General features: G+C 40.4%; 6 protein-coding genes and 2 non-coding genes across 12 annotated transcripts; 4 read left to right on the top strand and 4 right to left on the bottom strand.

Annotated features, from left to right (window-relative positions):
• Positions 1 to 52,234: 52,234 nt before the first annotated feature.
• LOC138589925 (protein-glutamine gamma-glutamyltransferase 5-like) lies at positions 52,235 to 69,612 on the bottom strand. Of its 3 annotated transcripts, none has more exons than XM_069660412.1 (17): positions 69,584 to 69,612; positions 68,715 to 68,909; positions 66,158 to 66,394; positions 65,079 to 65,197; positions 64,838 to 64,966; positions 63,633 to 63,810; positions 63,087 to 63,222; positions 62,023 to 62,126; positions 61,228 to 61,464; positions 60,569 to 60,601; positions 60,441 to 60,476; positions 60,318 to 60,347; positions 60,192 to 60,224; positions 58,046 to 58,258; positions 57,787 to 57,947; positions 56,824 to 56,963; positions 52,235 to 54,326 (listed from the first exon to the last, which is right to left on the bottom strand). In XM_069660412.1, the coding sequence occupies exons 1-17, from the start codon at positions 69,609 to 69,611 to the stop codon at positions 54,170 to 54,172; spliced, it is 2,166 nt and encodes a 721-aa protein (XP_069516513.1). In that variant the 5' UTR covers position 69,612; the 3' UTR covers positions 52,235 to 54,169. The 3 variants fall into 3 exon arrangements, with proteins under 3 accessions (XP_069516513.1, XP_069516514.1, XP_069516515.1); XM_069660413.1 differs by having other exon boundaries at positions 58,046 to 58,255; XM_069660414.1 differs by having other exon boundaries at positions 60,447 to 60,476.
• Positions 69,613 to 81,020: 11,408 nt separating this feature from the next.
• e2f1 (E2F transcription factor 1) lies at positions 81,021 to 89,173 on the bottom strand. Its single transcript, XM_069660884.1, has 7 exons — positions 88,903 to 89,173; positions 88,541 to 88,640; positions 85,082 to 85,301; positions 84,783 to 84,935; positions 83,434 to 83,548; positions 83,066 to 83,348; positions 81,021 to 81,621 (listed from the first exon to the last, which is right to left on the bottom strand). The coding sequence occupies exons 1-7, from the start codon at positions 89,152 to 89,154 to the stop codon at positions 81,380 to 81,382; spliced, it is 1,365 nt and encodes a 454-aa protein (XP_069516985.1). The 5' UTR covers positions 89,155 to 89,173; the 3' UTR covers positions 81,021 to 81,379.
• A 2,746-nt stretch (positions 89,174 to 91,919) lies between these two features.
• On the top strand, positions 91,920 to 101,671 carry znf341 (zinc finger protein 341). Of its 2 annotated transcripts, none has more exons than XM_069660345.1 (15): positions 91,920 to 92,028; positions 92,441 to 92,631; positions 92,869 to 93,018; positions 93,118 to 93,408; positions 93,829 to 94,012; positions 94,111 to 94,201; positions 94,293 to 94,383; positions 94,719 to 94,902; positions 94,996 to 95,243; positions 95,339 to 95,547; positions 97,094 to 97,190; positions 97,291 to 97,423; positions 97,893 to 98,004; positions 98,184 to 98,254; positions 99,762 to 101,671. In XM_069660345.1, exons 1-15 carry the CDS (start codon positions 91,920 to 91,922, stop codon positions 100,355 to 100,357), a joined length of 2,757 nt encoding a protein of 918 aa, XP_069516446.1. In that variant the 3' UTR covers positions 100,358 to 101,671. The 2 variants fall into 2 exon arrangements, with proteins under 2 accessions (XP_069516446.1, XP_069516445.1); XM_069660344.1 differs by having other exon boundaries at positions 94,108 to 94,201.
• A 235-nt stretch (positions 101,672 to 101,906) lies between these two features.
• Positions 101,907 to 133,505, bottom strand: itchb (itchy E3 ubiquitin protein ligase b). Its single transcript, XM_069659822.1, has 24 exons — positions 133,375 to 133,505; positions 126,746 to 126,837; positions 126,201 to 126,342; positions 122,922 to 123,046; positions 121,317 to 121,451; positions 121,027 to 121,072; positions 120,736 to 120,917; positions 119,478 to 119,712; positions 117,057 to 117,152; positions 116,545 to 116,719; positions 115,292 to 115,361; positions 114,506 to 114,590; positions 114,238 to 114,366; positions 112,122 to 112,194; positions 111,207 to 111,278; positions 109,784 to 109,872; positions 109,192 to 109,351; positions 108,971 to 109,104; positions 107,148 to 107,288; positions 106,851 to 106,971; positions 106,642 to 106,746; positions 106,408 to 106,504; positions 105,951 to 106,023; positions 101,907 to 105,248 (listed from the first exon to the last, which is right to left on the bottom strand). The coding sequence occupies exons 2-24, from the start codon at positions 126,813 to 126,815 to the stop codon at positions 105,149 to 105,151; spliced, it is 2,655 nt and encodes an 884-aa protein (XP_069515923.1). The 5' UTR covers positions 126,816 to 126,837; positions 133,375 to 133,505; the 3' UTR covers positions 101,907 to 105,148.
• Positions 133,506 to 135,782: 2,277 nt separating this feature from the next.
• On the top strand, positions 135,783 to 170,877 carry calcrl2 (calcitonin receptor-like 2). Its single transcript, XM_069659929.1, has 13 exons — positions 135,783 to 135,861; positions 154,626 to 154,683; positions 154,887 to 155,064; positions 157,947 to 158,054; positions 158,294 to 158,406; positions 159,918 to 160,009; positions 160,365 to 160,494; positions 160,703 to 160,856; positions 164,737 to 164,797; positions 165,091 to 165,157; positions 167,406 to 167,624; positions 169,497 to 169,538; positions 169,738 to 170,877. The coding sequence occupies exons 1-13, from the start codon at positions 135,812 to 135,814 to the stop codon at positions 170,002 to 170,004; spliced, it is 1,539 nt and encodes a 512-aa protein (XP_069516030.1). The 5' UTR covers positions 135,783 to 135,811; the 3' UTR covers positions 170,005 to 170,877.
• A 2,262-nt stretch (positions 170,878 to 173,139) lies between these two features.
• trnaq-uug (transfer RNA glutamine (anticodon UUG)) lies at positions 173,140 to 173,211 on the bottom strand. Its single transcript has one exon. It is a non-coding gene; the product is annotated as a tRNA-Gln (tRNA).
• A 23,647-nt stretch (positions 173,212 to 196,858) lies between these two features.
• trnar-ccu (transfer RNA arginine (anticodon CCU)) lies at positions 196,859 to 196,931 on the top strand. The gene has a single exon. It is a non-coding gene; the product is annotated as a tRNA-Arg (tRNA).
• Positions 196,932 to 259,806: 62,875 nt separating this feature from the next.
• Positions 259,807 to 285,625, top strand: LOC138589520 (vitamin D3 receptor A). Of its 2 annotated transcripts, none has more exons than XM_069659840.1 (8): positions 259,807 to 259,954; positions 260,872 to 261,002; positions 273,362 to 273,546; positions 274,571 to 274,670; positions 276,024 to 276,201; positions 279,669 to 279,820; positions 281,576 to 281,692; positions 283,826 to 285,625. In XM_069659840.1, exons 1-8 carry the CDS (start codon positions 259,809 to 259,811, stop codon positions 284,077 to 284,079), a joined length of 1,263 nt encoding a protein of 420 aa, XP_069515941.1. In that variant the 5' UTR covers positions 259,807 to 259,808; the 3' UTR covers positions 284,080 to 285,625. The 2 variants fall into 2 exon arrangements, with proteins under 2 accessions (XP_069515941.1, XP_069515940.1); XM_069659839.1 differs by having other exon boundaries at positions 259,809 to 259,954; positions 274,571 to 274,716; positions 276,052 to 276,201.
• The last annotated feature ends 2,542 nt before the right edge of the window (positions 285,626 to 288,167 follow it).

Genomic DNA, 288,167 nt, shown 5'->3' with positions numbered 1-288,167 from the left:
CCCATGTGTAGAGGCTTCAGTCCTTGACACATTCATTCCAGGCTCGACTCACGGTCTGCCGATCCATTTGGTGCATGTCTTCCCCCACTCTCTACTCCCCACATTTCCTGTCTCTCTTCAGCTGTCTTGTATAATGAAGGCAAAATGCCAAAAGAACCATGAACACAAACTAGTTAGTTTTAATCTGTTTGAACCAAACTTTGAGCTAGCTCTTCTTAAGAAAAATGTTGCTTCCAATCTTTATGTTAGGCTGAGCTAAAACCCTGCTCATCTCTAGCTTCAAATTTAGCATGCAGACATGAGAGCAATCCTCAAACCATAACCTCAACTTTACATTACACAATTATAGCTCAAAGCTTTCCTATCATGGATAACCTTGTAGTGAACAGTATTTTGTTTGCTGATGTGAGGGGACACACCACAACAAAAAAGTGTTTATTTCACCTTTACTTTGTATGTATTGTGATTTAATAGACATGTTGGTTGGGGTAATGGAAACAGATGTGAGAGGTGAACATGAGCAGCGTCTAACAGCTGGGAGGTTGACGGTAAGAGATTAGCCTACACTGGAGAACGAAAACACAATATTTGGGTATTTCTAATCCACAGTGAAGGCAGAACCATTACAGGAATTATACTTCCACCAAGCAATCTGATGCTGCAGATGTTGAAGAGGAAGAGCACTCACAATTTTGCCCCCCTCACCCTCCAGTAGACATTTGAACCATTAGTAAACATGTGGCATGTAAGCATGTTGAGATATTCAGCATTTGCTCACAAGCTCCACTACTTATCAGCTTTTCTACTATCAGGATACTACTGCAGCAGCATGCGTAAATTCATTTCTTCAGGCAAGGTGTGTGTGCATGTGCAGGATGTCACCTCTCCTTCCCAGACACCCCGAGGTAGTATAAATAGTTAATGTAAAGCAACTCCAATCCACATAAAGCCAAGTAAAAACAGAAATAAAACAAATCAAACTGCCAACAGGAGACTCAGCTTGTAAAATACTTGTCAAAAATGGGATACTTGTGAGTGAACAACATGCAAGATGGGATGTTTACTGTCACTGTTGAAGGACGTAAAGGACACAATCTGCATCTAGGCGAGGAAAAGAGAAATCCAATTTCGCTGTGTATACCGCAGTCGCATTTTAATGTCAGGCGTAAATGTACTCCAGCTGAATCATATCCAGAAGCAAACTGGGTGTGAGAGGAATGTTAAAGGGGATGAAAATAAAACTGTTACTGCCTCCTAGCACCGAATGACTGTAACTTACCTCCAGGGCTTTCATAAAGGCCTCTGCTATACTTAGCAAGCTCATTTGTCTCTTTTGTGACAATATGACTTCATTCTTTTGTGACAGTTACAGGCCAATGAAGCTCAAGATGGGGTCAAAAACTGGTGCTGACCATGTAACTGACCATTTAAGGAAAAAATCACTTAATGCCACTTAACTAAGAGTGTAAGGGGAATCACTGTCTGTCGGCATGTCACTGTCAGTCCGTCTCTCTGTCCATGTAATCTCTACCTCCATTCCTCTGCATTGGTGAACTACAGGAGGTTGGCCTCTCTCTGTATGAGTCTGATCCCCACCGCCTGTGAAGTCAAATGTTGACAGAGAATCACAAACCACATCAGAATACTAAAGAGGCAAGAGAGTGCCTTTATGTGAAAGAGAGAGAGATAAAGAGCGCAGGAGGGAGATAGTGTGTGTGTGTGTGTGTGTGTGTGTGTGTGTGCGTGTGTGTGTATGTGTTTCCGTGTGTGGAATCCTGAGTGTTTGTGTCCTCATATTCCTGCACTGTAAAAATTACACGCTTGGCAAGGGGTCATATTGTGTAGAAAGATTTATCACCCTAATTTAAGGGTATTTTTATGCAACAATACTTTCCCTTTCCTCTTGAATTCAGCTAGATTCACTTCAAATGACCTCTCTCAGAGAATAATAATAAAGTGTCCAAAGAAAAAAACCTTAAAGACACTCTGTTTTTTGATCTCTTAAAATATGTTGTATTATGCTGAAAGTCTGCAGTCGAATAAGTAAGCTGAAACTATCTTAAAATTAGGTTTATAAGCTTTGATAGCAAATAAAATCTCTCTCCGACCTTGTCATTTTTTGCAGTGTATGCCTATTATTCTTTTGTGACTGTGCGCTCTTGTGAAGAAAGAGAATAGCAGAGTAAAGCCGCTCAGGATAGGGATGAAAGGCCTGTGTTGACCACAGCGGCCGGTCTGCATGGCTCTGTGCTCTCTGAAGGGTGCCTTGGCCTCTCATGCAAATGAGCTCACATCTTATCAGCACTCTATGACACCAACGTCCAAATAACAAATACTCGGCCATAGTGGTGGGTTGCGCTTGATTTGGTCTCTCCGGCACATTGAAACCTCTATAATGAAAAGCACTAAGCTGTAGTTGCATAAGAGTCAGGCTTAATGAAGTGTGTGTAACCTCGATTGAAAAGATGTGATCTTCGTCCATAAAGATTCTGTATATATCAACAGTATTTTTCAGTGGTGTCAGAGTTTCATTTTCTAGTCTGTGGTACATTTAATGGTCCATAAAGCGACAGCTGCAACATGATCATACAAAAAAAGCACACCATTGGACAGCAACTATTTCTATGTTGTTTCATCTGTAAATAAGATAAAAATAAAGACCTAATTATGCCTAAATGCACATCTGCTCGGCTGTAATAAGTAATGGCTAATATATATTTTTTTCTTAAATAAGGAGAGTTTGTCTTGATTATTTTGATTATTAAAAATAGTAATAACATTTTTAATTCACATTTTTGGGTGTTTGTTGTTCACAGTGAAAAAGTGAAAACTGCATCATCGCGTGTTTTTCCAGAGTTACATTTTTAAAAAGGTCGCCTCTGAAATGGGCCGTTCAGAACAGCTGCAGGTTTCTACGTAGAACCTTGCTTTCGCTGAAATCGACCGATCATCATTCACCGTCATTCACCTCAGGCTGCCTTCTTGCACGAGCTTGCAGTCAAGCTGTTGTCAAGATTTCAGCTTACCATCTGATACCGCCTGGAGATTATGCCTTGTACATAAGGCCGAATAACTGATCCTAGAGCAGCCATGTTTTCTGCAACTTTGGAGTGACAGTGCAGTGTGGCATCTCCCCCACATGGGGGAGGGGCTACACGGTCACTCCAAATACTGTCAGCCAATCATGGCTAAGGTCTAACCTTTGAATGGCAAAATGGCTTTCTCGTTTCAGGAGGAAGGAGAGGATTAAAAAAATAATTTAATTAAAATATGTATACAATCTTTAAAACGAAACAATTGATTGCATAGCTAAAATATGTCCCCTTAAATACAGATGTTTGTTATGTGTTGTATTTTCAGTTCCTGAGAGAGACTCTGGTAAACATTATAATCAACAGCTCATTGACATTTGCTTTACATTCTCTTACAGGGGTAAGAGGCAGAAGAGGCCCATATTTATTGTAAAATACAACAAGGGTTGTTCTTGTAGTTTATAAAAATGCTAAAAGCTGAAAGATGTTCACCCCTTCATGGAGCCGAGCAGAAATTCAGAGTCAGGTGGCAATTCTCTGCGTGTTTCTTTGTGTGTCTCTCTATAAGGGAAACCTTTCACCATACACACAACTCTTTGATTTGATATGAAATTATAGTACAGTGAAGCTTTAAGGCTTCTATTTTTTGCCATCCCTAAAGCAAAGAAATAACATTCATTTACCTTTTTTTTTTGATAGTCAGGAGTGTCACTTGTAATTTAGTGTAAATGTAAGCATCTCCCTTAACATTAATTATAGTTGTAAGCCCACTGGCTGCAACATCTACTAGCTAACTGACTTGTTGTCCTGCATGTTTTTCTTGTCAAAATGAAACAGAGTTTAAGTGAGAGTTATCTGTCTGGTGCAGAGAGATTTGGCAGACATTGAACAAAACATCGAGGCAGTAAAAAAAGATAAATGTCATTTTGGATTAAAGCGATATCTCAATAAGGACATTTTCCTCAGCAGTGTGGATTTAGTAGTTGGGCTAATGAAGACACTCTTGCTGTTCCCCTTAAATGTCCTCTTTGTTGTGCTCTCTACATTCTGCTCTTCCTGCTGCAGTCATCTCTTATCCTCGTGGTAATCATTTAACCTTAACCTTATCTTGAGATCACATTGATTTTCTCGCCGGTGTTATTGCTGTTAAAACACCTACGTGAGGAGACTAAGTCAATGTCAGTGTCATTTTTGATGTGAGCGGATGCTGTGCGTTTCCCCTCCCAGGCGCCTCTTTTCCCGTGACATTATCCAAACTAAGGAGTTTGTTTACTAACACAAAATACGTGGGTTCAAAAATGTCTGAGTCATTGCTTTGCCCCGCTGATGAAGTGAGCAGATTGGAAATGGGAAGGTTAATGAGATTTTCACAAAGTGTCCGTCTAGCGGTTTGAACTCAGATTAAATTGACACACTCTGATTAAAATTAATTGACCTGTGAAATGAGTGTGTCCCTCAACAGTTAAGGATTGATGGATATCGCAGAGGGGTCGAGAGGGAAGGAGATAGTGAGGGAAAAAAAAGGAAAATTAACTTAGGATGGATGGAAGTAAAGAAGAGATATGGTAAGAGACAGCTCATACTTCTGACTAATGATTAGAGCAGCAGTGAACTCCGGCATACAGTGCTGTGCATGATGTAGTATGAATGTTGTCATTTGACTTTATCGGTGAGAAGGATTATTTTTCTCCCTGCATGAAACTTTTAATCCGTATGCTCTGCACAAAATTTTATGTAACAAGACTCAGAAACTACAGCCATGGGTCTGTGTGAGGCTCTCCTAGGGCACAGCCATAAACTGTGTCCCAATCCACGGGCTGCAGCCTTCCAAGGAGGTGGTCTACGGAGGATGTGCCGTTCATAGCCTGCATAGGCTGCTAAAGCCGAACTGAAATGAGACCGTCTGGTCTACGTAGGATTTTCTGTTTGCATCTCCAGCCACACGCCGCTCTTGTCGCTAAGTAACAGGTGGCTAGTTAACTAGCTAGCATAACTAACCTCACATAACCTATTGTTTTAAAGATAATTTGTTTCAAGGGTCCTTTTGTTTTCTTTAACATAAGAGTCCGCCATCTTGTTTGAATTGGCACGCAATGCATCTGGGAAATGTTGCGCTGCGAAGGATGCACCTGATGGACCCTTCATGGCCCGGGAAAAGGAGGACGCATTTGTCTTCAAATTGAAACAGCCTTCGACGTGCTGCTCTGATGCAACTGGCCTTCAAATACGCCCCCATTTTCTGGACGACTTACATACAATCGGACTTCTCTTTGCAACCAGTTAAGTCGCACCTTGCTGGCCTGTTTGCGGCGGTGTTCAAGTATTAATTGTAGGACTGACGAAATGTGTTCCAACCTGCAATCTGCATAGGAGGAACTCAAGTGTTCCACCGCTACTCTGGAAAAGAAGGTGACAAGTACAAGCTGAGCAAATCTGAGCTGCAAGGACCCCATGGTGGTGGATAAGATCGTGTCTGACCTGGATGAGAACCAGGACGGTGAAGTGGACTTTCAGGAGTCGCCTACGATGAGTTCTTCATTGATTACGAAAAGAACAAGAAAGACAAATAGTAGAAAAGTCTATTACTTCACATGAAGTCAATGACCTTTCTTTTACATAATTTAAATACCTACAACATCATGAATGTTTGAATCACAGCACCATGTAATGTTGCAAAAGATAAATTACTGCTAATTGGGGCGGCTGTGGCTCAGTGGTAGAGTCGGTCGTCTCTCAATTGGAAGGTTGGGGGTTCGCTCCCTGGCTGCTACGGTCACATGTTGAGGTGTCCTTGGGCAAGACGTTGAACCCCAAAGTTCCTGAGTAAGAATGGGCATAGACCTGATTGGAGATTGGGACTTGGGCCTTTGCCATCAGTGTGTGAATGATTGTATAAGCAACTTTGAGTGGTCGGAAGACGAGAAAAGTGCTATATAAATACAGTACATTTTAGAAAGAATGTACATAGTAACAAGGCGAACATGCTAATGTTAGGTCTAAGGTTATCTCCATCTTAGATTAGCGTCTTATCATGCTTATATTGCATCCTAATGAAAGGCACTAGACAAAAAGTCAGGCAAAGTCTGTAGGATATGAGTGCAGTAGATGTTGAAATATTTCACAGGATAAGTGAAATTGTGACTTGTTGGTTGTGCTTAAATCAAAGTCATAGGATCAAAGTTCTCACAATTTTCCTCCTCAGCTCCAAGGATATCTGTACTTTTTTTTTAATAGCTACTAAAAGATTTTACTAAAAGCCAAAAATGTTCTCTCATTATTTATTTATTTTAAAAGAAAGGGAAGAAAGAAGGCAGAATCAATGTTTTATATGACTGCTTGTTGAAATGACAACAAAGGCCACTAAAAAGAATGTTGGGCCTCACATACACTGCAGTGACAGATCCACAGAGGCGACAATTGTTGCTGCAATGATTCAGGCTCACTGAGGCTGCAGTCAAACAGCCTCACAACAATAGATTTTTCCATCATGGTTGAAAGAGATTGTTCAAGTGGTGACTATAGACATAGGCCTTTGCTCTACGATTCTCGGGGATGGACACAAACACTTACAGTAGAGATCCTATGAAATGGCTTCTTTTCCTTCTCTGAAAACTGAGTAAATTCAGTGGGGACCTTATGCTGCACAAGTGGGTGTAACTTAAAGTTCCATCTGGTAAAATGTTCCTATAATTTTCTGTGTCCTATCAAATCATATTGCTCTTCTCTCCATAACCACTACCAATCATCTATCCATCCATTATCTATACCGCTTATCCTGTTCAGGGTGGCCAGGGCTGAAGCCAATCCCAGCTGTCATTGGGTGAGAGGTGAGGTACACCCTGGACTGATAGCCAGTCAATCACAGGGTTGACACATATACCCCTTTCCCACCAAAATTAGCTTATAGATGCCGAATGTGTCTTTTCCCATTGGCATTGGAGTATACTCCTTTCGGCCTCTTTTCTACTTATGACAAGGAGTCACAGAAGTTACCAACGGAGCATAGCATCGCACCGGAAATGGGGCAGAGAATTGTGTGTCCACCCCGGTTTTGTGTTCCCATCAATGCCGATCGAAGCTGAGGCGATGACTACCCGGGTCTACTGCAGAGTCATTTGATCGGGTCTAAATACTGATTGTAGCCTTTCCCATTAAGCATTAAAGCCGGTGTTAGCGAGTGTAAGTCGGTTGTTTGACCAGTGGGAAAGCAGCTATAGAGACAGACAACCTTTCACGCTCACACTCACACCTACCGGCAATTTAGAGTCCCCAGTGAACCTAACAAGCATGTTTTTGGACTGTGGGAGGAAGCTAGAGTACCTGGAGAAAACCCATGCATGCACAGGGGAGAACTATTGTTTGTGGGTCTGTTATTTGTAATGTATCAGATATGTCCATTTTGTATGTAAAACTGTTTGTGGGCCTTTCTATGTGCTGTCTTTTGTCTCTAACAATCAATGCTTATAAACATATAGAGATATACATTTGTACATGTTTGGGATGAGCACAGAAACAGTGAAAATCTGTCATCTCTGTAATTCAGACACCTGCTGCCTTCATATTTTCCCTGTGTTAGAAATCACAGTTGTAATCACAAACACAATCACATCTTCATTTCCGTCATGTACAACAACATTGAAAGTAATTTGTCTTTGTGTCATTAAAGTGAAGACATGCTGACAGCACATAGATTCAGACTATATTATGATGCATAGCATACATACCATTTTACATTCAACCATTTTATCTACTCTTTAATTTATAATGTACATAGAAACATTATTTATTGTCTAATTATCACAATAGACCTTTGAGGAAGAGTTGGGACACATATGTAGAAAGACACATGTAATCATGTGCAGTGATCAATGAACCTTCTTAAAGGAGCAATTCTCCCCTGGAAAAAGCCACTGTCAGTCAAAGCTGGTGTTCTCTGTAATTGATAGAACCAATAATTTGAAATTGGCGCCATAGCTGTGGAGAAAGTTGTACAAACAGCTTGTGGTTTCGCCCATTCTACATTCCTACAACACCCAGCGTGCATTTCTCTGACAGGATCGGCCCAGGGAGAGACGCTGGAGTGAAATACAACCGTTTTCCAGTCAAGGACATTGATCGCTGCAGGCAATGGCTCAGAGTGGTACAGAATCCGAAATCCGAAATAAAAAATCTTTCTATATTTCAGTCTATATTTCAAACCTAACGATTTTGAACGAGACATGACATCGGAGGCAGGCGTCCTAGATTGAGGAAGTGTAGTTTAGCAAGCTTCCTGGCTTCCGCCAGATTAAGCGTTTTACGAGGTTTTCCAGGGCCCATTGGAGAAGCGGATAGCGCCCTCCAAAGGCACAGAGCGAAATTGCATTTTCTACCATAATGACATCCCCATAATAGCATGATAGAATTGAGGTTGAAAATCTGTGAACTGGCCCTTTAAGATACTGGAGGATACTGTTACAACATAAAATAATCTTTAACATGAAACCTAAAGCGTTTAAAGATGTCTCCTTATCCAGTATTTCCAAAATATTTTTCCTGAAACAAAATCATTTACTCATAAACATGAGTAACAGTAAGTCGATGTGAGGATAAAACAGTCTGACCTCTTATTATCATTGTAACAGCCCTATGATATCATCCCTGAAGTCAAACTAATTTCACTTCCTGAATGGCCCTCTTTGTACAAAGCATTGACTGCAGTTCATTGACTACATCGTTGAGCTAATTCACTCTCAATTCAAAGTGATGGAGACTCTAATTGAACAACCATTAAGACAGTAATGAGAAAGCCACTTGAGGAATTAACTGAACAGAAACAGAGTTGAATATTTAGACTATGAAGGGGAGACAGTTTATCCCTCTGCTGATCAAATGTTTATCAGAAAGACTTAAACTGCGTAATTACCATATTCACTCAAAGATATCGTCCTGGTAAAGACTCGAGGCCAGATAACAAGACTAAAGATGCTACAAACCTTTCTGGGAGCAGGGACATAAAAATCAATGTTCCTCGCACTTGGTAAGGCCATGCCTCACAAACATAACAAGGATGCTGATGGTAGCAGTGACAGTCCAGTGAGTGGGCATTATAGCTGCAAGGCCATAACTGTGGTCTGGTGGATGGATGGTAGTACAGAGAGGGTGTCATGCTCGGAGAGACTTTATTGTGTTTTTCCTGAAACGATGTACAGCTTGACTAGCAAAGGGTCAGACAGGTTGATACAGCAGAGATGTGACTTAAATGTTCCAACACAAACCCTCACATTCATGTTGATCTTTCTTTCATTTTTTATATTTCCTAAATGGATGGAGTGTCAAGGTAAGTAATCATTGAATTGCTGAATATATGAAAGGGGCACATTTTTTGTAACACTAAAAGTGTCCCATTTTTCCCCCCCCTATGTGACACAGATCAGATTTTTTCAACTCAGTGTGCACAGCAAAAAGTTGCATGGAACTGGGCTACATGAATATGGTACTAAATCGGAATCCAAAACATGCGAACTGCATGCAACTTGTATTTGAACACTCAAATCAGAATTGGTCCGCGTTGCCATGGTAATATGCACATTTCCGGGAGTGATTCTAAAGTAGAAGACTTGACCATGGAGGACAATGACACGCAGCAGTGGCGAAATAGCAGATTTAATTGCAATTTGGGGAGATGCCTCTATCCAATCAAAACTACAAGTAGTTGCTCAAACCGCAACAGAAGTGTGTTCGAAGATATTTCAAGAGAAATTTGCTGCTCCATTTTGCCCGTCTCTGATGGAGAGATGCTATATACTGCATACTGCGTTTGGCGGTAGTATGTAGTAGCCTAGTAGCTTTTCAAATTCATTTTGCAGTATACTACGCCAGGCGGAAGTAAACAATAACCACCGCTTCTTTAGCTATAGCGCCCCCTTCTGCTGGAATGCTGCTGCTGTCCATCATTTCAGCTGCCGCTGTGACGTTCCAGCGCTTTGCATTGTGGGATACAGTAGGTGAGGCAGAGTGGTCCGATGCATAGTGGAGATTTTCAGTACAGCACTTGGGCATTTTTGGCATACTGCATACTACATTTTGGCCAAATCAGTACTGCTAGTATAGAATGGCATTTCAAACACAGCACCTGTCTTCCCCTGTCTCTGTGCCAGTTTGTCAACATCTGTCTCAGTGAAACTTTGTGTATTTATGTGAAAACATATTCCTAGTTTCCTCGTGGCTCCCCGTTTTTCTCCTCTTGCTGTTGTTTTTTCATTTGGATTATTTGTTGCCTGGATTTTACAGTAAGCCTTTTGTTCTGCTTTTGGTTTTCAGTTTTGTTGGAATTAAGATATTTGTTCTGCATTTTGCATTTTGCCTTTTTGTTTCAATATATGTTAGTCTGCATCTGGGCCCTTCTCCCTGTTTATATCTGAAAAGTGCAAACAATGAAAATGGACAACATCCCATAGACATTGTTTTTTGCTTTGATGCAATCAACTTAATTTACTTAAATGTCTAAATTGCCAGTGAAAAAATATTCCGCTACAATATTAAGTCAATAAGTTCTTACACAGGCTACTCGGGTGAAGTGGAATTTTTATCTCATTACTGCAGACACAGTACGCCTCTGCAAGATAAATTTTGTCCAGTTTTTCATGTTGTTTTGATTGCCACAATGTCGATAATAAATGTCATCAATTGATGCAATTAATTCCTCAGTTAACTGACAAGGTAAGCTGAGCTCTACTCCTCATGTTGCCGTAATGGCAGTGCCTACCTGTACCAGGGTGCATTGAGCATAAGCTGCTCCATTTCTTCTGTACACTCTGGTTTGAATATTTGCTGCTGAATATCTGAGTCAGCCAAAGGCCAAAACACCACACTATGCATCCTCAACCAGCTCATGCTCTGCCATTTTTGTTGTTTGTAGTGTAGTACTAGTAGCTAGTTTGAAATTCAAGCGAAGGCAGAGACTAGAACTCCAAGCTCAAATAGCTTGTAGGTTTAAAGGCCACCAACTACATCAAATGACAGTGCTGGTGTTGGAAAAACAACACATTTTGCAGCTCGACCGAGCTCTGAAGCAGAGACAAAGACAAGATTGGTACACCTTTTTTCATGTTTTACCCAAAGGTTAGGTTGAAAACTGTTGAAATTTCCCCTCAAGGTTAAACTTGTATTTGCCCTCTTTGTCTGGTTCAAGAAGTGGAGACAACATGAAAAATCTTCACTATAGTTACACTTTAAAAAGTATCAGCACCTGTAAGTAAGGTAACATTAACCGCAACAGATGTCTTTAACCACACTTCTCCCTCCTGCTCAAGTAAAGCACCTTAATTCTTCCTCAAACAAACTCACACCACAGGGACAATAATCCGTGAACAGTTATATTATACACACATTATATTATCCAGCATTATGCCGCCATTACCCACCATGTAACTTGTTAATATGCAGATCACCTCCCTCCTCTTGCTCGGTTGTGACACTGCATAAAGGGAAACGTAGCATGAAAATACAATTACCATGCAAATAAGTCATTTAAATGACACCATCATAGGAACCTGCCGTCTTTATCACCGCTGTCCAATCTCATGGAGAGGAAGGGGAGGGGATGATATCATAAATTCAAGTAAGTGTTTTAAACTCTGTCCGAACCTGAATTTGCTCTACACATGCTAAATTGTTTAATGGTTATTTTTTATTAAGTATAGAGAGTTAAATTGATACACCTGGAGCTAAAAACGAGAACAGAAATATTTTTTTTATTTGCCTCGCTCCCTTTCCTTCTCTCCCCATCATCCTCTTCTTCTCTAACTTCTTCCCTTATCCATTCCCCCTCTCCTTTTCATCTCTGTAACCTCTGGCTACCTCCCTCACTACTCTATCTCCGGTCCTTCTTCTTATCAGACCTTTACCTGTCCCTTTATCCTTCATTTCTTTCCTCCCTCCTTCTTTCATCTTTTCTTTTCCCCTTTCCCTTACGTGTTTAGCTCCCACCATCCTACCTCCATACCTGACTGATGGTATATCGAGGTGAGGCGGACGGACGGTGGGTGAGGGATAGCCCCTGCCAGCCTCTGACATTGGGCCACATTCAGGCCGGGGAAATGATCGATGTTAAATCTAATTTTAAACACCCCCAGTTTAACTCCGGCAGACAGACGGAGAGTGGAGGCCGGCGTCTGGCAACACAGCTGGGGCAACCTGATAAGACCTACAGTTCAAGTCTACCTGCAGGTGTTTGTGTGCATGTGTGTGTTTGTGTGTCTATCCTTCTTTCTTGAAACAGCTTACTTGACACATGGGGCCATCTGTCCTGTACTTAAAGGGGAGTTTTTCTTAAAGGGGAGTCTACTTTATAGACAGAGATGAGGTTTTTCAGGGACTCAATGGTAAATCCAACAATATCAATCTGCCAAACAGCACAGAAACTTTTAGGTGCTGATGATCAGCTAAAGAAAGGGTGCTGATTATTTTGCAACTCCTCCCAAGCTACATTAAAGGCTATAGATTATTTAATGGCCCTTGAAATGTGCCTTAAAAACAACTTTGTCTTGACTGACTCTGCACTTTTCACTCGAGCAAGGCAGGGTTTCTGTTGCAGAACATTCTAAATATGAAAGCATTATATTTTTAGACAGCTGAGGCTCGTCCCCATGAGGATTGAAGAGGCCACCAGGAGGTAAAGTGCCAAATATGAGGGCTTGGTGGGTGAGTACCACAGGCAGGGGTCGCTTGCATGCTGTTTGCCTGTCGTGTGATTTGTCAAAAGGTTTCAAGTCTCTCTGCAGGAACGACAGGATTTTAAGTAATGCTGGCATGAACAGGCGTAAGTCTACCAAACTGAGCAAAATGCACATAGACTAAGACGTGTCATAGGAATACATGCTACTGGAAAGTGCGCAGAAGGCATTGAAACTGCATTTAGAAGTTTGTAAAATATAAATGCAGAAAAAAATGACAATTTTGGGTAACTTGTCGCACCCGCTGCTGGGGGTAGGTGTCAGACCAGGCAATTAACAACACGCTGCCAAAGCACCCTTTATTTTTACATTTTCCAGGGCAAAGATTAACAGCAAGTGATGTGTTTAACTGTTAAAATAAACCAGGATCAGCAAAGAGATAAGAGGTAAGAGGGGGCGCCAAAATCAACACAAACCCAAAGTTCCTCATAGTAGCTTTAAATAAATTTCTGTTAAGTCACTATCTATCGCCGAATGAGGTAACACAATGGTGATTGAGCCTATGGCCCACTGATGAAAGCCTTTGCATTTGCAGTTTTACAGACTGGGTGTCTGGATCGACCCTGGATCACAAGCGGAGCCCATTTAGTGGCGCGTTTTCCATCCGGATAACTTTGTAAACCGTTACCCCCACCACTGGGTACAAGCCAGTATTGCTTGTACTTACAACAATATTGAACTGCAACTTTAAATTTGTATTGTATTTCAACTACAACTATTGTATAAAACAACTGGCACAACCTGAGAAGAGACGAGGATACTACACTGAAGGGCTCGACCGTCTGAACAAGATATATATATTTTTTTACCTTTTGGCTGCAAGTGAACAGGCACGTGCTGGCATTTTAAGTTTGACTGGTTGCTCTCAAATAACATATGAGATGTTGGGTGGGTATACTGATATGGTAAGCTTGTTCTTAATCCACAATGTTTTGAAGATACTGAATTGTATATTGTACATTTAAAATTACAAATGTTTTTCTACATCTGTGTCATGAATCTGGACTCTGTTTTTACTTGTAATTGCTGTTTTATTTTGTTAAGTTTAGTTTCATCCTCATTTTCTGATGTCATTTCCTGTAAATTTCCCGCCTTGCAATCAGCCACACCTGTTGTCTATTTCCAATCAGTCATTCAGTATATATACCACCACCATTTCACTTGTACTCTGCCAGATTGTCTTTGTTCTTTTGCAACAAGCTTTCCAGCCTTTTTTCTCGTGTTTTGCCTTCGTGTGTTTTTGACATCTGCTTTGCTTTTTGGACTCTGACTTTGCCTATGTTCCTCCATAAGTCCGTTTACTGTTTGACCTTGGATTGTTCCTGGATACCGAGTGAAAGCCTGACCCTGATCTGTACTGTTGCTGTTCTGACTGACCTCCTGTGTATGACCTACTGCCTGGCTTAAACTGTTTGATTTTACACCTGTTTCAGTCTTTTGCTGAGCACCAGTTCTTACAATCTGTCAGCAAGTCTTCAAAATACAGTATTGCGCTTTAGAATTGTCTAAAAACACATTATTGAGGGGGGGCGACTTTATGATTTCTAAATCTTGTGAAGTGTAAAATTATTATGACACAGCTGGAAACAGCATGAAACCCAATATGGCAGCTTAATGCTCATCATAAGAAGACAAGATAATGCTGATTATGATGACAATACTTAAACACTAGCTGTGCTGTCTCGTCTCATTTTACAGCACATGGAGTTTGTTAGATGTTGTAAGCACACACTAGAGTCAGGCTTAGGGTGACTCTGCCCAGAGAAGCGTTGGAGGAATGTATCTCATCTCCTCGCCCAGTGAGTTACCAGCCCAAATGGCCGTTAGGTTGGGTTTTAATTAGAGATCACAGCTAATCCAATACAATACAATTTGCCCAATTTGAGTTTTTGAGTATTTCACAAACTGACAAAAAAGAACAAAGCCTGTAATCTCTGACACTGGACGTAGTGAGGGGGGGTTTAGGTAGTCTTTAGGGGTAAACAACATGACCGCTCACACTTTTTCCCTGAATATTATAATTATTAGTTGTCTGTGAAATCATGCTGTGTGTACATGAGCTCATCCAGAATTTTTTCTTCAATGCTTTTGTTGATCAACTTTAATCCTCTTAATTATGTCTGTAGTTTTAATCCATAACATCAATCAATCTCATCTTAAATTTGCTCACTAAGTCACTTTTCTAGCAATACTGAAACATACTGTCTGAAAAGTACTGATAGAGCATTAATGTCTACATGGCAAGTATGTTTTCTAGTATTGCATTGCATCCCAATTCTGCTGTAAAGTGCTCATTATAGACCCCTTGGCCCAAAGATCCTCTGGTGTACTTGAGGGTTTGTGAGAATTGCAGTTTAAGAGGGTATTTTTCTCCCAACAGCCAAAAGGGGTTACAATAATCACGCTGCACAATTGATGTAGCAAAGTTTCAGGAGCAGGACCGCACCTCAACCGTGCCTCTTCCAGCATTTACATAAATTCAAACCTACCCCTTTCCTTCTCTTTCACTCTCTGCACCCTTCCCTCCCACCCCTGCCCTTTGTCTGTTTCTTTCTCTCTTCCTATCCGTATGGCCCTGGGGGGGTTTGTCATGCCCGAGTGCTATGGTGGATCCCCAGGGAGGCGGGCCCCAACAATGACCACAAGAAGTTTGACCTCTCCAAGTCCAAGTATTATAATCATCAATCCCTTAATCAATCAATTGTTAAATCGCATCCTGTTAAAGGTGTGGTTCTTGCTAGTGAAGCAAAAACAAATGTCAACAATCGACACCTAAGTGAGATTTAACTTTTGGTAGTTTACTTTTTAAAATCTTCTTGTTTTGTTATTTTGCAAGAGACAGAACTTAGAGGTTGATGACTGGTTTGGTTTTGTTAAAACATCTGGTTAACGGGCGTTGGTTTAGCTCAGCTGGTAGAGCAGTCACCCCATGTACAGAGGCTACAGTGTTGGACACACTCATCGCAGGTTCAACTCCTAGTCTGCTGATCATTTGGTGCATGTCATCCCCCACTCTCTACTCCCCATATTTCCTGTCTCTCTTCAGTTGTCCTATAAATAAAGGCAAAAGCCAAAAAAATAATCTTTAAAAAAACAAACAAACATCTGGCTTTTCTCTGGGACCTCCCAGGCAGTGGATGAGACTGTCCCCAACAGATGTCGGATGGACCCATAAACCCAACAGTATGCTGTGAAGATGTATTCCACTCACAAAGTGGTAACTAGCAATCTAGGCTAACTAGCATCCACTTGGAAAATTGAAGTTATATTTTTTTTAATTGGGATTGTATGATGTACTTATCAATAGGAAGTGTTTTATGTACAGTAGATAACAGTCAGCACAGTCCCTTTAAGGAGAAGCTTGTCCTAAGCAACCCTGCAGATGGGGCCACTTAAAGGGCCAGTTCACTGATTTTCAACCTCTGTTCTATTATGCTATTATGGGGAGCTAATGCCATTATGGTAGAAAAAAATGCTATTTGTCTCTGTGACTTTGGAGGATGCTATCCACTTCTTCAAGTGGCCCTCGAAAACCTCCGCCAGACTACGTAAAATGTGTCATCTGGCGGAGGCCAGGGAACTCTAGGACACCCGCCTCCGATGTCATGTCTTGTTCAAAATCATCAGGTTTCTCACTGGGCCATTCCTTTCAGAGGGAGAGGCGCAATGCATGCTGGGTGTTGAAGGAATGTAGAACGGGTGAAACCACGAGCTCTTTGTACAACTTTCTCCACAGCTATGGCGCAAATTTCAAATATTATTGCTTCTATTGATTACAGAGAACACCAGCTTTGACTGACAGTGGCTTTTTTCCAGGGATGAATTGCTCCTTTAAAAGATTCCTAAATGCAAACATTTCAGTTTCAGTGTGCGCTGTATTTCAGTTTTTGTCACCGCTTCACACTGACGGCAGACAGCACTTTCCCTCAGCGCTATGTGTTGCTCTGCACAACGGCCCTGTATACCTACACATGCAGCGCACAGTATCGGATCACTTGCTCCAGTCAGCGGTTTGTAGAAGAGACAAATAAAAGAAAATACAATATTATGGAAACAACAAAATGCTGTTCGAGGGGTAAATATCAGAGAGAAATAATAAGCATGATATGAAGTTTTAGATTTGGGCTAAAAACTACCACTCACCACACACTGGACCATGTAATTGTCTTATTTGGAAAAAGATTTAAACTCAGAAATCAGAGCAACAAGCTTTTCCTTCAGCAACAGTGACGTGAGTTCTGCTGTTTGTCTGTGTTTCTCCTTTAAGCTCGCCTAACGCTGCCTGATGATGATTTATGGCTAGCTGGGCGAGCTGATTAAATCACTGAACAGAACGCCAGGTAGCATTACCACGGCCATCACCACTCTATGGCCGTCGCATGGCAACCGCTATCTGCCTGTCTGTCGTTTGAACTGCCTGACTGTCTCTCACACTTCCTCTCTTGTTTTTTTTATTGCTCGTTCTCCCTCTCACTGCCTCTTTTTCTCTCTCTACAGACCTACCTAGAGAGAAAATGAGAGAGCCGCGGAGAGTCTAATTTATCTCCATGGATACAGCTCTACACAGCTCGGTTGTCTTAATTGTATACTGTTCTTTTGCACAGCTCAACAAAAGAGCCTCTTTAATGCACTTTACATGTCTGAATTAGTCTGACATGCAGGTCTGCTGCAAATAGATCCATGTAGGCTTCAACTACTGGACTTCAATCTCACTGAAATGTGTTAAATGTATTTCTCTTAAATTGAACATGTTAGGGTTTCATTTGCTGTGAGACTGTGTAGGCGTGCACCTTTTATATTTTTACCAGCGTCATATTTACTATGATGTTTCTGCATTTCTGCAATGTGTTTTGAACAAATGCTGCTTAAATTTGCACTAAACCTTTGCTGAAATGCTACATCCCAAAATAATTCACTTACATGATCCAGGCTTAGAGCTTTGAACATTTATGTTTCACAGTAAATCTCCATCGATTAAATCTGCCCTGGTCTCAAAAGGCAGCACGTCAGCAAACAGCAGCAGCACTGCAGGTTGAAAAGAACTGCTGTGGATGATAGTGCAAACACAGTGCAACTCAGTTTGAAAGGATTTGCTGATATGTTGCATTCTTTGTGTTTTAAACGGGGGCTATACCTGCTGTAAATGCTCTGTCGTGTCAGACACCTAATATACCGGTTAAACAGCCTCCCAGCAGCCCCAGCAGTTGATGGCCTGTAAATTGTTGATCAGTGGCTTGGCACAGGCCGGGTAAATTGATTCCAGGAGAATCCACCAGGAGCGAGGCTGTCTCTACAAAGGCCAAATATACAGCCATGCATCAGAATGAGATGGGGGAGAGGAGGGTAGAGAGAGGTAGAGTGAAGGTGGAGGCAGAGAGAGAGAGAGGGAGAAAGACGAGTGAAATGTCAGTGATTCTGTGTGTGTTAGAAAGGAGATATGCACAAGAGACACTGAACAGTGCGCAAGAAAGAGAAAGAATAACGATGGAGAATGAAAGCAGTTTTGTGTGTGTGTGTGTGTGTGTGTGTGTGTGTGTCTTATACCCCTTTCCCACTGAAATCAGCGTGTTGACGCAGGTTTTTCAGACCCGGGAAGACCCCCTTATTGATGCCGATTCTGTCGGCCTCTTTTCTGCTGCATCACCATCTGACGTCACAAATGCGCTGGAGACAGGGTTAGTAAACAGTGAAGTTGTTACGGTGGTTAGGTCTTTATTGTGTCTGTATCTCATTCAGTCTGTGTATCAAACTCGGCGCAGACAAATTTGGAGTGATGTTTGAGCGCTGCTTGGATGGAGACAGGCGGAATATGTCGCTGAGATGACGAGGAGTCACAGAAGTTACCGACGGAGCATAGCATCGTGCTGGAAAGGGGTGGAGATTAGCGTGTCGACACGGGTTTGTATTCCTATCAATGGCGATCGGAGCTGATGCGATAATTACCCAGATCTACTGCAGAGTTATTTGCCCCGGGTCTGAATGCCAATTATAGCCTTTCCCACTAAGCAAAAAAGTTGTGTGTTAGTGGGGTTTTTTTTTTACCAGCTGAGCATTCCTGAGAAACAGAAGCAGAAACATTTATGAAGAGCAAAAGCAAAAATGTCGTACCCCAAATCAGAAATAAATCAATGTTTTGTTTTTTAACAATTTTCTGAGAGTGAATTGGGAAGACTTCAACCTCATGTTTGTGCATTCAGTACGGAGCAACAGAGATGAATTAGGGATGTTGTTAGCCCAGCTTAGCATAAAGACATGACACAGGGGTGAACACTTAGCCTGGCTCTGTCCCACGTAAAATATTCCAACCAACACGTCTTTAATATGACTACATAACATGTACTGTATCTCTTTTATTTAACCGATAGGAGAAAAAGGTCAATGTAACATATCCCGACTATGCTTCGTATCTGACATAAGATTATCGATCTTCTTTTGTCACCTTTTTGACAGGGAGTAAATACATTTATTTCTTCCTTTTTAAAATTCTGTCTGTAACCCAGTTTTGAAAAATATCAGGGAGCAGTGGTGATATGCACCACTTCCCGAGTGACATCCAAATCTGATCAGCAGTGTTTGGGATTGTGTGCCAGTGCCAGATGGACGGATGAATGAAAACACAAATGAGGACCAATCTATTGTCTCAGAGATGAATAAAGAGGGACAGCGAGAGAAAGATAGTGCCTTTATTTACTATACAGCTCTACATATTATATTGATATCTTTATCTGCAGTATACTAGAACTCTGAAATTCATTGCTCGTAATGAATTTACACTTGTATTAATGAAGTCTGCAACATTCAGATAGTCCACTGCTGCTAGTGCTGCCACGTAAACAAGCTTTCACTTCACCCGGCCTCTGCAGCCAGAGCCTTTCCTCATGTTTCCCAGTGTTTCTTGTTAGCTGGCATGTTGCCTTGTTATTGTGGAGCCCAGATAGGCTGGACTTAGCTTTCAAAGCCAAAAGAGAAAGTTGTGGCAGTGATGGTCGTCCTGTTGACCCTCTGCTGGCTGCTTTCAGAAGAGTTTGAACTGGTGTGGAATCACTTTTTCTGGACATGGTTTACGTTGGTACTGCTTGTCACAGTCATGCTTAACCCTTATACTACTGGGCAAAACAGAGGTTTCCTGTAAAATTTGTGTTCAACATAATGATATGAACATGATACCAACATAAGAGATGGATCATCAGATGATGTAACTCAGCATTGTCACTGTGTCTCTGTTCCAAAGAAGTTATTGGACACGACTTGATTATTTCCCCACAAAAGCACACGTAGGGGTCAGGTCGGCATACTCTGATTAAATTATCGACCTCCTAAATTATATCACAAAAATACACTTCGAACATGATTTTAGCTTCAGTTTTGCATGTGCAAGGATCTGCTGCCAAGTTAGCAACAATGCAAGTTAGACTTTCAAAATAAAAGGTTCAAGCTAGCGGTATTAAATAAGCAACATTCTATTATACTCTTACTAGCAAGGACTACACCTTCAACAGGATGTGATTTAACAATTTATTAATTACTGAGATTGATGATAATGATGCTTGGACTTGAATAGGTCAGACTTTTTGCGGTCAGCATTTTGGGGAAGCTTCACTGAGGGACCCGGAGCCGAGCACACTTGACCCCAAAGTCCAGTTTGTTTGATTGTGAAAGCTGATCGGCGGGGTAGAGGAGTGGGGGGGGCAACTGTACTCGGGTACGCTATGAAGCAATCGTACCTAATGTTTAAACGCCATGAGGATCTACCGTAGGACCCAGACACGACAAACCCCCCCAGGGCCCTACGGATAGGAAGACAGAAAGAAACAGACAAAGAGCAGGGGTGGGAGGAAGGGGTGCAGATTGCGAGAGCGAAAGAGGAGGAGAGGGGTAGGTTTGAATTCACAGGAATGCTGGAGGCGGCGCGGTTGAGGTGTGGTCCTGCTCCTGAAACTTTGCTATATAAATACAATCGGTAACATATCGTATTGTTTGACTTTCGAGCATACAACAACATGTGGTTGAGTTTGTGAGACGGTGGCAGTGTGGTTATGATTAAGCAACAAACTGCTTGGTTGGTTTCAAGATTAGGTAAAAATTATACATACGCAGCATACGTAACAAACTATGTTAGTCCTGTGCTTTTTTGAGCCATCCTTTGCACCCAAAACCAACAACCCAGGCAGACTTATAGATAGATAGATAGATAGATAGATAGATAGATAGATAGATAGATAGATATGTCACCAGCACTCTCCTACACCCACCTAAAAACAATCACGACAAAACACAGCAATTAAAAGCTGGGGAGTTGTGGGACTGCGCTCATTACCTTGCAAAGTTTTGGAACAAAACAGAGACCAAATTCATCAAACAAAAGTTCAGAATGTTATTTCTGCACCGGCAGTGTAATTTATCACGTTTAGGGAAGCTGTCACCAGTTAAGTGGATTGCCAGTAATTGTGGCTGGCCCACCTCTAAGCAGAAGCGACTAAAGCAGCTCATCAGGGACAGACTTGTGAAATGGAGGGGAGCGATCTCTTTATCCCTGGGCAGAGAATTGAAGGTGGCAATCTCTCTTTCTCTTAACTTGTCTCTCCTCTTTATGCTGTTTTTCTTTATTCTTCGGCTCCTTGCCTTAATGCCTGACAGCTCTCTGCCTTAATGTGAAAGTGACGTACTGCGCTGAATTAGTTTGTTTCGAAAAGGCTTTTTAATGCAGATGAATTTCTTTAAATGTGTCGTTCCAACTTGAACTCAAACCTTCACAATAAGAGCTGCTGCAACACATTATTATCCTCTTCTTGCTGCTATGGATAAACACTATATTTTAGGTAAGAGGAAAGTATTTTTACTAACTAATTTCACTGCATAAATAAATGAGTAAATGTTCCAAATGGCTTTGTTTTGCTTATATAAGCTGGGTTCTGTGGATATGAGCAGCAGGAATGTGATTTCTGACATTTCATCTGAAGTCTCTGAGCTCTTTGTTGTCTGCTCGTTCACACAGACTCGGGATGTTTGCATAATTTTGAGGAAAATTAAGAATCCAAAGCACGTTGATCTCTTCACACAGCAGCAGGTTCTCAGACAGGCAACCGCAGTGCTTGATTTGCACTGAACAAGCCTGTGATGAGGAGCGCCTGGGCGCCTGTATTTAAAACAAACAGTGCTGCTTCAATGGTTATTAACTCAATTCTCAACCTGATTAAGAACTGTGTAGTTTGTCTGTGCAACAGCTTATATGATCCATGTGGCCTTAGTAAGAAAAGGGTAAAGTCAGGTAACTTAGCAGAGAGAGCGAGAGTCTATGTGGGCTGGAAGTCAGGGCCAGTGGCTGGTCAAACAACCACATGACAGGACAAAGAGGTTTGAGTCCCGTGTGTGACCAAAAGTCATGTTGTGACCTAACTTTGCCAGTGGAGTGTACTCCTTTCGGTCTCTTTTCTGCTGCATCACCATCTGACATCAGAAACCCGCCCGGGTTAGTAAAAGATGTTACTGTGGTTAGGTCTTTATTGTATCTATTACTCATTCAGTCTATTTATCAAACTCAACGGCGACAAATTTCAAACAATGTTCGAGCGCTGCTGGAACGGAAACATCCAATCATCTATCAATGCCATCGGAGCCAAGGTGATAATTACCCGGGTCTACTGCAGAGTCATTTGACCCGGGTCTGAATGCCGATTGTAAACTTTCCCACTCAACAGAACAGCCGAGTGTTAGCGGGTTTTTTGACCAGTGTGAAAGCGGCTTTATGTAACATATTCATTTTAGATTTAACTAACTAAACTAATGAACTTATTTTGTTAGCGTAACAAGCAGCGGACGTTCACACATTGACACCAGGGTTTGAGTACCGTGTAAGACCAAAAGTCAAAGGTGACTTCTTTGAAGTTTTGTACGTAACATCACATTGTAGATTAAAAACCTGTAATAAACACATTTGACTTATATAACTAGCGTTCTTATTTTAACCCCAAAATATGATCTTTTTCTAAACTTAAAGAGGAACTTTTGAAACCTTAACCGAACTGAGCTGCTACCATTTCAGAGTGTTGGTATGGGGACACATTTTGGACTGGGTTCTTATTTAGGTAACGCTCCTGTGGGTCTTATTAGAGAGTAGGAACAATCGACCTGTGTATGGGTTGGAAGACTTATTGGAAGTTGCACTAGCAGTATAGAATAAAGAGAGTATACCCTTTACAGGAGTCTGCATGGGGTTTTTTTTACAGTGCATTTTAATTTCCATGATTTAATTGATTTTCCGTTCAGCCCCTTGGGATAAACAGAGCAAGCTGTTGGGCCAACACTGATAAATGATCACCTTTTAAAGTTGTAACCATATGGCAGGTATTTGTAAAGAGTTATTACACATCCAGTAGAGATCATTAAAGGATTGTTTGACTGTTTGAGACAAATAATCTTGAATTAATCTGGTAAATGTACCTCTTTATATCCTGGTAGTAGGGAGAAGATGTACAACAGCACAGGGATTAAAAAGCCCTGTGCTGCTTGGTTGTGGTTCCTCCATAACGCTGTAAACGAAGCTCCGCCGTCATGCCGCCTTTGCCATTTTACATTGGACCTAATCTGTATTTACTGATTCTACATAGAAATGTAGAATCTGTAGGTTCTGCTTTCCGTTTAAACTACGCTAGTAGTCTGAGTGATATTGACCAATCGCAGATCAGAAGGCTGCGTTGTATGCAGGAAAAGCAGTCTGTGTGTAGAGCAAACTTTTTAGTTTCTTATTAATCTCTAAAACAGACATCTGCAGCAAGTTGAGCTAGCAATCTGTTCTAGATCTAAAATTTAATTTGAGATAAAATTCAACTTGAGATAAATTCCCTTGATGCGATGCATCCGGCTCCGGCGTTTCCCCTCTGTGATACCTCTGTTACTACCTCCGATACCGGCTCAGAGACGGAACAACTTCGCCCCACCATTCTGCCTCTGTGCGTTTTACATAGAAGACTAAACGTAACAGAGGCATCATAGTCCCGCTTTGAACTGGCAGTGTAAAAGGGGCTCTGGTGTAAAGAATTTAAGATTTTTGACAATTTACGTTTTTAAACATTTCTTTGTATGTGGAAATCACCCTTTTTTCTTAAACCCTGTCATTGGTCCTGATAACTCACACTGTTCTAATGATGCATAAAAAGATGGCACGTTGACTGACAGAGAAGGGATTAAGAGAGGATGTGTTCAGAGACAATGAAGGATCTCTGTCTTTGGAAACTTAAACTGCTTGTTTACACGCACGCACGCACGCATACACGTCTGAACCTCACCCCCCAGCCTACACCAGGTCAGATCATACCAGGGGTCCACATTGACATTTCAGAGCCGATGATTTTTAAGAGAGATACAGTAGGTGAACCCAAGTCCTATTAGACAAACAGATGTCCCGCAGAGAACTATGGGTAATTACACCGGGCCCACAACTCCCAGCATCCCTATCACCCCGTTTGTGTGTGAAAGCGAGGCCGAGGGAGAACAAAACTGTCTCCTGTTATGACGGTTAAATCAATCCCAATAATTACCTCTGAACGATGTGATTGTATTGACTGAATCATCTCCTTTGTAAGCTGCTCAGGTGATGCAGTCTCTGATGAACAGCTGGGATAATCATGGGATAATCATGGGATCAAACTGAGGGTGAAGCTGAGAGAAACGGGCATGTAATGCTCACGTTTGAGGTGAAACTGAACAGAGGCATCGATACATTAATGGGTTTTCCATAATGGCGGTCTTATTTGTGAAGTTTACCAATTTATGTCCTGTATCTGGTGTGTATGTGCTGCAGCAGCTACTACATCCTGCGGCCTGTTTCATTAAGACAGACTTTGACAATAGCTTACATATCATTTTATTTAGTTTGCACAAAGCAGTTAGGTTCTTGATTATCTTAAACAAGACTCATGTGTAATATGAGTTCTAGGCAAAAGAAAACCGAAGGTAATAAATTGCAGCGATAGTAAATACTGTCAATCCCAAGATGTTAAAAAAGGAAATACAAATACTCAAAGAAAACAATAAAAAACACTCCTTAAACAGGATGGAAAACTACACTGAAAATACACAGTGAGGTTGATGCCTTGCTTTTGGGCGACAAACACAGGATGGGAAAGTGATGCAACTGCCCGATTGTGCATAACATGGGTCAGGCCTGGGTTAACCTGGGGGTCAGGTGTGTACATGTTGCTGTTTTTTGTGTCTTCATTTTTGTTAAAGTCTAGCCCTCAAATTCCACAGGATCCGTCTCCGGCACGTTCCGTGTGTGCCGCGACCTCCAGAGTCAATTGCGCTTATTCAAGTCAATGCTCGTCTCCGGCACGCCCCAGAAGCGTCTCTCCGCCCTGCTCGGCTGAAGATACGCGCCGGGTCTATTTTTGACGGAGGCCGCTTCAAGCACACGTCAAGCTGAACACAGCAGATCATTACAAACACGGACACGAAAACAGCATACAGCATCTGGTCATTTCAAAATAAAACACCATATTCAGACTCCGTTTTTTTTTCCATATTCATAACAACGACACACTAAAATCTTTTAATTAAGTAGTTTACTCATCCATGGTAGAAGTACAAAAATCACAGAATGATCTCCAAATGAGCAGATAATCAACCTTGGAGGTGCAAACTGAACTGTTGTTTGTGTTGCTCTGTTTAACATTGATGTTATCGCGTGATTTCACAATTCTCGTGCGATCTCGCGAATCCAGCTGCTTGGGCCAGCGCTCTGCTGCACTGCGGATCAGCCACGCTTCCTGTGGGCGAGGGCTCGCGCCGTCTGACGGACCAGAACCGCATCACAGACGGAACGTGCAGGACACAGATCCTGTGGGATCGAGGCATAACTCTCATAAGACTAATCCAGGGCAAAATTAAAAACACAACAGGTCAGTCAAAAATATCCTTTTGAAAACGGCCCTGTTCTTTTTAAGATGCTCTAATGCAGTTTGGACCTGAGATGGAACAAAAAAATCACAGTATGTCAACATCACAAAACACAACAGTATAATAGTCAAGTGAAATGACCAGCAGGTAGCAGTTCATAAGAGGAAAATATTCCCTCGACAAATCATTCATTTAACATAAATGCAAGTACTGTGGGGCTCATCATTTGTCAAGAATGTAAATGCAACTGTACCCAATCAGTGGAGTCATGGAGTGTGAATAAGCTACACTACTACTGCACGCACATCAGGAAACCCATGTCCTTCAAAAAAAGCATAGACACATCTGCGACCCACTGACAACAGCTCCACGACCCACTTTTGGGTCCCGACCCACCAGTTGAGAAGCACTGCTCTAATGTTAACCTGTGTACAAGAACTCGGCCCATATCTTACCTTCTGGCAAAAGCTTCTGAGGAGAGATAAAGTCTAACTGTAATCCAAACTGCAGGGGGTGAGAGCCTTGTGATTCACTGTAATAAAAAGCTGACATGATGTGAAATATGCAGGTCCGGTGTGGTTGGCATTTCGACACAGTTTTCACAATGCTCTGCTCCAACCCATCGGGAAGCGTCCATATTGAACAGCTTGTTTGCTATTGTGAATGACTTATTTTAGCAGTGAAGTTACAAAAAGCCAATACTGTCAAACAGGTTGCATTTGAGAATCATTGGTACCAAACTTAATTCATGTGTCAGGGTTTGGAGACAGACTAAGATGCAGACTAAGGCGATTTATTTAGACACAAAAAAAAGCAAAAGGCAGATAACTAAGGTTTACTGTGAAGGATCCAGATAAAAAGAAATAATCCAAAGGAAAAGGTTCAAGTAGAAATCTAACAACAAGAGACAAGCAGAGCCCATAAAATAAATCTTAACCAAAACTCACAGGGGGAAAACACAGGAAACTTCAGGAAGGTATCACAAAGGTTACAGGACGAAAGACTATAATTCCACAGGTAAACACGACAATGATCCAGCACAGAGACATGGGAAGACAAAGCTTAAATACACCGGGGAGGTGAGACTAATCGGGCACAGGTGAGACAATCAAGGGAGCAGGTGAAAACAATAAGGGCAGGGCACATAATCCAACAGGCGGGAAAACGCACAAAGGCAGGAAGCAAAACAAGACAAGCCATACACGGGTCAAGAACTACAAAATAAAACAGGAAATACTAAAAACCAAACTCAGTACTGTGACAGTAGAACTCCACAAGATCATCCCTAAACAATGAAGCACAAATGAATTACATAACTAAACAAGACTAACTCAAGACAAGAGCACAGATTATTAAATACAGAACTAAACAATAGAACTAATGACATTATGAATAGCTTGAAAATAAACATTTTAAACATACTTTTTGCAGCTAATACAGAGTTCAGCCTTTGTCATGGGAGATTTAATTGGACTGATGAATCAATATTTGTTTGACATTATTCGCTTTGAAAAATTAATTTAATCAAAATTTCTCTGCAAACTATGTTAATTGCATTTTAAAGGAGTACCATCAACCATTTATTTTGCACTTGAATAAAGTTCAATTGTTTGGCTGACGAAAAACTGATATTGTATTTATATACAATGTCATTCTTCTTCAAGCGTGCTACATTACTCGCAATTTAATATTTCAGCTGACAGTTTGGTGGGATATTCTGGCGCGTTATACTTGAACCATATATTGTCTCAAGCAGAGTTGAGGAGTGAGCTACAGACCCCCAAATTTGACTCATTTTCTTGTAGTCTTCAGATGCTGATGTAAGTTACACCGTTTGAGGCAGTTTAGCAAAACACTTGATCCAACTTTTCAGTTTTACTCACAGCGACACAGAAGAAACTCTTAATGTGTGAAGTTGTTACTTTAATGACTGCAGCATACTACAGGTAATTATACTTGAATGTGCATGTCAAAAAAGTGTTTTGTATTGCACTTCAACAATACTATGTTAATCAAAAACTGCTTTATGACACAGGCTCTTCTTTTTCTTATAATGAAACTCAATAGCATCTTTTGTTTGCTCTCTCTTCCTAGTGGAGGTCAGTTTCTTTAAAGCTCTGAGCCTCAAGTCTGTAACTCAGGCTTTCTGTTATAAATGTGTTTATGGAAATAAGCATCTTTTGTTAGGAAATGTTTTTCAAAACATGTCACTGTATCATATTACCTATAAAAATTGCCAATATTTGCACAATCCCCTGCTGACTTTTACTAACTCAAGTTTGTATGAGTCACTCTCTGAAGTGAGTCACTCTCTGAAGAGAGTCGGGCTTACATGTCAGCGGAGCCACTTAAGTCCGTTACCCAGAGCTTTAATCCCCCACCGGCCCACAGAGCATGTGCACCAGTGACTTCCTTTGCCCGATCGGGTTAACTTTTGGTTAGTACTCCGCTAATCTCTATTAGGCAGAGATGTAGATTTCTGGGAAGGTAAGTGTTCTGTTAAAACTACGCTTGTAGTCTGAGTAATATTGACCAATCATGTATCAGCAGGCTGCGGTGTATGCAGGAAAAACAGTCTGTGTGGAGAGCAAAAGCAGGTGGAACATAATAAAATTATGTTAATGATTATCACTTACCGTCCGGCACATTCACCAGTGTCCCCAGAGGCTATATCATCTCAGCCAATGGGATCCGAGATTGGCACTCAGCCAACATTAATGGAAAATAAATTTAATCGTGCAGCTCTTCTAAACCTTCTGATTGTATTTGTATTTCTAACCCTAACCCTAACCCTTTGCGGGATTGTGACTTGTGCCATGCCGTGTTGGGAGAGCGGGTACTGAGTGAGAGATCACTACTATTTAAGACCACTTCCTTATAGGAGGTAAAGGAAGATTTAAGTACGCCAAATGCAGTCTGCATTTTGAAACACTAAGCCAGTAAAACAAGCGAGTTGCTAGCTGGTGTTAGAACTGAAAACAGCTGTCAGGACATCAATCCTCTGCCAGGTGGAAGAGGAAGAAAAAAGAAACTGTGTTTTTTCCCACTCTGTGTGGTGAATTTGAATTGCAGAGTCTGCTGCTGTGTTTTTTAGAGTCAGTGTGAGATGGTGATACCTGACTGCAGCTCTCTAAAGTGATTTAATTCCCTGATGTCATTACGCTGGCATCGAGTGTTGATTTGCTTTGTAGTGTTTTGTTCTTGTTCAGAGGACTGTTTGTTCTTCAGCTTCTCTGCAGCCAGTTTTAACAGAAATCTCGGTTTTATTTGAGTTTGTCTGCACGTGTGTGCGTTGCTAACAAAGTTGTACAAGTTCCAAATCTGAGCAAACTTTTTAAGAGAGAAAAAGAAACAGCACGAATGTCTGCAGACTTGAATTCTTCCATCATATCTATCATCTGGTGGGATCGAAATTGTTTTTACGGTTTATGTGTAGAAAAAGCAGTTTGACTCACACTCAATCATACTCTAAAGAATTTCTGTTATTGTGCCATAAAAATCTCTAGAAAGAGAAGTAAAGCTTGCAAAGTGATAATAATTTAGACTTCACATAAAAGTCCCATTGCTCTTTTATCTTAAAATGACTCTCCACTTTTAAAAAAAGCTAGATATGCAATCACATATATGGCCCTCTGTAGATCACACAGATGAAGAGATGAGGGCTCGCTCTCAGTGAACCCAATATAGTTTGATTTACCTGCGGTCGTTTTAAAAGGGGAGCACAATATTCCCCCTAATGTGAATTGAAAAGCACTGGAGGAGAAAATGATTTCATCACTCTATCTGTGATGGTGTCAGCAGAGGGAGCGAGAATTGACTAATATGTGTGTGTGTGTGTGTGTGTGTGTGTGTGTGTGTGTGTGTGTGTGTGTGTGTGTGTGTGGCAGACAGTCGTTTCGGTGGATCCACAGAGGATAAATGATTACCTCTGTTAAGATGGAGCTTTGAGCTGAAGAGACCGCGTGATGCTGCGATATTGAAGGCCCTGTGTGAATCATATCGACCACACTGCATCATCACCCACTCAGGCTGCGTTCAGATAGACCTGCTCGCTACAGAGTGAGCACAACTCCTTCTTGATATTGAGTTGTACTTAGTTATGCACAACCAAAGTTTTCAGTGCTTTGAAATCTTTGCATTTGGGTTTATTAGAATGGTGGATCGTTTTAGACCGTACTTCCTGTAGGCCAAGTGGTGCCACCTTGTTAGGTGGATGTAGGTCTGTTGCTGCTTCATTTAGCTGGACCGGGAAATAAAGACAATTGGGGCAATGGTATGTTCAATTGTGTTCTATGTTTACATGAACGTGCACTTACAACTTGTGCGCTAACCCATATCAGCAGCATAACCATTTAGCTTGGAAGATGAAGGAGGGAGCTATCTCACCTACACTGAAATGTGCACTGTTTGGGGCATTTCGAGCTCGCTACATCAACAAGTTCAGAACAACAGCTTTACTTTTTATATCTGAAAAGTTATTTTACAAAGTTAGTTTCAAAGGAGATTCGCCATCATTCTCAGGTGCATTGGAAAATATTACTTCTGTCTTGAAATAAGAAAATCCTGCAGGCTGTGTAACTTGTTTATCAACCAGTCTTGATGAAGGTCCAGTTGTTATTGTGTTGTTATGAAAAATTGAGCTGCTGACCAAGTTAATGTTTGCGGGATAATATTTAAGAAAACTTTTTTAAGTGTTACACCTGACACCTAAAAGAATGAGCCCAGTCTCTTCCACACAGTCATGCAAACAGCTTGTCAATTAAACACTCTTATTAGATTGGAATTGGCAGAAATCCAAAGCACAGGTATCAGTTTCATCGACAAATGCTTCTTTGACATCCAAGTCAAGATTCCAGATCTATTCAAGATTAATTAGTCACATGCTCAAACAGATGGGCAGTGAAATGCAATCACTGCACCACAAGGCCTTGCAATAAAAACACTTCAGCATAAACTCTTAAAGACGCATAAATATTAGGGCTGAACAATTAATCGAAAATCAATCGAAATCGCAATATGGCCTGCTGTAATATTCAAATCGCAGGAGGTGCAATATTCATTAGAGGTGAGCATTAAAATACCATTTTAATTTAAAAATTGTGCTGCAGAGATGTTCTGGCCTACACATCATACACAGACACAACTATCAAATATCTTTGTTTGGTACAGATCCCTGCTGAAAACACACCATATTCATTTTAATGTAGCTGAGCGTAAGTTCAACCAGGAAGACTGTTCCTACTCATTCATTCATTAGCATCATTTATTCACCTCACGTTCCCTCTCTCCGGCTCTGTCCTTCCTGTCTGGTGATCAGATGATTATGGGCGTATGCTATTTAAGTACCATACCAACCAGATTCAGCCTCAACGTCTGTCGACCAATCATCCCGCTGCTGTCAAATTTTAAATCTGTTCTCCTCTCTTCCGCAGACAGTTTGTCGTTTCAGCTCGATCATTGCAACCCTCCTCCACCCTGTTCACCTCCAATCCATCTCATCAGTGTCCTAGTCCAGCTCCTCAGCTCATCCTGTCTTCACCATCATCACCACCACCACCAGTGTCTAGACTCCATCGGGGTGCATCCTATCCTGCTCTCGGCCTCTCGACATCTTCAAGTACCTGAAGACATCACGATGGAGTCTAATCGCCAAAGACTTTGCACATTTCATTCTTTCCAAACTTGTAAATAAATAATTGTTCAATCTTAATGAAGTCTCTCCTGATTGAAATATGTTTTTCAATGAAAATGAGATAAACTATGAAAAAAATGATCATTCAATTTAATATCGCAAATCATATTGAAATCGCAATGTGAGTCAAAATAATCGCAATTAGATATTTTTTCAAAATCATTCAGCCCTGATAAAAACAGTAAGAGTATAAAAATAAAAATGCTGTGTCTGGCATTAAGAATTACAACATAGAACTAGTAATAACCGGAACCAGACAAAAACTCTTAACACAAAATTAATAGAAAACACTCAAATAAAAAACGGAATTATAATCTCATCCAGGTTTATTCTACAAAATTGAAAATTGAAAACTTTGAATATGACTGACAATTTTAATTTCCCTTCATTTAATTAAAATCAGATTTAAAAGAATAACGTGAACAAGGAAAGAGAACCCACATCTTAATAAACCTTTGCTCGCATCATGCAGTGAAGGCTCTATATGTTTGCTGTAGATGTCGGCTGGAGGACACCTTGTAGTCCATATCTTTAGTCTGCACTCTCATCTCCTCAGGGTGGGCCTCAGGGGACGATCATCTCAAAAGGGCAGTGACCAAACAAGATGCTGTTTGTATCCCTCTACTATACTCTACTATGTTACTATAGCAACCCAACTTCTGCAGATTGTGTGCATGTACATTTCTATGTCTCCAGTGTGAGTGGAGCACGTATGCAATGAACTTTTTGATCCATGTACGCTGTCATGGGTTCATACAATATGTGAACTTTGGTGTGTGCACATTGTGCATTTTGTGTGTGTGTGTGTGTGTGTGTGTGTGTGTGTGTGTGCTCATTTTTGAAATGAAGATGTTTGTACACTTATGTACAGCTCTATTGATCGGACTGCATTGTGAATCACAATCTCAAACTGACTACAAATTGCATGTTAACACTCAAAAATTGACATTTATTTTATATACATATTTTCATGTATGATTTAGTAGAATATAACCCTTTTAGGTCTTAGTGGTTGAGAGGGCACGCACCAGGTCACTACATCAGGGATATCTTTAGGAGTAAAGCTGTCTAAGGCCTTAAAAGTCCATCCATTCATTATCTATACTGCTTATCCTGTTCATTGTCGCGGATGGAGTCGATTCCAGCTGTCATTAGGCGAGAGGCAGGGTACACTCTGGACTGATCGCCAGTCAGTCACAGGGCTGACACATACAGACAAACAAGCTCACATTCACACCTACAGCCAGTTTTGGAGTCATCAATTAACCTAACGAGGAATCCAGAGGGAACCCGCTCAGGCACAGGGGGAACACGCAAACTCAGGAAGCAGAGGCAATAAAATCATAAAATCATTGAAAGGAAATCTAGCAGCGAGCCAGTGTATGGGGGCACGCACAGGGGGGACGCGATCAGGCCTTTTTGTCCCAGTAATGAGTCCAACAGAAGCTTTTTGAACCAAATGGAGGCCGTGGACTGATGGTGTCTTCCAGCCCATTGTGCAATGAGAATAAAAGTTGCTTTCAGAAACTAAAAGGGCCTGTTCACCGATTTTCAACCTCAGTCCTATCATGCTATTATGGGGAGCTCATGCCATTAAGGTAGAAAAAAATTCAATTTGTCTCTGTACCTTTGGAGGACGCTATCCGCTTCTCCAATGGGCCCTTGAAAACCGCCAGACTACCTAAAACACGTCATGATCCACCGGTATATTTTCGTCGGATATCGGATTCTGTACCGCTCTAAGCCATTGCCTGCAGCGAACATGGTAGTATTTCACTCCAGCGTCTCTCACTGGGCCGTTCGTTTCAGAGGGAGGGGTGCAATGCATGCTGGGTGTTGTAGGAATGTAAAATGGGCAAAACCACGAGCTGTTTGTACACCTTTCTCCAATTAGCGCCAATTTCAAATATTATTGCTTCTATCGATTACAGAAAACACCAGCTTTGACTGATAGTGGCTTTTTCCAGGGGCGAATTGCTCCTTTATGAAACAGTCCTTTTTAAAATCAGACTGTGCTCTGAGGAAAGGTGGCTTAATCTCTCTAAGACCTTCTGAGTAGAAGAACATTAACTGCTGTGGTCAGAACAACAGCTTTCTTTGACTGAAAAACCTCTTCTAGTCTCCACTTGTAGTACTCTTAAAATCTTAAACACAATGAATGGAGCGACCCCTGTGAGCTAGGTCAGGCTTCCTCCAAATTTCCTCCCTCTGCTCTGTCATTGCCCCTGCTGCCCTGCACCAGTACTGCACTCAGCCCCACCACCACCCCAGCATCCACCTGCAGGCTCTGGCTAGGGGGGTCTGAAATGTAATACCAATGAACATCTTCAAACCAGGGAATCATTGTTGGTTAAAATGCTGAAAATGACGGTGGCTTGCATTAATTAACTGATAAGTAAAAGTGTCATAAAAAGATGTATCTAATTTCAAGCCTGCTGACTGATCATGTTAGTTACACACACAACGTGCAGCTTCACTGACTCTAATATTTGAAAAGGTGACAGGTAGTGACAGAAACAGAGAGAGGCAGAGGATGCTTGATGAGGACGACAAAGAGAAGTGAGGTGACATTTGTGTATATGTGTGAATTATCTCTGCTGTAATTGCTTTCTCACTTGTGCATGTAGAACATGTTTCTTCATGCAGCACTTGGTTTATAAAGCCATCCATCATTGTCCTGTGTGTCATCACACACTTTGTAGCACATATTAAATTTCAAAATGAGGCTGTGGTGAAGACAGATACACATTATATTCTTGTGTCTACTTTCCTTTGTATGTCAGGATGGATACCCAAGTAGCTCTATTCTAGTGATCTGAAGAGTGAAAAGTAGCTGCAAAGTTAACAGTCTAATCGTGTATCTTTGCTGCTTTGATATTGCCTTTCATATCATTGCATCATTTTTAAGAAGTAACATGTTAGAAAGTACTTAGAGTAGAAGAATAAATAATAAAAGAAGAATCAGATTTAGTTGTTCATGAAGTTTTCATCTCTCTAAGCCAACTTTTGTATCCTGCAATACTGACATCAATCCATAGTCTTCATCTTTACTTCAAACGGGGCCCCTGGGAGCTAAAACACATTGACTTGCTAAAACACATGCAAATAAATAAATGAAAAATAATCCCTGCTTCTTCCGACAAGGAAAAATGTGTACATGGGGTGAATAGTAGTTTTTTTGTTACAGTTACCATTAATATTGTCATATCTTTTAATCTTTTTATTGCAACCTACTTTTTGTCTTCTTTATTACTTGAGTGCTTTATTTAATTTGCCTGTTTTTTGAGCTGCTGTAACGAGTTAATTTCCCCTTTAGGGGATCAATAAAGCTTATCTTATCTTCTCTTAAAAAAACAAAAGCAAATTAAAGCTCCCCTCCAGTGAACATCCAGTGTTTAACCTTGTAAACATCTCCATGTGGTGCTTTTCATGTGCTACAAGACATATAAGGGACAACATCAGCAGCCATCTCCATGGCTGGGCCTGTCTGCTGTTAAAGTGCGGTGTACCAAGGACAGGCTGAACAACACGTTTTCAGATTGGCAGGTTTGAGACGTCACAAACCTAAGGAGCCAACCCCGTTAATGGACGGGGTGAGGCTATGCATATCATTATGTGTAACCTATGGCAACTACTTTAACTACTGAGCTGTAATAGTCATCGTAATATTTGCAAACTCAATACTGACTACTAACGTTGCTACTACTAATTACTACTTTTCAAGCTAGCTCGATTCAAGAAGTTGCCATGAAACGAATTACCTTTATATTCACTTGTCATTGTGCATACAGACCCAGCGAATGTAGCATAATAGAAAAATCAGAACAAGCATTCAGCTTTCTGAGTTTGATGGGCAGAGTCGAGGATGAGCTGCAGGCACGCGACAGAGGAGAGTGGTTGCAAATGTGCATAGTGGGCGGGACTATGCAGATTGGGGAATTTTTAATGAGGGAGAACAAATGGGGGATTATTACATGGTAATTACATGTATTTTGCAGTAAAAAACATATCAGACACAATTTATTATTTCAAGCAGGGCCAATTATGTCTTAAAACATGACTGGAGCTGGTCTTTAAGACATAAGAATTTAACAACACATGCTGAGCATTCAGAAAACGGCTGTGGCTCCGAGGTGGAGTCCATCGTCATCCGTTCAGAAAGTTGGTGGTATGATCCACAGCTTCTCCAGTCATAATCCAGGCATAGGCATAGCATTGTGTATTAATGTGTGTGAATGATGGCAACTGAATAAATGTGTGGGTGAATGTGACATCCATCCATCTATCCATTTTCTTTACCACTTATCCTGTTCAGGGTCGCAGGGGGGCTGGAGCCTATCACAGCTGTCAATGGGTGAGAGGCGGGGTACACCCTGGACTGATCACCAGTCAATCACAGGGCTGACACATAGAGACAGACAACCTTTCACGCTCACACTCACACCTACGGGCATTTTAGAGTCGCAAATTAACTTGACGAGCATGTCTTTGGACTGTGGGAGGAAGCCGGAGTACCCAGAAAGAACCCCCACATGCACGGGGAGAATGTGCAAACTCCACACAGAAAGGTCCAGGAATCTTCTCGCTGTGAGGCAACAGCGCTAACCACTGCACCACCATGCAGCCCCTGAATGTGACATGTACGATGGACTATATATGTAAAAGCACCTTGAGTAAACTGAAGACTAGAAAGGTGCTTTATAAGTTCTATGTAAATATTCTATTTATGTGCCGCGCTGAGCACAGCCCACGTCCATGGGACACTAAAAAGACATGCATACACGCTTGTTGTAACCATGGTTTGTGACTGTGTAGTAACTTGTGTCAGCTATCCCCCTGAGGTTGTATTATTTGAATTAGCAGGCTAAAAAAAGGCAACAGGCTAACACTGGGTTAACAGCAGATTCATTAATTGCAAAAATATGTGAATCATGGGCTCACAGTGTAAAATACCTTACTTACCTTAAGTATATGCATCTCCCACACAGAGCAGGAACAGTGAATCAGCCCTGAACAAGCTTCCTGTACACTCATCATCTTTAGAGCTTTTTACGGAGCTCCTTGTCTCTCCTTAGAAAACAGAGCAGGATGAAGGGCTGAGCGAAGGATTAGATGAAAACTTTGTCACATATTGAAAAAATACTTTTCTTTTCTGTCCCGACTTAATTGTCTTTTTAATCAGCATAATAGCCACAAGAAGACAGTGCAGTTGTATTATAGCTGGTGTTGTATTGTGAAGCCCCTGTAGGTCCCTGTAGCACTTTCTCAGCTCTGTAAATAGAAGTAGCTTTTGGCAGGTACAGTGGAGCAGGCAGCTGACAGAGCTGGAGAGAGTTCTGGGGTACCAAAAACGTTTCAATGGCAGACTATGTATTTTAGGGAAGTTGTGAGATTAAGAATAGTTGGACAGATGCTCAGCCAATGAGGGTATATTTAAAAGATTTCATATGGGGGGATGATAAGTGTTTCTCATGCAGATGCAACATTACATCACTATTTTTGGAAGGACTAATGCGAAAAAACAACAACTGATCGTAACAAAAATAACATTGAAGGCATCTTACCTCAAAAGTCCAAGTTAAAACCTGGAATAAACTACAACATGGAATCAATGTTAGCTAACAGCTTTGTTCCCATTTTTGTTATTGTGTTTTGGACACATGCAGGATGGCCCCTCATCCATCCTAACACTTCTCCTCATGTTGGTGTCAACAGTGCACGATCAGAGGTGTTAAGTGATGACATTATGTATCAACAGCAAAGCCCATATGATAAATGCGCTAATGCTGAGGCACAAAGCCGCTGCCAAAAGGTAAAAAGAAAAAATGGCTGCCTTTATCAACATAATGTACTTTTTATATGAAAATGTATTTTCCTACCAATCACGAACCTAAACAATACAAACTGCAATCAGACATAACATTTAGAGGCGGGGCCTTTGTAATAAAGAATGTTTAAACTTGATCAGAAAATTGCACCTTTCTACATATTAGAGGAAAATAGAGAAAGTCTGGAGGAAAAGATCAGAAATAAATGAACTTGAATCAGCAGCTGGGCTTTACACAAACAGGTCAAGCTTTCACTAAAATTCTAGGCCAATTTTTTTTTTTTTTACATATTAGCAAAAGAAAATGCACATAAAGGTGCATTTCCATCCAATAGTGTTGTGTAAATATTAGGAGTTAGGTGCATTGACTTTAACAGTATGTGATGCTAACATTTCACTTGTTTTAAGCTCTTGCAGATTGAAGGTGCAAAAAGATGACAAATTAAGAGTTTGGAAAAATGATTGATATATAATATTTATGTTTGTGTATCATTATTAGAAGGGTTACAGTCTCCTCAAAGTTCCACACACGTCAGATGTTTGCATCTGGCGCCTTTTTCATCTCTTCAGTGTAGCTGAGACTGTTCACTGAGACTGTTTCCACTGCACCTTGTTCCCTTCTCCTTTTATCAAATGCTTCAAAGATATTTCAGTTTGGACTCAAGTTGTGGACCGATTGACTGACTGATGGACCAAAAGGTACATCCAAACTCACCTCCAAGTCAATGAAACTGTACCTACAGTACATTATCAAATTTTCCAACCTAATAACTGGGAACCTGTGTACTGGTTTGGGCTCGTATGGATTAAAACATTGACAAGAAAAAAATCAGACTCCTTTTTTCTCTTGCAGTAGAATCATCCTCTGATGTATGTATGAGCAGCTATTGTCATTATCAAAAACTTTGACACACCTCACTGTGAGCCAGCCACTCTGCAGTTTTCCAACAGAGCCAGCAGCCAGGACCAATGATGTAGGGTTTTACCTGCAAAATGGTGTTAAGCTGAAGGGGTCCAACAGTTAGGAACCAGAAGGAATGGCCTAAGTAATACAAGTTGTGTTTTCTACCCATCATGAAAGCTAAAGAAGCTTTTCAGCACTGCTACATCGACTGTTTCAATCTGTGTGAATTTGTTCCAGTGTTCATCATGAAAAAACTTGGATGTAAACATTTATAACCACAAGTAAATTATTTAAAGAGGGGGTATTATGCTGTTTCACATTTTAAGACAGAAATAAAATGTTACCACGTTGGATGTTCAGACTAAACATCGGTGAAGTTTCAAATCTGTAGGTAAAAGTATGTTGCAGTAATCACCTGGTAAAAAAAAGTCTCAGTCTGCTGTGAACGCTTGACAGACTTGTCCAGATGCTTCACTTTGTGATGTCACAAAGTGGAGGAACTCCATATTTGGTCATCTGTCCGAGACAAAGCAAAAATTCAAGGACACTTCCACCCAGCAGCTCAGTCTGCCTCGGAAATTCTTCCCACTCCACCACTCTGCTCAACGGCTCCGCTCGTCAAGTTGGTTCGGAACGTCTTGGAGAAAGTGTTTCTTTGGCTGTGAAGGAAAGACATCAGTGTTTACTTTTCCAAAGGACAAGAGCATCAGACATTCATATCAAATCGAAAGTTTACTCTCTGACAACTCTGTAATATGGCCACAGGGTAGGAGGCGTGCCTCAAACATTGAGTTCTGCCCCTCGGCAGGCTTCAGAGAGCTTCAGACAGAGGCTGTATGAGGGTCTGCACAGCACCAGTGTGAGAATGAGAGATGAGGAGGGTTTTTTTAACTGTAAATGATGCTAAGGTACTCCACAGGTTGAAATTAGCATAATACCCCACCTTTAATGTCCCCCCCCAATCATTTCACTACCCACTGTTTTTCAAAGTTCCATCACACAAGGAGCCGTAACGACAACAAAACCAGCATCATCAGTCATTTCCTTCTGTTTCAAACCTCTCTTTCAATCTTCTCCCAGAAATAAGATGAAGAACTCTTAAGACTTCGACATGTTCAGGAACAGCAAGAGAAACATCAAACTCAGACAGAATGAAATGTTTCCAATTACCTTCCTTCAATTTACATAACCTTGATACAAACCATCCCCCCCGTCTCTTATCTTAGTGTGTAGTGTATCGACTTTAATTCTCTTTGGTATGGTGACTTTTGGCAGAAAATTAAACTTCATATTTTCTCTCTTCCTCTTTGTCTCCTTCCCCGTGCCCCTCTTTTTCCACCCTCTTACTGGTATCGAAATGCGTGCAGCGTGAAATTAAAGCCAATGCATTTCTGACTCCGAAATAAATTTGCCCCATTGATGAGGTTGGAGTTGGTCCAAGCCTCAGTGACGGAAACACTTTATGCACTTATTTTCCTGCATGGTGGAATTATCCACTTAGTGTTGTTCGGAACACATTGCTCTGGGAATGTGGATGCCATGCTGAAAAAAGCTCGCTGTATTCTTGGACAATTAATTAAATTTCTGTGCTTGTATGCAAACAGTGTCCTGGATGATTCCCTATTTTTCTAATTATTAAAATATCTTATTTGATGGGGTATAGTTCCAAGGCTGTACCGTGGCCTGTAGATGCAGCTGTGGCTCAGTGGTGGAGTCGGTCGCCTCCCAATCAGAAGGTTGGTGGCTCAATCCCTGACTGCTACAGTCTACATGTGAAAGTGTTGGGCAAGACACTGAACCCCAAATTGCTCCTGAATTCATAGCCCTCAATGTGGTGTATCAATGTCCGTAGATCCTAACTGGAGGCTGGCACTTTGCATAGAAGCCTTTGCCATCAGTGTGTGAATGTGTGTGTGAATGGGTGAATATGACATGTAGTATAAAAGCTAAAGATACGTTATTGATCAAACAAAAGAATAAAACAAAGAAGGGACCTGAGAGAGTTTCCCCTAAGGAAACAACGTGAGGGAGATGTCAATCAAACTCAATCTGTGCTAAGAAGTGGAGAAAAAAAACACTGTTCTTGACAATCACATAGCCAAAGGAAAATATCAAACAGTGAATTAATTAAATTATTCCACAACAAAAAATCCAATTATCCCCTGAATTTACATAAACTCAACACAAACCAAGAAGATGTAAAGCACAGATGTATACGGGTGTCTGATTTGCAGCTAACATCTTTGGTTATGTTGTTACAACAACTAAACAAACAAGCGGATTAAACAGATTCATGCATAAATCAACAGCTCTGATAAAGCAGACTGTTTGCATGCGTACATGCTATATTTGTTCTGCTCAGCTCCGGAAAGGAAAAATTGAAGCTTCATTAAGTGCAATGAGCCACCATGACTACTTTCCACGGCACTAACTGGTCAGTAGTCAGCAGTCATGTAGCTGCCAATCTAAACAGTCTGACAGCAACAGCCATGTCACCTGTACTCATGTTATCTTCACCAGGTCATCAAGAGTTATTATCCCTTTAACAATGTGCATCAGGACATCATAGACTGTTCATAAAAGGTGGCTGTTCTCCTTGTTTCAAAAGTGAACTGCCTTCAGACCCCCTCCAGTGAAAATCCAGTGTTTAACTTTGTAAACATCTATATGTGGTGTTCTTCATGTGCTACAAGACATATCAGGGACAACATAAGCAGTCATCTCCATGGCTGCTTTTAACCTGCAGTGTACCAAGGACAGGCTGAACAACACGTTTTCAGATTGGCAGGTTTGAGACGTCGTCTTCAGTACACCAGAGGCCTTTACTAGAAAGCAGGACTTGTGGTAAACAAGGTAACAGCAGGGTTAACCCTGGGTTACCTGTACTACGAAGGTCGTTCACCTCTCCCATTCCTCTGTTCTCATAAACATTTTTTTACCCTTTACCCTTCTAACCTGTCAGAAAGGATTGTTTCTGTTGTAATAAAGCCCACAGTGTATTGTGGGCTGTGTGGCTAAACCAAAGACTGTATACATAGATGGACGACATGACAGCTCCCTGTGTGAAGCCAAAACATTTCGAGCACCCCCTGCTGACTGGCTGCAGTATAGGTCATGAAGCCCGCCTCCTCCATGTTAACAGATGGGACATGAGTCAAACTATAAAATCAAAATACATGTCAAATACATTTTTCTCAAACATGGTTTCTGTCATTATAGTAAGTTATTATCATGCTGATTTATGTCCAAGTGTTAATTTTTCGGACAAATTTATATTTAATTAGTTATTTGATGCTGTCAAAACGATGATTGACAGCTCTGATGACAAATACGGCTCCTGCACCCCATTTGTACTGGATTAGCAGAGAAGATGAGGAACGGCGATCACTACAGTCATTGAAGTTTCCATAGCTGTGAACTTTAACCTCAGACCAACACAAAGAAGCTGTTCTGTTGTTAAACATGCCGGCGAGCGAGATCCTTGCTGTTTTTCCGGCGAGTAAAGTGTGCGTTTTGGTAAGCGGAAGTGGCGCAGACTCTGGCTCCATATGACATCACCATTGCTAGATGGCAGCGCCTATCACCGGGGCTATTTTGGCATCCCATCGTGCAATGTGAGCAGATTGAGACACGTTGTCCATCTATATATACAGTCATTGGGCTAAACTCATAACATAAATATGACTACAGAGTATTAAAAGTATGGTTTAATGTGTTTTTCTGGTTGCTTTTAGTAGAGTTGAGAAAGATGTGGGCTGAAATCATTCTTTAAGCCCTCATGCGTAAATGACAGCAGCTCACACGGGAGCAGAGGATGCAATTTCAGCCCTGTATGCAATAACTTACTGTTTGAGAGGTATGAACGCTGGGACTAAAGTTCCGGTAATACATTTTAGATATTGAGTTTCAGGATTGCTTCCTCTGAGCCAGCTTTAGTAATCGATCAGTTTTGAGCAGTCTAACAGTGCTGTCCAAAGCAGCAGCTCAGTGATGATACATCCTGGTTTCGGAGATGACCAAAAATGAGCTGAAAGGAAATTAGAATGAGTCTGTATCTCGTGGAATATTGATTATAAAAATGTGTAATCTTCTTGCATCTCAGAGCTACTCAGCGGTTTGAAAGTGAAGAAGGAGGGAGCAAAAGCTTCACTTTTTTATTCATCACTTTGATCCTTATCGCCCCCAGAGGAATCATTATTGTTCAATTGGCAAATAACTGTCTTTGAACTTTTTCCTTCTCCAGTCATTCAGAAAAACGGCCCATAGATCATCGTCCTCAGAAGCTGAGAGCCAGGACCTGATTTAAAACCTGAGTTTATTTCCCCTTTAATCTTTGATGATTATGACTCACGCAGCTTCGCTCCAGCAGTCTGATGGTGATTATTCATTCACCGGCCCATTTCTCTCTTGGTTGAGCTTGCTCCCAGTCCAGTCATATTAATCAACCGTCGCGCTAATTGACTGATTAAGTCATGTCTCAGAAAGCCAAAATGGCTGACTGAATCATTAAACTATGACACATATCCTGGTTGCGAAATGGCTGACTGCAATCCAATTTCCCAGACTTTTATGGCACCATCTGCATTTTTGATGTCGGGCACATGAGGAGACAGTTTAGCATCTTCTATAAGACCTCACAATTACACAATAGGTCCCTTTGCAGAATGGCTGACTGGTTCATCACATTACATAGAGCCAATTAAGAGATTACATATCTCATCTTGACTAAGAAGAACCGTAACATTGCTGGGGAGAGGAACATCTTGACCAACTTGCTTACTGGGTTTGTGACGTCTCAAACCTGCCAATCTGAAAACGTGTTGTTCAGCCTGTCCTTGGTACACTGCAGTTTAAAAGCAGACAGGCCCAGCCATGGAGATGATGCTGATGTTGTCCCTGATATGTCTTGTAGCACATGAAGAACACCACATGGAGATGTTTACAAGGTTAAACACTTGATTTTCACTGGAGGGGGTCTGTAAGAAAATGAAAGGATGGATAATTGTCTGTACAGTTTGTTACATGCCGGTCGCTCTCTGCCTCGCTGGTTTTCCCTCTACCTGTTAGGTATCAGCAGAACGCCTGATCATCCGCAATAGGACCGCCTCCTCTTTAGAGACGGTGGGGGAAACACCTGCACGGGTTAGCGTGCTGGGTTTTGTTGTTTTAGTTTGTTATTTTAGTTTGGGTTGAAGCTCCCCGGTAGTTTAGTTTTCGAAATCTTATTTCGTTAGGTAGTGTTTCTTTTAGGAAGTAAAGGGGGATGGTCTGAGTGCGGCGGCCAACTGCATGGCTGGCTCAGTCCTTCCCCATCTTTGGTTCTTTTTGGCCGAGATCTCCAACCTTTTTTGTTTGTTACTCTAATATTTTTCTACTTAGAGGTATTTTGGTTGCAACAAAAAATGATTGTTTGACTTTGAGCTCTGGTCATGGTGTCCTTTATGTGTTCGGTCACTAGAGCCGTTTTGTGTATGTTACAGAGGCCGTAACATATTTGGGGGCTCGTCCACGCATTTTTTCCACATTGCGTGGTTTTGTTATAAAATAAATACTGCTGTGTTGCTACTACAGATTTGAAACTTCACCCACCTTTAGTGTGGACATCCAACATTGTAACATTGTATGTCTTAAAATGTGAAGCAGCATATTACCCCCTCTTAAAATGTATTGTATCAAACTTTGATTTATGACTTAAAACTATTGGCTCCTCACCAGTCACCGCTGCACACAAGGCTACATGGTGCTTATTCTGAAAGACAAATTTTGCATTTTAAATGATGAATAACCAGGCTGACACTGAGTAACTAGATTTTCTCATTTTTTTGTCTTTATGAGATAGGATAGCTGAAGAGAGACAGGAAATGTGGGGAGTGGAGAGTGGGGGATGACATGCACTGAATGATCAGCAGACCGGGAGTTTAGCCTCCCATCAGTGTGTCCCACAAGAGTTTTTTTAACTCATGTGACGCCCTAAAGTGGAAATAATACAATTCTCTACAACACATGCCGTTGCCTACTCGCTAACTCTCAACATTCAGTCAGTATGTTATATTATATATTCCTGCAGACACCCAGCAACAGTTTGATTCATTTTAGAGCCTGGGCTGTAACTATTACACCTGACAGGATTATGTTCATACATATATTATTATTCACTAGATTTTGTTGAACTCCCATTTCCTGTTCAGTCTATATATAACATTAGGGAACATGACCTATGCTTCGATGATAAAATTAGCAATATGTTTTCATGGGCCTCGGTCCCAGAGTGAGGCTGAATTTGTCATATGGTCCCAGGCTGAAAAATAAGGCCTGCATTAGAGAGAAAATGTGTTATCGCTGGGCTGCCAAGTGCCTGTGCAAGAACCTGCTGGGGCCAATTCATTTATATTAGGATGCCCCATAGGCAGCGAGAGCACGAGTTTGTCTATGGGAAAATGCAGTGACATCCATCTGCGCTGAGCTAATGAGGCAGGGCTGGTAAGTAAGTATGGGTCATACTCTAAACACACACACACACACACGTTTTTCTTGCATGTGCACGCAGAAACACACACAGTAACACACAGGATACAGAAAGAGGTCATCATTACGGAGGCCCTCGAGTGCAAAACACATCAGCCTTTCAGAAATTAAATGTTTCTATCATATTTTTTTTCTGTAATGTTGTGTTTTCCTGAAACATGTTTTCAGTAATGTGCTGTTTTCTGAAATATTGAATATAGTCATGTTTTTTTATTACTTTTTTTTTTTAAGATTGTGTTTTCTGAGATATATTATTTAAAATGAAATGTTTTAAAATGTTGTCTCTTATGGAATGTTGTATTTTATTACACATTTGTTGTCGTTGTGCACACACACTCTGTATTGCTCATGGACACACACACTTAAAAAACGCAAAACTGTGGCAAAAAACAGCATTTTCAGAAAATAAATATATATGTAATCATGTGTTTGTATGTGTGTGGGTCTTTCTCAGACCACTCCCCACACCCTCTCCCTACGCACTTCCACTCTGTTTGCATGCTCGTGTGGGGGGTCCGGCACATTGAGTGCCGTCCAAAACCTCTGAGTGTGGAGTGGGAGTGGGTCGTCCACCTCAACCAGCGAGTCTGCACTGATGCTGACTGTCTGACCAGGTGCAACGCTGTGTTATGTCCGTCATGAGATCAGAGACGTAATTAAAGTTCTGTGTTATTACCCGTGCAAACGAGGACTGCTAAGAAACATGAAATAATGACGTCAGCGTCTCAAAGTTAACGTTATATTTAGGATCTAATACGTGTTTTCTTGTCTTGAAACGATACAAGTGAAAAGTTTAAAGTGTTTTATATAAATAGGAACATTTGTAAAAACTCAGCAGGTCATTAACATGAGAAAAATATATTTACAATTAAGAAAAGTCACCAAGGAAGCTCGGGATGAAGTTTATTTTCCTCATGATGTGGAGTAATGTTAATGACTCTGCCAAGCAGGTATTACGTAGCTTTTGTTTTTTGTATGACATGAAACCATGGTTACACACCTGTCTCCGTTGGAGTGAGGGGAGTTCACCTCAAAGCTCGGTGCTTTATTTCATCCCTTCACCTAAACGAACGGTGCTCCATTCAGCTGTCACATCTGCTCTCCATCTACTCATCAACCCAACAGTATATCTACCCCGGTCCTCCATTAACTCACTGCCAGATCGTTAATTCAGCTACTGCGTTATACTACGTCTGAGACCTTTAATGGATTTTGATAACTGAAGTTGTTTGGCTCTGTCTTGTTTGCCTCTGACTGTCTTGTTTACCACTCGCTGGATCCTCAACTCCTCACCTTGCTCCACTCCACCAGCCACGCTCCTACCCTCGCCCCGCCCCGGTCTGCCATATCACCTTTCAATCTGCAACCTTCTGGACAACATCCACACATCTCCATCTCCCTTTCCCTGCTACAATCCTCATACTATCCCAAAACCTCAGAGTCTGTGTTCTGCATCGAGGTCCTCATTCACTAGTCGTAACATCTTATATTTTAGGGCCATGATTAGTCTTAAGGACTCAATATCCTTAAGGGGTCAACATCAAATAACCCAGAACTTACTAGTATCGAAAATGATCATCATTCAGAATAAATGAATGTAAAATTGATCTTGATAAGGAGACGTGGTTGTGTTTTTACACAAAGGAAAGCCATATACATGAAATAACATGAAGTACTCTATTGGTCAGGGTGTCATTTTAGGGTGCTGGTATCAGCATCTTTCATTGAATACACAGACCTACTCACAATAAAGTGGAAGGCACTCGTTCATGTTCACACAAAGGCACACAGCCCTATTGTCCCTCAGTGGTAATGAAACCCACACAAATCAATGGTGAAAGACAAGCAAGTCAAGCCGCAATTCAGCCGCTACACAAAACAAATAGCCCGGCTGACCAGTGCACCTCCGGCTATTGTGGGCTACATCACAGAGCAGCATTAGCCCGCTTTGCTAATGAGCTATTACAGCGGTGACCTTCGGGACAAACTCATTACCAGGTGACAATAGACAGCAGACAGAAGCTGGATTCATTATCATAATTATCAGTGCTGCCTTTATTGCGGAGAGCTGGGGTTGCTGGTCGAGGTGCATGCGTGTGTGTGGAGAGCGGGACAAGCATTTATGAACCTTTACAATACTGTGAAAAATGATCTTGTCTGTGCAATGACTGACGGCATTTTGATGTGAATTCTCTTATATTTTATCCCTTGTAATGGGGAAGTCCTGTACTTTCAAATAACATTTCCACAAGCCCATATTGCCCCATCGAATCTTTAATTAATCTCTTTTTTTCCCCTACAATCATCAGTTGAAGCTCTAGCTTTAAATCTGCTGAATAGACCCATAAGAAATCATGTCTCCGTTTGCTCACATGAGTTTAAGGATGGACGGCCACTTCAGGGCTTTGCAGCTGTTCCATCTGTTCAGTGGAATCCATCAAAAGGCCATCTATCAATCTGCTCCCTCCCTGCTCACTCTCTTGTCGGCTTGCAGCAGGAAGTTTACAAACTTCTGCTTCTCAACCTGCAAGACAGAGGGAGGAGATTAGGAGCACTTAGCATGTACAGCCCGTCCTCACTACCAGCTCAACAAACATGACAGCATGCTCAGTGGCCCAAAACTTTAGAATATGGTAGTGTAGGTACCTTCTAGTGGGTTTTTTTGGACTCTGTTTCATTGCTTCGTATTGTATTGTATTGGTGCGGCATTGAAGTCAGATGACTTAGGAAGAAGACTGCACTTGAGATGGCGGTTGGGGCCGATGGAGGGTCAAACAAAGAGGAGTTTCATGGGAGCCAGGATTCAGTTGCTATGTGCATCAAATACTCATGTTGACTTCCTTTTAGACGTTGACTTCTTTTTCATTTGGTTACATAACGAGTGTACAATAGTCAAGTGAAATAAGGTGCAATACTTGAGACTTGAGACGTCACAAACCTAAGGAGCCAATCTCGTTATTGGACGGGGTGACGCTATGCATATCATTATGCGCAACCTATGGCAACCGCTTTGGCGATGTGCGACCCAGCTGTAACCGTCACCGTAATTTTTGCAAACTCACTACTTGCTACTAACGTTAACTTTGCTACTAGTAGTTATTACTACTAAATTTCAAGCTAGCTAAGTTTGAACAAGTTGCTGCTAAACGATGGCAGAGACGTGTTTTGTTTTCGTGACAGAAGGGGCGGTTGCTAATTTGCATAGTGGGGGGGAGTCTATGAAGATTCGGGAATTTGTAATGAGGGAGAAGGAGGAGATGTCTTGGGAGGATTTTTACAAGGTAATTAGTCGTATTTTGAAAAAAAAACATATCAGACACAATTTATTATTTCGAGCAGAACATTTTATATGTCTGAAAACTGGAGCTGGTCTTTAACATTACCCAAACTGCGAATGTTAGCAACGTTAACCACATGTAAATTATAGTTGCTTAGTAAACAGTTTACCTACATTTTTGTCAGGTAACTTTAGATATTTATAGAATTATTTTAAAGAGATATTGGGAAAACCGAACCGGATGTTTCTTATTTATTATCAGTAACTTGACTGCATGTAGAGTGTTATCTTTATCGTCATATTTTGAAGCACAGGGCAACAGACCATGCTGCCATATTCAGAGTGAGAAAGTGTTCAAATGTAATATAACGCATAATTTCCACAGCAACGATGTGACTTGACAGATTAGTCCCCTGGAAGGAACAATTGCTGTTCTGCTCACCGTATACCTTTATCAAAGCAATGATCATTTTTAACTACTGTGGGGATCAAGTAAATAACATGCATTGATTCCATATGCAATATTTTTTAACTCATACACCATGGTACTAACTAATTGGGAGGGTATATTGGATTGTTTTTGTACAGCTGCATTTACAGTCTGATACCCAGTGTGGTTGACACTGAAAATTGTGACTATTTTGTTGGCATCTAAATTAATGGAGATGTAGGAGATCGTGGCCGAAAGAGGGGTGGGACAAAGGCAGAGAGGACTAGACCAACAGTGATGAACATGCCTGTCACCAGATTGAGAAACCATTGGAGTTTATAACCTGCTTGAATTTGCTTTGCCATACAAGGCACAGGCAAAACCACAAGAGAGCAATAGACTGTTGTGGCACAAACAGCTCACAACAATATGAATCTGGATGAAACAGGCAGCTGAAAATGACCAGAGGCCTGTACGAAGAAACAAGTTCGACATACACAGAAGTTCTTTTTCGTTATCTTGTTTCTTCAAGCCTCAAAATCCGGCCAAGCAGTCATCTGACTCTGGGTGTCAACTCTGTAACTCAGCTCAGGGCAATGAGCACATTCATGTAACAGAGTTGGTATTTTCAGCATATGACATAAACATGGACATAGTTCACTGACAGCAGTGCGACATATTTTACAAACAAAGAGAAACTATAATTTTAGACAATTACTGAGAAGTTAAACATATAGGCTGCAGGACGGACAGCTGGCCAAAAATCACAGCCTGCGTGAATGCGCTAATTAAGGCTAACGTCACTGCTGTATCATTACAGCACAAGTAGACTATGATTATATATGCGTCACATTAAATTAAGGTGCTGATTTGAAGTATTCTTGTGGCCTTTATGACAGCTACAGTATAGCTTTATTCTTTTATTTGCAACCCCTGTGGTGTCAAACCGATTTGGGGAGCAATTTTTTATTAAAACGCAAATTAAAGCTGTAAATATAGGCTTGATTTTATATCTCATGAGTAAAAAGAGTACAAGGCTTTGGTTCACCCAGTCTCTGTTGTAGGATGACGTCAGGCATCCGGTGTTGCAGGTCTGCAACATGATGCAAATTCCTGCATCAAATTCACAAGCCACTAAACCTCTAAAGCCTTTCCATCTTGCTACATCAAGGGCACTGGATGCAAAACATTAAAATATGGCTGCAAATCCTAAGAAGAAGCTGGAGGATGTTTGCTTAAGGCAATATATAATAAGTCACGAGTAGCTCCAGCACAAACCACGAAGAAGTTTGCTGTTGCTAACTTTATTGGCAGGAAGTCTTTTGCACCAAAAAGCTGTTCTGTGAGTGGTTGTCAGTCGTCATGCTCCAATCCGCAAAAAATAAAGGAAAATGTGGGAAAGAAGGGACCAAGGGTGGAAGAGAGGAGGGGGCAGGGGGTGATGAAGGAGACAAAAAGGATTGAACAGGAAGAAGAAAGGGATGAAGAGATGGGGGGAGTTGGGATATGCAGAAGAGGAAAAAGTGATCAAGATTAAGGAGGGAAAAGGTAATGAAGAGCAGCTGGGGGGGGAGGGATGGAAATCAGTGAAGTCAAAAAACAGGCTGGGAAGAGGGGGGAAAGACAGATATGGACTGAAGACAAAAGGGGGAGGAAGAAGGGATGAAAAAGAAAGTTAGTTGGCACAGAAGGGAGAGACATGAAAGAGGAAGAGTGTGAGAAAGAAAAACAAAGTTAGGCAGAAGTGTGAATACCATTGAGGAGCCAGGAGCGAGAGATGGATGAAGAACAGGATGGTTGAAAAGAGCGAGGGATGAAGAGAGGGAGGCCGTGACGGGGAGCCATTAATAATTTATGATAGCCTCAGCTTTTCAAAGCAGCCCAGCGGTCCCGCTCTCTGCTTTCCCCTGACGTTTAATTTGTCTGAAAATCAGCGAGCGTGGAGTCTGATTATCGTCTCCGTCTGCCAACGCCTCCGCCTCAATCTCCCTGACACCGAGGTGAGATCACAAGCTGTTCGGTACACACATGTCAGCCTGGAATACTTTGGGTGAAAACAATCCTGGTCTATGAGCTGCATCCGTACACACGCAAAGTATCTGTGTAAAGCAACTCTGAACCTCTTAAAGCTACCTGAAATTAAATGCCCAAATACAGACCTCAGATCTTCTATATCATTCCATTTATAAGGCCATTATAATGAGAAAAGTGCAGGACATGCAGTTAAGTGCCCACGTCTGAGCTCACTCCGTATGGCTTTACAGGCCGTTCCTGAACAGGGGAAAGGATGACTTTTACTGTCTTTTATAGTAAAGTAGCTTCACCTTCAATGTGCCTTTTGGCTAAATGCTTTTACAGCTTGTGCTGATGGTTTGTCCACAGAGGAGGGGGACGTTTCCCTGATTCCTTAACAATGTGAGTGAACTGAACTTAAGAAGTCAACAGAAGAAAGAACCCCCCACCCCACATATATCCATTAAACATTGCCAGACATCCAGAAAATGAAAATAAATAATACAAATAAATGATTATACAGAAGTTGGTTACGCTGTCAGCGTCCATATCCCCAACAAAAGCTAAGAAAGGTTGTCAAATAGTGTGACATTTCAAGGCTGACCTTCTGATGGTATCTTATCTTCAATTAAAGACAGTACAGGACTTCCCTGATCCAACGACTATTGCTGAATCCAACTCGGAAGTCGAGTTTTTCAAAGTCGGACTCCCTACTTGTGAACTCGGGGCAGCTTAATCTACCCCGACTTCATGAAACTATCAACTGAAAAGCAACGTTATTTATATTTGCCTGCATTAAAGTGAAAAACAACTACTATCATATAGTAACACATGAAAATCTTTATAAGAAATGTTCAGAAGGTAGCTGATTATTATAAATAATCTAAAAGTTAGGTAAGTCGGCTGAACTGCTGACTGTTAAACTGGCTGAAGACTTGCCAGAGAAACATCCGTTCGTCACGGTTGGCCATGTTTTTTATTTATGTTTGGCATCATGCACCTGGAGCACTTTGAGTTTGGAAGTCGGAAATTTCTCCTGGGAAGTTCTCACATTCCCAGTTGTCTGGAACGCAGCATAAATATTGGTGGAATAGGGTCCTTCCATTTAAACAATATCAGTCTCCTGGCCAGGAGAGAACAGAAGGCCGACATGCTGGTTTCTAACCTACTGAGAGGAGCGCTGATAATACTTTAGAGAAAGTCTCAAAGATGGTTTGCCAGAATGTGTAAAGCTTTGGGCATGTCCAAAACATAAGCCTTCTTGCATCGATCACATGAGGCTTTAATCTTTGAAAGCCTGACCTTAGACCAGGGGTTCTCAAAGTTTTTGGGGCCAGGGATTTCTAAGGACCCCCTCATAATCCTAACACTGATTAAGCAGCTACCATTTGGATGCCATTGGAATTATTTGTATTGTAAAGCTTATCAACCTAAATACTTTACACCTGTTTCATGGTGATAAACAGAAAACATTTCAATCTGACTCATGTTAATACCACTACTTTAGGGTCATTGTATTCAAATTTCCTGTGGACTCAAATTGACAGCATTTATACTTTTCAAGTAACTGCTGCAGCCTGTTGTTATGTGATTGGTCAATATAAGTCCAACTACAAGCATAGTACAAACGGAAACCAGAAGACTTGCCAGCCCTAAAATCGACGTCCCTGCCAACAGATTCTACATTTCTATGTAGGATTAAAATAGAAGAATGTAGAACCAAATAAGTGTTTTGTTTGTGCCTTTTGTAACAAAGTAATCAACTGGAAATGTTTTAATATCTGGCTGGCACATATAGAAAACTCTGCAAATGAAAATCTTACAGGTAAAACATGAGACTCATGTAGGCTGATAAAAGAGCTTGGTGAAATTGATACTAACCTTTACTGTGATTAGCATTTTTTTTTTTTGTAACCAACCTGAACTTATCTTAACATGTGTTTTATAAACAGCGACTTCCACCCCATCATGTGTGTACGTTTTCTAATCTGAGTGTTTTAACTCTAAAACAATGCATGCTGGGACTTCAGTTTATAAGCTGATCATGTCTCTTTTTATCAGTAAAATCATCCAAATGTCATTTAAAGTCAAAAGAGTTTAATCCAGAAGAGCCTTAGTGTATATGTTCTGAAAAAAAATACGTGATTACAAGTAACTCTATAGACTTGTTTCTCGACATCATGACCTTTTCTTTAGACATTTTAAGTGCACTGTGTCTCTAAAGTAACATAGTTTCTCTGACAGCAGATACAAGAGATTTAAAAAGGGCAAACAGACTACACTTCCCCACTGCGTACAAAAAAACTTATTTTTTTAACTTATCCTAAAACTAAACCCTCATTTCACAGATTATCACAGAACCCAGGCTATACTGAATGATAAGTGCTGCATAATAAACATTTAAAGATACAAACAGAATGTTTTCAATACTTTCTTGGTCTCACTTGCAGTCACAATAATAATCAGAGAGAAAGCATCAGACACAGACAAACAAGTGGGTACTCCAATGCTGCCACCTAGTGGTGTAGTTGTTTTACAGCAGTGCAGCACAGTCTCGCCTGAGCTGTAAATCCAACAATCTTATAAGTAAAACTGAAAAAAAAAATAAAAAAACACCTGATAGAAAATGATAAAATTTACAAACACAGAAGCACCAACAGGATATCTATGCATCTGTTACTTTGATTGCATTTCTTAATAGGTCACTGGTGGTAGTATGTCGTATGGAGGAGCTTTTCATTTTGCAGCGTGCTACACCAGCCTCGAAGTTCCCCGTTTTGGACAAAAGCAGACCGCTGTTTCTTTAGCTATAGCGCCCCCTTCAGCTGCAATGCTGCTGCTGCTGTCCACTTTTTTAACTGTTGTTGTGACCTTCCAGCGCTTTGCATTGTGGGAGACAGTAGGTATCAAACTGGTCATTTGTGCATGAGACATGTTCTGCTGTATACATTTTAGTTAAGTGAAGTGTCTGAACTGAACTGTAGACTTGTTTACAGTGACAGAGTGATGGCTGTGCCATGTGCATGACTCCTCCGCAGGTTGAAAGTGCAACAGTTACACGTATCATGTTTTAAGTTTTTGGACAAAATTATTGGTAGGAAAAATTCAGTAATTTCTTTATCGGTAGGAATGTGTCCCTACCGTCCCTACCCAATTCTAAGCCCTTGTATTTTTTGCATCTGTCTCTTTGGAGTCCTACAACTGTATGACATGCATACACATGCATGCATATTTCTCTGCCTTAAATCTTTTAGTTGTTACACAGAATTATAAGTCTAGACTTACAAACCATATTTAGAAGGAAGTCCAAAATGTCCTGATGTCATGATAACTCTCTGTCTGATCCCTGTAATCTTATTTGAGTTCACATCAGGTCATTAGTGTTGTTTCTAACACAAAGATAAGATACACGATACTTCCAGAGCTCTCTGCCTAATCTCACACACATCATGGCACATCGATGGCTGGTTCAGTAACGCACATTAATCTGCCTGATTGCTCTTCACTTGACAAGGAGCAAGTTTTAGAAGATTTAAAGTAGAGATTTGACAGTGTTATATTATTTAACCTATTATTTAACACCTTTATGAATAAAAATATATAATCATGTATGATAAAATGCAGAAATATTGTGTCTTTTATAAAAGAACACCTATTAATAAGTCAGTGTTTAGAAACCCTCTTTTTTCCTTTATAGAGAAATACAAAATAAGCCATCTTTGCCTGAGATGTGTTCACAGAAACATATGAAAGCATTAAAATAAACAAAGCCACAACCTTTTTGCTTCGGTGGAACACTAGCCAAAGAAATAAAGACAATCTTGCTGTCGAAGCTCCAGAGAGGATGGACTTCTCAGTGTCAGTCACTCTTGACTGACACTTTGTGGAAGCATCTGGAAACCACATTTGGGCATTTGCTGTGTGAGAAAGTGGCCATCAGCACTTTGGTGCCAGGTGAAGAGGCCTCGATGGAAACCTGCTTCTGGATCTTGTCGCCATGCTGCAGAGAACCCATTCTGGGAGACAAAGAAGGGAAGAAAAACTTACAAATGACAGCCCTCACAAAGACACAGACTGGAAATTCATAGTTCTGCACAAGAAACCGAAGTATTTCAGACAATTGATGTGATGAGCAAGGTGTTTGCTGGTCCTCAGTACAAAATGGTGTGAAACAAAATAATTGGTTTTTGTGGGTGATGAGTGTTAATTTATCCAAACAATTATTTAAATAATTATTTTCTAGGTACAGATTTTTCTGGCTCCCACAGCTCACATTCTTCCCATTGCAAGCCAGAAAAGCTCATGCAAAAGCAGTTTAAATGTTTTAGTATTCGGCACAGAGATGTTTTGTCTCTTAAAGCTACAGTTGGCAACATTATTTCACACGAAAAAAAGAGGGATACAAGGTGCTCTTGGTAGCAGGTTGTTAAACTCCAGGTGAAAGCCAGGTGCTCTTGAAGGCTAAAAAGTTAACTGTCAAAGGAGGGAAGCCACTGGGCTTTCGTCAGGCACACTCCTGACAAGGATTCAGTTTAAAATGTCTTCATTAAATCACGGCATCTCTCATAAAAAACATCAATATTACAGGAGCAAACGCCGACTGGTTTCAACCCTCATCGGGTCTTCCTCAGGGCGTGGCTAGGAAGAGTCATGCCCTGATTTCATAAAGACATTTTGAATTATTTCATAAGAATTTTGTTAAAATAACACATTTTGATCATTGCATTTCCATAACAATATTAAATTGTAATGATGTTAATTGCTGATCTGTGATTGTGACCACCCGTCCTTTTGTATTTAGTTTGTTAAAAAAAATTGTCCGGTCTGAATCAAACAACCAATCAGGGTTAGCTTTCCACGTAACTAGCCAATCACAGCGACTTTGTACAAACTATCGTCATCCAGCTGTACGTGGCTTGTGTCAGCAACACCCAGAGGTTGTGTCAGTCAGGAGCTATGGCAACTTGCAGTACAGTACATTTCCTGGACCTCCTTCACCAAAAACAGCGAATACTGCTAAAGAAGCAAAAAGAAGGAAGGACCTTGGGGGAGAAAAGAAGCTACATAGAGAGCCCTAAATAAAAAGAGGGGTCAGACGAGTGGGAGTGTAAGGGGCTGAAGAGCGAAGCGATGCAGAGGTTGCCCTGTTCCTTCATGACAGGTAACAGTAGCTCAAATCTCGTCCTGCCTTCAGTCATATGTATCACTTCTGATACAGCAGTTTCAGGCGTTAAAAATAACTATATAGAAATAATAAATCCTGTCGCTGATGGTCTGGCTTGCTTCTGTAGGTCATATAGAGGCATCAGAATTAATTTCAGTCTGTTTCATAACCAAATAAAAACTCTTCACAGGTGCTTTAAATAGGGTGACGTATTGTTCGCTGCAGTAATCCCTCCCCACCCACCCAATTGCTCGCCGTGAATGTTGCTGATTATTACTTGCTACGTTCACACACTGGCTCACCCTGACTTCTTGCGGACATTTTACTAGGAGGCTGGCAAAAGTCTAAATAACGTTGGGGTGAAAAATTTGCCGATTGTGTTCACACATGCTGCCCACCCAGAGACAGCAGTGCATGTGTGAATGGGGCTCTAGTCTTCCAGAAAATGTCCCTTCTTGTCACCTGTTTTTTTATGTCAGTAAACATTCTCCTAATGAGTTTATGGTCAAAATCGCTAGTTCCAAGTCTTCTTCAACACAGCATGATGTTAAATTTGTAAATTATGGTCCAATTTAGAGTAAAACTAATGATAAAGCAGGGTATGATTGAGAGAAGTGGCGAGAAGTTGCACAAAAAACATGGTATGTCCACTTCTTATACAGTCAGTCAACAGTCAACGAACCTGTTGAACCAGAAAAAAAAGTTCTTCTACGACAATAACTCGACTCACTCTCAGACCAAAACAAAACTCAATATTAACATCCTCTTTCTTTGAAAATGTACAAATAGCGAGTTGCAAACTAGCGTGTTTTAGTGCCACTCCATCAGAGCTAGACATTTCACACTTCTAACTAAATTTGAATTTGATTTATAGACCACTTAATACATTTTTAAAGATTCATGGAAATGTTAGTATCAGGAAGGATGTTTTGAGGTCACCTGAAGTGTAACGAAATTGGTTTGAATTTCACCATGAATGTGTTGATTCTCGCCCCGCCCTACCCACAGGGCTACAAGACTGCATCCACTCTACAATGATGTACCTGTCACTGCAAAAACATACCTGGCAGCATTCCCAGACCACATTCCTCTGACACTAAAACCACAAACTGCCTTTTCCTTCCTGCTCAAACATCAAAAAACTTGTGGGTGTGTCTGTCTGTCTGTGTGTGTGTGTGTGTGTGTGTGTGTGTGTGTGTGTGTGTGTGTGTGTGTGAGACATGACTAGAGCGTGAGGGCTGGACCTATTGTCTCTTTTTTGTCTGACTATTGTTTTGCCTTAAGTAGCAATGCAGGCAACAACAAGAAATATGACTTGAGAAGGATCACTAATTGTATGGCCGACTGACCTGGCTTCCTGTTTGCCCTTGATTAGACCAGATCCCTCGACAGTCAGCACAGCTCCATTCAGAGTTTTGGCAAACGTGTTGATAAAGAAAACCGTGGCTGTGTACGTCTTCCTCACATGGATGCTGTCGCCTCCTTCAACCTGTGGAAAAAACAAATGATGAGACACTAAAAATATGTTTTGATGAGTCCATGATCTTACATTAGCACCAGTACCACAGCAATGTACAGTACCATACAATGTATTGCCCTGTGCACTGATGAGAGTTAAAAGAAGTCGGACTTAGATGGAGATCAGTAGCCTTTATGATACCAAAATATTAATTTTCCAAATAAACATGGATGATCTGATCTTTTCGCTCTTATCTGGGCCTGTTTATGCATTATTGAGAGAAGCAGGACAGTGGATAGTGTTGGAAACAGGGGAAGAGAGAGTGGGAATGACACGCTGCAGAGGGTGGGAGCGCTGCTTGAACGGAGACGGGCAGAATTTGTAGCTGAGATGACAAGGAGTCACAGAAGTTACTGACGGAGCACAGCATTGCGCCAGACAGAGGGCGGAGATTAGCGTCTAGCTCAGCAGCAAAAAGACCTTTTAAAAACCTCCCCTACACAGAAGAAAGTGCCAGTTATACATGTTTTTTACAGTACAATGAATATTGTGCCCTCTTAGACTGTAAGAAATAATGTGACATGAGAAGTAAACTGACTCAACAATGTGCTACATGGCAAAATCTGGGTTTCTTTTATGATGAAATTTAAGCATCATACTTGTTTAGTAATTAGGTCAACACACTCTGTTGTACGGATGCAAAGTGAGGAGTGCGGGTGTTGGGTGTTGTCAAGTACAACTGACATCTTTGTAAGAGATCAAAGTGCACAAAGATGGGGAAGAAAAGAAAGGAAAACAACAATACATAATGTTTTTATGAGCTGGAGATCATGACAGCTGGATGCTGCCATACCTCGATTGTTATCTTAGGTGAGCTTATGTTGAACTCCTCCGCAGCCAGGAATCTCTCTTCGGTTCCTGTGTCATTCATCACCACTGCCACGTTCACAATGTCATCACCGGCCAGGAACGCCTCGTAATCAGAGGGATCTATAGTGTGGTAAAGCTTCAAAACTGCAGAGACAAGTGAACATGAGAAGGCAAATGTAAAAGGAAAGTTGCAAAGAATCCCTGGTGTTTGTTTTAAGGTTGTGTAAGGCAGCGCTCCTCACCTTCCCCCGCCTTGATGTGCACACTTTTGTGTTCTTTCCAGAAGCTCTCCTGTGGGCTGCTGTTAAACTCTTTCAGCTGAGCGCTGAGGTATTCCTCTAGGACCCTGGTTCTGTTGGAGTAGTCGGTGACCGTCACACACAACTTGATGCTTTCGCCTACCGTTGGCGTCCCTTCAATCTCGATGGACACCTCCAAACTTTCTGGCGGTTCTTCTGGACACAAAGGGGAGGGACGTATATATGGTTTCAAATGGCATGTGGATAAGCTCATGGAGAAGAGGTTGCATTTGTAACAAGATTAAAGATAAAATACAGCTATTACAGATAAAGATAAAATACAGCTATATGATAAAAATTGTGAATTGTGTTTACGTGACAGTTTTAGTCCTTTAACAGATTTCAGTCGTGTTTCAGCTGAATTCAGTTTATGCAGGAAAAACATCCTTTTGGAGATCAAAAGAGGCAAACTGCATCAGCCATAATGCAATCCAAGAGCCCATCGGCAATCATCTGACAAAGATTTAGCATCTTATTACTCTTTATGGACAGAGAGCTGCATATTCTTGCAGATAACAATGTGGTTGTAGACGTCGTCTCTCCACTCTAACCCCATCACGCATCTCAAGTTGTCTGACGCTTATCTAAATAACCCAGTTGGTCTATCTGCTGATGCACAGCAATGCACATTACAAGCAGACACACCTACTACATGACATGGCATATAGGATTATGCAAAAACTACTTGGTTAGGTTTGAGACTATACTGTTGTAGCCAGCCACAAGTTGTCTGTTGCCCCCAATTGCCTATATCCTCATCGAACGGTAGCTGATGGGTTCTGAGACTGCCTCACAGTTGAATTAAAGTAATATAATCTCGAAGATTTTCATTTAAATAAATGTCTGTTAAGTCACTATCTATCGCCGAGTGAGGTAACACAATGGTGATTGAGCCTATAGCCCACTGATGAAAGCCTTTGCATTTGCAATATGACAGATTGGGTGTCTGTGGCGACTTTCGTGAAAAAAATCACGAGCAGCGCCCAGTTAGTGACGCGTTTTCCATCAGCCAGCAGTGGTTGGTCTGCCAGAGAGGGTAGGCGGAGCTAAGCGGCTGCTTTTCCGCTCTCTGCAAGTGTTGCAAGTAAACAGTAATCTACTGTGGCTGAACAAACAAAGAAAAGATGGATGACTACAGATACAACTTCAAAAATAAGTGAACATCCAAAGAAAAATAAACAAATTGACGCTCAGATGAAGGCAAACAGTCCGAAAAGGAAAGCGACCGTCAGTGAGGCAAAAAAAAGAGTTACAACCGGAGACAACCGTGGACGTCACACATGCAACACTGTCTGGATATCTGGGAAGTGTGCTCCTGCAATTACTTTTTTGTCACCAAAGAGAATGAAACTGAGATCTTCAAGGTTACAACTTTAAATCAAGCTACAGCTATTTAATCTCCTCTAATTCATTTGGCTTTTGCGGTTTCAATAGAAAGTGTTGTTTATGAGAAGGGAGGTTGATGTCAACCTAATGTTGTGTTTTGTATAAAACAGGGGTGGCCAACCCTGCTCCTGGAGGGCTACCTTCCTGCATGTTTTAGGTTTCTCCGCACTCTAACACACCTGATTCGAATGTTTCGCTCGTTACCAATCCCCTGAGACGCTTCAGTTGGTTGATAACGAGCAGATCATTTAAATCAGGTGTGGATGACTCCAGTGATAAACTGCATCAGAATGTCACCTCATAAACATTTGTTTTTGTCTTCCCATTCCTGCTCTGATTCTCCAAACATTAGTCTAAACCTTTCTGCGTGCATTCCTGTCTACACATCGGTGGAATAGGTCACAGTCATGCATGTGTGTTCTTGTGCACAGAATGGGACCCACAATAACAGAAATGTCTTAATAGCACTAATATGGGTCAAAAACTCCACATGGGACCTTTTAAGTTGTGCATCTGTGCATATATGTACTGTATGTTCGCATGAGGAAAGGAGTGTGAAGACGCTTTGCTACTTAACCACTACTTCTGCACATCGGTATGGACGACGCTTCTGAAAAACAAAAGAATATGGGGAGAAAACGTTATAAGACTTGTGGAGAAGAAAGCATGAGGAAAGGAGTGTGAAGACGCTTTGCTACTTAACCACTACTTCTGCACATCGGTATGGACAACGCTTCTGAAAAACAAAAGAATATGGGGAGAAAACGTTATAAGACTTGTGGAGAAGAAAGCATGAGGAAAGGAGTGTGAAGATGCTTTGCTACTTAACCACTACTGCACATCAGCATGGCCGACCCTCCTGAAAAACAAAAGAATATGGGGAGAAAACTTTTTAAGACTTGTGGAGAAGAAAGCATGAGGAAAGGAGTGTGAAGATGCTTTGCTACTTAACCTCTACTTGTATTGTACGATTGAAGGTAAGGGCTTCCTGAAAAACAAGAGAAAATGGGGAAAAACTTTATAAGACTTGTGGAGAAGAAAGCATGAGGAAAGGAGTGTGAAGACGCTTTGCTACTTAACCACTACTTCTGCACATCTGCATGGCCGACCGTCCTGAAAAACAAGAGAAAATGGGGAGAAGAACAGAATAAGACTTGTGGAGAAGAAAGACTGGTGTTCTGCACAGGGTGCAGGGTGAAGATTCTCTGTTACACAGCCACTGACCTTTCCAAAGCGATTGTTTCCTCCCTGAAAGAGGAAAGACAATGCCCTACAAATTTAAGACTCTTACTGTCACTACGCAAAGGTTAAAACTAGTTGTATAATTATTTAGAACTTATTTTGTAACGAAAAAACCACAATGGCTGATTTGATCTTTGATCCCCAATATGTAGTTACAGTATTCTGCCTTTGGTTGCCTTAAATGCTTCTCATAGAAAAGCCAAAGTAGTAACTACATTTTTTATGTCAAAGGTCAAATCAGCCGTCATGGTTTTTGGGAACAAAAGTTACCTCATGAACTGACAAGTTTTGGACGAAGAATAAGACGAGGAAAGTTACTTCACTTTTTGTTTCAAAACAAAGACAAGCCAAACTTTGTCACAAGTCAGATAGGAAGAAGTTAATTACATTTTTCACTCTGATTAATTCGAAAATTAAGTTCCTGTGGTTAGTCTTTGGATGGCAGTGAATCACAGTTAATGTAAGGAAAGCCCCACAGAAAGAGGACATTGTCTTACTCTCGTCCTTATACTTAGGTGTCAGATCCTCTGGTGTGTCTGAATTGATGCTCTTAGTGTAGATCAGCTTTCCCACTGTCTTAGTGTCCTCTTTCCTTTGCATCACCGCCTTGCCGCTCACAATCATTCGTACAATGTCGGCATCAACTGAAGCATAGACGAACGAGGTGTCGTAGGCGGCTTCAAGGCGACCCTCTTTGATGGCAACGACTGGGCAAGGGCCACAGCGGTACGTTCCTGCAGAGAATTATATGTTTATTGTAACATACTTAGTCTGAGTTGTTTACTGATAATTGAAATTGGAATAAATGACATTTCGAAGTCATAAACTGTATTAAAAATCATTAAGCCACATTTTTTTGGTAAAATATTTGCATATAAATCCCCAAAAGAAAACAACAACACTAAGCAGGCTGAGAGATTATGCTTAGTAGCTGGAATTAGCTGCTGGGACGCCTAGCAGCAGCCACCTGCCACTCAGTTATACATAACTTTAACCTCATATATAATTTATATGGATGAGTTATAATAAAAATTCACCCCCGGCACTGTTGTTGTGAAAAGAGAAATTAGCTACAGAGACCAAAATAGTTTTTTTGTACCAGGCTGTGAACATGTAAAGCTGCTGTAAAGTATGGCATTTAACATGGGGTCTAATGGGGATCGGCTCGCTTCTGGAGCCAGCCCCAAGTGGCCACTCGAGGGACTGCAGTTTTTTAAACATCCAGATTGGCTTCAGTCTTCAGCCTCAGAGGCTGCTGCTTGGTTAAAGCCAGCTGTGGGGAAGGGACCAACCTCCACTCTTCTCCTGGGGGGTCGGGTCCAAAACCTGCCAGCCATCAAACCCAGAACCGATGTCTGGTCTCCTCATCCAGCACTCCACCCACACATGGAAGTTCCTGCAAGAGGGCACACATGCAGGTGTGGCTAATCACACACATATCACACACTATCAACAGATGAGTAACAAAGAGTCAGTCTAGACCTGCTTTTTCTGTAAAGCGTCTCGAGATAACTCTGGTTATGATTTGGCGCTATACAAATAAAATTCGATTTGATTTGATTTGATTTGACTAAGCATTTACTAATAATCACTTAAACGCTTGCAGAGATAATAATCATCATGGACATGATGAAAACTTGACTAGTGTGTAACTTTGTAGCACATAAATGTAAGCAGAAAACAATATACTGAAATGCATTAAAAACAAAATCAATGTAATGCTTTTTGAAACACATCATCAGTTTAAAGTGCAAATCTCCAAGATTTCAGTTTTGTTCTCTTTGGCGGCACCTATGGCGATAAACAGTAATTGCGGGAGCACAGTTCCCAGATATCCAGACAGTGCTGCATGTGTGACGTCCACGGTTGGCTCCGGTTGTAACTCTTGATTTTCCTCACTGATGGTCGCTTTCCTTTTTGGACCGTTTGCCTTCATCTGAGCGTCGAGTTTGTTTCCTTTTCTCTGGATTTTCACTTATTTTTGAAGTTGAAGCTTGTAGTCATCAACCTTTTCTTTATTTGTTCAGCCATAGTAGATTACTGTTAATCTACAGCCGCTTAGCTCCGCCTACTCTCTCTGGCAGACCAACCACTGCTGGCTGATGGAAAACGCGTCACTTACTGGGCGACGCTTGTGATTTTTTCCGCAAAAGTCGCCACAGACAGACAGTCTGTCATACTGCAAATGCAAAGGCTTTCATCAGTGGGCTATAGGCTCAATCACCATTGTGTTACCTCATTCAGTGATAGATAGTGACTTGACAGACATTTCATTAAAAATGAAAATCTTCAAGATTATTATTAACAAGTAAAATACTGACTGCTGTCTTTGTGGTTAAAGAACAAGGAAACCAACCAAATGCTGTCCTTTGAAATATGGAGCTTTTCCCCTTTGCTCGAGTAATATTCTTCAATTTTCAAGGTGCCATCAGTGTCATGGGCTGCGTTGAAAACTGTCACCACCCTGGAGGGAATCCCCAGCACTCTCATCACTGAAAAAAAAAAATCAATTCCAGACTGAACAGGATTTTGACATCACCTATATTGGAGAATTAAGATCAAAATGTTAGGCCAAATCTCACAAAGAAGTGATGATCATGATGGTCATGATATTCCAATGGTCAGTTCACCCAAAACGAGCCCACCATACAAAAAATCTAGTCAGCATGTATCACAAAATCCATGTTCCCTTTATGGGATCATCTTTTTTTCCATTTCAAGATTTATGTTTTATGTTTTGTCCTGAAAGCAACTTTTAGAATAGGGTTTATTAAAACAATAAATCAAATGGAAACCTTTAATACATTTCTGACTATGAGTGTTCCTGCTCTCTCATACTCAATAAAACTTAAACCATGCTTTTAGCGTTAATACACTCTTGCGTCCCAATTATTCAAAGTACCTGTGCAGAGGACAGATGCAAAGACCCAACACTGTCCATAGCGCACAGCCTTACAGTTGGACGAGGCCCACTGGTTTATGATGTCCGCGCTGCCGCTCCACTCTGTAGGCTTGACACCGTCCGCATAGCTGCCTTGCCACTTCCCCGTCAAAATCCCCAGGTCATCATTAGAGTTCACCTTGGACGAGACGAGAAACATTACTGACCTTTCTCGGAGAAAATCTTCGCATATTTACCAGAAGTGGAAAGTAATTCATTACATTTACTGTAATTGAGTAGTTTTTTGTGTAGTTTTTAAAGTAGTTTTTAAAATCGGTAATTTTACTTTTACTTAAGTAGGTTTTGCTGTTTTATGGGACGGTCTGAACTAAAATGACACATTATACCTCCTTAAGGGTTTTAAATGTCGTGTGTCGACATGTTTTATTTTGTTATGGCACTTTAATTTTTATAGATTAGTTTGAGATTTATATCCCCTTGACCTTTTTGCACTACACAGAAGAGACCCCCCCCCCCGTTGTGAAAAAAATAACTAAGTAACTTTTACTTTAAGTAAAATTTAAACAACCTACTTTTTACCTTTACTTGAGTACATTTGTAGAGTGGTAATTTTTAAAATAATTACTTGCACTTAAAGGTATAATAAGTAGGATTTTCTTAGAAAAATAAAATATAGACTTGTGGAGGGGCGCTGTTCTGGTTCCCTGAGCCAATCACAGCGTATAGGTGAGTGTGTGGTTCAAATTATCAAATGGGCCCCATTCAGACCAGCGAACTTGGTGACATTGGACAGGTAGGTGCCTCTAACCAGGTAAGACAAGCTAACCGGCGGTTAGCATGCTGGCGCAAAGGTAACCGACAGTTAGCATGCTGGTGCAACGGTAACTGTCGGTTTGCATGCTAGAGCAAAGGTAATCAGCGGGTTGGCATGCTAGCGCGAAGGTAACTGTGATGCTGTCGGTGTTAGCTCAGCGGGGTGGGCGTGTTCTCGCACGAGAGAGTGAGAGAGAGCTCCTGGTGACGAAGAGCCCAGGAGGAGGGGCCCAGTTTGAATGTGTTGTTGACAAAATGCAAGGAAAAATCCTACTTATTATACCTTTAAGCAAAATTTCATCAAAGTAATAGTACTTTTACTTGAGTAGAATATTTTATACTCTTTCCACCTCTGATATTTACCACACATAGACACAGTATTTGTCTCTCACCAAAGCACAGATGACCCTGCTCAGGTAGACAGGGTTTGCTCTTAGGCTGTAGTCTTTGTTTTTGTCAAACTGGTGGTTTGGGCTGACCTGCAGGAGCTTAAGACAAGCCTCCAGGACTCCAGGCTCATACTGCACAAACAGAACCACAATGTAGCTCTTACTACATGTACTGTCACTCACAAAAATGCCAGGATTATACATGATCCATTCATAATATAGCATTTTATTTCATGTCACATACCTGACCAAAAGACCAGGGTCGCCTACTGATGTTGAGGGGGGTGCCCATGTACAACAACCCATAGTCGCTCTTAATGTACTCTTGTATTTGGTCATCAAACGGCATGTACACTGGATCCTCTGAAAAGCAATTCACCATTTTCACAAGGCAGACATTTTCTCTGACATCGGGCTCAAGGTGGAGAGCTCAAATGCTGTTAGTAATGTTTCACTGTACTTCATTGATGAGTGGTTGAAAAGACTGAAATTTCATCAAAAATCTAAAGCCATATCATGCCATGATATGGCATGGAAAAGCAGCCACTTAGCTCTGCCTACCCTCTCTGGCAGACCAACCACTGCTGGGTGATGAAAAACGCGTCACTAACTAGGCGCCACTTGTGATTTTTTCTGTGAAAGTCGCACCAGACACCCAGTCTGTAATACTGCAAATGCAAAGGCTTTCATCAGTGGGCCATAGGCTCAGTCATTGTGTTACCGTATTCGGCGATAGATAGAGACTTAACAGACATTTATATAAATGAAAATCTTCTCTCTTCTTCTCTTTAATGTAAAAACACGATAGGACAGTTGTAAATTCCTAACAGTAATGTTAGCCAGCCAAAACATAATGTACAATTCAACCACTTCCTAGCTAGCATTCCTCTTTGATATTGTGACAAGATAAAATAGAATAAAGAATTTTAAAAACAATTTATATTGCCAGCAGAAATGTTACCTCAGAATTGGCTAAGATTAGCTGTTTGGACTTGTCGGTTGCGAATGTATTATCAAATATGTAGTTTATCTTGAAATATGCTCTGATGTCGTTCTGGCTTTCACTATACATTGACTTTCCAGTTTCTAATTTATTGATAAAGGGTTAAATGATCATTTCCTTCCAATTCCCTTTGTTTGTACGATTTGTGAACCCAGAATACAGTCGTACAACGTTACATCAGTGACAGCATTTGATCTTCCAACCCTGATCATTGTGTCAGAGGAAAACAACAGCTAACGGTTTAGAATTGCTTTGACAAGATAATATCAAAAACTGTGGACAATACCAGGAGGCACTATTACTACAGCACATGGACCCACCTTTCAGCCAAGGGTTGCAGATCAGGACAAATGTTCCCATTAAGTAGCTCCTTCTGACCTGGTTGGTTTCTATGTGAAGAATGAGGTCATGGAGAGCCACTGAGGCCAGAACAGGGGAGCAGATGTGGATGGTGGCTGACTCCGAATGCATATCGTTTCGATGGACTTTGGCTGACCATTTTTGGGGGTCGCACAACTGGTCAGAGCAGTGGACCATGAACTTCTCCGACATATCACCTGTAAATCAAAGAAAACACTCCCAGTTTCCAAAAAAAAAGATGATTTACTGTTACTTTTCAATGCAAATATAACTATTTCACGGAAGTGTTACTATAGGCAAGTGTAACTATATCTCTGCTTTAACAACCCTGATAAATGCACTCTTGCAAATAGAAATTTGAATTCATAGGTAATAAAACACACACCATTACTCAATTCAATGGACCCAGGAGTTTTGCTGCTACAGCTGTACATCGTCTGTTATGACTGGTAGCATATGGCGGCTAATTCTAGCTAAAACAGAATATTACAGAGACAACTGATTTAATGAATGATTAATGGCTATTGCTAAACTATGTTTAAGTGAAAGAAAACATATTGTAGACATATTGCATTGCTAGCAGCTGCTAGGTGCAGTGATGGTATTATTGTAGCCAGAGAACCTGAACACAAATCTTTAAAGGAGCAGCTCTCCCCTGGAAAAAGCCACTGTCAGTCAAAGCTGGTGTTCTCTGTAATCAAGAGCAATGATATTTGAAATTGGCGCCATAGCCGTGGAGAAAGTTGTACAGACAGCTTGTGGTTTTGCCCATTCTACATTCCTACAACACCCAGCATGCATTGTGCCCCTCCCTCTGAAAGGATCAGCCCAGCGAGAGACGCTGGAGTGAAATACTACCGTTTCGCTGCAGGCAATGGCTCAGAGCGGTACAGAATCCAAAATACGACGTGAATTTACCGGTGCATCATCTATAACAACTTTGGGTCTGCAGTCTACATTTCAAACCTGACGATTTTGAACGAGACATGACACGGGAGGCGGGCGTCCTAGATTGAGGAAGTGTAGTTTAGGAAGCTCCCTGGCCTCCTCCAGATGACGCATTTCACAAAGTCTGGTGAAGGTTTTCCATTGGAGAAGTGGATAGCGTCCTCCAAAGGCACAGTGCGAAACTGCTTTTTTTCTACCATAATGGCATTAGCTCCTCATAATAGCATGATAGGACTGAGGATGAAAATCAGCAAACTGGCCCTTTAAGGGCACACTTACAGCCAGTTAAAGCTACCTTTAAAGTGTAGTGATCTACACACCTGTAAACTCATTAAGGCTGGGGGAAAGGCATTAGAGTGACTTAAAGGACCTCCATGGCTTTACCACAGACTGCCCTAATGCCACCCTCTGCCTCTGACATAATGAGTTCTTGGCTGAATCAGATAATGTGCAATGGACAGCAAACAGCTACAAAGACGTGGAACCACTTGGTGTTTCAAAAAGGCCTCTTATTCAAAAGTATATACATAAACTCATAGAAAAGTAAGGCAGTGGTAAGGGTGTCTCTTTTATTGCTTGTGAACGTAACATAAGATTTCTAGCAGTAAGACTTATTGGGTAATTTGCGAAGGGCCCAATTCACAAAAGGATTAGACAGTGTTTGTGCCTGCTAAACCTGTGCAAATGAGAGAATACGGCACAACCTCATTCTTGGGTTGACAGTCAAACACTTTTTTGGACAAAATTATTTGTAGGGACAATTCAGTATATTTCTTTTTATGGATTGGTAGGGACGTGTCTCGACCGTCCCTACTGTGCCCCTCCCTGTGGCTCAACACCACAGGAGCACACTTTTTTCACGTGTGGATTCTGTCTGGAGCCATTACACAGGACGGGGATTATTAGGCGATATGTGGACGAGCTGCTGTTTAAGAAATGAAGCTGCTTTACAGACAGTGAAACTAGTAAAACACCTGTCGAGTCTGGACTTTACAATAGACTGTTAAAAGAAATGCCCCTTCCTCTCCCTGCTCATCATCTCTCTGTGGATAGAGTTGAGCATGCATAATACCTGAGAGCGCAGCTTCACGCAGCAGAGAGTGGATGTGCAGACACCTTTTCTCAATCAGACATGCAGGTTGCTTTTGTTTTACGTGTGAGCAGTGCAGTGCAGCACCAGCTCTCTGCAGACGTTAGGCCTAATATTTTCACTCTAACTGCGTGGTTCTGTTAGTGCTGGGGTTTGTGAATAAGACGCTTTTTGCAATGAGGCTCATTTGCATACAAAGGAGCCAAAATTTCCCAGAACGTAGGCTGTGCATAATGACTCATTTGGATACGCACAAACAGCACCGGAGCACAGAGACGCTGTTTGCTCTGCAGCGCTCTTTGGGGCGCAGTTAACCCTTTGCGCGTGCTTCTTGAATGAGGTGGTTCCTTTTTGTCTCATTTGCACAGGTTTAGCGGGAGCAATAACCGCGCAATCTTTTTGTGAATGAGGCCCTTTTTTCTCAATTTAATTAAACCATCTTGCATTAATGTAAGCAGGCCTAATTCTGTGTTTGTTACCGAGCAAAACCTCCAGGATCAGGATCTCCGACATAGGATTCCACGAGCGGCCATCAAACATTAGAGTGACTTTGAACGGTTTCCCTCGTCGCACCACCAGGTGGGCATTGCTGAGCCCCTCTGTCTCATGGGCAATGTTGTTGTCATGAATCTCATAGTTGACCAGCTTCAGTCGGCACAGGTCATCAAGACTGCCTGAAAAAACAGAAAACCATATTGATCTAAAGATTGTAGAAGTAAACTGTTTTCAATCTTAGGACAGATTTTAGGGAAAATATCCATTTTAAAGTAAAGACGTTGAGCTGGAGCTGAAATTAAAGGAGATCAAGATCAAAGAAACCAGCATGTGTTGGATGAATTTTAGGATTTGGGGGGATTACAGGCTAAAATAAGAAACAAATACAATGATTAGTCCAGTCCAGTTTTTTATTAACTCTGCTAAGATTTTTATTTTTCCTTTTGTTGTTCACATGTTGAAAATCTGCACTGCCTCTCTGTCACATACCTTTCCAGACCTGTCTCACATTCTGTCACATTCTTACTTCTTTGCAGCCATGTTATTTACATTCAGAACTGTACAGCCTGCAATGTGCTTTATAGCACCTCGGGTTCTTACACACATGTAAATTCAAACAGTTGTTTTATTTGATCGAAGTGGCCTGCATGTGACTCATTAAGTCTGTGAGAGGTTGATAAAAGTTTGTCATCTTATTTCTATCAATTGGCTAGAAACTTTTTTGTTAAATGATAAACAATGGAGATACAAATCGATACATCGATAATCACACAAATCTAGTAATTCAATATTATGCACTCAACTTTCTCTGGAAGAGAAAAAGCTTAAAGTATCATTAGCAGAGTGAACTCACCGCAGGTGGTGTACTGTGTCTGTTGCATGTTGTCCTCAGTCTGACAAGAAGAGTTACGAAAGACTGAAGGTATGATTAGCAGGCTCCACCTTTCAAATGATAAGCATCTCACTCTCCCTCTTTTTGTGTATTTTCTGGTCGCACTGGTCCTGAACTGCATACCAAGACACAGTATTTTTTAACCAATGGAATTTAAAGATCCAAAGGAGGAGCAAGTGACGGATTCAAACCAAACAATAAAATGTAATGTAATATAGAGCACAGGTGGCCCAACCAAAGGTGTGGTTCACTCTTTATAAAACCACTGCAAGATCTCTCAAGAACTCTCCAGAAAAGGTCCGCTCTCAAAACAAAGAAAACAGCAATAGGATGGGGAAAATATTATTTGAAATAAGCTACATTTTCTACCAACACAACAATGTTTTTTTAAACAAGAACATTAATGTGATACAAAAAAATAAAGCTTTATGTCATGTAAATATGTCAATGAGCCTTGGCGTCGGTTCACCAGTTTTCCTTCCTTGGAGCACTTTTGCAATACTGACCTCTGCAGACCGGGAACAGTCCACAAGAGCTGCAGTTTTGGAGATGCTCTGACCCAGTCGTCTGGACATCACAATTTGGCCCTCGTCAAAGTCGCTCACATCCTTACGCTTTTCCATTTTTCCTGCTTCAAGGACGAAATGTTCACTTGCTGCCTAACGTATCCCACCCACTGACAGGGGCCACTGTAACGAGATAATCAGTGTTATTCACTCAACAGTGGTCATAATGTTATTGTCATGTCTCATCATTTTGATTCAGTTAAGCTACCATTTTTGTCTCGTTTTTTTCACGTTTTGTCATTTCCTGTTTTATTTTGAAAGTAACCCTGTTCCCTCTCGTTTCAGACTGATTTACTTCCAACCCCTGTGTTTCCCACGTCTGGTGATTGTCTGACCCCTCCCTAATCGTTTTCACCTGTGATCCCCTTCCTCATGTTTAAATAGTGGCGTCTCCCTTTGTCCTGCGCCAGTTCGTACTTGTCTCCATGTCAGTCGTCCTAGCACTTTCCATGTTCCATGTTCCCTGCTCCTGCTTCATGTTCCAAGTTCCAAGTAAGATTTGAGAGTTTAGTTTAGAAAGGATTTTTGTTTCTGCGTTTTTCTTACCTTAGAGATTTTTCTTTTCCTTATCAGAATTAGGCCTTTTGTTTCTTGTTTCTAGTTTTCCTCTTTAAGAGTGATTTAATTTTCTCTATTAGGATTAGGCCCTTTTGTTTCTAGATTAGAGTTTTTCCTCTCCTTAGAGTGATTTTCGTTTCTTTAGCTGATTCAGGGTTTTGTTTTTGTCTTGTGTTCTTCTCAGAGTAGAGAGGTTTTCGGGTTAGTTAAGATAGGTTAGAAATCAGGGTGAGTTCAGGGTTTTCCTCTTGCCTTTTCTTGTTTATTGAATTGTTTGATTTATTTTGTAAATAAATCTTATTCATTTACTGTGATTCTTTGTCTGTTGTCGTGCTTTTGGGTTCTACTGGCAAGGCAGATCGTTACAGTTATGGCTGACCGGTGTAGGCTGCAGGTGATTTAAGGTGAGTGAGGAAAAGAGAGCATTACAATAATCAATGTGAGATGAGATGAAGAAATGTATGAGCATGCTCAGTTTACTGATATTTCTTAAATGGACATAACATGATCTGGTGAGCTGTTTAACGTGGTGGACAAAGCATTTAACAATTGAATTTTGACCTTATAAAGAGGGGCCTGATTGTTCCAAATCTCATGTGATCCTTCCAAAAGTTGTGGAGACATTTGATTCAAAGAAACACACAAAAGTGAAAGTCATGGTGGTGAGAAAGGAAGGTCAGGGGGTCTCCAAAGTCACATGGAGTCACTGTCTGGCCCCCATGCTGCACCACATTTCATCTTAATGCATCAGACACTTTTTTTAAAGATTATTTTTTGGGCATTTTTTTCCTTTATTGAGAGGACAGTAGAAGAGTGGGGGATGACATGCAGCATAGGGCCGAGGGCAGGAGTTGAACCAGCAGCCACCGCAAAGAGGACTGTAGCCTCCGTATGCGGGGCACCTGCTCTACTGACTAAGCCAAACCAGCGACCCGTCGGACAATTTGTGAGGTATATCCGTCTGGACCACATCATTGTGGTCCAGAACTGGGCCGACAGCATGGCAGGAAAACTGATTAAGTGGTTAACTGGTTAAGTTGAGTCACTTTCGACTCATTGGACTTGACCTACTTTTCTACCATGTTGTCACATTGACTGCCAAACAAGGCTTACTGGTGAATCGGACACACCTTTTTCTGGTAAAAAAATAGTCACTGGCACTCAGACCTTCATGATGACACACAGCTGAGTATGCAGACAATAAAAGAGTGAAAGGTGTGGAGTCCTCAAAGGGATGACTATGAAACTTTTTAGTTTGAAAGCCACAAAATGCCCGGCTCTCAAAGATGAGACGAACTTTTCTCCTTTTTTTATAATGAATTAATTAAAGAATATTTAGAAGGTTGTGATTTAATACATGTTTTTTTATGGTGAAAGTGATACTCGATAGGTTTTATTATATGAAATGAATGATGGTTGTGCCCTGTGATTGACTGGCCCAGTCCAGGATGTACCTCGCCCTTCGCCCAATGACAGCTGGGATAGGCTCCAGCCCCCCGCAACCCTGAACAGGATAAGTGGTATAGATAATGGATGGATGGATGGATGATTGTTGTGGCGGGTTTGTGGTCTAACATTACATTAATGTTAACACTCTAATTCAGACTTATGCATTACATTAACGCACACTGGACAATATACTGTCAGCTTCTGTTTTCACTCTACATGCTCCTCTAGGTAATTTGTTTAGCCAATTTCATGATAGATCTTACCACTGTTATGCCGATGATAAAGAAATCTACTTCTCTGCAAATCCAAATAACCTGAACCAGCTGTCTTCCCGTCACAATTGTTTAGCCGCAGAGTGGATGTCTCTGAATGTTCTTAATTTAAATCCTGATGAGACTGAAATACTTTTAATTGGACCTGATAACTTCTCCTCTGCAGTTGAACACTTTATTGGCCCATTTCAATCAAATATCAAAGCTACAGCTAAGAATCTGTGTATGTACTTTGACCTTCACATCACTAAGCTCGTCCAGTCCTGCTTCCTGCAGCTAAGAAATATTACAAAAATCAGATCAATACTCTCCTCTTCAGATCTCGAGCTATTAATTCACACCTTCATTTTCTCCCGCCTTATTGTAATTCCCTTTGCACATGCCTCAGCCAATCATCTCTCAATCGTTTACAGTTAGTTCAAAATGCAGCTGCCAGATTATTAACTAGAACCAGCCGTCGGTCCCATATCTCCCCTGTTCTTGCATCCCTCCACTGGCTTCCTGTAAAATTCAGAATAAACATATGAACATACAAAGCACCAGTTACATTTCAGACCTTCTAGTCCCATATTCTACCTCTCTTCCTCTCCGCTCTTCTAATCTCGGCCTGCTATCAATCCCACATTCTAATACCAGAACAAAAGGTGATCGTGCATTTGCTGTTGTAGCCCCGACTCTCCGGAATCGTCTTCCACAATCTGTCAGATCCGCTGAGTCTTTGGACAGTTTTAAGAAGCAGCTAAAACCTCTTTTGTATGGACAAGCTTTCTTGTAGCTCCCCATCCCTATCTTGTGTTTAAGTTTGTTTTTGTTTTGCTTGTTTGTTTTTTGCCTCATTTGGTTTTGTGAATTTGCCTTTTGTTTTTATTCTTGTGTTTGTGAAGCACTTTGTAACCTGGTGTTTTAAAAAAAAAAGTACTCAAGTACTAAAGTACTAAATAAAGCTTTACTTACTAGCTTACATTGCACATTGTTCTTAATTTTAGAATGTTGGACATCTTGTTCTTTATTCTTATATTACCGACTTCAGAGGTCTGGAGTCCATGCCTCGACAGTTCAGGGCTGTTTTGACGACAAAAGTGCAGCTGGTCATAATGTTAGGGCTGATCAGTGTAATTCTCTCTATATAACTAAAATGTATCTTATTATAATGGTTATGTTGATCCTGCAGCTGATGTGTGTAACAAAAAGATTGTGTTTCTCAGGAGTGCTGTCTTTCACTTCTCCAGTCTGAACTTGTCGAGATGGGGCAAAAAGTGTTTTATTATTGCATAAATCTGTTTTTGAGTTATAACCTTAATGATGCGTTGAGATTTCCGATCATCAACACATATTTACTACAAAGTGCTTCCTGAGAAAAGGGTGGGATGCTGTACACACCTTTCTCTGGTAAAACATTGCTTTGTTTTACATTCTTTCCTGGGAATTCATTACAGGTGTCACAAGTGATTTGTTCATTGTCACCATTCACTTTTTAATAGTCATCGGCACTCAGATCTTCATGATGACACACAGCTGAGTATGCAGACAATAAAAGAGTGAAAGGGACTGTGTTGAGCCCTTAAAGGGACGATTATGAAACGTTTTAGTTTGAAAGCCACAAAATGCCCGGCTCTCAAAGATGAGACGAACTTTTCTCCTTTTTTTATAATGTATGAATTGAAGAATATTTAGAAGGTTGTGATTTAATACATGTTTTTTTATGGTGAAAGTGATACTCGATAGGTTTTATTATATGAAATGAATGATGGTTGTGCCCTGTGATTGACTGGCCCAGTCCAGGATGTACCTCGCCCTTCGCCCAATGACAGCTGGGATAGGCTCCAGCCCCCCGCAACCCTGAACAGGATAAGTGGTATAGATAATGGATGGATGGATGGATGATTGTTGTGGCGGGTTTGTGGTCTAACATTACATTAATGTTAACACTCTAATTCAGACTTATGCATTACATTAACGCACACTGGACAATATACTGTCAGCTTCTGTTTTCACTCTACATGCTCCTCTAGGTAATTTGTTTAGCCAATTTCATGATAGATCTTACCACTGTTATTCCGATGATAAAGAAATCTACTTCTCTGCAAATCCAAATAACCTGAACCAGCTGTCTTCCCGTCACAATTGTTTAGCCGCAGAGTGGATGTCTCTGAATGTTCTTAATTTAAATCCTGATGAGACTGAAATACTTTCAGTTGGACCTGATAACTTCTCCTCTGCAGTTGAACACTTTATTGGCCCATTTCAATCAAATATCAAAGCTACAGCTAAGAATCTGTGTATGTACTTTGACCTTCACATCACTAAGCTCGTCCAGTCCTGCTTCCTGCAGCTAAGAAATATTACAAAAATCAGATCAATACTCTCCTCTTCAGATCTCGAGCTATTAATTCACACCTTCATTTTCTCCCGCCTTATTGTAATTCCCTTTGCACATGCCTCAGCCAATCATCTCTCAATCGTTTACAGTTAGTTCAAAATGCAGCTGCCAGATTATTAACTAGAACCAGCCGTCGGTCCCATATCTCCCCTGTTCTTGCATCCCTCCACTGGCTTCCTGTAAAATTCAGAATAAACATATGAACATACAAAGCACCAGTTACATTTCAGACCTTCTAGTCCCATATTCTACCTCTCTTCCTCTCCGCTTTTCTAATCTCGGCCTGCTATCAATCCCACATTCTAATACCAGAACAAAAGGTGATCGTGCATTTGCTGTTGTAGCCCCGACTCTCCGGAATCGTCTTCCACAATCTGTCAGATCCGCTGAGTCTTTGGACAGTTTTAAGAAGCAGCTAAAACCTCTTTTGTATGGACAAGCTTTCTTGTAGCCCCCCATCCCTATCTTGTGTTTAAGTTTGTTTTTGTTTTGCTTGTTTGTTTTTTGCCTCATTTGGTTTTGTGAATTTGCCTTTTGTTTTTATTCCTGTGTTTGTGAAGCACTTTGTAACCTGGTGTTTTAAAAAAAAAAGTACTCAAGTACTAAAGTACTAAATAAAGCTTTACTTACTAGCTTACATTGCACATTGTTCTTAATTTTAGAATGTTGGACATCTTGTTCTTTATTCTTATATTACCGACTTCAGAGGTCTGGAGTCCATGCCTCGACAGTTCAGGGCTGTTTTGACGACAAAAGTGCAGCTGGTCATAATGTTAGGGCTGATCAGTGTAATTCTCTCTATATAACTAAAATGTATCTTATTATAATGGTTATGTTGATCCTGCAGCTGATGTGTGTAACAAAAAGATTGTGTTTCTCAGGAGTGCTGTCTTTCACTTCTCCAGTCTGAAGTTGTCGAGAGGAGGCAAAAAGTGTTTTATTATTGCATAAATCTGTTTTTGAGTTATAACCTTAATGATGCGTTGAGATTTCCGATCATCAACACATATTTACTACAAAGTGCTTCCTGAGAAAAGGGTGGGATGCTGCACACACCTTTAAAAATGTGTCAGTTCATTAACCATTGTAACATGTTTGTGCCACCGTCTGCACAGAGTGGTCTATAGCTCTGCAAAACCCCAGTAACTATTATTTTTTGTATAATTATTACCTGTTATTATAACAAGAATACAAGTGGGCGAAAGGTGGGCTCGAACCATCTGTATTACCAGTTCAAATAAAATAAGAAAACTACTGGATTTTAAAAAAATGGTTAGGAGTTTTGGTAAATATGCAAATTTGCCCTTTTTGGAAACAAATAGCTAAATAATTTGCATTTTAATCTTTTTTAATAATAAGTGCTTGTGCACAAACTATTCCTTGGATTAGGTTGAGTCGATGTAAGAAAGTGACCTGATGTCCAACTTTCTACTGAATCAGCTTTTTATCCACCAAACTCAATGGAAAGAGATGTGAATGAAAAAGGATTCTCTGCACAAACAACGCCTGTGATTCGCCCAAAAACACACCGAATGACTGAAAAATGAGACACTCATGTACAATGTAAATCAATGCAATGCAACTCTTTCTCAGGTCATTCTCAGACTGCTTTTCCCTGCATGCTTTCTGTCCTGTTCGAGCTGTGATGGGCAAAGGGCTCCCTCTAGCTGCATGAGAGAGAATTTTTCTCTTTTATTTTCTGGTCTTAGCTTTTTTTCTTTTTTAGGTAAGCTTTAATTGTAAGATAAGCGTGTAATGATGATATGGGTAACTGGGGTGGAATATCTCCCATCTCAGTGCAAAGATGTGTCCGCAGTGCATGGAAACGTGCATTACATGGTTTATTTCACTTTTTTCCCCCACAATGGCATAACCTCAGAAATATACCTTACCTACCTACCTTTAAGGAAAAAGCAGAAATCACCCTCTTTCATTCTTCGACATAGACAAAAAAATCTTCTCTAATTTTTGTGTGTATGCTGATTCTGCTGACGTTATTGTAATCATAGTTGTTTATGTTGTTGTTGTCTATTGTGTTGTTATTGTGAGTTTGGACTAATGAATACGTTTGTGCTTTACTTGACATCAGGGGAAAGTCTACAACCAACCGCACCCTCAGTCTCCCGTCCGGTTACTTGAAACACTGTATTTCTGATGCTGCAAAGAGAAGCTGTGGTGCACGTTGATCAAATCAAAATAGTTAACTTTTTATTTTCGTCAAAGAAAATTTGATACAAAAGGGCCTATTGGGGCCCATTAATAATTCAGAACAAGTACAAACCTGTATTTTAAAACAGAACAGAATAACTGAATGATTGTTTAGTTGCTGCAGTTTCTTTTAAAAGCACTTTGAAAAGCGACTCAATCAGGGTTCAAGTCAATTCACCTTCCATCTGTTAAACAGGGAGAATATGCTTTTTTTCCCTCCAACAGGGACTTCCACACAAAGTAAGACACATTGATATAAAATTAAACACCTTATTGAAGCAAATGTGATATAACTCAACAAACCTGACCAGTTATTTCAGAAAACCCTGCTCGTCTCCGTATGAGTTCTTTTTTGCGTTTAGACTGAAGGTGATTTGATTTCAACCCTGGTGCAAATATTACCGTCATTTTTAAAACAAAACCTGAAAACATTGCATTCTTTCACCATGACCTGACACAAAACAAAATCCTGATTTGAATAATCGTGAATTATTCATGTTTCTCCTCAACAAGGCACTGCATTTGTCCTGCAGAAAACCAAAACACACATTTAGCAAACAAACAAACATGAACTCTGACTCTGCAAACGCTGTCTATCAGAGAGAAGGCCACGACAGACACAGAAGGAGAACATTGTTAGGGTTATATGGGTAAAAAGTCAGTTCAGAACATTTCAGATGCTGATGACATAACAAGCAGGATTTTAAGGTTTCCACAGAGCTGAAAATAAAAGATGTTTTACACATTCAAATGACAGTTTGAGGCACCCGGAGGTTACACTGTAGTGCATGTACAACCTTAGATTAGCAATGTAACATCCAGATATCTTAAAGTGATGTGAGAGAGAGGCTGATATTAAGGATTAAGTTACAAATTATTTAGGGAAATTAAAAAATAAAACGATGTGAATAACTCATTTTCTGCACCATTAGCCAATGCAAAGGTTGCACATGAACACAAGGTAACACACAGGGAAATAAATATTCTCCATGATGGGAGAAACATGGCAGAAATAAAAAGGTGCTACTCATAAGAAGCTAATTTACAAATAAAACATGTCTCACCATTAAAAGGACAAATTTATCAATGATGAAGAATGTGTTATGAGACGCTTCCTGCGAGAAAAATCAACGAAAAAATTTGTACCATTTTTCCATTTCAACCCATTTTTTTTTTAAATAAATACAGAATTCAATAAAACTAATTCCACACACAAAAACTTCAGGAATGCATCAACATGTTAGCTTACATAACTTAGAACGAGGGGAAAAAGCAGATTTCATTAACTACAACCATATATACAACACGTTGCAGGACAGTTTCTCCTCTCACACACGGAGTACATGATGTGAAAATGTCCGTTATTGCTGATTATTTCAACTGAACATCAACGAGCCAGGAAGGAGCATGTGAAGACGGAGCCTGATGTGAATGTTGCAGAAAAACAAGAAGGAATTGATCCTTTCGGGGCCACGATAAGGTATCTCAGGCGCCTCCTTTGCACATAGTAGAGGTCATTGATTTAAGGCATGAACATTAACTTTCTGAACTGAGCTGAAGTGCATATAAGTTAACAGGATGTCCCTGTATTTAAATCCTATCAACTCAAACCTTCCTGAAGTTTAAACTGCTCTACACTGATTTGATTAGTTGAAGCAAAGATGTGGCTGAGCTTTTAATCAGAGGACGTGTTGAACTTTAGCTGTGTCTGGGACCTTCTCCACATGGCGATAACAGTCGGGGTATTTGGGGGCTTTAATTTACAGGCATCTGGTGAACTTTTCTCCCTGGCACCCTTGGCTGAAAAAGTTGAAAGACAAATAAAAAACATGCACCACATTTTTCTAAACCTGTTAAAACCTATCGACCTACACACCGCCCATTAAATGCACCTTACACTCTCACACGTTTGCATCAAACAATGATTTAAGACTTTGCTCTGCTCCAAACACCTGAGACTAAGGCTAAACGCCTAGCTAACTAATATTCAGTATTAGTTTTTACTTGCTATCATAACTGCAGCATACTAGCATCACCTGGTTTCCAACACACCAACAAACATATCTCAAACTTTCAGATTTTATTTGCCCGTTTTTCATTCAAAACCACATTAAATGTCTCACTGTGGAGTCTCTACCTTTGTCCTCTGTAGTCCCTAAATGGCTTTTAGCAACATCCAATGACACCAGACCTTCAAACAAATAACGATGACTTAAATGGTCTGATACCTTTGATATCAGGAAAGATGAGGATTCGCAAAAGTATCTTAGTTCTTGTTTATGTTCATTTTGCACACAGAGAATGAACAGACTATAAAGACAGCCAGTCTGTTGGTTGGCGGGTTTGGAGGGCTATTAAAAAAACGAGCTGTAAACAGAGACTGTACAGAAGAAGTGGACGAAGCTTTTGGGTCTGAAAAGTGAAGCCAGTGTGGAAGTTCTTTAAACCTGCACTCTCTCTCTTAGCCAGCAGGGGGCGACTGCACAGGTTGCAAAAAGAAGCCTTCTTAGAAATTGAGCCTTGGTATGCATTTTCCTGATACGTTTATGTTTTCACTCACTGGTAGTTTTCTCAACACAGAATTATGTTTATTTTGTAAGTAACGACCCTATTTATAGTAACATAGACCAGGGTTTTTTGCAAACGGTGGTACTTGTACCCCTTGGGGTACTTTGGACATCTACAAGGGGTTCTTTTTTCTGTGGCAAACACTGGAAAATCCCGAATATTAGTAAAGCTGAACTTGTTAAAATAAAATTTAAATGCAAGTTTGATAAAAACAACAATTTGTAATTTATTATTCTATTTTCAGTGCAATCATTAACAGCTATAAACTGTCGACTGTTGCAACAAAAGTCAAATCCAGAAAATGGATGTGTGGTTGAAACGTGACTGGTTTTATTTATCGCAAATATTAACCACCTGATGAATATCACAGTTACCATTAAGTATGGACGGAGCTTGCTACCAAAGCTAGTAATAGCTTTAACTAATAATTACGTGTTTGCTAACACCTAGCTCTTCTCCAGCTCCTCCCTCTCATCCAAAGATAGTCCCTTCCAGCTCCAAAGAAAACAAGATGGCAAAGTCCAAAACGCCAAACGTGAGGCTTCAAAAAGGAAGTCCAAACACAGATGGGTGATGTCAAGGTCGCTAGGTCCACTTCTTATGCACATGTCTATTGCTGTGTTCGAAATGCCATACTATAGTAGCAGTACGTACTGATTTGGCCTCAATGTAGTAAGCAAAAAATACCAGGATGTCGTACTGATTCGGAGAAAATCTCCAGTATGCATCAGACCAGTCTACCTCGCCTACTGTATCCCACAATGCAAAGCACTGGAACATCACAGCGCTAGTTGAAATGACGGACAGCAGCAGATTCCAGCAGAAGGGGGGCTATAGCTAAAGAAGCAGCAGTCACGTTTACTTCCGCCTGGTGTAGCATACTGCAAAATGAATTTGAAAAACTCCTCCATACTACATAGTATCGGCGAACACAGCATGCAGTATATAGTACGTAGTATATAGTATGTAGTATGCAGTACGGCATTTCCAACACAGCCAATGTTTAATATAAACTCCTGTTAATCTACTGTGGAACGGCTGCAAATGTAGTCTTCCTGTTAGGTCAATAATACCTTGACTGTCATACACAGTTAGAGAAACCAGTCTTTAAGGACTCCAGTGTGTTTGACAAATCTAATTTGTGATTTCCTTTGTGCTTATGATGACCTCTGTAGTTGTGAAAAAAGAATGTAGAGTGTAAACTGCACCAAGACGCTTTTGGACAGCCCAGCACTGAACCTGCACTACGCTGAGAAAAAACACAACGAAGCCGTCTGAGAAACCTGCTGTATGAGTTTTAGCATGTAAGCTTATCAGTGTTCAGGAAACCAGCCCTATGAGTACAAACTCCACACACACACACACACACACACACACACACACACACACACACACACACACACATCTGCGCTATCCACTTAGATAAATCATCTTCAATAAAAACAAAAACCTCACTTGGTACAAAATATCAAAATAACATTCATATAAATAATTTAAATAGCTATACTAGAGCTAAGTCTCGGTCTAAAACGTTTCAATGGCCAAAAGAAGTGCTAATAATGTGCTGTACAATTTGGGGACTTTTTGATTTCATAGTTTGGGGGCATTTTGGGTTCACATAGGCAATAACACAAACATTCTCCCACAACCCACAATAAAAACAAAAAAAGATTTGTCCTTAAATTTCCTGCTCTCCGTCAGAAGCCCCAGTGAACAAAAAGAACGCCCACATGCTCGTCCTCCTTTTCTTTTTCACCTAACTGTCTCCCAAAACCTGCGACAAGTCACCAAAGTCACAATCAAACAGTTCGCTGATGCCTTCATTGTCCTCTAGTCCGTAGTGGTAGTCATGACTGTGAGGGGGAGACATGATGATGAAACCGTCCAATGGGAGAGGGAAGCCCTCTCCGTTCAGGAAGTCCGAGGAGGAGAGGGGTGAGAGGTCAAAATCAGGCATGTCCCCGAGGCCGCCGAACGGGTCGCCTCCCAGAAATGATTCTGTTACAGAAGGTCAGATGTGAAAAGTGCTGAATCACAATGACTGTGTTGTTATGGAGTGGGATAAATAACTTATTAATCATACACAACTCAACGGAAAGTCCATGTTGGGCATGCGACAGTGCATACCCTTTATACAAGAGATTTTTTTCATGTAGGTCTTTTACAAACACCCTGCAAGGTTCATCCTTGGAAACAGCAAACTGTTGAACTGTATAGATGCTTCAGGAAATGCAATCTCAGATCCCATCAGTTATAGTCTGAAGACGACATAGCCTCTGGGGACAACGGTGAACATGTCGGGTGTGTAGCCAGCGGTTAGTGATAAATGACTTTAATTATAACAATAAAATAACAGGTCTTACCTTCGCCAACATTTCCACATCATGATGCAGATTTGTATACAGTAAAAATGAAGCTTTGTCAGGTCTTTCCTCAAGAGGAGAAGAAGACTACTTTTAAAATGCTCGTTTGTTGAACGGAGGTCGGATCGATCATTTCTGATGCATTTGAGGAAGTCGGAAAAATGTGAACGCTGAACAGCTTTTGTGACACAGCGTCAAGGGAATTTATCTCAAGTTAAATTTTTGATCTAGAACAGATTGTTTGCTGAACTGGAATATAGATTTCTGATACGTGATTGGTCAATATTACTCGGACTACAAGCGTACTACAAACGGAAACAACAACACTTGCCGTACCTAAAATCCACGTCCCTGCCTACATAGAAATGTAGAATCTGTAAATAGAGATTAAAGGAGACGCTAACATTTCCTGTTTTCTACTTCTAAAATTTGAGGATTTAATGCTTTCCTTTACCATACAGGAGAGTAAACTGGATGTAATTTTAGACTATTTGTTGGACTTTTTTCATTTTAAAGCCATATTGATTAATCAGGAAAATAATCCTCAAATTGTTCGATGGTGAAAAAGGTTTTGTTTGTAACACCGCTCGCTCCACTGCTCTTAGTGGAAACATGACTGGCCTAGGCTGCAAGGAGAGGAAGGGTGTCTGATGAGAACATGCACACCTCTGTGTTGCTGCAATTGGAGTATTTTTATTTTTTCAATTGGACCTATTTATTCCCAGGAGGCATGAATGTTTGATTCTGACAAAACCCATTAAAAAGTGAAAGCTAACTGAGTATGCAGGAGCTGCAGATACTTAAAGTAACAGTAATGCAGGGTGGCAGTCAGAGCCTGAGTTTGCAAGCTAGGCATTCTGGCTTCCTCCTTTGTGGCAGTGGAATTTTAAGATAACAGCAAAATGGGTCCACCCAAATGTCAAAGCAACACATGCACATAAGCAGCGCTATGTTCAGCTCAGCAGTGCACCAAAGAAGTTGGCATGAATGTATGTTGACCAAAGCAACAAGTTTTTAAAGTTACCTTTAAAAGCGACTTTCAAAAAACTGTGGATCTATTTACAGACGTGAGCACTCACCTGTGTCTGCGCCTAACACCAGTGATGCCGGGTCCTGCTGGGAGGCTGCTGTCACCGTGGACGACGTGGACGCTGGCGATGACAAGCCAACTTCCAGGGCGGTTGTGAATGTTCTGGTTTGTGATTGGTCTGTGGGTTGTGCAGGAGGCGGGGCCAAGGGAGGGTCAGCATTGGGTTTCGAGGGACTACTTCCTGTCACGGGGCTGCAGACACCGGAGCTGTCTTCTGGACAGAGGAAGACGTCGATCGGACCCCGCGTGCTGTTCAGCGACACTTGGTAACCCTGAGAGACAAACATGCACCATCATTTAAAAACACAATGTCAGATTAAAGTGTTTGGAAAAGCTGAGTATTGTTCAAGCCTGTACCTTGCAGGGTTCTGAAACTTGCATCTGTGTCTCTGGTGGAGCTCTGATCACCATGACCAGCTGGTCTGGGGAATCAAATGAATTCCTTAAGTCCTGGCAGCGCACATAGCCCAACGTGAAGACCACGGCCATTAAGGAACACAATACACCTGCATGTAGTGTCCTACTGAAGCCCAGAGTCACTAAACCCACTCACTGACTGCTCAGAAAGTTTGGGTTATTTTTATTGAGAATATGTCTGATACAAGGATGTAAATGACACTGGTGTTGTCAGCCCTCTGTGTTTAGCTTCTGGAAGATAATAGAAGTTGTTTGGTTGCTTTTATCACTTTCATTTCTTATTTTTGGTCACTGAGAGTGATTTCTCTCCGCAAAGGGCTTTCCCACCGATTCATAATGCAGTGAAAAAGCTGCTGACATGTCCCAAATCATGTCAACAGTTCACACACCACAAAACCAAAGCCACAGATGGTCTTCGTCTGTCTGCTGTGTTAGCGACTACAGACTTCAACCATATCCTGTATGATTACAAGAACAGAAAGCACAGTAAGGTTGCACTAACAAGATGACTTAACAAGGCCTATACACTTCTTAGTTTGAGTGTTTGGTTATCTTATCTGTGAATGACACACAAGCCCTTTTTACACTGCGGTTCCGCCTCAGCGCCATCACAAAGCCCCGCCGTCATGCAGCCTTTGCCATTTCACATTGGACCAAGCAATGCCGACATAAAGCCACCCCAGTGTGCGTTTCTACACAGCAAAGCGTACGCGAGGTACGCTGTTCCGCTCTGCCAGCTCCGCTGTTTACACCAACGCCTCCGATGCTCAGAGGCAGAATGGCTTCGCCCCACCGCCTCTGTGCGTTACGTAAAAGACGGAACGTAACAGAGGCATAATAATCCCGCCTTGAACTGGCAGTGTATAAGAGGCTACTGTAACATGTGCATGGTCTGTCTGCCCCTTGCTCAAGGCCATCTGTTTGCTGTCCTGCCCAACTCTTACTTCACTGAGAGATTTGTTGTTACTGTCTGTGGAATCGACAGCGACTTGGGCATTAAAGCACTGAGTGTCTGTCTTATACTATGGAATAAATACTATGTGGAAAAAAAGATGTCTTTGCATTTAATTTACATATACTTTACATTACCATGTAAAGCAGTGAGTCCTCGTTGCTGCTGCTGGACTCGCTTTCTGTTCACCCCATCACTGGTCATCATCATGAGAACATATTACCTATAATGTCTGGTGACCCCGTCATGGCAACTCTTATCAGAGCTACTGTTGGTTTGTTACCAGTTCGGGTCTCAAAGCATCAAATGAAACACCTACAGCTGCTCAAAAGGATATTTCTTGTTCTGTGGCTCCTCTGTGAGCAGCCGCAGCTGCAGGTTACATTTGGTGATGAGCTCGTCCAGCTGCTCCTCGGCCTCTGTGAGGTCACACACCTCCCTCTGCAGCTCCTTATGGCGGGCAACTAGCGTGGCATCAACTCGATTACCACTGCAGGGACAGATAGCACGGAAAAATTCAAATCAAGAAGGAAGATCCTGTCTTATAGTCATATTTATACTTTATTTCATCTTTTCCGTTTCCTCACAGTAGCATCATCCATTCTAAGAACACATTCCTGGCCTTCCTATACTCACAGCCACTGGATGTTGTTCTTGGACTTCTTGGAGATGAGCTGGATTCCCTCCAGGACGTTGGTTATGTCGTAGATGCGTCTCTTCTGGACGTCCAGGACCTGCGAGGCCCAGTTCAGATCCACCACGCCGTCAGCGGACTGGGACAGCAGGTTCAGAAAGCGCTTGGTGGTCAGGTTCAGGGAGGTGTCATACCGCGACTTCTCCGTCGTGATTCTAGGAACTGAAAAAATAGCAGAAAGGGAAGAAAATGGATTTAAAAATTGAGCTTGTAACCACATTGGGTAGTTTCTTTCCTGGTGAAGTAACACAATTATTGGCCTACAGCTGACGGAGAGAGGAGTGAAGAAAATCAGCCATCTCTCCTGAAGAAACAATTATTGATTTATCTGGTTTACTTGCTGAAATTGTAGTGGGAGTCCAGAGGAGGAAAAAATGAAAGGCCAAACTTTCAAAGAAGAAATAACATTTGATTTCAACAATATGATACACTGCCCCCGCTGGATGAGGAGTCATATAAGTGAAGGCAATATAATACTATTCAACTTGCTTGTTAATGTTCCTTGTTACAAGCGTCTGTTTAATATTCAGTTTGGTTAATTAAGGCATTCTTCAGCGTGTTGTTACTGAGTAGCAGACTTCTGCTGTGAAAAAAAGAGTGCTGTTGTGGATGCAGGTCTGCAGAAAGAAGTCGTCAATGACAAATTTGAAGAACGTGTGAAGTGAACACTAATGAATGCGATATGGACGACAGCAGTGATTTGAGGGTTTATGGAAAAGAAAATGTCAAAAGACTTTGGCAGTCACATGACAGAAAACTTCAGCCAGGTGGTGCGGTCATTCCTGCACTCTTGTTTCAACTTTTCTTACTTCACCGTCAAAGGAAAAAGTTTAATACGTTTTATTACAGCGAAATATGTTTAAGAAGACTACAGAGTTTAAAGTTGCTATAGATGCATTTCTAACCATGACATTTAAGTCTTTTTTAAAAGAAGATACAAAATCATTTTAGATTAATAAACATATGTTCAAATCAATGTTTTTTAAAATTAAATTGTTGATTTCTTTCAGAAGTAGCCGTGTAATAAGCAGGATAATAAACAGCGAGCTGATGGCCATCGTATTCTGAGAGAACAGATGCATTACTCTGTCTGGGGTGTGTCATTCAGCAACAACGATCCACTCACTGTACATTATGTGTAACATGTTATACTATACACTGCCTGGCCAAAACAAAAGTCACCACCTGGATTTAACTAAGCAAACAGGTAAGAGCTTCCATTGGAAAATGACTGCAGTGATTAACATGTTTCAGCTCATAACAAGTTATTTAACCCTCACTGATGCAGTGAGTCGCTTCTCATTTCTTAAACAACCATGTCAGAAGACAGATCCTGTGGTTTTGGAAAAGATGTGACTCTGTTTCAGAAGGGTGAAATTATTGGCCTGCAGCAAGCAAAGAAAACTACTAAGGAGGTGCTGAAACTACTAACATCGGGTTAAGAACTGTCCAACACATTATTAAAACCTGGAAGGATAGTGATGAACAATCATCTTCAAGGAAGAAATGTGGTCGGAAAAAATCAAACGTTCGCTTAAATCGCAAAAAATGAAGTGATGCACCCATCGTGCCCAGTGCCTACCATACACGCCTGTGGGGGCAGTCTTATTATCTGGGGGTTGCCTCCGTTGGTCAGGTTGAGGTTCAGCAATGTTGGTCAGCTGAATAATGACCAGGTTTTTCCATCAAGACCTCTACCCCATTTAACATCTTTGGGATGTGCTGGAGAAGACTTTACGCCGCAGCCCGACCCTCTCATCATCAATACATAGATTAATTAATGCAACTCTGGACAAAAATAAATGTTGTGACATTGCATAAGCTTTTCAAAACGATGCCATGGCGAATGCATGCTGTAATCAAACCGAAAGGCGGTCCAAAGAAATATAAGAGTGTGTGACTTTGTTTTTGGGCCAGGCAGTTTATATATCTCCAGCCATTTGCACACTTATAGTTGCAGAAAAATAAAAGTTTATTCCAATAATCCCAAGCACGCAGCAAAAACCATTCAGTTTCTCTCTTTAAACATTATGTCCTTAGTTTTAAGTGTTCCCTATGTAATAACCTGTGCCAACACCCAGTTTTTAATGAGTTTAAATCTTGATGCTCATTTACAAATGACTTACCCCAAATATATGTTTGTGTGTGACGGAGCTTTAATTAAGTTTTACTTTTTAAAAATGCCATTAAAAAAGTCATGTGACAAATGATGCTGGTTCTCTTTTTTTAACTTTGATATTTGATGTCAATCATTTGATTTTTTCTCAGCACGTCACTTCAGGCAGGAGGTTTTTTTTTTTAATTCACTGAGTCAGCAGAAAAACAAGCTTGTTCACTGGTTAAGAGTGATGCTGGGATACTGAACACAGAGGTCCTTATTTATGAGTCAGGTAAACTGTTATGATAGCTGGGATTTGTTTCTTGCACACATGGATTTCTTTTCTCTATCTTTTAGTGTATTTTGCCTTTAATGATCAATAGTGGCAAATACTTAGATATACACAACGTAACTTTTTGTATTAAACATCAGGTCTTGCTTTATGTAATTTCACAGGTGATTTCAGCCATGAGAAATTGACAAGCTCCGAGTAGTATATTCGGAAACACATCCTAAAAAATGCACCTCTGCCTTCCCGTTTCTGATCAATTTCCCATCGGTCATAGAACTTTTCAGTTCCACTACCACTAAAAAGGGACTTTGGGAACCTAGTAAAAATGTTTGTGGCTCACTTTTCATACAATTTCAGAATCAGACTCACAAGAACACTGCAAAGTTCTGCTCTAGTGTTTACTGCATTCAGAACTTCCCAAGAAGTACTTTCAGTTGAAAGGTTTATAAACTATTTTCCTTTGATTCAGTTTGTGTTTGCAATACTGGTCAAAGCATTATACCTTGTAATTATTCCACTTGAAAAGACATATGTCATGAATTTGTAGTTTGTGCAAAATATGAATTGACAACTAAAACAAGTGATCCTGTTTGTCTTTAACACTCCGAGTCTATTTTTTCTGGGGTAGATAGGGGAGAATCAGAAATATTTCTGTGTTTAGCATGTGAACCACAACACCTGAAATAGAGTAATTAATACTAAATAATGCCAATTGTCTTCCTGTATAATTTAAACCAGTTTTGTCATTTCAACAGACCAATAGTTGAGTTACGAACCGCCCAGTGAAGACACAGACTGTAGGCAGGCTGTTGTCTGTGCTGACAAAAGGACAGCTGTTTTTAGGACAATGAGGGCTGGAGCAAAGGTCACAGCATGTATGGATGGGAGGGTGGATGTAGCACATGTGCAGCTGACGTGACGCTGCTCCTGCTGTGAGTTATAGTAACAATGAAATTCAGCACAACTATTGTGACTGAGCCAGTGTGTGTGCTTGTGTGTGTGTGTGTGTACCTCTGGGAGGGGCAGGTGTGGAGGGTGGTGCTGGGCCTATGGACGGTCGAGTCGTGCTGACATACTGATGATCACTATCCAGGTCCAACTTCCGCTTTACCTGAAGAAATATGAATAGTGTGAGAGAAAAACATACAGTACATGTCATAATACACTATATTTTATTACAACTATGTACCTGTTATGTATAAAGGAGTAAACGAAAGTGAAACATTTCAAAGCAACAGGTAGATGGACTTTGACACAAGGCAGAAGTAGTGCACATAAACCTTTGAACATTATTTGATCAAGGAACAGCCTGCTGACCACTTCCCTTATCTCTCTTTCACTTCTTCCCACACCCTCCCCCCTCATCTCCTCACCGGAGGTCTTCCCAGAGCCGGCCGTCTCTTGTCCTGGATCCCCACATCAGCAGGGCCCTGCGGCGTGGCAAACAGCAGGATCTCCCCTGTGCTGGAGGGGGCAGCTGCTGGGTGGAGTCCCTCATTGCTGGGGCTGGTGATGATCACTATCTGGTGATCATTGCCCAGGTCAATACTCCCAGAGTTCAGCAGAGTCTCAAAGTCAGCTAACAGATCCTCCGATGTCTGTCCTGTTATCAGAGTCTCTGACATGGCAGTGTGTCGCTGAGTACCCCTTAACTTTTCAACAATTAATTCTATTTTCTTTGCTCACAAAATGTAAGGAATAATAGTGAGACCTTCTGAAAGTTTGCCTGCAGGTGTTTAAAGATAGCTTGAGCATTTCTTAAATCAAATTCTTTCTCTTTTGTCCTTTCTTTTAAAGAAGCTATAACAGATACATTACAACTTTACCAATCACTTCATTTACAATATTCCTATTGTAGGCTTTAGACTGATGGTGAAACAGCAGCACGGGATGTTCTGCCAAACAGGAAATTTGGCAAATAAAACTATATTGCTAAATGTATGCCAACTCATCGACTTGAGGCTCGGCCGCTGATAGGTTTCAAAAGAAAGGGTCGCAAATTGTCCGTGGCAGGTATAAAATGCTGGAGGTTAGCGAGCTAGTAGGGAGCGAGCTAATCTTTTGTTTTCATCTGTGCTGTCAGTACAGTACAGCCGCGAGGCCAGGCCACACTGTTCTTAACACAGCTACCGACCCTGCTAACGAGCTAGCTTGATTCCTAAACACAAAGACTGAATTAAGTTCACAAACAACCCGCTGCAGTCAGCAAACTATCCATTTAAGGGTCTAAAACGATGTAATATCTACGAACACATAAGACAGGGCTTAGTTAAATAGCTATTAAAACTTTATAGCAGCATTCCAGGAGTGAGCTATCGAAATAAAATATCTACAAAGCACAAAGCATCACCACGACTCAAAAGCATTTTTGAGAGTACATAAAATAAAGCGACAGTTAGTTGAACCGAATATACAAAGATTTAGCTGAATATGAAATATAGGGCAGATTAGCATGCTAGCTAAGTTATTAGCAGCAATTCTTCAACCCCCTCGTTTTGTTGGGGCACGCAGGAAGCAGTCCGACAAAACTGGAAATATGAGGAAATTAAGCAATGAAATACAAGCGTGTCCTTTAGAAAAGTAGCCGTTGATCCTTTGGTTGATCACAGCGGGTGCGGTCCATTTGTAAAAGCGCCGTCCGGACCCCGTTATCGGCTGTTATTGTTGTTATTGTCCCAGCTGATCTACATCTAAACAAGGATCGGACGGTTTTCGCGCGAAATCTTTTTTGCCGCGAAACAGACACGTGAACCAATCCGACCGTTATGATTGGTCAAAAAACTGATCCATCTATAGGGCGGGACAGAAGGCCTCTGATTGGTGGAAACGGTAGTCTGTCATTTTATCGAGCACAGATTAATCGTTGCGAAGGTGCGTTTAAGTTCCACGAAAAAAACGGACTCACTTGACGTTTGTTTTGTTACTTAGCAGGGAATCAACGAATTACCTGTACACTATTACACCATCAATACTACGATTGAATAAACCGCGTTTAGCATTGCAATGTAGCTCAAAATTAAATTTGTCATGTCCTATATTGCATGACACGATCGAAAATGTTTTTTTTCTAAATACGACAAAATCTCAACCATTATGTTTTACTTACATTGTCAAACAGTGTCTAATCATTTAATATTTTTCATACACCCATCGCTCGGTTGTAAACGTGAAACAAGCACAAAATGAAAATGCCTCCATCATCTTGTTTTTTAATTTTGTTGTTTTCTGTGGACTTCCTTGGGAGGTGAAGGGAGCATTCCTCAATAGGCAGCCTCTGCTAATCGAGCGCCTATCGCGTATCAGAAGAGCTACAAGATGGCGCAGGCAATATTTGAAGTGCTTGAAGGTAGGAAAAAATTATAAATTACCACGTAACTACAATTATAATAGAGCGTAAACACATATTTTAAACTATGTCAATATTAGAGGACTGTTATAAAACGATGTTAATGCTACTACCTTACTTATAACATTTAAAACACCCCATAGAGGGAAGAGGGACTATGACTGTAAACAAACCAACAGATTGATTATTTTTTAGACCTTATGGACAGCTTATGGCTGTAAGTCGTACTCATCATATTGCAAAGAGGCAATAAAATTACATTTACCCAACATGATTAGACTGAATGATACATTTCTTGCAGGCCCTTTGGATAAAACCACTGTGTTTTTGCTATGGTACCTAAAGGACTAATAATAAGTCTGTTAGTCGTAGTGAATTTTCAGCAACTATGTATTTTAATCTGCGGATACATTAATTATAAGTATAATCATTAGATACATTATTTCAAACATGTATAGTAAGATTACTGTAGAGTAATAAGAGCATGAGGTGGCTGGAGGCTATCCTATGTAATATATATCCTATATAGAAATGCTGAATGTCTGCATGCTCCATTTTGTCATTTTACATCTAAAGGCTTTGGGAACTGTCACTTAAAAAGCCTGTGCATGCACAGATCCTTAGTGTTTAAATGTTTTTTCTCATGTTTAATATACTTTTCTCTCTTGGGGCAAACCACTGCAATATATAAGCAATATAACTTCAGAAAAATGTAAAAGTTATATCAGTTATTCTAGGGCAACACAAGTTAAGTTACATTGTTTTTATTTATTATACTTACTGTTTTAGACAGTGTGTTATTTAGTTTGTTTTGTTATGTTGTTTCATTTTCTAGGTCTTTTAATTAAACTCATCAGGAATGATGCTCCTTATTTCATTGTACAATGGCAAAGACAATACAGGCTTTCTGTTGTATTAACAGGACACAGGATCTTTTCATCTTCAAGGCCTGACACAGCACTCGTATTTACAGATTTCAGTGAACGGTTCAAGCATTTGTGGCATGTTACTCCACCCTTCTCCTCCTCTTCTTCCTCTTCAGGCATGGATAACCAGACAGTATTGGCCGTCCAGTCTCTGCTGGATGGCCAAGGCGGAGTTCCTGACCCAAATAACCAGAACGTCTCTGGAGCGTCCACTATCCAGTCTATGGGTGTGTACAGCAAGTACAGTAAATGACAGCTATGTTTTAGTGTCCCTCTGGTGTTTGAAATGTTTTTGAAAAATAAAAATTGTCTGAAACAGCATCAGTAAAACCAAAATCTGATTTCCTGACTTGTTGATGTTGCGGCACTGCAAAATGTGCTCGTTTCCACGTGAAAAGGACAATGTCTTTATTATTGCTACCTAGTTGTGGTGGAAGGGCTTGTGTCTTCTTTTGACACTGGGAGCTGTGTTGCTGGGGTTATGGGTCCTGTTTGTTTAAATAAATTAGTACATGCTACTCAGGGGAGGTCAGATAAAGTGCTGGAGGTTGTGACTGCAGTATACACACTGCAAGTCTTTTATTTGTTCCCACTATTTTTGCGTTTTCCCTCAAACCTCGATGTTTGTCCTCTCTACAGACGATGAGGATGTGTTCCTGTGTGGAAAGTGTAAGAAACAGTTCAACTCTCTGCCAGCCTTCATGACACACAAGAGGGAGCAGTGCCAGTCTAGCGCCCCCTCCCTGTCCACGGTGTCCTTGGCCTCCACAAATGCCTACACACCCGTCCCTTCAATCAGCTCTGGACCACAGACTCCTGCAAACAGACAGGTAAGGAGGACACGTCTGTTTCTTATGTGGATGATTGAGAAGAGTCCCACTGCCAACTTACTTTAATAATATAAACAGTTAAAATATGAAAGAATATCCATGAAATATGTACAACATATCAACTTTTAATGTGTAATGAAAGAGCTGAACAGTTTGTACAGAAATGTGCAAGATGTAGCACAATGGGAGTGCAATTAAAACTCATGAATTGTATAAAACTCCCCACTTCTCCGTCAGGTATCAACCTATATCACAGTCCCTCCCTCCCCGCTGACACACACTCTGGTCCAAGGCAACGTGCTGGTTAGTGACGACGTTCTCATGTCGGCGATCTCAGCGTTCACCTCCATCGACCAGCCCATGGCCGCCATGCAGACGCCCATACAGGTAACACAGAACATTACACAGAGGATGCTTTGCCTTCTGTAATTTTTAGCGTGCAATATACATAAAATATGAATTTCTGCTTCCTCTTTTGTATTGCAGAGTAACCTGAGCATGCACACAGCTGGTGTTTCTTACCTGCAGCATCACCACCACCACCATCATCACCATCACCAGCAGCAGCAGCAGCAGTCTTCACACCCTCTGCCCTCCGGTCAGACACAGGCCCATCCTCTGCCGACTGGGCAGCCCCCCCAGCAGCCGCTCTCTTCACAGGTTCCAGTGAGCCACAGTAACTCTGTGGTGCAGGTGTACAGCACGCTGCCCCACATGGCGGGGGGTGGTGGTGCAGAGATCCACACCCTGGGTCTGCAGCCTTTTCATCCTGTACAGGTGAGTTAAGATTGCTTTTGGGAAGGGATGGGGCAATGTGAGATTTGACAGCAATAAAAATCACTCAAGATAAGGTGATCTTGATTTACATTATATTGTTTTTATATATGTTTTTTAATCTATCCTTTAAAAAAGCATGGGGGCCTTGCGATCTTATTAAAGATCGTCTGATTGTTTGTTAGCAGGATGCTATCAGGAATCCAAATTAGTTTGGTCAGGATATTTGTGACAGGAAATTTCCACATGGTCCCATGCCAACTGTTTGATTAAGATCCTGGTATGAAATATTTTGGGCACCATTCAGCCATTATAGCTCAAGGAGGATTATTAAAAAATGGAGATGTTGCAATATGCACAGATGGCTGAAACTGATAAGCAAGTTAAGCCAATTCACTGAGCCCATCCATGTGTCTCCCTCAGGTGCCCAGTCAGTGTGTGGAGAGCCAGTCTTTCACCACCCCTCCTGTGTACAGCCCCGGAAAGCAAGGCACCAAAACAAAGATCTGCAGCATCACCACCAACCTGACGGAGCTGGGCGACTTTGAAAAGGTCATCATCCCCAAACGGCCGAGGAGCAGCAAGAAAAGCCCAGATGGAGCCACAGGTATGTGAGGAAAAAAGACAGAAACCACAAACATCATAGATATGAATACAATTTATGAAGATGATCATACGTAAATATTCACTGGGTTTCCTCAGCAGAGCAGCTCAAAGGAAAAGGTCCGAAGCTGAAGTGTAATTTCTGTGACAAAATCTTCTCGAAAAACTTTGATCTTCAGCAGCACATTAGGAGGTGAGTCACTGGCCTGCATCATTGTCTGTACCAAAGAGAACATGACTCTGTTTCCTTCCTGTCATGACTCCTAAATATTTTCCTCCTGCAGTCACACAGGAGAGAAACCGTTTCAGTGCATCGTCTGTGGCCGAGCCTTTGCCCAGAAGTCCAATGTGAAGAAACACATGCAGACACATAAGGTTTGAAAAAGTTTAATGATTGTTTATACTGTACAAAAACACACTTAAAAGTCAACACAAACAAATGAGTCATAGGCTATGCTTAAAAGTATGGCTTAAAGTAACAATACAAATTTGAACGAAAGAAGTTGACTGTTTGTAATGCCCCACCTCCCTTCATTACTGTCACACTTGTCAAGCTTTAAATTCCCACCATCAGATTTACATCGATAAATTCAACAAGTTTAGGAAGGTTATTTTAGACAGAGGTGGACAGAAGTAGGCTTCTTTATTCCCATAAGGTATGAATGCATCAGGAACCAATAAAACACTAACATCTGTCTTTTTTCTTAAAGGTGTGGCCTATGGGCGTGGCCAGCACAGTGTCACGCTTACCAATCACAGTAAAGGTGGTGCCAGTGTCATCCCAAGAGGAGGAGGGGGGCAGGGAGCAGCAGCAGCAAGGTGAACCGGAGGAGGTGGAGGGGTCGCAGCAGCAGAACAGTCGAACACAAGCAGAAGAGGAGGCAGCTCAGACAGGTGACATGATGATCCTCATCGTAGAAGTCATAACCGCTGCTGATCCAGATTTATGTATCAGGCCTGTACAGTGAATACAACGCTTGTTTACAGACGCTCCAGAGGAGATGGAGGAGAGCGCGACCGATCAGACTGATCCGGATGGCGGCCGAGGGGAAGTCATGCAGAACGGACCGCCTCAGGTGCAGATGCAGGTGCAGTCCAATCAGAACCAACCGTGCCAAGCTCCGACCAAACAGATAGTTCTGATTGACAGCTCCTATCAGTGCCAGTTCTGCGCCAATAAGTTCAAGACCTACTTTCAGCTCAAGTCCCACCTGACCCAGCACAAAGGAGAGCAGGTAAGAACAGGAGTTAATGTTTTAAAGCATCTAAAAACTGTGAGTTTGTGTTTTTTTATCAGACATTATGAATAACCAGGTTCATTTCCCTGCAGGTTTATAAGTGTGTGTTAAAGTCCTGCTCCCAGACCTTCCACAAGCTGGATCAGTTCCTGGAGCATATCAGGACGCACCAGGAGCAGCTGACCTACCGCTGCCACCTCTGCAGCAAGGTGTTCCCCTCGCTGTTCGAACTGGGAGTCCACCAGTACTCCCACTGCTTCTGCCCACAACAGAACACACGCAAGGAAACCACCGTCTTCAGGTCAGAACGAACACTCATCATGTTGCATTGATTACATATTAGTAATAATGGCAGAAAAGAGGACATTGGCATTCATATGTAAGCAGAGATGTAACAGGAAAGTCCTACTCATGCATTAGCTCCTTCAGACAGACGGTAACTAATGGTGGACATGGATACATTTTCAGTTCTGAAGAATGGCAGCACTTTGCTTATTTTTCCTTTATGGGATTCAGGTCTTGGCAAAAAGTTTTAGTCGTGTATGAAGTTTGTCTGGCTTCAATATATAACAAGTAAATCAGGGTTTAACAAGGAGATTTCACCGACTGACAGCTGGCTTTGTTGCTGGTATTTTCCTCAATGTCAGCAAATACGATAAAAAGCTCAAAACCAATAATACAATTATCCTACTTGAAGTTATTTCCTGTGAGTCAGAGGCTCTTCTGTGTCATAGAAAGCGTGTAAGTAATTCTTTCAATCATACAGAATTGGAAAGTGCTGCACTGGGTACATATACAGAACAATTAACAACTTAACATCAATACATAATAGAAATAGATTAAATCAAATTAAAGCATCCCTTTAATACAAAGAAGGCAAGTCAGGAGAATAAGTTCATAGTCAAAGTCATCGTTTTACAATATCCATCTTATAGAACATATTGAGCCAAATGTGTTGTTCCTGCATTACAATGATCACAAGCACTTTTTATTTTGAGCCTTGCTTCCTCATGTGGCCAGAAATAATCACTAGAACTGAATATGTTTTCATTTGCAGCAGAAAAAATTCCCCAGAAGATGCACTGTTCTCTAGTTTGCTAAAATATGCAGTGCCAAACTGAGGCAACTTTACTATATAAAAATCAAACTATATATATATCAGGCAAGTTTTGCAAGGCAAGGCAAGTTTATTTATAGAGCACATTTCAGCAACAAGACAATTCAAAGTGCTTTACACAGAACAACAAAAGCAAAGAAACACACAAAACAGGACATTAAAAAGCAAAGTGAAGGTAAAATAAAAACATCTAAAACAGAAGCCAAAATATAAAAAAATAAGTAAGTAAAAGTAATAGTAAAAGCTTCAGTCCAGATATAAATAATTAGAAAAGTTATTAAAATAAATGTATTAAAATAGTTTAATAAAAGGCAGCTGTGAACAGGTGAGTCTTCAGGTTTCAGCAGGCCTGCATGTTTCTGGGATCTTGTTCCAGATATATGGAGCATTAAAACTGAATGCTGCTTCTCCTTTAGCCACTTATACAGATTTAAACCGTCAGTAAGAATGAATTGGCTGGGCTGATACGACATTGGAATATATTTAGAGACAAACTAACACCATGTTAGTTTTAGTTTGGTCTTTTGGTTCACTCGATGACTTGTTTTCTTCTTCTTTCCTGCTGGTTGTTCCACTGATAGAATAAATTGTGAAAAATCTCACCATCCTCCCTCTCCAAACAGGCTGCAGTTCTAAGCTCATCTCATGACCTTGCTTCTTTGCTATGACTGATAATGCTACTGCAGATAATTCTTATTCGTAACAAAAGCATCACTTTTTTACTTGTTAGGTGTGTGAAGTGTCAAAGCAGATATTCTACCCAGGAAGCTCTGGAACAACATCTACTGACTGCCTCACACAACTATCCCTGCCCACACTGTCAAAAGGTAGCAAACACACTCTTATACACACAAAAAAAAGTAATAAGTCTCACATGGTTGATATTGGCCTTAAAGTTCTCTTGTTTGTTTTATTTCTTGCTTTCAGGTTTTCCCGTGTGAAAGATACTTCAGGCGCCACCTCCCCACTCACGGCATTGGCGGAAGATTCAAGTGTCAGATCTGCAAGAAGGCCTTCAAGACAGAGCACTACCTCAAACTGCACACACGTATTCACTCAGGTGTGAAATGCTTTTTTAAAGTTGTCGTCTTGTTCCTCTGATACTGTGTGGAGACTTTTAGCTGAGCCAGCTGATAACTGTGCATCATCTTAGTTCCATAGCTTAGTCGGGAGCTGGAGTTGGTGTTTTTTTGCTGGAGATTCTCTGTTGGTGATGTCTGAGTTTCTGCAGTGTTTGGTTAGCTACTGTTTAGTGAAAGTGGCTGTCACTGCTAAGGCTAACAACCCAGCTCTGCTTGCTGTTCCCATAAGAGAAGACTTTGTCGCAGCAACAGAGGAAAAGGAAGAACAAAAAAAGCAACAACAAGCTATAAGGAGAGCAGAGGCAGACAGCCTGACTAAAAACAAGCATTTTATCAGAGCGTATTCAGTCACGGTCACAACCGTTTGAACAGCACATTATCTTAATTGTTAACTATATAAATCATTTATCGATAAAGTTGTAAGTTTGATGCTGATTCCTTTTGTAGGTGAAAAGCCATACAAATGCTCCCTCTGTGAGGCGACGTTCAACAGGAAGGACAAAGTGAAGCGACACATGCTCATCCACGAACCCTTCAAGAAATACAAGTGTCCCTTCAGGTGAGGCGCTCCACTGTCAAAGCCCTGTTAACTGAAATAGTTCATACTTCCTGTTGTCCCTACTTTAGTCATTCCTATATTTATTCAAGCCTTTTTCCTCCCTTTCTTTTCACTTCTTCTCGTCTGTTCCTCAGTATTTTATGTTATTTTGTGCTGACTTTTCTGGGTTTTATCATCAGGACTCATGTTGGCTGCACCAAAGAATTCAACAGACCAGACAAACTAAAGGCTCACATTCTGTCACATTCTGGTAAGTAAATTATAAAGTGTATTTTTTTCAGATTGTTATTCCAAGCGTTTGACAATATTACTGATAGGATCCCTACAGATATATAACTTTTTGTTAAGGTTTTTTCTTTTAAATCAGAAAAGGCCGTTGCATCAACCAGACTCCACTGACAAAACCAGTAATTTTACCTTGCAGAACAGGGTAGTGACGGGTCTACAGCTGCCTTGATGGGTTAGTTGTTATCTGTATTGTGTGACTTTGATGTTAATAAATGGTCAGTTCAGTTCCAGTACGGCATTTGTGTAACACACAACAACACGCACATCTATTAGCACATCTAAGTTTAGAACTGAAGAAGCCTTTCGGATGAGAGCCGAAACGTCTTCAAGAACTTAAACCAGGTCCAGTTGCCTTTTGGATTAAGCTTCGAATTCTTTTAGAATTCATTAAAAATGTTTACTCTAAACAAACAAGGCTTACGTGGCCTGGTACCAGAATATACAGTATAAGTGACGCCTTACTGCCCAAGAAGGCCTCTTAGATCAGCCGCGTTAGGTCTGCTAATCACACCAGAGTCGAGGTTGCCGTTAAAAGGTGCTTTTTCTGTAGTCTGTCTTCCACTTTGTTTGCGATCTGCAGACACTGTTTCTGATTTTAAGAAACTTAAGACACTTTTTTACAAACTTGCCTTTTTAGCTGACAGCTAATTTTATTAGTACTGTGGTGTGCGTACTTTAACATAATTGTATTTTACAACTTTTTGCTTGTTTTATTTAACGTGTTCTTTTATACAGTTGTTAAACTGTAGGCTTGCATTTTGCGGTCCTTGTGTTTTTATCTACATTTGTGATTGTTTAAACTTGTTTCTGGAAAGCACTTTGTGCTCCAGTAGTTTTATTTTTATTATCAGGCCAGCATTAGACCAGCAACTCCTGTTTTTTGCAACGTAAAAGTACTTTTTTGTCAATGGAGTCTGGTGGCTTTGAAGAGAGCTGTGTAATAGCTGTTTCTGGTTTAAAAAAAAGAGTCCTCTTACCTTGCCAATATAGGTCAATCGATGTGGTGATCCTTTATATAATGTTATAAGACACCTCCAATAACAACCTGAGACTGTAAGTGGCAAAAACAAGCACCTTAAGTGGACCTAAGAATTACTTTGCAGCCTTTACAGGCTGTTTTGGAGCTGCCATCTGAAGCAATCCATTTATTCTTCTTTTATTCTTCTTTTGGAAGGGTAAGATTGGAAAAATGAATTACCCTCTGGGATTAATAAAGTATTATGAATCTGAATCAATCTACAAAACTTTTCCAATGTTTGGTCATATTGACCCCAAAATATGTAAACAAAAGGATTTAAAAATACCATAATGAACCTTTAAATTAAGTGACGGAAGAACATCTTTAGGTATAGTATGGTATAGTAGTAGGTATAGTTTTTTTTACTTCCAGAGCAGCTTAAAATACAAGAATCACTGAAACTTGAAAAACGACAAAGACAGTAAAGCACTGACTCTCCTCTCTCCTCCAGGGATCAAACCCTACAAGTGTCTGTTCTGTCAGAAGGCGTTCAGCCGCAGGGCTCACATGCTCGAGCATCAGCAGTCCCACACGGATAACTACCGCTTCAGATGCTCCACCTGCAACAAGGGATTCACCAGACAGAGCTATTTCAGAGATCACAAGTGTCCTGCAGCAGGGAACGGGACGGGAGCTGAAGGAGGGACCGAGGAGGAGGAGGATGAGGAGGAGGAGGGGGAGGGAGACGAGGTCGTAGGAGTGCCGACGGAGGATGAAAAGGAGGGAGAGGAAGAAGGGAGAAGAAGCAGGCTCATGAGAAAAGCAAAGAGGACAGTGACTGGGGGCGATGACGGAGAGGAGGACGGCTTAAAGGGCAGGCAAGAGCAGATGGAAACACTCGGGGAAGAGGAGTTGGGAGAAGAGGAGGAGGAGGAGGAGGAGGGGGTTGAGGGGAGGACTGACGAGGGTTGTCAGGCTGCGATGTCTATCACCACCATTGAAGGACAGGCGGAACGAGAGGAGGACGATGCAATGGAACATGGAGAAGAATCACTGGAGCAGATTCAGAGCAATGACCAGAACTGTTTGCAGCAGCCATGTTTGTAGTTTTAAGCATCTTCTTGTATGAATGTTTCCCAGACATGGACCAAACACAGTCAGTTATACATTATTTATAACGGTTAGGAAATTTCTAGGTATTTGTTTTACATTAAAACACTATATGTATTATTTGCACTGCTTTTACTTATTTTACTGTGAATGAGATTTATTTCGGGGTACAATGTGTGACCTGGTGAATTTATATTGCCAAAATAGCCATCTTTGTGTTCTTGTGTATAACTTTTGTGCTGTCAAGCCAAAGCAGTTCATTTGAAATGTCATGTCAAAAACAATGGTGACATTTTCTATAATTTATGTCGCACAACTAAATTATTATATAAGCTTACATTTGTCTAAGTGTATCTTTTGTGCATATTTATGTTTCATTTGTATTTTCTAAAAAAATTACGTCCTTTTCCTGTTATTTATGATCAATTCAGTTTGACATTTAATTTCTGCTCAGGTGTTGTTTCCTTAACCATCTTGTTTACTTCTTCAGTTGGTGAGTTCAAAGAATTCTCAGACCGCCTAGTGGCAGCAGGAAGCAAAGGCCTACAGTATGTCCAGATGTACAGAGACATTAATTAGTGCCTTCCAGTTAAAAGTGGCGAGAGCTGCGCAATTCTGCAAGTCCAATGTAAAGTCAGTACAGGGGCTGCTGCAGACATTACAACACTGATTCAGGCTGCTGGAGTCAACCATATTTAGTAATAATGCATGGCGAGATAAACAAACACTAGTAATAATGATCAATCCATTATCTGTACTGCTTAGGTGTCAGACGACGCGACAAACTTTGCGCTCCCAAATCAGCTTTTTTCCTACATTTTCCTTGGCAAAGATTTACAGCACGTGATACGTTTGATTGTTAAAAGAAAGCAGGAGGAGACTTTTTGTTAAAAAAAACTTCTCCCACATGTACAGGACAAAATCAGCAAAGAGAGGAGTAGTACAACTTTGTCCACAGGGGGCACCAAAATCAACACAAACTGGAAGTTACTCGCAGTAGTTTTAACTGATTGACTGGTGACCTGTCCAGGTGTAATCCTGCCTCTCGCCCAATAACAGCTGGGATACGACCCTGAACAGGATAAGCAATATAGATAATGGATGGACGGATGGATGTTATATTAATTCAAATTTACTTAAAGTGTTTTCACGGTTCTATTGAGTGTCATTACTGTTTGTTTTTTTAGGTTTAAAGAACTGTTTTCGTCCGACAATAAAAAATTCTGTCCACTTTTAAATATAGAGGAGAGACCTGTGCATCGAAGTGGTTTATGCAGGTATAGTGAATAGTATCTATGTTGTTAATGATAACTTAAGAGAACATTTTTACATGTGTCAAAGAATGTATGATATTTATAGATTTTTAAATAGAAAACGAGGTCGACATAACACTCTGCTCTCTAGACGATAATTGTGGATTCTACGAAGAAAAAGATTTAAGATGAATTTCAAAGTAAAATTTTGTCCCTTTAACTTACTGAGCTGTCTTTACACATACACAACAAACATTGATTCTTTCATTCGTCCAAGGTCACAGACACACACACATTTTTGATTTAATTTATTAAGGTGACAATTTCTATTTTACACATCTTTCATGTACATCGGAAATCAACCAGGGAAAAGAAAATATAGTGTTATACCATAAACCTCTTATTAAAACCTCTCTTTTACAAAAGAAAATTTGTTATTGACACCATTTACAACTTGTTTCATGTACAGGAAAGTGACAGTGGTTTAGTTGTACATGGAAAATTCTGGAGCAACAAAAAAAGCTGTTTTTTTTAGTATGATATTTACATATTTGCTTATCTACTATGTCCCCGGGATGTTAATACGTGATTGACCCAGAACAAGATTAAACAGCACTCATCAGAGCGGGGTAAAAATCTGAGGCAAAACTGTAAATAGGCAACTTATCAATCAACTATTCATCATGATACATTCATTATTTCACACTGACTTTATCTCAGTAGTTGTTTCTCGTGCTGAAGTCACAGTTCAATCACATTCATCAGCTTAAGTGTCAGAGCATTTCCACACTGGTGCAGTTTCTTCAACAGAACTTATCATACTCCTCCTGGTCTGGATTCCTGATGCCTGAGGGTAAAAATAAGGCTACCTGAAGGCTAATGACGAACATGACAGAACATCGAGTTATCAACAACCAGGACTGGATTCCCCACACGGTGAGCAAAACGAAAGTGGTGTGAAAGTGCCGTGAAAGTGCCGTGCTTTGTCAGACAAACAACACCTGAATCCAAAGTTCCTCAGTAACCGCACCTGTCTGCTCAGTGTTTGATTTACTTCAAAAATAGACACTACAAATGAGAGAGCACACTTCCTGCTGTTTGTATTTTGTTTTGATAAATTCATCTTCTTATGTTACTGTTGATTAGATGCATTTACGTACGTAGCATCTTGGCTTTCAAAAGTGAAGCCAATGTTAGTGCCCTAAACCTGCATTCTATATAATCGCCAACAGGGGGAGACTCCACTGGCGTAGCGACATGTATCCACCCTCCAGTCCCAATATGATCACCTCTGGGTAAACACACAACATGTTCAGGGCCAAAATGTCAAACTTGAGGCTTCAAATCGGTAGTCAAGGTGGCTACGTCCACCTGTCATATACAGTCTATAATTAGATGTATGGTAATATTAGCCAAACCAAACCAAACAAACTTTTGTAATTGTAATATATATATATATAATAAAAAAAAAGAGTGTTTCATAATTAACAATAAGTAACAATCTTTACCTAAAATCATCTTTAACACATCTTCAAAAAGTTTAAACAAAGCCACACAAACTATTCCACTGAGTGTCCCTGAAATCAACCTCCCAGATCAGAAGCATCGAAGGAATTTAGGCTGTTAGGAAGTGAAAATACTCTCAGGGAAAAATCCCCCTTTAAGTGGAAATTTAAATATCGAACTGCCAACATTTTAATTCAAGAAATAACTTATTTTTTTTTTCTTTAAAGTTGATTTTAAGGTTTGCTATCGGGCAAGAAAAGTAGAAAAATTAAATATCTATTTTTCACCTTTTTATGCTACATGTGTATGAGGAACAAAATGCAATTTGTTTTGCAAAGTACGCATTCAAAATGTCATTTAGAATTTGACCTAAACTAAAGGAAACTGATCTGGTTTGACTTGCATTTGGAGTTTTTCCAGTTGTGTTTTGATTTTTGTTAAAGTCATAATCTCGAAGATCTCATTTACGTTCTTTTTGGCGGCACCTGCGGCGATAAACTGTAATTGCGGGAGCACACTTCCCAGATATCCAGACAGTGTTGCATGTGTGACGTCCATGGTTGGCTCCGGTTGTAACTCTTGATTTTCCTGGCTGACGGCCGCTTTCCTTTTTAGACTGTTTGCCTTCATCTGAGCGTAGTCATATTGTTTACTCGCAACACTTGCAGAGAGCGGAAAAACAGCCACTTAGATCCGCCTACCCTCTCTGACAGACCAACCACTGCTGGGTGATGGAAAACGCGTCACTAACTGGGCCCTGCGTGTGACTTCTTTATGCGAAAGTCGCCACAGACACCCAGTCTGTAATACTGCAAATGCAAAGGCTTTCATCAGTGGATCATAGCTTCAATCAACTGTTGTGACCGCATTCGGCGATAGTGACTTAACAGATTTATTTAAATGAAAATCTGCGAGATTACTACTTTAAAGTTGACACAAACTTGACCACCTTATAATACTTCCTTAATCCCAATGGATTTCAACATCAAACCACCCCGAGAATTTAAAGAGGAAGGTGTAAAATATCTTTGAGGCTGACATTAAAATGAATAACTTACTCCCAGAATACTTTAATCCCATTCTCCATCACAACATACAAACTGTGGCCCTATAAAACTAGGGTCCTTTTAAGTTCTGTTCCACATTTCCTACCACTGTAAATAATGGAGGATTAAACACTTTTCACAATCATTAAGTGATTCACATATCAAATACCGAAGAACCAGAAGCTGTTTCTCTCCTTCTGTGGCATGTCTTCCAAATCTCTTTGAAGCACAGAGATTGTCTGTTATTTAAGCCTTTACTTTGGAGAACGGCACTTTTATAAATTCAAAAGTTATTGTCTTATATTGTCATGTGTTACTGTTCAATTCAAACACTTTAGTCATGTGATGAAAACGTGAGAAATTTGAGGATATGATGATGAGATGGGTGCAAAAGTTCTATACAACTCATTAAAATGCAACAAACAATCTTAGAGCAACAATGTCTGATTTTTGGTGAAACTTAACCCTGTTTTAGAAAAAATAAATCACACCCTCTAAATCTTTTATCGGAAGCTTCAGTGCAGAGCAACTTAATAAGAAGAAATCAGGTTGTCAAAGACACCTTGACGAGACACTGCTGTTAGATTTGGACTGTAAGCCAAGCCCGTCCTAACGCCTGCCTTTAAATCATCACAAGAATGGAGGAAAATCTACTGCAGTCCCATTAAGATGTCACAGAGGGTGAGTTTAGGATCCCATGCATAATTTGCCGCACATTCTGAGAGAAAGGAGCAGTTTCTGTGTTTTGGTTTAGAAGAATACAAAAACCTTCAGGTCTGCTGCGAGCACGGTGCACACGGCAGACGTTAAAATCGCAGCTTCTTTGCAACAACATGCAGGCAACAGCTTTGTGTGCATACATGCATGAGCACAAACACATTAGACAACCGCCTTTCACAACAGGCTCCCTGATTTGAACACTTGAAGTCTTTTTTTTCCTTCAGACTCCTGCACCCACTGTTTCAACTCCTCCAGGTTTCCTCTCACTCCTGTCCGAAGCCTTCTGTCTCCTCGATGGCAAACATCAGCTTCTCCTTCAGCTGCTCGTAGCTCTTGTAGGGCGGCAGGTCCAGTCTGTTGAAGCTGAGGAAGGAAAATACAAAACATGCCACGGTTCAGTTTTACATCAGATTTATTCTCCTCCATTATTTAACGCAAGAGCTCTTTAAGTAACAGCTGAATGAGCATCATACAAGACTCTGGTGTCGATTAAACCCTTAAAGTTGGCAGTGTTTTGTACCAAGAGCATGTGAGCAGAGCGCAAAACGGGACGATTTGAGTGTAGAGCGGATCATTTTTCAACATCACCTTGTCCCCTGCTCCACTCAAAGCATGCCTGACCTGAAATGCATCAAAAATCAGCTGCTGCAAACTCGACAATTGGGGTTTAAAAACACTTTCAAAAGAAAACTGAGAAGTTAGTTCCAACTCTTGGCCCTTAGCTGCATGTCCTCTCTCTCTTCCCTGCATTGCCATACATAAATAAATAAACTGTAGAGTCTTACAAGTGAAGTATTAATGTAATTGTTTGTTTTTACAGCGTTCTGGTGTTACGGAAGCGCACAAGGTGTAAACAAACAGCGAGTGCTTCAAATACACACACACTGCGCTGTACCGCCCTGCCGTACAAGGGGCTAGTGAGAAGAGGAGCCTGAAGCAGCTTTAAGGGGAGGGAACAAACAGCTCTGTGATCAAGAAAAGAAATTCTCAAAGCTTCAATCAGCTTTCATGCTCTGATCGACACTCAATCTGCTGCAGATTCTACAGTAGTGTGAATAAACTCACCATGTATGGCTTCTGGGAAGCCAGTTTTCTTTTCCCACCTTCTCAATACAAAACTTCTGGGGACCGTTGCTCCCTGTGAAGAGAAACACAGTTCAGCAGGAACTTAAATTAAAAGGGTTTTACACACAGTCATCAGTATGAGAAAGAGGGACAAACATTATCAGATCCCATTGATACTTAAATATCACCTAGATACTGTTCTACACTTACAAAATCAAAGCAGAGGACTGGAGATGGTTTTAACTCAGACATACACACAGATAAAAATGTAATATCATAGTATTAAATAAACAGAAGACACAAATAATGGATTACAGAAAATAAAAACAGAACAACACTCTGTCTTGGTTTAAAAGAGGCTTGGAACAGTATGTAGACACACTAGTCTAGATGCATAATTAATCTGTATTTGAAATCAATGTCAACAGAAAAAGGTTACATTTCTTGTCATTATTACCCATGAGATCGGCAAAGCCTCCTACAGGCAGGCGACAGGTACCAGAGACAAACTGCAGCAGCCTCATCCTCTTCTCGTTGTCCATCTCCTTTATAAACTGCAGGATAAAAGGGAATGATGTTTAAAACACTTAAATGTCACAAGAACTAGACATATGAAGAAATATTAATCAAATTAATTGCAAGTAGGGATTTAACCTATATAATTTTGTGACTACTGCTGGTGCACACCGACCTGCCAGAACCAGATGATCTGTTTGCTGCTTCGAGCATAGTGTCTGTAGATCGTGTTCCTTTGCCAGTCTGCAAGGTCGATCTCCTGCATACCACACAGCATCACCTGCAGCAGGAAACGTGTTATAAAAACTTATCATTGTAAATCATGTACAGATCCAGATGTCCTTCAGGTCTCTTTTGTGCATTTCTCTTCCCACTCATATTTACCTCGAGCTCTTTAGCATCAAAGTACTGCAGGTACTGCTGAGGGAGGACCTCGTTGAAGCCTTCAAAGAACGCCTGCGTCTGCTCCTCCACTCCTCTGGACAGCCGCCACTCTGCTACCAGCCTGCAGGGGGAGACAGAGGCAAACACACACAGCTATCACAACCCTCATCAACAGAAACTTCAGCACATTCTACAAGTGACAGAGTGAAACCCCGGAGACAGTATCTCTTGCATTCATTGTAATGTTCTGAATTCAAAACGCTGAATGAAAATGATTGCATATCTAAACAAACCCACCTGATGTACTCCTCTTTGTTCTCCTCAGTGACCTGGATGTCTCCTCCTTCTGGTTTCAGCTCATGGGTTGAGATTTCCCCCAGAATCTCTTTGTCGACAGAGAAGAACATCTCCAGCCCACACTCCTCGATGTCGTTATCCCTGAATGGAAGCACAGACAGTTACAGCACGACTCTTACAACACTGTATTGAGACTGTCAGGTAAAATGGCACAGTGAATCACCAGGTCAATTTAGGTCAATTGCAAATTGTAGTGTACAAGGTCGCAGTCTCTCTCGTTCAGAGCGATAGATTAGCTCTCTGTCTCGTAAGGATTAACAGCCTCTCTGATAGCACAGGACACGCTCCGTCTCCCAGAGGGCTGAGGTCTGAAATCGATAGGCTGCACTTCGACCCAGACTCTGCTACACTGTCTCTACTCTGACATGCACTTGTGCGACCTGAAGACACACAATCTGTCTAATGTTTAGCTTGTTGAAGAATAACCTGATTGGGACACGCAGTCTTTCTTGCATATCTAGTGCATGTCATCGCCTGGAGGGGAACCTTCTGAGTCGGTTGGTACACACAAGGTACACTACTTGGCGGCTGTTCATTTCAATTCTCCTTCACCAAGCTTACATAAAAGTGTGTGTGAGACATCAGGCTCCTCTGGAACTTCTTTTATCACCTAGCTTTAAGATTTCCATCACAATCCATTCATTTATACATGATATGAGAGTTTCCTGACATGGCAGGCTAATGGAGAGTTAATCAAAAAAAGAAAGAGAAAACCAAGCTCTAAGGACCTTGATAGTCTATTTTGTTGATCTACATACTGCTGGAACTCAGGTCTTAACTAGGTCAAAATCTAGTATGTGGCTGACCGCATCAGGTCAATGTGCGCTTTTGTGGGCAATGCGTTACAAGGACTGTCCTTATGAGGCCGATGACAACGTGTTTGAAAGCAGGTGCGCGCCGCGGACATAGGTGAGGACAGTGGAGGAGCCCCGCCTACTCCCCAGAGAGTACAACAAGGTATCCAGAGCCGTACAGACAGAGAGTCGTGTCAGTGGAGGTTCAACATGCTCCATGATCTGCCATTGCGATGTCTCTCTCTATGGCTGTGAAAGTACCGTCACTCACTCACTCACACAGTCAGTCAGTTACTCAGTCAGTCACCTACAGACACGTGTGTAGGGCTGACCCTGGTGGGCAGCCAAAAATACTACACTTACAACAATGTTTTTATTTTTTATATTTATGAAAATTTTTATTCACAATTCAGTGAATCTGACCTGTAAATAAAGTTAAATTTAAACTACACAAAGCAAAATCACAACGTGGTTAGCAGTGTATCACATGTGTGATTAGATGAGTAGTGCAAGCTAATTAAACAACAGAAGGTACATTATATGTACGTCAAAACAAAACTTCTTACCCTCCCCTCTATTAAGATCGAGTTTGAGTTTTTCCACCTGGACCTGAACGCATCTCTGCTCTCCTCTAGTTTAAACTGCGGGTTCATTTATTTATTTATTTAAGTGTGCAGTGAGTGAGTGGAGGTTGTAAGTGAAGGTGTCAATCTTGCAGTAGGCTTGAATTTAACATCAGGGCTACATTCAAAAGATTTGAGACTCAAGCCAGTGCCCCCCCAGAACATGGCGCCCTAAGCGACCGCCAACATCACATGCCTTGAGCTGGCCCTGCCTATTGCTTGTGCCTTCAAGCCATGTTTTAAACCTTTCATGATTAACTCCAGAATATTAAAATTCTATATTGTTGAACTTGCTGTCAGAGTAAACTTCTGTCACACTGACGCCCACATGGCTCTGTGTACTCACTTGATCCACATGAGGGAGTTGTAGAACTCAGGGTCTATCGACTCCAGGTCTTTGAGGGCCAACGGCTTGTTTAGGATGCGCTTATAAAACGGCAGCGAGAAACCAGTGTCGATGAACTTGCCGTGGAAAAGAGCCTGAGGGACAGAGACACACGCTGCTTACTTGTTTGTTTTTACTTCAAGCAAATCCTTGAAAAAACAAGACCCACAGAAATGACTAACCATGGCAATGAAGCGTCCTATGAACTTGAAGTACTTGAGATGGTCGGGGTTGATGTAGGAGGCGGGGTTGATCTGGAGACAGTAGTTATCTTTGCCGGCATATTCAAACAAGCAGTACATGGGGTTCAACACCTCATGGGACAACAGGAAGAACCACTCCCTGTAAGAGAGGACGCCACAGACATGAGAGACAGGCAGCAACATGCAGCTTGCAGACATATAAAACAGTTGGTACGACTGCATCTCGAGTAGATCTACATACAAATACAGCAAATACTCGCCAGCATAAACTCAGATAACAAAAACTTCTTCTACAACCCTTTACTGCAGCCTCTTTTTAGAGTTGACAGGTTAAGAAATGTAAGAAATATCCTCACAAAAAATATTTTTAGTAGACTTTTTAAATTTAAGAGCTCAAAATCACTGACAAGACATGATAAAAAATTACAAAATATCCAAATAATAATTAAAAGAAGAGTGATTGATGGACAAAAGCCACTATAGCAAACAAACACTTTATGAAACACCATAACAAATACTAAGAGTTTGTACATATTTAAAAGCATTTGTGTTAGGCCATTTTCCAACTCACCTGGCGACGCCTCCGTAGTCGAGGCCTTCTTCTCCAGGGAAGATGATCCATAGCCTCCTTCGAAGATCCGGAGCGTTAAAGCTCATTATCTAAAACAGACGATACTGTTTTATTAATTCATTGTATAATCACTGAAATACACGACTGTTACCAAGTACATTGCAAATATTCAGATACTTAAGCGCATTTTTATTGACACCCTTGTAGTATTTTAAACTTAGCAGAAATAAGACTTTACTGTCATGGCAGCTCCACCTCCTCAGAAGTCATTAGCAAAGGTAAATAACATCATCACTGCCTCCAAATGACTTCGCCCTTCATCATTGCTTAAGTCAGTGAAATGACAGTGTGCGAGTGTGACAGACAACACCAAAGTGGTCCTTTGTTCTTTATAATACTTGCATACAGCAACACAGTGATAAAGTCAAATGATTCCCACAGCTGACTGAATACACTTGTGTCTTTAAAACACAAATTTAAGCTTATTTACAAAGCAAATAAGGAACTAGTTGTACATCTTTGTCAACGCCGGTCCAGACACTCCCGTCCATGGTCCCATAATCGCATCTGACATTTATTCTTACAATACTCGCACACACACACGAAAGAAAGGATCTAAGGTGTAATGATCCCCTTCATGTCTCTGCCATTATATCCTCAGAGCAACATGGAGGCCTTGTCTATCCCTCACTGCTCATCACATCTACCCCTCTGTACAGTATGAGAGGGCTGTTTTCAGTGAGGGTGGCAGCTGTATAAATCAGTTGCAGCTCCTTCCATTTAACTGGCCTCAGTGTTAACCGGCACCAGGACTCGAAAATGGCAAGTTTTCCTTTTGCACCAAGCAGCAATAAAGTAGCAGCTTTACACGTTTTACTTAACCTGCTTCACTGTCTCACGTCCTGCGATGTGACTGTTGCACATGCGCACATCACAGTTGCGATGGTTGTTTCAGCCCTATACTAAACTGTATGAGTACGGTGAGGCGCGCGGGGGGGGGCTTGAAAATATTTTCATCTACCAAAGGGGGGCGCTGGAGAAAAAGTTTGGGAACCACTGCCCTAAGCTATAAATTTGAAGAGGTAATCAGAGATAATAAGAGATCTAAAAAAAGGAAGAGGATTTGAATGAGGATCTGTTGAACCCCCATCACTGTAGCATTAAAGTCTTTATTAACTGCAGTTAAAACATGGATACAATTTGTCTTAAATTTGCACAATTAAATGTTTTAAGGCCAGCAGCAGACAACCCTGTGGTTATTATAGCTATGACTTCATTACATTGATTTTACATTCCACTGGGGAAGTGTAACGACCTAGACAACATCTCTTTAGCCGGAGGAAAAGTAGGTGAGACACAGAACCTGAATAGCAAACAAGGCTGCACGTAAGAGCATTTCTTCCCAGAGGGCAGATCACTTTACCTGCTGGAAGGAGTCCTCAAACAGGGTTTTTCTGGTTACTGTGATCTTGATGTGTTGAGGCATCGACAGTTGCTGGAGAAAAGGGAAAATGTGAGAGGTGTTAAACGGTCTGATGTGCTTCCAGTGGAAAACAACTAGCAAGTGATGAGTTATTCACAATTCAGAAACACGGGCTGCTTGGTGAGGTAGCTGGTTCCAACATCAGATGTTTGTCATGGCATGGTTTAGTACCCAGGACTAAATACTGACATGATAGCAAATATAGAATAGTCCAAAAAGGTTCCTCTTGTCTTCACTGAACTTATTAATACTTTTCTTATCAATAGACAAACTGGGAAAAGGCCAAGGTCATTCGGTCAGAGAGCAACAAGCACAACCATTGGATCAGGGAGGCCATTGAATTCCGGTAGAGGGCTCAAAGGACAGTGAACTGGGACGAGGGGGCATACATGTCGTCCCACACCTGGGATGCTGTTCTCATGAAGCTGTCGGACAGCAGGGGGCGTGGTCGTCCTGTCAAATCTGACAGGATTAACAACAGCTAATAAGACACGTCACAGCAACATCATGTGACTCCTGGGTAGACGGCATTCGAAACATGTCAAGGTAAACAATACCTTGAATCATTTGTCTATTGATGAGAAAAGTATTAATAAGCAAATACAGAATGGTCAACATTAGCGGCAGCTATCTTGGTTGTTTACAAAAATTCCTCAATGGCGCTTAAGCCCGCCCAATATTAGATGAACTGTTGTGATTGGCCCGACCTACACTATGGAGGGCTGCTTACTTGTGAAATTAACGGCTCTAGTCCTCAAGTGCTCTGATTCCATCCATGTAATATTCAAAGACTCAAAACAGCCTGGAAAGAAACATGTACTCAATGAGAACTTGACTAAAAGATTTGGCTCCTACCTGGCACCAGAATCTGAAGTGCTGTACTTTGGCTTTGAAGTCTCGAACGTAGGTGATGTGAGGTCCATTTTCACTGTAAACGACAAGAAGCAAAGACAGACACTCTGTTTTAATGCAAAACTCAGACACGTGTTTTTTTTAATCTGCTAATATTTGTTGCTGTGTACATGCACCATTTCCCTTCTGGTAGATAAAGCGTATTATAAAATCCACATAATATAATAGTAGTTAACAATGTGAGGAATGTTTTCTTTATGTTTCTGCTCCTCTCAGTTCATACGGTCACATTCTTCTCCAAAGTCACCAAACTGGTTTTTCCACCTCAGAAACCAAACTAAAGTAATTATAACTCTTGAGTCATGCTTTGCATATTACCTTGAATTATCTAGGTGTTACATGGCTGAGAATGAAAGCAACTGAGACTGACCCGTTAGTCATATCGGGATAATGCGTCACAGGATTCAAAAATAGAAAAAGATTTCAGAGACAGAGAACTAAAGATTCACCATGTTCAATGTTAGTATCAAACACCCAAACCTTTGTTACTGTAAATATAAATACTTTGTCCTAACACAAGCTTCAAGGGTTTATCTTACTGACTTAGTCTGCAGTAGCACTAAGTGGGTTTCCCCGACTGGAAACACACGTTACTCATTCATTTCTGGCATGCCGAAGTTCTGGAAAGACTAAAGCCAACTTGTTATTGACAGTGACTCCAGGCCAGGTTTTCATGGTACATTAGTTACCAAGGCGTTACTAGTTTTCATTGTTTCATGGTTTCAACGTTTCTGCTGTGTCTGTTCTAATATTATCTGTCTCAATTAAACTGTATTCCAGACACCTTTGCTCTTTTTTGATATTTAAATCATCAAACACCTGGCAATGAATATTGTCCTTTGTGGGGACATGACACTGAGGGCTTTATTTCAATATATTTGAGTCCTACTGTACTGTGAATTGCACATCAGTCCTGGTCTTTCTAGTGATGTAACACACATGGAGGTGAAACCAACAAAGCAAGTCTTCAATAAAAAAATGCTGTTATTACAGGTAAGTGATCTTATCCCCAAAGGTGTATTATTTTTGTTTTGAATTCCTTTGTGTGGGACAATGGGACTGATTCTGATCATTTTCAACCATTATCCATACTTACATTATCCAAACAGAGCACGGCTCTCAACAGAAAATATTTTTGGTAACAGTTGCTTCTCTTTCTCTCTCTTTTATTCAATTGTTATTCAGATTTTTGTTCCTCAAGCCAATTTCACTAAACCTTTCTGCATCTGCTTCGACCAGTTAGTGATTTTATAATATCTCAGAAAGTCCTTTAAAAACAAGACGCATGTTTATGTTGCGGATATTAAGATGTTGATTTTTCTAATATCTGCTAGTTACAAAGCAACAGTCAATAAATATCATCAGCAAATGTGTGTCTCTTTAAAGTAATAACCTCGAAGATTTTTATTTAAATACATGTCTGTTAAGTCTCTATCTATCGCTGAATGAGGTAACATAATGGTGATTGAGCCTATGGCCCACTGATGAAAGCCTTTGCATTTGCAGTATTACAGACTGGGTGTCTGTGGCGACTTTCGCGGAAAAAATCACAAGCGGCGCCCAGTTAGTGACGCGTTTTCCATCAGCCAGCAGTGGTTGGTCTGCCAGAGAGGGTAGGCGGAGCTAAGCGGCTGCTTTTCCGGTCTCAGCAAGTGTTGCAAGTAAACAATATGACAACGCTCAGATGAATGCAAACAGTCTACAAACAGTAATCTACTATGGCTGAACAAACAAAGAAAAGATGGATGACTACAGATACAACTTCAAAAATAAGTGAAAATCCAAAGAAAAAGAAACAAACTCGACGCTCAGATGAAGCAAACAGTCTGAAGAGGAAAGTGACCATCAGCCAGGAAAATCAACTGGAGCCGTGGACGTCACACATGCAGCACTGTCTGGATATCTGGGAAGTGTGCTCCCGCAATTACCGTCTATCGTCATAGGTGCCGCCAAACAGAACAAAAGTTCTTCAAGATTATAACTTTAAGTAGTAAAGTTATGTCAGCTACATGTCCAGAAAGTTTTGATAAAGCATAAAACACAATAGAGGAGGACATACAGTGAAGATTTTCCAGTGCGAGGGTCGATGTAGGTGGTCGTCCTCCTGTTGTGGTCGACGAAGTAAGGAATTCCATCTACAGTGAACCTCATCTCCCAGCCCTCCGGAAGGGGCTTCTCATTCAGCAACCTGAAAAATAAGATTAAAACAACATTAAGTCAGGATTTCAGGAGAACCTTAAAAGGACACACGTATAGTGCATTTACATTTCTATCTCATGTGCAGCAGATGTGACAGCAGTGGAAAATGCAAACAAACACAAACATACCCCTGTGTTCGTGGGTCCTCCCACTGTGTCGCCCGCGTAGGGTGATGTACATAGTAAACTCTGCCATTGGAGTCTGTTCTCTTCTCTGAAAAGAAACAGTACAAGGAATTGTTTCATTATTCAACTTGTAGGCTCTCATAAAACACGAACTTAACACATTTTGAGACATCGGAGGCTTGTAGGGATTGTATTATATCCCCCAGGCCAACTATAGTATCTCTATGCATGTCCTAACTCCCTCTGTATTAATTTGTTGTAACTTTATGTGAAAAACAATGTCCATGTTGTGTTTATTGTATCTACTCAATCTGTCTGCTAAAACTTTTACACATTAATTAAGTAGAAGTCAGATTAGTCCACTGATAAATCATAATTAAATGTAGTAAACCTGCACAAGTGCTGGTCACAGAACTTTGCATTTCTTTTTGATTGTTTTGAGCAAAGGAAGAAATGTAGGTCATAGCTTCCTGTTTTTCACACAGACATGCAACTTCACATCAAGATCAGAAGGTCACATAGAACATTCTCGTATATGACGATACACCCTCACACCACCCCTTTACGTGGAAATGTGTGTGAACCCTGGCAGTGATGTTTTCATTGTTACAAAAGAGGCTTACAGGAAATCAGGTTTTGGAACTCATTGTTAAAAGCTACATATTTTAGACAAACAACAATTCTTTATTAAGTTAAAAAAAAGTTATTAGAGTACTAGAATAATAATAAAATGGAATACAAAGTATCTGAATCCTGTGTTTTTAAATTGAAAAGCTTTAAAGATCTTACCCCAACCATGTGGTAGTGGCCCGAGAGGATCAAACTCCTGTTTCTGAGCGGCTGCAGTCTGGTCCTGTAGCTGCACAGAAGACAATACCAATAAATGATAGAACTCAAAAAAAGTACCTGAAGGCAAATACAGTGTTATTGTTTTGGGATTTAATGCATTAATAAATGAGTTACCTCAGTCTAAAAGGACTTAAATTGAACTATAACCTTAAACTTGCCTCTGACCAGTAGCTGGGTTGCAGATAGGGCAGCACCATATATCATTTATCAATCACAATTGCAATGTTCGCATGTGCAATAGTCACATCGCAGGACGTGTGATAGTGAAACAAATTAAGTGAAACATGTAAAGCTGCTACTTTATTGTTGCTTGGTGCCAAACGTAAACGTTCCTTGTTTCCCATCACTTATCTAGATGAAAAGTCTGATTTAACATTAGTGCAGCTTCTCATCAGAGAACAGACTCTTTGCGTTACCTGCCTGTAAACTGTAAACAAGCACACAACGCTGCTGCCGTTACGGATCATGTTGGGGGGGATAATCGAGGCAGACACTCTGTTACGCGAGGAGGCTTGTAGGTGACACTATTCCCGTTATCAGCCGCATCTCTCCCCACTGCTGGTTAACGCTGTGGGGTGTTTGTGTGTGCCGACAGGAAGTAGGAGACGTGAGCTTTCGTTTCAAAAAGTTACCATCGCCGAGCTGATCGTGCTGATTACACATGCATTTAAACACCGTAGAAATGATAGATGACATAATGTATAAATAACACAACTGCAGCCCACAAGTCTATTTCTATCTATTTTATAAAGAAATGCGTCGCTCCAACTGTTCTCTATACTTTTTATAAGGGTGTGAGGATCTCTGAACCAAGAGTGGTAAAAGTAGGAGAGGGGGGGTTTTGTTTTGTTGGAAATAGACTGAAAAGTCCCAAATTATTAAATGTAGGATAGTTAATTGTTTATATGGACATGAAAACACACTGCATTTATCTGGTATATCTATTATTATCTGTCATTTTTAAAATCGGAATAAATATTGCAGAACAAAACAGTAACGCAATTTTAAGAAGATTTCTAGCTTACAAACTTCACTACTAAGCAAAAACCTTTTTAAACTCGCTTATGGAGGTGACACATTCTGTTTCATCATGGCATATTTTACAGACCATATGAGTCACCATATTCCAGTTAATGTACACCCGCATTACCACACAGTGTCACAGTATCATATTAAATAAAAGGAAGTCTCACCCCGAATATGAACCTCTGGTTGAATTGCTGCATGGCGCCTTGAAGCTGGCTGCGCTGGTGCTGCCACTGCTCGTAGTTACGCACTGTCTCCATCGTGGGGCGCTGCCACGTGGTGGTTCGTGTGATGTGATCGACGAAGTAGACCCGTCCCATCTGGTCGACACGACGCTCCCAGCTGAAGAGAGATGTAACAAGTGAAGACGGGAGAAAGAATAAAAGTGATCACAGGTAGACTGGCAAAAAAACTAAGCATAACAGTCAACAAGTCTATGCACTATGTTTCTATAAACAATATATCACAATGACTTATAAGTAGTTGTAGGATATAAGTAGTTGTTGTATTTCATGACCACGCATGTTTCCAAGACTTTTTAAAAAAGGTACTCATCCAAATATTCCAGACTCATTACTTTTTTCTTTCACTGTGGTCTTGGGGGGAGATGGGGTTACACTACTCATGTTTTTTGTATTCTGTATCAAAAAAAGAAACATCAAAAGGGAGTTAGTTTTACCCAGGGGGCAGTGGTTCAGGGCGCTCCCACGTCGTTCTCTTCTCCACATGATCCACAAAATACAACCTGCCGTTCTGATCCACCCTCTGCTCCCACCTGCGATAAAACAACAGCAATAAAACATTATGTAATGGTGCACAGCTCCAGCCCTGCCATTATGGTTATCTGTGGATTTAAAAAGCAGCTGCACGACATGAGTCATCATTCTACAAAGGCAGCAAAGAGCCGGTTCAGGCGGTAATGCTGTCACAGTGACAACACTGAAACAGCGGTAATGGTAATGGAGTCAGTTAGTCACAAACACTGCATCAATGTAAAATGCCATAAGTGACAAACTGTGTTTGTGTTATTAGTGTACAGACACACCTGTGTGCCTTTTCTATAGACCAAAAGTAACATGTCACCCTTTTCTATTAGTAACAACAAGCTCTGTGTGTCTGAAAACATTTGTCCCACATTAATCAATAAGCGTGCACTCCTAGCTGCTTTAGTGTTCTTAATATCTTCATATGAATTTCAGTGAAGGCTTGAAGGGACATGGAAACCAAACCGACCAGAAATGCAACCTCGTTCTTGTCCTCACACTCACACATCCTTGTGCTCTTAATGTGCATAAGGAGTAAAAGACTTTGAAAAAGCTCTAAAAACTCCATCTGTCTATCGCTGAAATGTTTTGGGGATTGTTGTAAAAGTTATCTTAGAGCTTGATGGACTTTTTGCTTAAGATGACGGAGTTTCTTTGGGACACACAAATCCTTCTTGATCCCTTTATTAAACATGTTGATCATATTTTTGTTTGCACTCTGCTTTAGTTTGCAAAACAGAATGAGCCAGTTTTGAGAGCTTCTGCACTACAATAGTATCACTTTGAACTAGTGGTGTAATGCAGTGGTCCTCAAAGTGGGGTCCGCGAACCACAGCCTGGGGGACCGCAAAATAATTGTAATGAATTTATGATAAATTATAAAATTGTGCTGTATCATTAAAAACTGCATGTCTACAGATGAGGACCATTTGCACCACTGAAACAAGTATATTGTGTCCATTACTCCCACCCACGTTTACTATGGACCAATGGAAACTGATATGATTGTGACACATGACGTCCATCTGTCATGAATCACTCAACTCAGGTCGCAGCGAACCGTTCCTGCAGCTGTCTTGCTTCTGTTAATTTTCTGAAAGCTTTCGAGATCAATAACTTGAAAAGTATAAGAATTTTGAATAAAATGACCCTCCGTTTTAAACTATACAAGTGGTATTAACATGATTCAAATTGAAATGTTTGTCTGTTCATCACTATGAAACAGGTCTGAAGTATTTAGGTTGATAAGTTTTACAATACAAAGAGTTCAAATGGCTTCTAAGAGTGCAAACTGTACTAAGCATATGCTTAATCGGTGTTACGATTATGAGGGGGTCCTTGGAAAATGCTCTCCTCTGTAAGGGGTACCTTGCCCCAACAAGTTTGAGAACCGCTGGTGTAATGGATCATAGTTTACCTGAGATCCGTACAGATCATGATGTAAATTAAGTGTTTTGCTGCCTCTAACTCCTTATGCAGAGTTGCAGTGAAAAGAGACAAGACTGAGTGCTGTGTTTGACTCTTATTTGTAATGATTAGAGGTGTCATGTGGGCGTGAACGATACTGCGTAGATGTTGTGGCAGAAACTAATCACAAAAGTTTTGGGAGGAAAAAACCTTCACAGAGCGGCTGCTGCAAGCCTGGATTGGGCAGTTAGTTTGCTAAACCTAGCTTGACAACGACAATTTTGTGGTGCGTTTGTGTGATATTTTTAACAAGAGGTGCAGGGCATCCGCTCTTCTCTTTTCACTCTCACCGCATCTGCATTTATTTTGAAGGAACTAGCTGGCGGTTGCTTGTGATAACATTCGGGAGCTCAAGGCACCCAACTTCTTCCCACAAGCTGCTGTAGCCTACTGTGTGGATATGAACTTACCGGTACCCTTCTTACACAAAGTTAGATTCTTCTTCATTCTTCATGATTCTTCATGTTAAACGGAAGCCACTGCTGCTATGTAAAAACCTTGTCATGCACTAGACTGCAGACGGATTTATGTTTTGAGTTTGTAATGTTTACTTATGATGGGTCCCACTGATACTGATATATATAATTAAGACTGTTGTAGTCCAAATGTTTACATTAAGCTGCATCTAGAAACGTTATTCAGTTTAGATGAAGAGTGACAGTCATAGAGGAGCGTAAAAGTCAGTATAAATATCCTTTATTTTTCTTGAAATATGATCCGATCGGTGACTCAAAAACCGTGAGTCTAGTGATCCGTTACCCTCCCCTACTTTACACTATCATGCTATCACCGCTATACCCTTTCATGTTAATAACTTCCATTGCCAAAGAAAAATGCTCTGCTCGAATGATTACAAAGTGAGAGCTCACCCAGGGGGCAGCGGTCCGGGGTTGACAGCAGGGACTCTGGGAGTGACAGCCGGGGTGATGCTACTAGTTGGTGGTCTGGTGGCTGCAGCTCCGGAGCTGGAGGCCGATGTGGAGTTCATGTCTGAGCCTGAGGATGGACTTGAGTCTGGAGCTGATGAGGCCGCCGTTCGCACTGGTGTATCAGGAACTGACTGACCATCACTAGCGTCAGCAGCAGAACCGTTGCTGGACAATGCTGAGGAAAGGATAAGACAGCACAGAATTAAAGTTTACAGCCTCAGACCAGGGCAGCAATTACAGACAAACAACCACACGACGAGTAAAAGACAAAATAAGAAAACAGTTTTGAACAATGAGGGATGTCTTTGCAGCTTAAGTTGGCACCAATTTTGATGCTTTTAATGCTTTCCAGGGCAAACTAGGGCAGATTTGAAGGTTGTTCTTCAAACAATAAGGCCTTGCCTGGACATGCGCCGTCTTTCTTATCTGAGGTTAATTGACAACATTCACCAAAACGCCCTTTCTGGCAACCTTTTTTCCATGACCAACACAAGACGTTGAAAAGCCAAAAAGAGGTTGTTGATAATAAAAAATCTGACGACACATGCTTTTTTTTTTGTATGGAACCTGTATAAGGCTAATTAGTTTAAAGGGAGAAAACGTTCTGGGCTAAAACGACTAAAATGTGACCAAAACTAATGAGCAATTTTGTCTTAAGACTAAAACTAAATCTAAAATAGCTGCTAAATTTAAAACTGTTCTGGTCACTAGATGCTGGTCTCCTGGAATTTGGAGAATTTGTCTACCTTGTTCCTGATCTCTGAAAGAACCTTTCATTAGAGGTTAAAGAAGCCCTTCAAATATATGCAATCTGCATACAATAGCCCACCAGTGTACAATTTCATGACAGCCTATCGCAATACTCAGAAGCTAGTAGGGCTCAAATTCTTTTCAAACATCCCTCTAACATTGAAATGTGTAACGTGGTTGTTGTGTATTAATTTTTAATTTGTTCCTTTTACATTAAGCTTTATTATTATATATATTTCACCCTGTTTATTTAATTGTAAAGTGTATTGCTGCAGAGTGTGTGTAAATAAAGTGTTGGCTGAATATAGCCTCAGGGTAAATGTTTGACATTGATTATGTTGTGACAGAGTCCACAGTCAGCGCAGGAAGAAAAGCACTTGACCTTTGTCTCCCTCATGTTCTGAGTATAAAGTGTCTAAAACAGATCGCACTTCAGCTGATGTCTGACCTGGTGATGAGTTGGGTCTGCGGGGGGTCGGAGGAGGAGGTCTGGAGGGCCTGGGAGGTCGGAGAGGCCTCGAGCTCCCTGATGACACCAAAGGAGACCCTGTGCCATTCGCTGGCCTCCTGCCACTGGGAGAGGACCTGTGCTCTGTGCTGTCCACAGCTGGAGAGCTGTCTCGACTCCGCCTGCAGAGAGGGAGGGAGGATGGAGATAAATAAAGCAGGAAAATAAGAAGGAACTACAAATGTGAGACTAGTGAAACTAAACTGAAGATGGGATATATAAATATTTTACCTTGTGGTGTGATCGCCATTAGGTTGTGATTCCCCATTTGATGTACCTGAAGTAAAAACACACAACATAAGTAAAGATGAGGTAGGAGTTGACTTGTAATTAGCGTGACTGTATTAAACCCTGCTGATATAAATAAAATATAATAATAATAATAATAATAGTAAAAAAACAACAACTCTTGGAACTTGAAATTTAGGGAAATAGTATTATTATCAGGTACATTTACAAAGTTAAACTCAAATAGGCACGCTACGTGCTTTTATAAAACTGTTCATCCTTCTGTGACTCACTGTGATGGTCCGCTTCAGCGTTGGCGAACATCTCCGGGTCGACGGTCATACCATCCAGGCAGACAGACAGGTCTCCAACCACGTCTGACTGATCTCTGTCTGCACACAGCTGCAACGTCTGCACCACCTCGGAGACTACAGCAAGACAGCAGAAAGTCGACATGGTCAGAGTCGGGGGGAAAGACAATGAAATGCATCACCTGGTATTAATGATGAGCCAATCAGTGAACAGATGTATTGTCTCTTTAAATTTCATCAAGGTAGCAGAGAAAACACCAGCTTGCATATTTTTAGTGGTAATAATATACGGTAATCTTTACTTGTCTCAGTTTGGAGACACATTGCAGTTTATATTATGATAAATTATCTAGTTAAATGAAAGGGAAAAGATCTGCTGTTCAGCATCAACCAGCTCTTGACATGTGATTTAGAACCAGAGTTTACCGTCAGTAGCACTGCTGGACACGGTCCATGCATAAAAAATGACCAGGCAGGGACTGAATGGAGTCTTTATAAGGAACAAAGCAAAGAGAAACAGCCCAAAAATGTACCAGAGAAATAGGTGAAGACAAAACAACAGCCTTGTACCGATTACAGTGGAGTTTCTCATGCAGTCATTTTTTAATATAATACAAATCAGTTAAGGTTTTAAAAGTCTTTCTACACTTCAGGGTTGCTTGCTTTTTGATTGAGGCATCAAAAGGCTTAAACTGTTTGGAAGTGTTTTAGGCTGATAGGAGTTTGGCAAACCTTTAGAGTGCAGGAAATGAGGGTAGGGTAGCCGCAGCAGCTACAACCAATGAACATTCAAAAAATCTCCAACTTGATAAACTGAAATTTCATCAACAGGAAAACCATGAAAACAAGTGAGAGCCAGTGTGGGTTTGGTCAGTCGCACAGCCTCTGGGAGTGACGGTGAATTTTGCAGGCATTCCGGTTTAGCCAGCGTTTAGCGATAAGGACTTTCAACCAAGACTTCCTTTTCCGTGCGCTGCATTGTTTACAGTCCAGTTGGCAACTTGAGTTGTGTTTGGATCAAAAGTGAAGTAAAGTTCGCCCCACCTGACATGTCTACAAAATAAACGCTGTTATTTCTTGGTCCATTCCATCCCCCGGAGGAGCGCAAGTTCATCTGTTTGTGCCGAGTCTCAGTTTCACTGTAAATAGTAAGTTACACAGAGGCTGCACTCTGAAGCCGAAAAATAAACAGATTTTCTTGTGATTGTCGGCTCTTAAGTTTGCATTCATCATTTCATTATGCTGATTAGTAACAAGTCAAAATGAAGCTTTGTCAGGTCTGTCGTCAGGAGATCATTTCTGATGCATTCATTCGGCTTTCACAACTCAGAGTCAAGCGACACAGTCAAGCGGATTTGTCTCGAGTTGAAATGTTGCATCAAGAGCAGATTGCTAGCTGAACTCGATGCAGATGTCGGTTTATACAGAAAATAAGGAGCAACAGAGTCGACAGATGACGCTGATGGGAGCCGGGATGTCATTACGGCCCATTATGTTGCGCCTGCTTTTGCTCTCCACACGGAAGAAAAAACAGCAAGTGTTTTTGGTGTGTGTGTTTGTGTGTGTGCGTGTGCATCATCCACTCACTTTTCATGTCGTTAGACTTGAGCGTGTCACTGACGTTCAGCGTGGCCATGCCGAGCATAACGTCCGACTTCAGGGTCTGGTGGCTCCAAACGCGAAACACCAGTTTGCTGAATGGAGTCACAATCCTGTTTCAAACAAAGAATCAGTTAGTTGTCAGTTAATCAGTTAATGCATTAAAGATTTTAGATGACAGGATCTGATTTTAGGAAGTCTTTCAGGGTTCAACTATAAGGAATTGAACATTTCATAAATCACAGTTTAAAGCTCAATAGTTGTGCTTTTTTGGTGAGCTATTTCCTCTTTTTCAGCAGGAAGTGTAATATGTCTTAACAACAAGGCTGTTATTAAATTTAAATGATATTGTGAAAGAGGTGTAGTACTAATAGCAACAAGGATAAAAGATTAAACGTTTTTTTCTTGTGTTTTTTTACTGTTTATGCTCTCATCAATAACCTATTGCAGAAGACAAAGTGAAAGCAACGAGGAGTTTGTGAACAGCATCTGTGGCTTCGTGGGCAGTAAAAGTCTCTTGTGAAATCAACTCAGACAATAAAGCTCAGGAGCTATTCGGGGACAACGAGTGTCTATAACCATCAATGTGACAGTTGTTTAGATAGCTTACACCCTCAGCAGCCCCGGGACAAAAACATTTGTGGACACACGGGCTCGGGTCACATTACATCCCATAGTAAACACTTGTTATGTAATACCTCTGCCCCCATGGGCCCAAGAGAAACTGTAGAAGTCTATATTGAGGAGATCGCTGTGCACAGCAGAGGATCGTGGACAGGCTAAAATTAAGAGGACATCTGATGTGTGAAAATGCTGTGCTGTGCGAGTGCACTAAGTGTACAGCATATGTTTAGAGACAGGGTTCCTGTAAATGAACCGGACACACTCTCTCACCAGCGTGTGGCATTTTCCTTCTATCTGCCAACAATTTGGAGATTGCATATCTGTTCTTTAAACTGAACAAACACAATTATCTTGCACTCAGTTACACTACAGACTTCCTGAAAACATAGTGCAGCTGACTCATTGCGTGAAAACTGCTGCTGGCCCAAAGTCAGCAGTCTTCAAGATCGTCCTTAAAGACAAACCGCATTAACAACCGCACTGCTCTCGATAATCACTATTTAAACTCTCTAGGGGAGAGTAGAAAACCAACAGCCACCACAGTTTTTACATCAAACCCTTCATCACATTTGTCTCAGTGTGTAACACATCAGAAGTGTTTGCATTATTTACTTGAGCTGTACTTTTCTCAGCAGCAAGGTGAGGAGGCTTTTAAGTACGTGGCCACCTAATATCACATGTACCGTACAATTCTGTGTATAAGACACTTTAAATACTTTATTTTTTAATTTAAAAGTGTGCTGCGTCCTATACACCGGTGCGACCAATATAGAGTACAGTATAAAATGCAGAGAGAGGTTTGTTATTGTGTTGCGGTGGCAGACGATGGCGCTATCCGGTTGTTAAGTCTTTTTATATCTTTTTATGTCGTCTTTTTATTTTTTTATTACAACCTTTTATGGTTTTTCATTGCTTTTATTTTTATTTAATTATTTCATTTATTTTTCTCTTAATTTGCATTGCTCATTGCTCGAAATGCCTGTTTCTTGTTTGTCAATTTTTCTTCTTTTAAATACCCTCGGTTTGGCCTCATTGTTGAAAGTTCCTTAAATCTGTTTTGAATTCCGTAATCCTCCTGAGTTCCTGCCTTTGCTTTGTCTGTCAAAGCACTTTGTAAACATTCTGTTTTTAAAGGTGCTATATAAATAAAGTTATTATTATTATTATTAAGTGGTGACGTCACAACTCCGCATCTGTTTCTGGGTCAAGCCGCTACATCTCCTCACATGCCGCAGTGCTGTTTCGTGTTTATTAACTTGATTGTTGCCAACGCATCACGGACATGCATCGTCCTGATCGCCACTGCAGCCGCTACCCTCGCAACAATCAACGTTACTGTAAGCTGCCAGCTACCGCTAGCTGACGCAACGGTAGCGAGCAGGATTGCAAACTCGACATGGGGAATACAGATGGTAGGCTGTAATTTGTGTGTTTTGAATGTGTTTTAAATGAAAATACATTGAAATAGTGTTGAAATAACTTTCATACACGTTTTATTAATAAATAGCTGTAGAAAACCTTTTTCCTTCTGAGATACCCTCAAAAACAGTCTTATATTCCTGATTTTACGGTAGGTGGACTCCTTCTTGTCCACAAAGTTTTGTCCCCATTCTGCAAGCGTTAACCAACACAATGTTAGAGTCTCACAGACATTGCAGTTGCCTCCAGCTGGCATTACAAAGGCAACTGCCTCTGCTCTTGAAGTACTGCAGCAGTGAAAGATCTTGTAAGGGTGGAGGAAGATTGAGCAGGTGTAGCAGACAAAACCCCATCGATTTGTTCTGTTGCTATTATGGTTGCTTTTGGACTTTTAAAAGTGAAAATATCCAATTCTCTTTTCTTTCCCTACACCACATCTTTAAAAAGAACGTTTTATGTTAGGTAACACACTTATAAAGATTTTCATTCATTGAACTCACACATTAAAGGAATGCTGTAATAACTTTTGCTACATGACGTTTTGTATTGTTTTCACATTTACATTTTACACTTGGCCATGATATTTAGGGGCTTGATGGCCCAAGGGTTGAAAGATATTTGCTTTTATCTCTGGGTAGTGATTACTGTGTGCTGTGTGCTTTTCTGTGTTTCAATTGTAAACAAATACAACATTAATAAGAAAGTGAAAGTTACTGACGAAACTGCTACTAGTCTTCCTTTGACCTTCCTTCAATATTTCTTTTACTGCGTCAATAATGTTAAATAATCCAAAGGACATGACTTTTAGTTTCCAGAACAGTCTGTAATAAAAAAAAATCAGCAAAAACAACGAGAAAAAAATGCTGAAACTTCCTTTTAAAAGCTTCTCGTTGGAGTTTTTTTGAGCTTCCTGGAATACCAGATGGATGACATTTACCACAACAGGGTGACTAACAACTAGGGTCAGATCTCTATCAACGCTCAGGAAATTGTCCTGTAGATGTTTCTGTGAATATTCAACATTAGAGTTCACTCTCCGTCTGATGCAGGACACCCCAGCTTGCAGGCAGCACAACAGACCAAACATTTGCAATTTAAATACTGTTTGACTGATTCAGTAAAATCCCTTTTTATGAGCAGGAACACAATAGTGAAGGGGGTTATGATCATAAATGTGACTAAATGTCATGTGGGTCTGGTAATCCCGGCAAGACTTTGACTCACACAGTGAGCGGCTGCTTCCATTTGGGGCTGTGGGTGTTGTTGCATTTCTCTGTTTTCTTGGACTGGCCGTCGACTGTCACTTCCACATACGGACTGGGACCAAACCAGTTTTTCTTGTTCTCTTTTAGCTTTGCTGATAGCACTGAAACAAGGAGATAGGGAGAGGAAACAGAGCAGAATACAAGTCAATCACACTGGTGAAGAAAGAAGAGGAGAAAGACGACAGCAATTCAGGAACAAGGACAAACTGCATTCAACTGATATTTTTAAACAAAAAGCAGAACAGGGGACTGCAATGACATCTGAAATAACAAAAACACAGTAACATAAAAGTAAACAGTAAAATGTAAAAAATGAATGAGACTTTCTTTACAGCAGACATCTTGACTTCTCCGTAGAAACATATTTACTTCCTTGTTTTACATAAACAGACCTGTTATTATGGAACAGTAGTCACCTGACTTGAAAGGTCAAATGAGAAAAGTGAAAACCCCGTGAGTAAAAGAAAGAGCCTCTGTTCGTCTTAAAAAAGCCTGAAGACTCACCGATGATTTGTAGCTGTGCCTTCATAGGGTAACCATTGGAGGTGCCCGACCTGGTGACTCCACTGGCCATGACATAGGGCTGGGATTAAAGCCTGCAGCACAGACAACACATCATTAGTCTGGTGACAAATTGGCTTCTAATTAGCTTCTGCTGCCTCCCATTTGCAGGACACATAAGGCCATTCAGGCCTTGTTCAGACTGTGAGCCCAAATCATTTTTTGGTATATCCAGATTGTATTTAGATTGATTTTAAGACGTCTGGATGGCAAATAAACACATCAAATGGGACAAACCTGATTCGTCTGCAGTCTGAACACAGTCTAGGATCAACTTGATTTAGGCCACAGTGAGGAAGACCATAGCCCTTTTTACACTGCTGTTCCACCTGAGCGCCCTAAGCACGCTCCGCCGTCAAGCAGCCTTTGCAATTTTACATTGGACCAAGCAACGTCGACATTAAGCCGCCCCAGAGTGTGTTTTTACACTGCGTCCCGGCGTTGTGTAAGCAAAATGTGTGCTAGGTGTAAACAAACACACACAAGGGATTGTTTCGCTCTGCCAGCTCCGCTGTTTACACAGACGCTGTTTCACCGCTGGCTCAGAGGCAGCACAACTTCTCCCCACCATTTCGCCTCCGTGCATTTTACATAGAATACGGAACGTGACAGAGGCGTAATAATCCCGCCTTAAATTGGCAGTGTAAATAGGGCTTGTGTTTGTGTGTCTACGTAAGGATACTGTATGTGTCTGTTTCTATGTAGGGCCTGTAAATTGACTTGAGCCCACTATCAAAAAATGAACTGTGCTCTTTTGGGGCTTTAGATTAAATCTTCAGGAATGTAAGTGTAAAAAAAGCTGAAGATCGACAACATAATTATGTATTGTTTTTCCGACTCCGTGCGTTTAGCATAAGAGTCATAATAATCCCACCTTGAACTGGCAGAGCATAAGGGGCTTAAAATGGAAATCTCCCACTTCTATTAACAGGTAAAAACAAAATAACATACTGTAACACCAAAAAGTACATGTTTTTCAAATCACCCCACCTAAAAGCTCAGAGACTTATATGAAATAGTTAAAGAACATTATTGCTTAGATAGTTTCTACTGTATTTGTTTTAATAACCACCCATTTTCCATGAAGTACTAGAATGAACAGTTCAGAGTTCAACATGCATTTAATACTAACTGCTTAATAATCGGTCAGTCACTTTACAGGCTGACAAAGCAGCTGTCTCTTACTATTACCGACATGAACAACATAAAATTATGGTCTTTGTTGCCTCTAAGCTACCGTGTGCACACTTCACATATGTACGCTTGTTTTGCCTCTACTTATGTCATTTGACTGAGGAAAAACTATTTCTTTTGTTCCAGCTTGAAGCACAAAAATTAAGCAGTTTTTTCGAGTTTTATTCACAGTTAAAATACAGTTAACCTGGCCTCCATTATACCCTATGTTGTACAATATAACTCATATGGCATTTACATTTTTTTTATATGACATCTCTTTCCTTTTTGTGAAAGTCAAATGCACTTAGTGCAAGTTGTTTCTGACAAAAGGGTCTGCCAAATAAATGTGATATTATTCTGTAGCATCAACATTAATAGAGAGTCTACAGTTATATATATTGTGTCCCCTACTTGGAATATATCCTTAATAAACTGTTCCAGTTACTTGTCAGATTTACATGTGAAACACAACATTATTGAGGCTGCCTTTCATGAGAAAAGAGACCAACAGATAAAGTAACGCATGAACTCTGTGGATCCGTCTTTATAACCTTTCCAGCAGTGACAGGGAAAAGTCAGTGTTGTTTTAACAGAGATCCTTTCTGTTGTAAAAATGTTTTACGAGGTACTCCCACTTAGCGGTCTTATCTGCCTCTGAGTTTTCTAATTTATCTGTGTGAGGAGGGGAAAGATAAGAGCTTCTCAAAGGAAGGGAAGAGGATGCTTTCCTTAAGGTCTCTGCAAAGCGAGGGTCACACTGACCGACAAGCTGACCTGCACACTTGGAGGAGATTTCTACCACAACCGACCACTTTAAACTGACTCCTAAATTCAACCTGAACTTATATTCCTGCTCTGAAGGTCGAATACACCCGACTGCAAACAGAGCCACTAAACTATTTACACAACTGTCAACAAATAAACACATTAAGGGTGTACCTAGATGTTATTGTGAACAAATACTTCCTTTTAGGAATGCACAGATGCATCGGCTGAACATCGGAATTGGCCGATATCTGCCGTGTTGACAGACATCGGCCCATCGGCAAATAAGGTGGCATGCGCCGATGGCAGTAGCCGATGTGTTTATTATTTAACTGCTTTAATTGTCAGTAAATTTAATTGTAACATAAAAGTATTTATGTTTAGAAAGATTTTTTGACATTTGAAAAATGTTTGTACGGTGACCAGGTGATTCTAAAACAGGCTAAAGAAGCTTTTCAGGCAGTTATTTTTTGAAAAAGATTGGGAATTGAGATATTGGGAATTTGCAAGATTTAATTCATGCTTTCTCAAAGAGTGCGATAAAGGCCTAAATAAAACATTTTTTTTAATATATAAAGTTAATTTTTGTTTCTTATACAGACGAAGGCATTAAAGGATAACATCGGGATTTTTCAACCTAGACCCTATTTTCCCATGTGTTTGTGTGTAAGTGACTAGTGGAGACAACAATTATTGAAATCGATTCAGTATTAAGGTAGGGAGCACCGGCCGGCAGCCGCGAAATGAGTTACAATATAACTAAACGGGGCACCGGGCATACGCCAATATACAGCGACTAAAAGCGCTTGTTTTTGCTACTGACAGGCTCAGATCGTTATAATAAGTGTCTGACAACACTGTGGCAGCCATGCTACTTTACCTTATGCTCTCTGTTGTTGTCTGTAACCAAACCTCGCTCACGGAGAAGTCTCGCGCTGAAATCTCGTGCGAGACTGTAGTTGTTGCAGGAAGAAGGAGAGAGGAGTGAGAGAAGACGAAGAGGGAGAGGTGCCGTTTGTTGTGTTGGAGTACAGAAAGCGTTGCTCAGTGCTATCTAAAAGATTGTCATGGCTGAAGATCATCTCTCCCTCTTCGTCTTCTCTCACTCCTCTCTCCTTCTTCCTGCAACAACCATGGGGAATGATCATTTTTTCATCATTGTTCTCATTTACACTGAAAAATATGAATTAGTGATTATGGTGTGATTTTTGCAGGGATCGGTACCAAGCAAAGATATTGATACTATTGATACTAATGTATGATGTGTAGGCCAGAACGTCTCTGCAACACAATATTTAAAGTAAAATGTTTTTTTAACTGACATTTCACCCTTACAAAATATTGCGCCTCCTGCGATTTGAAAATTGCGATTACTTGTTCAGCCCTAGCTGAGACCAAGACCTGATGTTTATACTTTCAGTTTCAGATCACTGAAACATTTCACTAAATCCTCTGTAGTTGTAAGAGAAATATAATTTTGCTACAGCGCTAAATGCTTTAAGGGGATAATTTACTCTTCAAAACACCTGTTATGTAATATTTAGTTTGCTTGACAGAAAAAAAAACAGGCTTGTCAACAGATGGGAACTCCTAAAATACAATGCACTGTGATCCTTCCTAGAATCTGGTCTACTACCTTGACGCGTCGCTGAATAATTCATGCTGCTCAGTCTGTCTTGTCCAGCGTGCACATGGTAGAGCAGGAGAAACTGACGAGCTTCTGGGTAAACTTTCCCTTCGGCTTCTGCTTTAGTCTCTGTCAATAATTAATTGCAACTGCTGACTTTGCAGCCTCACAAGCTGTCCAACAGAGTCTCATATATGGAAGTATTGGCTGACGATTAAATTCTCCAGTGATGCCTTAGATCTCTTAACTAGCTGAAAAACATCATCCACACAGAGGCCTGTAAATTGTGTTTGGTGATGCTGTGAGGCATTTCAAATTGAATTTAAGCGCTCAAATTACACTTTCAAGCAACATTTCCTCGGCCATAGAGCTCTTAGGAACGTTCTTTACGGGTTTTGTGCATCAGAACAGCCCACTTTACACATCCCCTAAACATGAATCTCTAAAAGATCAGCAAACCTCACAAACCTCTCTCAACAGATATCGGATGAAACTGTATTCTCTAGACTGTGATTGGACTTCAATCTTAGCTTATGTTGACACCATGGCTGAGCATGAATAACCGATAACTGTCTGCTTCTTATAGCCGATAGCAATAAGACAAACGATGATATGAAACACTTTAAAAAGAACTTCATAACCTGTAGTTTATGCACACTTGAGAGTAAGGAAGGCTAAGATGTAGAGGGCAATGATGGATAATTTAACATACTACAGCTTATTTATTTATTTAGAACCTTTATTTAAACTTGAAGATTCAGCTAGGTTGACCTCATTTACAGCGACGTCGAGTGACAGACAAGTCAAAAGCAATTACACAATCATGTATTGCAAGAAACAATCATGTCGTCTTCCTCTGAAGCTGTAAAAAACGTTAACACCAGCGATAACATGTTGTCACAGTATTGTTAATCTCTATTTACAGATTCTACATAGAAATGTAGAATCTGTAGGCAGGGACGTGCATTTCTGGGACGGTAAGTGTTCTGGTTTCCCTTTGTACTATGCTTGTAGTCGGAGTAATATTGACCAATCACCTGTGATGTGACCATCACATGTTCACCGTTGTCCCCAGAGGCTATATCATCATGAGACTATAGCTGATGGGATCCGAGATTGCAGTATTGTTTGCAGTATTGTTAACAATTAAGTCAGAGGGTGCTCTGCAGGAGAAATTATTCATGGCTCTGTTTCCTATTGATTTAAGCATATTTTTCTGCAGTACGGTGTTTGAAAAATAGTTATTAAAAGGTGTTAATTTAGGTACAACATGTTAGCCAATATCAATACATCCAAATAATTTTGACAGGCAAATATTGGGTCAAAACTTTATCGCCATGATGTATACAGTGCATCCCTTTTTGTGTGTATTTTTCAAATAAACCATAATAACATATATGCTATTAATTACAAAAATAATTTATATGAACAATTATTAGGTCTCTGACAAAATCAAACATCTTGTCGTAAAGGTCAGGAGACCATGTTAGGGATATTGTCATGGATTATTAAAAGTCAAAACTTTTCCCAGAGACGGACCACCCAAGAAAACAAACAGGAGAACAGCACCCAGCGTCCCTCTTCACTCACCAGACAACTGTGACAGACAAGGACACAAACCAACACCGCCAACCTTGCCAAGTAGACGACTAACAACTGTGACAAATGCATCATTGTCTTCTCTCTTCTTTGCTTATCTGTTTCTCCCACATAACTTACAATTACACAAGGAGACAGAACTATGTGCTCAGAACAGCTGCTGCAGAACACTGGAAGGCAGGAAATGTTGTCCTTGACAGCAATGATACAGACATTTAGCCATTGTGCTAGTATCAGCAAAATATTTCTTACAACTGGTTCACTCGATTTTACTTTAAAGGGGCCATATCTTTTGAATGGACATTCTTATATGTTGCATGGGTTTCACATTTTTGGGTGTTTATTGTTCACAGTGAAAAAGTGAAAACTGCATAATTTTGTGTTTTTCCACAATTAATTTTTTTTTTTTAAAAGTAGCCGCTGAAATGGGCAACGGTGTGGGTAACCTTTCAAGCTGTCTGAAGAAGAGCATCAGCTAAAAAACGTTACCCACCCATGGTGGCAGTTAAATAAAAACTACTTGGGAGCATGATCCAGTGTGTAGACTCTAATTTTCCCTTGATTATTATTATTATCATTTAGAAAAAAATCCATTATAGTTCCTATGCTAATAATTATATTGGTTGTAAAAAAAAATATGAATAGAAACTACTTAATGTATACATTCAAGTGTACTAAAAGGAAATCACGAATACAAATTCAATTTTGAATTCAGACACTATTTTGAAACTATTAATTAGAATGAAAAATGGAATAGTAATTAACACTTTTGAAACATGTAAAGCCTTAAATAACTGTCGGTAATGTCTAATGTTTTTAGACCTACATGACCCCTAAGTAAATCAATGTATAGTCTGTCTTTCTCTTAGCATGTGTTTTAATGTTTAATTTAAGAAATAATTGTATAAAGTGAAAAAGACTTAGTGACAATTATTTTAAAGAAAAGGAAAAACAACTTTCTTCGCTATCAAGCCTGTGTCATTAGCCTATAAATTATTGACACCGATCACCTGTGAGTAATCTTTGTCCCTCTGCATTCCATCTCTGTTATGCTGAGCTATCAAATGTAGGTAATATAAAGATTACATAATTTAATTTAACTGGATAGCGAGCTAACTCGGTTAGCCTCACAGTAAGGAACAGTATGTACTGAATATCTAATAAACAGCACAGTTTACAGTGTATATATTTACAGTGGCGGTGTGCTCACAGGAGTTGCTCAGTACGTGTTGAACGTCAGCTGGCCAACACTTCTGACAGCCTGCTGCCATCCCAGCCAAGCTAACTAACTACTAGCCTACTAGCTCGTGTCATCATCATGGCTGGCTGGAAATCCCAAAGTCCAGCGGCAATGAAAAACAAACCCCACCGATCAGAAATGTAGAAAATGGCGTCTATCACATACCCGAGTCCGAAGGGAGGCTGTAAAAACCAAACTGGAAACACTGCAGTGAATCCTTAGCCCTCGGTGAGCAGGATGTTTGGGTTTCAGTCGGGGCTTCACTTCAAGGAAGAAGAAACTTCCACCATCTTCGTAAGCTCACGTCACGTCACGTGACCGAAACAAGGTGGGGCGCACGCTTCTGCCCATCTGCGCTTTGATTGGACCCGAGGTTTATATGGCTGGACCAATGGAAGGTCAGTAAACATGATGATGCGTTTAAGTTCCCTGTTGCAACCATGTCAATGAAAAAGGTTAAAAAAAGCATGAATGAATCCTACAGAAAATGTTTTTACGGGCCTGACGTCATTGTGGTGAAATGGAATGGATTATAGAAGGGATTCAGACAGCCTCTCTGAAAAGAATAAAATATTCTAAATATTAAAATGACGCCTGACGCCTCTGTGCTGTTGGTGTGGTTATATTGATGACTAAAGTAGCGTACATTTCAATAGTATGCTGTTTTCATATTGTGATATTGTTTTTCCTAAACTTGATAAACTTGTACTAGACTATATAGTTCATTTATAGTGTTATTGGGCTATGATGAAAGCTTCTTGCTTAAAAGTGCAGCAGTTATAGGCTGAAATACAATTGCATTGCATGCATAATGCAACAAAATCTCAATAAATCAGATTAACATCATAAACTTCATTTATTCTATTATGTAAAATATATATAAAAGCAGATTCTCTCTATTTTCCAATATTACTTTTACTGAACACTTAAATACACATGTGGCCACAGCAGGCAATGAACAGATTCCAAGCAGATTGTGAGCATTTGGATGCTTCTTTCTTGTTTTATTATCTCAAAGCCTCAATAAACAATTGAACACACATGAATAGTTACACAGTTGGTAAGTAGGACTTGGCTAAACACGTGTATTGCAATTTTGATTACTGTTTGATTGTTTGTTTTGTTTGGTTTTTGTGTTGTAATTGTGACATTGTGTAACAGTATATCCTATATACTATCTGTTTTTATTGAGTGTGCTATGGATCTTATTTCTTTTTCCTTAATAAAATGAATACTTTTATTATGAGACATAAAGACATGATTTTTACTGTTTTGAAAAATATGGCCCCAAACTCACCTGCCACAAAGTAGAAACAGCAGATGGCAGTGTTGTACTAAACAGCAACACTGTGGTCTGCTGCTGTAGTGTAAATTAGTTATTCTCTCTTACCTCAGGATATTGATAGCTTTCTTATTATCCCAAAATAAAATAATTAAACTAAACTAATATTTCTTTTTTTAATTAACAAAAAAAAACCAGAGGAAAAACATGATGATACCAGAGGTTAACGCTTACTGTCAAAATAAAAGCTTCAAACGTGACGCTTGGAAATGAAGTACAGCAGGCTATTTCAATAAATAAGATATAATCGCTGTCTTATTATACTTCTTTACATCAACAATCACGTTCTGTCTTGCCTTCAGCAAAAGTTGTGAATCCAATCCAAACTGGTGGACACTTTTCAGGTCAGGAGCTCGAAAAAACTGTTCATGAAATGGTGTGAAAATCAGATAGCCAATTATTTTCAATTATTTTTGTATTTATGTTACAATGTTACAATTTCATTTAGCAGACGCTTTTGTCAAAAGCGACGTACATCTGATTTATGTCTTCCTTTGTGTTTGATGAGGCTTCAGGCTTATTGTAAAGAATGTAAAGTAAAAGTAAAAGCAAATTGGACAATTGGCCTGGTTACATAAGCATTGTTTTAGATAATGAGTGTAAAGTATAGCCTAAATGTGTTTCTCTAGTTGACTAGCTTTGCTCCTAACGTTACTTTTGTTTGATCAAGAAAGAGAGGGGTTTTTTTCCTTTCCTTTTTTTTTATATTATTAATTGACATAGTTTGATCAGGTTAAGGTTTTAAGGGCGTTTTGAGAATAGAGAAAGAAATATAGAGGCAAAATAATCAAGTTGAAATGTTGAGAATTAATTTAACTCATAAGAAAAAGAAATATTTAATGGAAAATTGCTATAAAAAGGAGGGCGATTTTTCTTATTTTAATTGTTTTGCAAATGTTGAGAATAAAGTGAAAAATGTTCAAAAAACGGTTGAAATACCATTTCCGGAACAAAGTCGAAAATCTGAAATGGAAAAAAAGTCTTCCTCCTCTGATAATAATATTGAGAGCTGACTTTATTCTCATCACTTTGACTTTATCATCTACATTTGACTTTAATACTTCTCCATAAAGTTTAATGACCTTATTGTCCCTTAATAAAAATTGCGATGTGTAGGATGTTTTATTTTGAAAGTCAAAACAGGAAGATGTATTTAAATGCTGCCGTTCCCCGCCTGACTGCTGAAGCTGTAGTGGTCGCGGTTGGTCAGTGTTGACAGAAGAGCAGCATGAGACCCTTCTCTGCTCGGATCATGAAAGCATGGGGATATTTGGAGGAAAAAACAGTTTGACAGCTTCCTCAAAGAAAAGGTAAACAACGACTCTCTTTTTTTCCGCTCAAAAGCAGGTAAGATAATTACTTTGAAGAGTCCAGGTGTCACTTATTTCGGTGTTTTATGAGGCTTCAATTGTATGTGGTCGTGTAAGATGTGTCTTTACAACTCAGGATGCGAAGCAGTTTTACCCTGATGAAAAAGTTAATTCAAAAGTAAATTAAACTTAAAATGGTTTTACTTGTTTATCACCAGAAGTGAATTAAGTAACATCATGGGGATTTTAAATCGCAGGAAAGGACAAAGAATAGGAGCATGTTTACTTTGTCAAACCATATTAAAGTCACTGTAAATTAACCGTTGACGTAAACAGAGTGTAAAAGTTTCTATAGCATGATTAAAAGTGTATATTATTTTTGCATGGGGTTGTAGAGTATCATTGAGGATGAAAGCAGGTTGAGGGGAAGGTCACACCCTCAGCTGGCTGGTTGCCTGCTTCTACAGTTGCAATTCTGAGTACCATATGAATAGAAATAGAAATAGAAATAGAATAGAGTTGAACAGAGTGACGCTGCGATTATCTTCACTAATGTGAAACACAACAGATGGCAGATGAGTCCTTGGTCAACATAAGGGAGCCTGTCATAAGTCAACAGTGTAATAAGTGAATGATGTGTGACAGTAAAGCTGGAGGAAATTGCAGTTATTTAGTCATTTACTGGAAGCTGATGGTGTTCCTGTCCAATTTAGAGCTCTGAGACTCGATTCAGTTATAGCCAGCTTCTTACACAGCAGCGTTTTAAAGCATTTGTATTTTAGTTTTGGTTTTAGCTGAGGTGCAGTTACGATATTAAACCTAAAAAATAAAAATGTTAACATGAGCAATCAAAAAGAAGCGAAAACATCACTTTCAAAGCCTAATGAAGATGATTAACTAACACGGCAAAGTAAACAAAGGACTTTGATTACAGTGACTGAATTTCCATTTGGCATTCAGTCAATTTTAAAAGCAGCACCAGAAAGTAAAACAATGAAGGCTCCATGCAAGGTAGTATATACTGTATAAAGAATGCTACCTTGAACCTTGTTACCAGCAGTCTGACAAGTGCTTTGTTTTTTACTCTTTGCATTTGCAAAATTTGCATTTGCCCTTGGTGATTTTCATTCATTTTTACATGCAGAATAGCAACCACCTGCAAAAACCTGCAGACTTGCAGGAGTTGCTTTGCAAGTCTTTGCAAAAGTTGTTTCTGTGACTTGTTGATATAGAAAAGGAGTGCACTGTGCTGTTTATATGTGTATGTATTGTGTTATTCCTTAGTTGTCACTCTCTGTAATAGACTGACACTCGATAATGTTATTGTAATACCATCCTAAGCCTCGTAGCTGCCTCTGCAAAATTTGCAAGGCAGCTTTTATTTTACCAGCAGAGGCTATTTCCAAGTCTGCTTTGTATGTTTCTTTCCGTATTTGGCTCCATTTCAGCTGAGTGTCTTCAGGAACACCCTTTACCCCTCTGCCTAGTGCTGCCAAGTTGTAATCCTCACACCTAAGACATCGATCTCAGAGCAGCTCCGTACTTGACTTAAACCCTGCGTCTGCCCGTGGGAAACTTTCACCCCCATCCCACCAGTGGTCCAGTGTGTCTTTGACTGGAACAGCCTGCTCTTGCCACGCAGCTATCAGTGTATTAATAGTCGCTCTGGCTGCTTCTTTAGTCCCTACCCCCCACCTCGCTCTCCACTCATCCTCCCTTTCATAACACAAACAAGCCAACATGCCCCCCGTGAAAAAACGTGGTTATTTTAGGCTCAGTGGGAGATAACTCACACTGATAGATGCAGGGGTGCAGGAGCTGTAGTTAGAGCAAAGGTTTCCTTTCGTTTTGCATGACAAGAAATGAACCCTCTCAAATGTTTGAACAACACCAACTTCTCTATTCTGTTAAATTTATGCTGTAAGGCTTTAAAAAAATCTAACTTGTTGCTCCTTTTAAAGGAGCAATGTGTAAGATTTAGTGGCATCTCATGGTGATGTTGCAGGTGATGCAGGTGCAGGATGCGGGTGATGAGTTGTTTATTTATTAGACTAAAGAAGCAAAGAGAGCTTGTGGAACGTATTAAACGCTTGCACATCTCCAGTGTGAAAGCAAGTGACAAACACGCCAGTCTTCTCACCACTACCGCTGCCATTTTCTTTGCAGTAAAAGCCAACAACCATCCTGACTGTAATATACAGGTTACCACCAATCAATCTATCAGAGCAATGTATGACAAACCCTGAACAAGCTGACAAGCCAGGAAACATCACGTCGAGCCAAACCGCTGTCTACGAGGACTAAATAATACTAGATTTTCACTCATAAAAAAGCTTGAGCACAGACTTATTGGTTAGTCTGTTGCTACAAGTAACCGTAAAGTAAGCCATATTATTTGTCGGATATTTTCACATTAAAAAATCCTCAAAAGTCACTTACAGCACAGCTCAGAGGTGAACTTCAGTGACTGGAATTAGCTGAGGTGACACCTTGCAGACAGCTTGCTGCATCCACAAGTAGCCAAGTCCTTGTTCATGTCTAACTTAAAGCCATAATATAATTTAAACAATGTATGTATAGAAATGAGCTAGAGACACCAAACTGTTTTGTACCAGACTGTTAACATGTTGAATTTAGTTGTTAAGTTAGGCATTAGAATTGAAGTCCTACCATGGAAAATACCATGCTTTTGGAGCCAGCCTCCAGTGGCCACTCAGGGAACTGCAGTTTTTGGCACTTCTGTGTTGACATCAACTCAGTTTGGTTTGTCCATTCTGGGCTTCTGAAGAAACATGGCAGTGCAACATGGCGTCAGTGTTTTTTTTTCCTATGGTTCAACATAGTCCTACCATACTGTGCTGTGACTTGGCTAGGATGCCAATAGGCCAAACACCATCCAGGAGAAAGCTGTTCCTGTCCCCATGAGTAAACCATTGTTAACAATGACTTAATATTTTAACCCAACCCTTTTGGCCTCCTTCGCATCAAAAGGAGCCAGTTGAGGTGGTTCAGTCATCTGATTAGGATGTCTTCCCGGCGCCTCCCTTTGGAGGTTTTCCGAGTAGTTCAACTGGGAGGAGGCCCTGGGGCCGACCTGGAGCTTGCTTATATCCCGTCTGGCCTGGGAACGCTTTGGATTCCCCTAGGAGGAGCTGAAAAATTGTTGCTGGGGAGAGGGACGTTAGCCTGCTCACACCGCGATCTGGCCCCGGATAAGCGGAAGATATTGGATGGATTGATGGAGGTTGCAGTTTGGTTTCATTTAGGTTAACACTTGGTTCAGTTTAGGAAGAGATGCTAGTTGAGTTAAAACAACAAATCTCCTGTACCACTGGGTAGAAGACGCTTGTTGGCTGTGAAAACAAACTTTGGGCTAATCAGCACCAGCCAATCACATCACAGTTGAGCAGGATGAATATGAGGTCCAGAGGATTAGACTGGCTCCTTAAAGCGCTTGTTCTGAGGTAACAAAACACGGTGATACTGATTTCAGATGATTACCAAATGAAAACATACCGATGACTTTAAAAGTCCACTTCTGCCAATAACTCTGCCTACAGTGGACCTTTAAGGGATTAATGACTGCTTCAACAGTGGGATCTTGTTGACGAAAGGTTTAATTTGCATCCCATTTTTTTTAACTTAAGAATGTGGGGGGTTTTGTTGAGAAAGGCATTACGTCGTTTGTTTATTGTCAGGATTGTAAGGAAAGACCTCAGTGGGATGAACTAAGAAATAGGATGAAGAAAGATTAAGAGCAGATGCAGTGTCAGGCTGACCATATCTTAGAGCTGTGTCAGGGTGTGCTCACTCCCACACTGATTGATAGGTGGGGGAGAACACTCAGACTGGCATGGTTAATGTTGTGCCGATCTTATTTTCCCTCCCTGTAGCCTACGGGCATCTGCAGCCAGCTGATATAGAGGAGAGCTTGCTTTTTAGTTCAGGAGGAGTTTGGGAGATGTGGGGGCGATCATTATCATGGTTTGACCATCGTGTCCAGGGAGCAATGCCTCTATTCTCTCTCCTGCAGTACTTTTATTGCCCAAGAGACATGAAAACACAAGCAGAAATTTAAACGACATGACATGGCAAAGCTCCAAGCCATAGGAGCTATTTTTGGTTCCAGCTATGGGAAAATAACCAAGTCCTTAATCACTCATAGGAAAGTTTTGTTGCTGTGAATCCCGGTGCTGCTGGCTCTCCTTGGCGATTTACTGGATCAGACAGAGTTAAGAGCCCACTTTTTAAAGAACTCAAGGCCTGAAACGCTGGACTTTAACACCGGGGACAGGAGATGTGCAGTGTTTCAGAGTTGAAGAAGCAGAGCCCCAGAACCATGTGCAAAAACTTTATTGAGTTCAGAACAACTTATTCTCCAGGCACATGAATGAACGTCTCTTTAATGTGAGACTGCATTCGAAACATTTGTTCCTTGAAGGCGCAGTGCACCCCTTGTAATTCAGTTATCCCCTGCCTGCAGGTTCAAGTAGCCAGTTTCACCTGTAATTGAACCTCCTTGTGGTTGTTGCATAACAGGATCTTGTGTTGACTGGTGTTTGGCTCTCACTGTGCTACATACTTGGTTAGCAAAGTTTGTGCGTGTGTGTTTCATTTGAAAGTAGCTGCACTAAAGGATGCATCCTCCCCTTTGTCAATATTTTGTATTGAATCAATTTGAATGTGCATTAATTTAGATGCATTAACCCTGCTGAGGAACCCACAGAGAGTTATTTCCCAACACAAGAAGTGATGGTAATTTCTGACCTACTTTGGCTTATTGGATTGGTTTTTGCAGACATTTAATGTGATCTCATGGCTCTTATTACTCTCATTTCCAGCAGCACCAGGCGGATGGTGTTGAGGAAAACGTAGCAAACATTAGAAGGCTTATTATCAAACCCCTGTTCATCAGAAAGCCAGAAGCAAGCTCTTAAGATTTTCTTTCATCATTAAAAAGAAGTGGCACTGCTGCTGTGTTTCTGATGATGACATTAGGAAAGGTGTCCATAAACTTTTATTATCCAGCAGACAATCCCCACAAACATTTCCTCTAATGCTTTGATTTGCTGGCGTTTTGAGGTGAGAAGGTACGGCTGCATTTCGACTTCTCTCTCGCTTGTTTCCTTCATCGCACAACTGCCTCTGCAGCCTTTGTGTACGGGGGTTTAAGTGTTGGGAAGGAAGGAAATGATTGTTCATTCAAAGACAGTAATGGTGAGAGGTAAGAAAAAAATAATGGACTGATCTGAGAGTAAATCTTCTTTGATGGAAGAGCGAAGAATTTATCCACATGAACTCCACTGACTGGTTGAAGGTAGCGCATGATAGATGGTGATTGACAGATGGTTAACTCAATCTCCTGTATTTTTTGAAGTGCCTCCTCTTTCCAAATTCTTTTAAAGTACGACTTCTCAGATAGTTCTGTGTAACAAACTATTCGGCGCATCAGGTAAAGCAGAAGTCTTATTTGCACGGTAATTTCACGTCACACCTTGTATGCTGTTACTGTATATTTTTTGTATATTTAAGAAATGAAAGATAAGAGAGGTAGTGTCCGACCTTTCTTTTTGTTGTTGATGCTGTACTGCTGAATGGTTGGGCTGCAACTAACGACTCTTTTGATAGTTAAAACGATTACTCGACTAATTGAATAATTAATTGCACAATTTCTTAATGGCTCTTATTCAGTATCAGCTTTTAAATTTAGTTGGAGGTTCTTTGAAGCATGTGCTAACTAACAATAAAGACAATAAATATGAGTTCTTCATTCAAAAAATATGTCTTTTAAAAAACGTTGCTGTTGATTTGCCTCCTACTGATACAAAAGATGAACAAAAAAATTCAAACCGAGGACAGACAAAGTGCTGATGTTAACAATAAATCAAGCAAGAACAGAAGTCCAACGTGCCTTCTCTTCAAAGATGCACTTTACAAATCCTGCAGGCGATAATTTTCTTTGCAGCATTGAGGGTGAAATGCCTTCAGACTTTAGAAGTTTAAGGACGCGATGATGTTGCATCGGCCGCGACTATTTTGCAATGCTTCATTTACCTGTAGCTTCCCGGTCGCTGTTTTGCATGTGCAACTCTCAGAAGAGATAGTTAGGATGACCAAAGGATCAAATTGTCCTCTTTAGAAAACATTCCTTAGAACTAATCATATTTTGTAAATCAATAAGATGATTGGTCTAGATCTGCTCTTTTTGTAAAGTGTCTTGAGATAACTTTGGTTATGATTTGGCGCTATACAAATAAAATTTGATGGATTGATCCATTATCTATACCGCTTATCCTGTTCAGGGTCATGGGTGGGCTGGAGCCTTTCCCAGTTATCTTTGGGTGAGAGGCGGGGTTACACCCTGGACTGATCGGCAGTCAAACACAGGGCTGACACACAGACAGACAACCTTTCACGCTCACATTCTCACCTACAGGCAATTTAGGGTCACCACTGAACCCAACCAGCATGCCTTTGGACTGTGGTAGGAAGCCAGAGAGAACCAACGCATGCAGGGGGAGAACATGCACACTCCACACAGAAAGGACCCCTATGTCCAAACCATTTTCAAACTTCTAGCTGTGAGGCGACAGCGCCAACCACTGCACCACCTTTGCACCACCTTTGATTTGATTAATAGGTCATGACCTTTGAATTTCAATTTTTGGACACTTTGGACACACACTGAATTGACTAATGGAAAAAATAATCGGTAGTTGGAGGATATTCTGTAACTTCCTGACCTTTCAGTGTCTGTCAGAGACTCTGTGTTTTCATATAAAAAGGCTGTGAGGATGTTATTTGTGTCCCCTCACTATGAAGGTCCCTTCCATGTCCCTTTGTTTATGCGTAACAATGGCTTATTTTTAACCTGTTGGCCTGTTTAGAAGTGGAGAGGGAGGAGGAAGTGGTTGCAGGATGACAGAGGATGATAATAGCAGCCTCCTCAGCCTCTATCCTTCCTCTGTCCTCCCTCACACACACACACACACACACACACACACACACATACACACACACACACACTCCTGGGGTTTGTGTTACTTCTTTGTGGTTCTTTAGATCCCCGCTGGAATACAAACCCATATAAATGATAATGTGTGAGAAGATGTACGCGGACATGAAGCAACAGGCGCATACACTCCCCTCGCTCCTGCAGCCACAAGGAGAAGCTCTGACAGGGTTAGGGTTAGTTTGACAGTTTGACCTTTGATCCCGATCACCATTTTGGCTTACCCATGATTAAAAAATGGATTGACGGCGATATCTGCATTTAAAATGCGCGCTCTCCCTGAACTAACATCCACTCCCCCAGGGGGCCATCTAGAGGTTTTTGGCTTCACTTTTGGGGGAGCTGGCATGTCATGAGCGCTTACTTTGCAGCGGCAGTTTAGAGTGGAAGAGTAAACAACAGAGAGCGGTGTTTTGGTTCAATGAGTGACCTTGTTAACTGGCTTCTCTCAGCTGAATGCGTTTGTGGTTTCCGTAGTTACAGCAGCTGTTGAAAACAAGTGACTCTATATATAACGCGTCTCCATCTGCTCCCATTGTACGAAATTGATGCGAAAATAGCCCCTGTGATAGGTGCTGCCATCTTGTGATGGTGACGTCAGATGGAGCCGGAGACTGCGCAGTAGAGATCGGCGAGTGAAGCGGCCGTAGCCACTTCTGCACCCAAACACACTTAACATACCGAAAAAACAGCAAGGATCCTGCACGCCGGCATGTTTAACAGCAGAATAGCTTCCCTGTGTTAGTCTGTGGTTAACGTTCACAGGTATGGAAACTTCAATGACTGTAGTGATTGTTTTTGTTACATTTCCATTCGTGGATCGTCCTCTACTCTACTCACCTGGAACTGATTGGCTGCAGGAGCCGAATTTGTCAACAGAGCTGTCAATCATCATTTTGACAGCATCAAATAACTAATTAAAAATAAACTTGTCGGAAAAAAATGAACACTTCGACGTGAATCACCATGTTAATAACTAGCTATAATGACAGAAACCATGTATGAGAAAAATTTATCGGCCGTGTATTTTGATTTTATAGTTTGACTCATGTCCCATCTGTTAACATGGAGGAGGCAGGCTTTATGAGCTATACTGCAGCCAGTCAGCAGGGGGAGCCGGAAATGTTTTGGCTTCACTTTTAGGGAGCTGTCATGTCGTCCATCTTTTTATACAGTCTATGATTGAAAACAGGAAGAGAATACGTAGCTGTCCTCGTGAATGCCTCTTTCTTGTTTATCATTACGATCTCAACATATTCTTATGTTACGTCTTTGAAGGGTTGTTTGTGCAAACGTGTCATGTATAGGCTACTGACGCTCAGTCATGTTTTGAACGCTGCTTGTTGTTACACTAAAACAGGAAGAGAGCAAGTCACTCGTTAAATCTAAACAACGGTCCCCCGAAACTGCTCGTCGGGTTTGGAGTGAGTGATGTTAAGCAAGAAAGAATAATATGCAAAGAGTGCATGAAACCTGTGTCTGCGTCGCAAAGCAACACAACTAACTTGTTCAACCAGCTGAAAAAACAGCACAAAGTGCTTCATGATCAGTGTTTGAAGGTCAAGAATCGCTACTCTCTGTCCTTGTCTGGCATCAAGTCAGACATCCGTAACAGTGACACTGTTTAGCGCGAAACCCCCAACTCCCAAAGACACACTGAAATTACTGATGCAATTGCAATCCTCTAGAAGATGCACTTCATTCAGGTAAATGAGCCAGAATGAAGCACAAAATGGAAGTGAAAGCGTTGCTCTGTTTATTTATATGTGAAAGTACAATAATAGAAATGTTGTTCCTAAAATTAATAAATACTAAACTTTTACTCTACATTGTTTTACTCCACAACACTTATTTTATTCCTAGTTGCTGGTTAGTTTTTCTTTTAGCCAAACTCTTCCAAATTAATCATCCTGCACCCCCCCAGGTTTCTGACCCTTGACCTGACCCCCAGGAAGCGGACCACTGGAGATTACTTTATCTAAAGCAGACGAACTAGCTCCACCTCGACCTGCCACATCAGTAAAATGCTACTTAAACACTGTGGCATCAAAATAATGAATCCACTAATGTCAAAATGTAATGTATGAGTGAGAGGAGACATTTTTCTGCAGAAGAATCCAAACAAATCCATACAAATGTTCATATTTGCCATTTGCACAAGTCCACTTCATATTACACTTTATTTATAGAACACCTTCCATACAGGGAATGCAGCTCAAAGGGCTTTACATGGTGAAAATACATGCAAGGATTGCTTTGCATTAAAACAGACAGAATGCAACAGGGATAGATTGCTTTGATAACAATACGATGAGAAGTAAAACCTGATAAAGTAAGAATAAGATTCATAATTAATGCATAACACAATATATAAAACCCACTGTTTAACAATATTGATGAGGGTGACAATTACAATACAAGGAATGCAAAAAAATCATGGATGAGCAAAAAGAAAAACAGGAAATAAATATACCTCAGTGTTTTGAACTGTTGGTTGGACAAACCAATTTATTTGAACACATCCCCTTGGAATCTATAAGATAAGATAAACTTTCAATTTAAACATTTTCAATGTTAACAGCAGCAAATAAGGAAAAAGAAGCACACGATGCACGATAAAAATGAAACTGTTCTGAAACATTTCCAGTTATCCTGAATAATACAGTGCACACAGTGCACAAGATGGTTGGACAGAATGTTTTTGTTTCTTTGTTTGTTTTTTTAATGTATTGTATATAACATCACATAACTTATTTTTAGTTTGTGTGTGTGTTTTTACTGATCGACTGGGAGCAGGCTTGGTTGAACAGTCTGACTGCAGCAGGAAGGAAGGACTCTCCTTCACACACCCCGGGTGAAGCAGCCTGTCCCTGAAGGAGCTGCCCAGTGCTGTAACTGCACCATGCAGGGGGTGGGAGATGTTCTCCATGAGAGATGATACCTTTGCCATCATCCTCCTGTCTCGCTCCACCTCCACAGGGTCGAGGGGGCTCCCCATAACAGACTGGCCTTCTTCACCAGCTTGTTTAGTCTCTTCCTATCTGCAGCCTGTCTTCCATAAAAGATGGCTGCTGCCACCACAGAGTCATAGAAGGTCCTCAGGAGAGCTCCCTGCACTCCAAAGGACCTGAGTCTGCTCTGGCCTTTCTTATAAAGGGCATTGGTGTGATATGTCTAGTCCAGTTTATTGTTCAGGTGAACACCCAGGTACCTGCAGGAGTCCACAGTCACAATTATGTCTGCAGATTAAATCAAATAAAAAGTTACATTAGTTTCAACCCTTGTTCATCATATTGGGTTTGCACTGAAATTAGTATTATACAAGTGTGTTCATTGCATCACCATGAGCAGTTTTAAAGAGCCTTAACATCATACGTAGCACAGTTTCTTATTATTGGTCAGCTCTGGAGTGGAGAGGCTGTGTGTGTTTGTTCCCGCTGCTCCTCCCTGCTGTTGTTACTTTACCTTATCTCTGTCAAACACTCCATCTGCAGGAAAACACTCTGGGATGGTTTCATTTGTTTAGGCTAAGTCTCTTATCTTAAAAAAACATAATGTGGTTATAACAGTATATTTACAATCGGCTATTTGCTCTTAAACCTGTTTTATTTATACTGCACTTTTTACATTCAGTCTTTCAACCCAGTCTTTTGCTTTGTACTCCTCATAGCATGTGTTTTATCTGTGTGTCTGGATTTTGTCAAATGAAGTGCAACATTTTTCAAAGGCAATTTAATTCAATTAATTTGTCAGGACACGTTTCCATTTCACTCCCGCTAATATCAAAGTCCTTCAATCCTGCAACAGTACAAACCTGGGATGGCAAGACATGCATAAAAAACGTAATCTTTAATGAAACAGGACTTGTTTTAAATTACCGCTTCTCTTTCTGTATCTCAAGCCAAACGACCTCTGGGTCGGGCCAAAAACCTGCTGTACGTCACAGCAGCATCTGCAGTCCATTCCACTGCGTACCAGGGCCAATAAACCCAAATGTGGTGTAGCAAGAACGCAATATTTGGATTTCCCATCATTGCTGCTGATGACCCATTAACCCCATGAGAGCAGTATGACTCCCACAGTGAGGCTTAAGGATGAGGGGTATTATTCTCTTTAAGTATGATGTAAATGGACACCAAGGGTCTTTAAACACTGACTTTTTTCCCACCTTGGTAGATACTGAGCAAACATAGATGACAGGAGATATTTGAGCAGATACAGTGGTGGTTTTTTGTCTGTTCTCAGGTCGTCTATCTTGTGCAGAAAGGAGCGTCTGCAGCATGATTACCTGGAAAGACAGAGTCCTTCCTCTTGAGAGCTTATTCTTCTGTTGAAATGTGTTGAAACACCTACTCATCTTCTAAATGGAAATTTTACATCACTTGGATGTTGTCCAAAAGCATTTTGAGAAACAATTCACCAATTGATTTATAGGAAGATGCAGGTTGACAGAAAGTGGGCGTACAAGTGGCTCACCGGTAAATAGTGGTCATATTTCAACATTGGAAAGAGATGCGAAGGCGAAACCCCGAACAAACTAACTCATAGCCATTAAAATCTTTCCTTAAATCATTGATTCTGTTTCCCAATATGATGTCTGCTGGCAGGAGGTGCTTATATACGTCTGGTCATATCAGAGGGAGCTGCATTTCCACATTATTATAAAGCTACACATATTTGTTCATTGCATTTCCCCGCCCCTTTGTATTTAGTTTGTTAAGAAATCCGGTCTGAGACAAACAACCAATCAGGGATAGCTTCCCACCGAGACAAGGAGAGAGAGAGAGAGAGGAGAGATGCTGTTTATTATTGTAGTTATGATTCCTAGTGTGGACTACCTTTACCTCTGGGTGTTGGAGCTTAGTGCTACCATTAGCTGTTAGCGTAAGAGCTACCATTACCCGTCAAGAAGGAACAGGGTAACCTCTGCATCGCCTCTCTCTTCAGCCCCCTACACTCCCTCTCCTCTGATCCCTCTTTTTATTCAGGGCTCTCTATGTAGCTTTTTTTTCTCCTCCAAGGTCTTCCTTGGAGACACAACCTCTGCGTATGCACTTCTGACACAAGTCACGTGGAAGCCGGATGACACTAATTTGTAAAGTCGCTGTGATTGAGATGCACCACACAACGGCTGTGCGGCACACACCAGTTGCAAAGTGCACGTGCATGTTTGGTGTAGCGGAGTTATTCACAGAGGCAGAATGTTTTTCACATTGGAATGTTCATTGCTCATTGTTCATTGTTCGTTGCTTACTGACACTTTAATGGGCAAATATTATGGCCACAAGTAAAATATGGTCTTTATTTCTGTTCATCAAGAACACACTGTACTAAGAAAGGAGTTAAATTAAAATGGATGAAAACATGGCTAATCAATAAAACATAAAAAACATATTTGTTTTAGTGAAAAGCCGATGAATGATTAAGCACTGCTATTTTACTTCTGACATTGACTTGTCCTTTGATTATAAGGTGTGATGGAGACAGAGTGCAGTGCCTCAGACTCTGAAGGTCATGTCTTACTGGCCAATAAAATAACTGTAGCAGGCTAAAACATTAGATTTCAGCTTGTCAAATGATTATTTTACCACTGAATGTTACAGAAATAATTCCACTGAATGGTTGCGAGTAAAATACTTTGAAATGTAAAACGTACTTTTAGATTTAGTCAATAGGTAGAACATAGATCCAGCCTTTGCAGAGTTTAGCTGTTTGTCTGCCTGACTGTCAGCATCCACAGTTTTCTCAATCATCTTGCTGATGACGTTATCTGCATGAATCCACTTTTGTCCTTGAATAGATTCAGGTGTTTGCTTCAGATGTTCAGAATAAACGTAGTTCTGGGTTTTTCCACCCTGCATTTCTCTTTCGCTTGCAGATGAAAACACAGAGGTCTTCTTAATATAATGCAACACAAAGTAAACCGAGAGTAATGAATTGCTTTTCTCTTAGAGTGGGCGAGACTTTATTGCTCCCTGCCTCTATAAAAAACTTTCAGCTCAGGAGATGTGTTTGATTTCCTCAGTCTTGGAATGTTCTAAACATAAAGTAAAAGGACCCTGAAGCACAAACAAAAGCCTTTACAGTCTTTGTTTCTGCTGTGCGTGTCCCTCTTTGATCAACAAAACCTCTAGATGCTCTGGACTTCTGTCAAACAGATCTGTCAGATAAATTCCACAATTTTCATCATGTTTGCATTAATCCCTGCCTAATCTTAAGAGTCTTTTTATATTTGTGACTGTTTGCATCATTGTGATTGTTGTGCCTTTGTTGCTAGGTGTGTGATTTATGCATACAAAAGTAATTCATGTATCTCGTCCTTTGAGCGCTCTGCTTGCAAAGAGTCACAGCTGCAGCTCCTTCAGCTGTACTCGTGCGTCAGCAGCTGGCATTAGCTTTTACAGCAGGTTGTATTAGACAGAAGACATTTCCTGCAGGGTCTGATGTGGTTTTTTTTAAGGTTGATACTCAGGTTAATATTCTGATAATAAGCCGCCAATAAAACCTTTCTGCTTTCCTATATGTGCTGTACTCCGCGTAGGGTTGTTTCTGCAGCTGTTACCATACAAGTAATGTAGGCTCTCAGACGATCTAAACACTCTGCAGAAAGGCATCATGCCTCCTTTAAAGGAATACACTGAACCATCAGGAGATTTATCAACAGACACTAACAACTCCCCATGCTTTACTTCAACAGACACTATGTTAACTTGTAGTGTAAACCCTTTTCACTCTTTGTAACTACATAATGCTCTGTTTGAAAAAACATTGGGTTGAACTCACGACTGACAGATAAAAAGTTAGTTGCAGCATGTAGAAGCACGCACAAGAGTCCTTGGGATTCCCTGAGTTTGAAGGCAAAACTTTACCAGTCGATCTACGTTCCATCCCTCACCTGAGCTTTGGGGAGGGGCCAAAAGAATAAGGTCCCAGATACAAGCAGTTGAAATGAGTTTCCTCCTAAGGCTGGCCAGGCTCAGCCTTAGAGGTAGGGTAAGAAGCTCAGACCATCCGGAGGGAGCTCGGAGTAGATCCGCTACTTCTTACTGCATCCAAAGGGGCCAGTTGAGGTTGTTCAGGCATCTGATTAGGATACCTCCTGGGTGCTTCATCCAATTCAGAATAGACCCCGGGGCAGACCCAGAGCTTGCTAGAGGGAATATATATCCCATCTGTCCTGGGAACGCCTCAGAATCCCCCAGGAGGAGCTGGAAAATGTTGCTGGGAGAGGGACGTCTGGATCAACTTGCTTAGCCTGCTGCCATAAGCAGAAGAAAATGGATGGATGGGATTCCCTTCTGAAGGTCATTTACTTCATGTCTCCATAGTCAGACTAAGAGAATAAAAATTTTGGTCATATGAGCCATCGGAGGCCTAATTTAGGAAGAATGCTTCTGATATCTACCTGAAAGTGAAACTACATAAAACAACAACCTCCGGGCTTGTCACAAATATGCAGAAAACTGTGCAATATCAATGTTTTTTGCAGGGATTTTGCCATTTTATTGCCAGTGCCAGCCTCTAAACCTGCAAACAAGATCCCTCCTGGCACTTTTTCAAGAGTGCCATTGTTGCATCCTGGGCTTAGCACTCCAAATCAACTGTGCAATGGTTTAGAGACAAACATCCCAGAGCATTTTTCCCTTAGTTCAGAGAAATGTTTTTCCAGCCCAGTAAAAATGGTGTCTGGAGGTGGCTGTGCTAAGCTGATGTCCTCATCACTGTCCAGAGTTGAGCTGACCAGCAGGACATTAATGAAAGCCAGAGGGGCTGGGCAGAGTGAAGGAGATAAATGATGAAGGCGGTGTAGGAGACAGAAAACAGGACAGACAGACAGATACCTTGCTACCAGAAAACAAAGACAAACCAAACTCATGGCTACTGTTCGCAGAAAGATTGTACGTGGTTGCATGGCGTAAAGTGATCACTGCCATGGTATTAATGTGTGTGTTTAGGTGTGTGTGGCCATGAATATACAAGGCTCTGATGGGGAACGGTACATTGCTAAAGACACCTGTGTACATGGATAGAACGTATTGAAATCATAGTAGCCTACTCTGTGAAATGCAAAAATCAACATCATTTGGATGATCTCAGTCTTGCCCTCATTCCTAAATGTCTTGAAAACATTTCAGTGTTTTTGCTCTCTGGTTTTCAAGTTACAGAAGCCTTCGGTGTGTATTCTGGCTGTGTTGTCTCTAGCAGGGAGGAAACTATTTAAAGATGAAATGAAAGGCTTTATTGCACAAGGCTGTGAAGAGAATAAGAATGATTTATGTGCTGCTGTGGCTCGTCATGGTTTAAAAGTTCAGGTGTCGGGCATTGCTGCTCGGTGTGACTTCTGGTGCAGTGTGTTTAGAGCATTGTATTCTTTGTTTGTGTACGTGTGTGTGCACATGGAAGAGGAGAGGGAAGGTGAGACACAGTTGGAGAAACACAAATGCAAACTGATGTCTCTCTGTTGTAGTTAAGGGTTTACAAATGGAAAGAATTCAAACAAAGTACATGATGCATGCATAGCTGGGTTGCTCACGCTAAAGCTAGTCACCGACGTTTGAACATAACACTTATAATTTAGGAAATATATCCAGACATTTATAGCAGCTGTGCTAGCAGATTAGCATATCTTAGAAAACTAGACTATTTGCTCTCCGAGTGCCCTTCTAGATGTTAATCAATCTAGGGAGCTAGGTAGCTAAGCTAACACTAGGCTAGCTAATGTTACTGCCTCTAACACACTGCTGATTTCACAAAGTATTCTTTAAGTAAATATTATTATTAAACACCCAGAAACCTCAGCACATCAGCTAGCACTAAAGGTATCAGATTGTGTCATACTTTTTTCTCTGTAATTTGTGAATTGTTGTGCACATTTCGTTCCATCTACTGAAAGGTTAGCTATGCATAAATATTTAATTCTTTCACCCTGACAATTTATTTTCTGCAATGCAAATGTTTAAATAATTAGCTTTGTGTCGCAGCGTGAACCAAAAGAGTTGCAACCTCTGTACACCGCTCCCTTTAGGTTTAGGACATTACATGAAATGACTGCACTTCATGCATTAAGTGCTCTTTCACACATTATTTATTGAACCGCTCTGTGCCAGTTAAATATGGTTTGCGTCTAGATTTTCCATCTATTATAACACTCGTGTGCTCGGTATCTCTGTGAGAAAGTAGAGGTAGGAAGAAAAGTCCAAACAAAGAATGAAGAATGTTTTTTATGTTCTATTCAAAGCACAGCCCTCACACTCCTGACGCACATTTCCTTCTCCATCTTTCTTTCCCAGACTCGATAGGTTTTTGTTCCCATTGCCTTAAAGTAGCACTTCTCTAACTGCTTTTAACATTTACACTGCCTGCCCATCAACACTTGAACTTCCAATATACAATTTAAATGACCTCCCCAGTTCTGCAGTTTGAAAACAGGAAACAACCTAATTGCAACTACTTACAACTAAAGAACGTGATTTTTTTAAACATGAATCTCTCTTGAGGTTCTTTTGGTAGAATGTATTAGTTTTTAGAGACACTTTCCTTGTCACCTCTCTTTATGCCTCCTCATTATAGTATTTATTTCACCCTTGGTTGGTCCATTTGGCTCAAGAGGAAACACTAAAGGAAACGTCCTGCCCCTTACCCTAACAAGGCCAAAAATAATAGCTAACACACATCTGTGTCTGTGACCCTGAGTGGACAGTGGAGGGGGATGACTGGTGGAGCGTGAACTTCCTGTCCTGACGCATGAGAAAATACACACACTGTAAATAAATACATGAACATGCTTGTAAGACCATGCACTCCCACAAGATATTTGAATTTGAGTCTGCACATGTTCTCACTTGGGGAGCATTGTGTAAATGTGTTTGTATTCAGTTCATTTAGCCTTGTCATTTTTAGCCTGCTAATGTTAGCATTTTGCTACAAGCACAACTGGGATTGTTGTGCTTGTAGCTTCTCCGTCTGCTCCTTTGTTATTGCAAATGCAATGTCATTTACAACCGCCAAAACATATCAGCTTGTTTTGTCACTTAACTTCAACTCATCTCTTATCAAAACGAATCAAACGTTCTATAACTTTTACTTGCACGTGTGTCCACTGTTTCAATTATCTTACTATCTGAGGAGAAATTTGTCCTTCTCCTTGACTAAGCCAAGATTGTGACCATTTACAGTGAGAAGTGTCCGAAGTTTCTCACTCAACTATGAGTACACCATCCATGAACTCAAACAGCACTGTATTTTGCCATAATTGCATGAATGCACTTGCATACATTAGTCTTGCTTGTGTACTTCTGCTTATAGAATACGATAGATGTGTCCCAATTCAGGGGCTGCATCCTTCAAAGGACGTATTTGAAGACCGCTTGCGTCACAACGGCGCGTTGAAGGCTGTCTCATTTTGAAGGCTCCTTCATATGTGGTAGACAAATGTGTCCTTTTCTCAGGCCATTGGGTGTATCATTCATGGTCCAATGTACCATGAGATTCATTGTGAGATGGTGGACAGAGGAATACACTTTTAAAAGTAAAAGTTTTTCAATTGAAAAGCTAACGATACAAATGTTTAAAAAATAAAGGTGCATTGAAACTTCAAATTATCTTTAAAATAATTATGGTTACGGTATGTGATGTTATGTTAGCTCGTTAGCCAGCTAGCTACCTGCTGCTAGGCGACAGGAGCAGAACTTTGAGTCACCAGCTGTTCCCGACCTTACCCCACAAACAGGAAATCCTCCGTAGACCAGACCTTCTCATTTAAGTTCGCCGTTTGCAGTCTACACAGGCTACAAGTGACTCATTCTTCGTAGACCGCGTCCTTAGAAAGATGCAGCTAGAGGTCTTCACGGGTCAACCGGAACACGAGCATTTTACGTGGGTAACCGTTCCGGGGCTGATCAACATTAAGTGTAATACCCAAGTGGATCAAGACCTGGCCTTGATTAGAAAGTGCTGGTCATGATGAAAGTGCTGCGTGTGTTCGACGGTGTAGAGAAAGTGCAAGCAAAGTGCAGCGTGGCACCAATGACGTGGCCGAGCGAGTGTTCCAGCTGCTTTTGCTCAGGAGGTGAAGGGTCAGATCCCAGGTCAGACTCAGACAACATGGATGATAGAGTAATCATTATCATTGTTCAAAGGGACAAATGGTCGAAGTGATCTTTATGCGAGATGCAGCAATTTGGCGATGCTGCTTCTAAAGGAGCCGCGCATTTGTCATCCGTCTGTGTGACAGCAAGTGGACTTTTAATCTGAAATAACTAGTGGATTAGCATTGCTGTTTTTATCAACACGACATGGATAACAGGAAACCTGGATGTGTTTTATGAACTTCCTTGGCAAGGAGGATGGATTATAAGCACGGCCAGGCACAGGGGAGAAGGCTACGTCACATTAGATAGGACAAAAAGAAAAACTGACTAACGGTAGCTTGTCAATAGCAATCAGCTGTGAAGTCGAGCTGAAATCAGGTCTGTTTCGCCCGCCGGGGTCGGGTCCAACAATTCTCGGTTCTGCATAGGTCCGGGTCCCAGCTTTCAAATTATAGACCGGGTCATACATTTCCGGGTCTCTCTGGGTTTGGGCACAACATTCTGGACCTGTGAAGACCTCTAGATGCAGCCCCTGAATTGAAACACAGCTTATATATTATAAGAACCACAGCTGATAAACAGCATCTCGGATGTAATAACATATGGTTACTTAGTCTTGTGTAGAATTTCTAACAATTCCTTTGTTATTGTTTCCCTTTCAGAAGCATGTGGAGGACCCTAACACTGTCACTGATAGCTGCACTTGCATTGGGCATAGAGGTGAGTTCGATCATGTGTGTGAGTTTTTGGTGTAAGAACATAGCCCTCAGTTTTTTCTTCTATATAAATATTGGCAAATAATTATTTCACAGCATGGATGTGAACACTAAAACAATGTTTTGAGTCCAACAATAAAGATTTTGTCCAGAAGAGACATTAATTCCTTCAGCATCTCTAATATGCAGTATGCACATTTCTCCCAGGTGTCTCGGTCTGAGGATGTGGGGTCCACAGTGGCTGTTGAGAAAACGCTGGAGGAGCAGCAGAAGAACGTCAGCAACATGTCCAACAGCACGCTAAGAGATTCCAAACAACAGATCCTGGCTGCACAGTTTGAGTGCTACAAGAAGATAATCCATGATCCCCCATGGAAAGAAGAAGGTAATAAGACGGCACCTATTGTTCTGTTTATTCACACTTTAGCTGATAAAAGCCGACCTGCTGGAACTTACTCCTCCCTAATGGTATTAACATTGTTTCTGGCGGATGGAGATACATGTTTATCACATAATGCATCCAAGTTGCAGTACTTTAGCTGTTTTCCTCTTCCTCTTTGAAAAACGTTATAGTTAGGGCTGGCTCAGGCTTGGACCAGCTCATAGTTATGCTGCTATAGGTTTAGACTGCCGGGGGGATCTGACACACCAAGCTCCTCTCTCTCTCTCTCTCTCTCTCTCTCTCTCTCTCTCTCTCTCTCTCTCTCTCTCTCTCTGTCTCTGTCTCTCTCCCTCTCTCTCTCTCTCTCTCTCTCTCTCTCTCTCTCTCTCTCTCTCTCTCTCTCTCCCTCTCTCTCTCTCTCTCTCTCTCCCTCTCTCTCTCTCTCTCTCTCTCTCTCTCTCTCTCTGTCTCTGTCTCTCTCCCTCTCTCTCTCTCTCTCTCTCTCTCTCTCTCTCTCTCTCTCTCTCTCTCTCTCTGTCTGTTTTTTTTAACCATTCTCAGTAAACCCTGGAGAAGGCTGTGCGTGGAAATCCCAGTAGATCAGCAGTTTTTAAAATACTCAGGCAACCGTCTGGCACCAACAACCATGCCACGTTCAAAGTCACTTATATCACCTTTTTTCCCCATTCTGATGCTCGATTTGAACTTCACTAGAACGTCTTGACCATGTCTACGTGCCTAAATGAATTGAGTTGCTACCATGTGATCGGCTGATTAAATATTTGGTACAGGTGTTCCTAATAAAGTGGCCGGTTAGTGTTTATAGACCTCTGTGTCTGAAATAAAGAAATAAAGTAAAGTATATTCCCATCAGCTATACCTTTTGCTTAACACTTATTAGCAAATGTTAGACTGTTGCATGATAACATGCTGATGCAGATGGTTGACATGGTAAACAGTTTTGCTTATAAGTACCAGAATGATAGCATGCTAATGTTAGCATTTAGCTCAAAGCACTGCTGCGCTCAAGACAAACCTCTCGGGTAGCCTGACTGTAAACTCATAATCTTGTTAATATGATTATTAGCACCTTTTAGTCCTTCTGGTGGCATTAATTGTTGTTTTATTTAAACAAAGGTATGCTATGTGATTCTTTAAAACTACTTATTTCATTGTCACTCGGCCAAATCTGTGTGGGGCTGTGACAATTGGTCGCCTGCTTTTCTGTCTGCCTTAGACACCTGTTGGTCAGTTTATCTTAATTTTTTTTGCACTGATATAAAATTTAGGACATATTTACTAAAAGCTGCCTCTTCGTAACATTTCAGGGCCAGTGCAGGTTTGAGTCAATGTAGATATGTTTGTTTGCATTACTGGTTGCCCTATCTATTAACAGTTTCCAGCGTTGGTCACCGATAAGAGAGAGCGAGAGAGGAAGTGAGTTTGAAAGAAAGGAAACTTGCCCTTTGTCTCTTTCCCACTGCCTTTTACTCCCGCTCAGTACTTCACTCCCTTTGAAATGTTATGTTGTGCTTTGTTTCCCAACATGCCACAGTGCAACCTGGTACCGCCAGGTTTCCGTCTATTGTTGACAAGCTTTGTGCTGGGGGTTAGAAACATAGTTTATTTAAGAGTGACACACCATTTATTGTTTAATAGATAATTTAAGTCATTCACCCTGCCAGGGCGTTTACTAAAAATGTAAAAAGTTCCGTGTTGATGTTACCACTAGCAGCCCATACTCATTGCACAGCAATGTTACACTTTATGTCTTGAATGAAAAAATGTTACTACGAAATCAGATTTGGCGATGGTGTCTCAAGTTTTCATTAGTGTAAAAATAATGCAAAAATAAATATATCGTATCCTGAACAAAATATAATCCAAACCTACTATTTCTTTGCAATGTAAAAGAATATTATATATTATGGTTTTGTAGTCTCATACTTTTTTGAAGTGGTAAAGCTATGCAGACTATCTCTAAGACTTTATTACCGAGAAATATATTCTATTATACAACAGTTAGTTCTGACCAAGTCATCTGATTGGAGCCATTCCCTGAGTGGAGATATAGAGAACAACATCACTGGGACTTTTTCACTCAGTGTATCACTCCGCCTCAGCCGGGTGTCCTTCATACAGTTAATTAACATTACAGCAGACTGTGTACGTCTGAATCACACAGCAGACTCTAAATTTCACTGGTTGCTTTATAAATTAAATCAAACGGATAAATATACATCGTACAAAGTTGCTGATCTGTGGTCACCTGTAGACACAGTGTGCAGGGGAGTGTTTGGGTTGCTTGGCAACAACAGTCCTGTTTCAGTTAAGTTGTGGAACTAGTTGGGTTAGGGGAGCAAAACACAATCTGTTGTTGTTTATTACTACTATGTGCCACTTGTTTAACTCTTGTATAATAGCAATATCAATATGTTGGACTGAATATCCCCCCCCCCGACAACATCACTCCCTCTCATGTGATATTTCTTAATTATACCTGGTTGCACAAATCATCTGTCACATAAAGGATGTTATTGTCCTGCATTGATTTAAAACAGAAGAAGAACTGGGGTTTAGCACAAGTGGGGCAAACACACAAATAGCACTACCTACAGAAACTCACACTATAGCAAAATAAAATGTGTAGATGCACAGAACATATTATTGTTGTAACTAGTACTTAGCATCAGTAATGGAGACACTGTACAACAATTGCAGGAGACTGATTAAGACTGTACCTAAAAGCTGCACTTGTTGCAGGTCAGAAAACAACAATGGCTCATTTAAGAAGCAATAGCATGTGTTTTCGTACAAGAAGGCATGCATACACATCTGTAATGTCTAGTGTCTAAAGCTCTGCTCTCTCACGGTCATATCTGTAGGTTCATACTGCAACCGTACGTGGGACGGGTGGCTATGCTGGGGGGATTCACCTCCAGGGCCTGCCATGCAGATGTGTCCCTCATACTTCCTTGACTTTGACCCTGCAGGTAAAGATTAATGATACACACATCACACATTCAGCCAATACAGTAAATGTTGTAAGTGTTTTCTCTCTTTTTGGTTTCCATTTAACGCCTCTCTCACTGTACAGACACACCCAGGAACAAATACAGATGCACACATATTCATATTACAGTTAGAGTTATCGTGAGATTTTATTTCTCCATTTGGCCCTTAAAGTCACCTAAATAACACATTTTTGTGTAAATGATCATGTCTTTAACAGAGAAAGTAACCAAAGTGTGTAATCCTGATGGCCAGTGGTTCCACCACCCTGAGAGCAATAGAGTCTGGACTAACTTCACCCAGTGTCAGGCCCACACCCAACGCACACTCCAGGTAAACACAATGCAGTGAAGCTCCTGTGCATATAGAAGTACTGTAAATGTTTAACCGTGTTTACACCGGAACAGTTAAAAACACCTGGTTGGCTTCCTTTGACCAAATTAGAGTGATGATTTCAGGGTAATTAATTGGGGCATGTAAGGACTGGCTGTGGCTCAGGAGGTAGAGCAGGTTGATTTTAAAGATTGAACGTTCAATCCAGTCTGTGTGCCCAAGTGTCTGTGGGTGTGTGTGTGTTTGGGTGTGGGGGGGCAAAATGCGTTGAGTGGGTAGAAGAACAGAAACACGCTGTATAAGTGCCTAATAACTCCATTTATTGTTATTTGCTGACCAAAAATATGGCTCTTTGTCCTCTTCAGGTGGACTGATTTATAACAACCATTAGACTTTCAGTAATGCTTTCAAGTGCAGCCTAATTTGCCTGATGTTCCTGGTCTTATGAAGACTGTTAGCAATGTCGAACAAGCTGTGTCCACCATGCTTATCTTATGTCAAAGTTTAGCAAGTGGACTCAAAGATCACTATAGGCTCAAACTAGGTGATAAAAATGTACGGTAAAAATACAAAACTCCTGATCATTGCACATCTTTATTTCTTCCTGCACCTTTAATAGTCTCCTGTTTCACATAAAGTCATCAATCAATCAACTTTGGATTTTCACTTATTTTTGAAGTTGTATCTGTAGTCATCCATCTCTTCTTTGCTTGTTCAGCCATAGTAGATTAATGTTTACTCGCAACACTTGCAGAGACCGGAAAAGCAGCCGCTTAGCTCCGCCTACCCTCTCTGGCAGACCAACCACTGCTGGCTGATGGAAAACACGTCACTAACTGGGCGCCGCTTGTGTTTTATTCCGCGAATGTCGCCACACACACCCAGTCTGTAATACTGCAAATGCAAAGGCTTTCATCAGTGGGCCATAGCCTCAATCACCATTGTGTTACCTCATTCAGCGATAGATTAGGACTTAACAGACATTTATTTACATGGAAATCTTCGAGATTATACCTGTAAAGCACTTAGGGTTAATTCCTGTTGTTTTTAAATGTGCTTCATATGTAAAATGACTTGACTTGACAAGACTTAATTTCTTCCTACTGCGTTTAACATCTTTGGAAACTTGGCATCTAACACTTAGAATTCTCTCTCTAAAGTTTAAATGTGAGTGGAGAATGGCAGAGCTCACAGTGCTACTAACTATTTCTGTTGGATTTGTCTTTGACAAGGATTCTCATTTAACTGCCATGACATTTTTACAACAATAGGATTGTGTTCTTTAGTGCCTCTATATTCGTAACGTTTCAGGAAACACTTTGTTTTCAGATGTTCCCCTAAAGGCTCATTCTCTGCAGAAGTTTCCTCTGCCGTTTTCCCTGCTGCAAACAGTCGGCTGTAAATTTGACCAACTTTACAGTGCAGGTTTCACCCTTGAACTTAGAATATAACCATCCTAAGTGCTGAATCTATGTATAATTATCATCAATTAACCCTTTTTTTAACTGCAGTTGGCCTACAGTCTCTACTACCTGGCCATGGTGGGTCACGCCCTGTCTATTGTCTCCCTGATCATCAGCCTGATCATCTTCTCTTACTTCAAGTGAGTCATGTGTTTTCAAATGTCTGATCTGACTCAACACTTCTGGAGTCTTTACTAGTTCTCTTCTGTTTTCAGTATCAGTGGCTTAGAAACTGGTGCAAGCTGTTTGTGTGTAGACCAGTATATTGAGACGATATTGTTAATCACTGGTAATAAATGATGCTATGAATCCATATTCACTTTAAGTAAGAGAGACCATACTTGTAACATTTTTTACCCAATCCTTTACCATCAAAACATGAAGATAGAAATGATATGTTCTGTATTATAATGTTTGGTGCAGGAGATGTGATGCAAAACAAATCAACCTTCACACGCCTTTCTTTACTTCTCTTTGTTTGTCTCTCTCTTCCAGGAGTCTCAGCTGCCAGAGAATCTCCCTCCACAAGAACATGTTTCTTTCCTTCCTCTTGACCTCCATCATCACTGTGATTTGGCTCTCGCTCACTTTGGCCCATAACCAAAACAAACATGCCAGTTACCCTGTGAGCCACTGAAATTATCTTTCATCGATATTTCAACTCATTACACAAATTATTTCAATGCACTTGAATTGCCTTACACTTAACTTAATAGTCATTATAATCCATTATCTTTATGGGTTCAAATCTGGTTCTTATTCATCATCACACATTCCAAGTGATATTATTTCTATATCTATAATTCCTATATCTATTATTTCCTGTCCCTCAGGTGAGCTGTAAAGTCCTGGCTGTGCTGTATCAGTATATGTTGACTGCCAACTACTTCTGGATGTTGTGTGAAGGCATCTACCTCCACACGCTCATCATAGTGGCCGTCTTTGTCGGGGAACAGCAGCTCTTCTGGTACTACGTCCTGGGATGGGGTGAGTCAGGAGCATCTGATATTAGGCTGACCACCTCATTATTGTTGTATTGCAGGACAGCTGCATGATTTTATGGGGCAATGATGGACACACGGCCGCGAGACAAATTGCTGTTATTAGGCTATGTAAATATTGATTTTATTGTTGCATGCCACTCAAAAAGGCAGCTGGCACACCCGAAAAATGATTTCTTAGTTATAGTCTTACAACAGCAACGACAAAAATGATAACAAAGACAACAACACAAGATTACTGTTTGAAATTAAAATAATTTATTTGTTAATAAGAGCGATCACAGTATAAGTAGCAGAGCGCTAAATATCGTTTCAACTGAATGATACAAAGCCCACTGAAAAAAATTAAATGGGAGCGCCAGATAAAACTTCCAGAAATTGATTTTCGATTACTTTACAAATAAATTTGAACATAACAATTTTAATTGGATTGGCTCAATCAAAAAATAAATTAATAAATTAAGACTCACGCAAAAGATGTCTTTGAACAAACTATGATACACAGTAACTCGGCAACTTGGCATACCTGAGGAGGAGGACGAGGAGAGCCATAGATTTAAAAACAAACAGCCCTCTCCCCCAGGACACAGTGAACATTTACACTCTTAGCACTGAATATGGAACATTTAAAGTAGCCTATTTAACCCCGCTAATATGTGTTTCCACTCTCACCCTATCTTTGTTTGCTGTGCAGTGAGAGGGAGGGTGGAGCTGCCCCTTCCCTGCACCACTTTTAGTTTTTTACGAAGCTCACTTTCTTTCTCTTTTTTTGTTTGTTTCAATTTACAACCAGAAGAAGCAGCAAGCAGGCTATCAATTTCTTCCGCTCTGTGTCAGTACCATGGACAGCCACGCACCTGTCGTACACACGCACCTGCTGCGCACGCAGATAAATATTTTTAAACCCTAACAGTTACTGGGGGGAAAAATTTTTAATGTGGCACTGTATTTTTGGGAACGTTTTTGGCAGTTACGTGATTAATACGACAGATTTTTACTTCAAAAATTAATGGAAAAAAAAAATTGAAATGTGGGGCTTTTGCTGTGATTTGGAGAATGTGGCGGGACGCGGGCCAAACATCTGAATTTCGGGACTGACCAGCAAAATGCAGGACGGGTGGTCACCCTATCTGATATATCATTGTCATTTCTGGACTATGTCCCTATTTAACAAAATTTGCCTTTAATTGCATTTTGCAGGTGGCCCTGAAGATTCAAAAGATGCCCCCAGTGAAAAAATATAATTATATAATTAAAGTAAGCCAGTAATTGCCAGTTTTTGGACTATCCTTATAACTAATTAGGACTGAGGAAACCAGATGGTTCATTAGTTGATCTTTAGAATGCAGTTGATAAATGTGAGCTAAAATTGGCTATCACACATTTCTAAGGCTGTATCCTTTATTTTATTTTTTTTCAAGAAAACCTAAAAGTTATTGACGACAGCTGAAGTATCAGCAGAGGTCTCCTCTTCTTAAAAAAAACTGATCATTAAAACCAGTAAAAATACTAAATAAAACAGTTTCAGGTTACATATCAGTGTCTCTTTGACATTCTGACACAGGAAGTGTGGTGAAAGGCCACTAATGTCCTTGTATTGGACCTAATGTTGACCTCATTTTTTGTCAACAGTTTCTTCATCTTTTGAAGATAAAGGGAGTTTATTTCTGTGTCCCTTGGTTCAACTTTTTTATCTCTTGTACAGAAGACATCCAATATCTTCACACAATGCTTTGCAGTGAGAAGTTGGCATGTGTTTCACATGCTACTTGCCATGGTCACTATGTCTGATGTTTGATCTCAGTCTCGGAACCCATTGGCTATCATCTGAGATGATATAGCCTCTGGGAAAACAATAAATATGTCGAGCGTGTCCGGTTTAGCCAGCGGTTAGCAAAAAGGACTTCCAGTCAAGACTTTTCTCCACGTGCTGCTGTTTACAGTTTACAGCTCCACACAGAAATGCCCCCCTTCGATATTCAATATTGCATATTCATTTATATTCAAAATTTCTATGGTGATACCCTATATAGATTGTTTCATCACTAAGCCTTCTATCATAGTGCATGTTAATAATGTCCCTGCACTTCCTCATAATACCCTATGAGCACCACTACACATGAAGAGTGTGAGTCCCAACAGACCCAGTTTCCAAGTTCAATGTTAAGTCTTACAATTTAGAGTGCAAAAACATGCATTTACTGAGAAGGACACCTGAAAACGTGACAGCATCTGCAACTTAGACTTTATTTAAGTCTTGAATGCTTCTGTTTTATTGAGAAAACCCATTTTCAACCTTAACTCAGTATAAAGATGTGACCTTGAAGCCTGTATGTACCTGCGCTGGCGTAAGTGGGCTTTTCATTTTCACATACATCCAGCTAATGGATTCTGTTATGTCTCTTGAAGGTTCACATCCTTTTTATCTGTACGCTGTTCAGCCTGCTTGTAAAGAGCATGGCACGTGTCTCACATGTCACCTTTTCAACATCAGTCATTTCCATCACCTTTGATGGAAAAGACATATTGTTATGGAAATGACAATGCCAGTTTTATAAATGCATTTGAGTTGGCTTTTATCAAAAAAATACTTTATATTAAATTGAACACATTAAGAAAACACTTTCAACCCTTGGCCCTATTTTTATATTTTTAGGTTTGTAAATGACTAGTTGTTGAAAGAGTTCAGGATATTTCTTCAGCCGGCAACCGCGACACAGCTGTAATGGATCCAATGTAATTCTATGGACTAATTAAATACACTCAAAGTGTCTGTAAACATCATGTAAAGGATCCCTACAGTATTTGACTGGATAGAAAACTTGCACTTAAATTGAAGTCCTGCTGTATAACCTCGTGGTGAGTGGAAGAGGAAGGTAAAAACGGAGTTTTGAGAAACCGCTATCAAGAATTTATTGCAAATGTCATGGCTGCATATTTAGATGGTTTTGACAATGTAAATGAGGTATTTACAGTATATTTGATGGTTGTCCTATTTTTGGAGCCAGAGTGTTCAGATGCTTATTGAATGACTTATTGAAAATAATCAGTCATGTTCAGAAATTGTCTCGCATTTCCTTACATTATCCATCCATTATCTTCCGCTTATCCGGGGTCTGGGTCACGGTGGCAGCAGGCTCAGCAAGGTGACCCAAGCGTCTCTCTCCCCAGTAACGTTTTCTAGCTCCTCCTGGGGGATGCCGCTACTCCTTTGCATCGAAAAGGATCCTACTCTGAGCTCCCCCCGGATGTCCAAGCTCTTTACCCTATCTCTAAGGCTGAGCCCAAACACCCTGCGTTGGAAATTAATTTCAGCCTCTTGTATCTGCGATCTCTTTCTTTCGGTCACTACCCAAAGCTCATGACCATATGTGAGGGATGGAACATGGATCTTTGGTTAATAGACAGCTTTGCCTTCAGGCTCAGCTCCCTCTTCCCTCACGATCCATTTCACCCTCAATCATGAACAAGACCCCGAGATACTTAAACTCTTTCGCTTGAGGAAGAGACTCACTCCCTACCCGGAGGAGGCAATCCAACGTTTTCTGGCAGAGAACCATGGCCTCAGACTTGGAGGTGCTGACTCTCATCCCAACCACTTCACACTGAGCAACAAACCGCCCCAATGCCTGCTGGAGGTCCTAGTTTGAAGAAGCCAACAGAACTACATCATCTGCAAAAAACAGAGATGAAATTCTGAGGTCCCCAAACTGGAAACCCTCCTCCGCCCTGTCTGCGCCTTGAGATCCTGTCAATGAAACTGACAAATGTGATATTCCTTACATTAAAGATGTACAAATGAGCAGAAGCCTCTGTGGAGATTCAGGATATCAGTCTGATACTTCTGTCTGTTCTTCTCCCCAAAGGTTTTCCCATCGTTCCTGCCACCACGTATGCTGTGGCTCGCTGGCTCTTCTTTAATGACACGTAAGATGTTGTATGTTTACGTCTATCCAGATCTAGACAGGGAGTATTACACTATGCTGTCTACTGTAACATAACAACAAACATAACAATGTGTCAGGCTTAGAGGAAATGAAAAGTATTGATTTGCCTCATCAGATGGTCTTTGTGTAAGCCCTCTGTTTGCTGAGTCTAGAGTTAAAGGATAAATAATTCAGGCTTTCATTAAGCCTGCAGCCTTCTTTATGTCACGGTGCATGTGAATGCTCCCCAGAAAGGAGTCTCAGTTTTTGTCTCACTCTCTGTGTTTGTTTCAGGTGTTGGATCAGTGCAGTCACAAACCTGCTCTTTGTCATCCATGGGCCCATTCATGTTGCACTGATTGTGAGTAATTTAGAGAAGTATATTTTATATATTCCCTTATAAGATTACCATGAAATTATAAGCCTCATATTTTACCCTAAACTTACTGTCTTAACAGCTTAAGAGTACTTTTCACTGAAGCTCAGAGTGTATGACGATAAAGGACATTGAGGAGAGGGATGGACATACACAGTCAAAAACCCTACTGGCTGTAATAATTGCGATGTTGCTCAAATTTAACCAATTGGGGCAACTTTTTCTCGTCCTTGCAATTTTAGCCTATTGCCGCAACTCAAATATGACCAATCATCCTCTTTCCCCACATGTGACGTCACGTGCGTCACCAAACTCACTTTTTTGATATTCTAAATATTGATCCCCTGAGGTTGGCAATCTTGTATAAACATTAGAGGGCATCTTTTTCTGTTTCTTTAATATCTTTGGAACGGTCCAAGCTAGAGATGACTGTTTTGCTGTGAAGCAGACAGCTGATCTGTTCTACTGAGGCTCTGGTGTTACCATCTCACTTTATCCAATCCAATCCAACTTTATTTGTAAAGAACTTTAAAACAACCACATAGGACCAAATCGTGTACAGAAGAATAAAAGACATAAAATACACGAGGCTTAAGATACAAATAAATAAATAGAAATTGATCAAAATAAAAAAAAGTTAAAATAAAATATATATAAAATCAACATCTTACAAGGTGTCAAAGGCCAAGGAGAAGAGGTGGGTTTTAAGAAGACATTTAAAAACAGACAGTGAAGAGGCCTGTCTAATGTGCAAAGGCAGATCATTCCACAGTTTTGGAGCCGCAACAGCAAAGGCACGGTCCCCTCTGAGCTTACATTTTGTTTTTGGCACCCTCAGAAGCAGCTGATCGGCTGACCTGAGAGCACAGGTGGGGGTATAGGGGTGTAGCTTTTATGAGCTCCCTGAGCCGGGCTTTGAACTACAGTGTCTTCAAACACTTGTTGATGTCTTCTTGTGATCATTTATCCATGTTTCTGTGCTGAAAACAGTTAGCCGTCCACTTAGCCACTTCCTGATGCCTTGTGTTGAGTCTACTGACCAATCAGATGCTGTGTTCCTAACTGTCCTCCAACCAGAGGCTCTGTTACGAATGTTTGTGTCAGCACGGATCTCAAATAGTCATTGTACAGTGAGATAGTAATGCCCCTGTTCTCTCTTCAGTTGTTTGATAGCATTACTGTGAGAAGAGCAAGAAGGGAATTTCATGGCTATTGACTTTAGTGTAATTCAGTTTTTAAACATTTAATTTCGCATTTTGACACGGAAATCGATCATAAGTGATGTCAAAAGGCAAACAGCTCGCTCAGCCAATACATGACTTTATTGGAGCGTTTGTCCCAGTCGCTCACAGTGGATGTGTAACAATCACAGAAAATGCCCGTGAAATCCTAGAGGGACTGATAATTCAGTTTCTTATTTACATAAGACATAATTATATTAACAGTAATGATATTAATATGTCACTGAGATATAAAAGCCCTTTATTTTTACCTCTGCTTGTGGTGCTCCTATTTGATTTACTTACTTTGCAATAGTTGACGTACATCATTGTTCAGTTTGGGCAAAATTATAGTTACGGTAATGGACAGTCACCCATTCGCACACACAGTCACACACTGATGGCAGAGGCTGCTACGTGAAGTGCCCAGCTGTCAATCAGTTATCACATTCATACCCGTTGGCTATGCCACCGGGCAATTCGGGTTTCAGTGTCTTGCCCAAGGACGCTTCGACGTGTAGTCTGAGGGAGCTGGGGATTGAACCTCCGACCTTCCAAATGAAAGACAACCGACTCTACCACTGAGCCACAGCCACCCCAATGTATGCAATTTGCTATCTTCAAGAGAGAGTAGAGAGAGAGAGTGAGAGGTTGTCAGAATCATTAGTGCTTTATTGATCACACATGGAAATTCTTGGTAGATTCACATGGTAATTCAGTACGATATGTTTGCATTGTATTGGTGTAACATAAGGAAATGTAATTAAATTGCTTACTCTCTTCATTTGAATGTGGTGCTGCGTGTCAGGAAAAGTTGTTACATGAGACTTCCAACAGCTTTGTAATTAAAGGTGTTGTTATAGTGCCACCATCAGGCCAGTCAGCGTAATTGTGGAGATAATATCTAACGATCGGCCTTCCCTTTAAGTTTATCTTAGTCAAATATTGTTACATCTGTTACATCTCTGTCTCTTCCATCTGTCTGTCTGTCTACCCTCCATCTATCCATCCAGGTGAACTTCTTCTTCCTCCTGAACATTGTCCGGGTCCTGATCACCAAGCTGAAGGTGACCCACTGTGCTGAGTCCACAGCGTACATGAAGGTAGTGAGAGCCACCCTCATCCTCATCCCTCTGCTGGGAGTCCAGTTCATCCTTTTTGCCTGGAGGCCGACGGGAAGCATCAGCAGCCGCATCTATGATTTCTTTGTACATATCTTCTCCCACTTCCAGGTACAGTCAACAGTCTCATTCGAATCAGGGCTGTATTCGATTTTTATGGCAACCTTTTTTTTCAATCAGTTTTACACTAATAATCTGTACACTAAAAGGGCCTATGTGCAGTCCACTAACAGCGTTTTTGCGCTGATAGTGCCTGTTTTCGATACAAAACCAATGCAGTTCAGCGTTTTTAACACTCAGCGTCCTCAGCGCAAAAACAACAACTGACTTGCCGTCAGCTGTTTTTTGTCGCTAAGCTTCAGATGTGAACTTTGTCGACCACAATGGCGGAGGAGAAGCGTATCGTTTCGCTGTTTCGAGGGTACAATTTCCAGGTGTAGACTACGGTCCAGACCTGCTCTTTTTGTAAAGTGTCTCGAGATAACTTTGGTTATGATTTGGCGCTATACAAATAAAATTTGATTGATTGATTGAGCTGCTGCTGATGCCAGGACATGATTCCTTTCCATCGTTTTTATGTTTTGTTTGTAAAATTTTCTTGAATAAAAGCAAGTATTAAGCATACAGAGCTATTTAAAACAGACTATCACTATCGATGGAAGTGGAAGTGTCGGCAGACAACATTCGTAACCTAGCAACAGTAAGCGCTGGCAAGAAGCGCTCTGAAATTGAGGTTGTGGGCGCTGCCAGCGCAAAAAACGGCGTTAGTAGACACAGGCCCTATTACTTCGCAATTTACAATATTTTAGATTTTCTGTTGCAAACACATTTGTTGTTTGATGTGAAAACTTTTAAAATACTATAAAACTCCTCCTATCAACATTAGGCAACAACATCAAACTAAAATGCATGCCCCTGACTCCTGAAAAACTCCTTGACACCTTTTGGACATTTAAGAAATTTGATCTTGAATTAATCTATTTGTTATTGTTTTATATAACTGTATTTTATTCAACTTTTTAATTTCTTTATTAAATCTATTTAATGATCTACTCTAATTGCAGTGTTTTAAGGCTACATAACAGTATTTCATTTAACAATCTTAATCTTTATGTATCACATGATGTCGCCGACATATAAAATGCTGTGCTTGAATAATAAATTCTGCAAAAGACGTTTCATTACCTTTTAAAAATTCTCCCGAGGCATGTCCTCCTTCTGCCTCGTTAAAAATTCCCAAATCTGCATAGTCCCCACCCACTATGCAAACTTCCAACAGCCACCTCCATCGCAAAAACAAAACACGTCTCTGCCATCATTTAGTGGCAACTTGCTGAAACTTAGCTAGCTTGAAATGTAGTCATTAGTAGTAGTAACATTAACTTTAGTAGTGAGTATGCAAAAATTACGATGGCTGGCTCACGCATTGCCGAAGTGGCTGCACATAATGATATGCATAGCGTCACCCTGTCCATTAACGGGATTGGCTCCTTAGGTTTGTGACTTCTCAAACCTGCCAATCTGAAAACGTGTTGTTCAGCCTGTCCTTGGTACACTGCAGTTTAACAGCAGACAGGCCCAGCCATGGTGATGACTGCTGATGTTGTCCCTGATATGTCTTGTAGCACATGAAGAAACACTGGATTTCCACTGGAGGGGGTCTTTAATTGTTATTTACCCTGCTGTGGTGTTGTTGGGCCTCTGTTTCTTATATCTCTCTGTTGCTGTTTTCCTTTTATTTGCATATGTCTTGTAAATGATGGTCGCCATTAATGATCTTTGAGAGGATCAAAGGATCACTGACTTTCAACAATATACTATACATTGCAAGGCATCATAGAGCAGCTCTTTGTATGCAACTTTGGATTCATAGTGCTATTGTGACTATTATTTTACTGATCATTTACATTAATTATTTACAGCATAATCCCACTGACATCTGTTTCTGTATCAATATTTAATCTATGTCCTTTTACCGTGCAGGGACTTCTGGTGGCCATTATATTCTGTTTTTGCAATGCTGAGGTAAGTAGGTTCAGAAAAATCATATTTAATATAAATAAATTATAAAAAACTTGCCAAAACCAGCAGAGCTTAAAATAGATTAGTTGTCATATTATAGATGATGTAAACTGTTGTGTCCTATTTAAGTTACGGCATGCAGAAGTAGTCTAAAACTAAACTAAATTTAAATTCTCACTTTACTATCTGTGTTTTTGTCCAGGCGCAGACAGCGCTCAGGAGGAAGTGGGCTCAGTGGAAGTCTGCCTGGGATAAAACCGGCTGGTGGGAAACACCCACCCACAGCCACTGTAGCTACCATCACAACTCCTCAATTACCGAAACCAGTCGCGCCACTATCAGCCTTGAGCAGCCTGTTGCTGCACCATCTCAAAACCACGAACAAAGCGACTTCCTGTCGAAGGAGCAGCAGTGGAGCAGCAATGGGGAGGCGGACATGCTTAACACGCTGGAGACCACTGATATCTGAGTGGAGAGAGCACAGAGGTGATGGTTGTGATGCCAAATACACACACACTCTCACATGTAGACGCAGAAGACGGAAGGGGAAAAATATGGAGACATTTTTAAAATAAAGGTTAACTAAACAGGGTGGTGAATGTACAGTATGTACAAAGTATCTGAAAAGCACTTAAAATGCATGTGATGTTCACACATTCACACAATTTAGTAAAAGTAGGAATGTTTTTTTTTTACATGTGTTCTGTAGCTTGGGTGAAGTCCACTTTTTGTTTTTCTTTTCTTTTTTAAATATGTTTTCTTTTAGAATGGAGAAAGGTGTAAAATCTACACCTGCCGTTTTGATATCTTAAATACAGAGCCGTGTGTTGTTGTACAATCTGTCTCAGCCTCTTAAGTGCTTTACCCTTGCACCATTGTGACCAATGAATGTCATATCCCACTGGTGTGATGTGGCCTGCAGAAGGCCAGTATTCCCACTTAATTATTAAATTATCTTGTAAACATGATGAAACAAAAAAGTGGCACTATCGTAGCTCAGATATTGACTTCCTGATGTATCAGAAACAGGATTTGCTCTCAGTCACAGGAAGTGTACGGGGTCAAGAGGCTTTAATTGTATAATATCATTTTCTTATTTCTTTTAGAACATTTTTGACTAATCTGCCATAAGAAAAAATTAAACAACAGAATAGTAAATGTATGATTTCTGTTAATACAGGACTTAACAGAAACCCTGAGCTAAAAAACAAACTGTAGCAACTGCGCTATGCTAGCCTCAGCTTGAGATATATATTTTTTTCCACTGATGTTTTGTCCAGCAAATACATATCTGTAATTTAAAAATATCAATTTGGATGAAGTGACAACTGTTAATTCAGATTTGTTTGTCACAGTAGTGAAATCCAATTGCAATGAAAATAGTGAATGCTATCCACCCAGCTAATGTCCTGCTATTGTTACCTAGCTTGTCTGAGTACATTAGCTTTTGAAATTCAGTGAAATTCATATAATCAGGGGAAGGTCAGTTACCTTTACATTACCTTTTTGAATTAAGTTGTAAATAAATGCTAAAAACTAAAATACATTTAATGTGTATGAACTTTAGACTGTAAATAAACAAGTTTATTTCATTAAACTTAGCCTACCAAAATGGGAAAGAAAACTAGAATGAAAAAACAGATTTTGTTGGTAGCACATTTTTCACTGCTGGAAAATAATCAAAAAGCTGTGGGGGGTTTTTTTATATTACAGGTTTTATGAAAATGATTTTTTTGGAGGTGATACACAGCCTAAAGAAGACATTGAGCAAAGGCATTACATCATTTATATCGGTTACAGTTTGTCAGCCAAATTAAAAGCTTTAAATATTTTGTTTTTTAGGCAAATGTTAGGTTTAAAAACGGGAAAATGTATGTAACCATGAAAGTTCTCCACAGTATAACATCCTGGATATAACACAGTGAAACATACTTTATTGGTAAAGTAGTGTAGAGCTGATCCCTTATCTGATTTGTACTGATGCTTCATGCTGAACTTTATGGGTTACAACTCTCCACATTCAAACTCAAAGCAGAGCTTTGAGTACAAGAGAATTACTGCTGCAGAGATAATGGAGTGCTGCAATCTCAGGCGTTCTCAACACTCACTCACACACAAAAAATAGTGCACATACAATAGATTGAGAAAAACTAGGTGAAATAGTGTTTATAAGGAGTGTGTGCAGATGTGATTTTAACAAAAAGTCCCTCAAACTTTGGAAAAAAAATTTCCTGCAGTTTTCACTTAGTATTATGACATTAGTTTTATTGTATTATGTCAAAACACTTTCCCGTTACAATGCTTTAACACTGAGAATGTAAGATGAAAACAAAGATTAAGTGGTTATACATTTAGACTTTTTAAATGTTGGTGTTAAATATAGCTTTTTGCAGAAAAAACAACACCATTTATTGTATAAATGAATGTCTTTTTGCCATGTTTATATTATTACAGTGTTTGTCTTGCTTTGTAAGATCCTGTGGTATTGTTGTTGTGGCTGTTAAAATGGGCTGTTTTACTATTTTCAATTATTTTTATTATATTTTTTGTAACAATATGCTTTTTTGAATTGCACATATACAATTCAATGCCACTTCAGACATTATTTAACAGTTTTTCCATTGCAAATGTACCATTCTATATGTACACTGGCAGGCAACACCGCACACTTGTAGTTTTCATTGTTTTGTTTTGTTTTTTTAAACCAATTAGCAACATGTATTTGATGTTTTTCCTAAGTACACTGGTATTACAAATGTCCCATTGTGGATGCAGAAGGTTACACTAGTAATGAGGAATAAAACAAAATTATGGTAAGAAAACACCAAAGCATGAGAAGGCGTTGGTTCTCATTTAATTCTGCACAGGGATCACAACCTATACACTTTTGCCATTGCTGCCCATTATAGAAACAGGTCTTTTTGCATATATTTGTGAACAAATTTGAGAAACATTCCAATAAAACTTCAAAAGAAATGTTCGATTCAAGCCAATTTTAAAATATAACAGTGTATATATTTTAACAGTGCCATGTATGTGTGGAAATAAAGTTATTTGAACATAAACCTGTGATAAACCACTGTAATTTGAACTTATTTGGTGTTTTCCGCTGCTGCTTTAACTACCTTTAAGAGGGAAATGTTGACCTTTTTACATCTTGCTTTTAAGATACAAAATATATATACCCGAATTTCCCCCCTGGGGATCAATAAAGGATTATCTAATTTTATATGAAAAAGTTATAGAAATATGTAGACCATATAATTGCTTGTTTTAAATGTAACTACCTAACAATATATTGGCTAGTTAAAATGAACTCCACCTTGACCTACTTGCAGTCGAGTTTTTATAGTGATATTCTCTCTCTATTGCGCTCTTGGCACTTTTCAAGAGGTATGGCCCTTGAGAGGTCAATTGGGGACAGATGTCTGTTAGGACAGTATCCCTAACTGGTATCATTTAGGAAGTTACCTATTTAACCATTATTCATTTGAAGAGGGAGATGAATGGTTGGGAAATTGTGATTCTCCGCAGTGCGTCTATGTGGTTATGGTGGATGCGAATTGTTTTTAGATTTTACATCGCATATGACAAGAAAAGGATGAGGTCCCACCGAGATTTGAACTCGGATCGCTGGATTCAAAGTCCAGAGTGCTAACCATTACACCATGGGACCGGATGGTACCGCCAAGACGGCTTGTAGTACTTTGAAGCTAATACTTTACTTTCTTCAACTGATCGGTTTTATATTAACTTAGCCAAAACCAGACATTGAAAAAAGCTATTACACGGCTAGTTTAGCTTAAATGTATACGTAAGCATTAGCCGCCATGCCGCAAGTTAGGAGGGCTGTCCGTGGAGTGAAGCAAATCCCTGTTATTTGACGGTAACTCTTAGCTAAGTAACTACTGATACCAACTCTTAACAACTTTTTTCTAGACTACGCACGTAAATCCACCAATTACTGTTACTTCTGCAAATATGTAACCGACGTTGAAGACAATGGCAGCACGAGGAGATCATTCCCTGACCTAACTTCTGTGTCGTTAGTAAATCCCAGTTCCGTCGTCACTGCAAATGTAAGTAGCCTATGTAATACATAGTTAAAGAAGAAAGAAAAAAGAAAGGTTGGTGGTAAAGTAAACCCATTACGACGTATGTGTTTACTTTACAAAGAGGCTCTTCGAACATTATTTTTCTATGTATTTTTTTTAAATTAAGCCATGGTTAAACATTTCTGCTTTCAGCCTGCGTGCTCACTTCCTTTTTTGTTTTTGCCAGTTTCCAATTAATAATTTTACAAATAAAAAATGATTTACTCATTTGGAATTACAAAAAAACCCACAAAAAAACTTCTATCGGCTGTTCAAGATCGTTGCTGAGATGTAGTTACTAAAAACGCCACATGGGGGCAGCAAATCCTTTGCATCTATCTATCGATCTCTCTATCTATCTATATGTTGTATTTTCTAATCATTTGAATAATACCATGCTCTCTATGTGGGTTGCTTATTATTATGAATTATCTGGCTTGCTTTGGTGGATGTGACAGTATCTTTATTTAAACTGAGACTTCACATGCACAATCTTGATTACATTATTTATGTTACTCCTATATCTTGTTTTTCTTATTTAAACCTAATTTTTTCTTCATAGCGATAAAAGTTTCATTTAATCTATTCTAAAATAAATTCAGATTATTGCGGTCACTGAACCTCTGCATTAAAGTCAAAGATGCGTGAGAGTCTCTCTCTCTCTCTGTCTGTCTGGCCCATAAGCTCCATCCAGCCATAGCTGAACAGAGAGGTGCTGTGAGGATACGTTTACCCGATGTCCCACAGCTTAGTCTATACTAACAGCTTAATGCACACAGAGTCAGCCCTGCTATCACAATCCCCAACACGTGAGTAGACTACGCCCACTTGACCCACCTCTCCTTCAGTCCCCATTAAAGATCAGTATGTACGCACACACACAGAGAGATGATTAGGCACGCACACACACACAGACCCATATTTGACCGGCTAAGAAGGATTGGTGGTAAATCAATGAGGTGTTGGACTTTGGATGCAGGAATATGACAGAAATCAATTCAGTGGAACCAAAGGCTGATTATACAGAGTGTCATGGCAGGTTCAACCTATATACCCTTTACGCTGAAAGTAGGTCAACCACACGGAAAGAAATTAATATTGCATGACTGTTTGTTTTCAGTCAATCTAACATGACAAAAGGAAAACATTTTACCTGTTATATAAAATAGAATCATTCTTTATTTTGAAAGCATCATGTGGTTCAGACAGTGTAATGAAACGCAACATAAAAATGGACGTAGCGTTGACAGTTCAAGTTGCCTTGTTTGCTTGACCACTTTACAAGGCCTCTATGAGGTAAAACTAAAGATAGGTATAAAAATACATACAATCACACATAAGCAGCACACGTAAGGACACATAAACCCGCCCCTGTAATCCCAGTCTGTCTGCTAAATCCTATTTTAGAGATAATCTCAACTTTTGCCTAATTGTTGGTCAACAACAAGGCCCCGGCCTGCATGGAAGATAGTATAGATTGTGTGCTTTGCTGCAGTAACTGCCGCATAAAACACAGGCAAAGAGACATGAGGGTACTAAGGGAAGCTAGCAATAAAAACCCTATCTGGTTTCTTAGTTCTCCTCCTTTTTTGATACACTATAGGTACAATTAGTTTTATTCTATTCTATTTTTAAAGTCTGTTATTCACACTGCATCTGTTGTTCTTCTGGTGCTAGGACTCTAAATCCCTGCATGCGATCAATAAAGTACATCTCATCCTATCCCCTGCTCAATAAGGTGTTAAGGCACTTCTACATTGGCTCAGGGTCACTGCTGCATAGGGTTTCTAGAAGCAACAGGAGTCCAAATGACCCCCTGGTTAGTGGGTCACTGGGAGTCAGCAGATTTCCCCTTTGGTCCAGTTTCAGATTCTGTTGACTTTTGTATCGGTTTACAGTTTATGTTTCGAATTATTGTGGGGAATTGGAGGGTCTGACCCCCCTATGAACCTGGACAAATCGAGGGTGTTGTAGTCTTTACATCCTTCTTTTACCTGTAATCGTCAATATTTCCGTTAATGTCCCTGTAAGAAAATACTATTTAAGTGCCCCTTAAATAGACCATAACATTTAATGTTGAGTGTGTTGTCTTCCATCTTTGCAGAGGCTCACGTCCTTGTTAGAGTCTAGAATATTGTATACAGCAGAGTAGCTTCTTTAGTTGGTCTGAAGCAGATATCCACGGTTATGGTAAGTTTAATGACTGTCGTGTTGGTGTCAGTTGCATCTCCCCTCGCCGTTCCTCCGCTACTCGGGAACAGAATGCTGCAGGAGCCGTATTTGTCAAAAGAGCTCTTAATCATATCCTTACACCCCCTTTTTACAGCATCAAATAACTAATTAAAAGTAAACTTGTCCGAAAAATGAACACTACATAAATCAGCATGATAAGAACTAACTATAAAGACAGAAACCATGTTTGAGAAAATGTATATGCTGTGTATTTTGACTTTATAGTTTGACTTATGTCCCATCTGATAACATGGAGGAGGCGGGCTTTATGACCTATACTGCAGCCAGTCAGCAGGGGGCGATAGAGATGTTTTGGCTTCACTTTTGGGTAGCTGCCATGTTGTCCATCTTTTTATACTGTCTATGATCCAGATGCTGTAGGTTAAAGGAAGTAGCTAACTAGTTTAATGAACTTTACTGTTTCACCTTCAGATTTTCTGAATCAGATTTTGTGTGACGTCACAGCTAAGCTAACTAATCTTAGCTCGCTCATTTTCATAGATAAATAGCTAGCTAGCTGGCTGTGACTATGGTTTGGCAATTCATTAGCACTATAAAATGTCATATTATCAGTGTTAATGTAATAAATCAAGACACAGAAGGATAGGCCTGTGTTTTACTCAGTTCCATTTACATCTTGTGTTATTCACATTCTGGACAATTGTAAGATAAAAACATCTACTCTCATGTGATGCAAAGTAGTTCTAATTGAGCCTGCTTACCTTTTGACTTTCATACATTTTACCAATATCCTATATTTGTTCTAGATGCTTTGGCTTAAATTTCGCGATGAGAATTGAGGTTGTCAAATATTATATAAAATTCTTTGTAATATTTGTTTTTCTTTTGCATTTGCAAATGTTTTAACACATATATGCAACTGACAAGATACAATTTTCTACCGTTTAATGGATTACTGGTTTAAGATGTCTTTATGATCACATTTTGGGGGTTTCTTCTCTGTTCAATTGTTTCTTTCTTAAGAATAAGTTGGCCTATTTTTTTTCTACAGTATATTATGTGCTATTTATAAGCTATGTTTTTTTCTGCGCAGTTCTGTGTACAGTTTCAGTTCTCTTCTCTTAACTGTGTTGTGTAAAATAGATTTTCTCATATTACATGTAAATCAAAATGCACTTTAGCTTGAAAAAGTGAATTGTGAAACGTTGCACTGTTGAAACCAGCACATAGAGTTTTCATTTTAACTGCTGCTATAATAGTCAGTTTGTTTGAGGGAAATAACAGTCTGGTACAAAAGGTGGTCAGAGTCAGTTAAAACACGTAGGACAAGACAGAGATGAGAAGCACACAGTGTCCGTCTGTCAGCGCAACATTTTGACCACCATGGTTTGTAAAGTATCTCCAAGAAACGTGTCATTTCAGTGGCACCTACTTATTTATTGACAAAATAACTTCATTTTGACACGAGAATTAAGGGTTTTGAGTGAGTTACAGCCGTTCGCAAGTTAACTACAGTGTTTTGCTGCATGTATGAGCTGCTTTGGGAAAAACATGTTCAGTGCTGAGAACAAAATGTTTTGAGAAATGTGCCAAAACAGTCGAGAAAAACTGTAATGTGAGATGACACGTTTCTGTGGTAATACATCTGAAGAAGCCAAATTGGAAATGACAACATGAGGGCATATTCAGCACAAATACACGAGTGAAAAGGAAGAGAACATACTCTTTATGCAGAGTCTGGAAAATGATTGATTATGCAGAAGTACAGTATAAACAGGTAGGGAGATTAGCTTCACAATTGGATTATTATTGTTTATATTCTGGTGAAATTGCACCCCAAAAATGTAAATCAACCAAATTTTTATTTCTTTGGTTTTCGTAAATCATAAATAGTGTCAAATAAAGCACTTTAAGAATATGAATGAATCAGTCATCAAGTTCATGCATAAAAATGAAATGCCAGTCGTTTTAACAATCCTTTTAATAATTGACCTGAACATAAGTATAATAGCGCCATCCAGACCACTTGTGCTCCAGACGATTATATTAAAGGAGAAATGTCAAAGGGATACAAAAGAGAAGCGATGTTAGACATAAAGTACATTAGACATGACAGCCATGGACAGTTTTAAAGCCTTGTTACGTGAATCATTTCAGGACATTGTCTTCTTAACACACTACCTGACGTCACAAGGCCTTAATTTAGATGTCGGACAACGTGAGATTTTTAGCTACTTGGTTGTTTTGTTTGTAGTTGATTGTTACCAGGGTTACAGTGAAAGCTTTTGTCTTTTTACCCATTGGCTGTTCCTCTAAAAAAAATTAAAAAAAGGGCTCACATAGTCCTCAGTCACGTCCTCATTGGGCTTTTATGGCAGCTACCGCCTGTATTTCCTCTCACCTGTACACCTGGAGCTGCACAAGGTCCATTTTCACAGCTTGGCTCACATTAGATGGTGGCGGATAAAATGCATGATTGCTTAAAGGGCTGATATTTAGACACGCTTCACTGACAATATCAAAGAAGGAGCAAATCTGTTATCAGGTAAAAGGGCTTCATGGTCGTCAAGTAGTTAGAGGAAAAACCTTGAAAGATATCTTAAAGCGCACCTGGACACAGAGATGGGGGTTATTTGAGGTGGTTTCCAGGCTATTTTAAGTTCAGGCGAGGACTACAATTTACAACTGACTCACTTCCGATCTTTTCTTTCTCCACATGTTGGACATGATTTTGTCCATACAAAGATCTGCGTACAAATAACACAACCACACTTTCACATTGGGTCCACTTTAACAAGCAGGTACTTCTCCTTAAAATCCTCATAATTGTTTTTCTTACCTCGCAGGTCATGATGACACCAGTGTGTCATTTAACTCTGGTTCATTTAATAAGCTTTATACATTCAGGAAAGGACAACATCATGTCATGGCATCATCATGATATGAACGTCTACATTCTGAAACAGTCGGGGTTAGAGTGATCATTTTTAGACCTGCGCACATCAAGACATGGGTTTAAAAAACAGTGTAAATTCTGGCAGTTAGTTCGGGAAGATTTCCCTCCAATTTTTAATTGGTGTACAGAAGCAAATATTTTTGCTAACACTGCTGGTCTCTCTTACTTTCCCTTTAGACACAGCTGATGTGCGTAATTAAAAAAAGAAAAATGAAACGGTGATAATATTTCTAATGAATTAAGTGGATGGTCTGAATTTTAACTGCATTATGTTGAGGTGAAACGTAAAAAGAGAGAGGAAATCCTGGACAACAGCAGAGAGACGAGCATGGGGTGCTAACCTGCTAGCGACCTCGTAGGTCCTGTGCTCCAGCCTGTAACCTTGGCCTTTATTTGATAGGACAGTGGATGGAGTCAGAAGTACGGGAAGAGAGAGTGGGGATGACATGCAACAAAGGGATGAGGGTCAGAGTTGAGCCCAGGCCTGCTACGTTGAGTCTCTGTACGTGTGACGTGCGATTTTACCGCTATGCTAAACAGGCGTCCTTATTGAATTTCGAATCATGGTGGAAGGAACTAAAAAAAGAGCCTTTCATTAGCATACCAATGAATGTGCACTTTTGTCAATGTAGACTTTCGGTTAGAATTGGTAGCAGTTGGCATATAAAGGGTCCACAACATTGGACTTAGGTGTATGGACTGCACACAATTTGAAAGGTGCTTCTTAAGTCTTAATATCTGGCAGTAAACAGACATTTTCTGAGAACCTTAATTTTGCCATATTATGTTTAAGATAACTTTTGGGAACACTTCAAGCTGAGAAAAGACCGGAGGCATTTAAAAACAAGCCTAAGTTTCTGATAAACTGTGTCCAGTTTCATATCCAAAGTATTCATTTCATCCAGTAGAAAACCCTCTCAGCGGTTAACTCAGATGTGTTTACCTCCTGTCAATCTCATCACAATGAAATCACACCAGGCCACCCGCGACACGCTTCTGCCAGTTACACCCTGTAAAGTTAAATGGTAGCTGAAGCTGCTGTTCCCTTCTTAACTTGGAGAGAAGTGTAGTACTTACAGTATATTCAAGTTTCAACAAACTGGAAAGTGATCCCATAAAATGATGACAGCTTTCCAGTGCCAGTGTAACGAAAGCCAGAGTCCTGTATGTGATTTGGTCCTGACATTAAAGCCTAAATCCCGGAACAACTCTAGAGACGACTCAGATAAGTTACATCGAGTCACATTACTGTAACAGTGAGAAGTTGCTTTTTACACACACAAGTAGCATGGCTCAATGGATGCAAATGCTCGTTGGATCCGTCCACCCAATCCAGACTGATTTATCTTGACAAATATATGATGGATTTACATGAAATCTGGTACAGAAAAAATTGACTGTCAGTGGATAATTACCACTGACTTTGGTGATCCCAACTTCCTAAAAACATGGCATTTCACCCCCTTACGTCCTGCGTTACACTGAGTATCAGGTACCTGATACCCACTCTGATCAGCTTCCATTGGGTCGTCTTGTCATCTTTATTAATACGTTTCTAAAACCCATAGCAAATAAGGTTGTTTATTGATCTAATCTTTCCCTTAATTTTAACGTTAGGAAACATCACACCTAATAATAACTTTATACAGAGATGTTTTAAATGTGCTTGTGATCTATTTACAAAGATGCATTTAGAGTTCAATGCTGACACAGGTGCAACCACAACTAGACTTACTGTAAAATCCGGAACACAAGTCCCACTGGAATATAAGACGCAGTCTGTTAAGAGAGTATCCCAGAGGGAATACCCTTTTCTATAGCTATTAATAAAAACGTGTACACAAGTTATTTTAACACTATTTCAGTTTATTTTGATATAAAAAACATTCAAAACAAGTTACAGCCTACCATCTGTTTTCGAGTGTGGAGTTTGCAATCCTGCTAGTTACTAGCTAGCGGTAGCTGGCAGCCGACGGCAACGCTGATTGTTGTGAGGGTGGCGGCTGCGATGGCGATCATGACCGTGCATGTCCGTGATGAAGCGTTAGCAAAAATCAAGTTCGTCAAGGAACTTCGCTTAAAACAGCGAGGAAAACAGCAGTGAGGCATATTGTTAATAGGAGACGTTGTAGCGGCTTGGACCCGGAAACAGTTTAATGCAGAGGTGTGGAGTCACTGCTTAATGGATAGCGTAATAGTCTGGGTCAAATACCGTAACACAATAAAATATCTCTCTCTGCATTTTATACTGGTGTATTGGTTGCACCGGTGTATAGAACGCAGCCCACTTTTTAGATGAAAATAATGTCCATGTTATATATCGAATTTGAGGGTACTTTTGATGCCTCAACCCAATAGCCTAACCTAAACAGCAAAAGCGTGTCGCAGTTTGGTTCGGTTCAGGAAACAAAACTACTTGGCTAGATTTAGGACGGATCATGATTTAAAATAATACATCAAAGTTGAATTTCAATTTCACCAAAAACACGTCTCCTGGGTTCCCTGCAAAACCACGCCCAACAAGGCTAAATATTGTGTTTTACATGAGGCCGGGTAAACATCAAACTGTTCATTGTCATTGTGAGTTAGCCACCTTAGTTAGCATTTAGCTTTAAGCGTTTTGGCATTTTGGCATAGATGCAAATATCAATTTTTATTTCTCTTTTATGTCTTCCCTTTTTGTTTGCCAAAAATTATTTGTCACCGATTTTGAAAAAGAAAAAAAAATACAGAAACCTGGATGGTTTATTTGCAATGATGAATACAAGTCGAGTAACACACGTGTGTCACAAGTGTCACTTTCTGAAGGCTCACTAATCCTGTTGTTCTGGCTCACATCCTTGTTTTCTTAGCACATTTTAGATACACAAACCCATGTGGACACTCTACCACAAAGTGTTTCTGCTTTGAGAGAGAACAAGCCCTAATAATAATGTGCCAGTTATGTTGAACCCTTGTTGTCCACCTAACCTCAATGTACTGAATCATTATTGGTGTCCCCTCTTGGCTGAACATGCTGGCCTGGCTGTGAATGTGACCTCGCATGCTCTGATTGGAGCGTGCAACCTGACTTCAACCTGGCAGGAAGGCAGCGACGTGTTTATGTAACACACACAGCCTCAGATTAGCACCTTTGGACTCTTGCCCCCCTTCTCAGCCTCGCTCTCGTAATCTCTCTTGATCTCGTTTTGACGCCTCTGCTGATCACTTTTATTCGCTAAGCAGGGAGTGTTCTCATGCCAACCTGCAACTAAGGCGGTTCTTTTATTTCCTCTCATTCTCCTGCAATCGTATTGACAAAAGCTGAAATATGTGTCTTAATAAACCGTGAGCAGACTACGACCCCCTTGTTTCCCCTCCTCTTCTCTTCCTCCTCCTTTGTCCCTGCCTTCATCTCGCCCTCCTGCCTTTCTCTCCCTCCTCGCTAGTTGACATGCAACGTTCCTTTGCTGCAGTTCTGTCACATGTGATCTAGTCACGCAGTGTTCTCACTTCACGCCTGCCTGGACGTGGTGAAAGTCACCCTGTGCAGGCTTCCGCAGAGGAGCATTGTAGATAAGACAGTAACAGTCACCTGACAGCTCTGGAGGCCTGAGATGTTGAGGAAGTCATTGCACATTGTTCTGAAAATAAAACCTCAAAGAACAAAATATTTCTATTGTAGAATTTTTGTGTTATTTTTTAAGCAGATTTAACATGGATCATTTCAGTGTCTCTTTTTGTTTGCTGCATTGTTGCTCAACAGTTTATCTTGGCTTGGACTGAAAGTACTCAGAGTCAGCAGGCACTGTGCGTTCTGTTACTGTTACTTTGAGGTTTTAACTGGCTATGAACTGTCTTAATTTAATACTGATGCCTCTATGACCTGCAAAACCAAACAGAACGTCAGCAACGAGACCGACTGTCTTTATAATGTTTTTCTTAATGCCTGTCATTGCTGTTACCGGGTCGGACTCCTACAGTACGCAAACCAAAGAGCCTTTGTTTACATATTTTTCCAGCAAAGTCTTGCAGTAAGCAGTAGGTTACCTGGCTAGCGAAAAGTAAACAGGAAGATTCTTCTTTAAAGAATACCACACAAGCACTAACCATGCAAGATCAGCAGAGAGATAAAACGAGGACAAAGTGACTGAAGGACAAAACAGTTCAAACAGACTGTGATGTAGCACAAGTCCACTTCCTCCTAGACAGGTAAGCAATATGGCTGTTTTATTTATCAAATTCAAACTCTGTTAGTGAGCTATATATCGTTCTGTAGGCTTATTTTCAAGTAGTGTTTATCATTTTTAATTTATTAACAAAATAACTATTTCCAAGCCAGCTGTAGGCTAAACTAGGTGTTTGAATAGAGTTTACAAGATTTCACCATCTTCATATTACATGTGATAATTCTTAAATAGATACAAATAGATACAGAACCTCATAAACAGTATTTCAAACAGTTGTCATTTTCTGTCGCCTGCTGCCAAAACAAATGTACACGTTATCCAGATCAAGATCTTCCAACACTAGAAGTACCGCATTTGTCCACAGGGGGCGCCAAAATCAACATAAATCACAATTTCTTCATAGTGACTTTATTCTACAAAAAAAAAAGATGTGTTATCTTAAGAAAAAGACATTTATGATCTTTAGAAAATGGTGTGTGATTTATAGATGTAAGGAGATGATACATTTTTTCCCCAGGATAGTGTGCGATAGATTATATGTACAGCTCCGGAAAAAATAAAGAGACCACTCCTAATGTTCCTTAAATCAGCATCTCTCTCTTCATATCATGGCCAGCCCAGTCCAGATGTGAACCACTGAAAACCTCCTGAATGCGATCAAGAGAAAGATGGATGGTCACAAGCCGACGGACAAAGACGAGCTGCTCCAAGAGCGGCCTAACATCACACAACAGCACCCTGACAGACTGGTGCAGAGAATGCAGTGATGCATGAACACTGTGATTAAAAACCTGGTTATTGCCAGATATTGATTTGTGAACTCCTCCTGAGTTAAAACATTAGTATTCTGTTGTTTAAACATGAACCTGTTTTCTTTGCTTTATTCCAGCTCTGAAAAACATATTTTTTGCATCTCGTGGTTTTCTTAATCAGTCGTCATTTTCTGCAAATAAAAGACCTAAATGAGAATATTTTATTTGGAAGTAGGATAAACGTTGTTTACATTAAAACAAGTTAATTTTACACAAACACAAACCTAAAAAAGAACCACAGAATTAAATTTTTGCAGTTTGTTGTCAGTATTGTTGTATCATCTCCGTGTTCACCCCCTTTGACAAAACTTCACCGAGCGGACCACAAAGACACTTTATCTTGTAATCTAATGATTACGCTCTTTTGTTACAACTGTCTGCTGTACTTACCTTCTGTGCTGCAATCAATGTATAGAATAAAAGGCTGCAGCGGCACTTTAAAGGATCATTATTAACCTACCCTGACACCCGGTGTGTTTGTGTGTGTGTGTGTGTGTGTGTGTGTGGGGTGGTCACTGCTGAAAATGAACACCTCCCAACCAGTTAACATCAGGGGTTACTACCTGTATTACCCCTTTATTTCATGTTTATGGTGATAATGAAATATTGATCAACTTATTAGTCATAATCAATTAGTCATCATGGAGCATATGAAAACTGAAAACTTACAAATGAAATGAAGGACAGGAGCACTTGTCATGTATTATACTTGTTTAGTATTTTATCTATTTTGTTGTTTCCTGTTTTAGTTTGTCATTCACCCTTCCCTCTGGTTTATGTCGCTCTTCCTTCTGTCTGTTTTTCCCTTGTTTGTGTGCTTGTGTGCTTTGCTCTTACTGTTTGCACATGTGGCCTGATTGTCTCGCCTGTGTCTGATTACCTTCACCTTCCCAGTGTATTTAGTTTGTCTTCCCCTGGTTCTGTTGCTGCGTTCCAGACAACTGGGAACTCGAGAACTTCCCACTAGAAATTTCTAACTTCTGAACTCAGAGCGTTCCAGGTGCACAACGCCAAACGTAAATAAAAAACATGGCCGACTGTGACGAACTGATGTTCCTTAGGCAAGTCTTAAGCCAATTTTACTTGTTTTGCATTTGTAACGTTTCCCAGAATAACTTTTATCCTATTTATTTAACTCTATTTTCTGGACCTTGTCAGCTTTTTTGTTTTATTCTTTGTATTTTATTCTTACTTTTATTCTTACTGCTACCCATAGACTGTTTCAGTTAATCTCTATTTAGAGATTCGACAGAAAAATGTAGAATCTGTAGGCGCGCAACCACATTTTAGTCCAGAAATCATTCTGGTTTCCGGTTGTAGTATGCTTGTAGTCCGCGTAATATTGCCCAATCACGTTTCAGCAGGCTTCAGCAAATGCAGGAAAAAACAGTCTGTGTGGAGAGCAAATGCAGGTGGAACATAATCCACCGTAATGACATCCCGGCTCCCATCAGAGGCTATCTGACAATGATTTAGCTTCTTATTCATCTCTATAAACAGACTCACTGCAGAATGTTCAGCTAACAATCTTTTCTAGATCCACCTTCCCTGACGCTGGTGATGTTGTTATTTCAGCAAACTTAAGAGCCGTTAATTAAAGTCAATCACAAGAAAATCTGTTTCTTTTTGGGCTTCATGCTGCTGAAGTCAGCCAGAGTGCAGCCTCTGTGTAACCTACTGTTCACAGTGAAACTGAGACTCAGCACAGACAGATGAACGGGCGCTCCTCCGGGGGATGGAATGAACCATGAAATGATGCTGATTATTTTCGAGCTGATTTTGATCTGAACACACGGTTGCTTCTCAAGTTGCTAATTGGACTGTAAACAATGCAGCACGCTGAAAAGGAAGTCTTGACTGGTAGTCGTTAAAAAGCCGTCTAAACCGGAACGCTCTCTCATTTGTGCTGTATTTTTGAATAGAATAAAGTTCTATCTTATCTTATGCCCGTAATGTTTGCAGTTGCTCCCATAGACTATACCGTTGTCAGAGATAGCTGATGGGTTCTGAGATTGGTTTCAGTGGCCCTTTATTTCGCCTTTTTTGTCATTACATTTCTCTCTAGTTGTGTGTAAAACTCAAAGATGATGAGTGGCGAAAGAGAAAGAGCCTAATTCCTGCCATCACCTCATAATGTGGCCGTGATAAGTGACACTAAAAGGCTTTACTGCTGCTTGAAGGTCCTGCTGACTGACACACAAAAAAGGGAAATTTGAGTACATGAACACAAATCTGCAGAGGTACATTTCACGGCCATTTCACAAACTGCTGTGAGACTCGGCAATGTCAAATTCAGTCAAAACAGAAACAGCCAAGATCGGGCTCTCGATTTAATATAGAACACATTTATCATGGTATATGAAGGCACTGCTAGCACGGTTCCATAAGCAGGGTACTGAGCTTTCTTTGTCAGTATATCGTACACCGAAGAATTAATTGCAACACTGATTGGACATCCACACAAAACCTTGAAGAAGCGGTGTTTATAAATAGTTACCTTTCTTAATGTTGTGTGCAATAAAAGCGGTATTTGGCAGATGTCATTAATAACTGATGTTGTATGCCTAATGCTGCAGATAACTTTCAGAATAGAAATGTTTCAAATTTTTAAAGCCATTATATTTGGAACAGACAGGATATAAGTGACAGGAAATGAGATGATATGCTACAAGCATCAAAAGTTCATGACCAGACTTTGATGCTGCGATTATGTGGCTCATAATCTCACAGCGTCTTTTAGGCCAGAAAGACGGCCTGACAGCGACAGAAGGAGATTTCAGCTGCTGATTAAAGATCTGACAAGCACTTGATATGGAGCGTTGTGATCTTTTTATCTTACATGATTAAATTAGCAAAGTTCTGGTCATGGAAATTACTGCTCTTTGAAGGGAGCCTGATGATAAGGCTCAGTTCCTTTACAACATCATGAAAAACATCAGCTCGTCCTATTTTAGGGAGTGGGGTTAACATCAGGATAAGTGAGAAGAATTTCACACCAAACCGGTCTACTTATTGTGTCATTTGCTTAAATCCAATCTCCACTCTGAAGCCTCAGCGCTGAACCCTCGGGGACTGTACTGACGTCAGACGTGTGTGCTTGAGTGTTCGTGAGGGAATTGGACACACTATCATCACATCACACTTTGAAAGTGTGCATGATGATGCATTAAAAAATCAAAAACAAGCCGAACTTTATTGTGCAGTTGTGTGTCTTACATTACAGTGTGAATATATTTGGGCAAACCATCGTAAACAGTGATTAACTACATGTTTCACTTAAAGATAAACATGCATTTATCCCCATTATCGTCCATGCTGACTTCTTCACTCTGTTATATTTTGAAACTTTATTGAACGCTATTTTATTATGCAACAATGGTTAACATTTAGCGAGGGGCTTGACAATAATGTTCTTTACATCACCAAGTCCGCAATAAACTTTGAGTTTCCCACAGGAACGTCTGCAGAGATGCAGACTCACGGAAAGTGCGCAACTTAGCACACTTAGCGGGAATGCGCCTCAAAGTGAGTGTGGACATTGGGATTGGGCAACTGTGAACGTTAAGAGAAGGGAAGTAGATTTCTTCCTGCAGTGTGTCTTGGAGGTTGTGCATGACAACTACGAACCGGGCTGGAGTGAAAAGGGGGGAATAGATTTAGGGCAGGCAGTGGACTTTGGGAGAAAGGGTAAAACCAACGGCTCACAGATACAACTCCCAAACTACCAAAGAGCCGGTGGAAGGTTTGGGATTGTTTTTGTATGTTAAATTTTTATATCCTTTAAAATATATCATTTAATTGCACGTTTCTCACTTCATTAGATGCCGTAACACGCATCTGTATATTGCAAGAAGTACATTGTCTTGATTTTAACCACGTGCCATATGTGATAAATTACTGTATCATATTTGTTTCATGAGTATTTGAAGATCATAAAAGATAAGTACATCCATGTGTCGATACTGTATAAAATAAGGCTTACAATATGAGACATGTGTAATGTTCATTATTAACCTACATTAAATCATAAGCACATGTAATATTTTAGAATAACTATAAAGGTTTGATACACATGCTATACATAAATATATAATTGAACCACATGAAAAAATGAATAAATAACCAACACAAGGTAACGTTTTGAATGAAGCTGCTTTCAGTTTGGTTTTTAACAAAGTCAGCCAGCTTTTACTCAATGTGCGTGATACTGTGCTCCACCAGTCTATATTATGGGCTATATCTGAAGAAGACATTTCTTTAACACAAACAGCTGCTCGCACATGACTGCTTCATCCATGTAAAATATATATCATATTTATATACATGCCTGGAGCTCCAATTTACGGTGTTTTCTTTTTGACACTTGAACTGATACATTTATATGACCCTCATTTCTTCTGTGGCCTATTTTCCCAGCATTAAACCGAGTGCTTAAAAACCCAGGAAACAAAACTGATGAATAAAGCGCTCCTGTGGGAAGAGTAATGAACCACAGCACAAGAAAATGCTTCAACTCAAGTGTTTTTCACTCATCAATCATGTCTATTACTCCATTAAAAGCTGCTTTTCTGCAGGGAATGTTTGACAATTTGCAGAATACATTGTTGTTTGTGCAACATGGTGCATTCAGGGACTATTTAACACCCATCTGTGATTGAATATCATCTAAAGAATACACACAAATCAGTGTCTATCCTGTTATTTCTTTGTCAATTATGCAGCGTCATTATGCGTCCTCACACTCCAGGAGCCACTTACCAATGGGAGGCTCGCTCCAGAAAGAGCACTATTCAAACACCACACAACACAAACACTGCTCGCTCATTCCTGTGGAGCAGAAAGAGCTCTAAATCTGTCTGAAGCCGTGTTTTCGCTCCCCGACTCCCTCCAGGTGGGACACCTCTGATAAAACCCACAGACTGCATACTGTACCCAGGAGAACTCCCACAGACAAGCTTATACTGTTACCTGTGTGTGTGTGTGTGTGTGTGTGTGTGTGCGTCTAAAGTAGGAATAGCAGACAAATAAAACTGAGACATAAATAAAGGAATCAAGGCAAGAAAATGCGTGTTAAAGTTATAATCTCGACTAACTCAGTTTCGTTCTATTTGGCGGCACCTATGGTGATAAACGGTAATTGCGGGAGCACACTTCCCAGATATCCAGACAGTGCTGCATGTCTGACGTCCACGGTTGGCTCCGGTTGTAACTCTTGATTTTCCTGGCTGACGGTCGCTTTCCTTTTTAGACTGTTTGCTTCATCTGAGCGTCGAGTTTGTTTCTTTTTCTTTGGATTTTCACTTATTTTTGAAGTTGTATCTGTAGTCATCCATCTTTTCTTTGTTTGTTCAGCCATAGTAGATTACTGTTTACTCACAACACTTGCAGAGACCGGAAAAGCAGCCGCTGAGCTCCGCCTACCCTCTCTGGCAGACCAACCACTGCTGGCTGATGGAAAACGCGTCACTAACTGGGCGCTGCTTGTGATTTTTTCTGCGAAAGTCGCACCAGACACCCAGTCTGTAATACTGCAAATGCAAAGGCTTTCATCAGCAGGCTATAGGCTCAATCACCATTGTGTTACCTCATACAGAGACAGATAGAGACTTAACAGACATTTATTTAAAGGAAAATCTTCGAGACTATTACTTTAAATCAGGAGGTAGTTTTAAAAACAGATATAAACGTCTATATATAAAAACGTGGGAAAAGTCAGATCATGTGGGTGGTAGAGATGGAGAAAAATGTATGTATTTGCAAATTATTTTTTCAGTAAATTAGTGGATCTAAAGGTAAATGAATAAATGCATGAGATACAGCACAAATCGAGGTGGTGATACTTTTGTATTTGTCGAGGATACGACCAACATCCGCAAGATACACGCTAGATCTCTGAGGGCTTTTATTTTTAAGTATCCCAGTAAAGACAAATATACTCTTGAAAACATTGGACCCTGAAAGTACCAAATGCAGAAAGGCAGCTGGTCACGGGGCATGTGGGCATGGGCATAGAGTCCGGATTTGTAGTGTAATGCCCAACAATAGATTGTGCATCAAGCCAGTTTCCACCACAGCTACTTTCCACAGGCTCTCGGGACCGTTTGGGTGAGAAGGCGGATAAGCATTGCTGCACATCTTACCTGACTGAATGGTCATATAATGTTCTTTGTGTGAACATGTGTGATAAATGTGTCAATGCCGCCCTGTATGGGAGCTATAGTCAGGTTGGTTTATCCTTTAATTATAAAGGGATTGCACTTTTCTTCTTTAACGGTCACAGTGCCTAACATGTGGCTCCTCTTTCATTTATTCACACACACACTCACAGCGATGGAAAAGGAAATGCCTGCCCAATGACACTTTGGACAGGAAGCACTAAACAAGAGATCAGTGGACGACTCACTCCGCCTACTGAGACTGTAGGTCCTTGTGCCAAGCTAAGGTAACTACATGCTAGCACTAGCCTCATATTTAGCGTTAAACATTAGAGTGGTGTTGATTTTCTCTTAAAAGAAAGTGAATTAATTCGTCCCACCAAAGACGAACACATACATATCTGCTTAACTGCTGAGAGCTGATCACTACAGTTTAAAAGTGCAGTTTAAAACCAAACTCTGTTATTCAGAATCATTCGGATCACTTCACCTGAAGCTTCTCTCCCAAAGCCTGGCACTTTGTTCTTTACCATAGCAGTTTAAATAGTCTTAAATATTCCACATTTTGACCTTGAGGTGAAAATATTTTGTCAAACTCTTTCCCAAAGTTTAAAATGAATTCTTATCCGGATGAAATATGAAATTCCCTCCATGGATTCCCCTCCTCTGATGGGCTTAGAAAGTCCTGGGCTGTAATCCATCCCAGGTTAGGGAACGTTAAGTGGTTTGCTAACAGAAGAACAGTGTTAATGGTCTCATTTTAGCACTTTAAGACTTGTGCGGCCACACTGGACCTCATGCTCTTGATTTGTAAGAGGTCCATGTACCATTCTGTGGTTAGTAAGCGCCCCTGAGTAATGTCAGAATCTAACCACGATTAAAGATTTTCTATTTTTATGCCCCAAATTACAAGAAGTCAGTGTGTTTCCTGCTGGGGCGGAAAAGCCTCTGCAGCAGCATGTAGACATTAACGTTCCACTGAAACCAGACTAATGAGGGCTCTTTGAGGCAGGCAGCTTCTTCAGACAGGGTGGGTGACCCTCTGTAACCACTCAAAGGAAGGGAAACTCTGATACTCGATTACTAACTAATCACTTTTAAAGCCCCACACTCATGGGACTAGTATTACCAGTGGACCTCATGTGATTTAGGCAATGACCTCCCTCTTCTTAGTTTTGTGCAGTGCTCTCAAACGGGACAAGTGAAGTCTGTATTTTGCTTGAGTTTACTTCACATTAGCCCCACATAACATTTGCTTCCTAATGTCACTATTAATAGGCGACCACATAATAACTGCTTAGCCTGTAAAAAGATAGAAAACGTTCCTTACCGCACGCTACCATGCATTTTATCCCTCACTTTGAGATTCTACCCTTCTGAGGGATTCAAGCTTGCTCTTTTTGTGAATCTGTGTCTATTCTGCCAAGCGAGATGAGGCTCCTGAATTTGCACCTGAAATGCTGAGTAAAGTTTCATATATACTCCTGGGACCGAGGCAGAAAAAAGCATGAAGAAACAAACAATACCACCGAGATGCAGTCAATTTTTACTTTAGAAATTATAGCTTTGCATGGGACTAGTTTTACCTGGAGTCATTTTTGCCACTCCATGCCATGTTTGTAATTTGTAAGGAAAAAATTTACCACAAACATTTCACCAAACATAGAGGTCATATGATGATATTAGTCCTGTGCAAATTGGTATCTCTGTGATTTGCTGTTGTATTTTCTTCCCCAAAGGTTTTTCCTTTCCTCCATGCACGGGATTAACTTCATAGACGGCCTCAGATTTATTTAATGGCTGGAGGCTCCCAGGTAATACTGGTCCCATGTCAATAGAGCTTAAGTTTGTCCATTTACAATAAAACTAACAATTGGTGGAGGTTTTTATGAAAGCAAGTATATGTGTATAGGGAAACCTTTTTTGTCACAGTTTTATGCAGAGAAATTGTCATGAGTTTCTAGTTTAGTTCTGGTTTTGTCTTGTGTTTATTATTTCTTGTTTGACCTTGTCACTTTGTCCCTTATCATGAGTTCTCATCGTTTAGTTTTGTATTTAGTTTATTCTGTGTTCTTGTCAGTATTTAGTCTTGTTTAGTTAAGTATTTCACTTGTGTCTTTTTGGTTACATCATTTCCTGTTTTACTTTGTCACCTTGTCTCTCCTGTTGGTCCACTTCCTGCCTTTGTGTTTTCTGCTTGTTTGTGCCCTGCCCTGATTGTTTTCACCTGCCCCTTGATTGTCAGACCTGTGACTGATAAGCCTCACCTCCTAAGTTTGTTTAGTCTTTGTGCTCCCCTGTCTCGTTTCTGGTTCATTGTCGTGTTACCCATGGATTTTGTCTTGTTACCTGTACCTTCCTCCTCTGAATTTGTTACTCGTGTTTCTTGACTGGATTATTTTCGTGCCTCCCCTGAGTAAGCGTTTTGGAGTTTGCCTTTTATTTTCTGTTTTACTTTTACAATTAAATCATCTCTAAGTCTGCATCTGGGTCTTTAACATTTTGTTTGAAACCTGAATTGTGACAGAAATAAAGAGAGGCTTGTTTCTGCCTTGTCGGATTGTTTCATTTGAAAAGTTTAAGAGGCCTGAAAAAGATAAGATCATACTCATGAACGTGAGTGTGGTTTTGTGTAGCAAAAAAAAAAAAAAAGCTCCTGTGAGGAGTTTTTCTCTGGTTATGAAACAGACTGAAATTAATTCTGATTACTCTTTATGACCTACAAAAGCAAACCAGACCATCAGCGACAGGAGTGATTATTTCTATATAGTTACTTTTAATGCCTGAAACTGCTGACGGGGGGTAGGTGTCAGACGAAGTGATTAACTGCACGCTGCCTTTGTTTATATTTTCAAGGGCAGAAATTTAAAGTGAGTGATTCATATGACTGTTCAAGAAAGCAGGATAAGATTTTGTTAAAAAAACCACCATTAAGCATGTACAGGACAAATTAAGCGATAAAAGGTACGGCGTTGTCCACAGGGGGCGCCAAAATCAACACAAACTGAAAGTTCCTCACGGTAGCTTTAAATAGATTGAAATGTCTGTTTTATCAGGAAGATAAATTACTGTATGGATATAATTAACTACATGTCAAGACCTATTTAATCAATCTGGCTTTTATTTTTAGCAGCCCAAGTCCCACTTAAAATCACAGTTTTTTTTACACTATAAGCATCTCTGGTGTTTATTTTATCTGATACCATTGTCTGGGAGAATATTCAATTCTGATTGGCTGTGCGGTGTCCATTACATCATGACAGTGGACACCTACAGTAAATACAATTACAAACTAAAAAAGCACAAACTGTGGGTAAAGTGGGTAACTAAAGTCAAGTGACTAAGTGTATAATGTAAATATGTATGCAGTCACTGTAGCTAAGTGCGTGCATTAAGTGAGCAATACATTAAGTGTAAAAGTGAGTAAATAAATGTATGAAAGAGTGAGTGTGCAGTGAGGCAGTGGGTAAGTACATACAGGAGTGATTAAGTAAATAAGAAACCATATAAGTACACACGAGCCCAGTTAATAAGAGTGTGTGCTCAGTGTGAGCGGCTGTGGGAGAAAACACACGTAGGAAGTCTGTGAAAAGTTCAGTTTAGGTTAATTCTGTGCGTGCTGTTCCCAGTGTCTGATTTCTTGGTGACATCAGAGTCTCCTCCCTCTCTCAGGCCTCCTCTGCACACTAGCGTGCAACAAATATGGCGAGCAGGGACACTCTTAGTCAAACATTTACCCAAGGCAGGTTAGGGAAGCTAACAGCGCTGTCTGGGGGAACCTCAGCGGCCCTGTTTCTATTCTCTCTCCCGAGTCAGATTGCCCGCCCACACATTTAAAATGTGAGCTAAATTAGTCGGCATCAAACATTCATGCACAGGACTGATAGTTTTAACAGCTTCTCCGGCTTTTAACCTAAACATGACGATTTAAAGATAGTCTTAAATATTCATTCACAGCTTGACAAAGCCTCGTCTGCCCTACCTGTCACTCATACACACACACAAACACACTTAGACACATGCAAACATACAACTCCCTATTCCCCTCTTGCATGAAAGATTTAACCTGGGCATGTCAGGGAGCTTATTGCTTTGCCTGCAGAGCTCCAACAATGCTTTTCCTCTTTCACCTCGCAGCTTTTTAAAAGTCGACGTTTAAAAAATTAAAAGCCAGTCTGCTTTTATTGCATAACGGTTTTGTGGTTATGTAGCAGCGGCAGCAGGGCTACATCAGCGGTGTAGGTATGAAGACAGGATGTAAAAGTGTAAAGTGCTGAAGTAAATTCTAAGTATGATGGAACATCCTGATGTATGTGTGATATACGCTTATTTGTCTGTGTTACTAAGATGTTTTAATTCCAGAGTAAATGACTTCTTTTTGGCGTTTTTGTTATAGATATTATAACTTGTTTTGAGATTTTATTATTTGTTCTGAGTAACTTTGGTACGGAAGCCCCAAGCAGACATGCATCCATACATTTTATTTAGCCCGTTTTCCTGTGAGAGTAATTTCCAGTTGTTCTCTTGAGATCTGGACTTATTCATCTCGAGATAACAAAGCTTGTTTTCTCGTGATAACGGGATCATTTTCCGGCAATAGAAAACAGAACAACAGGCTGGTCTCTGTGATATGTCAGACCTAGACATGCCATGCTGCCATTGCCCACACCAATGAGGTAATTTAAGCCTTTTCTATGTTTGTGTTGTGCTTTTGCAAGTTTGGGGATACACGTTACGGTGGTGCAGAGATAACAAGATAAATAAGTGGAGATCTTGAGAAAATAACCGGAAATGACCCATGGAAAAAGGGAGTAGATAAAATGTATGGATGCATGTCAGCTTACACCTATATTCCACAGGATCTGTGTCCGCCATATTCGGTGTGCGCCACAACCTCCGGAGTTGATTGCGCTGACTCTAGTCAACGCTCCACACGTTTCCACAGCACTCACGTGTTCCGTCTCTCCGCTCTACTGGGGTCAGAAGCGTCTCTCCGCTCTGCTGAAAATACGCAACCTATTTGTGACGGAGGCCGCTTCAAGCGTGCGTCTAGCTGAACAGAGCGGATTGTTCCGAACAGGAAGTCAGACACAAAAACAGCATAGAGCATCCTCTCATTTCAAAATAAAACACCATGTACAGACTCCTGTTTTTATATCCTATCACCATATCAACATTACGTCATAACCGGTGGCTCGTAGCCAGGAGTCAATCATCGGTTAGAGGGTCCCAGAGGTTCTTCTATTTCATGGACGACAAGAAGTATGTCTCTGTTGGTGTGTTCCTCTGTTTTAACATTGATGTTATCGCGTGATTTCGCGATAATGTAGTTCTCCTGCGATCTTGTGACCTTGCGAATCCAGCTGCTTGGACCAGCGCGCTGCAGTCCAGAAACACCTCCTGTTGGGTGGGGCAGGCGCCACGGCGCACACGGAAGGCTGCGGAAACGGATCTTGTGGAATTAAGGCGTGAGGGCTTCCATACTTTGGCTTTGGCAAGCTTTGGATGCTAACTTTAATCACACATTCCAACATTTTAAGAAAAAAATCCTAAATAATTTTTTGTATCAGACCAGCTGGTCAGGCTACATCAGTTTTAAGATATCTGTAAGTTCTTATTCTGTTGGCTTATAATTTAGCTTATTTACGTAATATTGCCCCCCCTTTTAATACTTTTTTCTTTGTTTTTTCAAAGCTAGCTTTTTGCAGTGTTTTCACTGGATGTTGCATCATGAGAATCATCACTGGTACGTGTCGGATTGCAATTTAGTCAAACGCATGCTTCTGTGGAGTGTTTCTACGTTTCAGTGTCTCTCTTTGTATCCCCGTGCTGCAGGGTTCAGTAAGGAGGGGTTGGCACGTCAGTGTGTAATTTTCTATGTATAACTCTGGCTCTGAGGCATTACGCGCTGGGTTGCGCCAGATTTTCTTCCTTTTTCTTTGAAATGAGATCTAAACACACACACACAAGAAAATACACAGATTCTTGCAAACTGTAAACACATCCACTCAAACATATATTCTCACATGACTTGTAGTTTTTGTCTCTTTTAATCCTCCTGCTCTCTCTCTTTGCCTCTGGGGAAATTATGCAGGATAATGTAGAAAGCAGTTGAGCTTATACAGATTTGCACCTGTTGTCTTGGAAAAAGGAAGAACATCCATGACAGCTCGAACTTAACAAGGGTGTGAGCAGGAGGACACAGGAAATAATCTCAGCAATGTAGAGGCACATATAAACATCCTCGTATACACAAGTAAACACATGCAAAGTGTTCCTTTAGACATGCAGGGGCCGAAGGCAAGAACACAATGTTTCGAAGGTACGATGAGTATGGCTGCATTGAGAAATTGTGAATGTATAGATTATTGATTCATCTAAGGCTTGACTTTTTTATATATTTGATTTATTTTCTACTTGAAAAAGATTTTTGTCCGACGAACCTTCCAAAGAATGAAGATAAAAGAATAAAGATTGACACAGAGTTGAAAAGGAGAGGTGCATTTTTAGACATCAATGTTGGTCAACCTTTACGTCACCTTTTACTTGATGGTTCAGTACCTGTTAAGCTACAAAGTGCACTTCCATGCGTGATGCCATCGTAGTGTGATGTCAGACAACTGCTTCTCGATGAAGTCTGGTTAGGAGAATTTGCCCAAGTAGGAATTCTGACTTTGAGTGATGTTACTGTGGGATGTCAGGACAACAGGACAAGGATTAATAACGTATACTAGTGTGCTCGTCAGTGGTGTGCCGACATCAGGGATATATTCAAACAGCTCCTTTGAGCCAATGTGAGCTCACTAAAGGTCTCTGTTACTGTCACAATAGCCTCGGGGGCTATTGTTATGTAATTTTAAACCACACATTGAGCTGCCCATATTGTTGCTTTGTCGTGGAACTCTCTGTATGTTGACAGAACTGATTGAAATAGGCTCTGTGAAGCCCCAGTGGCCTAATGGATAAGGCACTGGCCTCCTAAGCCAGGGATTGTGGGTTCGAGTCCCATCTGGGGTGGTTCACAGCAGAGTGGCGCAGCGGAAGCGTGCTGGGCCCATAACCCAGAGGTCGATGGATCGAAACCATCCTCTGCTAGCAGTGTTTTCCTCTGCTTTCTCACTGACCAGTGTCATTCCAATCTGGGATCCCATCGGCTATAGTCTGACGACGGTATAGCCTCTGGGGACACCTGTGAACATGCCGGGGCATGTAGCCAGCGGCTAGCTATTAACGACTTCCTTTTCCGCGTGCTGCATTGTGATTTTTGTGCTTCTACCATGGAGGAGTACACTACTTAATTAAAAGTGTTCTTTTTTTTGTTGCTGTTAAGAAAACGGAAAAAATGGGAGTCTGCATGGTGTTTTATTTTGAAATGACCGGATGCTGTATGCTGTTTTCGTATGTGACTTCCTGTTTGGAACGATCTACTCTGTTCAGTTTGATGCACGCTTGATGCGGCCTCTGCCAAAAATAGATCCGGTGCGTATCTTTAGTGGAGCAGAGCGGAGAGACGCTTCTGGGACGTACCGCGGCGCGTGCTGTTGAATCACTAGCATTGACTTGAATGGGCGCGATCGACGCGGAACGTGCTGGAGACCGATCATGTGGAATTTGAGGGTTACGTTATGCCTGCTTTGGCTCTCCACACAGACTGTTTTTCCTGCTTACGCCACAGCTTGCTGATTGGTCTATATTACTCTGACTACAAGCGTACTACAAACGGAAACCACAACACTTGCCGTCCCGGAAACCCACGTCCCTGCCCACAGATTCTACATTTCTATGTCTGTACATAGAGTTTAGTGTCATTCTGGATTCAACATTTGTGTCACTGAACAAGAGTTAGTTGTGTGTCGTTGGTTACATAAAAATGAAGGCGTTGGAAAGTTGACTTGCAGATTTAGACCTCAATTAACTTTAATTAAGATCTGTTCATATGTGGTCATAAGTTCCATTCAACTCAATCCAACCTTCCACACATCGAACTAAAAGCTACTCTTTACTCCATGTTGCTCGTAAGCAGCACATCAGAAATGTGTCGTGAACACACACTCGAGACTAATCCATCTTATCACCTTGCCTTTCTTCTCCTCGTGTATGATCCTGCAGTCACATGCTCCGTGTTCTCTTTAACCCCTGCAGAGCTTAACATGTGCTTCAGGATGTTGTGATCTGTGTCACATGCGTCCGCTCATGAATGGACTAATGTTCGTGCCAGGAAACACAGTTAAACATGACGAGCGGAGGGAACATATGCATGGAGACATCCGTGTGGTTGCAGTGAAAGTGTCTCCTGTTGACGGTGAGACGAACTTGTTTGTGTAACAGAGAACTGGGGGATAAAATTCCAATTTGGCAGAAGAAATCTATCAAGGGAGTATAGATGTTAGCATAAAGGGATCCAAGCTATAAAGTGTGATATATTCAATGGACAGGGGAGAAAATGTGAAAACCACGCGCTGCAGGAATGTGACTGATGATACTTTCGGGGAATTTGGGCAAGAAAATAGACGAGAAAACAAATAGCATGCAGAATAATTACAAAGGAAACTGCACAACACAGCCGCTGAGCCACTATGTCAACAGAATATAAAATAACCAACAATGGTAGGTTGAAAATGAACTTGTTGAAGGGAAAAATGGCACCGTCCTTTTCTTTTAAGCTTGCCGTAGTTTCCAGCTGTGGGGAACAAGTGTGGGATGTGCGGTGTACTCCATAAAAACAGTGGTAGGAAACTGTCAGCATTGAGTGAAAGTGTATGATTTCATAGTTCACTGAAATGGAATCAAAAAGGGACAAAAATGCCACGAAAAATCTAAAACAGGCGCCAAGAAATGCACTCTGAAAAAAACATCATACCCTCTGCTGGGCAGCTCTGCCCGCTCTGTGTTATAAAAGGCAATGCTCATCTTTTATACATGATGTTTATATTATAGCTGCAGTTGTTGAGCTTGTCCTGGCTGGAGATCCTCAGGAGCAAATGTGTCGTCTCAGGACCTGCGCTTCTAACACTCCTGTCAAGTGAGGGTGCGTTTTCGGTTCTGATGCAACACAGGAGAAGCGTTACATGCAGGGACGTATGAAACATGAAATTACACAGGGAGGGTGCTCGCAGACGATGATGGGAGGTAAATATAAAGGACATCCTTTGACGTATCGCTGTGCAGCAGTTAGACCGGAAATTTCAACGTGTTTTATTGTTTTAAGAAGTCTAATAAGTCTTATCTGTTTGTCTTGGGAGGGGATCTTCAGTGTTTCTAAACACATACGGATACATAAGAAGCTGTGATTTAGGCTTCCTCTTCACAACACTCGTGACGAATCCCAGTAGGGCAGAGGTCATGAGGGAGCGGAGGGAGATGGAGAGAGGGGGGAGGACTGTAAACAGCACAGCAAAGAAAGGAGGCAGACCCTGCATTGTCGTAAAGAAAATCTTCACCCAAATGAGAAGAATTTGTTGCAGAGTAAAATATTTTGCAGGATCAGACATGAAGGGAAAGACAGTCTGGACAACAGGAAACTCTTTAAACTGTGCTGCCATTCGATAGTTTGCATCATTCTGCTCTTATTGTTGCACTTTATTGTTTTCCCAACAGCAAGAATGACTTTGGCCGTGCTGACTGAGCAGAGCGATAAAGAGAGAAAGCAGTCAGGGAAGCGAGAGATGAAGCAAGAAAGGGAGACAAAAGGAGAGGGGGTTCGCTGTTGTGCAACAGCTTGACATTGATCAGGGTTGTCGAATGGTGACGCGGCAGCCTATTGTCTCATCTGTCTGCAGTGAGCAGACGCTCCCTCTCTGTCTGTCCTCTCCTCCTCTACATATGTCAACTCTCTCTGCCCGGAAACTTCTCTTTCTTTACTTTTGTCTGCATGTTTCAGATACAGGACATCAATTAAAGTTCAGTACAATGGTGGGCACAAAATAAATATATGTCAGTGATCTGTGTTTTTGTATCAGCTGAGACTGAACTTTTATTTTGGTTAAGGTAGATTAATTACACAAACGTTTCTTTAAAAATAACCTCTTAATCATTTACCATATAGAAAACACTAATCTAAAGAAGTAGGTGCTTTATAAATCAAAGTGACTAAATGTTTTTTTTTTCTTTGGATTTTCACTTATTTTTGAAGTTGTATCTGTAGTCATCGATCTTTTCTTTGTTTGCTCAGCCATAGTAGATTACTGTTTACTCGCAACACTTGCAGAGAGAGGAAAAGCAGCCGCTTAGCTCCGCCTACCCTCTCTGGCAGACCAACCACTGCTGGCTGATGGAAAACGCATCACTAACTGTGCGCCGCTTGTGACTTTTTTCCCCGAATGTCGAGACTTAACAGACATTTACTTAAATGAAAATCTTCGAGATTATTACTTTAAGTGCAATTTTAAAGTGCTTTACTAGACCATTTTCGTGCTATATTTCTTGATACTTCTTCTCTGCTAGATTTCAGAAGGACTATTGTACATTTTTTATTTTACTCCACTACTTTTTGTTTAACTTATTATAGTCTGTGTACTTTATTTATTATATTCTTTTGCATTCACATTTAAAAATGTCCCACTAATAATAACTCTGCTGACAATTTGTATTGCAAATGTTTTGTAACCTATTACTACATTTATAATCATTATTAATATGACAGCTTTAGTTACTAGTTACTTTTTAATGTATTGCTAATAATGCCTCTGTAACTTTATTTAAGTAGAATGTTGAATGAAGGACTTTTTGTTGTAATTAAGTTTTTACACACTCTTGTATAATTATTTAGTTTGCAAAGGTTAAATGCGTCTTCTTCGACTGGGTCAAATGTCTAATCAGTAATGACTACAGTGACGGTCTGTGTAGTAAAGTCGTGCAGTGTTTCCCACAGTGAACGCCCACAAACATTCCTTTATTCTATAAAAAGAAAGAAAATAAGTATAAATTCTTCCCATTCTTCCCCAAAAAGAAAAAGAAACATTTTCTTTCCAGTTCTTGGGACTCTGATGGAAACTATTTTTGCTGACACTTGCTAAACACAGGTGGTGTATTATGATAGAGCTGATTTATGAGCGGCCTGTGCAGCTCTGCAGTGAGCTGCAGTCAGTCTGGCTGGAAGTGTGGAGGCTCGATGTGCTTCCTCTCCACAGCCCGGCCTCTTCACATTTAGAGCTTCCTGAAGGGCAGAAATGAGTGGAAATAATCCATCAAGTATATTTCCCCCCTCAGCCAAGTGCATATATAACACAACATGTAAAGTATTTTACTTTGGATTGGCAGCAAAGGAAACGTGGAATGTCCTTGAATGCCGAAGCAAAGGGTGCAGAAATACAATGAGCTTTAGAGGCGTGGAACATGAACGTGGCCTCATATGTACTCTGCATATGTGACCCTTTTGAAGCTGCTTCACCTCAGGAAATCTCGTATGTTTTCTAAGAACAGGAAAGACAAGAGGATTACATCAGACCGCATAATGACTTTGGCATTTAAGGAACAGAACAAACATCTTATATAAATCCAACAAAAGATCTCTAAAGGGATGGCAGAGTCAGAAAAGAACAACTTATTGTGTGCAAAGAGCAGGCTACTGATTGAATTAGATAATTCATATTGCAATGATTACAAAAACAAGAAAACTAACTTACAAGATTAAATAAAAGTGTGACGCAGTAAAATCAGAGTCTATAAACAAGAAGTGGTGTAACAAACGAGACATTGGTTTTTAGACAACCTTGTTGAAGCTTCGGGTTTGGCATTTTGTGCGCGGGCATGCTGGGATTTTGGATTCAGAAGTGACCATATTTGGACGAGATGGTTGAGGGGCATTGCTATGTCTCTATCCTGGTTGAACGGTTGCTATGGTAGGAGCTTGTGAATCACAGGTAACCATGGCCTTAAAAATACCCAGGTTTATTGTCGACTTTAGTCTCAATTCAAAGATGATTTACAAAATGAAGAAGCATTATATCTTAAAAACTGCTTGGATGGTAATTAAGTAAAGCTGATTTGCTATCGTACCTTTCACAGAGCGAGGTCACAAAGTGCTTCACAAAAAATCGCAGTACAACAATAACGATGTTACAAAAGCCAGATTGAGAAAAATATGTCTTTAACTCCTATTAAAAGCATTATTTGAAACCGCAGTTGGAAGAGTGTTCCAAAGTGCCGGAGTGAGAGATTCAAAGGCGTGATCACCTTCTGTCGTCAGTCGTACACGAGGAGCAACAAGTAGATTCTGGTCAGAGGACCTGAGCGATCTATTTGGAATATATAGATGGAGCAGGTCAGCAATGTATTTGGGTGCTTGGTTGTGCAGGGCTTTGTAGACAAAAACAAGGATTTTAAAATTAATTCTGAATGTATTAGGAGCCAGTGAGGAAAGGGTGGGTGTGATGTGAGTTGTCCGGCTGGCATTTTGGATCAGTTGTACACAGGCAAGGGAGGACTTATTGAGGCGTGATTGTGAACATAAACACATTAGGAAAATACTTAGAGAGGGAATAAATCAAATGAAGTTGTGGTCGTTTTATGCTCCTGTGAGGAGTGCCTTTTTATGACCGATCTACAAGAGCTAACAAACATCTTCCACAGCAAATATTCTCAGTGAGTGATATGTTTGACTGTTACACGAAAGAAGCACTACTTATGCATGTACAGGACAGGATCAACAAGGAGATAAGACTTACCGCTTTGTCCGCCGAGGTCACCAAGATTGAAACAAACTGAAAGTTCCTCCCAGTAGCTTCAAGATTGACCTTGTTTTCGCAGTGGCGGCTCCACCTGCCGATCTCTACTGCGTAACTCTGGCTCCAAATGACGTCACCATCGCTAGATGGCAGTGCATATCATGGGGGCTATTTTGGCATTGATTTGGTACAATGAGAGCAGATGGAGATGCGTCGTCCATCTTTATATATAATCATTGGCTGAAACCAAGAGGCCAATTCCACTTCTTAAATACAGTCTGTGAATTAAACGCACCAGCATCAGGTATTTCATTTATCCATGTGGCCTGAACCTTCAAACCTGTGGTGCTGCGTTCCATAAAGTGGCCTGCAGAGTCAGTGCAAACTTGATGGGCACGCTTTTAGTTTTACTGCACTGTTGGTGTTGAGCTTTACAACTTTCTTTACGTGGCTTATAAGGATTGAGGCGGAGGAGTGGGGGGTTTGTGTTGAACAGGTGATGTCTGATGTGCATGAGTTAAACGCTCCTGCAGGTTTTTAATAAGTTGAGGGAAAATGATGGACCTTAGAGTTGCGTGCCAGTGTTTGACCGCTGGAATGACAGGCTGCAGTCAGGGGCCTCTTTTTCTATAAGGTGCTCTCCTATATGCCGTCTATGTTACATTCCTAATATGTCCACATTCTTGAAACCTTTCCAACAAATGTTATGTCTTTTTGATGTATTCCCACCTGCAAGAACACAAGTAAGGAATTTGAGATTATATGATGTAGACATGGGTAGCATGTTCTCCGTTTTTATTGTAGTTATGAATACATTAAATAAAGAATAAAATATGCAATACCTTCCAGGGTTTGTGCTAATTTTTTTTCTTTATTTTTTGAGGTCAGGCCCATATTGTTTGACAAATAATCAATTTTTAACCCGGTTTCCTGAATGGATGACGTTAAGGCAACAAAAGGGATGCAATCCACATATAAATGTCAACTTTTACAACATTTAATTCATACTGAAACTCTTCTTAATGAAATCATAACATCAAATCTTGAGGAATTTAAACAAAGGGGAGTGTGTCAGCTGGAAACTGACTAACTGTAGAGACAGCGAACAGTATTTGCTGACTTACTGACCCCATGTTCCAGTGATGCTCAGCTATCAAATTCCCTCATGTCTGATCGGAAAGAATGCAGTAATTTGACGTGGGTCAAGTTTATTGATGTTGCGAGCTGGTGCTGACATTGTTAAGGAGCTGAGAGGAGCATGGAATTTAAAATGGGGACAGAGGAGAAGCCTGGTTGTTGCTGGACTGTGAGATCCTCTGTGTGGCCGTCGCTGCCAAAATATCCCTGAGAAACTTGTGGCACACGAGGAGTGACGCTGCTACCAATCTTCTCGCCGCACACTGCGACGTTGATCAAAGAGTGTGTTTGCCAAGTGCTGCAGCATTCCTTTAGGTTTGTGCAATTGCACCGCTCCTTGTGCTTTTGGGCAGCAGCTGAAAAATCAGTGTGAGGACTGCATTCATCCAAGTAAAGGTCCAGTCATGTGTGAGAGCCAGTGGGCCAGGGCTCGGCCTGCCTGCGACTATTTGCTTTTCCAGCTGTTTCCTAGACTCACCCTGTGAGAGGGAGAGAGAGTGGTGTGTATGTGCGTGTGTGTGTGTGTGTGTCGGTTTGGAGGTGGGGAGCCGTGGCGTTGAATTGAGATGGAGAGATTCTGGGAGTTCAAGGAAGGAAGGTAGTGAGGAAGAGAGAGCAGCAGAGAAAGTGTATCCGTCTGTGGAGTGTTTGCACAGTGGAAACACCCCTAAAGACCCCTGCACCTCATACAGTATTTGCTCTCTCTCTCTCTGCTTCATACACCCTCACAGAAACACAGAGGAAGATAAAGTCCTGTGTGCGCATGCCCCCCACATAAACACGCCCATATGCCTGGCTGCCCCTCGTATAGACTGATCCGCCTCTCAGACACAAAGCCACAAGGGATGGCCTAGATTCCAGCACATGCACACACAGGCAGGCTGTGAGGAAAAATATCACGCACACATATAGATGTCGGAGTAAATAGACACTGTAAATGTACACTCAGTGTTAAAGCTTCTTAGTGTATTCAGGCTATCATAGCTGAGAGAGTCAACATTGATTTGTGCTCAATTCTTCTGTCTGATGTTCATTAAAACAGGAGTGTTGCAGGATCTCGAGGGGACGGGCAAGCGTGAGCTCTAAAGAAAGAACCACTCTGTTTAAAGTAGAATGAATGCATTTATTGGAGTTTCCAAAGGCTGTAACAGCCACATATTAGCCATTGTATGACTATGACATAGGCCATAACCATTTAAGTTTGACATTTATATTTGATTGAAGGAGTTAATGATCGCAGCAGTTGAATTGGCTTCAAGGAGAGAGCCCTGACAACGTTCCTCTAATGGACGAGGTGAGAGGGGGAAAAAAGAAGAGAAAGAGTCGGTTCACAGAAATCTCTCTCACACACTTGTCATTTCCCAGTAGTGGATCTGTATTCACCCATGCACATCATTTTATTTAACCCACGTTAGCAGGTTTGTTTCAGAGAAACTTATTGAACATGTCTGGTTTGATTTGGATAAACTGACCCTTTAATAAACAAAATACTTTCAATACTTTCCATTATAGTTAGTTATAATGTAGTATAATGTTTATTACAGTGCTGTAAAATATAGTGTTGTATAGTATAGAATAGTATAGCACAGAATAGTATTTTATTCTTCTCGAGTTCAGCCTGTTCTAGCCTACTATAGCACAGTTTATTACAACAATATAATGTATAGCATTATGTTAAATAGTATAGTATAGTTTTGTAAGGTATAGTATAGAATTATATAGTGTAGTATAGAATAGTTAAGCATAATGTAGCACTGAATAATATTTCAGACTTCTTGAGTTTAGTCTCCTCCATTCTAGTATAGCAGTTAAGTGCAGTACAACAGTATAACAGTATAATGTATCTATATAGTCAATATGTACTAGTATGTATAACACTGTAGCAGAGAATAGTGTTACAGTCTACTCCAGTCTAGACTGAACAAAATAAAGTTTAGTACCATTTAACAATATAATGTTATACTTTACATTGTTTTACTATAGTATTGTTGTTGTTGAACACTTTAGCACAATATAGTCTAGTATATTCTGGTATCATATAGCATAGAGTATGGTGTAAAAATATAATGTATAGTATAGTGTTGGAGGTAACGTGTAACAAAGTTAGAGTACTTGCAGTATTTCCCCAAAGCACTGTTTCTGTTTCGCTCCTACTTCTTGGCAGGTAGCTGCGTACCAGCGAAAGGTAAACCTACAGTTGTGTCAGTGCACATGCGTTTCTAGCTAATTCAACCAGCGAGATGGCAGAGAGGACAGCATTTGCTTCATGGAAATATCCCCATTATTTCGAATTTTTGGGTGAAAGGGATAATAACAACATGACTGTGAAATCTGAGTTGTGCCTGGAGGATAAGTGCTTGTCAGCTGCTTAGAGCTCTACTTCAACTTTGAGGAAGCATCTCCAAGCAAAGTCACTTTTAAATGGCATTAATCTTGTAATGTAATGAGTTGCTTTTAAAAGTAACGTTACCCAACACTGATAGTAGAGTATGTTATAGTATATCAAAGAGTTAAATATAGTATCACAGTGTAACATGTAGTAAAGTATAGTATAATATAGAAAACTGAAGCACAGAATACAAACAGTAAAGGGGAGTCTAAAGTCATATAGTAGTGTTGTATAGCACAGAGTTTAGTACCATATAACAGTATAATGTATAGTCTGGTACAGCATAGAGTATGGCCATGCTTTACAATATAGTATAAAATAGTATAGTATTGCATAGTATTGTACAGTATGTAACGCAAAGAATAATATTATACTCTATGCTACTTTTATCGTAGAGTACAGTACAAAGTTTGATTACTGCAACATTACAGTTGTTACCCACAGTAGATGTTCTTTGCAGCCCGCTGTGATAATCCAGTCGATGTAACGGTAACATCAAACTCCATCTATGATGAATACAGCCTTACTGCCTGACAAAAGCCCCACACAGTCAGAGGCTGTCATGAATGTATTCTTAGAAATGCACCGCCTAACATGATGACATAGTTGCTTCTTAGAATGTAATGACAACATGCCATATATAATGTGAGGAACAAAAAGTATGGCTTTTAAAGCTTTCTATAAGCACAGAAAAAGTCTAATATCATCAAAGAAAACAGGCTTCAAGTTGCCTTTTTTCAGAAAAGGGCGAATGTTGCCTGTCTAATTTGTAACATTGCCTGTAACACACAGCAAGCTATGGATTATCCTCTGTTGACAACATGGACCTTATTGCACTGAAAGGTCAAAGGTTGGATAATTATAAAAGCCAAATGGCCTAAAGTCTAGTTAGTGTGCCCTTGATAAAAAAACCCAACACCATAGCAAAATTTATCCAGGCTGGCAAAGGACAAGAGATGGATATAACAATACAATTATTGTGGGTAATATGGTGATTGAAGTGCTTTAATAAAAAATCCCAGTGGTGACTATAGTATATCACCTCAGGGCCCCATTATTCACACTAAATTCCTTTACTAAGTGGACAATTAGCTCTTCTGCGTCTCAATATGCACTCAATGAACACAGATCAGTGAGTTTGTGGTATTTTTGTTTTTGCTAACTTCTCATGTTCTTTGTATGTGTTTATACTATCACTTACCACCCGTTTCCAGGACAGAGGGATCAGACCGAGAGAGAAGAGGATGCTGGAACTTTCATATATTATGTATAGGTAAATCATAAATAATTCATGATGAGAAAAGTGGAGTTACAAAATACATTTAACAGACAAATTCAACATTGCTAAAACACACATTTTGCACGCACAAATGCATTAAAAATTATGATAATTCTTTTCTCACCATCTCTGCAGTCTCTAGAAATGGAAGCAAGCAAACGCCTTGAACATCACTTGCAAGGGAATATAAATCTTCCCTGTTTATATTTAATTATATGTATGTAAATATTTTCATACACTTTTATATTTCGAAAATGTTTTTATCAAGCTGTCTGTTACGTCACGACACACCCCTATATGGTAAGGAGACAGCTGGAGACTCAGCGCGAGACTGACAAGTTTCTCCACCAATGGGAGCAGACTGTATCCCAGAGTGGAGAACTGTGATTGGCCAGCGATGGGATTATATATATGTATAGATATGCCTCAGTGCTAAACTGTGGGGGCGGGACTATGGAGTAGTGCAGTCCATCTATGTTGATACAGATCCAAAGAACTGGACTAACTGAGTGTGTGCGTACGTCTCTCTTCACATGGACTAATGTAAGTTATTTTTGCTCTTCTTAGACTTTAGGGAATGTTGTGAAAGGTGTTGCAACACTGTAATATCGTTGTAGTTTTACTCTTTTTCGTGTCATTTTGCTGAGAAGTGCTTTCAGGCCGTGTGGCACACGCGCTGTTCAGGCCAGTAAAGTGTGCTGGCGTTAACGTAGCGTTAGCTGTTGTTATTGCGCTCTAGCGGGCTGCAATATTTTGACATGCCGTTGACACAAACAATGCCTTTGCGTAACGTTACTGTCATTGTATGAGGAGAGGCCATTTGACAGCCGCTCTGCTAACGTAACACAATGATATCCACTAGGTGTGAAGATAAACGGACATATTCGTGTTGTAACTGCTTGTAGCTCAACGTCTGTGCTGGGGTTTTTGTTAGCCAGTGTCCGAGACCCGTTAACGGTCGGTCCGCTCGTGCGTGGTGGAAGGGGACAGCGAAACCCCTTTTAAGAAATGTGGAAATTGAATATGGCAGTGCATGTTGGTCAATATACAAACCTAGTAACGTGTCTTTAAATATATCGTACATTGATAGGATACAGTCTATAATTCGGCATAGATCCCAAACTCAAACAAGCGCTTCTCTTAGTAACCTCATCATTATATTAACCCCATGGAGTGGAGCAAGCATTTTGGACATTTACGGATCTAAAAAGTTTAGTGTGGATGTCATGTTGCATTATTGTGTGTTTGTTGACTTGTATGCCGAATATCCTAAGTGTCCTAAAGTGATTCGCTAGAGGTCTGACGTCTTGTTCACAGAGGTGTTTACTTCTGCTTGAGCAAGGCAACTATTGAATAGCCAGATTTATTGAATGACGTTTGGCGTAACAGTGTCCATGCGAGAAATAACTGGACGTCATCGGGGCTCTAACGTTTCCCACTCCCCAGCCCCCCAGACTGACCGTTAGATAGCCCTGCCTCATCACTCCTCCTTTTTTTCCTCTCTTGACAGTTTTGTTTTATACGGAGGAAAAGTTTTTCAGCGTGGGGAAATTGTTAACACGCCGCCTTCAACTCCACTGGCTCCTAAAATCTGGCGCCCTGGCTCCAAGATTTGGGCCCCCCATCTGCTACTGCACAAAGTGAAGGTTGATATGCCACATCAGGTAAGAAAACCCACTATTTGCTCGGTTTTGTGACAGGAGCGTTCCACTTTGGGTTAGCATGTGATGTTGTGAGCTAGCAGCTGGGAAAATCTCGCAGCTTTTCTTTGTTCCCTCGCTACAGCGCGTTTTTTTTTTTACGTGCGCTGAGGCCACATGGCATTTCACGTTGCAGATTGATTTCACATTTCAGCACAACTTCTACACTAGGTTCTGTTTTGTGCATGGTGTTATTGTTAGAGGCGGGTGCTTCCCTCCACATTCCACATGTGTATGCCTGCCTGGCTGCAGCAGGGCCAGTGCGCAAATCCCTGCAAATCCAAAAACGCCGATAGGAAAATAAAGCGAAATGGAGGTCATTGCGTTGCATTGAATTAACATGTATGTATTGCTGCATGTGTAAACTGATTGGCAGACGTGGTTTGAGAAGCGTAAAGGGGGTGTTGCATGCCTTCCGTCCTGGAGGTTGTCAGTCTCAGGAGACTGCAGGCGAGGAAGACAAAGGGACAGATCAGCATGGAGCTAAGTGGAGGAGAATGGACCAGGATGGATAGACTTCATTCAGTTACTATAGTTTAGTTTAGTTTATTTGAGAAGGGTCAGTGTAAATTGATACATACACAGGCTAAATAAAGGGCAATATTTTAAGATGTAAAAAGACCTGCCTAAAATAAATAAAGGAAAGAAACACAAAAACAGGACATGCAGTAGAAGTAAATATACCCTACATAAAGAACAAACATTGCAAACAAGCAGGACTTATACGTAAAACGTAGAGTTTTGTGCTGACATGTATGTGTATCAACCATCTATTGTTTTTGTATTGTATTTGTTATTTAAAAATCTATACGTGTTCAGTTGTTTGTGATTTGGAATAATATTCCACTTTATTGAACTTCACTAAAGGCACTTTTTCATGAAATAGTTCACATGGAACCCCCTAGTGACACGTCCAGGATCAGTTCTCCTGTTGATATAGGCTACAAATGGCGGAGCTCAGTCATGGGTGAATATGTAAATCAAGTGAAAATCTGCAAATATTATTCATTAATCCAATTTTAAATATGTTTTTTGTTTTAGAGTTGAGCAGTGATGGAAATGCTTTCACTTTCATCTAATGTTTTGAGTGCCATATTGTATAATGATTGGAGTGGTTTCAGTGGATTAAAGTTGGCCGCAGGAAATGTTTTGAAAAGTTATCTTACTTTTATACTGCTACACAGTATATCCTGTGTGTATTCATATAGACTAAGCCAACATTATCACTGTGTAACACCCAGTGTTAAGAAAAGGCTTTTAATTGTGTTTTGTTGTTCATACAAACTTCTGTGTAGTTTTTGTAGATATTTAATTCTTGATCTCAAATCATATTTCTCCTCAGATGTTATTGCCCATCATTAAGTACATTTTCAGCTTATCAGTTTGCAGTCTGTGTAAAACCATCTGTCATGCTTTAATACAAAAAATATACTAATTTGAATTTTATTGAGAGAGCAGCATTAGCTGGAAGTGTGGACATTATACATTTCCATGAGTGTCTCCACTCCGGCTGACACTCGTTCCATTGGCTGAAGAAGAGTAGTTGAACTGCTTTCTGATGGTGCTTAAAAGAAATTGTGATGTAAACTAGAGCTTGACTGATAAATGTCAGCCAATATAATCTTTCAGATATAGGCTTACCACAGATAAATGTTTTCTGATATGAGCTCATTCAAAAAACTTTTTTCCCCAGTACATAAAATTAAGAGGGTTGATTTGAAATCGCTGCATCTACAATACTAGTTTAGAAACTCTCAGCATTGTCTGCACATGTAGCAGAGCATCACATTTAAGCAGGAGTTTGTCTGCACTACAATTGTTTGACAGCGAATAATAATGTCATATTCTTGAATATCTGGGCACAATCACATCAGGCCACAATCCACATAGAGAAGGCCTTTTTTATTCCAGCTCAAAAAAATTCTTGTTCTAATAAAAATGTGTGATGAGGTATATATATCCCCCCACACATACACTATCTCTTGGGTTTCTATTTGGACTAGTGTGTGTGTCTATGTGTGTGAGTAATGCTGAGGTGAAATTACAGGGACAGTTCAAGTCTGTCTTTTTTACTAAATATGATGAAAGATTTGGGCAGATTTGGTGCAAAGGCGACCATGAGATTAGAAAGTTAATGTTTTATTTATTGAAGAACATGCTGTGTTTTATTTTGCTACATGGCGGTTTTGTTGCACTGTTAGTACATTTGCTTGTTTTGGCACATTGTGATTTTACTGGGCTGCTGCTCTCCTGTGTTGTGAGTAAACACACCAAGCTACACCCTGCAATAACATGATTCACTGACCACTTACCTCCCACTGCTGCTCCACCAAACCTAGTATCTGAAAGAGGACAGGTATCACCGCTGTAGCAACACAGACATATACTCCTCAACATATAAATCATGCACTGAATCAATGTTTCCAAAAGGCTTCAAGTTGAAAGGTTTATCTTGAAAAGGAACAATCACTTTGTCACTTTACTGTGTTGATCCCTTCATTCTAAGGTTCCTCCCACCCACCTATTACCTCAGTGGGATACAAAAGGTCTTTTTCTGTAATGAGCAGCTTAGTGCAGCACATTGTGCTCAGGAGGTTTGCACTCTGCTGAGTTACAGGGAGGTTGTAAAATGATAACAGATGCATGTGGGCCTCAAGGTGCAGAACACTGTTTTAAAATGTAAGCTAATTCCTGGCAATATGGAATGCATATGGGCCTCTGCGTGCATATGAATACAATCACAGATTATACCTTAAAGTCTACACTCTCTCAACTGTGGCTGCTGTGAGGTAAATGTCTCTAGTGTATTAGTTAAGTTCATGGAGTTTCAAGTTAGCGCTACTTCTTATTTGGTGTTAAAGTTTGTGCCGTGGCGTCTCATTACAACACAAGCACAATTTGTTAGACTGTTAGGACTTTTTCTATCATAACATTTATTATAAGTGACCAGAGGAGCAGACTTTTCAAACAAAATGTGTTTTCATACACTAGATGAGTCGTTGATCTGTGGTCAGACAGTTTTAGGTTTTGTAAACTGGTTTATTAAACCTGGCTGAGTACTATAATTGGGAGAGTGTTTTACTAGTACAGATTAGTCTGGTCATTATTTTCTTGAACAATGGATTATTCGTTATGTCTGTTCTAGAGAATCGATAAATTCTTTACTGTTGAATTAATCACCAACTATTTAGAGTTATTGCTTAAGAAAATGTGAATTTTCCTGGTTTCTTTTTTCCTCCTAAGAAGTAAATTAAAAAATCATATCATCCTTTTATAAACCAAACAACGATGATTAGCCTAATCAAAAAGTTCTTGCAGCCATAGTCAGCCTAGTAATAGGCTGATGTAACTACAGATATTAAAGGTAAATCTACTCACAGTATGGCAGAGTTTTTGGTATGAAACAGTTGATATTGCCTCACGATGCGTTTTATAATTGATCAGTCCTAATATACTACTGCCCAACTTGTCTTTAAGTATTAGATGCAGGATTTGAGGACGGAGTGTGTAGAGCCTTTAATGAGATATAGAGTAAAGCACTGCTAAGTGTCCGTTTGGGCAGATGGATGACACTGTTGTCTGTTGACTATGTCCGTGCTTGTTTGATTGTTATTGGTATTTTATTTGTATTTGGCGAGCTGGGATGCTAGGTTGGCTTGGGCTGGTCCTGAATCAACAAAGTAAAAAGGGGTTTTAAAAGGTCAGACTAATATTTGAATACTGATTCCAGTTTAATCTGCAAAAAGCTCAAATGATCATTTGTCACAATCTTCTGAGATCGATGCTGGCTTAGGTTAGTTAGCTGACAGATGATTTAAAGAAGCTCCTAAAGTGTGGGGATGTCTAACTTAAGTTTTGGCCCCTGATTCTAATCAGTCTTTTAAACATGGGTATCTGCCACAGCTTAATCTGATACTTTTCAAATAAATGCTAATTAAGTCCTATTGGATCGAACACATAACCTAAGAATGGCATTTGTCAAATTTAAAGAACAAAAGCAATAGGGATGTACTAATACCGATACCAGTATCGGGTATCGAAGCTTAAGTACTTGTACTCGTACTCGTACTCGTAAAACTACGACGAGTACCCTCACTTGAATACCGCTTCACGGCTTGACATTAGCCTCCTATAGTTAAGCAGGTAGGTGGAGAAGCTAAGTTGAGTGTTAAAATGTCAGCAACAATTGCAGTTGCATCATTTTGTCTATTTACTTTGTTACCGTCAGAAAGTGAGGAGCATCTGATGAGAATCAAACATGTTTTTAAAGTCATTATGAGAACTGTAATGATATTATTAAGTATTCATATTGGTACTCGGTATTGGCAAGTACCCAAATGTAAGTACTTTTACTTGGTCTGAAAAAAAGTGGTATCGGTGCATCCCTAACAAGCGACAGTCAAAGATGAGAAGTTGCTGCTTGAATATAATTTACTAAATGAATTGCAAATGATAATAAATAAGCAGCACAGATGACACATTAGTTTGGTCCTAACCATATTTTTTCATCTTAACTCACCAAATTTCACACAGAGGCTAAGATTGGAAAAACCACAGTAGATGAGGATTTGATACTGGTCCTCTAAAATATGCCTGGAATGGCTCCCCTTGATCAGAACATCTCTGGTAATGCATCTAACAGAACTCATGTCAGCAGTGAGCAATATCATCATCTATCAGGATTTCTTTTCAATTTCAAACTTCTTTACAGAGAAGATTTTCCTAGTACAATGCCATACAGATTTTAACGTGACATTTAGACCGTAGCAATAATCTCACTCTTACATTTTTTCTTTTTGTCTCCATCTTTTGTTCTTGGTGCTGATTGCTGCTCTGCACTTCTCAGCTCTCCTGACATTCAAACAGCCCTGTTGTCTTTTCTCTTGAATTTTCCCCTTTGTCTGTTAAACCATGGTGTTTGCACCAGCCACTTTCTCTTCTGCTTATTTCAAACAAAACACATCACTCCCTGTGTGGTGGAGGTTTTATTCCAGCAGGAAAGTCCTACCAGACACCAGGTGTTAACAATGACAAAATGTAACAGCTTTCATGAGCCGACTGGAGGTTGAATCAGCTTTGTAAAGAATACATTAGTTATAGAGAAGAGAAAAACAGACATGTTTGCTTTGTGACATTCACATGTAACGGATTACTCCTTCTTTTATTGTTCCTTTATTCCTACTGCCTCTTTCTCTCCTCCTCCCTCCTTAATGTGAACAGGGGCTAATGGATTCCTTATGAGGGGTAATTGTGTAGCTACAACATGAATGTAGTTGAGGCTCTGGTGTTGTGGCTGGTGTGATTAGGTCTCGTTTGAAGGCCCAAAGGGGCTTGGCGAGATAAACGTCAATAGCGGCTCACCTCGCAGTTTGAGGTCAGATGCAGGCCACCAAAGAAATAGTGCTTATAGAGGTAGAAGTTCCCAGGGTTCAACATCTGAATGACTCACTGGTGCAAAAACATTGGCATAGACTATATGAGATCACAGGGTTTGAACAGTATGTGGTGGTCTGCGCTAGCTTAGCACAACACACACATTGCCTGGATTTGAGGTTAAACTTCAACAAGGTGAAAGAATATTCATCATGGCAAATGTAAGGCTGACTGTGTTAATTAAGTGTCTGCATCAGTACATAGTCCACATATAAGATTTAGGCAGTTTATTTGAAAGTATTCATTTAGAACCAGTTTTATTTCAGTTCTCTGTGATGTGGGATGGGATGAATATAAGTCCAACTAAATGTATAAATATTCAATTGATTGTTAGTCCACTGAATGTTTTCATGGTGACCAAGCTCTCCCTCCAGGTATCAGTCACCCCTTTCTTATGTTCATCAGCATCCATTCGAACTGTCAGGCTGAACTCAGATAAAGCACAGGACACACTTTCTTGAGCCGGGCCGTGCAGGGCTTAACATGTCCAGAGAGCAGCTTAAATGCTTAACAGGGGTCTAAAATCACCATCAGTCTGTCTTTGCTGAGGTTACTCAGACAGCAGATCTGGATTGGCCTTCAGGTGACAGAAACATATGCCAAGTTCCAGAATAATGAGTGTAACATTAAAGGACTGATAAAGGGCCCATATCTCACTGACCCAGATACTTCTTTACCTCTATACAGGCAAGATGCTGGCTTCACAAGCTTTATGAAATATGTTTTAAGTGGCCAGGGTAAAGCCTGTGGAATCATAAAACTCACTGCAAAATGAACATCGTCATTGTGGGATTCAGCCGTCAGCCCATAAGGTATTTAAAGGTAGTCCAATGATTTGAAGCCTGCTCCACCTCAAAGCGAATGGACCCAGTGATTAAAATCGGTAAAAGAAAACGAAGTAAAGGAGTTCCAGATCATTGTTTTTCTGTTTGTCTTCGGCGCATACAGGACGTCAGGAGCTGAGCGGCTGCCAACGTTGGCTAGGATTCCCACAGTGTTCATTACGACCAGTAAAATCACTGAGTTAAACACTTTTAAAATTAAAGCACGTTTTTTTTCTTGCAGAAAACAAGTCTATTGCCTCTTGCTGATGTTCTTGTCTTATTGACAACTTTCCTTTAGGAAATGGATTACTGAAATGTTCTTTGTGTTCATCACTTGTTCGTCCCCAAGACAGAGGTGGAATGATAACTCTGATCTCAGTTCGGTATAAACAGACGTAAGTGCACATGTATGACGTGATTGATTGGTCACTGGAAAAAGCTTTGAAATGTTACTGTGAAAAACAAGCAGGAACCCCTTTGTTTCCCCTGTCACACAAACAGGCCTTTAACAAGGCGTAATCACAGTCTGCCTGTGTTTCCTAATAGGCTCAGCACATTCATTGACTTTGACTTCAGTTTAATTGGAATCAGACGACCAAACTCTGTTCTAAAAATATTCCCCAAAGCAGCCAAAAGTCTGTAACCATCACTGCCCTCTGTAGACAAATACACTCAGTTTCCATTGATTTTAGACTGAGGACTTTTAATTAGACTGATGTGAGAGTTCACTTGAACATGTTTTACTGCGACACTTAAAGCCTGACTGCCTCATTAGTGCAGCCACCCATTAAAGCTGGAGGTGTGTGTGTGCGTGTGTGTGCGTGTGTGTGTATGACGGGGTCTCCTATGGACTTGCAACAGTCAAGTATTCTATATCTATGCTTTGAGGAATAAGTGCAGAGTGACAGACCTTAACTTCAAACATACAGTCTTCTGTGAGAGGCGGGGACATCTGAGTTAAATTTTTTGTGTCTTGTATTAAATTACTTTTAAGATTATTTAAACTGCAATTGTTCTGGCTAAAGCTTTTCAATATTAGCTCTTTTCAATGTGCTAAACATTATTACCAATGTCTTAGTAAAATAAAGCTTACGTACAATAATAAGTATTTTCTATTAACTCCTCCACCCAGTTACATAAATGTCCAGCACCCCCGTAGAGCGCCCCCCTTACTGGTTAACTCGTACGTCCCTCTTTTTGTTTTTTATCACAGTTTTCTAATTGTGTCATTTTAAGACGAGACTCGAACTGTTAAATTCTCAGCCTGCCGTGCTGTTAACCTGTGTTACTCTGTGTACAATGACGCAGCTGGTTTGCACTGATTTAACAGACCAAATGGGGTCCATTCTCAACAGATGATTCTGTATGTGCACATATTAGACAAACCAGAAACATCTTGGAGAGAGAGCAGTTTCTCCCTGCTTCCACAAATTAAAAACAGGAAGGAAATAATGTCGTCTTGTGGCTGTCATCATTTAATAGTGTTCTACAGAAATACTCTGTTAACATCTCTGGATATTTCGGAGAATTGCCCTGAAGTGAGGCGGAAACATAAAACACTCTCAAATGAGATTCAGCTTCTCGCTCGCTCTTTCTGTGTCCGTCTGAGGCCCAGTGTAAGGGGCTCTCAGTGAGCTACTAACCCCTCGCAACCTTTTTTTCCCCTCCATTCCTCATTTTCTCTTTTCCTGATGCTACTGTAGCTCAGAGAGAGCGAGAGACAAGCCCACCGAGGGGGATTGGTTGTAACTCAGCGGGCCCCCCACAGAAGGCTCCACCCATCTCATCCTGTTTGTGGGACAATTAGTCATCCAAATGTGATGTGGATGAGCGAGCACCCTGCTGCATGTCCACACGCACACTCTAAATACGCTTTAAGTCAATACCCTTTATTACCACTGGCATATGTATTTCATGCCTCACTGTCTTTCTCTCATTCCTTCTTCCTGCCTGACTCTTTTCTGACACGTGTGCTTTCCAATCTCAGATGCAGTGTAAATGTAGAGCAGCAGGACCAAACATGTTTCTTCTCTCCCTCCTACACACACGTGCTTTCTCATGGTTTTATTGCCAGTATGTAGCTTTCCATAAACTCTAAAAGGCACACATTAGGTATCCCATTTTCACCATGTGACCACAGGTGTTATTGTTCTGCAGATACCTTCCAGATACGTCAAGCTAAGAACAAACTTTTACATTCTGTATCTAGTCTGCTTCACTAAAAATAGCAGGACGTCATGTACTGTAATGCAAAACACTCCAGACTATTTCTCCTAACACGGACTACCAGTACCAATGCCACTTCGGCTTGGAAAGATAAAAAAGAGAATTATATTTGACATTTGTTCAAGATGCGCATGTCTTTCTTTCATCTTCATGGCTCCTTTAAACACTCCAACTGTCTGTAAAAAGTGTGAATAGTGGCATTCTGGAAATCTTTTAACGGGCTCTCATCTGTTTTTATCTTGTTGGTTTATAATTTCGACAGCACTGTAGACGAGCTCAATTTGAAATATTTATGTGCAGTTTAGGATTTATTATTGGTCTTAAAATCATGTCCCAGTGGAATTACAGATGTCTTGGAGAGCCCTAAAATTGTCGCCCTGAAACCTGGTTTCTTTATCTTCTCTGTAAATCTATTGAACTAGGATAATGCTTGAGTCAGGTCAGGAAAAGCAGAGAGAGAGCTATAAAGATAAAGAGACTCATTTATAAATCATGTAGACTATAAGATATAAGGATAGATTTCTTGTTGTCTTCGTACCATTTATTCCTTTGTTCACCGTCATGTATGAAGGCTCTGAAAACACACGAACATAACACAGGAAAGAAGTCTTCATCAATTTGACAACACGTGTCAAATACAGCATGGCTCGTGTGGCCGTATCTGGTTCTTTTGTGGTATTTGGTTGTGCTGTCGTGTGTGGTATTTGTCTGAGCTGTGGTATCTGGTTTTGTTGTCTGTGTTTGCAGCTTGTTTTCTAAATGCTGTGCATGTGTCAAATTGATGAAGATGTTCTTCTAATGTGTTTGCATTCTTCTTCTTGAAAATTGCATTGTGTTGAGCTCTCAGGGCCACCGAAGAGTTAAGTTTCTACTTAATATGCACGTTATACGGCTTTAATAAGGAACTGAAACAACTTTCAGATAATAATGATATTATCAGATGATGTCGTAACTGTGGAGCGGCTTCAGGGAGAGTAAAAAAGGAATAAAGGGATTAGGAGGTTAATGTCTTAATGCAGTAATTTAATGTTATTTTAATTCCCACTTTATCCTCTGTCTCCCATCTTGATGTCTTTGCATTTTATTATCATTTGTACGTCTGAATTTCTTCTTCTCTTTCATTCCTCTTAAAAAATCTCCCTTCTGACTCTTCTCTCGCTGTGCTCGCCTCGTGTTTGTCCAACGACCCTAACCCTGGCTGTGCGTGTTTTAATAATCATACAGCCCACACACACACACACACACACAGAATTCAACGTCCTGCTCCTCTCTTTGGTGAATGTGTGCCCCCTCTGTAGTGTCATGCCCTACTTTGCATAACAGGGAACACAGGACCGTATGTAAAACACAGTAAACTCTTTACTGATCAGATTGTCCTGATGGATTAATAATTCTCTTTGATTAAAGGATTTCAGCTGCTTAAATCTACAGTGACTTTGTTCCTGTGTGTAATACAATCTGTGCATACTGAACATACTGTGGTGAGTACAGTATGTACAGTAGGATTACATAATTGTTGAGCTCAGTAATCTCTCTCATACTCATTTAAATTCAGTCATGGTGACGTAAAAGTCAATAATATTGATTCTATTGAAAGTCAATGGTATTAATTGTACTGTATTGTCACAACAAAATAATGATTATTTTATTTTACATAATACCAGTTCTTAAATAAGACTCCTTTAGATGTAAGCATATAAAATAGTGCAGCATGAAATGTATTTATTTGGAATTAAAGATAAAAGATTTAATTTCACAAGTATTACAAATGATCACGCAGCATTTAATTTCTCGGGTTGTTGTCGTCTCTTTCGTTTCTCCTCAGGTGGCTGGAGGGAGTTTTATTTGCATATTTGTCCACTATACAGAACAAGTTTAATGCAACACAGCTTTGCCTGTTTTTTGTTATTTTGTTTTGGTTCCTAAATTGCTCTTAAATCAAATTCCTGGTAGCAGTAAAGTCTTAATTTGCCTTTAAACATAGTCTGTCTCTGCCTCATTTCCTTCTCCTGCCCTTCTTTCTCTCCTCCACTGCCAGCGTTTAACGCTTGTTATTCCACTTTTTTCCTTGTTATGTTTTTTTCCTGTGTTGCTCCAGCCCATTCTCTTTTTTTTCTCCTCCCGCTGTGTGCTGCATTGTGAAGCGTTTAAGACTCTTATTTGCTTTTGGCAGGAGCCGGAGTCAGCTCGGGTCAGATTTGTTTTAGTGTTACGCTGATCGTGGCTTGTAGTATATCGGTGCGTCTCCGAGTTTACAGCAGGAGACAAACATATTGACACGCAGTCCCTCTCTCTCCAGCACATGCACACTGCAGGCTGACTTGTCTTTGAATCTATCGGGAAAATGACGACACTTGAAGAAAATAAAATGTAGTTTTTTCCCCCTTTCTTGGCACACACAATAGGTAAATGAGAAGCCTTTTGATAATATACAAAACTATAGATTATAGAGGGTTTTTTTTGGTGTGGTGATAGTGAATTGTTGCTTGTTTTCTGATGTTCTGATGGTTGTGCTTTTTACTGCTGTGAGAATTTCATAGTGTGTGTGTGTGTGTGTGTGTGTGTGTGTGTGTGTGTGTGTGTGTGTGTGTGTGTGTGTGTGTGTGTGTGTGTGTGTGTGTGTGTGTGTGTGTGTGTGTGTGAGTGATTAGCTGATTTGTCGGCTTTATAGCTCCAGTGGAAAGTGGCAGTAGTTTATCATCTGATGTTATGCTAATAATAATAATTTTGATGAAAGCCTCTCTGAGCCTAAACATTATTTCCATTCTTTTTTTTATCCCACAGAGCCAGAAGTTTTAAACAGGTTCCTTTTTCAGGAGTCTTTTTTTGGACAGAAATGTAAATAGAAAATGAAACATGTGATTAAGATGGCAGACTAAACCCTGATCTTCAAATCGAGGCAGCTTTGTCTAGAAAGCAATTAAAACCAATTTAAAATGACATCAGCAATTAAAACCAGAATAAAATCAATTAAGATCAAATTAAACAAATTCTTTAAATAAATTAAACGTGTAAAATACAGTCACAATGCACTAATAAGTTGTTGGATGGAAATTAAAATGCAATAGGGAAAACAATCAAGGGAACAACATAGTTGGAAAGATGGGGCCCATTTGAGATCAGATGAGATCATCTTATATCATCAAATGACATATTTTCTTACCGTCCCAAGACAGAATATAACATTACATTTTGGCCCATAATATTGTTCATATCTTTGTGATATCCAGAAATAAGATCCTAAAATCCTCAGTCTATAAAATACCAAAATAACCCTACAATAAAAAGAAGGATTGAGAAAAATGCAGAGCAGTATTAACATGAAGACGCAAAAACAAGGCTGACCTCAATAAACTGAAACCCATACTGACCAGCAGGCTTAAAATCTATAAAAGTTTTGCAGACAGGCGTGTGTGTGTGTGTGTGTGTGTGTGTGTGTGTGTGTGTGTGTGTCGTTGGCAGCCCTTAGGGTCCAGCCACGCCGAAAGGAAATAAACTGTCATCATTCCTAATTACTTATTACTTGCAGCTGTGACTGAGTGCCGTCATAAGCACCGATCCTCTCCTGCGTTCACGCCAACAGAGACAAAAACAACAACAAAAAGAAACCAATTTTAATAATCCAATTATTTTTTTCCTCTTAATTAACCTGGCTCCCGCCCCACAGTGGGATCGTATTTTATCTTGTACCTGTGCCCAGGGGCCCGACAGGTAAAACCACAGGCCCATTGATTCAAAACCACACTTCTCTAAAGGGATGTTGCTATTACATTCATTGGCTGGAGCAGTGACATTACTGGTTTCACTTTCAGGCCGCAAGGCAATAAATCCTGGAAATTTGGATAGGCATGTAGACTGTTATTGTGTTTCCCACAGAATGACTTATTTGTCTATTTAAGCTAGGTGAAAGCATACTTTACCTTATTTCCAGTAGGTTATATCCTATTTCAACAATTTAATTCCACTTAATTCTCTACCTTATTTCTGTGTTTACTCACAAACCGCTCACTTTTCTTTTCGTCGGCCCAAAAAAACGTAGAATTTCTTTTCGCCCATGATTTGGTTTTCACAACAGCAGATAATCCTAATACAAAAGGGAAGCCAAATATACTTTGGCAGCACTTAATATACCTGGGCGAGTTGCCCAAGTAAAGTCTATTTGTGGGAAACCCTGGTGATATTTGGTCGGCTATTGTTATGTGGCAGAATAGTATAGCATTTTTTGAAAGCGTGTAAATGATTGTGAAACAGTGCTACCTTCTTCCAGTGTTTCTCGTATCTGTGTCAGGTCAGATCTCCACTGTACAGACTCGCCTCTCTGGCCGCTCACAGGAGTTTTGACACCATCGTTTCAGCTCGTTCCCTTCCTTTCCAAAATTAGACTGGAGAGGTGCAGATGGCCTATATAGTGTGCCCGCTCTCACAACACTTCCCGTCATACATCCACAATCCATCCATCCTTTGTTTATACGGCACATTCGGAGTGTTTGGTCAGATTTGGATGGGTGGATGGATGTTTGAATATATTGTGCAGTCTGTCCATGTCTGTGTGTGATATTTCCTCTGCCTGTCTGTGTGGCTCACTTTTGGAGCTGTCAAAACGGAGTCGGATGGAAGTGTATGTGGGTGACACTTATGTCAATGTTAGTGACTTTGGGCGTCTGATAGATGCTGCTTGCTCGGAGTTTGCAGCCACGCTCAGGTGCCAGTGTGTGTGTGTGTCAGTGGTATCACAGGGAATGCATACGTGTTTGATTTAATCTGTTCTGTATGTGCGCGAGGTGTCCAGTGTGCACTCTGAAAGCTGACACAGCTGTTTCACAGTAACCACAGTTTCTCCACACTATCTACAGTTTCACTCCCTGGCTCTCTTCCAATCAACTCCGGCCCTTCTCTCTATCGCTGTTTTTCTCTGTCTCACTTTGTCAGATTTTCTCTGTCTGCATGTCCTCCCACTGTTTTCCACAGATTCCCTGTGTTCTTTTGTTGTGTTTGCACATTATTGTCTCCTTTTCAGTCCGTTTGTTGTTTGCTTGTGTGTATTCAGTGAACTAGAAGTTTCTGTTTGTAACTCTGCTCAATAGACACTGTGTAATCTGGCCCCTTGAAATTATTACTTAACTTGAACACAGCATGTCCACCGAGTTGATTAATTGCTTCTGTTATGTTTTCTTTAATTATGAATCATTGGATGTAATGCAGGCCGATTATTAGTGCTTAATAGCCTGTGTTTATTATCAGCTACGTCAGGTGGACGTAGACACTTTTCAGTGGGGTTTGTAGGCTGCTAGCGAGGCTCCTGCTGACCTTAGCTTACCTGCTGACAAAAATCCTTTATCCGGTTAAAAATTAGAATTTAGTGACTTGAAAAATAAAGAATGTAGTCAGCTGGAAGTGTTTATGGTCTGGCCTGACTGCTGATACTTACGGAAAAACTGATAAATGTATGTCTTACAGGTGACACATGACTCCAGTAGGCAGATAGAGGAGTTTGGTGTAGCACTGAAGGCTGAACTATATAAAAAACCAATAGTCAAAGCTGCGTATTGAACTGCCAAATCCAATATGAGAGACAAAATCATCAAAAATAGGTGACCTTAGCGATAGAAAACACACCAAAATAACATCCAACTCGGTGATACAAATTGTTTCAGTGTTCTTTTGAATGAATAATTTCAAGTTGCGGTAAAAAGCATGATGAGATACCAGTGTTTTGTTGTTTTTTCACTGATGGCAAACATTTTTATCTGAACCTTGCAGGTTGAAGGCTTTTGACCATTGTACAAACAAAATAGAAAAATTCTAAAACATTATTTCTGAGATCTCTAATGTCCTTCTGCTATCATTTAAAATTTGAAGTAGTGTTGAACCCAACTGTGTGAAAGACTGGAGACTGTGGGCCTGACTAAATGTACTGTTGAGTCTAGAGCAACAGCAAATCCAAGCAATTCACCGAACTTTCAATCAAAATGCGAATCTCTGACGCAAACATTTAAATGTTTCAAAAACAATAATATAAATCAATTTATTGAAGTCAGCTGGAAACAAACAACTGTGTGGGTTAGGTAGTCTGAAAATGACACATTTTTCATTGTTTTGGTTTGGTGCTTCTGCACGTTGACATAGACTTGATATAATGAGTATCAAGTTTCAGCTTTTACAGGGTTTGAGGCCTTTTGCTTCCATGTTGGGTAAGCAGTGTCGGACTTGTGTCCCTTTAATTATGCAACGCTCTAAATTTTATGACATACAACAGGACAATGATGCTTAACAGTAAAAACTAACACCGACTATTTTCTGTTGTGGCCCAAGAGTGGAATGTTTTAACTGGTCAAGTTATGGTGCCTGACCTCAGTCCATCTGAACATGTTTTTCACTAAGTGGGAACCAGATGGAAGACTTAAGTCCTAAGGCACACTGACAACAATATACCAACAGTGACCTTTGTTCTTACACTAAAAAACAAAAATAGAAAAGTTTCCATAGAAAGTTTGTCATATCAGTTGTGCTTTTTCTTAATTCCCATCCTTTCATACAATTCACCAGAAATGACACAAAAATCCCTTTGAAGGAAACCCAGCGATACTGAGCGAGGGTAAGATAGAGGCTTTCAGCCCCCATCATCCAGGCCAAGAGGCCCCTCAGCTGGCTGGGAGCCAAGGGCAGCAGGGAGGTGAGGTATTTTAATTCACCTTAGCCAGGAAAGGAAATTGTTTCGCACCAGAGTGAATTAAATAATGGAAACCACTTTTGTGACAGTGCAGAAGCCCTCTTACAGGGCTAATCTAACAGGACAACAGAAACACTCTGAAATGCCTCCTAACACTCGTGTGGTCTGAGAAATCACAAAAGCACAAACAGATTTGAAGTTGTTAAGTAACTACATTTTTGAGAATTGCTACTGAATATAATTTTACAGCTGTACCCAAATCAGAATTCACATTTTGACATTGTAGTTTAGTCGTCCTAAACTGGCAACTCAGCATGGTAACTCTGTTAACTCTTACAACCCAAGTCTTGTTACTAATGCAGCGAGATTCAAGACCAACTGTTATCCTTCATTAATCTGTGTACAATTACCGTGCTAAAAATTGTGACTGCCAGTCTGAGATTTCGATCCGGAAGCTTCTCTACTTGCTTCTCTACTGATGATTCTAATCATCAACATGTACAGTACAGCCCAACTCAATATGTGAACAAATTATGGACCACTTTGGCCTGAAATGAAATGATTGCATGTTGTAGCAGCAACAATTTCACCATGTTCATAATCTTTTGAGATGCCTTGAAGACATTGATTCAAAACACTCCTGAAAAACATTAGGCGTTACAGTGCTTATGTATGTCAGTAATGTGGTTAGGCCAGTTTAGATAAGGTGTGCATGTTTGTGCAGTTAAATGTAAAACAGGTCGTGCCTTTGCTACTGTCATAGTTAATCTGCTAATGTTATGTTGTTAATTGTTATGTTGACTATATGCACCTGAAGATGCACCAAGAAATACAGAGGTTAGAAAGTTTGGAGTCTTACTGAGGCAGAGAGGCTCCTGAAGTAAACAGTCAGGTCAGACATGTTGGTTATTTACAGACCACATTATGAAATATCAAAATATTAATGTTAACAGTGTTGTAATATGCTCAAGTGCTGAACAGACTCCAAAATCTGGCTGCTGAGGGTTTACTGTCACTATAGTTTATGTAAGAAAAGAGCAGCATGTTGAAACTTGTAGAATAATGTTAAAGGCTGCAGCACGGTAAACTTGACTGTACTGCAGTAGGGGCACTGGTGCAGAGATTTTTTATGGCAATACTTGAAAATACTGAAAAGAAATGCAACTTAAAAATGAAACACGGGCCAATGATCCGAAAGAAAGGCTTGAAAACCTTATGAGAAACACAAACACAGCTCAGCTTCACATTTCTTTCCTAACCAGCCTCCCTGCTGGCAGCTCTAACTGGATTCAGCACCCGTTACATAACGCTCTCATTCCATGAATACCTTGTAACTTAGCTGATTTTTTTCCTACACATTTGTTTTTGAAATCAAAGGTTTACGCTGTATTCATGGATTCGGGCAGACACCAGACATACAACACTGTCTGCACAGCACAGGAAGAACTTACTGATGTAATGGCAGGGCAATAAAAACAGAACAATATGTTGCTGTGAGGACATCTTACTGTTAGATATAGAATAGAATAGATTAGATATTATTTTTTGTCTCTTATTTCACATACTTAATTTAGTAATGCCTATAATCTAAAGCTATCGATAAATCTTTTTATTTCAATCTTTAAATCGCTGCAAAATGTCCTCAGAACATAATTAGTTTCCAACATGGATAAAAAGGAGAACTGCGCTTGTATTTTTTTTATCCCTCTTTGGAAAATCAAAAGTGTTGTTTCATCAAAATTATGACCTTCTCTTTGTCCAAAGTGTTTTCTTGTGGGAGGGAGCTACATAGCTTTTAAATGTCAGTGTGGCTTAAATCCTTTTATTTTGAAAAGGTCACTTGGCATAAAATGTGTTGATGCTAGGGATGCACGATATTATCGGAGTGTTATCGGTATCTGCAGATTATGGCTTGAAAATAACATATCGGTATCGTCATTTCTCTGTTGATATATTCTGCCGATAAAACAACGCTTTAATTAAGCCTAAATGCTGGTTGATTCCATATAAAAGCTTAACGCAATGCTACGACATTAACGCGAGTGTGAGTGCGCACTGCCTGCGCAATGTTAGCAATAATATACAAATAAAGACTAAAAAGTCTCAGAAACTCGCAGCCACAGCCAACACTAATCGAGTGTATCATAAACATCAGTGCAAAACTAACTTACATATTCATGGACGCACACACGATAGACTCCATCCGCGATCACTGATGTCTCCGTAGTAGGTGCAGTAAACACGTTCGGGCATGTCTCTCTCACTGCCGTGTTTCGGGGGGATGCCGCATTCAAGTGTGCTCAGAAACGTGAGTGATCAGACACGTGACCTTTTGTACAACGCCTCTTCCGTCAAGCGTGAAGAAGGTTGCAAGATGTCTGCGGTATGGCAGTTCTTGGCCACTAAAATAAGAGCAGGTATGATACCAATTCCACTACAGGGGAGACTTGATGTTCTCTGCAATTAGGTGGAAAAAAAACATGTGCCTAATATCGCTGTCCAAATCGGCAAAAAGGGTTGGAAAATATCGCCTTTCGGCAAAAAATTTTATATCGTGCATCCATAGTTGATGTACTGATGAATTTGTTTGTTTTTCTGTATTGACTGAAAAGAGGTAAATGTGGCGGTCATCTATTTTGGACCCTTAAAAATAATATTAATAGCATGCAGTTGCTTGATGGGTGTTCATCCCTGAGAGTGACGCCATTCAGGGTTGTTGTCTCCATGCATTGTTCAAATTTTCATACTTATTAGATACTTATTTGTCTACACATTGCTAAATCTTTGTTTTATTCCTGTAGAAAGACCACTGAAATCCCTCTGTCTGAACGCTGACTGCTGTGAGTCATTACCACAAAGACTCACTGCAGTGATTGTGGATGCAGTCCAGTGCAATTAGCAGACACCTGCTGAGACATATTGTTTCTTGTGTGTCTGACACCAGAGAGCCAAAAGTTTCCAGCTAGGTTGAATTTTAAATGGCTTCTGTCGTCACTCAAGCTTCTTGTGTGGGTGTTTTTTAGTTAATAGTTTACATGCAAAGATTTGTGTCAGTGTTTCATTCTTGTGTTGTGTTTAAACTACAAGATGACAGTGTTCTTATCTACCATTAGCTATTTGACTTTTCCACTGCAAATTATTTATTTACATTTTCTGTGTATTCGGGCTGAACAGTTAATCGTAATTATATTAAAATCGCCTTATGACCTACTGCAATTTTCAAATTGCAGGAGGCACAATATTTGTTAAAGGTAAAATGTGTGTCGAAATACCATTTTTATTTAAATGTCGTGGTGCAGAGATGTTCTGGCCTGCACATCATACACAGACACAGTGTCAGATATCTTTGTTTGGTACAGAACCCCACAAAAAACACACCATAATCGTCGGGCACTTTTCTGCTTTGAGTTGAAGTTTTTTTAACTCGAGGCGCTCAGAGCGTTTCCTCAAAAACGCGAGGCGCTCTGCAATGCAAAAGCAGCGCGCAAAAAGCCTCTCATTGAAAACAGTGAGGAAAAAGCCCCGAGCTGCTCAAACATGCTCTGTCTGATCGGGCCCCTACTGTGTATTTTAAACAGGTGGAGTCATAAAGAGAGCAGTGTATCGCCTTGCTTACCATAATGAAATATATTAAATCTTCGGTATCGTTCATATTATTACTCTCCTACTCTCTCTGTCTCTGTCTTAAAGTGGTTATCTTAGCTTAAAAAGTGATATATTTGCAAATGATCAAAAGGTCAGAATCCCAATAAAGACTGATTCAGCTGCACAGCAGATGATTGGAACCGTGTTTGTTTGTTTCCCTAACATGTGTCTCTGTGTGTGTGGGCGTGTTTGTGTAGATGTGTGTGTGTGTATACAGCCACTGAAACAAGGGCTGTGTTTTGTATGTTAGTTAACCCAAAGAGGAAAAACTAAACAACAAACAAGAGCCACAAGAAGACTAAACGGAGTTAAAGATTTATTCTCCTTCACCTCCCTCTTCGCTCTCCATGTGGTGTTGGTTGGTTGTGGTTTTTCTTAGTCAGAACACTCAGCTGTGATTGCACATAAATCCATTAATTCAGGCACATTTGCAGAAACAAACGGCTGGAAGCTCGACTAAACGTCTGCACACACACACTGTGCTCTGCCCGATCGCTCCCTCATCCCGTTTGTTTACGGTCGTGCTGGTCACCGCTGAGATGAAACTGTCACTCAGAATCAGATTCCTTCTTTGTCATGTGGTCATTCAGACCGCCTGTTTAAAAACCAGTCGACATGTTTGACAGATGTGTGCTGTATGGCTTCACCAGAGACTGGATTCTCAAATCCTATTTTGACACAGACGGAGAGCACTCGTGATATCTGTTAGTGTTCTTCTGAGTTTTGGTTGCTGAGGCTTTTGTGTGACTTTAAGGGTCATTGTCTGTAATTGACTATTTTTCCTCCCTGTTTTTCTGCCCTTTAAAGTTCAGCAAAATTGTCAAGGAAATGATTCACAAAAGCAGAGAGGAGCATTTTATTATTTTGTATTCAAGAAGCTCAAGGGGCAACTTTTTCAATCAAAGGAATATAATTAAAGATCAGAAGAAATTCCAGATACCAGTTTTCTTGAGACTTTTTATACAAAGGAAATCTTTATGTAAAACTAAAGCCTCTCTTTTGACAATCTTCAACATACATTATAGACAGAACTAGAGTCTAGTCAGTTTGCATTGTAAATGTTTTATGTTTTTGGTAAAGCATGATGTGATTTCAGTGTATTCAAATACTTCTGCTCACTGCAGGGTGCTAACTTAGCCTTCATTTACCCGCCGTTTTTTTTTTATATCAATTTTTTTAAGCACTTAACAGTGAAATAAAGTCCTTTACAAACATGATAAGTAGGCTATTTAAAACCAGACTCGGCAGGTAAAATGACAAAACGTAGAGACAAACACAGATACTTAATATAAAATTAAAAAACAAATTATAAGATAAAAAACAAACCGAAATATAGATTCCGGAATTACTCCGGGAAGAGCTTCTAGTCAATCACAAAATGTGTTTCCTTTTCCTGTTTATCCTGGTCGTCTCCGATCATCATGTTCTTGACAATTATCACAAGATGGTCCAGTGATTGGAAAATCTGCAGTAATAAATTCTGACACTGTGGGCAAACTCTTTCCTTCAGGTTTTTCCATCTTCAGAAAATGAAGACAATTTTGTTGCTCTTTCTGTTTTTTTTTTTAATGTTAGTTGTGCAACAGGCCCGGGTGCTGACAAGGACAAAGTAGGAGTTATCAAACCAGTCAAGGCCGGAGTCATGTTGCTTAGCGGCTTTCCCTACAGGGGCCTCGCACACATACATGCACTTGTAAACACACACGCACACACGCTTATTCAGAGATGTCCTGCTGTTTGCAATCAGCAGGAACTCCTCTAATCTAAGTGGTGTGTCAAGAAAAACAAGCATCTCACAAGTGCTCACATCCACACATGCAGACACACAAACACTGACATGTGTACACAATTTTCAGCCTGACATATCAGGATGATGATGCAATGAGATGTGACGTTTTGTGAAGAGAAAATGAGAATTGGAGAGATTTTTATTTTTTTGTTTTTGATATATCGTGTTCTAACAGTTGGCATATTTGCAAACTAAGTTATGCAATGATTATTTAGCAAAAAAAATAAGTTATCAGATAATTTCTTGCCTCCATGACTGTAGCTCAGTGTCACTTGTTAAAATGACAGCAAACCAATATGGCTTTTGATAATATGATGATGGTTAATTTCTATTTAATACAAAGCAATCTTTTGTAGTCTTTCAGTAAAACCTGTCTCTCAAAACTTGAATGCAGATTACAAAGAAATCCCTAAAGCTAACCTGGCACTGTATGCACATTTAGAAGCAAGTCATTTTAACAGATGGGATGTAAAAATAACATTAACCTTAAAATAACATTTAATGCACAGAAGATCAATGTTAGAAGATGCATTCATAAAAAAGAAAAGATGATCAAACAGAGACGACGACCTTGCAAGTTTTCAATTTAATATCCCAAAAAGCAGAAGAATCATTTGAACAAGCTGGTTGACCACAGTCAAAGCTTTGATGTGGCTACTATTGTGAACATCTATTTCTGCATCCTAGTTCACCCTCTGACAGTGGGCATCTTGACATTTTCCTGAATGATGAGTCGAAACAGATCTGTCAATCACACTTCCCCTCTGCACTGACCCCTGCATCAAACAAAACCTCCACTGTGAAATTAACTTAAGCCTCCTGTTAGAATTGGAGCTGGAGCTTCATCACAAGGCTAGGTGACTCACTGCGGCTCTTTCTTGCAATTCTTCACAGATGACAGCATGTTCTTAGATTTATGTTAATCCTCTGCTTACTTCCTCTTTGCAGTTGAAGATGCGGTTATTTTTTGATTGCAGACTGGGCTTGAATAAAACTACCCAGGCTTTAAGAGAGAGGAAAGAGGATCTTATCTTGTCACCATCCATCATTGACATTGAATCAAAGTAAATTCTCTTCTAGAGTTTCACACAATCTTGAAATCAAGACATTGCAAAAATCCCATCCCTATGACTAACACTTGGAAATAAGGTTGAAAATTGGTGTCCTTTTTCTGTTCTCTTCTGTGCTCTCTTTCTTGTATTTTGTCATTTTAAAACACCAAATTGGACAAAATAATACCTGAACAAGTTGTTTTATGGTCCTTAACTTTTTGTCAGTCTGCCCCGTCAGTTCTAGGAAGAGAGGGAGCAGCATGTTGTGCCCAGTGCTGCTGTCTTATGTTCTCATCAAAGTTCAGCCATGTTTTTATGTACAGGATGTGCTGGAGCCGGTAACTAGAAGAGAGAAAGGGCGAGAGTGAGAGATGGAGCTAGAGATGAGTCATTTTCTCTGTCAGACACTGTTGTTTTCCACTAAGCCCTGTTATTTTCGCTCATAAATGGATGCCAGGTAGTGGGTGGAAAAAGTCTTTTTTTTTTTTTTTTTTCACATTTGGTATAATTTTATAATCGTGGCAGACTGTGGTTAAACTTGAAACATTTGCATGAACTTGTCCCTACGTAACCTTCTTCATATAAAGACAAAAATATGTATTTTGAAATGACTTTAAAATCTGTTTCTTGCATTAAAATGACAAAAGAGGTTCTAGTTTTATATAGAAGGAGCTTAAAACAATAAAGATCCACCTTTGCTCTCCCTCAGAACTCTTCTTAAAATCTTGAGCCATATAAGATTTTGACAAACAAAATAAACGAACACTGAATCTGACATATGTGGTCATTAAAGAAGTAAACACAAAGAAGTACAAATACACAAAGGTAGGGCTAAACGACATGGAAAAAATCCTTATCACGATATGGGAATTTTCATCTCTCGATAACAATATGTCACGATATAGATTGTTTTCTGGTGAACAAATAATTAGTCTTTATTAAATAACCACATGATAAAGCCTATTTTTGAATAATCCTGTGTGAAATAAATATTTGACTAATAGAAAGTTCTGAGTATTGTCTTATTTTATTGAGAACTTTTGTGCAAACTTTTTCAACAATTTCAAGTAAATTTCAGGACAAAAAATAAATAAAATATAGCTCTAGCCTTCAATATGAAAATGTAATGCATTGATCTCGGACAGCAATATTAGCATGTGTTCCAGTAGAGCAGGGGTGGCCAACCCTGCTCTACTGGAACACACTGAAGCTTCTCAGGGGATTGAAAACGACCAAAACGTTCAAATCAGGTGTGTTAGAGTATGGAGAAACCTAAAACATGCAGGAAGGTAGCTCTTCATTCTTTCCTGTGTATAATAAATCTAAATGACTTTTATAAAAAGCGAACATATTAAAATTGCATGAATCAGACCAGCTGAATCCGCAGCCTATCGAGATAGAGACGAAATAGAAAAACACATTCCATAGACATTTTCATATCGTTTTGACGAGATATATTGTCATATAGCCCGGCCCTACAAACAGGTGTTTTTATTCTGGCTAATTCAAACCCTGGTCATGATGAATCTGGTAGAGTGATTTTTGGAGTTAAGGATTCCTCCTAAAAGTCTATTTACTATTCGAAGTCCAATTGCATTTTGTAAGTCTAATCTCTTTGCCATGCTAACTCTTTCTCCATGCCAAAGTCTCAAAATGACCCTTCAGTGAACATCATTTCCAGGATTTTTTTTTTGCAAAAGTTGAATTTATCTGCGAAGGAATCCTACTTTTGGAAACAAAACAGTTTTGTATTTAAAATCTGTCTCTGTGATGCCCTCTTACAGACAGGAGGGGCTCCTAGCTGAGCTACCGCTACCTTGATTGTAGGTGTGTTTGATTCCTCCAGTATTCATCCTTCATGAGGTTTACATGGTGCTTATATATCATCAGAGGTCTCATCCTCTCAAAAACAAACATAGGGGATGATTATAATCAGAAAAATCACGGAATAAATCAGATTCACCTTAAAAATCAGTCTCTCTGACACGCAAGAGGAGCTGCCACTAACCTCAGCTCACTTACTACCTGAACCTGCTATCAGGTTAAATTATATCTTCATATGCCCTTAAAAGAATTGCTGGATGTAATATCTTAAAAGCAGTACTTTGAGTTATGTAAGGGTAGGTGCCATTTACTTATTTTGGCATGCTGCTTGTTAAGTAGCAGTGAGGGCCGGGACATAATTGTAGTGCAGGGAGTGTATGAGGTGGCAGGTATGCCTAGCTGATTATCAACTGCAGCAGGTAACTGAGAAGTGTTGGCAGAGACAGTGTTCCTATCATCCATGCCAAGCTGTGTGAAATATGTTATTGGCTGTATTCTTAACACTTTGTAAGTGAGCTCCTGTATAGGGATGTCGATTCAAGTTGGCATAAGCACAATATCTTCTTTTTAGTGAGCCACGATGTAATGGAGTGGAAACCACGCCCAGCCCCCACAACCAGCACTTTACCACACAGGTTGCGGAACACTCCCACAAGTCATCAAAATCCATTATGTGTTCCAATATCCATGCCAGATAAAGACATGCTCGTCAGCTGTCGACACATCACATGGAATGAGCCGACAGATGACAAACCGATGACAGATGTATGAGCAGGAAGATCAAAGATGAAAGGGAAATGTTCTGACGTCTTACGTCCTTGTTGTATGCTTACAGTATGCAAATGACATACTTTCTGAGGGCAGCTCCAGGATGTACTATAGTAAAAAAAAAAGAGATAAGGAATGTAGGTTATGTACTAATGATGTGCTAGTTTCCCTGCCCCAACAGGTGCATCACAATCAACACTAAAGGAGACATGAATCTGTCTACACACACCCTCCTCAGGAGGAGGTGTAACCAGTCAAATCAGGTTAAGACTCCTGTGTGGGAGGACCATGGGTGTGAATGTTTTCCATTGTGCAATTTGCTTTTTATGATGTGCATCAATGTTGGAAGTTAACTTGGAAATATAACACTGAGACCAATGGTGGTTTGTGAGTGTAGATTAGCCGCCAAGAGAAAATCAATACCATGTCATAACAGTTTGTAGTTGTTTGTAGGTAGAGCACAATTCATGACTGCCATAAAACCCATAATTTGACATTAACAAAGGAATGCCTATCATTCTGAAGGAAAGACTGACTCTGCTGCTAACTGCTCACAGACATGGTATGACATGTCTCCTGAGAAGTTAAATTTATGATGTCATGAATAAAGTTAATATTTTATTATGCTGCAGCTTTGATTGACAGACTCTCATATTGAAGATGCCAGCCTTGAAACCTCTTTTGAATACTCTGACACTCGATCGAAAAGAATCGAGCATTGTTAGATTAGCGGTAGACTAAAACTGAATCCAAAGACAGATGGATTGGTATTGAACTGGATAATAGCGGTTTGAATGGAAGCTTATGTCTGTGTTTGGTTCTGAAGCAGCTCTTTCAAGAGGTTATTTGCACCCTGTTAAGCTGCCTGTGAGAGTTTCTCTTTTTATTACAGAGGCTAATCTGTGGCCTGGCCGCTGCCCTGTAAGCGCTTCTTTCCCGCCATGACTTGTCTGAGATTATGTGTGGGCCTTTCACAGTGGAAGTCTTTGTAAAGGACGGCATTCATCCATTATCAACAGTTCTACATTTTCTGATAGTGTCTTACTACTACTTTCTATTAATCTCAGGCGAACACACAAGTTCAGACCAATAACCATGCTCAGGCTCCAAGTCTTCATGAATGGCATATTTTCATGTATGTACGTGACGCTATTACTTGAGTTATTTTTTTTTCTACACTGAAGAGCTCAAATTTCTCAACAAACCTGTCCTCAACATTAATCATAACAATACTATTTATATCGTCTGATTTCTGTCGAGCAAATAATTTTTCTTGGCAAATTACCCAAAGCTGACTCCGTGTTCTTTAAGGCTCAACTATCACATGACTCACACACACACACACATTCATGTCCTCATTTGACACAACCTCTACCAAGAAACATAAACACACTTATCTTTAAGAGCTTGTATTATACACGTGGTAACATTTCTGCCCTAACCTGTTACCGGAGGAGGTTGATAAAGATGTAAACAAGCTGACGTCTCATCCAATTTCTCTTTCCATGGCTTAGTAGTGTGATTAGTCTCTGTGTTAACCCTAACATGGCTTCTTTTTTTTCTCTCTTTTTCTTGACTAACTTGAATTTGATCGGTAACGTATTCTGTGTCCTCTCCATGGAGATAGCTGCAGAAACTTCTGTGCAGAAACACAGTGCTCAGGACTGGGTTGCATGGCATTTGCATTAACCGGTTTACCATCAGCTGTCAATCTCTTACATAGATGGAATATAGACATAACTTTAAATTAATAGTGGAAACCTGTCCTCTCTGTGTCTACCTCTGTCTGCATTTAAAGATTGAGGCCTGGTTACACTTTAAGGCAGTTGTGGGGAATTAACACTTGAGTCTGGCATCTTCAATATGTTGCAGAAATAGAGAAAACAGCAGAAGCGTCCTTGCATAAATTGCCATAAATTGGTTCACGTCGTAGTATCCACCCTACATACTTGCAGGACTACTCTATCTAAACTACACCATAGGACCTATTTTCTGTGTCCTACATCCCACTGTCCTTCATCCTGCATGCCATTTTTAGCATCCATTGTCCATGCTCCACATTCAGCTTTAAGTTTTATCATGTCTTACACTCTTCATAATGTGTTAATGTCAAGCTGCAACCTCAGGGGCTGGAAAATAAAGCCAACACAGGAGTGCCAAAAACTGTAACATTTGAGTTCCTTGAATGGCCACCTGAGGCTGTCATCGACAGGGAGTCGGTCCCTATAGGTCCCCATGGTTAAAACTTACCTTACATAGTTACTACCCTTAGGTCTCTATAGCTTATATCCCCTGAATGACACCTGTACATGGGTGAATTTCATATAACTCACATGTTTAAATTATATTAGGACTTATTATTCATGATTAAGAGCATGGCCACTTTGAGTGATAGGAGAGGGACACGAGAGTGACACTGGCGGTCTGCTTGGCCTCACCTCGGCTATGAGTCACTGAACTGGATCTCAGCTGTGTTTTTGTATTTGGTGCCTTGAAGATTTTCACATGAAAATACCAGACAAAAAATATGGCTAGTTGTGTTGATAATAGTAAGAGCTGTGTGTCCAAGTAGTCTGTTTGCTAGCTATCTTGTGAGCTCGCCTTGAGCATAACGGTATAACTTGATTACTTAGTGTCTGCTATCCCCTTGAAAAAAAATGTGACTAATACTAAATTTAGTTTCAATTTCCACTGAAATTATAAGAAAAAGGGAGAAAGTCAGGCTCTTCTCGTTCACTAAGAGGCCCTTCTGCTTCCCTGAGTGCCAGGCTCTTCTCCTCCTCAGCTCCTCTCCTTTTATCAGCTTGCCAAGCCACATCAGGGAATGTGAAAGAGTCTGTTTTCAAGCACAGACTCAAGATCCATCACTTCAGTTTATTGTATCCTCCCCCTGCGCTGACCCTGAACCGTATCCACTATCAGAGTCACCTGGTTTTTATGAGGCGGTGCTCTTACGTCTGATAGTTTTATGTCCAGGCTCTGTTTGATATTTGTTTGTTTACTTGTTGGACTGTTGGTTTTAATGTTGTAAAGCTTAAGAACATGCTGTTAAGTACACTTCAAATTCAAAGTGTGTGTTGTTGGATTGGTGGACAGAGGGGGCGTATTGATTTACACCTGCATACTTGGCAGTCTAGACGAGCTGGGAGGACTCCACCACACAATACTGCAGTGGAAGATAAACAGACACTTTGCCCGATGTTGCCATTATAGCTTTTATTACGGGGTCAACACAGGTGCTGGCAGCTATACACTGTGCCTTAATTTTGCTCAGTGTGTCAAGTTCCAGAATGACAGGAAACTGGAATCAGAATGGGAAAATATGGAAAGCATGTTTTGGTTTAGCATGCATTTAATTTTCACTGAGTTGTATGGATTTATTGGAGTAACTTCTGTAAATAAATGGTTGCCACATAACACCATGTGCGTGTATCTCTTTCTGCTCAACCCAGCGCCTGCTCCCGTTAACACGTGGAAATAATACACAATGGAATTCACCTTTTTCTGCCTTTAGAGAGGATGAAAGCAGCTATGGACTAGGCTTGCATACCAGGCAGGCTTATCCTGTACATTTGGCTGTTAGCGGTCCCTTCACAGGTGGCCTCCCCACCCACAAAGCACAGCACACTAAGCTTTCAACTGAAAGAACAGGCTTGGATTTCCCTCCAGAGTCCAACTTGGAAATGGAAAATTAAAAAGTCCTTCCTGGAAGTGCTAATTCAAAATGGAATTTATTTTTTGCAAAAATAGAAAAGTATTGTTATGAGTCCAAGAGCAAAGTGTTATTTAATTTTTCTTTGAGAAGTGTGACTTCTTTCTCACTGTTGGTCTTAACGCTCTTAACAGTGGCACACACTTTTCTCTGTTGGAATAACATCCAATAAAAACCAGAGTTGGTGCATGGTCCCGTCATCTCTGTTGTTTGGTGAAAGGTGGTCATGAAACTCAGGCAGAATCAAATCAGTTTTCTCATCTTGACAACCTGATAAAATGAAACATGTTTGACTTGTTCTTGCTCTACATTTTATAGAGAACATGCATGTAGCCCTCTGAAATGCCGTACACAGGTAGCATGTTCTTAAAAGGAAATGAACACAAGATGAATATATGATATGTAACTGCGCTGTAGCCCTCAGCTCAGTGCAACAAACATTAATTAGCAATTTTTTCTATTTTTTACAAATACCACATAAACCCGTATATAACTGAATAATTGCCCAATAACCATCAAATATTGTTGTATGGAACTATGGATGCCAATAGTTTGATTTGGGTGCTAAAGAGATTGTCGCCCTGCTGGTGAGGAGAGAGAAAGTTCCTTCTGAGCGCCGCCTGGCCACATTAAGCACGTTAAATTACAATGAGCTAATGTGTTAGTTTTGGCCCGCTGCCTTCTTTTTGGCTTGGACATGGAGATTTTGGCAGAGGGCAAAGAATCAGCCCCCCTTAAACCATTTTTTGGGACTGCTACAAAGTGAGGCAAGCACAGGGACTCTGCTTTGTGAATTGCTGCAGGTTTGGTCACCATGTGGGATGATTTAAACCATAATAGTATATCCTTGTAGGAAAAATAGCCATTTGGCCAAGTTTGTGGGTCAATATTTTAAAATTATAGATGATTTCATCCCCTAAAACATGGCGCTTTGGAAGTACAGTTGTTAAAAAGTCAAATAGGCCTGAATAGCCTACCTTATTTGAGCTGTTCTTTCACAAAACCTGAATTCTTGCATGCAATCTAACTCTCTGTCATAATGTACTTTAATGTCTAATGTATAATAAATTAGATTTCCTAAAAAAGTAACACACTTTCCTGTCATGTCAGCTGTCATCATGTCTGGTTTTGGAGCTCTTTACCCTTCCATTAACTGAATCGTTACGTGCATACCAATTTAACATCATCCACAAGATGTATTAGACAGACTGTTAGCTTGGTGCATCACTGCATTCTTCATGACTCCATACCATTTTTTACAGCAGCAGGTCTTTGGCTAGCTGTCCAAATTATAACATATCATAATGGAAATACTGCCAATCATGCTTTTTAAAGTTGTGTCAAATGAAGTGGTTACTTACTTTTATGTTTCACAGTTCACTTAGATTAGATTAAACCATTCCAGCAACTAAACTACAGTATGAAGTTGTTAAATTATTAAAACCTATATTCTCTTCAAGTTGCAGAAGAAGCAGCAGAGCATTCAGGTGAAAGCTGTTGTACTTTCCAGAGGTATATCGCTCAAGTATGTCATCCTCCATATGCACTTTTATCTGCAGTATGTCTTCAATTAACAAGGCTTATTCTGAGGTGGACTTCCTCAGGCTATCTGAGGCTTAGGACATTCCCAATACCCAAAGTTCAGTGCCCTATCCATTCCAATGTCATGTGGCATTCACCCTCAGCTTATGAGGCTTATTTTACAAACACAAAGACATTAACCTTATTATTTAAATCATATGCCTGATAATATCTCTATGAACTAACTGGAGAACATAGCAGTTAAACGGTTAAACAGTGTGATCACACTTCTTCTGTATGTGTTTGCATATATTCTTATCGAGACTGTAAGGTGAGAAAGAGTTGATTTGGAAGGGAGACGCCACGAGCAGAATAATTTCCCGTATTTGTGTCACATGGGAGGCAAGTGGCAGTCTATACACTTAAAATGGCATACATGAACTGGAGCACTGATGAGGACCGATTCTTCCATCCTATAGTCACCAAAGTCAATATGAGACTGTTTTTCACAGGCCAACAAATGTTCCGACCCTAAAATGTCATTTTCAAGACAAACAATTAACTTTGTTCACATAAAGAGAATATCTTATAACAACAAGCGTTGTTGCATACAGGAAGCGTATACCATTTAATGCCAGTGGCGTACCTTGTAATGCATCATCTTTATTGCAGAGCATGGTGATAATGTTTATAGTTTGTTTAGCTGTCTCCAAGCAGCCAAAGAAATCAGCTAATATTGCTTAGATTCATGGAGACTACTCAGTGTGTTAAATTTTGCCTGTAAAAATAACCTTGACCAAAACAGATGGGAGCTTTTTAAAACACCCTGAATACTTTTCTGTGTGATGTTTATAGATCATAACAGAAGTATAGTATTCTGTTTTATGACCGCTCTTATAAACTGTCCCCTACTTCTGGCTTTAATAAATGAGGTGTGGTAATGCCATTGAACAGTGTAGTTGTTTCTTTATTATCTCAAAATTTCAATCAAAAATCCACCTGTCTCCAAGAATCTGCATCCATCCATCGTTTAAACACGCTCCTCTGCTCTGACAGTGTTAGAAAATGACAGAATTACAGGTTTTAAAATTGAGTTGCAAACAATTTCATTGAACTTTTATCACCTTTTATAACTCTCAGTGTGTGGGAGTGTTTTCATCAAAGTTGTTTGTAAGGTTCTTTTGGAGTTCAGGGAATCCGTCTTCTTTTTTCTGTTTAGTTTCCTTTTACTTTTTCATCCTCCCCCCACCCCACCGTTCCTGGCTGTTTGCTGATTTTTCTTCTTTACATTTTTGGAAATGTGTCCACATTCCTTCATTTTCATCTCTGCTCTTGCCCCCCATTTGCCCTGTATATTAATACATCCCTTTTGCATAGTTTCTTTCCTATTTTTTCCTTTCTTGACCTCCAAGATCCCCCTGGCCCCTCATTCCCTGTCTTAAACTCTTTCCTCATGTCACTGATGGCTTGTGCTATATTTGTGGAGTTTGCCCTCATGCTGCTGACTCCCAATTATCTGGTTAAACATTAACTCCTTTGCCCCAGACTCCTCGTCATCAGGCAGCAATAGTATTGGCTGCATCAAAAATGCACTCTCCTGGCACAGGAGCATGGAAGAGAAATAAGAGGAAGTTATCGGTGGGGTGGGAGGAGTGGGAGGAAATAGTCGATGTGTAAAGGAAGCAGCAAGCCGTGAGAGCGTAGGGAGTATCAATGAAAAGCCGAGGCAGTGAAGCAGCTAGAGTTAAACCATAAGAAGAGACTGCAGTTGGATTTAGGGAGATCTGGAGGAGTGTCGGTATTAAGCTGCTATATTTGGCTGCCAGGAGGAAAATGAAGGAAGCTCTCTCATAGGAGCAAAAGGTCAGTGGTTGCTGCCAATGCAGCTGGGTGGTGGTAGGTGTTATATTGTTTCCTTTATATCAGACAATAGTTTTCTTTGTGTTGTTATTCGTCAGGGTTTCCACCAAAATGCAGCTCAGATACTTCAGTTATTGCTATTATGCATTATGAACATGTTATTGTATTCCACAAAAGGCATTGGGATGAATCCTGCATGATGAAAAATACACAGAATAGTCTACAGAGGTATTGTCAGGAGAAAGTTGTTTTTTTTAATTTAGTTTTTAGTCATACTCTGTGCTCCATGAGTCATGTGTGACTCATGACAGGATATGCCAGCAGATGATGTTGGTGTACTTTCATGGGCATGTTCTGTTATGATTACTCTGTTCTGCAATCAAACCAGCGTGCATTTTGGAAAGAACAAATAGAATTTACCAAAACCAAACCAGATAATCAAAGCAACAGAGAAGAGTTTGGTAGAAGTGAACAAACAAACAGTTTCAGTTCAGCTTCCATTTGTTTTCAAAAGTTTGAGCTTAATAAAAGTTTGTTTGGACTCTTTGGAAAGTAAATTATCTACTTGTAGATCTTTCTGCTCACTTGATGGTGTCGTGTTGGAATATTTGTTTGAGGGTTTTTCTGGAGTCACTTTGAAACTCTTAAACTCTGCAGTAGAAATGGACTGCTAGTGCGTACATTGGTATTTAGCTTATAGTGTATTTTTAAAATTCTTTATTCACTAGAATCGGTATAATCAGGCTTAAAGTGTATGTAAGCTAATAAACCATAACAATTGATTAATATATCAAATTATGTTATGATAAACAACACAAATTGGACTTGTTGTCTCATCTAATTTTGCTAAATAAACTTACACAAGAAAGATAAACCAAACATTTCTTTACACTTGATTAGTTACTGGTATATCAGTGTTTGAGCGATGCTCTTTTCTCTGAGCAGAGTGCAAAGGCCTAAAAAGAATTTTATCTGCAATAAAAACAACATTTTGGAGTATCTTGAAATCTGTGAAAACTAAAGGTTGTGTCCGTTATGCTCCAGCTTTCATGGTTTTTATTTTGAATAAATTTAAAATGGATTATGCAAAGGGAAATCTTCCATGGCCAGTTTCTGGCTGTTTGCTCTTTGTCACCCTGGTAACTTAAAGTAATGACATCATCCACTAACATTCAATGTTATGACAGGAAAGGAGGAGTGTTTCGTTTTTGTATCTTTCCCCTGCAAAAATAATGAGTGCTTTAGCCAATATAGTGATTTCAGAGCCATTTTACAGGATTGTGCAAACAGCACATTTTGGCGGTCCTATGTAAAATATAATTTGTATAATTAACTCCTTTTCATAGGGTTAAATATATGACTTAATCAATATCCTGACAAGGAAAGCACCTAGTCGTCGTCCTTTCACCTTTTACTAAATGTATTGATTTGAGAAAATACACAATGGCAACCTTTTCTTAAACTGTATCAATACCGGTCATAGTAGCCGTTACCAGAGCTGAGAGAGATGCAGTCTGAGCCAGTGAGGTCCATGAACTTCCTTTATATTTGTGATGGTGGTCAGCATTTCTGTACTGGCCTGCCTTGAGTAACCAGTTCATTAGAGCCTCTCTTTGTCCACAGGGCTATTGAGTCGGAGACTGACCCTCTCCCAAATCTTAAGCAGTTTAACTTGTTAAAAGCAAACACTTAAACAAAACTTAGCAAAAACAAGCAATCATTTCAGATAGGCTCTTTGTCTCTGTGAAACCAAACACAGAAGGCACATCAGACAATGTGTGGGCTTGCACGGAAGGACTGCCATGCCTGCCAACTGAGCTGCAGAAACACTGGTTGTGAATGAGGAAAATAAGCTCCTTAACATTGTTGTATTGGTGTGTTCTGGAGTATTATATCATTTCATAATGCCTTCTCTTGTTTCATTAAATGATGGTATACAGCATCTTCTGTGCAGTCACACTGAACAAGAAAAGCTGTTCTTAATTCCTCACCGTTCCTTATCCGTCTTACTGCAGTAATAATGTTGAGTGTAGTTATAGTAATCATTACTCCATCATGAAGAGATAAATGCACGCATCCAGGTGCTATAAATGCCGAGCTTAACATCAACATCACAGGGGGCTGTTGTAACACACTTGCACACGCAAAACACACACACACACACACACACAGACACACACACACACACACACACACAGACAGACCACACAGAGTGTCCTCACAGCCTCCCTGGATGAATGCTCAGAAAGCTGCTTCTTGCCTGAATGAAGCCGCCTCGTCCCTCCACCAGCCTTTCCCTGTGGTTGAGACGAAGAAAAAACACAGGGACACGGGGGCTTGTACAGATCTTCATTTAAAACAACTAATAACTTATCTTAATGTTGACAGTTTTTAGCTTGCCGTTTGACTCATGAATCTGTGTATGTTTGCTTAGGCCATATTTTATGTAATGGAAATGTTTTTCCTAGGGCAGTAGTGGGTGGGCTCCCTGGGAAGCCCAAAAACATATTTGATGTTTTTGTGACACATTTAACTTGAACCAGAAAATAATTGAATTGAAAGGAAGTTTAACATCTTGTAAGTTTTGTTTCAAAAAGCTCAAACATTTTCACCTATGTGGACATAAACATGACCTTTGTGCTATAAGTCTACATCTCTGACTTTATTCCTACTTAGCTGTTTATGAAAATAAATAGTCCACTTATATTCCTGTTTGCATGCAGCTATACCTACTGAAATTAATTCCCCAGCCTTGCCAGCTTTTACTAGTTATGTTTCTGTGTGTCACAAACTACAGTAAATACCTAAACAGAGACGCATACTCTGCATTCACTGCATACATGTCCAAAGAATGCTCCTAAAAGCTGAATAATATCAACATACCCCTCGTGTCTCTTTCAGATAATGCTACAAACTGTACAGGCTTAACTGTGAATGTTGTCACATTCATAATAGGAGTGGAGAATTAGTGTACATGTGTTTACAGGCATAGTGCTGAAAAATGGTAAAATGTTCATGAATAGTGGACCTAAAATCGAAAGACAAGACCCATAAATGTGGCGTTCAGGGTCAGCTCTGAATGAGAGAAGCTCTGACAGAACACATGGTCTTTTATAAACGATTGAAAACTGTTTGGATTCAGTTTTTTTGTCCATAGGCTGCAACCCAACGGATATTTTCTTTCTTCTATTCGCTTTATAGGCCATTTCACAGTTAGTTAACATGGATGTTTTTGTTCCCTCGATCTGTTTGTGTGTGGCTCAATTGTTGCCGGATGGCTGCTTTTACTCTGCATGACATGATGTCCATTCAATCAGCTGGTGTCCTTTTGCCCTTATTTACATACTGTAGGTCAGCCATTGATGAGAAAATATCGAGCGGCCATGAAATGAGTGAGCATCAGCTCATCTGCGCGTGGAAAGAGAGAGAGATTTTTCTCCTCAGTTTGTCAGGCTATTGATTTTGTTTGGTCATTTCACATTAAGTATAATTAAAGACAGTCTAAACATATTGAAAATATAAACTACAAGTAATGTCATCAGGTAAAGCCCAAACAGCTGTAAACAATGATGACAATTTCTTGTCTGTCACGTCTGAAAAACTATAAGTTGTGTGGAAAACTCCTCTCTTTTTTTGCCAGAGGGTGGGGCCTCTCTCTCTCTGTCTCTCTTTCTCCCTCTTTTATTTTCTCCTTTCATTCCTGTTCCCGCCTTCATTTTTTTCATTACTTCATTCCTTTCTTTACAAGCTCCTCTCTGTCTCAACCTCTCTTTTCCTCTCGCTCCTCCCTCCCCGTCTCCTTGTCAGTCTGCCAACAGCCCGACGGCGTGTTCGTTTTCATCCTCTGCCTAGAAAACAAGGTCTAAAGTTCAAAGCTGCTGTTGTGGATCGGCGGCAGGAGAGGGAACACAGGAGGAGGCCAGGCCTGGTTCAGAACATAGTCCTAAATAGATGGATTTTAATCTCATTAGACACCACAGTACCACCAGTACATGTGACTAACCACTCGTGAATTAGATGGATAAAATAGGCATTGATTAGTAACAATTTAAACATTTCATGGCAGAAAAGACCAAAACGACATGTGGAGTTTGATTGTGTGGTGATGCATCACAAACAAACATGACATGACTTCTTCTCATCACGCCTTAATTACTGCAACAGACGTTTTACGCGCCTGAACCGAAAATCTATTGATGGACTGTTTGAACAAAATCCAGCAGCCAAGCTTTTAACCAGAACCAAAAAATGCAATGACATCACAGTTTTAACTTCCAAATTTCATGGCCCTCCTCCCTGCGAGATCTGTTAATCTGTTAACGGCTATATTGCAGTATGCATTGACAACAGACCCACAGGGGACGGCAAGCAGCCTCAACAACCGCTATATTTATGCTTTTTGTTGTTTCCATTCTACAGTGTGTTTGTATTGAATGTTAAATGCATTCATAGTGTAATAATCCCTGCTAAATGTTTGTTCTCTTCCAGTGCTGTAGAGTTTCAGTCTTTGTTTTTTAAGAGGAAACATTGGCTGCTGCTCTGGAAAAAAAGTTAACTTTGCCAGTTTTGGAAAATGTTGTCTTTAAACTGAATGAAAAGTAAAAACCAGACAATTTAGACAAAGCAATATGCAAAGTATGTGCAATAAAGGTCTCTGTGAAACAGGGAATGCATCGAGTTTCAGGGACCATCTCAGTCGCTAACTTTCATATCTCCATTAGCTAAAGACTTTGCAAATACGCCTGTGAAAGTTACAGCTATAAATGCCTTAAAGCTGCTGTTAGGCATTATACAGTTGACAGAATGATTCCATGTAGCTTAGTTGTTATTACAGTAAATAAATTGCAGGATAAATAAAGTAGTTTGCAAAAACCAAAATGAAAGTGTAGGTGCTTATGCTGCATATTATGCTGTTGCACCACCCAAATAACTACAGGCAAAATTCCTTCCCTGCGACAGCTTTGTACAGTATGTGCAGGTATGTACTTTGAGATCCTCAGGCAGAGGTCTTTTGTCTGATCCTTCACTTTCCAGCCGAGCCTCTGGAACAGAGCATTTGCTTTCAGAGCCCCGGGGCTCTGGAAGGATCTGCCCGAGGAAATCAGGTTGGCTGAGTCAGTGATCTCTTAAGTCCCTTCTTTAAACATCCTTTCATAGGACAGCCGTTCCTGATTTCATGTGAGATTTAATCTTCTTTAAACTGTTGTTTATTTCTTCTTATTAATTTCTTAACTTATTCTTTATTTATTATTATGTTCCCTCCTTTGTGAAGCCATTTGTAACATGGATTTTGTTCAATAAATTAAGGCTTATATTATTATATTTTTTAGACCGTCATAGGACACTGAGGATTTGCACAGGTTGGCTGGGTGTATTGTTAATAGTGCAAGTATGCATGTGTGTGTGCAGGATACCTATTCATGTGAGTGTCAGGTTGTCAAAATGCTACAATGACAATGAAAAGAGAGTGATACGAGTGTGTGGAGTTGTAAATGAAGTGAGAACAAATCAAAGTGCTTTCTGTCTGACATTTTTTGGGCCCTTAACCCAAAAAGGCGACACTTGTGAGATGCCTCAATGTAACAGCTCTTGTATGTATGTGTGTATGGGTGTGTGTGTGCACCGTTTTTCTCGGTGGTTTTTAATCTGATGAGTGAGGGAAATATAATTTGATGGGCTTTTCATTTCCATATTCCCACGTCTTGCCAGTTCTCACTGTGTATGTGATTTAACTTCATTTACATATTATTCATTTGCACAGCTGGGTTCCTCTGGCTTGTTCACATGTAGGGATCCGTGTGTGTGTGTGTGTTTGAGACAGATGTGTGTATGTTGGTCTCCACCTGCATCATTAATGTAGAGAGGCAGTGAAGGAGAGTGAGCCATGGTGCCCACCTGTATTTTTCCCAGCTCAGCGTTCTGCAGCCCCTGTCATTATAGCTCCTGTATAAAACACCTTTCCACTACACTGGCACTCCATACAGACAATTAGCGGAGTCTTCAGCAGCTTCCCTGCTGGTGAGAGGGCGTGTGTGAGAAGGAGATAAAAACCTGCTCCGCTTTTGCTGTGTGTGTGGTGGCTGTGCTTGTATGCAGGTGAAAAATTAACGCTCAGCAACTTGAGTTGAGCCTGTATTTGTACCTAATGCACAGATGGACACGTGCATGCACTTCTCATGATGATCAGACATATATAATAGTATTCAGCTTTCACCACCATAAGATTTGAGGTAAAAACTGAAATGATCCATTAATAAGAGGGGAAAGCCAAAGAAACGGCAACAATCACCAGAAAGCAGATGAAGGATTTAAACGCACCCTCAGAGCTTTCACGTGGTTACTGTTCAGTTTTAATTTATTCATTGTAGTTCACCCTGGGACAAATCCGTTATGCATATTAGCTTCTCCACAGATATCAAGAACTTTTTGCTAACTTGATGGTAAGATGAGTAAACAGCTGATCAAAATGCACACTCACTAACAACCAACCAGACAGGGGGTCTACAACAGGTGGTCTACATGTGGACACGGTCAGTGATGCATGTCAGTTACTTAATGTTCCTGTAAATCTTCCTCGGTGTGAATGACCTTTGTTAAAATGTTAAAGGGCCCCTGATGTAGACCCAGGACATCCCTTTAATTTATGTGACTTTTTTTAGTTTTTGAAATCCGATCCAAAATATATTTAATGTTATAATCAATCCTTAGAGGCTGGCATTATTGGATGCTTTTGAAATATGATAATTACTTAATTATGTCATTCTTGTTAAACATACCAGATTTTTGCAACAGCATTACTCTACTGTTAATGACAGCAGCTGGATCCTTTTAGATATCCTGTTTGAAATTGTCACTGCAGCTACAACCTGCAATTACCAACCTGAAAACAATTTGTTTACTTTCAGCTTGGACTGAATTCACCTTCTACTTTTTTTTTTTTTCTTTTTTCTTTTTAAACCATCTGGAGTCTGGAAATTGTATGTTGCACAGACTGACAGTCAAACATCTACAAGTCAGTTAATGATTTTCTGGAAACCTCTCTTTGGTTTGAAATTTTTGTGCAGCAAAACGCATCACTGAGGTTTAATTTAAAGGGTTGTTGGCATGTTAATGTTTGAGTGAGTGCGTTTCTATGATGCACTAAAACTGTGATTACACTTTACCCAAATTGGTAGTTGCTAGGGCCGCTTAATTGTGAGTGTGCATTTGTGTGTATATATGTCAGGGCATGCGCCGTGTACCAACCAATCCCATCATTCCCTTTGTGGAGCATACTTCTGCAGCCAATTGGGATTCTCCATTAGTATCCTTCAAACAGACTTGGCACACATACACTCTCAGAACCCCCCCTTGCTTTTAATGGCCTCGGGCTCATTTGTTGGATGTGCAGGAATCTGTTAGAATAAATCGGAGCTCCCCCTCCTCTCTCCTCCATGTTTCATGCCTTGTTGTTGTGACCTGCTCTATCACATGGTACTGTACTGCAGCATAGCCAAGCCTATTAATACTGACATTCATATCTTGTTTTGCTGTATTTTTACATCATGTTCCAGTCCTTTATATTTTTAAAACAGTGTTGTTTGTAGTGACTTTTTGTGCCAAAGCTTTATACTGTGAATCCATTACAAACAGTTTATTTTGTACACCTTTTAGTCGGCCCTGCTGTGAATCCTACCTGCATGATTTTCTTGTTTTAGAGCGGTGCTGTGAATCTACACCACTAAGAAAACAGTTTTATTATTAATGTTTTTTATTATCCAAATGGCATGGTTGGAAAAACAGTGCATGATTTGACGTTTCCTGTCACAAATACAGAAAACATCAGAAACAGACAAAATCATAGAAATTAGTAGATTGTGACGCTAAATCCAAGTTGGAGTATTTTGTTGAGTCTACCGGAGATTAGAGAGACTCAGGACGGCTTTTGGGGCTTTGAGGGCCTTTTGTAATTCCTCCATATTTCTCAACTAATTCAGAGAAAGAACAAAACTCTGGCTTTCATCTTTGTGTCCCACCAACATTCATGTTAGGAGCTAAATATGTGGTTCACACGCTGCTGCTCCTCCTGTGATTTCTTACCTTACCTTTGATGAGATTTGTGGAGCCTAACAGGGATCACTCACCTGAGCACTGAGCCCTTTTTAAAAGAAAACCCACCCTGGTCAAACAGAAGGAGTCTCGTGATGTTTGACTGTCTTCGCTCTCTGTCATCTTCGGGTTGTTTACTGAGCTGAAGTCTCTGTGTAACATCATCTTGAGGAAACATAAGGAGGGCTGTTTGGTCTTGTGAGTGGTGAGATTTTGAGTGTGTGTGTAAAGCTCAGGCCCGGCTGCCGCTTTGTTGTATTGTACTGGACTGAAGTTTATGGCAGTTAGCTGCTAGTGAGGCCCACAGTGAGGCAGCTGGTGGTTAAAGTAGGCCAGGTTCCCTGTTGTGCCGCCTATAGTGAACCCCTCTATACCCAACAGATTACATTTCCTATGGTACTCTCCTATACTGAGCCGTATACAGGACTGGGCCGGACAACTGAGCTTTGAAGAGAAACTATGTGAAAGGAGAGAGTGGGGGCTCACATCTCACAACTTTGAGTCTGTTGAAAGGAAACGTTGGTGGAAAATATTGGGTTGAACTACTTGTCCTGACATTCTTATGATGAACAACCCACTTGAGAGAGGAAGAGGAGGCTTTATGTCTTCCTCCTCTTCTCCTTTCTTCTGTTGACAGATTGCTTACTGATTTAAACATAGTATAAAGTGTGCAGCTGCATTGTGGGGCATATATGAAAGGATAAACAGAAATTAGATTACACTGATTATGAGATGCGCTCACATCAGGATATCCCTACAGAATAACAGTAGGCGGTTACTTCCTCTCTGATTCATCAGCATGTTACCTCACAGCAGGTCTGGCTTTGATCCATGTATTGGTGGGATGTGATTCAAACAGCAGCTACAATGGTATGTGCATTCGAATCACATTTGTAGAGCTTAAAGGGGAAGTCTGGTATTTTTTTGATATTTTTAAACCTGGACCCTATTTTAACATGTTTTATGATCTAAATGAATATAAAAGAACGGACATTTCTCCAGTAAATTGCTGAAGCGGCAGCTGAAAATATGCTGATATGGCTGCAATACAATACTTGGAGGCAAAATGGTGGAATCAAAGTACTTCCAATAGAATTGCAATTGTTTGTGCTACCAAGAGGCGTAGATTGATATTCTCTGACAACAAGGTTCCCCACAGAGATAGACATTTTTGTTTAGAAAATATCCTTTTATTTAAACAAGAAGTTCATAACTTCAACCAGACAAGAACTGTTAGTTGTTTGGTCATCTAATATGACTTGGGTGTTGTTAAATGGCCAGATTCAACATACATTGAATCCCCCCCCCCCCAAATGTATTAAGGAAGTGGTGGACAGGCAACACCCATGTAGTCAAAGTTAAACTTACTTTGTTTGTCAGTGGAGTCTGGTGGCTTTCAACCGACAATGTAATCCAATCCGATCCAAATGTATTTAAAGCACATTTAAGAACAACAAACGTTGACCAAAGTGCTGTACAATCAAACATAGAAGCCATAAAAACAACACAATAGGGGCGCTGGTTTAGCTCAGTTGGTAGAGCTGGCGCCCCATATACAGAGGCTAACGCACTGAACCGCAGGTTCGACTCCTGGTCTGCCGATCATTTGGTGCATGTCATCCCCCACTCTCTCCTCCCAACATTTCCTGTCTATCTTCAGCTGTCCTATCAATTAAAGGCTAAAAGCCCAAAAAATAATCTTTAAAACAACACAATAAAACACTAAGATCTGTTTAAAGACAGCAGGACAATAAAATAGTAAAAAGCGTAAATGACTGTTTCTGGTCTCTTCCAGCCATTACAGCCTGTTTTATTGCTGCTGTCTTAACTTTTTTGGTACCAATTAGTTATTTAGACCCAAAAATATGTAAAAAAAATATGGCCCGGGGTTACCCCCAAACAGAGCTATAAGTGCAACAGATGTTTAATTATGCTTATATGTATTGTAGATCTACTTAGCACAATCCCCAAACTCTAAACTTCCATTGTCAGTGAAAGTGTGACAAAAGTCAACCACTTCTTATATGTAAGCTGCCGCCGATATAAACAAAGGGGCTCCTCTGCCAGACAATGGTGCGATACTTTATTGATCCCTGCGGGGAAATTGTCTCTGCTCTTGCCGCCTCTCCTTGGAGGTCAGGGGTCAGGGTCAACCACGGAGCAGCAGCCCTGCAGCTGGTAGAAGTTTGAGTGCAGTAGTTCAGGGACACTTGCAGAGGGCAGTTACATGCTGGTATGGTGGTGTGTGTGTGAACTCAGGCCCCTAGTTTAGGGACAATCTCTTTAACCTTTGTGATTCCCTGTCGCCAAGTTCAAACCACTTCAGCAGCACGTGGACGCTGTGTAAACATGTGATATGAGATGTGGGAAAGACACAGGTCAAAAAAGGCTGCTTGACATCCTTTTAGTACATGTATAAAACATATCTTGAACAGAAACAATAAAACCGCTACTTTTTTGTCTATTAACTTTATTTGAATTAAATACAGCAATGCAGGAAATCAGCCGAAAGAGCATAAAAAAAGCAACTTTTAGTTTCTGGGTGTTTTTCTGCTGGGTTTCTCAATGTGGGCTTCCTCAGATAGGGAGAGCAGTCTTTATCGTACTAAGACCAAGTAGAAAATGGTTAAATCTAGGACAGCACAATTGATCTAAAAATGATCGATATGGCACATGGCCATGATCAATATCAAAAGATGGCACCTTCTGTGATCTTGATAAAGGTAAAATGTGTGACAAACAGCATTATAATGAAGTACTGTAGTGCTGCAGAGATGACCTGGCCTATGCATTTTGTTAAATTCAATCATATATCAATTGTAATATCCATCACAAACACTTCCTTTCCATATCATGCAGCCTTAGTGAGATCCATTTATTCACTGAAGTGTAGCTCACACCATACTGATGTCATCATATGTGTTGTTCAGCAGCCTCTGAGCTTTCTTCTCAATAACGTCCACAATAATCAGACGTGTCAGTCTGTTTCAGAAAACATTTGTCAAATGGTAAAAACAGCACTCTATGGTAAGGGCCTCCAGTTCGTCATTAATCATCAGGCTCGGTCTCAGTGTTGTAGTGACAAAATGCTCAATCATGCTGATGATATTTGATGGTACTGGAGCAGCTTAATCAATGCATTGATAAGTCCACCTCATGGCCCATTTAACAGAGCGTCACACACAGAAACATGCACAGAGGCTGGTTTATTGCATGGAGTACATAGTAATTCTTGTTATATAGCATGAGACATGTTCCTCTTTCCTCCTTCCCACACAGGTGGTCCTGTTGTTTTAGCAGCTCATGGCTGTAAAGGTTTTTGCAAACCAGAACTTGAGATTTATGATAGCAGAGAAGCATGAGGACAAGCACAGCACAGTAGTCTGACTGGCCTCCCAGGGGCACAGAGGGGGCTGCAGAGAAGTAAAGAAAAGCAGACAGACAGTCACAAGGGAGTTACAGGGAGAGTTTGAAAGAGGGACTAACACTATTGTTATTGTGGCCGAGGGGCTTTGTTTGTGTTGGTAAGGTACTTTCCAAAGCTAGAAGTGCTCATTGGGTCAAGAGTCAGTTTTAATTGGTATAAATACTGGTGCATGATTTCCTCTGAAGTGAACAGCTGAGGGGATTAAACACTTTTATATCTATAAATTAGGGCTGTTGATCGATTAATGAAAAAAATAAGGGATATTTGAATGTAAAATCTGGAAATTAATGTAGAATCACAAAAGAAATATATTTAAGTTAAAATACTTTTGCTTTATAGCATCTTTTTAACTGTAAACACAGATTCTCTCCCGTGAACCACATATTTCCAGTAAAACCCTCAAGGCCATCACAACTGACTGTCAGCTTGAAAGGGATATTTCTTTTTATTAACAAAACCCAGGCCTATAAGTGCCGGTTGAATTTCAATACCATCATTGTCCTTATCCATCTTTCGCCAAGATGGTTCGGTGTGGCAGTTGTCACAGCACTGCTGTGGCGAATGAGCTGCCCCATTGGCGGCTGTCCTCTTCCTACCCACTGCCCCGCCCACCCCTGACTGCCTGCGCAGTGCTGTTGCGTACTGGATGAGAGGAGAGCAACTCAAACAGAGAGCTGTTAGCAGAGGAGCTGTGAACTGCGATTACTCTGAGCAGCATACATAGGAATTAATTACAATATAATACTGGTCTGAAAAAGATACTAAATTTGAGTGAGTCGCTTTTTAGAAAAAAGTCGCCAAGAGGGAGAGAGAGAGTTGCTTAATTGGCAACACTCAAAGGTCTCTCCAAGAGCATTGAGCACTACCTCTTCACATTTTAACACTATGACAAGGGACCATCTAAGTTGTTTTCTTATCTTTAATAAAACTTAAATAACAAGCGCCATCATATTTTTTGTCACGGAAAACTGATTGTTGCGTCTTTCCACTCATCGCACACTTTGTTAGGTTTCATTCAAGTGGGCAGCAGGAGGCAGCTGAGAGCTGGCCATGGGAGATGGTTGTTTGTTACCTGTTTTTAATTGATCTAAAACATTATAATTAGAGCAAATAACATAACTTGCATAAGACATACATTTTATGAAGCATTTTAACTTACAAAAAATATGATTTTTATATTGCATATTAAATAGGCAAAAAGGCTGTGCATGTAGAAATGAGCAAATCTTAGTCTGAAAAATGTTTTGCTCATGTTTCTGCATTTAGAATACATCAGTGTAGATCAGTATGAATTGTGTGTAAATTTAGAAAAAACACTGTTAAAAAATAAGTACCATTTTTGGTATTTCATATAGGCCTAAGATGATTTCATTGCTTTAATCAATAATGTGATTTCACTAACATAACCTTTGAGCTGATACTGTAAAGGAAGCATTGAAGATACTCAAAGGTACGTCGTTGCCCCTGGAAAATTATTTCTATTGCAGGGTTCTAAGTGATGCAGCAAATAAATATCTTTTCTGAAATCAAACAACCTCTTGATTGTTGACCAATATTTCTATTACTACAGGCAGAAAAGTCAGTTGAACTCGTCTTAGTTGTTCAAAAATGGCTCGAGTATTTTACGCAATGTGCAGTGGGTTTGTGAAGATGTTTTTTGTCCATTTTCCAATATATGGTCCCTTGCACAATCCTGCAAATTACCAAAGATAACTGAAAAACATGTTTTGACGGTGGGAAACGAGCTCTCCTCCACGGCTTTATATGAGCCATTACAAGCAGGTCCTGTAATGGCTGTTATTTTGTTGGAGAGCTTCGCTGCTTTAAACAGGCTTCGCTGTATTTTGATGCATTTTCTGAATTAAATAGCTGACAGAAAAACAAACTGTTCTCCTCAGTGATTCAATAAGGAATGCCAAATATCCTTCCGTTAATGTGAATGGTGATGGGGTCCTAATGATCCTCCTCATGGGAATCAGTGTTTACATGATTTGAGAGCAGTTTATGAATTTTAACTCGACGAGATGGCACTCAGCTGTACTGCTCACCGCTTCAGAGAGGAAAATAACATCAGCATCAGCAAAAACAGACAGAGTGGCTGTGCTGTAAGCTGGCCTGATTATCCCTCCTGCTAAATGTTTCATTTGTTGACATTAGATGTCACTTGTAGTCGACTCTGCGTAGCTCTCAGAAGCAACATGGACAGATGTGTTTACAGCTGTGGATGGAGAGTGAGATTAGTGAGAGGGGAGAGAGAGACGAACAGCAAAGTGAAACGTAACATACAAGAGTGCGGTGAATGGTTACAAGAAAAACATTGATGTTAAAATTGAAGATGACTTTAGGTTATTTTTTAAAACGTCAAATGTCTTAGAACAAGACTGAGATCCGGACTTTATGTGTTTTAAGCTTTTTTCTGTTAAATCAGTCTGCACATGCGCCCCCTCAGGACATGACTTTGACGTGGGAATCCATCTTGTTGATTGTATTTATTTAGTCAAAGTTGGTAAAACTCTGAAGAGCACTGACTCTGCAATCTTCAGTCTTTCGCAACACTATTGATGTAGCATTGAATTTTGTTGCTGTGTCAACAGCAGCAAGGACTGTGGGTGCAGTGACTGATAGGAGTCACAAGGCTGCGAACAGGCGGGCTGAACAGCGGTGGGCTAGCTTAGGAAAACAACACAAATCCACTTCTGTGTTGTAAGCAAGTTGGATGGCTCACCATGACCCCCAAGGTGTCTGTCTTTGCTGAGCCTGAAAGATTCTGTATGGAGGTGGTATTCTCTCATCTAGGGACCCAAAAATATCATATATTCTAGCAAATGAGCTGATGAAAAGAGAAGAACATTGAGTTTAAATTCAGGCAGGTCTAGTTGTTATAAATGTGAAATATCTGAAATATCTGGTGTTGGGAACCTCACCATGTGGCTCAAAACAATTCCCAACACTGGATTCAGAAATCGTCCTTCATATGAGCCATCAGGACTGTAAGGTTGTGATGTCCTCGAGTAGATAAAAGTGGTTTTTAAGGTTTGTTTCATCGTCACAATGTAAAGTCACTGGGCTAAGAAGGAACTCCCTGCAGGGGAAATGCTACAGGAAGCAATTCTTGACTGAAAAGGTGCCGTCTTTGGGACCGGTGTGTGTATTTAGATCTCAATGATGCATCTATGACAGGGATCCACCATCCACTTTTGTGTGTGTTTTTTTTTTTTTTTTTTAATTTATCAATAGCACAACAAAGCCATTACTCGGTCACTGAAATAACAAGCTAGAAGACAGGGGGAAAAAAATGTCTGCACAACCATTGGATGTCAGACAGCTGATGATCTTTGCACAGCTTTCCCAGGACTTGTAATAAAGACCAGAGGCTTAAGTTTATTTTTTTTGATATACCAGAGAATTTGACTATCTCTCCAGCTCATTTCAACCCTGAGTGCTTACTCAATAATACAAAGCAGGTTTCTCAAAGGAACCACTGATCAAATCAAAACGCCCTGTTCTTTCTTTAGCTCCGGAGGGAACAGAGATGCTTCCTAAGGACATCATTTTAAGGATGTGCACATTTTAAGATAATTAATTTAGGCATCTGTGTGTAGTGATTTTCTCAATCATGTAACATTTACGTCTTGTATTGGCTATGACCCCAAGTAATATGGTTATTACAAATGTATTTCCGCTCTTCCAGATGTAAACATATTTTTCCCTGTCACACAATTTTGTGACAAGTAATACAATCATACACTTAGAGCGCATCCAAAGGTTCATACAGACACAGAGTGGTTATTATGTTGTCGTCATACAAAGACATGATGTGACCTTAGCTCTGAAACATGTTTTATAACTCGGCTCTCGAGTGTCTACACACACACACACACACACACACACACACACACACACTTTGAATGAGAATGGATCCATGAAGAATCCATTATACACAGCTGAGATCTGTTTTGTTCAGCAACATTTCTTCTCTTGTCTCTACCAATTCAACTCAATTTGTTTTGTTGGCATGGATGTCATTAACTGTTACCTAAGCATCCAAATAAACACGAGAATTGAAAAAACTAACACAAATGAACAGAACAATTTGGGTTTAGAGAGAATGAATCAGTTTAAGGGATGGGAGGTTTACTTTGGCCCTGATCTTGATCCGAGCCTCTTACAGGGATGAATCTTAAATACCAAGTCCAATCGGATTCTTGTCTTTAGAGCCTGACCCATGTAACGACAGGCAGATATGGGCCAATCACAGGTGATATAAACAAATGTTTTTTAAGATGTGGCAACATTAAATGTTTTTTTCTACAGAACATATAATGCAGAAAACGATGCTTGTAACGATTTAGAAAAGGTGTCATCATCAGATTGTCCAATAAGCTGCACACCAACGCTATAGTTTACAATCCTCTCAGCCGGGTCCGAGCACATGTAACAGAGCAACATTGGTCTGCTTTTTCTTTTGGGGGGGGCTTTCATCAGTGGGCCATAGGCTCAATAACCATTGTGTTACCTCATTCTGCGATAGATAGTGACTGAACAGACGTTTATTTACATGAAAATCTTTGAGTTTAGATCTTAAAATATGAATCTCACACATGTGGACTGGACATTAACCATGGCCCAGTGACCTGTTACCACAAAAAAAATATCTATTTTAGATAAATAATTATAAAAATATATTTTTAATTTGTTAACTGTAAAACTCAATACATGAAAAGACCATAAGGAAGGCTGTGATTAGTTGCATTAAGTTGAAACAAAATCCTTTTGTTTGTTTGTTTGTTTTGCAGTTGGGCAATCTGAAATGCACTCTGTCTGCAAAATGTAGGAGCTTGGAGGCCCGTGGGGCCTCTGCTTGAAAATATCAGATCATCCCAGCACATTTTTGCAAAATAAGGAGTGTTTAAAAAAAGAAACTAATTAAAATTATATGACGTAAGTAAACACATTCTGTGTGTCTGTGCCTTCTACAATGTTTCCCTGACTTAGGCCTTTAAAAAGAAAAAGACCATGATGGAACTTAAAGCCAATAGTTTTCTAGATAATAGATATAGGTAGAATAGAAAGACTGTTTGCATTCGGGAAAACAGACCAAAGGTTGATACAGTCAAGGGAGAGGGAGAAAGTGAGAGATGAAGTTACCTGGCATCTGAAAGTCTATCCACGTTTCTCTATCCGACTAATCATGCTGACTATGAATTAATAAAACCTGCTAATTATCACCAGTGTTACAAATGAGAAGCAAGTGAGAGAAACACATATGGGAGGAAACAGAGTGACAGAAGTGATTAAAGGAGAAATGATACTATAGAGTTGTTAATTACAGACCTGAAGCCGTTCACGCTGCTGTTAATCAGCACTTCTAATGAAACTGCAGCTTGTTGTTGGTGTTTGTTGTTTTTGTAAATCTGTTGAGATGTTTGACACGCTGTCTCTCTCCATCTTTTTCATTATTCACCTGCTGCTGCGTCTGGAAATAAAAGCTGTTTTTGTGGCATGATGATTAATGGTGTAAACAAACAATCTGTCCTGCCGACACACGCTGCAACCTTAAATCACCTCCATGTTTGTGAATGAGACGAGCTCCGGGGCTGACATTTTAACCGTACATGGATGGTCAACATGCATTAAAGTGAAACGCCAACCCAGATGCATTGAAGTGTGTGGGTCTGTGCGTGTCCTGCTCTCCTGGTGTGGTGCTTTGTGGATAATGGGATTGATGCTTCACAGCCAGTGCCTCCCGCCTCATGTATATGCGTGTTTGTATCTTCCTGGGAACCGATGCCGACGCTTCAACTAGCCGATCTGTAATGAGACCTAATGGATTTTGACTATGTTTGTCTCCATCATTTACTTGCGCCCTCACCTGCCTCTTTTTTCATTATTTCTCTCTTACACTATCCATCGCTCTGCCACGCCGATTCCTCCTATCTCTTTGTCCTGGTCTGACATAATCTGAGTCCTACTTCTATGCACGTCAACTCCCCACAGGCTATATTCTGCAGCCACGTGACCGTTTTCCCCCCATGCCTAACTTCACTGCATGTCCCCCCTCCTCTCTTTGTCCTCATTAGGTTTTCTTCACCTCACATGACCTCTTGCTCTCTCACACATAGGATTTAACCACAGTGTTCTTTGTCTACAGTCCCACATCTATCTATTTAAGCATAACAATACAAGAAAAATCTACTAACCCTGTATTTGTTGCGTTTTGTCACTAGGTTACTATTTAAGTAATCATTCAGCCCCTCTTCTCAAAACAACCAGCTTTACTCTCATGTTTGTTTTCTGCAACAGAAGTCCCTTTGTTGTAATTTTCAACAAAAATTAAAGGTAGTTAAGTAGTAGTAGTTAACTTACCTAAGTAAGTTGTGCAGTATTGATGTAATCTGCATTTCCTTTGGGTTCCTTCCACATCAGGTGACTTAACCTCCATTTACCTTTTGTCTTGTGCTACCTCAAAGGCAGTTATAGGTCACCGTATAATAATAAAAATGTGACTTAAAATAAAATGTCGAAGTTTTATTAAAGAAAAAATACAAATTATTACAGAATTTGAATATTAAGTGTTATCAGCTATCCTGTCCAACCTCAGTCCCTCGTATAAAAAACACGAGTTTAATGCAGCTGTTGTGTTTTTTTTCAGATCCAAAAAATGCATCGATCCTAATCACTAGTTCAACAAATATAAAACATGTTTGTTTTTTACTGGGCTGCACCTTTTGCTCCTTGCAGTACCTGTTTTGTTTTTAAAAGTTGAAATCTGTTTGCCACTTGTACAACAAAGTTTTAGCTGCCAGTTTCTCATGATGGCTGCCAGAGGAAAGCCCTGCTATGTTGCACAATGTGCCTCTGTGTCTGTCAGCTTCCTGTGTGTATTCTCACTATCAACTATCTGATAATCTTGAGTACATAAATTCATTAAAGATAGCAGCTTGATGCCACAATAGGTTGTTTGTCGGAGCATTCGAAAGCTGCCTTTGGGCAACTCAAACTACTGAGAGAGAGACAGACACATATTTAAAGTTATGTTCCTGCCAACAAGAGTTTATGCAGCAGTTTGATCCGTAAAGCATATCAAATCATATCCGTGAAAGGTCACTTCAGCAAATGAGTAAAATATATAATTCAATATTTGTCAGTCCTGTTTAACATATATACATATATTCTGCACAGGGCAACATTATATGGTGTTACTTTCATCTGTCCTCTCTTCTCTGACTTCCGAAAAGTATCCTCGTCTCCTCAGTCCGTCTTCAGAAACAGGATCTGTGTGTGCAGACTGCTATGGATTAGTTTGCTCACAGTTGGCCTGTTGGTGTGCGTTACTCTACTGCTGTTTATTTCATAGGGGATGGCCAGATGGTGTGTGCGTGTGTGTGTGTGTCTGTGTGTGTGAAAACGAGCAATGTAGAGTATATTTCATCTTGGCAGTATTTAATATATCAGTCATTTCCGAGCCTTAGGCAAATGGCCCTCTTTCTGTCATTAATTCTCTTTCCAATTAACACTGCAATTTCACATTTTGTGTACGCTTGTGTGTGGATGTGGGTGTACCTGCGTCTGCTGAGTCACTCAGCCAATAGCTGTGAGATGCAGAGTGCGTCTGTCAGTGCCTTTTGCTAAATATGCTAATGGTCTGACACCTGTTTGTATAAGAAGAGGAAAACACACTCAAACACTCCCACACAACACACACGCAGGGGAAACAGACAGATTTTTAGCTTTGTTCCAGGTTGGTGAAATTCATGGATGCATAAAGACAGTTCACATTGTTCTCCTGGCTGTCTTTTTATGCGTATCATTCGAAACAAGAGCAGGCCAGAAGTATGATTCAGACTCTAATCTCTCTTCTCTTTTGTTCCCGTCCTCCGCAGTGATGGAGCCCATGACGGTGACGACGTCGGTGGTCGGACCGGAGGAGTTTGACCGCAATGCCCCGCGGATCTGTGGAGTGTGCGGCGACAAGGCCACCGGCTTCCACTTCAACGCCATGACGTGCGAAGGCTGCAAGGGATTCTTCAGGTGGGTGTTTATATTTTATTTTTTGTGTTATTAGGAGTTTTATATGTTTTTTCTTGGTGTTTTGAATAATGGTAAGTGTTTGTGTCTCTGAGTAATGCGAGGTGTTATTAGCAGGCTTTTCATGTGTAGGAGGTGATCTGAGCATGCACCCAATTTTCTCTGTGCTTTCTGTAAACCTTGAGTTAATCATACATAGTGCTTTACTTTTAGGCAGCACTGAGAAGTATTTAACTTGTCTGTTTCAAATACTGCAGATACTTTTTTGGTGTTCATTTCACTTAAATCTGTATTTATATTATATCATATATCAACATATTTAATGAATGGTAACTGATTATGTCTGTTATTTTTAATTAGGTGATATATTAATGAGATAATTTTTTTGGTAATATATAAAAATGTGGAATTTTTGATTCAGTACATTGGTTGCCTTTCTCCTCCTTTCCGTTGTCAAATAGTCAAAAATACATGCATAAATAAATAATTAAAAAAGATACAAATAAAAATGAGGAGTATGCGTATATGACGGCCTGGTTTCAGTACACACACGAGTTGGAGTTCTGATACTGTCTGTGTTTCTCTGTCTGGCTGCATGAACACTCAGGCAGTATGAACAATATGCATAATTCATCGGTGTCCATGGTCCTGATGTTTTCCCCCCTTTTTCTCGTCCCTCTCGCTTCCTTTTTCACTTTCACACTCACATGGTATTATTTCACTACATTTTCTACATCATTATATTTAGAGGTTCCTTATTTTTTAAGAGAGGAAGAATATTAGAGACATCTGCATCCGTTATGTTTTGAAACAATATCATCAATAACCATCTTCAGTGTGCAAGCGTACAGTCTCCTTCCTCTGTTCCCGTAATGATGAATATTCACTGGGAATAAAATATTCTGGATTTAATCCCACAGACGCAGTATGAAGCGTAAAGCCTCCTTCACCTGTCCATTCAACGGGAGCTGCACCATCACCAAGGACAACCGGCGTCACTGCCAGGCCTGTCGCCTCAAACGCTGCATCGACATTGGAATGATGAAAGAGTGTAAGTTTACCTTTCTGACCTCTGATCTCCTAGCAATGCTGCTGATTTGTTGGAGTCAATACAAATTCATGTTGTCAAAGCACAGAATTAGCAGACAGCTATGAGTTAATTTGACTTATTTACAATGCAGTTTTTCTTGAGGTAAGTCAAAATGTGTGAATTCTGCATTTTACCGTATTCACGGATGTTAATAAGATTAGGACATTTTTAGATCCAAATACTCATAACCAGATGGAATAACAAGAATGAGTTCGCCACATGCAGTAGATATGTTTTGTGAAGGTTGATAATGAGGTGATAATAGGTTAGGGTGTAAGATCTCCTCCTCTGGATATTCCTGTGATGTAATATTCATGTAGGCATCTGAAGTCATGTAGAGCAGCTGCTTCTCATGCTGCTTTAAGATCACTGTTTTACATGAAAACCACGGCCAAGCCACATTTTTAATGTAATGTTTAAATGTAAATTGTAGTTCGTTTTTCACTTACCATAAAATTTGGTGTATAAGACCCACTTTTAATACTTTTTTTCTCCTAAAAAGTGGGCTGTGGCCTATATAGCGGTGTGACCAATATACCAGTATAAAATGCAGAGAGAGCTATTTTATTGTGTTATGGTATTTTACCCAGACAATGGCGCTACAATCTAGCTAAAGCTTCGTCATGGACATGCAGCGTCATGATCGCCAGTGCTGCCGCTACCTTCCCAACAACCAATGTTACCGTAGGCTGAGCTCAACTACCGCACCGGTAGCTAGCAGGATTGCAAACTCGACATGGTGAAAACAGATGGTAGACTTTAATTTGTGTGTGTTTTTGAATGTGTTTCAGATAATAATGGCTCTAGAAAACCTTTTTTTCCCACTCTGAGATACCCCCTAAACAGACTGTAACTTGTATTCCAGATTTAACAATAATTAGACAGTATTTTAGTCCATGCAAATTTCAACATATTGCCTCATATACTACACATTAACACAGTCAGAGGAAGGCTTCCTACAGTCCAGAGAGGCAGCTTGTTTAACGTGTCACGTTTGGCTCACTAAATCTCTTCTGGTTTTCCATTTTTTTGGCATGTCTGCTTCCATTTGGACAGTAAAGTAAATATAATCAGCACAATCCATTATTATCCAATTTTCAATTCTTTTACTATCTGTCATAGCTTTTTAAACTATGTCTAGAAAATCTCAAATGCTGTTGGATTGGTAGATGTAACATCTGCCTGGAGAGATCAGCAAAAGGTCAACGGGTACAAGTGGTAAAGTAGTTTCCGGCTTGCGAAGCGTTTAATCTAATATTTAACGACATGCAGGAAAACAGCAGCCAGTAGAGTCAATGGTGAGGTGTAAATTGATCTGAGTTGCAACAAGGAAACTGGCAGTTGTAGATATGCATAAGGCAGGCGTACCGCCATATGGCAAACTCAGACTTGGGTCAAAAAGTAGGAGAAAATAATAATTAGAAATCCTGTTTTTACAACAAGTTGGCTTTCCACCATCAGTGCAGCTTGGATGGTGACAATGATAGTGTATATACATCTAAAATTGTATTGTAGTATGTGTTCTAAAGGCTGTTTGATGGTTCTGCTGATAATCATGTTTGTTATGCATAAAGTAACAGGGTGTAATACAAGTAAATTGCACAGTGAATGAGACATCAGCTCACCCTTTGTTAATACAAAATGACACCTTATCATAACTGATTCATAATGACTAACATAGAGGGGCGTCTTTATTCTGCATGTTCACATAATGTCACAATACTAAAGTTATTACACCATCAGTTCTGCATCCTACTTATTATCCCACAATTACCTTCATAACAGGGTTGCAATTGAGTGTTGCACTTGAAGTTTTTAATGACCTATCCTACAAATAGGAATTAGCATCAGCAGCATCAAAATAGCAATGACAAGAGGAGAGAGAGAGGGGGAAGGAAGGAAGCCGGGGGGGGTTAATGTCCTGATCAACAATGGGTCTCTTTCTTCAAAGAGACACACAATGGTCTGGCCCACATTTCATTCACAAACAGACAGTGTGTGTGTGTGTTCGTTGTATGTTTGTGTGAAACAGAGATGATGCAGGGCAGGGTTCAGACTGAAGATAATCACTGTGTTAACCACAATTAGCCACATGACACTGGCATGTCTGTGTTTCGTTGAGAAAAGATGAGAGACGAGCGAGCCGGAGGAGACGGACAGAGCAAGACTTAGAAAATGGTCTCTTTGTTTCTCACAGCGAGCATACATGTTCATGGGATGGAGGAGGTCCTCTGCACTCACAGGGGACTCTCTAAAAACACGGTAGTTCTGCAGGACGTAACGGTGCACGCTTCTGCAAACTCAGTGACTGTTCAGTCAAGCTGTTTCTCTTTCATCCAGGAGGCTGCTGTGTCTTCTGTGAAAACAAAATACAATATTAACGTATTATCTGAGCCCAAACTAAGAACCTAAAACCTACCACTCATTACATACACATTGTACATAAACCAATCCATCAATCAATTTATTTTAGTGCATTTAAAAGTATGCAGGGGGTTGTTGTCACAGTTGCAGCAGTTAAGTTGTAGAGTAACAAGACTAGGTCAAAGCCCTGTATGTGGCTGACCGCATCAGGTCAATGTGCCCATTTGTGGGCAATGTGTTACAAGGACTGTCCTTATGAGGCCGATGACAACGTGTTTGAAAGCAGGTGCGTGCTGCGGACGTAGGTGAGGACAGCGGAGGAGCAGCCCCGCCTGCTCCCCGAACAAAGTATTCAGAGCCACATAGACAGTCGCGTCAGTGGAGGTCCAGTATGCTCCATGATCCGCCATTGCGATGTCGCAACCCTCTCTCAATGGCTGTGAATGTATCGTCACTCACTCACTCATTCAGTCAGTTACTCAGTCAGTCACATACAGACCCGTGTGTAGGGCTGGCCCTGGCGGTCGGCCAAAAACAAAGGTGTATCTTCATAAATTGATGATCACAATTGATGTGTGTGCAGCCATCTTCCTCAACATAATCAAACTAAATGCAGCAGCTTTATGCAGATTCTTCACTTCCCTTACACAACCTGACGTTCTGCAATAATAAACCTTTTTCAAGATTGTTATTTAATTAAAGCCAGCTGTCGCTGCATAAGCAGAATCCTTCCAAGGATGACGCTGAAAAGAAAGCAGCATATTACGCCAGCAATTAGTGCCTGACATTAAAAGCATAATTCACATTATTAGCTCTGATTAATTCCCATCACAGTCAGCTGACGGCAGAAGGTATTGTGTTCATCTGCAGTCTGATACTGGAGTGACGTGCATTGTTAAGATCTTATTATGCCCTACCAATCCTCTGGTTATCATTATTAAATCTTGGCAACAACCACAAGGCAGCTTCAAAGTAACCACACATACTCCTGTGCATACGCCTGTGCACATTTAACTAATCATTTGCATCCTGGTATTTTAGTCAGCATCTCTTTTGTGCCGTGCAAATCAGTTTTATTTTTACTAAAAAATAAAAATGACTGGGTTGAAGTTGGTACACTCATGCACTTAAAATGGCTTTGCCCTAATGGAAAAGTGGCAGTGTAGTGTCACATCTACATTCATGGCTGTAAAACTGACTGAAGTGGAAATCACAGAAATGGAAGTGTGACAGGGTGGGTAGCTAGACTAGAATGACTGCAGCTTGCACAACCAATTACGAAGCTAGCAAAAATGTTTTCCATTCTCTGTGTGGATGTGTGCAGCGTCTGTGTGGCCACATGCTTAGCTTTATCTTTCTATTTACAATAGTGAATCAGGTTCAGTGGGTTATTGTCAAATAATCATCTTTGTCTCATTTTGAGGACATTTTGTCTGGTTGTGTGGAAATAATAACAAACACAGTATGTCCTATAAATTAAACAGAAACACAAAAAGTAAAGTACAGGCTGAGCCAGGATGAAGGTGAAGCACTGACAGTGATTTCTGAAAAGTCTCACAACCAATTTTTCAGTAATTGTTTCTCCACAGTTTGTCCAAACACACGTACATCTGCTTAAAGCATGCAGAGTAAATGAAAAACACTCTCTCGTATACGGCCATAATTGATCTCCTTGTTGTGTTTGTTTATATGACTTTGTCAGGAGTTCATCATATGAGCAACAGGTCACAGGATCAAACAAGCAGACACAGGGATGTAAAGTCCATATCTCTGCTATAGACTGTAATAAGAGGAGGACGTAGCCACAGTGATATCACTTTGTGGTTTAAGGAGTATTGTATTTAAGCCTCAAGTTTTTTGCTTTCAACATCTTGTTTCTTTTTCAAGACAGAAGGGACCATATTTGGACAAAAGGGCACTATGCCTCAATTCTGATTGACAGGTTATCAATGATGAAGTACCAATGGCCTAAAGCACACGCAGCTCCATCGTCTTCTCGACAGTCAGACTCCTTTTTCAACTAGTGTATGAAGAATAAAGGTTTAAAGCACTTCTACATTGGTTTCACTTTTCAGACCCAGATGCTAAGCACATTTCATACAGTCTATGATCTCAACATATGATGTTTGAGTGTTAACAGTTTCTTGTATATGTGTGTTAAACAATCAGTTTTACTGTTGATTTTGTGAAAGCGCTGAAGAACATGACCAGCTTGTGAAAGGACTGTGTCCATTAACCTGGAGAAATTGATATCGCCAGTAAATATTGGTATCCTGAGGCACAGGGGTAACATTTTAAATTAAAGAAGTTGTAGATGAGACTGAAAACAAGATTAGATGTATTTTTATTACTCTTATGTTATTTTTAATTAAAGCATCATTAAGATCCCAAGAACAATTCGTTTACATTCTGTTTTCGTGGGGTTGTGTTTGTCTTCCTTTGTTTTTCTCTCTTATACTGGCAGCTTTGTGTAAGCTTCACCGCTATTCAGATCACAACTGTGTGTGTGTGTGTGTGCCCTCTGCAAGCTGTGCCAGCTGAGTCCGTAGTAAACACCCCTACGCTGTCCTTGTTTGACAGAGGTTAGGAGATGCCAGGAAAAGACCTCCCCACTGGTGTGTGTGTGTGTGTGTGTGTGTGTGTGTGTGTGTGTGTGTGTGTGTGTGTGTGTGTGTGTGTGTGTGTGTGTGTGTGTGTGTGTGTGTGTGTGTGTGTGTGTGTGTGTGTGTGTGTGTGTGTGTGTGCGTGTGTGCGTGTGTGCGTGTGTGTGTGTGTGTGAGTTCATTCGCATGCTTGCTGTGTTTGTATGTTTGCGCGGGTGTGTATTTGTAACAGGATTAGAATCACAGGAGAGTTTCTAAAATGTTGCAGCCTTTAGATGAATGAATTCCCGCCCTTGTGCCTTTCAGTATAAGCTTCTCCTGCAGTGCTGCACTCCATTTGCTTCCCCTAATTCATATTCTTCATCCTCTCTCTCTGCAGTCTTTTGTGTTTTCTCTCTCTTTGACAACTTTTACACCAGCATTTAGATACTTATTTCAACCAAAAATATACTAAATGGAGGTAAACCATCACCAAGACAAAGGCAGGTTCTGCAGAATATTTAGCGTATCTTTCAAACCAAATAAGTCAGGTAAGTTTTTAACCTTGGCCTTATTTTAACATGCTTTTTTGTAGGTTCCTCCATTTTGAAATTGGTCCAGTAGATTTCCTTTGCCACTGACAGGCTGAGAATGTTACTGGTAGTGTGTCTAAGAACATTAAGTTTGGATTCCTATAGAGATGGACTTATTTTTTAAGGGTAAGAAGGTTTTTTAAACCAGAAAAAGTTGTTACATTGCTTTCTTCAAAGCTGCCAGACTCCATTATAAAAACAGTAATTTTACCTTGAAGAACTCTTGTAGAGTTGCTGGATTATTGCTGCTAAGATCGGCTTCTTTGTTTGTGTTTATTATGTGACTTTGGTGTTTCAAATGGTCAGTTTGGCTGAACACATAACATAAAGAAATAACTGATTGAGAGAGCGTTAGACCAGCTCTCCCTTGTTGTGCAAGCTAAAAGTGCTTAATTTGTCAATGGAGCCTGGTGGCTTGAAAATATGTAACTGCTGTTTCTGGTTTAAAAAACCCTTTAAACAAAAATGTTTCTCTTTATGGATTATAACAGTAATGTTGTATGACACTTATTTAAACAATCTGAGCCTGTCAGTGGAAAAAACAAGCACTTTTTGTAGACATACTTTGATCAGGCACATTTGCGACCAAGGATTATGTTGCAGGCATTACAGCTGTGTCGCGGCTGCAAGCTGAGAGGATCTCCTGGAGCAATAAAAAAACTGTTTGATTTACACACAGTTACACACAGTAAGAGTGCCCAGGTTAAAAAAATGCAGAAATTCCACCTTAAATCTCTTTTAACAAGCCTCTTGTAAGTTTTTGTATTTGCAAGTAACAGGAAACCTAAAAAATCTCTGCACTTTTTGTTGACACATGTTGTACACTCAGTGAGTACAACATGTGTCAACAGAGTTCTAACAGGAACTTAATCATCACATTAACAGCAAAATGATGGAAAGATCTGGAGGCTGATCACAAACGTGTGTGAATGGCTGGTTAAATTACAGCCTTCATAATTTAAACCAACAATCCACCACCACCTGGTGTGTTTAGACTCCACGCCTTCCTGCCACCATGCACGCTTCCATTGTGATCTATTGATAAGCCTTTTTGCGTCACACTCAGCGTGTGTTGGTGCTCTGACGCCGGACTGACCCGAATTCACCTCTTGATCATCACCGTCCCAGGGCGACATTGTAAAAAAAATATTGGCTCAGCACCAAATCCAGCATGACATATATCACACCAAATCTGAGCGTGAGCAGAGTCCATTGTGTTTAACTGGTCGCTCGGCTGATTAATGAGTAAACCTGCTGTGAAACTCTGGCCTCCACGACAGGGAGACTCTGCCTTTCCCCTCCTTCTCAGTGTCTCTTTGGCATAACTGGTTTTGGCCAAACCCAGATTTTTTTTAAACCCCCCCTTATACCCTCCCCTTTCTATCTTTGCTCCTCTCTGCCATGCAGGGCACCACATCCACACATCCAATCAGTCGCTTTCCAAACAGCAAAGTTTTTCTCTTGGTAAACTGCTGTGCGTCTGCCAGGCGCTGCGGGGTGGTCAAGATGTTCCTTTTGATGGTCTGTTGTTTTTTGTGGACTCCTGCCTTAATGATGCCACGCAGGGCTCAAACTTGGCTGGAGGCTGACTGCTTCAATCATGTTCCCTGCCTCAGAATAGCCGCTTTGACGGCCTGAGCCAAACTCTGACCAAACTGTGCCTATTCATGATCGGGCTTGGTGCTGCATTCTTGGATGTCCTCACCACAAGGAGTGGTTTTTGGGCAGTCCGCTCCTGGCTCAGGAGACAGGATGGACTTTGGAGTGCAGCCAAAGCCTAATTAATGACGGTGGGTTAAAAAGCGATGAAAGCCAAGTAAATCCTTTGGTTAGCGAAGCAGTGAGACACATTCAGTTGCCTTTTTAAGCCTGTGTAGCCAAAAAGTTGTTGTTGTTGTTGTCGTCTGCCTCACCACATTATGCGGTTATGTAACTCTGCTTCTGTGGTTGCAATCCAGAGTGCAATCAGTGAAAATCCACTTCAAATATAGTTGTTTACAGCTTCAAGGAAAAACAACCAGTGTTTAGCATGAAGTGCATGATCCGAGCACTATTTAATTTAGAGGCAACCATGTCATTTTATTGGTCTCTAAGATTAGCAGTTACTGTAAAGTATGTATTTATTTGGTGTTTATTCCTTTGATACAAATATGTACTTCGTGTTATGTGGCTAAAAGATGTAGCATGCCACATGACATCATATTTTATTGACAGTTAGGGAATAACGGATAAACAATTTCAGACATTTCTGTATGAATAGATGAAGACGAGGAAGAGAGGTTACTGCTTATTACTGGTACAACAAAGTTTGAACACATCACTTCCCCGGCTACCAATCAATATAAGTATATATATTTTTTCAATGTTTATCGTTAACCTTAACCTAAGCTCTTCATGGTCTGACACTTAGTTCCCTCAATGAGCTCTTAATACCGTGTGTGTGCGGCCAAGGTTGACTAAGCCTTTGCCATTAAAGCCCCCAGGGACAGCCTGCCAGAGGACCTGAAGATAACTAGCTTAGTAACAACTTTTTAATCTCATTTTAAAACAGATTATATTTTTTAATTATTGTTAAATATAAAAAAGGACCTCTTTTTTTGTTTTATACATTTTATTAAAAGGCTTTTTTATTCTTAAGGCACCAGCTTTACTTGTTTTTACAGTCTATAAAAAGGCATTTTACATTCCTGCATAGCTGCATAGCTTGTGCTTGTTTTAACAGATAATTAAAGGCATTTTTAAATTGTTAAAGCAACAGATTACAATTGTTTTTGCACAATTTAATTTGCACAATTATGTTGTACTTTAAGCTGTTTACCTGTACAAGCAGTTTCTAAAGGATGTAAAGAGCTTGCATCCTGCATCAGCCAACATGAACAAGGTCTTTATTTATTAAAAAAGGGTTCATGCGGTGTCTATAAAGCTAAACAAACAGCATCATTTTATTTAGCTACATTTAACGTCAGTAAAATATGAATAGTGAGACAGTTTCTCTTTGGCTAAAGCTCCGTCAGTCTTGCCGTTGTATCTGGCGTGTCGTGACCTTGCGGCTCCTGGCCTGTCTCTCTTTGGCAGTCGTGGTCTGTCTGGCAGTCATGCTGTCTGTCTGTCTGCACAGTTGAGCGCTTCATGGGTAATCGGTCACTGTGGCAGAGAGTCAAAGGGATAATATGGGCCGTGGCATTCAGGGGTCAGTGCATTACTCTAACACAGTCACCCAGGCTTGCTCTTTTATGTTATTGAACAGTATTTCTCTATAATCTGTGCTCCTTCCTTCTTCTCTCTGTGCTATTTTAGCTCCCCTCATATTACTGAAGAAGAAAAGACATGCAATTATCTTTCTCCATATTGTTATCATGATATGAAACATGTTTGCCCTTTTCTAGTTTAGTGGTAAACATTAGTGCTGAATTGTAATTGTACAGTTACCCCTGTGTGTTATCAGCTCTGTATTCGCTGTACAGTTTCGTGCCTGCACAGGCAGCATGTACGTTCTTATTGTCGTCGGTAGCATGATGACATAACCGCCCACCTGCGTCTTTCCCTGAGGTCAACAGTAACACCATGTTCAGAAACATACAGGAGACAAACACCTTACAGTTCAATGTGCTCAGTTTTTCAGTTAGGTCTTATAGTCGTATATTTGACATGCGTGGTTTGTATTTTCTGACATGTATAATCTTCTAACTTAATCAAAACAGTGACAGTCAAACAGTGTTAAGTAATACGCAGGCTCTATTTGAAAAGTAGTGTAACAAGAAATGTAACACATCAGGATTTTTTCAGACCACCTCGTGTCAGATGGTAAAAACCACACACTAATCACTCGAGCCGCCTGTTTTGCATTTTATAGAATCTCTTAAGGCCCAGCAGATTTCCTGTTTTCACACCATCAGTGGCCACTCTGCTGCACATGCAGATGTTTGTCATCAATCTGGAGCTCAGAGGGATCTCTGAAAGAAAATCATTGCACTGCAGGATTAGTGTTCATTACTCACACTTACAAAACTACATTTAGAGTGTTGAGAGCTCATTGGGGTGATGCTAACCTGAGTGTTTCAGATATGGATAGATCCCAGTGGATTCTTATTTATCAAGTATAGAAAGACCTCCAATATGAGACTGAGATGTGACTAACTCAGTGTTTCCTCTTTATTCACCCACACCCACTCGGCCCACAACAGAACTCGTGCATACAATTGTCACTTCTTACTGTTTGGCGGAAGTCATTCTGTCATTCACACATTTTCACAGCAGGGTGCCAGCCAGTGTTCTTGGTTCTGCACCATTCTCTGTTGTTGTATTGCTGCAAAAATTAATGTTGTTGCATAATGACTTACTTATAACTCCTCCTGTAGCTTTATGATTCCCAATGACAGCATTTTAATGTGAAACATTTCAAGGTCAAAGTGGATTTCTTCTATTACAGCCCTGATATATCCAGTGTTTTTACATGGCTCAGCAGTGGCTTATAGGCGGTAACAACACAAAACTGTAATCATGATCAGTCCACTAACAGTAAAGAACAATGAATCTGTGTTAACTTTTTTTTTTTACAGTAATGCATTTTCTTAATATTCTTGCATTTGAATTGTTAAAGTGATTCTCTCAAACATTTCAGTTTCGTTCTCTTTAGCAGCACCTATGGTGAGAAATGGTAATTGTGGGAGCACACTTCCCAGACAGTGTTGCATGTGTGACGTCCACGGTTGGCTCCGGTTGTAACTCTTGATTTTCCTCGCTGCCGGTCGGTTTTCTTTGGATTTTCACTTCTTTTTGAAGTTGTATCTGTAGTCATTGATCTTTTCTTTGTTTGTTCAGCCATAGTAGATTACTGTTTACTCGCAACATTTGCAGAGACCGGAAAAGCAGCCGCTTAGCTCCGCCTACCCTCTCTGGCAGATCAACCACTGCTGGCTGATGGTCACTAACTGGGACTCCCAGTCTGTAAGCCTTTGCATTTGCGCAAAGGCTTTCACCATTGTGTTACCACATTCAGCGATAGATAGTGACTTTACAGACATTTATTTAAATGAAAATAGAGATTATCACTTTAAGTTGATGGCAAATAAAACCTCAAACAAAATCCTCAGTTAGAATAAAGTGATGAATTGGATCACATGAGATCATTTTAAAAGGCAGTATAAGAAGAATCTACTCCTGGCTAAAACCTTTTTGGTAGTTTCCAAACATTCCTATATGACGGACAAACCCAGAAAATATCGTTCTTAGTTATGTAATAAAAATGTGCCCTCTATGTCAGGGTACATTGTGTTTTAAGAACAGTACAGATGGATGTAAATCTGTTGCGATCTGCCATAAATAATGAGTGTTGAGAGTATAAGAAAGTAATGTGATGCTCTGAGACATGTGGATATAGCACGCAAACCCAGGAATTCCCAAGAGAGCCTCTCATCTTGTCAAACCTAAGAGTCACTATAAACAGTATGTATAATCCATTCTGCTCCTCTGTGCCACTCTGCCTGCAGTCTCTGCTCCTGCAGCATGAATAAGGCAAAAGGCACTTAAACATCCAACACCCGCTGCATCAGCTGTATGAAAAGGCAGCAGACATGACAGGCCTCTTCTGCGTGCCAAACTAAGAAGATGTATGGTTCATGTAGTCTGGGATGGAGATGTTCGGAGCTTACATTACTGCTCCTTCACTTAGTTTTTAATGCTAACTTTGTTGAGTTGCTGAAATGTAGGACATATTTCCCCCAACATCTCACTTTCAGAAAACCCAAATCCATCCTGAAACTTTATCATTCCTGTTGTTAGGCCATTGTTTTGGATATGGATGTCCCATCAAGGTTGAGCAAGTGGTGCTAGGTTACAATATAAGAACATGATCCCTGCTTTCAGTGATGGTTACAACTTCACTTCCCCTGTCTACTTTCCTCCTTAATGCTCATCTCACAACCCACTATTAGACGGGAAAACAACCCAATTAAACATTAAATCCAAACTATCAAGTTCCTGAATGTTTCAGATTAATTGAAATAATTCTTTATATTTAACACATTTTATTTGGTTAACTACATTGAAATGTCAGTACAGTATGTGACATTGTGTGTGGACCTGTGTACGTGTTTACGTTCAGTGAATTGTATTCGCTAAGCCCCTGCCTTGAACAGCCAATGTCCAATCCTACGTTAGCAACCGTAACTAGGCGCAGGAGGCCTTTTAAGCTTTCAGAACAAGGAGAAATGCTGAAACGGTGTGCAACAGCAGATCTCATCACAGTTTAGTGGGGGGTGTCATATTTTTCACTTTTCCATAGCCAGAGGGAGAGAGAGGAGACACACGAATTAAAAATTGTGGAAGACGGTCAAATGGTCTCCGCTTGCAATCCTGTCTGGTCTCCGCTTCCACCAACGACGATATTGGCACAGCCTTTATTTTACCACCCCTTGGTTTGTGCCATTGTTGTGGCAAACTTTCCTGTTGTGTCTTTAGGAGATGCAGTGTATGGATCAGGCCCACGATATGCGAGCAATATCCTGACGTGCTTTAAACAAAATGAAAAAGTATTGTGCACATGTATTGAGTAGTATTTCCAGTTTTGAGAGCAAATCCAACACTGACTGCTGTCATCCCCTGCTGTGTGGGACATGTGTGAAAAGCAGGTCCGGAAAATGTCAGGAGCTGAATTTCCTGAAATTGTCTGAAAATCAGTCAGTCAGGTGTAGAAACCGCTTTTGTGTGTTCTGATGGGGTTTTTTTTATGTCAGTTTATTGCAAGATTTTAATATTTTCTTCCTTCTCTCTTCTATTACAGTCATCCTGACAGACGAGGAGGTTCAGAGGAAGAAGGACATGATCATGAAGAGGAAGGAGGAGGAGGCAGCCCGGGAGGCGATGAGGCCTCGTCTGAATGATGAGCAGTCTCGGATCATCTCCTCCCTGGTGGAAGCTCATCACAAGACCTACGATGCCTCCTATTCGGACTTCTCTCGCTTCAGGGTTAGTCCAGTACAACGTTTCTTTCTTTACCAGAACCACACTGACATTGTTGACAAAATCAGTTTGTTCCCCATCGTGGATTTGGGTGGAGCTCCTCATGATGTCATGCAGCAGAAGGGAGGGATCCCTGCAGTGGCATCAGGCCATATTACTACATTTTCCAGTGAAAAGCAAATTCAGAATATAAAACAAAACAGATTTTTTAATCATCACAAGTCGCATATCCCACAGTGTGCTTGATATCCAATTTCAAATAACAGCCTGCTGCCATAGAGGCTTTTTTCTTTGGAGCTTTAATGCTAAAAGTGCTGCTTTGTTTTTCCACAGCTCTACAGAATTTGGCATTTTCTCTTTTAGTTTGTACTTATTTCTGTTATTGGCTGAAGAAGGTGAAAATTGTAGCAAGAACACCAGGAAAGGCTGCCACCTCTTCATGTTTGATTTTCAGCTGTGAAGTTAGTTTACACCCTGGGCACTGAGAATTCTCAATTCTGATTGGCTGGAAGGTGAGAAACTTTTAGTAACCGGGCAGTATAACCAGACACCTATGACGTCAGTGTTTTGTTTGTAGTTCTAAATTGATGCACCAGCTGTCAGCAGAGACATCAACAGTGAGGCTTAGCAAAATATTTTGAAGCTAGCTTTATTTGTTTTTACTGGATGTGCAAATCCACTGAGCATAGAAATAAACCTTAATAGAGAAACTGAAATGAAGTTAGCATTAACTTCTCTCCTTCAAAACAGAACATATACTTTTTAGCTTTATGTTGCCCTCCAAAAATATACTTTACCTTCTTCATTTTGGTGTTGTTTAACAAATCAGGGTTTAGCTGGACATTCAAGAAGCTCCTCAGATGTGGAGCATGGGAGAAATATCCTGGTAACTTGTGGCTCCTCTCCTGGTAACTCCTGCTGTGTGCTGACAATCTTTCCTATCTTGCTGGATTAGATTTCTAAGCTCCACGTGGCAGTGCACCAAGCTGTGATTGTATTAATATTTGTGTTTCTCTGTGTGTATCCGCAGCCTCCAGTGCGTGAAGGCCCAGTAACACGCAGCGCCAGCAGAGCCGCCTCCCTTCACTCTCTGTCTGACGCCTCCTCTGACTCATTCAACCACTCACCTGGTGAGACGCACTGTCCTTCTCCTCCCGTCCTTCTCCTCCTGTCCTTGTTGTCTTTTATGCTTCAGGGTTACCTCTGCCAAGGACACAGTCATGAAAAGATCCATTTATTTAAAGATACAAGTAAACCATAGCAGTAATTCTGCGTAGTGTACCAATGTCAGCCCATGATGTTTTGTCCTTTAAGGAACCAGCCCACTTGCACATGTACAAATACTTATACACTTACGCACATACACATACCAATTATGTTTAATACTGTATTCATTTAAGTGCCTTTCTGTGTTCTTGTTCCTGCTCTTAGTTGCAGTGAAATGTTCTGCACTAGGAATCGGTTAACTAATCTCTCCACATCATGGCATGGCACATCATCATATTGTTGCAAACTAACACACTTCAGTTGGTTAAGTTTTTTTGAAAATGGGCATTTTTCTTATTGTATTTTATATTGTTTAGTGTGGATATCATATAATATTGACATGCCAACCAAACTCCAAAAGTTTGCCAAAACAAATGCTGTAATATTTCCGAACATATGGGGCCAATTTCTTCCATCTTTGATCTTTTGTTTTTTCATTATTTTCTTGATTAATCCATCAGTTTTTTAGTCTATAAAGTGTCTGAGATATTTTTACCATTTTCTGTGTTTTACAAAGTCCTACATTTTCTCAAAGCTCCTGTGAGGAACTTTAGATTTGTGTTGATTTTGGCGTCCCCTGTGAACAAAACCGTACCTCTCATCTCTTTGCCGATTCCGTCCTGTACATGCTTAAGTGGTGGTTTTTAACAAAAATCCCATCCTGCTTTCTTTAACAGTCAACCTGCTAAAATCTCCTCACAGGAGCTTTAAATAACCTATAACCTAATAATTTATAGCCTAAAAAGTTGCCATTTAATTGTTGACAACTAATCTATTGATTTTAGCAGCTCAGCTATCATGGAGAAATGTTATATTTGTTCTGCAATGTAATGTGTATTAACAGAGATGTTACTTCCCTTTTCTCATGTTGCTCATTTTAGCTTCGAAGCGACAGTTGCACTGAACACTATAACTAGAAATTAAATACAGAAACAAAAATCTGGCAAACTTCTTTGAAAAAGTCTTTGAAACTAACAACTTCAGTCATTCAGAGCAGTATTTAAACTCTCTGGAGGTACACCACCTCTTACAGCTTTACGTTCACAGCACTTTATCCACTATGAACTCACCTGCTGTCTTACCTGGTTTAACCTCTCTGTGACTCTTTGCTATTTCTGTGTGTTCGACACCTTTTAATCACTCCTTATTCTGCCCCTCCCCTCTCTGTGCTCTCCACCCCTGTCCTCGCATTTTCTCCTAATCCCCTCTGCAAACAGAGTCTGTGGACACCAAGATGAACTTCAGCAACCTGTTAATGATGTACCAGGACGGTGCGAGCAGCCCAGACTCCAGTGAGGAGGACACCAAGCTCTCCATGCTGCCCCACCTGGCTGACCTGGTCTCCTACAGCATCCAGAAGGTCATAGGCTTCGCCAAGATGATCCCCGGCTTCAGGTACATAACGAATGCACCGTAATGCGATGATTTGGTGAAGAAGGTGGACTTGTAGATTTTGAGGTGTCAGTACAGGATAGTAGCATGCATTGCTGTCCAGCACAGTGTCTCTTTTTGTTCTAGGAGTAGTAGGCATTAACCCTATGAAAACAAGACTCCTGCAAGTGGCACAAGAAGATAACTTGTCGCATCGTATTTCTTTTCTTTTCATGACAAAAAACATCTTCGATTATTCTGGTTTATTTGTCTACATAACACTTTGGGTTTGTTTCTGCAGACTGTAGGGTTATGAAGCATCAGAAAATACAATAAATGACATCACAATAAGGAAGAATACCAATGTATGACACTGGATGAACATTATCAGCAGATTAATCAATGAAAATAACTGTTCGTTTAAGCCCTTATTTAATTGGTTAACAGCTGTTCTGACTGACTGACTGCTGAAGCTGACCTGTACCTTCAGGTCAACAGGAACCTTTCTGATTGGCTCAGAAGGGCTCTGATACTGATATGCACGATAATCCTCTGATACCATAAATAATAATCCAGCCATGTTGAAAATTAAACTTTATTACCCCCGCAGCTGTCCTCTATTTTACTCAGTTCTGGTAATCATTTGTTGACTGGTAAAATTCAGGTGCATTAGACCAGCAGCACGTACATGCATACAGGCTAGCAGCCTGAACGAGCTCCCTGCCCACATGCAGAGCGCACTGATTTGCTTCCCACACATTTGTAGGACATTACTGTGTAAGGTGAGAAGCTATTATCCCTCCCAAACAAACAAGCTCTTCCAAGAATACGCTGGAACAGGCTGTAGCTTCATGAACACATGCTGCGTTGAGGGATAAGTTTATAAATGTATGCACATACAGCGACCGCGTTATAACAGAATAAAGTAGACACATCTGTTATATGGGCATACATAATGCATACATGTTTGCATGTTACCATACTGAGTAACAACTGTTGACTTGCAGTTAGTATTTACTTACTGTACATTTATTCCTTGTTGCGGTGCATCATAAGTATATTATTTACATACATATTCAATGGGAGTATAAAGAGATTAGGGAAGGAGAATTGGGCTTCTTGTACGTTTTAGCCTCCACAATAAAGCTACATATGACTGTTAAAGAAAGCAGGATGAGATTTTTTTTATTAAAAACCACCACTTAAGCATGTACAGGACAAAATCAACAAAGAGATAAGAGGTACGGCTTTGTCCACAGGGGGCGCCAAAATCAACACAAACTGAAAGTTCCTCACAGTAGCTTTAAAACCAGTCTGAGCTTTTTCAATGAAGAATTTAGATCTTATTTCCTAATTTTGTTTGTTCATAAACACCCTCCATGTTAAGATTATAAAGCAATTTCACATAGGTGAATAATCTATTGTTTTACTAGAAACACAATTGTACCCTTATTTTTCAGCTGACATACATTCCACTTTATTTTCACTGTTATATATTCTACGGCTGTGGTGGACCTAAAAGTGGGTCGCAAAGCTTTATTCAGTGGGTCGCGGATGTGTGATTGGAAAAAAGAAAGTTGTGGGAGAAAGTCGATACTGCGCTTTTATTTTGAAGGACATGGGTTTCCTTTGACGTGCATGCAGTAGTTTAATCACTACACAGTATGTATGTATGTATGCACTGATGGATAATCCCAGCTACATACTTGAAACTTGACAAGCCCTGCAGTGGTTGCATTTATGTTGTCGTCTTTCATATTTCTGTAGAGGGAATATTTTCCCCTTATGCACTGCCACCATTTTGGTTGACTATTATACTGTTGCGTTTTGTGATGCTCACATTCTGCGATGTTTCGTTCAGGTCTGAACTGCACAAACGTCTGAAATTTGGGTCTCGATTTGTCATTAAGGAGGTGGTGGTGGGTCCTGAGGCGAGACCAGTTGAGAACCACTGCTCTAGGGTCTATTTATCTTTCAGGACCATAATAATATCAACTCCTTTTCTTCATATTCTGCCTCTGCTTCTTATACTGCAACACAGCAGTGATTCAAACTGCAGTGATTTATTAATTTCTTCCTGTAATAACTCTAGTGCAACAGCACATTTGCAAAAGAACACTAAACAAAAAAGACAGGACAAGGACAAGTGGACAGCAGCTCGACAGAAAGAAAGAACTGAATAAATTATAAGAGCATTAGAGTGATAATAGTGTTGGTGAAGGTTTGTGTTTTTCTTAAAGTTATAGCTGCATCCATCGGTGTGTAGAGTTTAAATAGTGTAGTTCTGTGTATGTGCGTTTGCTGTGCTCATGTGTGTGCTTTAATGGCTGCACAAAGCGTGGGTTTAGACCCTCTGTTGCTGTGGTAATCATATAATACATTTGTTGTGCATGCTAATCAGACTCCCTCCCTAACAGGTGTAGGTGGTTGAGGACACTTTCTGACAGATAAATACCTATTATCTGTCAAATGGATCTTGTTGGATGTAATAGCATGGTGTGTTTGTGTTTGTTTGTGTGTTTAGAGTGAGATTGTTATGAGGACATTTTTTTGCAGTAGTTGTTTTAATGATGTGTACTGTTTCAAGTGAATTTTTAACCCAATTAAATTGCACCACTTGTTTTATGCCACAGTTTCTTACATTCAGCAGTGTGCATGGTCCAAGGACTAACCTTTTTATTTTTGGTAAAATCTACAGCTATCAGCACCCTTTTCAAGCTTTAATTTCAGTGTCATTAAACATAAAGACCACCCAAGTTGTTCTCTGTTCTTATTAAAAGTATTTTCCTGCTAGTTTGTCATTTGCACCAAACACACCACCAGCATTCAAACACCAGCAATACCTCAGTAACTACTGATAACACAAACTAAGTGTTTTGCTAACACAGGTTAGTATCATAGCCTTACTAGTATCTAGCTCTGTCATTTGTTCATATCATTGCATTTTTCATATCCCTGCAAATTCAGGTCCCCTCAACATTCTTACCCTTGATCATCCGTGCTCCCCCTGCGGTGGCATATCAATGTAAACATATATACATGCATTGTGTTTTGAAAAATATACCTGCTCAGTGCTATCTGGTAGAAAGACATTGTGTAATGGCTGTGCTGTTGTATCTTTGACTGTATCTTTGCCATTTCTGCACCTCAGGGTCCTGTTATTTATTGGCCATTTATTCACAGTACTGTTATATATGGGGTAAGCTAATACTGGCTGATTTATCTGTCTAGCTCTTAAGCTTGAATTCACTTTGGACGTATAACTCAAGTTAAATGAATAGGAGAAGAGTTTTCAGAGGAGGTGATAAAGCACAAAGACAACCGTTGTAGAGGTGAAGCTGAAGTCTAGACACAACCAAAGACACCTTCCTTGATTCTGTCAGCAGGATAAATCACATCTATGTTCCAATCTAACAATGCTTGTGTCTGTCTATAAACATGTATGCAGCAACAGTACAATAACACACTGTTTCTGTGTCTGTATGTTCCAGAGAGCTGACGGCAGAAGACCAGATCGCTCTGTTGAAGTCGAGTGCCATTGAGATCATCATGCTGCGTTCAAACCAGTCGTTCAGTCTGGAGGACATGTCCTGGAGCTGCGGAGGTCCCGACTTCAAATACTGCATCAATGATGTCACAAAGGGTTTGTTGCATCTTATTGTCATAAATAAATACAGTAAAACTTTGATACTGCAGAATCAATGCATGAACACAGGGAGCACATTTTAACTCCGACACACAGCTGCACACGCACTGTCATCAGAGACCTTGCTCATTGATGACGCACTCCTTTTATTCCTTGTGTACCCAGTCCTCATGAAGTTTCCATGAAGGCCAAATCATCCAACACAGCATTGATTGAAACCTGCCTGGACACACATGTACACACTTTCGAGAGAGACTGATGACACAGCGGAGATTTAATTTCCTCGCCCAACTTATATAACGGAGTCTTACAAGGATCACCCACACACACTTCATTTCTATGCACACATGCACATTACTATGAGGTTTTGACTTCAGGTATTTTCATTGAAGCTGTAAAGTGGCCACAAGCACACACACAGCTCTCAGGCCCTCATGCATGCAGGTCAGGAATTAAAGCTCTCTGTCTGCAAGTATAAATGCACAGAGAGACTAATGATTCTTCTTTGTAGCCTGCTGCTGCGTTAAAAGGCCAGTTCGCCAATTTTAAACCTCAGTCCTATCATGCTATTATGGGGCGCTAATGTGCCTTTGGGGGAAGGTTCTCCAATGGGCCCTGGAAAACCTCCGCCAGACTACGTTAAACGCGTCATCTGGCGGAGGCCAGGAAGCTTGCTAAACTACACTTCCTCAGTCTAGGACACCCGCCTCCGATTTGTCATGTCTCGTTCAAATTCGTCAGGTTTGAAATGTAGACTGCAGACCTGAAGATTTTTAGATGATCCACAGGTATATTCTCATCGTGTTTCGGATTCTGTACCGCTCTGAGCCATTGCCTGCAGCGATCAATGTCCTTGATTGGAAAACGGTAGTATTTCACTCCAGTGTCTCCCGCTGGGCCGTTCCTTTCAGAGGGAGGGGCGCAATGCACACTGGGTGTTGTAGGAATGTAGAACGGGCGAAACCAGGAGCTGTTTGTACAACTTTCTCCACTGCTATGGCGCCAATTTCAAATATTATTGCTTCTATCTATTACAGAGAACACCAGCTTTGACTGTCAGTGGCTTTTTCCAGGGGCGAACTGCTCCTTTAAATGTGTTTCACTCAGAACAAAATTATTTTCCAAACACAAAAAATATATTTTAACCGTGGATTCCTAAAAAAAAACACTCAAAAAACATCTGCATTAAAGATATAATTATTAAATTGCTTTATTTTGTTTGTTTTCTTCTAAATGAGAATAAAAACTAAAGTGTCTCAATACAACAGTATATTCAAAGTTTCCTGAGCTACTGCAGTCCATTTTACTGATGTGGAAAACTGTGATTGGCTCATAGACATCCAGTCAAATAAGTCAATTGATCATTTTGGTGGAGTCAGGGGAAACGTATCATGGATCAAGACAACTTTTAAAAGTTCTGTGTATCATATAGGTTTGGGGATCTGAACTGGAGTCTTAAGAGGATCACCCACACACACTGCTTTTCTATGCACACTTGCACATTACTATGAGGTTTTGACTTCAGGTATTTTCATTGAAGCTGTAAAGCAGCCACAAATACACACTCGCTTCTTAGTCCTCCACACAGAAAGTGATGTCAAAAATGGATAAATGCACAGAGAGTAATGAATCTTCTTTGACGCCCACTCCAGCATTAACTGTTTTCATTTATAAATCAAAAAAAGCACAATATATGCTTATTACAAGAATGACTCTGCAGTGCTAACAGTGTGTTTGTGTTGTCCTCCGTAGCTGGTCACACTCTGGAGCTGTTGGAGCCGCTGGTGAAGTTCCAGGTCGGTCTGAAGAAACTGAACCTGCACGAGGAGGAGCACGTGCTGCTCATGGCCATCTGCCTGCTCTCCCCAGGTACTGCTTTTGTTTGTGTGTTCACAGCGTAGGTGCATTTCCAGCTGAGCCATTTCTTTAAGGGTGAGATTGTTAACAGATTGAGTGACTAGCAACACAATGTCGGGAAAGTAGAAACAGTGCCGCGCAGGGGTTGTGTTTCTAGCTGACCTGGATTCACCCAAACATCAGTGTTTTGTTCTGCAACCAGTAACACATGAAAAAGCTTTTCCTGGAAAACAAAACATCCTGTTCAACAAATCAGTTTATAGTTGCAACAAACATAGTTTGTAAGATTCAGTGACAAGTTTCAAGAAACTGTGAATGAATGTGATCAGTGAGTCTGTGGAGCAGTAAAGCCACTTCAGGAAAAGATTATTCCAACTCTTTTACTATCTCAACATTTCAAAGGATGTTTGTTTCCAGGGTCTTACACTAATGTGAGTCAATGAGCCAAAGAGCTTAAATAAATCTGATATTCAAGTATTTGTTTATAACCTTCTACCACAGGCTTTCTGATCATTATTTCACTGCTGTCAAAGTACCAAAGCTCCCAAAGTAGGTTAAGTAGTTATTGTTGCTATTGTAAATAGGATGTACTGCAAAAAAAATCTGTATTTGCAATAGTTCCCTTTTTTTTGACCGTAGTGTTTCAAATGCCATTCATCTGCAGATGGTTGGTGGTTTAAGGGGATCAGCCGAGACTTAAAACTAAGTGCGCATTCACACCTAAAGTCTGCTTGTTTGATCCGAATGATCAAAGACCAAATTGTTCCAATGTTGCATTTCGCCTCCAGTTTGGTTTGTTTCACACGGCAGATTTCACCAGCGGACCAAAAGTTTTGATGCACGAGGAAACTGATCTCTGATTGGTCAGAATTTTAACTTGGGAAAACTCCCTTTGAAAAAGAGAGAAGATCAAGTAATCTAATTACCTTATGAACGGGTTATCGAGTACTCACAAATTGTATATTTTTTTTATTGTTAAAAAAACATACGTCGGACATGGACCTCCCGGCCCGGAAGTAGTAGGCTATATGCCTGTAAGACAACATAAACTAACACATTTACATTAATGTAAATAAATTGCCAACAATAGAAAGCAAGTGCAATTTCAAAAGCACTGAACAACCTTAACAGACCTTTGTAACATTTCGTCGTCAAACGTCACAGCGGTAGCGGGCTGAATGGTAAACAATTCTGTGTTGCTTCACACGTAACTCACATGTTTTCCACTCTCGTAGCTGTTGTCCGGCGTGATGGTGGCTTGTACTCCATCTCAACAAACACCATCAGCTCACCTAAGCCTTCTTTTTCCACAACACTTAATGGGAGCATACTGGAATAATGACGTCAACGAGTACTCGAGTATTCGTCCTCATCCCTAGTTTCCACAAGCATTTGTGAAATTGTTTGGTCAGCCCATATTTCTATTTCCTTAATGATCCCCCACGTCTGTCCTCTACTCATCTCGCTGTGTGTCTCAGCAAATACAGGTTTGTTTCCTGTATTTTGTCCTACTTTAAGTCCGTTTACATTCTCACCAGAATCAAGCCGGGGTTTCATTCCGGCGTTCACACCACCTAAACGAACCGCACTGAACCGGGTTCGGTTCGGTCGGACTAAACAAGGCTGGTGTGAACCCCTCTAAAAAGACTAAACAGCCTTTTCTTCCACCTTTTACAATACAAGTTAAAGTGACGCGATATGAAAAATCATTAAACTATAAAAGCTAAATTGCGGCTCCTACAAACACGTTCTAATATTCAGAGGATGTTGTGAGAGCAAAAACAACCAAATGAAAAAGTAGGAAGCAGTTGTGATGTATTCATGTTTTATGTTGGCAGTGTCCCTGCTTTAATATTGTTTACTGTAGCCAGTCAGGATGATAGTAAAGTGCATGTTGTGTGATCAGTAAAAGTCCAAAGACCTTAATTACAGTCAGCTTACTTTTTCTTGTAGCTAAGATTTGGAGGGAAAAAAATCTCTAACTCAAGTTCTCGTTCTCTTTTCATTCATCCATCTCCCCACCTCAACCTCACTATCCTCTGTTTTCTCCCTGTGTGTCTCCACGACTCTTCCTGCCTTCCTCCTCCTCTGCTCTGTGACCACCTTCATAATGGCCCCTGCACCCTCTCTGCTCACAAATGACAGATCGTCCTGGAGTCCAGGACCACGGCCGCATCGAGCAGCTCCAGGACCATCTGTCGGAGACCCTGCAGGCCTACATCCGGGTCAACCACCCGGGCGGACGCCTGCTCTACGCCAAAATGATCCAGAAGCTGGCCGACCTGCGCAGCCTGAACGAGGAGCACTCCAAGCAGTACCGCTCACTCTCCTTCCAGCCCGAGCACAGCATGCAGCTCACCCCGCTGGTGCTGGAAGTGTTTGGCAGCGAGGTGTCATAGCAGAGGAGGAGGAGCTCGTGCATATATGTACACACTCATCACACACAGGATGATTAAACAACCCATACCGCCTTTTCCCCAGGAAAACCCCAGCCCTGATTGACCTGGACATGTGGGAGAAAGATGGATAATCAGATAGGACAGTCACCTCTTTATAACCTGCCCATCCTCCTTCTACTCCTCCTCCTCCTCCTTCTCTGGACCTTAAGCAGCAGATACCTGGACCTCTGGATTTGTGGATTTCAGACACCAGAATATGCTATGGATTTCTGCAGTACCTGGATAACCAGATTATATTTTGACCTCTGGATTGTCAAACACAGTACCGCATTAAATTTAATTACAACCAGATCCTCTCCACATCCAAAATACGCCTTCTCTCATCACCACCTCTCCCCAGACACCACTGCTGGACTCCTGCCTTCTCTTTTTTTTTACAGTGATGACAGCTCGATGGATGTGACTGTCACATCCAGCTTACCATCAACCTCATAACATTGTTCCATGTTCACATCATCGCGATGACTGACAGGAATAGTTTTACATCTTATAACCAAGCTGGCACTCGTGAGGTACAAATATATCGCTAGCCATGTTACTACAGCAGTGTTGGATAGCTATAAACATTTACAGTAACAGCAAAGACATCCAAATATATTAAATATCTATATAGCCAGCCATGGGCGAGCTTAAGAAAAGTAATGGGGGTGATATGGGAGTCTAGCAGGTGTGTTTTCATGCCCTGTGTTTCTGTGTATGTGCAAACTAGGAGAGATCAGTCAGCTGTTTAAGTGTGGGAAGAAAGAGGAAGATGAGTAAAGGAGGTAGGATGGATGGATGGAGAGAAATGCTTCGTTTAGAGTTCCCTGTTCGCAAGACAAAAGGGAATTTCACAAAACAAGAATGTATGTATAATGCTATATAAATATAAATGATACGTATAAGCTGATATATATAAATATATATATTTAAGAGAGTGGTTGCTTCCATGGAAGCAAACAGTTCTGAGTGTTGTATAATGTAGAAGATATGAAGTCCCTCCTCAGCCGTGTGTGTATGTGTCCTCTCTCTAAAGACGCACACACATAAGGAAGCACTGAGAAGTGTGTGAGGAGACCTTCTATTTTTGTGATGTGTGTACAGTTTATGAGAATATTGATGGACCACAAGGGGGTGTGTGTACAGGCTCTGACTGAGGGTTTAGTGCAGGGAAGCACTTCTCTGTTGATTTTTGTTTTTAGTCGTGTGTGGACCTGTGAAGTTTGTAGACTGACATACGCAAACACAACGTCACGTTTTAGTGGATAGTGATTATCCAAAAAATATTTGTTCGGCTGGTTAGATTGCTGCTAAGACAGTTAGAGCTAGATAGTTGGACAGAAGCCAACTACCGGCTGTTGCCTCAGGGAAAAGTTTGTCTGATGATATTGTGTACTTGGTGTTTATGGTGTGTGTGGCGTAAGCTTACAATCATAAGACAGAGATTGTTTTTTTGAAGCTCTAGGCATCACTGTGATTTCTAATCATAACAAAATAACAGCATAAGTAAGCTAAAAGTGAGACTTTTTAAAATAATGACGACAAGATTTTCATTCCTAAGCTTATCTGTTCAAAGAAAGAGTTCTTTTACGATTTGCTTTACATGATCATTAATCCATTAGAGATCATTGTTGAATTAAAAAGCCGTTTAAATGGCTACATTTTAAAACAAAGTAATTTTTTATAAAACATTAACTCAAATAATATCAACATTACCTTTGTTCTTTTCAGGGTAAAATGAATATTCTGCAGATGGTAGCAGTGTAGTAGTTAAACAGTGTATAGCATATAGTGTGTGTGGAATGAAATCCTTCAGATGCTCTAAACGGAGAGAAAATATGAGAAAGAACTTTTTTATATTTAACATGAAATCAAGCCTCAAACCTTATCGTCACATTAATATCATTTCAACACCAGCCACATAAGCGAGGTTTTTAGGATGTTACATTTCAACATCACTACATATCATATCACGTTTCTGTCGACACAGTGCATGCTCACCCCTCATGCAGGCCTGGATCGCCCCCTTGTGGACAAACTCTGTAAATACCACTTGCTACGTCTGTACATAGTTAGAGATTAATGTAGGCAAAATACTAAGAGAATTCAGTTGTTGATGGCAAGATGCTCTGGAGATACAGCACTATATGCAAATTAGGAGATGGACTCTTATGTTTTATTCAACTAGAATGGACAGAGGAGAGACGATCCTGGAGGAGATCCTGAGGTGTTTCAGGGTGCACTGAAGAAGACTGTCAGATTTGAGTTGGACCAGTGCGGCTTTTTAAAAGTGCGTGTCTTTGTCTGTAATGTTTGGCCACCAATATTTAGCAGATTTAGCTAATGTTGTGTAAAAAAAATACTGATTTTATTACTAGGTAGAGTGTCTCACTTTCAGATAGAGGCTACAAAGGGAGAGGTAGAAAAAGTAGTTGAAATATCTCAGTTTAATACTGATGCCCACCAATATGTAATTGGATCTTTATAACAAGCAACCAGGGGGAAAAAAACATTCACAATGTCACTAGAATTTAAAGTTTTTGTGTGACAGGACAGGTATTTACATGTCCCTTGTGAGACGCTTGAAAAATTGGACATAACAAGTAATGTCTCTTTCCTCAGTACAGATTGCAACCCCTTACCCCTTGCAGCTTCTGTGAGGCCCAAAAGAAAGTATAGGAAGTCTAAAACTAGGGACTAAGAGTGGAAATTTAAATTTGGCCCAACACGCCTGAAAGAACATTAAGAAAGGTCCGTTAAAATACCAAACTGGCCAATTTAGTCACTTAGGGCTAGCATCGGTCTCACCCCTGTTTTAAATGTTGCTGTTCTTTACTAGTGCAATGATGACACTCAGAAATCTCACGTGTTATAATTGCAAAGGCGTCATGTGACTGAACATTCCCAGTGGTGGTCATGTTGAGCATTCCAACCAGCTAAGACTCGTGCACGATCTAAACTCAAATCATCATTGTGAGCATCTTCGATTCTCCGACAGGCTCTTAAATGCACCCCGACCGCTCCGCCAGGAAGTGTCCTCTCTGTCCATTCAAAGCTTATGGATGTACTTCTTTTCTCTCTCTCTCGTTTTCTAAAGTCGATAAGCTTTTGACGATTATACAGTATACCCATTTTATTTTCATTTTGGTGAAAATATATTTTTTTCCTCATTTTTTCTTTTTCTTTTAAAGATTGTCAATTTTAATGCGTGTCAGTTTGCTGTCTAGCTAGCGCTTGGCTTTCTGCGCTGGGACATCGTTTTAATGAAGCAGAGACGAGCTTGGTGGACTCCTGGAGCCTTTCCTGAGAGCAAATGAATGAGCTCACCTTCCCTTGTTCCGTTGATTTCACAGGAGTGAATACAGAAAAGCCCCTTTTTAACCAATGATGTGGCTTCACTCTTTACTCGGACAGGGAAGACCAGTGGAAACCATTCTCGTTCCTATTGACCAATGGGGAAAAAACCAGACTTGTCAGTGCAGCTTTGTTACACCTGGAGCTGAAATCTGAGTGGAGGGAAAACAATGGAACTAAATCTCTTCATTGTCGATGGAAAGGCAGTCACCAGCTCTGTAAAAGAGAAAAAAAAACAGCTACATCTGCTTTTCCAGTAGCAGGATGTCCAACACAATCAAGTGATCATGAACTAACACTGCCTCAAATGACTGAAACAGGATTTAGCCAATGGCAACGGCGACAGCATGGGCGTGCCTCTTCATTCATCACTCAACCATCTAACCGCCTCTTCTGCAATAGCCGACTACAGCAGGATTACTCTTCATAGCTTTAACTCAGCGGCCGCTCAGGCTCTGCTTTCAGAAAAAAAAACTGGTGCACCAAGGGCTGACAGGAGTCTCAGATTTAGCGGAAAAGCTGCTGTGGAATCAGACGTGTCACTTTACTGTGAAAAAAGACAATGCAGGAATGGCTCCTTTTTGACCCCAGAAAATATTTGGATTGGACCTCCAGAAGACTGTGTAGAACCTGTATAGAGAAATGTAAGGAGATCATGTATTTTTGAAATCAGAATTGCCACAGGCAGACGTAGT

The sequence above is a fragment of the Semicossyphus pulcher genome, unplaced genomic scaffold (assembly GCF_022749685.1).
Source record: "Semicossyphus pulcher isolate SPU_LCO1_2020_fin unplaced genomic scaffold, fSemPul1.0.p SCAF_13, whole genome shotgun sequence".
Classification (NCBI taxonomy): Eukaryota; Metazoa; Chordata; class Actinopteri; order Labriformes; family Labridae; genus Semicossyphus; species Semicossyphus pulcher.
Note: the sequence above shows the minus strand (reverse complement) of the source record. Positions and strands in the feature narration are given on the sequence as shown.

Coding starts and splice junctions, on each gene's coding strand:
- calcrl2 (XM_069659929.1), top strand. CDS start 135,812: ATGGGGATATTTGGAGGAAAAAACAGTTTGACAGCTTCCTCAAAGAAA. Junction 160,495..160,702: donor ACAAACATGCCAGTTACCCT/GTGAGCCACTGA, acceptor CCTGTCCCTCAG/GTGAGCTGTAAAGTCCTGGC. Junction 169,539..169,737: donor TCTGTTTTTGCAATGCTGAG/GTAAGTAGGTTC, acceptor GTTTTTGTCCAG/GCGCAGACAGCGCTCAGGAG.
- itchb (XM_069659822.1), bottom strand. CDS start 126,815: ATGGCCAGTGGAGTCACCAGGTCGGGCACCTCCAATGGTTACCCTATG. Junction 121,073..121,316: donor CGCTGAAGCGGACCATCACA/GTGAGTCACAGA, acceptor TTTTTACTTCAG/GTACATCAAATGGGGAATCA. Junction 106,505..106,641: donor AGATCATCTGGTTCTGGCAG/GTCGGTGTGCAC, acceptor TTTATCCTGCAG/TTTATAAAGGAGATGGACAA.
- LOC138589925 (XM_069660412.1), bottom strand. CDS start 69,611: ATGCAACAGACACAGTACACCACCTGCG. Junction 60,602..61,227: donor ACCTAAGTATAAGGACGAGA/GTAAGACAATGT, acceptor CTTGTTTTTCAG/GACGGTCGGCCATGCAGATG. Junction 60,348..60,440: donor ATCGTACAATACAAGTAGAG/GTTAAGTAGCAA, acceptor TTTGTTTTTCAG/GAGGGTCGGCCATGCTGATG.
- LOC138589520 (XM_069659839.1), top strand. CDS start 259,809: ATGGAGCCCATGACGGTGACGACGTCGGTGGTCGGACCGGAGGAGTTT. Junction 273,547..274,570: donor CGGACTTCTCTCGCTTCAGG/GTTAGTCCAGTA, acceptor GTGTATCCGCAG/CCTCCAGTGCGTGAAGGCCC. Junction 281,693..283,825: donor CATCTGCCTGCTCTCCCCAG/GTACTGCTTTTG, acceptor CACAAATGACAG/ATCGTCCTGGAGTCCAGGAC.
- e2f1 (XM_069660884.1), bottom strand. CDS start 89,154: ATGTCAGAGACTCTGATAACAGGACAGACATCGGAGGATCTGTTAGCT. Junction 85,302..88,540: donor CACACCTGCCCCTCCCAGAG/GTACACACACAC, acceptor CTATTTTTTCAG/TTCCTAGAATCACGACGGAG. Junction 81,622..83,065: donor GGTGTTAGGCGCAGACACAG/GTGAGTGCTCAC, acceptor CTTCTGTAACAG/AATCATTTCTGGGAGGCGAC.
- znf341 (XM_069660344.1), top strand. CDS start 91,920: ATGGATAACCAGACAGTATTGGCCGTCCAGTCTCTGCTGGATGGCCAA. Junction 92,632..92,868: donor AGACTCCTGCAAACAGACAG/GTAAGGAGGACA, acceptor CTTCTCCGTCAG/GTATCAACCTATATCACAGT. Junction 98,255..99,761: donor TCACATTCTGTCACATTCTG/GTAAGTAAATTA, acceptor TCTCTCCTCCAG/GGATCAAACCCTACAAGTGT.